Raw genomic sequence first — 288,358 nt, 5'->3', positions numbered from 1 at the left:
CTCACTGCCTTTATTCCTGATGAAGGGCTTTTGCCCGAAACGTCGATTTCGAAGCTCCTTGGATGCTGCCTGAACTGCTGTGCTCTTCCAGCACCATTAATCCAGAATCTGGTTTCCAGCATCTGCAGTCATTGTTTTTACCTCATTGATTTTTACCTTAGAGGGCTGATGGTTTTTGGCAATGTCCCGAAACTTCTCAAGACACTGCTACATGTAGACAGTGTCCCATGAGGGATCCCTGTGCCCCCCTGTAATGGCTGTAGTCCAGTGATCAATTTTATCAATTTTGAAGGATTCCCCCCCCCCCCCCCCCCCCCCCCCCGACAGGTGAAGCAAGTGTCATCAAGTGTGTAATCGTTGACCATAAAGTAAACAAACACTTAAGCGTTGAACAAATACAACCAGGTGGGACACCTGAAATTGACAAGACAAGCACTCAGTAACTGCAGAACAAACAGACACACCCAAAACAAACACTTAGAAACCACCAGACAGAACAACACAAATGGGTCAGTTTCCTTCGCGCTGAGGATCTATCAATGTTAAAGCGAAAAATTGATCAGCGGTCTCACCTTCTATCTTGCCATTCTTTCTCTGCCCATCCATCTTTCCCCTGGCTGAATTAGGATCGTGACACAAGTCCTGGCTCAATTTGGATCACACGTGTGGCGATTGTTTTAAAATTTACTTAATCAGTTTAGGTGCTAACCCGACTACCACCTCAGGCCAAGTCTGTGGTTGCTCAACTCCCGAATTGCCACAGTATCTGGCTGCCAAATTAGTTAAAATTTTGTTGATTAATTTAGGAACTTACCAGACTACTTCCCCAGGCCAAGTCTGTGGTAGCTGAAGCAATTCGCCATCGTTGCTAGATCAGAATTATGGCCACCCTCTGCAGTCGTCCAGCCATTCTCTAGTCTGACCCGCTGGGGCAGGACTGGCCACCAGGTCTGAATTGGGCTAAATTTAAAATATCAGGTTCGCTTACCCTATTGAGAGAAAAAGGGGCTGTCGACTAATGTTGGAGAAATTAGCCCAATAAATTAAAGATCACAAAGCACAGTTCGAAGTGAAATTAACAAACGGTTTATTAGTACAGCGATATCACAGAAGAGAAATTGACTAAGCTGAAACAGAACAGACAGTCTATCCAGGTCGTTGAGAATTCTCTTCCTCGTGTTGCGGGTGGAGCCAGATTTTATAGGAATCTTGTACAATAAGGTTAATTTAAATGGGGAAAGATACAAAGTATTTGGAAATTAAGTAATCCAGTTACAATGATGATAATTAAAAAACAGTTATTGGAAGAATGTCCTGATTGTCAGTACAGTGTAACATCCTGACAGTATCGATGAGTTCTTGATGCAATCAGGAGATTCCAATTCTCTTTGCAGGTAGGTGAGAATGTCTCTTTTGAAACAGTAAGGTGCTTCCATTGTTCCCGTCCTGGGAGCGAGATCCTTGGTGGTGCCTCTCCGTCTGACCTGTTCTTTGTCTGGCTTTGGTATTGCTGTGTTATGAGACTGCCTCGGGGCTTTGGGACATCTGTGTGACTGGGTATTGTTAATGTGTTTTGGGAAGTGTATTCCCTTGTCAGCAAGTGCTGTCTCGTTTCACTTGTCAGCCTGTTTGGTCACTGCTGAGGCATTCTGGGTGTTTCTGGTATAGTTTGGTGAAGTTTGTATTCCTGTGTTCTGTGTAGCCCACTATGCGTAGGCGGGGTGGCAGATCTTTCCCCACATTAAGTGATATTGAATAGAGGTGTTGAAATTTATTAATGATTTTGATCGACAAAGTAAGGGCAACTTGCATTGACAGAAGGTTACTAACCAGAGGAGATGGGTCCACGATATCTGACCAACAAAAGTGAGATGAATTTTTTTATGCAGCAAATTGACTGTCTGAATGATTAGTTTTTGCATATTGTGTGTAGTTGCTAACTGCAGGCAATTTATTCTGCTGCAATTGACAAAAGACTAGATAACTTGTAGATAGTTGGGATTTGTTCCGAGATGTTGACACAGATAACTGTCAAGCAAGTGGAAGTTGCTAGTGTGATTATTAAGGAGTAAAAAATATCCTTTGTCAATAAAGCTAAATGCAATCTGGAATGTTTTCAGTTTAACCAGTCTTGTGAAAGCCCATTTTCTTTAAATCATTTTTACTCACCTGATATCCAGAAATCAGAAATAAGCACATGAAAAAATAAAAGAAATATGATTTTGATAACCAATATTTGGTGTGTCTTAGCTTCATAGTTCTTTTAACCTCATTAGTTTCTCGTGTGCTCCTAAGTGTTTGTGCAAATTTTAAAGGGATTTTCAATTTAATCTGAACAAAATAAATTTCTCAACTTTTCCTCTATTTCTACTTTTCCTTCATAATGCAGGGCAGTTAATAGCGTACAGTAAGCCTGTTTCTCGGGCATGTCAATTGATGTCATCAAAAAGGATCAAAAATTGCAGATGCTGGAAATTTGAAGCATATTCCAAGTTCTGGAGAAACTCAACAGGTCTGACGTCTGTAGAGAGTCGTACAACAAGGAAACTGACTCTTTAATCCAATTTGTCCATACTGACCAGACATCCCAATGTGACCTAGTCTCACTTGCCAGCATGTCCCTCTAAACCAGTTAATACTTCAAATCTGACAAAAAGTCACTGAACTCAAAGCATTAACTCTTTTTATTTCTCTCTATGGATGCTGCCAGACCAGAGTTTCTTGAGGAATTTCTGTATTTAAAACAAAATCCTGCCTGGGAATTTGTTTGAACCAGTTATAAAGTTCTATAATAAACATCCCTGATCCATTGGGCATTCAGCACTGAGCAGAAGGAGCTGCCTAATTGCAGCCAAGCAGTGGGGGGGGGGGTTGTAGATTTTAAGAAATTGATGTATGTTAAATAATTTAAGCATTATTTCTACAATGATTTAGACCTAACTGGTGCTCAAGATGGTAGTGTTCGAATGTTTGAGTGGGGTCACTCTCATCAACTAGCATGCTTTCGACCTTCTGGCAACTCCAGGATAACCAGAATACGATTTAATCATCAGGGTAATAAGGTATGATATCTGAGAAAGACAGTATAAACATAGTGGAAGAGTTGAACAATTTGTACTTTGTATGTAGCAATGTCATGCACTCCTTGTATACACGTAATGCCCTGGAGAATGTTGAGCCTCTATTGTGCTGTTGCAAATGATGTACTAGTTCCCTGAATAACACAATGAATGTTGAAGTGTAATTTTTGTACTTGTCAAATGAAGCATCATGAATTGCAAATTAATCAAAATTTTGAAGTGCAGAGAGAAGTAACCATGAAAGCCATTGGATTGTTGCAAACTCCACTAGTTTGCAATGCATTATATCTCTGTTACTTTCCCCATAAATCTCACATGCTCATACTTTTTTTTTCCATTGTCCCCTTGAACTTGTCACCAAACCAAACGTTAAGTTCAATCCCCTCCTTTTGCCTATTTTGTCAAAGCTAGAACATCCCAAACAAGGACCTTTCTAATTGCTCTGCTGTAAAGAATCTCAAGGATTTATCCTTAAACTCTTCCTCATTTGCATGTTGCCTTTGGCAGCATTGTCCACTACTGTGGGAACAAGTTCTGCTTGGGATGGTGGCTTCTTCCATCTCCAAATAATCAACCACCACTGACTTCATTATGTCCCATCTTCAAATGAAATCCTGTTTTATGCAGTTGTCGTTTAACTGGACCACATTATTCCACTACTCTTGTGCCCATTTCCCCATCCTCGGCCGTTGTAAATGTCAGCTGACCTAATACAGCTGCTCTTAACTATCTTGTGTTTATTCTCATTATTTCCCACTCCTGTTTTTGGTGATCTGTGCAGACTCCTGATTTTCCAATGCAATAAATTTTTAGCCTTATGTTTAAATCCACTCTTCTGTAACCTTCTCTGATCTTACAATTCACTCTCTTGACACTTATCATCTCTTTCCTGTTGTAGATCATGCCCCTCTTTTGAAAGTCATGTTTTCAGCAGCATTGGTCTTAACCTCAAGATACTCTCCCTGATCTTGCACCTTCTCCCATCTTGTTAAAAACTCAAATTTGCAGCCAAGTTTTAATCATCCTTCCTAAATGTTCCTCCTCTATTTGGATTTCGGGCTTTCCCTTTTGCTGCAATGTCTTTGTATGTTAACTTGCTTTAACGTAGTGGTTTTATAACCTGACACATATTCACCTGAGTAGCATGTGAATCCAGTCTCTCACTTTGTAGTTGATTTTTCAAGTCTTCTCAAGTAGTGTAGCAAGCAAGATATTTGACCTGCTTGATGTTTCAGTATACTATTTTCAAAAATCTTAAATGTTCATGCCAAAAACTAGCATTAATGGCCTGCATAAAAATGCAAACAAATGTAGTCCTTTTAGACTAATACAATATGTAATCATGTCTTTTTATCAGTTTGGAATTGTTGATGGTGATGGATTCTTGAGCTTCTGGCAAACAAGCCCAGTTGCTTTAGGAGCTACACCCAAACCTTATCTGGTGAGCTGATAATTAACTTCATTTTTCTGTTTAAATTCAATATGTTAATAGCATGATGGAACTTATTAACATACTGTATATTTATAGGTTCTTACAATTTTATCTTTCAGACCTGGCAGTGCCATAACAAGACTGCAAATGATTTTGTTTTTGTTAGTTCGTCTACTTTAATAGCAACAGCTGGACAATCTAGTGACAACAGGTAAGATTAACTAAAGCATATTTCTTGGTACGACTCAGAGATATTTTAGCCTTTGCTTTTACTTTCACTTTCTAATGTCACACTGCACTCGTTGTGGTAATGTCCATCCCTGCACATCCTTACTGACTTCGTCATTCCAGTAACTTTCATGAGAAACTTGTCAGATCTTGAGAACACTTATTTTACATCAGAACACACATTCTGTTAATGATCGTTCGGATCAATTGTCGTCTTAATAAGTAGTGTCATCTCCTAAGTATTTTTTTAGCTTTGCACTAAACTTTGTAAGCAAATTTCTCCTCGCTGTCTGGCTTCTTTTCTAAACCATTTACCTTTTTTAATTGTATTTCTTTTCTGTTCCATTGGTGATCTCCAGTATTTACTCAGAATGATCTGATTGTTCATCAAGTGCTATGGAACCAGAAAGATAAAAGTGTGTTAATTCGATCTAATCTACATTTGGTTGGCCATTTATGGTCTGACTGAGATAGGGGGAAATTATTACCAACAGTGATTCCTGCTCCTCGTCAATATTAACTGACAGTGCATATGAAGGATCGTTGGTTTTGAATAGAATTAGTTGTCTTATGGTGGTCTTAATAAACAACTTACCAACATTAAGTATCCCAGCAGGAGCTGAATAGGCACCAAAGTGATTGAGATACTGTGATGGAGAGTATATAGATTTGAAAATTAAACTTGGTCTGTTGGGTCACAGATTTTGTGATGATTCTCGATCATCCCCAGTTAGAGAGAGTCTGTGGAATTGCAGGTGAGGGTGCAGAGTTTGAGGCAGAGGCCCAAGTCCTTGAGTTCAGTATTACCAGTGTGGAATGAAAGCAGTGCTATATAGAAAGCCATGGCTGCTGCCAGATACAAAGCCCAAGAGACCAAGAATCCAGGCCTAAAGTAGGTGATTTATTTGGTGGAGGGATGAGGTCCCCAAGAGAATGAGCAAGGCAGTTTTTAGCGCCACTCCTTTGTCCTACATCGATGCCCTTGATCAGGCTCTAAGTATGTTGGATCAAGTCCTCTACGCAGTCTATAATGTTTCCTTGCTGGGAAGGCAACCTATTGGCAGACTCCCTCACTGTTGGGTTACTCCCAGCAGTGGTGGGCTCAGATGCTTAGGTGATCATTCTTTGGTCACGTAAAGGCCTCGGTTAGTGGTCAAGTAAGAAGGTCAGCCCAGAACTTAACTCTGTTGGAGGTAGGAAAACATGTGAAAGCAGTACACCACTTCCTTGTCTCAATAAATCTCATCCTGCCTCCCGTTTACTTTCTGAGACAAGAAGATCCTGTCCAAAACCTTGACTACACATTGAGGATTGTGTTGTATGTCTTTTCCACCATGGTATTTAAGATGGATTGAAAACCAGGCATTCACAAGGCACTGTGTGCCATCAAAAGTAGCAGAACTTTATTTCACTGCTATTAGAAATCTAGTAGCCTGGCATTTCTCTGCTTCTACAGGTACCTTCAACTCAAGAGACTAGCTGGGTTCAAAAACAAGTGTATAAGAACATGCTAAGAGCTCCAATGGACATTCTTGAAAAAGAAATGCAACTTGATGAAGCAATCAGACAGCGTATACTCTGAAATGGAAGCAGCATACAGGGAAGATGGTGGATTAGTGTCCATAACTCTGGATTAGTTAATCCAGGGGTCCAGGTTAATGCTCTGGGGGTATGGGTTTGAATTGCATCATGACAGCTAGTTTAAAAATTAATTTTAAAAATATCAAATTAAAAGTTAGAATATGTCACCATCAAACTATTCTTGACTGTCATCCAGTCCATTCACCCATGTCACCTGAGTTGACCTGTGTACAATTCCCGGTCTACCGCTAGAATAATTGTAGTTCATAAGATCGTGATTTCACCTCTGAAATATCCTAGCCACTCAAATTAATGGCAGTTGGGGGTGGGCAACACCTTGCCAATGCTGTACACGTTGTCTTCAGAGTTTTTTTTTATAAAAGACAAAATGAAAGCAATTTCACCTCAGCCATATCCTGAGGTCCCATTACCTCACATCCATTTTCAGCCAACTCAGTTCATTCCATGAAACAATTGAAGGCTATGTCCCTGACAACATCCTGGATGTAGTGCTGCAGACCTTTATGCCAAACAAGCCAATTTATTCAGTATAGCTACAGCACCAGTATCAACTGACAATATGGAAAAGTGTACAGGGATGTCCTATCTATATAAAAAAAAGAGAAATCTGCTCAATACCAGAATATCAAACTAAAATAGTGTAGTTGCTGGCAATCAGAAATAAAAGCAGCAAGTGTTGGAAATGATGAAGGTTTCAGGTCAATGACTCTTCAATAGTGAAGAAAGTGAGGAAGGTTTTGAGCAGGAGGTACAAACTATGATAGGATCGAATACAGAAAAAGAGTGACATTTTAAAGAAGGGGGGTTATGGTATACATGTGCAAAGGAACTTTTAATGGTTGAAATATGGACACAAAGCATTTGTCTGGATGAGGTGTGAATGGCTTCCTAGCAATCAATCAAATGCAAAATCGGGGAAAAAGAAAAACATGGAAAAAGGCAGAAACAAAATGCAAAGTAAGCATTTTTATTTTTGACCTTTGGTTAGATGAGTCATTGAAGCAGCTGAACATGGTTGGATTGAGATATTGCAGTGAACTCCTGCAGCCATGGCTCAAGGCTATGTTGATTGGTTTCCAACAGCCAAAACTGTATCTTTATTTGAGCTCGGGATAACTTCAGCAAGTGGAATGCTATCATCTAGCTTCCTATTGATTCCAAAGTTGCAAAGGCTCCTTTGATGCAACACTCAAATGCTGCCCTGATATTAAGGACCATCACATTTCCTTATCATTGGAATTAAAATATTTTCAGAATACTTATATAATGATGGAGGTGGGATGAGCTGAAAAATGTGTTGCTGGAAAAGCGCAGCAGGTCAGGCAGCATCCAAGGAGCAGGAGAATCGACGTTTCGGGCATAAGCCCTTCTTCAGGAATGAGGACAGTGTGCCAAGCAGGCTAAGATGGAGGTGGGATAAGTCATTTGGAGTCGAACAGAATAGTGCAGAGCTTTAACAAGTGAGTTATTGCAAAGTGAATGTTGTTTGAAAGTGCTATCAGTGATGCCTTATTATTTTGCTGAAGTGGTGATAATTAATCAATGTAAGCTTTGGAAACAGCACTTCGTCTTTCATCTAGATTCTCTTCAGGCCTCATGACTTAACAAGAGTTCAGAAATGTGGATGTCTGGAATTCCAAATTTAGAGAAGTATTACTGATGCCACAAATAAGTTGGATTTAGCATGTGGTAGTAGAATGTGTTTCATTAATACTTGCCACTTAAACAAACTCGTGAAGAAGTGTCACCAAGTGCACAAGCATGAGTTTCTGGTTTTGGAATCCACATAGCAGCCATAATTGCTGAGGTGCATGCTTGAGGGAGAGAATTGCATGGATAATATGTCCAAGGAAAGAGACAATGGCCACTGAGACTGGCGCTATGGAGTGATGGTACCAGTACAAGCCAAACAAGTTTGAATCTGAAAGTTTAAACTAACTCAGCAAGGTGCGGCAAGTGGGAGAGCTTATTAGAAAGTAATACAGGGTACAAGGCTGGGAAATGCAGACAGCATTAAAATAGAGAATAGCAAATGAAAAAAGTGGATTCCGTGTAAAAATAAAAAAGAAAGTCATGAAGTCTAAATCAAGTTTACATTGCTTGTCCAGTAAATATAGCTTATAAGATTAGAGATTTACAGACCTATTGCTGTATGAGATAATAAATTAATAACAAAGACCTTTATGAAAGGGCAGAACTGGTGATTCTTTTTATACTTAGTGTTCAGAAAAGATAGGGAAGGGCGGAGGCAGGAAAGGAGGCAATGGCATTTTTGGTTAAGGAGAGCATTGCAGTCCTGGAAAAAGGGGATGTTTCTGCAGTTTCAGGCACAGATTGATTTGGCTAGAGCTGAAGAATAAGTTCTATTCTCATCAGCTGAGCAGGAAAGATGGAAGAAGGAATTTCAAGGAAATTATTAGAGAGGTGTAAACATCATTTATAAAGTGCCTTTTAACTGCCCATACATGACTAGGATAATGGTACTATAGGGAACAGCGAGGGAAGTATTTCTTGATTGTGATCATGAGAATTTCCCCCCTCTGACCTATCACCTTCTCCCTCGCATTAATCCACCTATATCTTTCCCAGCTGCCTTCTCCCCAACCCCACCTCCCCTCCCATTTATCTCTCCGCCCCAACCCTCAAGTCTCATGAAGGGCTTATGCCCAAAACGTCAATTCTCCTGCACATCCACAGTCTCCAACCTCCCTGTCCGTGAACCCCACACTACCTGATTCTACCTCCTTCAGAATATTCAAAACCTGACTGCCCCAGTCACCCATTGTCTCAGCCTGCACCTGTCCCACTGAACTCCTCTCTTCCTGCCTCGACACTGTCCTGTCCCCCTTAGCTCAGGAACTCCCCACCTACATTTGTGACAGCACACATGCCCTTCACCTCCTCCAAGATTTTCGTTTCCCCGTCTTCACATGGGCATCCAGTCCCTGTACACATCAATCTCCAAGCCCTCCATTTCTTCCACTCATGCTGTCCCAACTAGTACCCTCCCACCGATGCCCTCATCCACCTGGCTGAACTGGTCCTCACCTTCAACAACTTCTCCTTCCAATCCTCCCACTTCCTCCAAATGAAAGAGGTAGCCATGGGCTCCCGCAGAGGACCCAGCTATGTCTGCCTGTTTGTTGGATATGTGGAACAGTCCAGTTACACTGGCACCACCCCCACCTGTTCCTCTGCTACACTAACTGTATCAGTGCCGCCTCGTATTCCCACAAGGAGGTTGAACTGTACATCAACTTTACCAACACCTTCCGCCCAGACCTCAAGTTCACCTGGACCATCTTGGAAACCTCCCTCCCCTTCCTGGTCCTCTCCATCACTGTCTCTGGTGACCGACTAACCACAGATGTATCCTACAAGACCACTGACTCCCACAGCTACCTCGCGTGAAAACGCCATCCCTTATTCCCAAGTCCTCCAACTTCGCCGAATCTGTTCCCAGATGACCAATTCCACCTCAAAGTCCCAGATGGCCGCCTCCCTCCACGATCGCGGAGGGCTGAACATTTCAACTCCCCCGCCTACTCCATCAAGGACATGCAGGTCCTGGGCCGCCTCCAAGGCCAAACCATTACCACCTAACGCCTGGAGGAAGAACACCACCTCATATTCTGCCTTGGAACCCTGCAACCCCATGGGATAAATGTGGGTTTCAACAGCTTCCCCATTTTCCCTTCCCCCACATTATCCCAGTCTCGAGCCTCCAGCTCCGCACCGCCCTCCAGACCAGTCCCTCCTCTGACTTATCACCTTCTCCCCCCTCTTTCATACACCTATCAATTTCCCAGCTACCTTTCCCCTCCAAACCCAGCCTCAACCCACAAGCTTCATCCTGATGAAGGACCTGTGCCTGAAATGTCGATTCTCCTGCTGCTCGGATGCTGCCTGACCTGCCGTGCTTGTCCAACACTACACTCTTGACTTTGAGCTCCATCTGCACTCCTCACTTTCTCCTAATTTCTTACAGCTGTGTTACAACAAGAGCCGCAGGTAGATCCAGTTATGGGAATGAAGTCAGCCACTTGGATCAAGTGAGTGATCAGGTTTAGGAAGATGGTAGAAAATGACAATGATCAATCCAGAATGAGAATGAACAACTGGTAGAGAACAGACTTCAGTGGGGCAAGAGTTGGGTCAGATCAACTGGAACCCAAGGCGGGCAGGAGGAACAATGGCTGAACAACCGGTTACCCTCAAAGAGGAGTTGCTTTGGATACAGTCAAGGTGTATTCCCTCAAAGAAAATGTAGGACAAGCAAATCCTGAACTCCCTAGAAAATAACAAAAGAAATACAAATTGAATTGTTGCATGGTAAATACATTTGCAAACCAAACTGAATTCACATGGTTCGGAAGGAAGTTGGAAAAACAAACATAAGCCAAGGAGGCACAATAAATAAAGGCTGGCAACTAACATTTTTTAAAAATCCCAGAATCGTCTTAAAGTATATCAGTAAGAAAAGGATTGTACAAGTAGGAATAGAGTCAGGAAAGGGATTGACACCTTGAGGGAAGAGAAATTCTGAGGTAGTAAATAAACACTTTGCATCTGTCTTTACCTAAATGGCAAATAGTGCCCAGGTGACAATGACTGAGGAGGAATAACTAAAGTGTTTAAAATTGATGAGAAGAATTTGTTACAAAAGTTATCAAAACCAAAACCAATGAGATGCATTAAAGGATATTGAAGGAAGCAAGAATGGAAATTGAAGAGGCAGTGACCGTTATCTTTGGAATCTGTCTGGATTCTGGCGGTTGTGCATGAGGAATAAGGAGAATTGAAAACATTGACACAACATTTATGACCAGTCAATTTAACTTTCGAAGTGGGAGAACCTCTAGCAACCATTACTTGGGATCAAGTTAGTAGTCCCATGAAAAAAACTTGGATTCGTTTGGAATCTCTGTTGCCGCTGCCACTGCTACCTTGCAGATGACCAGGAGTCTCTGCTCTGGGCCTACCATGACTGCATTCAGATTTCCCTGGCTCCGCAGCTGCCTTGATGACACCAGGAATCCCCACTCCCAGCCTTCCATGCGGCAGCCACTACCTGGCCAACACCAGGAGTCCTTGCTCTGGGCCTTCTGAAACCAGAAATCACTGGCTCTGCTGCCAAGTCAGGCTGCCATCCTACCAAGCGTCTGCTACCTCTGCCATCTCCGATTGTCGAGAAGCTGCCACCACTCAATGCATGGCACACTAACTGCCATACTGATACTGCCAACTAACCCACCAAAGAAAATTAAAATTTTTAAAAAAAGAAAAACAAAAGAAAAAGAGCAGAATTAAAAGAAAAAAATAAGAAAGAAAGCAGATGGAAGCAGATGAGCCCTGGGCAAGAGCCTGCAAGCAGCCCTGCTACTTCACTGCCATCCTGGAAAGGGTAACTTTCTAAAAAGTGTGCACAAAAAGTGTGCAACCTCTGTGTATAAGTACAGAAGACCTTGAAAGTAAGAAGCACATGTCGAGAGAAAATTGTTCATAAAGCATTGAACATTCTCGGCTTCATAAATAGGGACACCGTTTCAGAGCAGGGTGTTTATGTTGAAATTTGGTGAATCGCTGGTTAGATGTCAGCTGTAATATTGTGTAGTGTTCTGGGTACCATACTACAGGAAGGATGTGAATACATTGGTGAAGTGCAGAAGAGGTTTATGAGAATGATTCCAAGGATGAAACATTTCAGTTCTATGGAATGATTGAAGAAGTTGGTACTGTTTTTACCTTGGAGAGACAGCTAAGAGGGGTTTGCAAAATCATGAAGAATCTGGACAGAATGAATAGGCTTAAACCACTCCCCCTCCTAAATGGATCAAGAGCCAGAGGGCACATTTTAAAAGTGTTTTTCAAAACAAGTAAATGCAAGGTGAGAAAACATTTTCACAGTAGTTAAGGTGTGGAATACGGTGGTTGAAAGTATGATGGAGGTGGGTTCTATAGAACCATCGAATAGAATATTGGACAATTGTTTCTGATTAAATAATGTGCCTGGCTATGGGGAAAAGCACTTAGTTAAAATGCACACATAACTGATGCAGGCATGATGGGCTGAATGTCCACCTGCACTGTGACAACTCTATGAATCTCTGTATATTTTTGATTTTTGTATCTACACATTTCAGTTGGTTATTCTCCAATCTATCTGTGCATTTCTTTCTCGACACTAATTTGTTTTCTCTACACTAATTTTCTTTCACATCTTGTCTGGATTTTTTTTCCCCCTTTTATTGGTCAAATCTGTTCAGAAACTAATGAAACACTGACAATTATCTTTTAATTAAAAGAAACATTGAGTTCACAGCACAGGATTTGGCTACAAATGATAGCCACACAAGTTTGATTGACCTTTTTGCAAAACAGAAAGATGAGCTTATGAAAGTTGATGATACAAAGTATTTTTATCACAATTACTTTTTCTTCCCATCTAGGAATATCTGCCTTTGGGATACACTTGTGCCACAAACCAATAGTCTAGTTCATGGTGAGTTTAGTAGAAAATGCATGGTGTCAAGTTCCCAATACTATTTACGATGAAACTGTATAGGCTATTGTTGAAAAAGTAATTCAGAGCAATTGAAAAAGTGAGTTGAGTGTAATATTTTGTGATCTTCAGCAAATGATGCATGTTACTACTTGCACAGTTTATTTAAAAGATCAAGTTACACTACTTGGTTCATCTGCTGACACCCAGACTCTGGAACTCTGTACACCTCTCGTGTATTCACCTTTTGCTTTCTCCTTGAAAACACCATAAACTTTTACCTATGGCCAAACTTTTTATCTCTAGTCTAATATTCCTTTGTGGCTCAGGATTAAACTGCCTGATAATATCCTTTTAGTCACCTTGCAATGTTTTGCTACTTTAAATGGACTTTATCAATGCAAATTTTTAAAAAAGACAGTGTCAGATATATTCTGTGGTATATTTTAAGTCATTTTAGACTCTAGAGTGTAATTGTCTTGTAGAATTTTAGTTTTGGGTAATTGTAAATAGTTTAATGTTTTATAGTGTAAGGTACACACTCCAATATAATTTAAATATCTACTTAATGCAGGATACTACTGAATACAGTATTGTTATGACACGGGTGGTGAACCCTTCTGTTAATTAAATCAAGCACCCAGAAAAGCTCACCTTGCCTCGTAATCTGTAAAAACGAGTGACGGAGAACTCCCAAATTGCACTATTTAAAGAAAATAAAATCAATTTATTCTTTAACTCTGAAAGTGAACATTAAACAACAACTCTTCACAACTCTAAGCCCCCACTTTCTTTTAACTGGTTATTATCTCCCTTCAACTAAATAACAATATATAGTTCCAATAAAACACTTATTAAAATTATGTCAACCTAATTTCAAAACTGCATAACCGCTGTCATCTTCGATGTCTGTGTTTGGGCTGAAGATCTCCCTGGGTAGTCATCTTTCTTTTTACTGTATGTTTCATATGAAAAGGTACCTTTGATAGAGAGTGGTTCCTAATTTCTTGGATCAGTGTTGATGGCATTTGCTCTATCTGATTTTCAAGTGCCTGCCTTTTTTATATCCCCAACGTCGGATTGTCTAGATTCGTTTGATGTTGGCAAAACAATAAATTCAAACTTGACTTACAGCATACAAGCTTAATGCAGAATTCATGAAATCCAGCAGCCAGAATCCTTTTTTTTTTTTGCTTTTAAATTAGGTCTCCCTGACATAGACTTTAATGAGTAGAGTGCATATTAGATTAGATTACTTAGATTAGATTACTTTCAGTGTGGACACAGGCCCTTCGGCCCAACAAGTCCACACCGCCCCGCCGAAGCGCAACCCACCCATATCCCTACATCTACCCCTTACCTAACACTACGGGCAATTTAGCATGGCCAATTCACCTGACCTGCACATCTTTGGACTGTGGGAGGAAACCGGAGCACCCGGAGGAAACCCACGTAGACACGGGGAGAACGTGCAAACTCCACACAGTCAGTCGCCTGAGGCGGGAATTGAACCCGGGTCTCTGGCGCTGTGAGGCAGCAGTGCTAACCACTGTGCCACCGTGCCGCCCAAAGTATATTTTGGGCTGGGCCTCAGCAATGTGAGACTTGTTCATCAGATACCTGTGACACTGACATGGGTTTTGCATAGCATTAAAGCAGTTTTAAGAAAATGTTATCAACCTGATAAGATCCATCTTCCTGTTGCCTTCAGGCTGAGCTAAAGAACTCTCCCTTCAGTCCATTACCATAACGCCATGTTTAAATGCACAACTATCAGCGTTATGAGTACAGTTTAACAGTTTTATAGTTGCTAATAGTTCTTGTCAAACTATATATTAAATTGAGTTATATTACAAAACATGTACAATTCTGAGACTATGCAGTGCTCTGACTATGTATAAGCATGAGCTCTGCTCAGTGTCATTCAGAAGTGTGTTCTTCTATTCACTGGCTCATTCGATGTTGCACAGAGCACAGTCTTTTAAATTGCCAAAATGATTTATCTTTTGTTATCTAGTGTATCAATTGATCTGTAAAGTAAAATATAAAATTCAACAAGTTCAAAAGTTTTGATCCAATTTGTTTTGAGGAGTTTTTATTACAGGTTCCAAACCAATGTGAATTGTCATTTAATTAGTTTGTATTCTCAGGAGGGTTTGTAGCAACGTGTATAGGTCTGCCAGTCAATCCATAAAACAAGGCACCTGATTCACTGTAGTTTTTGTATTCCAGCTTTCACCTGTCATGACAGTGGAGCCACCGTTTTGGCATATGTATCAAAGCAGCAACTTTTGATATCTGGTGGAAGAAAGGGTTACGTTTGTATATTTGATCTACGTCAGCGACTGCTGCGTCAAACCTTTCAGGCACACGATTCACCTATAAAAGCGATTGCTGTAGATACAGCAGAGGACTACTTCATTACTGGGTCTGCTGAGGGTAATATGAAGGTAAAAATATCATTTGTGTATTTAAAATAATACTGACACACATTATAATCCTAAAAATACCTTAAGTATATTGATCCTGTATTGAACATAAGTGGCTAAAAATACTTTTTCTCAGCACAAACTAGGAATCTTGAAGTATCACAAATATTTTCTGGAGAGAATAACTAAAAATATGTTAGCACCTGTATCTCTGTTTGAAGCAGGAGCAAACAAAATGTTGTATTTTATAGAGGATTGGTTAGTGCATGAAGTACATGAACTCATTAAGCTCGCTCCATGTTGTGAATCAGTATCTGTTCATAAAATTAATATTCACAATTTCAAAGATTGCAGGCTATTTCTTGTTGTCCTCCTGTGGATTTCAATTTTTTTTCAGTCTCCAGCAAAGTTCTACTTCTCGCCTGTTAATGCCCTATTGCTCCTGCATTCACTTTAACATATTAACTTATCCCATTGACTTAATTCATGTGGTACCTTTTGCCTTCTCATATAGTCATTTTGGTAAATTATTATTTATACTGAAATATGTAATTGCAGTAAGTGTGATTTTATTGGGTAAGATATGTACTTTTCATGGAGCTTAAACAAATAGAATGGGCTATGGTTGACATCTCCATCCCCATGATCTTACATTTTGATTTGGGTGGGAGTTTTTCTTTCCCTGGAGCCTAGGAGGTTAAGGGGTGACCTTGTAGAAGTTTATAAAGTCATGCGGGGTATAAATAAGGTGAATGGTAAGTGTCTTTTGCCTAAGGTAAGGAATTTCAAGAAAAGGGGGCATATTTTTAAGGTGAGAGGAGAAAGATTTTTAAAAAGAAATGGGGCAATTTTTTTTTACACAATGTAGTTAAACTTCTTTCTGGCAATGTTCACGTGTGGAATGAACTTCCAGAGAAAGTGGTGGATATGGGTACAATTACAATGCTCAAGAGACATTGGGATAAATACTTGGAGGGATATGGGCCAAATGTGGGTAAGTGGGACTAGTTTAGTTTGGGATGATGGTCAGCATAGATTATGGTTGGACCAAAGGGTCTGTTTCCATGTTGCATGGCTCTGACTGGGAGGATTAGAAAAGTTTGTAAACTTGCTTGCAATAAACTTTTTAAATTTTGTTTATTCAAAATACTCACAAGATTGCTGTCATTTGTAGGTTTGGAGTTTGTCTACTTACAACCTGATTCACACATTCTCAAATGAACATGCTCGACAGTCACTCTTCAGAAACATTGGAACGGGAGTCATGCAGATAGAGACTGGTCCAGCAAATCACATGTTCTCGTGTGGAGCTGACGGTACAATGAAGATGCGTGTCCTGCCAGATCGTTTTAGCACAGGAAGTGGCAAGTTAGATATCTGGCAAGATGATGTTAGATTTATATTATGATGATAGTCTTGTCACAAAGCCCTTTGACTCAGTACACTGAGATCTATTTTTGTAGGTCTGATTTTGTGTTAAGAGAACACTGGTGTCATATGGAGATGTATGTTGAGCTGAAGTAGTTTCTTCATTCTTAATGCACTGATGCCTTAAGAAGATTGTAAGCTTAAGATTTTGTGAATTAAAACTAGGAATTATTGAATCTAAATGTGTCAAAATGGATGAATAAAGTAATTCTATTGTACAATAAGATAAATATGTTGCTGCTAAAAAAAAAGCTTTTCTCTATTGATACAGGTGCCGTTTTTTTTTTTGAAGTGTCAAAATGTACAGCGCTTTCAAGAGAATAAAATAGAAGGTACAATAATTATCTTTTTTATGCTTGTATTAAGAGTTTTGTACACAATGAAGTTATCATTTGAACTGTGAGCATTCCTTGTTTTTTTGCCTTAGCCTCTGAAATACAAGCAATTAATACTTAGTTTTGCTTAAACTCTTCAAGCAAGAGAAAGTAGCTAGTGTTCCAGGAGTTTGTGGCAAGGGAGAATTAAAACCAACCTTGCACAGCATTTTACAACAAAATGGAAAATAACATTTTTTTTACAAAGCTTCGTCTTGAACTAGATCTGTAAATATAACCCACTAAAGCTTAAATGGTTCTTCCACTAAGACAATAATATCAAAATTAATTATCTTTTTTTGTGTGCAAGTGTACACAGCCATGGGGAACAACAAATAGTCCTTACTGCCAGTCCCACTTTGTGTCAGTCTAATAATAGATGTATTGCAGTCGAGTCAAGATTACTCCGTATTCAAATTTAATAATCAATAACCCATCATGGTCACAAAGATCTATCCTATATCGTGCTGATGTAACAGTAAATGGTTTTAAAACATTATTTGACCTAAACAATGTAGTTAAAACTTCATTCTGGCAATGTTAGAAAATATTTGAATGCTGCAGTGAGGCAGTAAGTTCAACGTTGAACAATTACCTTAAACATTCTCAGATGAAAAAATTAATGATATGCAGAGTTTTTTTTTTAAAAGATATGTTTTGTATGGTTATATGTTTAAATGCAATATTTGTTGGAAAAAATCCAAAATCAGACTAATGACTTTTCTTTCTGTCACCAAGACATGTCAAAGTAAAAGTTGCATTTATATGCATTAGAATTGGTTATCCATTGATAGGATGACTAAATGCGGAATGTGTTTAAGGAGTAATCATTTAAGATAACTTTTGAGCCCACGTCAGCATTTAATATTTATCTGAACATATGTTCTGAATAATTATGATTGGCATTCCTGTTTAGAAACACACAATATTTCCACATTTCTGATTTTTAAAATTAAATCTTATTTTTGGATGTTTCCCACCAATTAGCAATGAGAGTAGCATAACAGTTTTCTTGTAGACTGACTTCATCATCCTTGTGTCAGCTAAAGAGATATACAGAAATGAACACAGGGTTACTTGGCCATCTTATTGTTTTCATTCCTTTTCCACACAAGAAATTCTTGCCCACTTTCACTGGTCAAAACTGATTGAAGACAGGTTGAAAAACATAAAGCTACACCTTTAGCTTACTGATATATTTATCAAAGTCAAATGTCATTTTAACATGTGTTTCATCTAGCTCTTTTTGTGCAAATCAATTCACTTATATTAAAAAGGTAAATACCTTTCATTCAGACAAGCTAAAGGTTCAGTTAAGATTAGGGAATAGCAATGATAGTTTAGTCATAAAGCAACTACTTCATTACAAGATCCAGATATCAAATATACTACAAAACAAATCAAACCTTGTACAGTTCGAAAACTTTCTCTCATTGCATCAAATACTAGAATAATTATCACTGCTTTGTGGGGGAAAAAAAATATTTGCTATTATTACATGCACACTCAATATTGGGAATAGCCATTTTATGTTTAAAGATTGTAATAGTTCACTTATTGTGAATGGCTTTTCTATGGGTATTATAACCTGGGTGTAAAACAAATAAAATATTTTATGGATTGCTTAGAGGAGAATAAAATCATTAGATTTTGCAATGGGTTCACTTTTTAATACTTAGCATATTCTACAGTGTATGGAATATTAGACTAAGTGCTGTCAAATGCACATTCATTTTAACTGATCACAGTTTAATGTACCTGTTAATTTCATCAATTATATGAATTCTTGCTTTGCAAATATCTTAGTAAATAGACACTGCATGTAAGCATTTCTATTAATCCTGATATGTATAAAGAGCTTATTTAGTAGGTATTTTTGTTTGTTATATACTCAGGATATTTTGTCTTTCCTTTAAAACATTTATTTGTACAACTAGTTTTAATAGGTTTGTTTATTTAAAAGGTAAGAGTACAACAATAGAAAGGAAAATATGGAAGGAAAACATTTTCATTTTCATTGTGCAATAAATGTACTAATTTTATTAAAGTTATTTATGAAATACTATTAGTAAATCTGAGAATTTTCCTCTTTACAATTTATATGGAATATTCTGTAATTAATTTCAAAGAAAACTGCACTTGGTAATCATCATCAATGACTTTACATTGTCCAAAGTTTTTAGATTCAGCACCTTCTACATGTAAAAATTAGCCTTTTGCTTTGAATCATAATGGAAGGAATATGTAATCCCACCTTTGAAATCACTGGTGCTCAGCTTCTGTTAGATGCTGACTGTACTGACAAAATTGTCAAACGTGTTGTACGTAACATAAATAATTGTTTCAATAAAACAACTACAGAAACAAGGAAAACATATTTTGATGTAGTTCTTTATTGAATGTGTAATATGGACCATTTAATTGTTTACCTTGTAATGTATGGTTGTTTCTTTAAACAAAGCTTAGTCAACCCATGTAATATTTCTAAATAAATAAAGCTGGTGCTGCTGCATGTATCAGTAGTAACCCTTCCTAAATTCTGGATTAGTGGTGCTGGAAGAGCACAGCAGTTCAGGCAGCATCCAAGGAGCTTTGAAATCGACGTTTCGGGCAAAAGCCCTTCATCAGGAATAAAGGCAGTGAGCCTGGAGCATGGAGAGATAAGCTAGAGGAGGGTGGGGGTGGGGAGAAAGTAGCATAGAGTAAGCAAATATGGCTGTGGTAGCGAGTTTGTTTCACGACATGGTTGAAGAGGTTCAGGGCAGAGGAAATGACCTGGGAGTTGAAGCTCTTCAACCATGTCATGAAACAAACTCGCTCAGGTTTAAACCAACCTGCTCAGAAATTTTGGTATGCTCCTCAGGAATGTTTGGAACTTGAACCCAGGTCTCTTCTGTTAGAGACATTACCACTGTACCATAGGATGTGATGACTCAATCTGTTCAAATGTGTTATGACACACCTCTCGAGCAAGTCGGACTTGAAGCTAGGCTGCCTGGCTCAAAGGCAAGGACACTACTGTTATGTTGCAGCTTCATTTGGAATGATATACAAGGTAAATCTGAACAGAAACATTTTATTGATGCTCACACTTCCACAGCCAGTTTTATACTGGACCCAAAATCTGCTGCCTCCAGCTCACCTGTCCAGCTCTTAAAGGGGCAGCACCCACAATTACATATGTAACACCCCACTTCTTAGGGATTGTAGCGAATATGTACATAGTCCTGAATATTTACAAAAGCATCATGACCGTGGAAGAACAACCATTCCTCCTTACACAAGACTTTCTATCCATAGACTACGTTAACATGATTAGTCTCAGTGAGCTGCAGCGACCAGCAGGTTCTTGAATGAGTACTTTTCTTCAGTATTTACGAATGAGAGGAATCGTATTGTTGAAGAGGAGAGTGTGAAACGGACTGGTAAGTTAGAGGAGATACATGTTAGGAAGGAAGATGTGTTGGACATTTTGAACAACTTGAGGATAGACAAGTCCCCTGGGCCTGATGGGATATATCCTAGGATTATGTGGGAAGCAAGAGAGGAAATTGCAGTACCGTTGGCAATGATCTTTTCATCTTCACTGTCAACGGGGGTGGTACCAGGGGACTGGAGAGTGGCGAATGTTGTGCCCCTGTTCAAAAAAGGGAATAGGGATAACCCCGGGAATTACAGGCCAGTAAGTCTTACTTCGGTGGTAGGTAAAGTAATGGAAAGGGTACTGAGGGATAGGATTTGAGTATCTGGAAAGGCACTGCTTGATTAGGGACAGCCAGCACGGATTTGTGAAGGGTAGGTCTTGCCTTACAAATCTGATTGAATTCTTTGAGGAGGTGACCAAGCATGTGGATGAGGGTAGAGCAGTGGATGTAGTATACATGGATTTTAGTAAGGCATTTGATAAGGTTCCCCATGGTAGGCTTATGCGGAAAGTCAGGAGGCATGGGATAGAGGGAAATTTGGCCAATTGGATAGAAAACTGGCTAACCGGTCGAAGTCAGAGAGTGGTGGTAGATGGTAAATATTCAGCCTGGAGCCCAGTTACAAGTGTAGTTCCGCAGGGATCAGTTCTGGGTCCTCTGCTGTTCGTAATTTTTCTTAATGACTTGGATGAGGGAGTCGAAGGGTGGGTCAGTAAATTTGCAGATGATACAAAGATTGGTGGAGTTGTGGATAGTGAGGAGGGCTCTTGTCGGCTGCAAAGGGACTTTGATATGATGCAGAGCTGGGCTGAGGAGTGGCAGATGGAGTTCAACCCTGCCAAGTGTGAGGTTGTCCATTTTGGAAAGACAAATAAGAATGCGGAATACAGGGTTAACGGTAGGGTTCTTAGTAAGGTGGAGGAACAGAGGGATCTTGGGGTCTATGTTCATAGGTCTTTGAAAGTTGCCACTCAGGTGGATAGAGCTTGTAAGAAGGCCTACGGTGTATTAGCGTTCATTAGCAGAGGGATTGAATTCAAGAGTCATGAAGTGATGTTGCAACTGTACAGGACTTTGGTTAGGTCACATTTGGAGTACTGTGTGCAGTTCTGGTCGCCTCACTTTAGCAAAGATGTGGAAGCTTTGGAGAGGGTGCAGAGAAGATTTACCAGGATGTTGCCTGGAATGGAGAATAGGTCGTACGAGGATAGGTTGAGAGTGCTAGGCCTTTTCTCATTGGAACGGCGAAGGATGAGGGGTGACTTGATAGAGGTTTATAAGATGATCAGAGGAATAGAGAGAGTAGACAGTCAGAAACTTTTTCCCCGGGTACAACAGAGTGTTACAAGGGGACATAAATTTAAGGTAAAGGGTGGAAGGTATAGGGGAGATGTCAGGGGTGGGTTCTTTACCCAGAGAGTGGTGGGGGCATGGAATGTGCTGCCTGTGGGAGTGGTAGAGTCAGAATCTTTGGTGACCTTTAAGCGGCAATTGGATAGGTACATGGATGGGTGCTTAAGCTGGGACAAATGTTCGGCACAACATCGTGGGCCGAAGGGCCTGTTCTGTGCTGTATTGTTCTATGTTCTATGTCCAGACCAGCTCATCCCTAGTCTGTGCTGTATGTGACAATGGTCCTGTTTAAGTCGCCATTACTGTATTTTCTCTCTTCCCTCCCACCCCCCATCATGTATAATTCTGGCTATCATAGTCCCTCCAGTCTGGAATACCCTTGACCTTGAGGTTCCTGCCCTTCTGTCCTCTGATTTTGCTCTACTTTCTCTGGCCAAAGTCAGTCAAACATGATTCTCAGCTGGCGGTTGAACATTAACAACACTGGGTTGTTGCATGTGCTGTGTTCTTGCATATGTTAAGTTATTGTCCTCATGACCCCTCCCCTTGTGGGGCCTTAAGGCTTGTTCCAAGGTTTGAACAAACCTTTTCAGCCGGCTGGTTGTTACAGGGTGATACAAAGCAAATTTCACATGTCTAGTCCTGTGGTATCCCAAGTACTCCCCGGACACTGAATCACAGCTTGTGGCGCTCGTCACTCAACTTGTTTTGGGTTCTCGAAACTGGAAAATATTTCTTCCTGTCTTGTTGTTTCCACCAATACCAACATGACTGCCACCTCAGGCCACTTGGAGTGGGCAGCCATGACCACTAGTAACATCTGTCCCTCTACTGGTCCCATGAAATTGATATGAATATGCAAGTGTGATTGAAGCCATTTCCTTGGTGATGGGACAACAGTGGCAACGCCTTCCTCACTAATGCACAGGATTCATGCGATCCTTCCTCCATCTTGGAGTCTGCATTTGGCCACCAAAAACAGTTCCTGGTTATTCCTTTTATTTGCACCACATGGGGTGCACTATTTCCAGGACCTATCCTCTTAATGGGGGAGGGGTAACAATTCTCATTTCCTATGTTAAACACCCGTCCAATATAGACTACTCTCGCCTGGACAGATAAGGGTGTAATTCTGGGCAGTTTCCATGAGTCATCCTCCCTCTTAGGACTATGTTCACCACTAGGCTCAAGACAGAGTTGATCTGAGTAGTGTTCTGCCCATGACTTGCTGACACCGGTATTTTGTCTTCCTGGGAAGTGTACATAATTTTCAGGTTCCAGTCAGGAGAATAATTACCGGGGGCTAGTGGCAGTCTTGATAAGGCGCTTGCATTGTCGTGATATCATGAGTTGGCTGACAGACCCAGTACTCATCTCTGCTGCCACGCTACTGTCATTGATGGTATTGGTTGGGATATGTGGTCAGCATGGACAAGGTGGACCGAAGGGTCTGTTTCCATGCTGTACATCTCTATGACTATGACTATTCCCTGTATACAGGCCAAAATAGAGGTTAGAGGGTCAGTGGTCGGTCAGTAGTATGAAGTGGTTGCCGTAAAGGAAATGGATGAACTTCTCAGTGCCAAACATGATGCTCAATCCTTTTTCAACTTGAGCATAATTCTCCATCTTTATAACCTCAACGATGGGTCTTTCCCCTCTGTTTTGAGAAGTTGTACAACAGTACAGTGCCAACCTCATAAGGCAAGGTGCCACAATGCTAACTGCTGTAGTAACTTTACGTCAAAATACGTTAATGCTTTCAACTTTAATGTTTACTTCACCTTAGTAAGCCGCTTCATATTCCCTTTTTCTAGCAACCAATGCAGGGGTTTAGTGCAGTTGGCAGATCAGACACAAACTTGAAATCGTGATTTACAAGTCCCAAGAACGATCTCAGTTGGAACACGCTCTCTGGTCTATGGGTCTTCATGATAGCCACTATCTTGGGTGGCTTGGGTAGTCCCTTGCCATTGATTACATAGCCCAGATATTCTCTAGAATCTTTACAAAACTCATGTTTCTCACTTTTTACTTGTAGGTCATGCTCCTTCAATGTTTTTAGAGTTCCATCTAAATCTTTCAAATGCTCCTCTTTGAAGGATCCAATAATCAAAATATCAACCAGACAACACTAGAATCCCAGGAACTCGCTGAATATTTGGTCCATGGTTATCTGGAACAGAGTTGGTGCTGATGAGATGCAAAAAGGTAGTCACGTGTAGTGAAAAATTCCCCTGTCAGCGACAGCTGAAACCCCTTCACCACCCCCATCTGTAAGTAGGCCTGCGACAGATCCAGTTTTGAACATTTCTTTCCCTGCCAGTCCCCTGACTAGGTCTTCTGAGTGGAAGAGGGTATTAATCCACACTCAAGGCTGGGTTAACTGTGACCTTAAAGTCCCCACAAATCAGTACCATGCCATTTGTTTTTAAGACTGGAACGATGGGAGTGGCCCACTCACTGGTGATTACTGGTTCCAATCCTTCCAAATTCACCAGCTATTCCAGTTCTACCTCTACTGTAGGCCGGATGGCATGCGGAACCAGACCTGCCTTCACACTCATAGGACAAGACTGTGGCCTGAGCTGTAATTTAATTCCAACTCCTTTCAATTCCCCCAGAGATCATTTGAAGACATATTTGTACTTGTCTCGAATCTCTCGCAAACCCGTGATTGAGTCCGCTGTCCTATTAAACACACAGAGTTTGATCTTAATTTCTGTAACCAGGAGCACCTGAGTAATGCAGGCTATTTGCCTTTTACAACAAAGTGACAATTATGCGCACTAGTCCCTTAACGATACTTTCACCAATGCATAGCCCTTCAGTGGCACCACTTGTTTCATGTATGTCCGTAGTGTAATCTTAGGAAGGCTTCAATAGTAGTGCCCTCAACATTTTCTTTGAGTGATTCAGGAATCAGGGACACCACTGTGCCCGTATCCACTTACACATTTACTATCTTCCCCTTGACTTTGAGAAGAACCCAGAAATGATCAGTTTCACAGCCTCCCCCCCCCCCCCCCCCCCCCCCCTCACCCCCCAAAAAAAAGACCAACAGCTGACTCTGGGCCTTTGCGTTGGTTTGCAGATGCGGCTGATGCCCTGTCGAGACCCTGGCTGGCAGCATGAACCTTATGCCTCGTCCTCAGGGTTGTTCCTTGCTGACTCTCGTTCTCTTGTTTAGGTTGTACCTGGCAATTTCAGGCAATATGACCTACTCTCTTACACCTGCAGCACTGGGCTTCTAGACCCTAGTGAATGCAGTCCTAACTCATTCAAATTTCTCCTCATACGTCAGTCCTACCATTCAAGGCATTAATTCGGTAAACCTTCACTGCACTCCCCCGAAATCAAAAACATTCTTTCCTCGGGTAAGGAGACCAAAACTGCGCACACTATTCTCGGTGTGAACTGACCAGTGCCCTGCATAACTGCAGCAAGACCTCCTTGTTCCTGTACTCAATCCTCTCACAATGAAGTTTGCCTTCATTATTGTCTGATGCACTTGCATGTTTGCTTTCACTGCGTGATAAACGAGAGCACGCAGGTCTCATTGAACATTCCTCTTTGAATTTACAGCCATTCAAATAATGATATGCCTTCTTTTTTGTTACCAAATTGAATAACCTCACATTAATCCACATTATACTGCATCTGCCATGCATTTGGCCACTCACTCCGCCTGTCCAAATCACGCTGCAATATCACTGCAACCTCCTCACACCTCACCCACTCAATTTTGTGTCATCTGTAAGTTTTGAGATATGACATTTAGTTCTCTCATTGAAATCATTAACATTTATTGTGAATACGACCTAGTACTGATCCCTGTGATATCTCTCTAGTCATTGCCTGTCATTCAAATAAAAAAATTATTTCTACTGCTTCCTTGTCTGCCAACCAAATTCCTATTCATCTCAATACACTACCCCAAATCATATGCACTTTAATTTTCCACAATAATCTTTTATGTGGGACTTTGTCAAAAACCCTCTCAAAGTCCAAACAAACCATGTCCACTAGCTCCCACAATCTATTCTTCTGGTTACATCTTCAAAGAGTTCCAGTAGATTTGTCAATCATGATTTCCTTTCTGTACATTCATGTTGACTGTGTTTGATTTTACCATTGTTTTCTAAGAGTTCAGCTATAACATCTTTAATAATGGATGCTAGTATCTGCCCCACTGCTGACGTCAGACTCACTAATCTATTATCCCCTATATTCTCTTTACCTCCCTATAGGGACTGTTCCAGAGTCTAAAGGATCTTGGAAGATGCCCACAAATGCATCAGTTATTTCTAGAGCCACTTCCTGAATTACTCTGCAATTTAGATTACCATGTCCTGGGGATTTATGAGCCTTCAATCGTATCAATTTTCACTGTTCCACTGTTCTGTTTGCACTCTTGTTCCAGACAGGAATAAACAATTTTTGTTGTTCATCCATTAGCTCTTTGAATGTTTACCATTGCTTATCCACTCATTCCTTTCAGTGACATTTCCTATCCATCATAGCCAACTTACTCCTCATACCATTGTTGTTTCCCTTATTAAGAATCAGGGCCATGAATTTTTCAGAATCAATTCATCCACTCTCCATTCTTAATGAAAAATTCTCTCATATCATGGTTGCTCATCCCCAAGGCTCTGACAATTACATTACAAATCTTTTATTTCTCATCGCAGAATAATGATCTAAGATGGCAAGTTCTCTAGTTGGTTCCTCAACATGTTGGTCCAGAAAACCATCTTATATACACTCAGGAATTCCTCCTCTCGGGTCTTGTAACTAATTGGATTTTTCCATTCTGAATGCACATCAATGTCTCCCATATTTACAACGCTATCTTTACCACATGCATCTCTGATTTCCTGTTTAATGCTATTTCCAGGATAACCACTATAATTTGGTAGTCCATATTATCACCCCCATTGGTACTTCTCAATTCTACCCACACAGATTCTACATCGTCTGATCTAATATCTTTCCTCAAAATAATGTTTATACCCTCTTTATCCAGTAATACAACTTCATTGCCTTTTCTGGTTTAGCTTCCTAAATACTGAATGCCCATGAGTGTCCAGTACCTATCCCTCTTGACCCTGCAGCCATGCCTACAAATTCCAACTATGTAATACCCTTTGACATCTATGGGCATGATTAATTCATCCACTTTATTTCAATTGGTCCATGTGTTCAGGCTTGCCCTTTTAGTACTCCTTGTTCTATTCCCACAATTTGTTTACTGAGGCCTTGTTTGATTCTAGCCTTTGATGTCTCTGCCTAGTACTTTTATTCCCCTTTGTTTTTTGTTCTTGTCTTTGATTCCTCTTACTCTGACTCCTTACAGGCGTTCCCATGTACCTACCAATTTCTATATCCAAGCATTGATCTCATTTATATACCAAACTGGCACCTGTGATTTACACATGCTTTGCTCTTCTTACTGTTTGTTTTGTCATTCGGGAAGATTTGGCTATGTTTGGTCTACTTTTGCCCTTCAAAAGAATGTACCTTGACCATAAATGCAATATTTTCTCTTTAAAGACAGCTCATGATACAAATTTGCTTGCTAATCTTTGATTTCAGTTTATGTTGGCCAGATCCAATCTTTTTCCATTGAAATTGACACTTCTCCAAATAGTTATTTTTGCACTGGATTACTGTATATTATTTTCCATAGCTAATCTAACTCAAATAATAGTATGAATACTGTTCCCCTATTGACACTTGATCTACTTGTCTCTCACCTCTCATCAAACAGGGAGGTTTTATGTTTCATTCCTTGTGTGATTGGAAACATACTGATCTAGAAAATTCTTCTTATCACCATAAACCATTCCACCTTTTGACCCTTTGCATGATAAGTGAAGGTAAAGTCACCATAGTCTTACCACACAGTAGGGCTATTTTCATTAAAGAGAGAGAAACACACACAATTAGTGGAGGTTTATCCTGAGGATCGCCACCCTTCAAGCAACGGTAGGAGATTAAGTAGAAGAGTCCTTCAAAATTATCCTCAGCTGGTACAGGCATTAAACTCGCACTATTGTTGTTTCCCAATGTAAAGGGATAAAAACATTTACCTTGTCTGAGAGGAGAATACTGATTGGTTAGCTCTTTGATGGCAGAATTGCTATGGAGAATGCATCACGTAATGATGACTGACAGTTAAATGATGATTTTAAATTGTTTAAATTTTAAGCCAGATAACATAACTCTGGTCAAGGTATTGCCCTGAAATGGACCAGAAAATGAATGTCACTTATTTGTTCAGTTGAAACAGGTGTAATTTGTGCACATGTTTTATTTTTTACTGTGTACAAAACAGCGGGGGGTCTATGTGTTAATGTAGGTTCCAATATCCCAGGAATCTAAAGCCCTCCTCCTGCATCATTTCTCCAGCCATATTTTCATCTACTCTATCCTCCCACTTCTGTACTCTAATACAGAACTATTAGATTACTACTTTTGGAGTCCTGTTTGCTCCTTTTGTTCAAGGTTCTCTAACTTCTGCCTTCAGGACCTCATTCCTCTTTCTACTGATGTCAATGGTACTGATGTGGACCACATCCTTGTGCTGTATATCTTTCTCAGAATGCTCCACAGCAATTCAGTCATATCCTTGTTCCTGGAACCATGGAGACAACATGAAGTTCTGGATTCACTTTTGCTGCTGCATAAATGCTTGTCTAGTTCCTGAACCATCAAAACCCCTACCCCATTTGCTTTTCCAATCCTTTTCCTGACCCTAATTCAGCAGAGTCAGCTATAATGCCATAGACTTTGCTCTGTCTGCATTCCTCAGAAAAGCAAATGATGCAACTCCCTGCACAGAATCATCATAATTGACAATAGAAAGGGGGTTATGTAGAAAGATTGGATAGGGTTACTTGCATGGAATAGAAGAAGCCTAGGGGATAACTAAGTGATATGCAATAAATTGGGAAGGATTGATACAGAGTAAGTATCTAGTCATTTTGATTGTGGAATACATAAACAGGGGTTTTGATTTAGGGTAAGAGTAAGGAGTGGATTTAAGGGATATTTTTGGAACTGTAGGCCTAAAAGTGTGGCTGAGAGAGAAATTGTCATAGTATTGGAAAAGCATTTGGATATGTACTTGAATGTGCTGTAACCTATAAAGCTAAGGACCAAGATCCAATCGCTCTTTGTCTGCTGGCCGTTGTCTTCCTTCTACGCTGCCAGAGGATTGGAGGGCAGCTAATACTGTGCCTTTGTTTCAAAAGGGAGAGGAAATGAATCAAATAATTCCAAGTTAGTCAGCCTAATAATGGTGGGAAAATTGCTTTCCAATTCTTTTTCATGCCCTCTCCATGGTTTCCTAATTTCCTTATTAATTTTGTTATTGCTCTTTTTCTCGCCTTCTAGATTTGCTGCACATGGTATCAGTCATAAAGTTTCCTTATTCTCTTTATCCTCTCCTTTAAGATCTTGCATATTCAAGAAGCTCTGAATTTATCAGTCCTATCCTTTTCTGTAAAGGAACACTCTTGTTCTGAACTCTCATGACATCTTGCTTGAATGCATATCACTAATCTGGCTCTCGTCTACTTTCAAGCTACTGTTTCCAATCCATTGCAGCTAATTCACATCTCAGTGCATTAAAATGGGCTATTCCCCAGAACACCTTTAGCCATGTGGTCCTTATCTCAAGGCTCTCCAGCCAATCCATCCCTACTGTCCCTGTAATGTCTGTTCCTTCTTTTTCTGTTGATACGTTCTCAGAGTTCTTGCTCTCCCCGTCTGACTCCCTGTCACCACATCTACCTCTTAGTCATTGGCACCGTTAACCCGCTCGCTTTCTGACCCCTGCTGTCTTCCCACAGCAGCTTTCCTCTGTTCTCTGGCACTGCTTTCACCAGGCTGTCTCCTTTTGGAGCAACAGAAAATTTAGAAGCAAGCATCAACGAGAACCTTTTCATAAGGAATAACTTTGATTCTTTACATATGGAGGGAAAATGTATCCATAAGCAAATAATAAATTTTGGGGGAAACATTGTCCATCATTACAACCAAGCAGATTTTAAAAATATATTCATTTATGGGATGTAGGTGGCACTGAGATTAGTTCCTTACTTAATGCCCTTTTAACTGAATGATTTGACAGACTTTCAAAGAGCAGTTAAGAGTCAACCATATTGCTATGGTTCTGGAGTTACATGTCGGCCAGATTATGTAAAGGTATTAGATTTGTTTCCCTATAAAGGATGTTAATGAAGCAGATGGCTGTACTTACAGAGGATATTCCTGGGAATATGTCCAGGGAAGTTATTTGGGTGGGACTGAGAAATAGGGCAGGGATGATAACTTTATTGGGATTGTACAGTAGGCCCCCCAGTAGTCAGCAGTAAATTGAGAAACAAATTTGTAAGGAGATCTGAGTTATCTCTGAGAATAATAGGGTGGTTATGGTAGGGGGGTTTTAATTTTCCAGATGTAGACTTGGACTGCCATAGTGTTAAGGGCTTCGATGAAGAAGAACTTGTTAAATGTGCACAAGAAAATTTTGGGGTTCAGTGCAGTCAGTCCTTCTATAACGTGATTGGTGTATTCTTGTGTAACCCTGCGTATTGGAAAAATGATGCTTTAGAAACAGCACTTGAAGAGTTGACGATGTAATCGTGTTACAGCTAACACATGTTTAAAAAGGCCGTGCTTTATAAACAGTGTTGCCAATTTTTCAATGGTGAATTCACATTGAGGAAACGCGCATTAAAGCAAAACGACCTTTATATGGACGTATCTACTAGAGAAGCAAAACTTGACCTACTCTTGGGAAATAAGGCAGGGGAGGAGACTGAGGTGTCAGTGGGGGAGCACTTTAGAACCAGCAACCATAGTTTTAAAATAGTGATGGAAAAAGAATAGACTATATCTAAAAGTTAAGGTTCTAAATTGGAGGAAGGCCAATTTTCATGGTACTAGGCAAGAATTTTCAAAAGTTGATTGGGGGCAGATGTTCGCAGGTAAAGGGATGGCTGGAAAATGGGAGGCCTTCAAAGATGAGATAACGAGAGTCCAGAAACAGTATGTTCCTGTTAGGGTGAAAGGCAAGGCTGGTAGATGTAGGGAATGCTAGATGATTAGAGAAATTGAGGTTTTGGTCAAGGAAAAGGAGGCAGCATATGTCAGGTATAGACAGCAAAGATCGAGTGAATCCCTAGAAGAGTATAAAGGCAAGAGGGAAATCAGGAGGATAGAAAGGGGACATGAGAAGTTTTGGCAAATAGGGTTAAGAAATATCCAAATGGATCCTATAAATACATTTAGGACAAAAGGATAACTAGGGAGAGAATAGGACCCCTCAAAGATCAGCAAGGCTGCAGTAGATGACTGAGATACTAAATGAGTGTTTTCCATTCGTGTTAACTGTGGAGAAGGATACAGAAGATATAAAACATGGGGAAATAAATAGCAATATCTTGGAAAATGTCCATATTACAGAGGAGGAGGTGCTGGACGTCTTAAAACACATGAATGTGGATAATTCCCCAGGACCGGATCAGGTGTATACTAGAACTCTGTGGAAAGCTAGGGAAGTGAGGAAGTTGCTGGGCCCCTTGCTAAGCTATCCGTATCATTGATAGCCATGAGTGAGGTGCCAAAGACTGGAGGCTGGCTAATGTGGTATCACTATTTAAGAAAGGTGATTAGGAAAAGCCAGGAAACTGTAGACCAGTGAGCCTGACATTGCTGTTGGGCAAGTTGTTGAAGAGAATCTTGAGAGACAGGATTTGCATGTATTTGGAAAGGCAAGAACTGATAAGGGATAGTCAGCATGGTTTTGTGCATGGAAAATCTTGTGTCACTAATTTGATTGAGTTCTTTGAAGATGTAACAAGAGGACTGATGAGGGCAGAGTGATGGATGTGATCTATGTGGACTGCAGTAAGATGTTCAACAAGGTTCCCCATGGGAGATTGGTTAGTAAGGTTAGATCACACAGATTACAGGGAGAACTAGCTATTTGGATATAGAACTAGTGTGAAGGTAGAAGACAGCGGGGGGTGGTGGAGGGTTGTTTTTCAGACTGGAGGCCTGTGACCAGTGGAGTGCCACAAGGATCAGTGCTGGGTCCACTGCTTTTAGTCATTTATGCAAATAGTTTGGATATAAACATAGGAGTTAGTTTGCAGATGATACTCCAAGGTGGTATTTCTTCTACCAAGACAAACCAAAGACAAAAGAGGATTAGTGGCAGTGAACTGCCTGGAATGACCCTTACCCAGTATTGGAGGATGTCCATGGTCTCCCTCAATACTTGAAGTAACTCTTTAGAACTCCAAATAGTCCTATCACCTACCTATTTGAATAATGTAGCTGATTGAACCTGGCCTATGCCTTTATCTGATGTTTGAAAAAGGCATTATGAGGCATAGCAGCCTTAGTCATTTTATATTCAGCCACTGACTAAGCATCAATCCTAGTATAGGTGGTTCTCCTATAACACGGTAGATGCGTTCCTGTGCAATATCGTGTTTTAGAAATTCATGTAATATAAATAATGGGGCCTATTGGAAAAACAGAGGTGGGGGAAACCACCAAAATTACCAGTAAAAATCAAAACAAAAGTAGTAGTTAGCCTAACACAGATGATAGCACTGTCCAAGTAAATCTTTAAATCACATACTTTAATAAAATAATACAGTAAATTTAACATTTTAATACTAAAATCACTGAAGACAGCACTGTACTTTTCACAAAGCTCTACACCGGAAAGCACGTGGGCCAACTGACCACGTGATGCTGACGCGCGGAAGTCCAGTCCTGAAGATTCTCCCTCCTGTTTGAAATAAAATTCCTTCTAAACGTGGACTACAATTCCCAATTTCAAGGTTTGCAGAGCTGATTGCATTCCTGTTTTAGTTGAACACACTGACTTTGCATTTTGTAGACAGAAGATCCTGAGGTCGAGGTTTGCTGTTCAGTTCGGGATGGAATTGTGCTTTAGAAAAGAAAAGGTCCACAATTCACAAATTGCATTGCAACCAAATTGTGTTTAATAAATGCACTTCATAGGAGAGCTACCTGTACATGTCAAATTATTGACAATAAAAAAAATTTGCAGCATTATGATAGGCATCCTACATGTTGTATGCTGACTTTTTAAAAATTCATTCATAGGATGTGTGTGTCACTGGTGAGACCAGCATTTACTGCCTCTCTCAAATTTCTTGAATAATTGAAATCCTTAAGGGTTTAGACACCCACGGTGTTATTATGAAAAGAGTTTCAGGAATTTGACCCAGTTACAGTAAAAGAAAGCAATATAGTTTCATGTCAGGATGGTATGTAACTTGTTGGTTATGTGCTCATGTATCTGCTGCCCTTATCCTTCGAGGTGCTAGAGGATACAGGTTTGGAAAGTGCTGACAGATAAAACTTAGTGTTACTGTAATGCATCATTTCATAAAAATCTCAGGGAGGGTTAACTCTCCACTAGTTGGAATGATGCTGCTGAAAATGTGTTGCTGGAAAAGCGCAGCAGGTCAGGCTGCATCCAGGGAACAGGAGAATCGACGTTTTGGGCATAAGCCCTTCTTCAGGAATTCCAACTCACTAGTTGGGATGATGTCTAACATAATGGAAGATGGCTATGGTTTTTCGAGGTCAAACATTTTAGTGCCTGGATATTTCAGCAGAAACTTCCGAGAGGATATTTTCTAATCAAAAACAGAAATCAGAGTCAAAGTCAAAGAGTTATACAGCATAGAAACAGGCATTTCAGCCCACCATGTCAATGTTTGACCAACAAACCCCAAACTAGGCAAAAGTGAGGACTGCAGATGCTGGAAACCAGAGTTTAGATTAGAATGGTGCTGGAAAAGCACAGCAGGTCAGGCAGCATCCAGGGAGCAGAAAAATCAACATTTCGGGCAAAAGCCCTTTATCAGGAATGGAGGCAGGGAGCCTCCAGGCTGGAGAGATAAGTGGATGGGGAGTGGGGCTGGGGAGAAGGTAGCAAAGAGTACAAAAGGTGAATGGGGGTAGGGATGGAGGTCATAGGTCAGAGAGAAGGGTGGGGGAAGGTAGCAAAGAGTACAGTGGGTGAATTGGGGTGAGATGGAAGTGTAGGTCAGAGAGGAGGGTGGAGTGGATAGGTGAAAAGGAAGAGAGGCAGGTAGGACAGGTCATGAGGACAGTGCTGAGCTGGAAGGTTGGAACTGGGATAAGGTGGGGAAGGGGAAATGAGGAAACTGGTGAAGTCCACATTGATGCCCTGGGGTTGAAGTATTCCAAGGGGGAAGATGAGGCGTTCTTCCTCCAGGCGTCGGGTGGTGAGGGAGCGGAGGCGGAGGACTAGGCTAATCCCATTTTCCTGTACTTAGTCTATACACTGCTATGCCCTGGCATTTTAAGTGCTCATGCAGATGCTTCTGAAATGTTACATGAGCATCTGCCTCCACGCCCGCTCAAGCAGCATGCTCCATATTTCTACCGCACTGTGTGGCTTTTCTTTCTCAGATCTTCTCTAAAGCATTTATTCCTCACGTTAAACCATTTGCACTGTCCATGGACTTGCCATCCTATTACCAAACAGTCCACAGATGCTTGTGGCCTCCAATGGGTTCCTGTATCCCTATTTTTCAGTGTAGTAACTTCAAATACAGAAACAGAAACTGCTGACAAAACTCAGCAGGTCTGGCAACATCTGTGGAAGAAATCAGATTAACAGTTTGAGTGCAGAGCAGAACAGAGCAATTTCTGTTTTTGTCTCAGGTCTTCAGCATTGGCTGTGCTTTGTCTTATTTTAGTAGTGACTTCAATTGACTGCCTCCCCGATGCTTCCCTCCGTTTTTTAAAAAATCCATTACCAGCAATGAAGTCTGTTCTGATGATTCTTCTTACCTCTAGCACCTCCAGATTATATCTCCTGGAATCTGTAGTAGACTGCAGCTCTGACTAGGGATTAAAAGCCAGAAGAACCACGGATGCTATAAATCAAAAACAAAAACAGAAGTTGTTGGAAAGGTCTGGCAATACACTGTGAAGAGAAATCAGACTTAACGATTCGGGTCCAGTTATCCTTCTACAGAACACAGTATGCTGCCGAACCTGCTGAGCTTTTCCAGCAATATCTGTTTTTGTTTCTAACTAGGCATTGTCTCCTTCCCACATGCTACTGTTCTAGGTCAACAAGTCAAGCAAACATTTCTCTCTGTTGAACAGCAGGAGGTGCTGCTGAACCAGTCTGTAATATTCATTGATCTGGAAGGAAACCTACAACCTGATTTGAAAGATGGCTTACCCTGCCTCTTCCCCATGATAGATAAGAGGGAGGCTGGAAGAACGTAGCAAACCAGGCAGCATCCTGAGGTGGAGAAGTCAATGTTTCAGGAGTAACCCTTCTTCAGAACTGGAGCTGGGTGTAAGGGGAGCTGCAGATAAAAGTGGGGGAAGGGGTTTGCGGAGTGGTGAGGTAGGGATAGGTGAACACAGTCAGAGGGTACGACCTCTGGGAGGATTGAATCCGGTTGGTAACTGGAAGGAAGGAAGAGTTGATGCGAGAAACGAAAGGGAGGTTTAGGGGCTGGGAAGGAAGACAGGGGATGGGAAGGGAGGTTATTTGAAATTGGAGAACTCGATGTTGAGTCCTCCTGGTGTAGGCTGCCCAGGTAGGAGATGAAGTGTTGTTCCTCCAATTTGTGGTCTGATTCAATGTGGCAATGGAGGAGGCCAACGTTGGTCATGTCGAAAAGGGAATGGGAAGGGGAATTAAAATGGACGATGACTGGGAGGCCTGGCTGAGATGCTCAACGAAACATGCCGAGTTTACATTTGATCTTCCCGATGTAGAGAAGACCACACTGGGAGCGCCTGTTGCAGTAAACTAGGTTGGATCAGAGGCAGGTGAACCTCTGTCTCACCTGGAAGGACTGTTTGGGGCCCTGGGTAAGAACAATGACTGCAGATGCTGGAAACCAGAGTCTAGGTTAGAGTGGTGCTGGAGAAGTACAGCAGGTCATGCAGCATCCGAGGAGCAGGAAAATTGACGTTTCCACAAAGGTCCTTCATCAGGAATAGAGGCAGGGTGCTTGCAGAGTGGAGAGATAAGTGAGAGGGGGTGGGAGTGGGGAGAAAGTAGCATAGAGTACAATAGGTGAGTGGGGGAGAGGATGGAGGCGATAGGTCAGAGAGGAGGGTGGGGTAAGGTAGCAAAGAGTACAATGGGTGAATTGGGGTGGGAATGAAGGTGATAGGTCAGAGAGGAGGATGGAGTGGATAAGTGGAAAGGAAGATAGGCAGGTTGGACAGGTCATGAGGGCAGTGCTGAGTTGGAAGGTTGGAGCTGGGGTGAGGTGGGGGGAGGGGAAATGAGGAAACTGATGAAGACCATATTGATGCCCTGGGGTTGAAGTGTTCCGAGGCGGAAGATGAGGCGTTCTTCCTCCAGACGTTGGGTGGTGAGGAAGCGGCGGTGGAGGAGGCCCAGGACCTCCATGTCCTCGGCAGAGTGAGATGGGGAGTTGAAATGTTGGGCCACAGGGCGGTGGGGTTGATTGGTGCGGGTGTCCCAGCGATGTTACATAAAGTGCTCTGCTTGGAGGCGTCCAGTCTCCCCAATGTAGAGGAGACCGCATCGGGAGCAACGGATACAATAAATAATATTGGTGGATGTGCAGGTAAATCTTTGATGGATGTGGAAGGCTCCTTTGGGGTCTTGGATGGAGGTGAGGGAGGACGTGTGGGCGCAGGTTTTGCAATTCCTACGGTGGCAGGGGAGGGTACCAGGGAGGGTGGGTTGTTGGGGGGCGTGGAACTGACCAGGTAGTCACGGAGGGAACAGTCTTTGTGGAAGGCAGAAATGGGTGGGGAGGCAAATATATCCCTGGTGGTAGGGTCTGTTTGGAGCTGTCAGAAATGTCTTTGGATGATTTGGTTTATGCGAAGGTTGGTAGGGTGGAAGGAGAGCACCAAGGGGGTTCTGTCCTTGTTACGGTTAGAGGGGTGGGGTCTGAGGGCAGAGGGGCGGGATATGGACGAAATGCGTTGGAGGGCATCTTTAACCATGTTGGAAGGGAAATTGTTGGAAGGGTCTGTAAAGAAGGAGGCCATCTGGTGTGCTCTATTCCTGATGAAGGGCTTTTGCCCGAAACGCCGATTTTCCTGCTCCTCGGATGCTGCCTGACCTGCTGTGCTTTTCCTGCACCACTCTAGTCTAGACTCTGTTTGGGGCACTGGTTGGGGGTAAGGGAGGTGGTGTACTGGCAGGTTTAGCGTCATTTCTGGTTGCAGGGGAAGGTGCCTGGTGGTTCGGGGGTGTTGGTGAATAGAGTGGCGAATACTAAGGACTGTTGAAGGGAATGGTCCTTGCTGAGAGGGGTGGGGAGGGGAAGATGTTCTTGATAGTGGGGTCTATATTGGGGTTGGTGGAAGTGTTTAAGGATAATACTTTGGATGCGCAGACTGGTGGGATGGTAGGTGAGGACAAGGAGGACTCTGTCTTTATTGCATTTGGGGGGTCGTTAGACCAGTGGAGTGGGGAATGGAGGTGATGCAGTGGAGGGCTGTCTGGATGATGGGGTGGGGAGGAGGGGGGGCAGAGATGAAAAGCATGTTTTCAAAATATGTGGACATCTGGGGTGCTTGGGAGCGGAATGTCTCCTCGTCTGAGCAGATGCGGCAGAGGCAGAGGAATTGGGAGAATGGGATGGAGTTCTTATAGGGCCTCAAACAGTCCTTTCAGGTGAATTAGAGGTTCACCTGCTCTCCTTCAACCTAGTTTACTGCATCAGGTGCTCCCGATGTGGTCTTCTCTACATCAGGAAGACTAAATGTAAACTCAGGGCTCATTTGGCTGAGCATCTCAGCCAGGCCTGCAGGGTCAACCTGGCCTCCCAGTCACAGCTCATTTTAATTCCTCTTCCCACTCCCTTTCCAATATGACCATCCTTGGCCACAGCGAATCAGACCGTAAATTGAAGGAACAACACCTCATCTTCCACCTGGGCAGCCTACTCCCTGGAGGATTCAATACTGAGTTCTCCAATTTCAAATAGCCTCCCTTCCCATCCCCTGATGCCCTTTCTAGCCCCTCCCCTTATGGAAGTTATTATGGCAGTAATGTAGTCAACTTAGTGTTGCAATGTATGCCCGGGATCATGTTACAGGGCTCCAGTAACAGATAATGGCAGTGCATTGTGATAGGTTAGTTAAATCACTGGGAGATGAGATAATGCTGAAGCTGACGGTGTTGTAACGTGATAGGTTCAGTGTGATGGAGGGAACCAGTATGGTAGACGATGATTAGTTTAGAAAGACAAAGCAAGCCAGCATGATTGGCTATGGTAATGTTATCCAATAAGCGTGGGACCAATAAATTGTATAAGTTGCAGAAGAACAAAGAGTTTTGTGGGGAGCCAGGGAAAATATTTTGCTGACTTCAACAGCTTTGATTTTGCAAGATTAAAGTTTAATTTTGTGAGGAATTTTTTGTGTCTCCTGGTAATTTTTCCTCTGATTGACCCTTCCTTCCAATTACCAACTGGATTCATTCCTCCCATAGACCAACCAGGTCATACCCTCTACCTATCTTCACCTATCCCCACCTCACTACCCCGCAAACTCCAACCACCCCTTTCTCACTTGACACCCAGCCCCCGGTCCTGAAGAAGGATTACACCCAAAACATTGACTTCTCCACCTCTGACGCTGCCTTGCTTGCTGTGTTCCTCCAACCTCCCACTTGTCTACCTTGGATTCCAACATCTGGAGGTTTTCTTATGTCCTACCCCTTCCGCATGGCAATGCCAAACATATTAACTTGTTAATTACAGGAAGTCACCCTTGAAGATTGATTTATTTAACATTTTGCTTTAATTTTATTAATTAGTACATCTAATTAATTTACTAATTAGTTTGCCAGTTTTACTTTAATGTTGTTTGCCACAGACTCCCCTTTGTGTGGCCCACATGAATATTTCACTAGGGCTTCTACTCTCACCCTCAGTCTCACTTTCTCCTGGTGCCACTCTAGTCTCCCAGTACTGCTCCCTGCTGCTTCCCTCAAACTTTATCTCTCTTACCCCTCCACCCCCATTCATTGTCTCCTGTCCATTCTCCCTGGCCTTTCCTCTTCTCCTATTCTTCAACCTCCAGCCTTGACTCTTTCCAGCGATGATCCCTACTCTTGTTCTCATTTTGCCATCTAGGTCTCGCCTCTCACTCTTTGTTCTTACTCTAAACGACCCACATCCCCTCAAAGTTAAAAATCACACAACACCAGATTGTAGTCCAACAGGTTTAATTGGAAGCACACTAGCTTTCGGAGCTACGCTCCTTCATCAGGTGATTGTGGAGGGCTCGATCGTAACGCAGAATTTATAGCAAAAATTTGCAGTGTGATGTAACTGAAATTATACATTGAAAAATTGATTGTCTTTAAAAGTTGCATTCTCAGGTTAGCTGTTAACAATGGTGATAGCTAGACAATATGTTGAAGGTGTTAGCCCCCTGTGTTCTCTGTCTATGACCTGTTGCTTAGATTGATTCTAATCTAAAAAGTGAGGTAACAGAGTTTTACATAAATTCATGCAGTTTTTGAGCTCAGAGTTCTACATGAATGTATGCAGTTTTTGAGCAACGTGCAATGTAACTCTGCAAGTACAAATTCACCACACAAAATATATGTGTGCATGTGGGTCTTTGTCTGTCTGTCTGTGTGTGTCTGTCTGGGGTGGGGGTTGTGAGTGTGAGAAAGTGGTGTGTGTAGTGAGTGCAGAGTGTCTTAAGTCTGTGAGGGAGTGCATGTGTGGGAGTGTGTGTGTCTATAAGGGTGTGTGTGGGTGTCTGTGTGCGCATCTGTGTGTACCTGTGTCCGTGTGTATGTGAGAGTGTGTGTGTGTGTGTAGGAATATCCGTGTGTGTGTGCGTAGTGCAATGGTGATCACCTGTAATGTGACATGAACCCAAGGTCCCGGTTGAGGCCCTCCCTATGGGTACCGAACTTAGCTATCAGTCTCTGCTCGGCCACTTTCCTCTGCTGCCTGTCCCGAAGTCCACCTTGGAGGATGGTCACCCGAAGGTCCGAGGCTGAATGTCCCGGACCACTGAAGTGTTCCCCAACTGGGAGGGAACCCTCCTGTCTGTTGATTGTTGTGCGGTGCCCATTCATCCATTGTCGTAGCCTTTGTTCGGTTTCCCCAATGTACCATGCCTCCGGGCATCCTTGCCTGCAACGTATAAGATAGACAATGTTGGCTGAGTCACATGAGTACCTGCCATGTACAAGGTGGGAGGTGTTCCCACGCGTAATAGTGGTATCTATGTCCACAATCTGACACGTCTTGCAGCATCCACCATGACAGGGTTGTATGGAGTTGTCCTGAGAGCCGGGCAGTTTGCTACAAACAATAATCTGTTTGAGGTTTGGCGGTTGTTTAAAGGCAAGTAGTGGAGGTGTGGGGAAGGTCTTGGTGAGGTGCTCATCCTCATTGATAATGTGTTGCAGGTCACGAAGAACATGGCGTAATTTTTCAGCCCCTGGGAAGTACATGTCTGTCTCCTGAGGAGGTCATTACAGTTCCTTGCTGTGGCATGTCGGAACTGGCGGTCGATGAGTTGAGCATCGTACCCCGTTCTTGTGAGGGCTTCCTTGAGTACTTCCAGGTGTCCGTCACGTTCCTCCTCATCTGCTCAGATCTTCCAATCAAACCTGTTGGACTATAACCTGGTGTTGTGTGATTTTTAACTTTGTACACCTCAGTCCATCACCGGCATCTCCAAATCACTTCCCCTCAGGCACTTTCTCCCAACTTTTGATCTGAACTTGACGGATGGTCTGGGATCCATCTAGTGGCAGACGTTGGTCAGTGCAAGTAGTCATGAGACTGCAGTTGATACCCGCACTGACCGACATCTGCCATTAGATGGAGCCTGATCATTCGAAAAATATGTATGGTGAGTGCTGTATTATTTATTTCAGATTGGACGTATTTTACATTTAGCGATGCATTTAGTCCAAAATAACTTAACCATGTCCTGAATATTGGTTCCTATGGGAATCTATGATTCAGTTCTAGTCATGATTTTCAGGACACACAAGTTTATGTAAGAACATACTTGAGATCCTAGATCCTAACTCCTTTGAATATTACCAGTAGATCGACCATTTACAGCAGAGCTGCCGACGGCCCTTTAATACCTTTCTGGAATGTTTGGAAACTCAGACTCTGCTTATTACAAAGGCAGAGACTGCAGTCATTGATTCCAAACAATCTTACATCTCCTTCAAAGTAAAATAATCAAAAATATAAATATCATAATTCTAAGAATGTCCCTGAAGAGGATTGATGAGGACAGAGTGATGGAAGTGATCTATATGGACTTCAGTAAGGCATTCAATAAGGTAGACTGGTTAGCAAGGTCACATCACATGGAATACGGGGAGAACGAGCTATTTAGACACAGAACTAGCTTGAAGTTAGGAGACAGAGAGTGGTGGTGGAGGCTTGTTTTTCAGACTGGAGGACTGTGACCAGTGAGCTGCCACAAAGATCAGTGCTGGGTCCACTACTTTTATATAAATGATTTGGATGTGAACATAGGAGGTATGGTTAGTACGTTCGCAGATGACACTAAAATTGGGGGTGTAGTGGACAGTGAAGGAGGTTACTTCAGAGTACAATGAGATCTTGATCAAATGAGCCAATGGGCCGAGAGGTGGCAGATGGAGTTTAATTTAGATAAATGTGAGGTGCTGCACTCTGGAAATGCAAATCAGGGCAGGACTTAAACAGTTTATGATAAGGTATTGGGCAATGTTGCTGAACAAAGAGACTTTAGAGTACAGCTTCATAGTTCCTTGAAAGTGGAGTCACAGGTAGATAGGATAGTGAAGAAAGTATTTGGTATGCCTGCTTTTATTGGTCAGTGGATTGTGTATAGAAGCTGAGAGGTCAAGTTGTGGCTGTACAGGACCATTGCTAAGGCCACTTTTGGAATATTGCATGCAATTCTAGAGGAAGGATGTTGTGTAACTTGAAAGGGTTCAGAAAAGATATATGAAGATGCTACCAGGATTGGACGGTTTCAGCTCCAGGGAGAGGCTGAATAGGCTGGGGCTGTTTTCCCTGGAACATCAGAGGCTGAGGGGTAAATTTATAGAGATTTATATAATCATGGGGGGCGTGAATAGTATAAATAGACAAGGTCTTTTCCCTGGGGTGGGGGAGTCCAGAACTAGAGGGCCTAGGTTTAAGGTGAGAGGGGAAAGCTCTGGAAGGGACAGTTGGCAGGCATGACACTTTGTCGTTAATGACTAGCCACTATTCCATAGTTCAGTCTCTTCCTTGTTGCCAGCCAAATCTCCACTTGTAAACAACCCCAAGCTCCTACTCGTCTGTAACTTGGCTTCCCCCACTGTTTGAACCAACAGTTGTGTAAACAGCACTTACACTGAGTGTCAGGTAACTGATTCTTTAAAGGTGTAGCAATCCTTCAAAACTCATTGGCTTTTAAACAATTCTTTTGCCATTTCAGTCCATAATCAACAATGTAGAAAACTCAAAAGATAATGTCTTCACATGCCTTCACCCTTAACAATAACAAAATGCCGTTTCAAAAATGCATTTCCTTACAAAAAATGTGATATACAAACAACAAAGCTTAAGATTTATGTCCATGTTTCCTTCCATCACCCTTATACAACTTTATACGATCTTAGTACCGGTTTTCTCCCACAGTGCAAAGATGTGCAGTTTAGGTGAATTAGCCATGGAAAATGCTGGGTTATAGGAATAGAGTAGAGGGGTGGGTCTGGTTGGTATGGGCTTTGGAGGGTTTGTTTGGACTTGATGAGTCAAATGGCTTGCTTCCACACTGTAGGGATTCTATAGTATTTTTTAACCAATTTCAACATTTACACTCAGGACAATATATCTGCAATTGCATTGCCTTGTCCAGCAATATGCATTGTTGCAATGTTTTCACGCAGAGGATGGTGTTTGTATGGAATGACCTGCCAGAGAAAGTAGTGGAGGCTTGGACCACTACAATGTGATGGCTCAGTGGTTACCATTGCTGCCTCACAGTGCTAGGGACTTGGCTTCAACTCATTTGCTGTAAGCTGTGACTTAATGAATATATTAGTGTGAAACAGTCACCCTGTGCCGCCTGCAAACAGGTTAAAGTATCTAAAGAAGGAAGATCAAGAAACAACATTTGATCAGCTAAAGGATCATCTCAGCAAACCCTGTGGACAGGCATCACTGAACTACCTTCCTCCTCTTTCTCTTCATCCATAACACCCTTTTTTTTCTTTGAGTCTGTTTGTAGAGGAGGAATTGCAGAAGTGTATTAGAGATTGGATTAGAAAATATATATGCTCCAATTTATAATTATTTATGCATAGTTAGACAATTTATTTGTAATAAATAGAAACCCTAATTGAGTACAGAAACCTTGTCAAATTTGTCAAATTCTATGTATGTTAAAAATGATCTTTCACTTTGTAACAACTCCTGGAGATCTTCTGGAATAGCAGGGCCTGATTTTCACTATCCCATTGAAGGGCAGATATAGGGTTATACAGCACGAATACAGACCCTTTGCTCAAACTAGTCTATGCCGACTAAATTTCCCAAATTAAACTATTTCCATTTGCCTGCATTTGGCCCATATCCTTCTCAACCTGCCATATTGATGTACTTATCTAAATGTCTTTTTAAATGTTGTAACTGAACCTTCATCTACTACTTCCTCTGGCAGTTCATTCTATAAGACCATAAGACATAGGAGCAGAAATTAGGCCATTCAGCCCATCAAGTCTACTCCGCCATTCAATCATGGCTGGTACATTTCTCAATGCCATCTCCTGCATTCTCCCCTTAACCCTTCATGCCCTGAACAATCAAGAACCTATCTATTTCAGTCTTAAATATATTCAATGAGATGTATTTATTCTGTGGCAGTGAATTCTGTAGATTCACCACTCTCTGGCTGAAGACGTTTCTCCCTATCACCATTCTAAAAAATCTTCCCATTACTCTAAGGCTGTGCCCTCGGTCCTAGTCTCTCTGACCAATGGAAACATCTTTCCAACATCCACTCTGTCCAGACCATTCAGTATTTTTGCATGTTTTAACTAAGTGCCCCATCCTCCCGTCCTTGTAAACTCCATCACGTATAGATCCAGAGTCCTCAAATGTTCCTCATATGTTCAGCTGTTTATTCCTGGTACCATTGTCATGAACCTCCTCTGAAAGTGTTCCAGGACCAGTACATCGTTCCTGAGATATGGGCACAATACTCTAAATGTGACCTGACCAGAGCCTTATAGAGCCTCGGAAATACATCCCTGCTTTGAGTCCTCTCAAAATAAATGCCATCATTGCATTTGCCTTCCTAACCACTGACTCAACCTGCAAATTTTCCTTGAAAGAATCCTGGATGAGAACTCCCAAGTCTCTTTGCACTTAACATTTCTGAATTTTCTCCCCATTTAGAGAAAAAAGTCCATGCCTCTTCTTTCTGTGCATGACCTCACACTTGCCCCATTGTACTCAATCTGCCACTTTTTTGCCCACTCTCCTAACCTGTCCAAATCCTGACTAAAACAATTTGATTTCAGACAGTAAACAGGGCAGGTCGTGTCTCACAAACCTCATTGAGTTCTTTGAGAAGGTGACCAAGCATGTAGATGAGGGTAGGGCAGTTGACGTTGTAAACATGGACATCAGTAAAGCCTTTGATAAGGTTCCTCATGATAGGCTGTTGGAGAAAATGCAGAGGCCTGGAATTGAGGGTGATTTAGCAGTTTGGATTAGAAACTGGTTTTCTGAAAGGAGGCAGCGAGTGGTGGTTGTTGGAAAATATTCAGCCTGGAGTCTGGTTACTAGTGGTGTGCCACAAGGATCTGTTTTGGGACCATTGCTATTTGTCATTTTTATAAATTACTTAGACACAGGCATAGGTGGATGGGTTAGTAAGTTTGCAGATGACACTGAAGTCGTTGGAATAGTGGAAGAATGTTACAGCTTGCAGTAACTTGGGTAAACTGCAGAACTGGGCTGATAGGTGGCAAATGGAGATCAATGCAGCTAAATGTGAGGTGATGCACTTTGGGAAGAATAACAGGAAGGCAGAGTACTGGGTCAATGGATAGATTCTTGGTAGTGTGGATGTACAGAGGGATCTTGGAATCCACGTACATAGATCCCTGAAAGTTGCCACCCAGGTGATAGTGCTGTTAAGAAGGCATACGGTGTGTTAGGTTTCTTTGGAGAGGGATTGAGTTCCGGAGCTGCAATATCATGCTGCAACTATATAAAACGCTAGTGTGGCCACACTTGGAATATTGTGTACAGTTCTGGTCGCCATATTTTGGGAAGGATGTTGAAGGTGCAGAGATTTATCAGGATGTTGCCTGGTCTGGAGGGAAGGTCTTATGAGGAAAGGCTGAGAGACTTGGGTCTGTTCTCATTGGAAAGACGAAGGCTAAGAGGGGATTTGACAAAGACATACTAGATGATCAGAGGATTAGAAAAGGTAGACAGTGAAAGTCTTTTTCCTAGGATGATGATGTCGGCTTGTACGAGGGGGTATAACTACAAATTGAGAATTTAAGACAGATGTCAGAGGTAGGTTCTTTACTTAGAGAATGGTAAGGGCGTGGAATGCCCTACCTGCCAATGTAGCTAACTCAGCCACATTAAGGAGATTTAAACAATCCTTAGATAAGCACATGGATGATGATGGGATAGTGTAGGGGGACGAGCTGAGAATAGTTAACAGGTTAGCACAACATTGAGGGCCGGAGGGCCTCTTCTGCGCTGTATCGTTCTATGTTCTGCAGCCTCCTGTCTGCTCGATGCTACCTGTCCCTCTACACATAAAGACCATCCTCTGTGTGAAAACGTTGCCCTTCAGGTTCCTTTTAAATCTTTCCCTCTTTACTTAAAAAATATGCATTCTAGTTTTGAACTCCCCCATCCCTAAGGAAAACTCTCACCTTATCTATGCCCCTCATAATTTTAGAAACTTCTTTAAGGTTCTTTAATCTCCTACCTTCCACTGAAAAATATCTCAGCCTCTCCTTATAACTGAAACCCTCCAATCCAGTTAATATCCTGGTAAATCTATTGAAAATAGTCTCAGCTTCTCAAGCGGCTTCGCCCTTGATAGTATCTTAGCGGTAGGTATAGACTTTTTCACTAACGGGAAAAAGGCGGGCAGCTCCTGAAATGTTCACTTCGGTTATCAATTTTGTCCCAAAACGTTTCTTTCTATCGATGTGAATGACCCTGTACATACTACTATTTGTTTTCTCTCATCTTCAACCTGATGCTGTCTATTCAGGTGCCATTACTTTTCCAAATAATTCCTTGTATTAAGTCAAAGAAAAAAATGCCCAGACGTTCAGACACAGTTTAAACCATTTCATTCGGAACCAGTCCTATCTAACGTCTTCTTCTGATTGGCTGGTGGAGGCCCCGGCTCTTTCATATCATTGGTTCATCGTTAATTTATTTCCAATGTTCCACGCTGATTGGTTGTTTCCTTTGTCACTCACCGCCCGCTGTTGAATTTCCGCTGTCAAAACTTATCGAGATTCGTGGAGTTTGTTGTGTGTTTGTATAGGGGCTTGCAGTTTGTCGTGGGTTTACTGAGTGTCTGTAGTCTGTCTGTGCAGTGGGGTTTACTCTGTGAGTGTGTATATAGTGGGTTCATTGTGGGTCTGTAGTCTGTCTGGGTCGGGGGGGTTTGGCAGTGTGTGTGTGTGTCTAGCGGGGGTTTGCTGACTGTGTGTGTGTCTGTGTAGTGGGACGTGCGGTGTGTGTGTGCCAGTGTCGTGGGGTTTGCAGTTTTTATACTGGGGTTTGCTGTCAATGGATATTCACGACAAGAAGCTTACTGAGCATTGAAGAGACGCCTGGTACCTGAGCGGGGCGCGAGGTAAGTTCACTTTTTAGTTGACTCTGACACTTGTGGGAGTCCATGCAAGTTTGTCAATTCCCTGATCCCAAATAGAGCAATGAGCGCCTGGACACAAGGATTTTCCACAGTGTACCATTCGTTAGTGTGTGCTCTTCCCCCCTTGCTGTCTGTAGTAGAACAGGAACTCTGAGCTCGGACACTGAGCCACTTGGAGGGGTTTTCCGTGGGGCCTCGGCGAGTGAGCAGCGAGTGCTCCATCTCTAACAGCAGATACTGGCGACCATAAACCTTTCCTGCTTTCACATTCTGGATGTACAACAATCTGCAATTTAAAGATTTCACAACGCCCCCAACCCACGCGTCGTGTTATTGACAACTTTGCAATGCTGCCAAGTGATACCTTTTATTAATTTAAAATGGTTCGTTTTCGCTCCAGATATCAAACTGTCCTCCTCGATTATAGTTAATTATGAGTGACAGTTAACTCGATTCGAACACCATTCACGAATTTCTGATCAGAAAATAATTTGAAAGTTGATCTAATTCTGATCTTTAGTAGGGAACACTGCTCAATGCGCATGGAAACCCCCCAAAGTAAATATTTTGGCCCGTGCGACAATACTTACTTGCATGCAGAATACAACCAACTAATAAAATCATGTTTCTGCACAGTTAGACTCTACAGCTAACCAGCATGACTCGTTGGGCCAAATGATCTGCTTTCACACTGTAGAGATTCGATGAACACCATTACAGAATAATGGAATGTTTACAGCACAGAAAACCATTCAGCCCATTGTGCCTATGCCAGCTCTCTATAATACTCAGCTATACCTCCTTGCTCTCCTTTTTCTGTAGACCTCTCTCTTCAGAAAATGATCTCACGTGACAGCCACAACGCATCATAACTCTTACACTGTCGGTGGTACATTCCAGCTCCTAACCACTCTATATAAAATGCTCACGTCAACGTTGATGCTTTTGGCAATTTCTGTAGATCCGTGCCTTTTGCCATGATGAGCTTCTCTCTATCTACAATGTTCAGCCCTTTAATGATTTTTGAAAAATGCAATTAAATCTCCTTTCAGCCTTGACTTCTCAAAAGGGAACAGCCTCAGTTTTGCCAATCTATCGCAACTGAACTTCCTAATTTCTGAGACCATTTGTTTCTATCATGTGTGCCATATTAACCACCTTCTCATCCTGCGTTGCTACCTTCAGTGATATGTGCACATACACCCCAAGGTTCCTTTACGCCTGCAGCTCCTTTGTAAGTCCATCCATCGCTGTATGAATTCTCCCCTTCCTCATTTCCACCTAAAGTCTACCGGGAGTATACTCATTCTACTAGCTTCCTGAAGCTTATCATTAACTTTCTCACAAGTCACAAGCTATTCAAATTTGGTGTTGTCTGCAAGTTATTAAATTGTGCCCAGTACATCCAAGTCTACATTGAGAAAGCCAACACTAAAATGCACTTAGAAAATTACATTACATAATAAAATGCATCCTGACAGTTAAGTTACATTAATATAGTGCCTTTGTATAAACATTCCAAATCATCTCTCAGCAATGCTATGAAACTAATATTTTTATAAGGCATTAGAATAGATGCCTCGATAATTTGAGGAGCACCTTAAAGCAAGGAAAGAAAGAGGTAGCTGAAGACAAGACCACCAACAGTGGAGTGGTAAAACTAGGAATGATCAAGAGGTCAGTGTAGAAATTACTTACAGCTCATTGAGGTTCCAAGATAAGGAGCCAGTTTCGGAGTGTTCAGAAAGCTGGACCAGGAATCAATATAGTTCACAAAGCCCAGGAGTGAAAGAGACTTTGTACATTAGCAGTTTTGGATGAGTTTCAGTTTACCGAGGATTGAAAATTGGAGGCTGGCCAGCTGAATGTTGGAATAGTCAAGTCTAGAGATGGCAAAGGGATAAATTAGAGTTTTGGCAGGCAATGCTGTATCAGCACAGTTATGGAATTGGACGTAATCTTGGTGATGTTGCAAATATGTGATCCAAAGCTCATCACAGGATCATGGAGGACACTGAGGTTGTGAATAGTCTGCTTTTGTAAGCTGTCAGGTTTGATTACAAACAGTGATCACAGAGAAGGATGGAGTCAGTGGCCAGAGAACAGAATTTGCAGTGGGGACCAAAGACAGTGGCTTCAGTCACCAAAACCTTTAGTTGGAGAACATTCCTGCTCATTTGGAAGTGGGATGCTTTGTAGGCAGTTTGACGAATCAGCTGGTAAGGGTATTGAGAGAAATAATGGGAAGGTACAGGTAGGTTCTGTCATTATGCTTGAGAAGTCTTACATTTTGTTTCTGCATTATTTTCCTGACTATACGTAAGAAATGGTGATACTCAAGGATAGATCTTTGGAGGACTCCAGCAGTAACTGCAGGACTAGGATGAGAGCCAATCGCAGATACCATATTATCCATGCCTATAGAAATAAGAATGGAAACAGGAAAAATCAATCAGTTAGGATAATAGCAAGTTTTAAAAATTTTTTTATTGTAGAATGAACTTTGACAGCAGTGTTCCATATTTCTTTCAATCTATCCATGACATGATTATGTTTTGTGGAAACATTACTGGTAGGAGAAAAAAAACTGTTTAATATAAGGTTTTTCTGAATGTTCAAGAATGAATGTGACTGCATGTATCTTTCTAATGGGTTTTAATGCTGATGGGTCCATTTTGGCATCAATAAAATAAATAATTCTGAATGATAAAATGGAGGAATGGCACCAATCTAAGGGTGAATATAGCTGGAGTGTTAATCTGTGGATGCTAGCTGTAATTTGGTCACTTTTACTGTTAATATTGTGTGAGTGGTTAACTATCATATATTTTGGGACATTCATATACCAAGCAGTGATTGTGTTTGAGGTTGTTTGATTTTAACTGACTAGAATTTAATGATTCTCTAATTCTATGAAGAAAAAATGTTTGTTCTTATCTATTAAGAGTAATCTTTGTGTTCAGTTTCTGTTTGTGATTCTCTTCTTCCATATTGTAAAGGAGTTACTTACATTTTGTTATTTCTATTAAGCTTACTCGATTCAAACCAAATGTGTGCATGTAAATGCATGAATTTGAAGAATAAGCTAATTAGAAGAACATATCTCTCACCACCAGACTTTGTCTCTACCACTGTTTATAAATATAATGAGCTAAATCCGTGGCCAGACTGTCTAATTTTTGCATTCAAACAATGTAACTTACATAACCTAGCTATGTCACATGATGGTGGAATGCTTTGATGATCCTGTCAATTTTTATAGATACACAATAGAAAGCATTCTATGTGGATGATCATAGCTTAGTAAGACAACTGGTCTGCTCAGGACTGTAAGAAACTAATGATAGTTGAGAACCCAGCCCAGTCCATCACGCAAACCGACCTTCCACCATTGACTCCATCTATATTGCTCGCTGCCTCGGGAAGGCAGTTAACATCATCAAAGACCCCTCTCACCCCGGTTATTATCTCTTCCAACCTCTTCCGTCAGGCAGTAGACACTAAACACTTGTACATATACAGTACTAACAGACTCAAGAACAGCTTCTTCCCTGCTGTTATTAGGCTTCTGAATAGATCTCTCAAATTTTACATTTAATGTTGATCTCATGCTTTGTACATCTTCTCTGCAACTGTAACATTGTATTCTTTGTTGTATTATCCAAATGCACTTTATATGATAAGATCTGCCTGCACTGCATGGAAAACAAGACTTTTCACTGTACCTAAGTGTGGGATGTTAATCAATCAAATCATTTTACTGTTCCGTCTTGAATTAAAAGCAAAGTTTAACTATTGACTAAAATAAAGCAAAGAACTGCAGATGCTGGAAACCTGAAACAGAACGTGCTGGAGAAACTCAGCAGGTCTGGCAGCTGTAGAAAGGAGAATCAGAGTTAATGTTTTGAGTCTAGTGACCCTTCATCAGAAGTGGAAGCAGATGAGAAAGGGTAGAACTTATACTGATGATAAGGAGTGGGGTTGGACAAGGAGTGGAGATGATGCTGAGAGAGAAAAGAGAGGCAAACAAAGGGATTGCTGATAATAAGCCAAGAAGGAAATAGTGAGTGGAGAGTTAATGAGAAGTGTTAGTTGGTTGACAATAATTTGGGAGCAACCCAAAACAAGAGCTTTGCATGCGGGGTAACAAAAAGGAGGAGGATATTCATGTTCTGAAATTGTTAAACTCAAGTGTTAAATTCTGAGGGCCATAATACATGTCAGTGCAAGATGAGATGCTGTTCCTCCAGCTTTCATTGATCTTTGCTGGAACACTGTCGCAGGCCTGAGACAGAAATGTTGGCCAGGGAACATGGTCGTGTGTTGAAATGGCGGACTACTGGAAACTCATGGTCATTTTTACGGTTGGAACATTGGTCTTTGGCAAAGCAGTCACCCATTCTGAGTTTCATTTCTTTAGCATAGGGGAAACAACATTGTCAGCTGCAAATACAGTAGACTGGATTGAATGAAATATAGGTACATTCACTTGGAAGATGTTTCAAGCTTTGGATGGTGAGGAGGGAGCAGGTAAATGGGCAAGAGTTGCACATTTCTCATTGCATGAGAAGGTGCCGCAGAGGTGTGCGAACGTGTTGATAGTGAAGGAGAAGTGCACCAGTATATTCTCTCTTTGTTTAAGTTAAACAAGAAAATGATTGTGATTATTATTGTGATTGTTTGATGATTAGAAGTGAAAACAAGTATATTTAGAGAGAATAGATTACTGCCTGTCATTGTTGAAAATTCAATTTATAACTATTTCCCTTCATAAATAGTTTTGAGATTTCGGCAATGTTTTAGAATTTAGAAATTGTAGAAGTAAAATTTTGAGTATTAAAAATGACACTTTTGTTTACAGAAATGTATTTTTAGAGACTGCTGCCATTGAAATGTTCACATCTACCTGCATGTGAGACAAATCACATACTTGTAAATAATACTTTAGAATACATAACATTTCTTTTAAAACAAAACTGAAATTTTAAACTTGAATGCCTTTCCATAAGATTAAGCTGCTGAAGGGAATGGGCCGGCTATCTGCATCATGTTGCTTTGTCTATTGAAACATTGCATTGATCAGTCTAACCAGCAATCCTTAAGGCAAAAGACGTACAAAATTAATGTTGTGAAGTCAGGAAGTTCATAATGTTGCTTCTAACCACACACAAGTTCATCCTTCTTGCCAAGCCCACTTTGGTGATCACTTTGAGATCCACCAATCCACCCCTACCCAAAATATACTTGGATTCTCTATTGATGAACTTTAAATAGGGCCTGACCATAGGGACAGGAATAGGCCATTTATTCCCTCAAATATGTTTTAAGTTTTAGTTGAGACCGGGCCGATCTGTATCTGAACTCTATTTGCCTTCTTTATGATTTTTAAAAATTCTCCTGTGGGTCACGGGTGTTATTGCCAGTCCCTAGTTGCCCTTGAGAAAGTTGTGGTGAGCTGCCTTCTTGAACTGCTGCAGTGGGTTGATCTACGTTGCCCAGAAGGGATGGAATTCCAGGATTTTGACCCAGGGACAGTGAAGGAATGGCAATATATTTCCAAGTTGTGATGGTGAGTCACTTGGAGGGGAATTTGGTGGTGTTCCCATATATCTGCTGCCCTTCGCCTTCTAGATGGAACTAATCATAGGTTAGTTAGTGGCTGTCTACAGATCTTTGAGCTTCTGCAGTGTGTTCTGCAGATAGTATACACTGCTGCTACTGAGCATCAGTGGTGTAGGGAGTGAATGTGGTACCAGTCAAGTGCCCTGCTTTATCCTGGATGGTGTCAAGGTTTGTGAGTGTTGTTGGAGCTGCACTCATCCAGTCAAGTGAGGAGTATTCCACCACACACCTGACTTGTGCTTTGTAGAAGATGGACAAGCTTTAGGGAGTCAGGATGTGAGTTACTGTCTGTAGTATTCCCAGCCTTTGACCTGCTGTTGTATTTGTATGACTAGTCCAGTTGATTTTCTGCTCAATGTTAATCCCCAGGATGTTAATAGTGGAGGATTTAGTGATTGAAACAGCATTGAATGTCAAGGGGTGGTGGTTAGATTGTCTGCTGTTGGTGATGATCATTGTTTGGCATTTTTGTGGCATGATTATTACTGCCACTTGTCAGTCCAAGCCTGGATATTGTCAGATCATGATGCATTTGAACATGAACTGTTTCAGTATTGGAGGAGTTGTGAATGGTGCTGAACACCCTGCAATTATCAACAAACATCCCCACTTTTGACCTTATGATGGAGAGAAGGTCATTAATGAAGTAGCTGAAGATGGTTGAGCCTAGTATGCAGTGTCTCCAACTGTTCCTTGATGTCATGTGGAGTGAATCAAATTGGGTGAGGACTAGCATCTGTTTTTCTGGGGAGCACCGGAGGAGACCGGGATGGTTCATCCACTCAGCACTGCTGGCTGAAGGTTGCTGTGAATGCTCCAGCTTTATCTTTTGCACTGATGTGGTTGGAGATGGGGATATTTGTGAAGTCTTTTCCACCAGTGAGTTGCTTAATTGTCCACCGTTCACAAATGGATGTGGTAGGACTGCAGAGCTTAGATCTGATCTGGTTGTACGATTGTTCAGCTTTGTCTATCACTTGCTGCTTGTGTTGTTTGGTATGCAAGTAGTCCTGTTTGGTGGCTTCACTAGGTTGACACATTTTCAGGTATGTCTCCTGGCATGCCCTCCTGCACTCTGAATTGAACCAGCTTTGGCCCCTTGGCTTGTTATAAAATAAATCCCATCTGGAATACCATCTGGGTGGCTCTCTGTGATGTTTCATTAGCGAGTCCTTATCTTGGGGAGAAAGAAGGGCAATACTGCTGAGCTCAAATAGGCCAGGTGTTGGGAAGGGGTTATGCTGAGCTCTATTGTGGTTGTGTCCCCGTATTCAGTTTTGACCATGGCACCACACAAGAAATATGATGTCTTTGGAGAGAATGCAGTAGAGATGCACCAGAATAATATCAGAAATAAGAGTTAAATTCTGAAGACAGACTAATTGGTCTAAATTTTTATCCTCTTTAGTACTGATATTGGATTTGAAAAATTTTAAGATAATTGTAGTATTTGATAGTCTTGTCTGGTCTGATTTATCCTATTTACTCTGATCAAAGAGCCCAGAGCTAAGAAGCTGTACATTACAATTAGGGCTAGGCAGCTCAAAACTATTAGGAAACATTTCACACATAGAGTAGGGCAAATTGGGAACTGTCCTCCCAAGATACTGCTGAGGCTGTGTCAGTTTAAAATTTCTAAACCAAAGTTGATAGATTTCTGCATAACCCAAGCATGACAAGCTATTGAACTAGATGACCTAGTGGTATTACTGCTTGACTATTAATTTAGAGACCCAGAGAATGTTATGGGGATCTTGGTTTGAATTCAGCCATGAAAATGGCTGATTTGAATTCAACAAAATGCATCTGGAAAGAAAAATCTGCTGATGACCATGAAACCATTGTCAATTGATGGAAAATCCCATCTCTTGCCTTTTAGGGAAGGAAATCTGCCATCGATACCTGGTCTGGCCTACATGCTGCCAGGGGGCTTTGCTGATTGGGTTCTGAGCTGATTGTTGAGGCTGTTGCTTGTTTCTGGCTGCATTGTGGCTGCTACCTGATAGTGTCTCTTCAGGAGTGTGTAGTGCCCCTTTTTGTGATGGCCACTACTCTCTGTGTCTGTCAGGTCATTGTTCAATGGGGTTGCTCTGCTAGTTTACTCCCTCACCCCAGCTGATGGGATGTCAGTTGTGGCTGGAGTCACTGCTGGAGGGTGGGAGGAGGAGAGGTAGGTGGAAGGTGATAGCCTCTGCTGCAAATGAAGTTGGGCGGCTCTCTGTGATGTTTCATTAGCGAGTCCTTATCTTAGGGAGAAAGAAGGGCAATACTGCTGAGCTCAAATAAGCCAGGTGTTGGGAAGGGGTTCTGCTGAGCTTTATTGTGGCTGTATCCCCGTAGTCAGGGAAGGTGGGTGACTATCAAAGTCAGGGGTGACTGCTCCTTCATCTAAGGAAGGGCAAGTCTTGGAGGTAGTGACAGAGAGGCAAATCACAGCTCTCATCTGCTGCCTTCCTGGTGAAGACCTTGAGGAGCAGTGAAACAGGGGAAGACAGAGCAAGTTGTAAAACTGAGAACTGCCACAATTAGAGATAGGAGGAGGTCACGGCAAAATTGTGTCAATAGGGTGAGGCAAGGTACTGGAGTAAGTAAACAATGTTAAAATGAATCTCAATAGTGTCAGCAAGATTGCTGGTCCTAACAACTTGTATCAATAATGTAAACAATGCAAAAAGAGGCAACATTTTACGTGGATTCGTTGACTTTCTTCCAAATAAGACAAGAAAAGCAGTCAAACTTTATAGTTTGTAGACTATCTAAACAACCAGTCATTTTCAATAATAAATGCCAATGTAGTCTCTGAGGAATTATTTAGTTGATATTTTTATTTATAATGTCAAAATCAAAATATATAACTATTAAAGTCCCTTGTGGCGATTTTGTCATAAAAATGTGAACAGCATGTGATGCACTACAGCAGCAAAGCATGCAAATGTGAAGTAAGATTGCAAATTGCATGTGTCTATGAATGAGGCTTTTATAGTATGTGTTTGGATGATCTTTTCTGTAATGATTCATCTTGGACTCCCTTTGATTATAGAGCCTCTGTGTTAGTATAAATGAGATGGATACACAGTAAGAGTTGAAATGTGAATTATGTTTCTTTCAACCACTTAAATTATTTGTCATAGTGTGGCCATGTGCCACCATTTCAACCCTTGTACAAACTTTGAAATTAATGTTTCTATTCACTGTGATAGAAAATGTATGCTGATTATCATTGAATTGCACTTTACTACTTGCTTCGAGGTATTGAAATTTAGATCGCACAATTTGATGTGAAAGCAAATTTGTACGAGAAAATCCAAATCTATAGCCTAGAGGTGGAACTCTGTGATTTCATCATTTGTAGTTCTTAAAATATATTTGTAGCTTTCCACAATGTAGTCTGTTGTCATTTTGGATAAAATGGCACACAGAGCTTTTGTGAAGATTGATAGGAAATTATATTAATATGTAATTGATGCCTAATTTTTCAGGAGCATTAATTATTTATTTTGCTACAAATAACATTGGTATTTTGTGAGTGAATGTTTTGATGCTGATTATCCATATGTAAAATTGTGCAAATCTGTCGTGATCAAGGACAGCTATCTTTTTTTTTCCTTATTAATTTACAGGATGAGGGTGTCGCTGGCTAGGCCAGCATTTATTGCCCATCCCTAATTACCCAGAAGGCAGGTAACAGTGAACTAATTTGCTGTGGGTCTGGTGTTGCTTGCAGGCCAGACCAGATGAAGATGGCAGTTTCCTACCCGAAGGGACATAGAGTCAGAGAGATGTATAGCACGGAAACAGACCCTTCAGTCTAACCCGTCCATGCCGAACAGATATCCCAACCCAATCTAGTCCCACCTGCCAGCACCCGGCCCATATCCCTCCAAACCCTTCCTATTCATACACCCATCCAAATGCCTCTCAAATGTTGCAATTGTACCAGCCTCCACCACTTCCTCTGGCAGCTCATTCCATACATGTACCACCCTCTGTGTGAAAAAGTTGCCCTGTATATCTTTCCCCTCTCAACTTAAACCTATGCCCTCTAGTTCTGGACTCCCCGACCACAGGGAAAATACTTTGCCTATTTACCCTATCCATGCCCTTCATAATTTTGTAAACCTCTACAGGGTCTCCACTCAACCTCTGACGCTCCAGGGAAAACAGCCCCAGCCTGTTCAGCCTCTCCTTATAGCTCAAATCCTCCAACCCTGGCAGCATCCTTGTAAATCTTTTCTGAACCCTTTCAAGTTTCACAACATCTTTCCGATAGGAAGGAGACCAGAATTGCACACAATATTCCAACAGTGGCCTAACCAATGTCCTGTACAGCCGCAACATGACTCCCAGCTCCTGTATTCAATACTTTGACCAATAAAGGAAAGCATACCAAATGCCTTCTTCACTATACTATTTACCTGCGACTCCACTTTCAAGGAGGTATGAACCTGCACTCTGTCTCTTTGTTCAGTAATACTCCCTAGGACCTTACCATTAAGTGTATAAGTCCTGCTAAGGTTTGCTTTCCCAAAATGCAGCACTTCGCATTTATCTGAACTAAACTCCATCTACCACTTCTCAGCCCATTGGCTCATCTGGTGAAGATCCTGTTGTAATCTGAGGTAACCCTCTTCACTGTCCGCTACACCTCCCAATTTTGGTGTCATCTGCAAACTTACTAACTGTACCTCTTACGCTCGCATCCAAATCATCAGTGAACCAGATGGGTTTTTCCCAACAATGAATTCTTGGTCATCATTAGACAATTAATTCCAGATTTTTAATGAATTCAAATTCCACCATCTGCATTGGCAGGATTTGAACCTGTGTTCCTGAGACATTACCTGGGATGCTGGATTAACAGTCCAGCGATAATACAACTAGGCCGTCACCTCCTCTTGTTCAAAATATTAAATTTATATTCTGTGAATGTTAAGAATATAACTCCCTTTGATGTAATGGCTGTTTCATTACCAAAACGGGCTTATACCATTGAAACATACTTTTGTGCTGGATGCTGTTTTGGATAAGTTAGCAGAATGGGCACTGGGTGTGTGTGGCTAAATATGCTGGTTAGGTAAATAGTGATGTCAGTCAGCATTTCACAGTGATTTGACACAAGGGAAGCCATTTGTGACCTGGATGTAGTGGCCAGCATCTTCTATTAACCTCACACAGCGCTATTATCAACTACTTTCAGGTTAGTTGTTGAAAGACATTATTACCTGCTTCTGCTGGACTAGTAAGTGTTTGGTGTTCTGTTTTGTAAAGTTGGATAGTAACATGTGATATTGGCATTGATGCTGATTTCAAGGTCTCTTGCTTCTGGTCCTGGGTGTGATAGTTTTTATTTCCCTTGATCTGCAGCATAGCAATGAGAGCGAGGAGGATAAACTGCTGGAAGACAGATGAGAAGACAGAGAGAATGGCTCTCTGTAGGAGACAATCCACTCAGTCTTCAGGGGTCATTTCCCTGACCTCAGTCTAAGCAACAGTATGCACTCAATCAAGTAAACTGCCTATTGTAGGTAGACTTACAGCCTTGGACCATGAAAGTGGAGCATTATCAGTGACTGCAACGATGACATGGCCTTAATTTTGTTTGTATTGAGCACCTGCAAGTCTTACTTCCAACTTTGTGCAGTATTTCATCATTGTTTCATGAGGGAAATCATTGAAGCTCTGCAGGAAGAGAGAGTTGAATACATATCATACTCAGTTACAAAAGAGAGGTAGCAGAATGAACACCACAGCTTGTCCTGAATTGCAGGTTTCCCCAGATAGTGCAAGATGCATTGCCTGTACACATATCTCTGTAGGTGCTGTGTATAACTTTAAAGATGAACCACAACAGAAAGGGGATCCACCTTCTCACCATTTCACTGCTGTGCACATTCAGTCCATCAAGTAAGTGAGAACCCAGTGTCCTGGCAGCAACCGATGTACCATCAGTATTTGAGCACCAGAGAAAGCACCATGATGGTTATTGAGTAGTGAGTATTATTTGCTGACCACAAGTAATCATCACTCTGCTGTGTAATGCATTAATATGTGAGCAGCATGTACATTTGATACATAATATAAATATATATATGTGTACCTCCAAGATCCATGAAGCCACACTAACTATCCTGGAATTGAACAATGAGCAATGTTTCCATTGCCTGGACTGTTCTCTGGAAACACATGCAATTTCCATAGCTAACATGCAACTGTGACCATTCCCTTTCTTGTTAGTTGCAGTCATGCAGCACATTATCCTGCAAGCGAGAGAGAAGTGTGCCACTTGAGTGTGATGCATTGTGATTTGGCAATATCTTTGTCATGGTTGAATAGCTGGTAACATGGGTATACTGAGAGATGTGGGTGTGAGACTTGCTGCACTGTGAGGATGAGGTGAAACTGTGTCGCAAGGAATGGACCAGGATTGCTAGAAGTTGTTAGTTAATAGGTGAAGGGATGGTGTTGCATTGAACAGTGTGTGAGACTAGTGGTTCATTTGTGGGGATATGACCTACAACATTCAACACCATCCTTGCAGTGTCTCTAGAAAGTTCACTAACGCTCTGTGGATAGAGGATCCTTCTACCCCTGTGTCAATACCTCTAATGCTCTGTCAAAAAATCTTGCTGCATGCTCTGCACCATATTCATTGTTCTTATTTCTCAGGCACTCTTCCATAATGACTTCCAGTATTTGCTGCAGCCAGAATATGCTATCTGAGTGAGAGAGTTGGGCTGGCTTTAAGTAGAGCAGATTGGCTTCAATTCCTGTGGTCTTGTTTGACAATGGCCATACTGTTTAACAGTGCAGCTACTCAGCAGCATGTTTGATACACTGTAGTTACATGTTATCATCATGCAAATGAGTAGGCATCATGAAGATTGGATACTGTGCGCATCAAAAGGAGATAAAGTAGGTTAATTGTGTATCATGAGCCCTGTGCCTGTTTCTGGGAACTTTCCAATTTTACACCCTTGTCATATGAACCAATTTTTCACAGGACCCAAATTGTCATGACAAAGTAGAACTTTTTTTTTCGAAGAAGTTAGCCAAGAGCATGGTCAAGATGGAAAAGGACAAGAGGAGAAGTTTGGAGAAAAGGGAAACCAGCAATGGAGGAGAAAAGGAGATGGGAGTGGGGAAAGAAGGATAAGAATCCTGCATATGGACCGCTATTCCAGTAACATTCTGTCTGAATTCCAATTATTCTAAGACAAAATGAATCTTTGTTTTATAGACCAAAAAAGAGACAGGCTTTTGAGAAAGAAAGATTGAGAATAATAAAATAATAATATCACAGTATTGTTAAAGTACAGAAGGAGGTCAATTATCATTATAATTTAGTGTCATTTGACTATCTTTTTCCCATACCTTTGCATATTATTTCTATTCAAGTAAACATTTAATGTTTCCTTAGGGTGGTTATGGCACCATGGTGTTGCCCATACCTTAAGGTCAGAAGGTCCAAGTTCAAGCCCCACTTGCTGCAGACATGTTTCATTTCATGTCTGAACACGTTGGTTTAAAATATCTACAATGCCCTCTTGAATGTCTTGGTTGACTGAGCTTTGACCACACTTCCACCAGTACACTCAGAACACCCATGTGAAATTTTTTTTTTTTCACATCAGATTTGCTACGTTTGCAAATAACATGACAATGTTGGATGATGACCACAAAGCCCCAGACCTAGAGACCAATGTAAGGTCAGGGTTGACTTCAGGATTCATCGGCTCGACTTCATGTCATACTGACATAGCCAGGGGAAATTATCTAGATTCATAACTAGAGAGTGACACACCAAGTATGGGATATGATTTCACCAAACCAAAGTAAGACTAATGAAACTGGTCATTGCCTCCATACCTATCAAAAGTTTCCAAGACACAGTTCTGGACAAACTACACTGCCAAAAGAGAGATGCATTTTTCCAGGTAACAAATTGTACATGAACTAGTGTGCATTATACAATATGATATGGATATAGAAATTAGGAGCAGCACTTGTCCATTTGGCCCTTTGAATCCGCTCCGCCATTCAAAACGTTCATGGCTAATTTTGTTTTTGTTTCGAATTGTATTCCCTTGTACTCCTTTTTGATTCTGACAAAGGGTCACTGGACTCAAAACATTCAACTGTGACTCTCTTTCTGTGTCTACAGACACTGCCCGAAGTGCTAAGTTTCTTCAGCATTTCTGTTTTTGTTTATGAATCCATCTATCTGTAGCTTAGAAATATCCATTGACTCCATCTCCATCCCCTTCTGAGATAGATTTCCAAAGTTACACATCTCTCCAGGTGAAAAAAAATTTCCTCATCCCGATCCTTAATGGATGACCATAACTTTAATTTAGTGCCTCCTTGCTCAGAACTCATCAACAAGAGGATACATCATTTCCACACCCACCTCATCAAGACTGTTCAGGACTTCATACACTTCAAACAAATCACACTCCCTTTTCTAAACTCCAGTGAAAGCATGCCCAGTATTTTAACCTTTCCTCATAAGAATATGCATGTGTACGCACACACACACACCCTTAGAACTCACCTAAATTGGTTAAGCAAGATTTGCCTTTCACAATATCATGCTGACTCTTCCGAACTACTTTGAATTTTATAAGTGCCCAGCTATAACATTTTTGTAATAATTGAATATAGCACCTTTCCCATGTCCAACATCAAGCTAACCAGTCTTAGTTTCTACTTTCCCATATCCATCATCAAGCTAACCAGTCTGTAGTTCCCTTTTTCCTGATTTGCTCCCTTCTTACGTTTGCTACCTTTGAGGCTAATGGAACCTAATGAATTTTGGAGCATTAACACCAAGCCATCTACAACCTCATGAGCCACCTCTTTCAAACCTGAGGATGAAGTCCATCAGGAACAACGACCATCCGTTTGCTGAGTACTGTTCCCTTGGTGATAGTAATTTCACCAAATTGCTCTCCTCTTTCTACCTTCTAATTTACACCTATTACTGGGCTGTTGGTTACATCCTGTATATTGAAGACAGAACCAAATATTTGTTCATTTCATTCATTAGTTCCTTACTAACTACGATTAACTCCCCATTCTCCCTCCCCAGAACACCAACATTTGCTTTACTTACTCTTTTCCTTATCAAATACCTGTATCAACTCTTGCTATCCATTTTTACATTCCGAGCTAGCTTCTGTCATACTCAGTTTTTTCCTACTGATAATTATTGTAGTCATTCTCTCCAATCAATTTATTTGCCGCTTATCTGTACAATTATATCTTTATTCCTCAAGTTTTGCCTTCCTTAATTTATTGAATTAACCACAGCTGATGAGTGCTGATAAAATTATGTTGAGTTTTATGAAATATCCCCTCAAATGTGTGCTATTGCCTCTTTATTGACTTATCTCTCAGACTAATCTCCAAATTCATTTTAGCTAGTTCAGTTTCTATGCCACATAGTGGGTCTTATTTAAGTTTAAAATACTTGTCTTAGACCCACTCTTCTCCCTTTCAAATGGCATGTGACTCAATAGTGCTTCAAATGAAGGAGATATAAATTCTAGAATAAATTGCAATTTGGCTTGGTCTCTAATTTTGTCTGATTTAGGTGTCTGATAAGTGTTTGGAGATGTTTATCAATAATGATGATACTGTATAAATACAAGTGAAAACCAGAGCAGAGAGACAGAAAAGTTTGAGGTAAGAATTCCAGAACGTTGTCCCTTAGTAGCTAAGTGATGGCCTTCCTTGCTGGAGCAGTTAAAATCGAATACGTTCAAATTGCACATATTTGGTAAATGATATTTTGGTAAACTTAGTTCAGTCTTAAATAGCCTCAAATTGGTGCCAGTGTAAATTGGCAATTTAAAAAGCTACATTAATTGAATATACAAAAAGGCAGAGATATTACAATCAACTGAGATTGAAGGTACCACTATTAACACAAGCAGTGAGAAAAGGGGAGCGTCTTATCTATACATTAACATGCATTGAAAACAACTTTGAATAATCTTTCAGGTGTTACAGGAGCCAAGTCCGGTACAGATTGAACACTATAAGTGATCCAAGAGCTGGCACAATATTTACAAATTGGTTTTGGCATTAGAGTTTGATCCACATGTTTACAAGCAGAGTCACTGTGGATCCTACTATTAATGTCATCACAATATTTTAGCTTAAATAATATTTAGTCTACTGTTAATTTGTAGACATGCTTCTACAGAAAGTTATAAGAATCAGCATTATTTAACTTTGACTTTCTTTGTTTAAGTTGCACTTTTAGTTTTAAGATTTAAGAATTTAAAACAGCTACCCAATGAATCAAAAATTTAGCTTTTATCCATTTGTCTTCTTTTACCCACAGATTTTTTTCACTTGTGACAAACTTTCATTTATTGCATTAACAATGGTGTATGAACAAATTTTAATCATATGGTTGTACCATGGTAAAGAATGATCCTTGATTGACATGCACACATGTATACAGACTCGGTAAATGATAGTAAAGAACAAAAGGATTCTGGCTGACTTTTTTTTCTCACACTTTCCCATTCCTAATTTGAAGCATTAAGAAATCATTAGTTAGTTCTGGGCCGCAATTAATTAACTCATCTGACATGGGAATTGGCTCCTGGCACCTATGTAGGATCAGCAATAGACCATTCAACTTCTTGTGTCTTTTCCACCATTTAATTAAATCATGCCTGATCTATACTGCAACTTTATTTATACACTTCAGAACCACTCCCCTCAATACCTCAGGGTACTAAATTTTTAAAAAGTCAATTTTCAGTCTTGACGATTTTAACTAATCCAACATTTTGGGGAAACACGTTCCAGTTATTGAAGTTTTTGTGTAAAACTAACTCTTAATTTTATTCTGAAATGGCCTAGCTGGAATTGTAAGATTTTGGTCCACTAGTTTAGATTTCCCTACCAGAAGAAATCATTCATCTGGACTATAAGGCAATGCCCCTCAGTTGGCTATTGCGATATAGTAACAGTTTTGTTATGACAAATTGAAGAGGACATAACATTAAAACCAAAATGGTTTATAAAATAAACTATTACAAAATAAACCCCTCAACATTCACGTTGAGATTTTGCCCTGTTGATCTTACAGTAAATTAGTTTCTTTTCATTAATATTTTATTTCTAAATTTCAAAAGGAACATTGTGCATGGGTATGATGACTGAAGTAACCGTTTTTGAAATGTGGTCTGGTTTCTCAGTAAGAATGCAGTTGTTGTGGAGGTTTTTTTTTACATTTCCTGTACTCCTACTTCCTTTTTTTTATGAGTTGGTGTCTTAACACAACTTTGAAAAGATGGTTTAACAGAACTTGATTTTCCCTCCGACTATGGTGTGTTTCCTCAGTAGTCTAGCTTATGATGAACTATTTTAAGGATGAAATGGAATTGTTTTTTATGTTGAACTGCCTCATATTGAAAACTGAATCAGTAGCTTTGGATCAGACTAGTAAATACAGCAATGTTTTGGTTTATTTCAAGCAGCTAATATTTGTCCATTCAGCTCGTTTTTAACTTTTATTAACTAATACCTATTTTGGGCACGCTACAGAAAGGTGCTGTTTATGGCCTCTTATTTTGGAGCTGGCATGAATATGTGGCAAAGCTGCTACAGCAGCTGCAAGTGTGAAACCAACAGGGACTGATACCGATACACATGATTATAAGTGCAACGTACACTCATAAAGGAAGTGGGTTACTGAGAAAAGTTTTCTAAAACTTATAGTTCAAATTTACCACATCAGAATAGTTTTGTGAATATTTTTCAGCAGTCTAAATATAATCTCTATCTAACTTTTCACCCCTTTCTCTCCCTTTTTCATTCTCCTGGTACATTACATAAACATTTTCTTTCACTGATTTTTAATACTGATTAATCGTCTACCCTCAACCTTGAAGTTGTAAACAGGCTTCAGTTTTTAATGTTAATACTCACTTTGTGGCCAGTGCTGCTAATAGCAGAATATCTTGAAGGAAACAGAAAATGAAGTTCTGTAGCTTTATGTAATGCAATTTGTTTTACAGTATATGGATTAGTTATATACTGAATGAAAAATAATGGCAGGTTTTTAAAGGCTGTTTTTATATTACATACATATGCATTTTTGGAAGATAATGTCTGTCTTGCAACTTTGAGTTTTTCTGCCATTTGTACCTTGAATTATGCCGTTAGAAGCTATTTGCAAATTGCTCACAAGCAAAGTAACACTTGCTCATTTTTCAATTTAAGCTAAAGCAGACTCTCTTATGGTTGTAAAAGAGCTTAAAATGAGCATTTATAAAATGCTAAGGTTACTCTATGCCTGATGTGAACCCAAATTAAAGATGGTCTTGCAATTCTTGTTCTAGTGCAGCTGGAATTCAGACCAGGCAGACTTTTGCATTATATTACTATTTTGGCAAAATCCACGCACATTTCAAAGCATCTCCAAACTGGTAGTACACTTCATCACTGTTACACTTGATATAGTGAAATGAAGATACCCAGCTCCAATCCTGTTACAATCCAAGTGTTGATGTGACACTTCGAAACATTTAAATTCCACAAATTAATTGCTATTGAATGACTAGGTTTTACAAGAATCTTTTAAATTGAGTTGACTGAATCACAGACATACTAAAAGAGAGAACTTGTATTTCAATTCTAGCCAGCAAAATGTGGTAAGTATAGTAGTGCAAGCTTATTAACAGTTATGTGCTTATTACACACCCCAAGGAGGCATTGAGAAACTTAACCTTTGGTAGGAAAAGGAAGACGTTGTCGAAACAAGAGTGTTGCACAATTTAGGAGAAATTTCACAAACACCTTGGACAGGATTTTCCTCAAGGGCTTCAAGACCTGATGATGGGGTCATATGTGGCTTGGAAGGTTGTGCCCCAAAGTAGACCAATTACTAGCATGACTAGCTAGATGACTGTCCAGTTAAACACAGCAGGCCAGCTATTGGTGCTCTCCAATATGAAAGCAGCAGTAAGATGCCCTTACTGGCAAGTGTGGGACAGGGTGCTGTAAGGTGAAGCTTTTCTGCCTCCAGGTTTTTGAAGTCAGTAATTAAAAAATGGCTTTTGCAACTGGGCCACCATAATGGTGTACTGGTAGTGGGAGAGTTTTGGAGGGAGGAGATCATCACCGAGTGGCTATGCAGTTACATCCTAATCCAAGCTGGGAGGGCACTTCTCCCTGGACCTGGAAATAACTATGGCACTCTGCAAATTGAAGGGGGTAGGGGAATGCGCAGAATGCAAAAAAGGAATGTGTATTAATGGATAGTGTAGTGAAGAGAATTGGCACTGCTCTCAGTTGTATTATGTCAGTACACCTTTAAGAAACACAGTCTTAATATTATCACTGCCCCATAGGATACGATTTGCGTTATAAAGACCTCATGCTCCACCTTACCTCTGATCACTTGGACACGCCCTGGTATAACATTATGCTTAATGCTAGTTCAGCCACAGTTGTGCATGGGGAATGTCAAGTTTAATGTAACAATTTGTTGTAATAATAAACATGGTTTGGATTCTTCAATACCATAGTGTTCAGCATCAATAGTATGGTGACAGAGGGACCGTGCTGTAAGCCTAGGTGCTCCTTTCCCACAAGGAGACAGGGTGCTGCCAGTAGGTACCCAGAAGGAGAAGGAACCGCAGACAGACTCCCAGAAGTCTCTTCTGAGGACACTCCCACGGTGCCTGGTGCCACTACCTTAATCCTGTTTGCAATCCCAGCCCTGTGAGTGTTCACGCAAGGAGAGTTCACTTTCATCTGGGCAATACACAGTCAGTGTCGTCTGGGCCCTCTAGCTACAAATGCTCCCAATATCTCTTGCTCAAAACTCCAAGGCCCACCGAGTTCACTACAGGACACGGTCCCTCCACCCCAACTGCTCTCCTCGGGACTGCACCTGGATGTAGTGGCAAGAAAAACACAAAAGAAAATCTTCTGAGGCATAAAAGTGATGTTTAATTGTGAATAATTTGTCATTTTTTAAATATATGTACACTTTTCACCATCAATTGTGTGAGTGAATATCATTTTAGCTACTACTATGATAATGAAGGTGTGGAGATGAACCATCCATAGTGCTATGCAATGTTATAATCCTGTCTGAGCAATAGCTAGCCTTTCCATAGTGCCCAAGCTGGCATGAAACTTTATCACGATTGAATGGTGGAGAATTAGCTGTTTTGACAGCTTCCATCAAGATTTAACCTTAACTTTTGTTAAACAACAAGAAAACTGTTTAGAGAAATCAGTTGGTAAATTGTGTTTGCCATTGGGATTATACAGGACAGCTATCTTCAGCAGTATCAAAGCACTTAGTGAAAGATGAATTCACACAAGTCCATTGCATTGACTGAGCTTCACAAAGCTATCCTGTCTGGGTTCATTTGGCTGCTGTTGCAGTGGTATAAGATGAGGAGGGTTTTGTGCCTTTTTGATGAATATCCTCATTGTCCAGCTCAGTACGATGCTGTGGTTCTCACAGATGTTCATTGACCATCACATGGTGTTGGCGAGTCCTGCAGTTGTGTGGAGCATTGAATCCAAATGGCATCCTCAGTCTGAAGGAACAGCAGTGAAAGCCCAGGCATGGAAACGTGCATGAGAACCTGATGTGCAGGAGACATCTTATTGTTTGCTTGCCCAAATGAAGGAAGGTGTTGTATTGCAGATATATAGCACATCATTATCTGGTGTTCTGGCTGCTAACCTTTAACAGTGTATAACTCCACTGGCCCTCTTTCCTCTGAATAGTATTCCATGGAGAGAAAGTGAGGTCTGCAGATGCTGGAGATCAGAGATGGAAATGTGTTGCTGGAAAAGCGCAGCAGGTCAGGCAGCATCTAGGGAACAGGAGAATCGACGTTTTGGGCATTAGCCCTTCTTCAGGAATCTCTGCCTTACCTCACTGCGATGCGCCTTGCTGCCTCATTCTGAACTTACAGGCTCCCATTGTACATGTGACAGCAATAATCTCCTATCATATGTATGTCATAAGACTCGATCAGCAGACATTAAATTCAGGTCAACAATGTGCATGGTTCATTTGGAGGCATTCCATTGATCATCTTGTTGTGGTTCTGTTCACCGAGCTGGAGAGAGAATGACTGACACACTCCTGTATCTTTGCTGCATCATGAGGGCACCTATGGCTGCAGGTTTCACAGTAGGAGGCACTCCCCATCCACTGCAGGTTGGTTCATGTCCTGGGCTTCCAAACGCAGATGTTTCTTATCCATTCATGTACCGGCCTTTGTGTAGAAAGCACAGGATGACCAAAGTTTCTGTATTTGGATCAATTGAGAGCTGTTCCTTTGAGCCGCTGTGAGCGATATCAGAAACACAGCAGCTCGTCAGTGCAAACATTGAGGCCTTCGATAAGAAGATCAATTCAAAGTTTGTGCGAAGATTTGTAGCTCGGGTGCTCGTTGTTGTGGTTCTGTTCGCCGAGCTGGAAGTTTTTGTTGCAAACGTTTCGTCCCCTGGCTAGGCGACATCATCAGTGCTTGGGAGCCTCCTGCAAAGCGCTTCTTTGATGTTTCCTCCGGTGTTTATAGTGGTCCGTCCCTGCCACTTCCGGTTGTCAGTTTCAGCTGTCTGCTGTAGTGGTTGGTATATTGGGTCCAGGTCGATGGACCCAATATACCAACCACTACAGCGGACAGCTGAAACTGACAACTGGAAGCAGCAGGGACAGACCACTATAAACACCGGAGGAAACATCAAAGAAGCGCTTCGCAGGAGGCTCCCAAGCACTGATGATGTCGCCAAGCCAGGGGACGAAACGTTTGCAACAAAAACTTCCAGCTCGGTGAACAGAACCACAACAAGAAGATCAATGGAATGCCTCCAAATGAACCATGCACATTGTTGACCTGAATTTAATGTCTGCTGATCGAGTCTTATGACATACATATGATAGGAGATTATTGCTGTCACATGTACAATGGGAGCCTGTAAGTTCAGAATGAGGCAGCAAGGCGCATCGCAGTGAGGTAAGGCAGAGATGCTGTAAGCATTCAAGTTGTCACAAATCACTCATTAATCCTCCATTCACAGTAAATAATAAAGTGAGGTGGTATTTGGTGATACAGAACATTTTTGATAAGGTTCCATAAAAAAGGGTAGTGGGGCAGAGAATGAGAATAAGAAAGCAAGCAAAGAGCCTGAGGTGTATCTGGCTTGAATCCATGAGATGGGAGCCTTTCCCTGTAGGCAAAGTGAACTAGTAGCAGCATTACAGTGTGAGGTGTTGGTGCACTCCAAAATACACTTCAATGTGCACTCCAAACTGCGCTTAAATGAGCCTTGGTGATGTGGTGAGGCTAGAGAATGTCTGCTGCCAGTCTCTGTGGATGGGCTATGTGGAAGATCTCTACGAGTGAAGCAAATCCTGAGATGCTGGACACTGCAGCCAGGACTGAGTGAGCGAATGAGCAAGTGGTGAGCTGGAGCTACAAGGTATACACCCTGACTTGCATGATGGCAATTATTGTTGCCTAGTTTCTCTCTGCCATGTGAGGGAATATTAAGCTGCATGTAAATGTGGCGAGATTAAGTACTAATGATATATATAAATGTGCACCATTTGGCCTCTTGCCTGTTGCTAGTGAGATTGTCTCGGTGTTCAAACCTTTTATGGAAAATCAAACCAATTTTTCTCAATGCTGAAAAACGCATTTTTTCAGATCTCACAATGTATTCCCAATGGACCTATCATTGCCCATATTGTTCAAAAACTCGAAAAACTCTGCTCTTAATCTCTTTCTAAAAATCTAAATTTGTTTGTATTTAATATTTAACAATTAAGATTTAATTGAAAAATCGTGACCTGAGGGCTAAGCAAGGCTATGCAATATATCCATAACGGAAGATCCACAATTAGTTGACTAAGGAAGCTAGTTTGAAAATGTTTTCTGCAACTGGGGGGGGTGGGGGGGCAGGTAACTCTATCAGAACATGCAAGTGTAGCCTCTCAGTGAAACTTTGCACTGAGTTGGATGAGAACAGTGTGCTGGGAGTTTATTTAATTGTGCGAGTTGTGGAAGGAGGTATTTCTTTTGTTGTTTTTCACCCTGAGTGAATTGGCTCTTACTCTTACCCTTAAGTATAGCACAGGAGAAATAAATAATGGTTGAGTAAGGATAAGGAATTTTCTTGCCACTCACTAATGCTCCATTTGCAGTAAATAATAAAGTGTGGCATATTTGGTGTTACAGAGAAGGCTTTTGATAAGGTTCCATATAAAAGGGTAGTGGGGCAAAGTTAAAACAAATGGAGTAGGGTAATATATTGGCATAGATCAAGAAGTGATGACAGACACAAAATAGAGTGAGAATAAATGGGTGTTTTTCCAAGTAGCAGGCAGTGACTAGTGGGGTTCAAGAGGATCAGTGCTCGGACCCCAGCGCTTGGACCCCAGCTTTTAATATATAAATAAATATCTTGGATGAGGAAACTGAAACCGATATTTCCACATTTGTTGATGACACAACATTGAACAGGATTGTGAGTTGTGAGGAGAATACAAGGATACGTCAAAGTGATTTAGACAAGTTGAGTGAATGGGCAAACACATGACAGAGTTCATGACTTGAGATCGATATGACTGTTCAGAGAGTTGGGGCTGAATTCTTTGTGAGATGTTTTGTTAGTGCTGTTGGGGAGGTTTTGAATAAAATTTGCAATGGTGTGGGAACCAGGAGGTAATATGACGGCATGAACCACAGGGAATTGAAGATCTAGAATAGAGAATAGCAAGTTAATGGGTGGAATTGGAATAAGGGAGAGATAAAAACGTTCTGAAACGGGGGGATCTAAGATGGCGGCGATCTGAGAAGATCACACTGCAGAGCTCTGCATCGCAGCAGGAGCAGGAGGGTCCTTTAACCCACCCAACCCAGGTCATCAGGATTTCTTGGAGCATTGGAAAGATTTGTGGAGCCCCAAGAAACATTTAAAAATTGACTTACCTGTATTTTCAGCTGTCCAGAAATGCCTAAAAAGGGAGGAGGAGCATCTGAGGCCGGGTCTGCAGCTCAGCCTGCAGCAGCCTCGGAGCCGATTACTCTCCAGGAGCTGGTGAACCAGCTCTCAAAATCTCGCGAGATGTTGGGGAAACAGATTTAAGAGAAGCTCGCTCCAGTCTCTCTTATGCTGCAGAAGCATGAGCAGCAGCTAGGAGACCTGGATGAGAGGACGGATGAGGTGGAGCACAGGGTCACAGTGGTGGAAGCTGATGCCAGTTCATTCAAGGAAGAGATCCAAGCACTGAAGATGCAGGTTTGTAATTTGCGTGACCAAGTGGATGATCTTGAAAACAGGGGCAGGAGAAAAAACATTCGGATCATCGGTCTGCCTGAGGGTAAGGAAGGTGAGCGGCCTGCGGAATTTGTTGAAGATTGGCTTCCGAAATTCCTTGACTTGGAGACTGGCGTGAGAAGATTGAAGATAGAGTGGGTTCACCGGGTCACAGCACGGAGGTCGGGTCTAGGTCAACGCCCTCGTCCTTTCCTGGTGCGGTTCCATCATTACCAGGATAAGGAGAGAGCCATGGAGGCTTCCAGACTCCAGGGGAAGGATCCAAAGGCCCTAATTTACAAGGGCTCTAAGATCATGTTTTTTCAGGACTTTTCAGCAGCAGTGATCCAGAAACGAAAATTGTATGATGGTGTCAAGAGAAGATTGAAGGAGCTTGGGGTTCAGTACTCCCTGAGATATCCGGCGGTGCTTTGGATCACCTTAGATGGATCCATGCATCTCTTTGACACATCGGAGAAGGCAAGAGACTTTGTGGACAAACTAACCTAATTTAAACAATTGTAGTATGTATAAATATTGTTGCTTGGGTATGCGTTTATCATTCTGTAAAAGAAATGGAGGAAATCTGGTTGCAGCTTTGTTTTTCCCCTTTTTTTTCCTCTATTGATAATAATTTGGTTCAAATTATGTCTGGCGGTGGTTAAGATGTACATTATAAATTTCTAAGTTAGGACATACCAAAGAATGGGTGGGTATTTATTCCCCTTTTTTTATATAAAATAATTTTTTTTATTCATATTGATATTCTATGGGGTGTTTATTCTTTTTAGCTTGTGCTTGTGATGCGGCTGTAGCTGGGAGAAGTGAAGGTGGTTGAGATAGTTAGATGCCTATTTATGGGCAGTTCGGGACGGGTAGTTGCCCCCTCCGGGCAGGGGGTGAGCTTCCCTACTCAGCACTATTGGCACTTTATATGTTGGTTTGTTTTCTGGTTTTTGTTGTTTTTTATTTTTAATAATTTTGTATGTTTGTTAAATGTAGTAGTTTTAGTTTATGTAGTTTTTATATTTGGTGGACCATGTGACACTAAGGCTCAGCAATTTGTGGTTCAGGTTCCTCCTTTCTGGAATTTAAATGTAATTGCAGAAGATTATGTCTAATGATTGGATTAAACGGTGTACCTGGAATATCAAGGGAAATCACTCACCAATTAAGAGGAAGAAGATACTCTTAAGTCTTAGAAAGGAGAAGGTGGATATTGCTTTGTTTCAGGAGACACATTTGGATGACAAGAAGCATCTGAAATTACAGCAGAATGGCTTTGACCGAGTTTATTTTTCATCATTTAATACCAGAAGTAGGGGAGTGGCTATATTGGTAAGGAAAAGTCTCTCATTTAAATTGTTGGAATGTGTTAAAGACACATACGGGAGGTTTGTAATTGTTAAAGCCTTGATAAATGGGAAAGAATATGGCATTTTAAATGTTTATTGTCCCCTAGCTCATCCTCTTAAATTCTTGGGTAGATGCTTTTTCTAAACTGATAAGTCTCGGCACATCATTATAGGGGGAGATTTTAACTGCCTCATGGACCCCACAGTAGACGGGTTGCCTAAAGGTCCCTCGATACCCTCTACACAAACTAAACAGTTATTGGGTTTGTGTGGGGAATTAGGATTCTGGAGGTGGACGTCTGGAGGTGTCTCCACCCTACAGGTAGGGATTTCACATTTTTCTCCAATCTGCACAGATGTCACACGAGGATTGATTTTTTTTCTGACCCCTGCGGTAACCCTGGATCTGGTGGCATCCTATACGATTGGTAATATTGCCATCTCTGATTATGCTCCAGTGTACCTCATGGTTAAAATTAGAACATAGGACAGTACAGCACAGAACACGCCCTTAAGCCCACGATGTTGTGCCGACCACTGATCCTCATGTATGCACTCTCTAATTTCTGTGACCATATGTATGTCCAGTAGTCTCTTAAATGTCCCCAATGACCTTGCTTCCACAACTGCTGCTGGCAACGCATTCCATGCTCTCTCAACTCTCTGTGTAAAGAACCCGCCTCTGACATCCCCTCTATACTTTCTTCCAACCAGTTTAAAACTATGATGCCTCGTGTTAGTCATTTTTGCCCTGGGAAATAGTCTCTGGCTATCGACTCTATCTATGCCTCTCATTTTCTTGTATACCTCAATTAGGTCCCCTCTCCTCCTCCTTTTCTCCAATGAAAAAAATCCGAGCTCAGTCAACCTCTCTTCATAAGATAAGCCCTCCAGTCCAGGCAGCATCCTGGTAAACCTCCTCTGAACCCTCACGAAAGCATCCACATCTTTCCTATACTAGGGCGACCAGAACTGGACGCAGTATTCCAAGTGCAGTCTAACCAAAGTTTTATAGAGCTGCAACAAGATCACACTACTCTTAATCTCAATCCCCTTGTTAATGAAAGCCAAAACACCATATGCTTTCTTAACAACCCTGTCCACATGGGTGGCCATTTTAAGGGATCTGTGTACCTGCACACCAAGATCCCTCTGTCCCTCCACACTGCCAAAAATCCTACCCTTAATCCTGTACTCAGCTTTCAAATTCGACCTTCCAAAATGCACCACTTCGCATTTATCCAGATTGAACTCCATCTGCCACCTCTCAGCCCATCTCTGCATCCTGTCAATGTCCCTCTGCAGCCTACAACAGCCCTCTATACTGTCAATGACACCGCCAACCTTTGTGTCGTCTGCAAACTTGCTGACCCATCCTTCAATCCCCGCATCCAAGTCATTAATAAAAATTACAAACAGTGGAGGCCCAAGGACAGAGCCCTGTGGAACACCACTCACCACAGACTTCCAGGCAGAATATTTTCCTTGTAAGGATGTTAATTAAGGATGTACAGTGGATTCAAAGTACTGGCGAATGGACCCCTTTATTCTCATGGACAGCACGTTTGTGGAGTATTTCTCTAGGGAATTTCGGGCATTCCTAGACATCAACATAGGCTCGGTTGATAGCTCATCTGTTCTCTGGGAAACTGCCAAAGCTTATGCCAGAGGGTTAGTTATTTCATATTCCACAAGCAGGAAGCGGCAGAAGGGTGAGCAGCAAGGTCTCCTTGAAGCACGGTTGAAGGCAGCTAAGAAGGCCTATTTTGACAGACCCTCGGTCAAACTACAGAGGATTATGGCACTGCGGTCTACACTAAATTCCGTGCTCATGCAGACTGCAAAGAAGGAGCTGGCTTTTGCAAAGCAAAAGTTATACGAGCATGGTGACAAGCCAGGCAAATACTTAGCACACCTTACCAGAAAGAGAAGTGCCCCACAAACCATTACAGCGATTAGGGAAGGGTCTGGGAACCTAAACATGTGATTCTAAAAAGATTAATGTGGCGTTCCAGAGATTCTACTCTAAGTTATATCAGTCTGAGAATTATGAGGAGGGGCAGGCCAAAATGGAATCCTTTTTTAGAGATCTGAAGCTCCCGGGTGTGACTCGCGAACAACAGTCCCTTCTCAATGCCCCATTATCAGAGCAAGAAGTGCAGGAAGCTGTGAGGCAGCTTCAGAGTGGAAAGGCACCCAGTCCTGATGGACTTCCCAGGGAATTCTATAAGGAATTTCTAAGTATACTGTCAGGCCCAATGCTGAGTATGTTTAATGATTCATACAGTCATCTTTGTCTCCCACCATCTCTGAGAGAGGCCAATATTTCACTTATCCTTAAAATAGGGAAGGATCCGGAAGACTGTGCTTCATTCAGGCCCATCTCGGTCTTAAATGTGGGCTTTAAGATCCTCTCTAAGGCTCTTGCGTTAAGGCTGGAGACTGTGTTACCCTCTATTATTAAAGAGGATCAGACAGGCTTCATAAAGGGTCGCAGATCCTCCAATAACGTTAGGAGGCTGCTTAACATAATTCAAGCATGCCAACAGCAGTCAATACAGGGATTGGTGATTTCTTTAGACGCAGAGAAGGCATTTGACCGAATTGAGTGGCTGTACCTTTTCTATATTCTAGACCGGTTTGGTCTGGGCAAAGTTTTCATAAGATGGGTAAAGGTTCTCTACAGTGTACCTCTCACTGTGGTCATTACCAACAAGTACGATCAAGCAATTTTAATATTTCTAGGGGCAGCCGGCAGGGCTGTCCCCTTTCACCATTACTTTTTATGTTGGTGATTGAACCGTTGGCAGAGGCCATTCGTGGGGATCTCAATATATCAGCTCCAGAAGTGGGGTCAAAATTACATAAGATCTCGCTGTATGCAGATGATGTTCTAATTTTCTTGACAAATCCAGCAGTCTCAGTGCCTTGCCTAATACAATGCATTCACGCATTTGGTGCTTTTTCAGGGCATAAGATTAATTTTGCTAAATCAGAGACTTTGCCTATGGGTGGTCTGACGAAAGAGTTGGCTCTTGAGAATGACTGTAGATTCCCATTTAAGTGGTCACAGGGGGGGTTTTGTGTATTTGGGCATATTCATTACTCCAGTTCTGGATTGGCTGTTCAAAGCCAATTTTACTCAATTATTTGAAAAAATTAAACAAGATCTCCAAAGATAGGAGGCACTTCCAGTCTCATGGTTGGGTCGGATAGCGCTTATTAAGATGAATATTCTCCCTCGTTTGCTATACCCTATACGGATGCTCCCCTTGATTTTCAATAAACAAACACTCAGGAGACTGAACAGTTGGTTCAGCTCCTTTATCTGGCACCGTAAATGACCCCTCATTAAATTAGCCAAACTGCAGTTGCCTCACAGATTGGGGGGAGTAGACCTTACGAACATTAAAAATGACCAATTAAGCTCGCCCTACGTAAGTGATTGGGTTTGTGGGGACCCTCTTTCAATATGGCTAGATGTCAAAGTCTCCCAGGCAAGGTGCCCCCTTACCAGTTTGCTGTAGTTGGACAAGGTGAGGACAGTTCGGGAATATTGCCATAACCCAATAGTCATCAATACTGTTAAAGCATGGAGGGCAATTCAGCAGGGGGAAGGTAATATTGGCAAAACATCTTTGTTTACACCTTTAATGGGTATGCCAGGTTTTCAACCAGGTATGATAGATTCAGGATTTAAACGTTGGGCAGCTAGGGGTATATCTTGCATGGGTGATTTATTTGAGGGAGATGTAATGATGTCCTTCAATCAGTTAGTATGGAAGTACGAGTTACCTAATAGAGACCTCTTTCGGTTTTTTTTCAAGTTAGGGATTTTATTCAAAAAAAGACCACACTTTTGACTGATCCCTACAAATCTGACATAGAGGGGTACTAAGGGCTAAGAGTACACTCTCTGTCAGTACTCTATATCACCAATTGGGGGATGCCACCTCAGATGAGTCTGATCGACTCTGCAAGATGTGGGAAAGAGAGCTGGGTGTTGAAATTTCTTCAGAGGCATGGGAGGATATTTGGGAGAATGCAAGGAAGATATCAATTTGCAATAGGACCCATGCTTGACAGTTGAAGATTCTCCACAGGGTCCACTTATGCCCAGACCTTTTGTCAAAATTTAAACCAGAAGTATCTTCAGCATGTCCCAAGTGCAAGGTCTGCACGGGCACTCTTACCCATTGTCTTGTGACAGGCTTCAAACATATTGGAGCGCTGTCGTGGGTGCAATGGAGAGGATTTTAGGTGTAAGGGTGGAGAAGGACCCTATTTCGCTCCTTTTGGGCCTACCCATTGTAGTCCTGCAGACTCGCATAAGGAAAAACTTTTCAATATTCTTACTTTCTGTGCAAGGAAGAATATCTTGCTAGGTTGGATATCAGAAAACACCCCAGGCCTGTCAGGTTGGCGGAAGATTGTTATGGAGCATATTCCCCTGGATTTTCTCACAAATATGGTACACCACAAAACTGAGAATTTTTACAAGACATGGCAGCCCTTTTTGAAATACTTGGACACAGATTTATCTGTCACATTAACAAGGGCTTTTATATAGCCGTAACGATTGTGTTTCATGAGTCCAATATCCAGGGAGGAGGAACTGTGAATGTATAAGTGTTTTGTTTGGCTGGACTGAGTTATTACTATTTACTTGTTTGTTGTTAGATTTTTTAAAAATTTTATACTTCTCTATATATGTTTATACATTCATATAGGAGGGTGGGTTGGGGAATTTTTATTATTATTTGAGTTTAGTTTTGTACTATTTTTGTACTGTTGTACTGTTTTGAATTGCATTGTTTTGTATTTGTTGTAATATTTAAAAATCTATTTTTTCTTAATAAAACTATATTATAAACAAAAACTTTCTGAACCAGTGTGTGACAGTGTGACAGAAAATTCTCAGGAAGATTTGCTGCTTCAAGTAGACATCCAATTCAAGTAGACATAGCATGCATGCATGTGTGGATGGTGGTTATTATGTAGCCTGCTTACACATCTGTAGGCCAAAGCATTCAGTCTGCGTTTACATATTAATCCAAGATTGTACATCTGGGATGAGAAGATACAGTAAAGAGGCGTGGATTTGTTGAATGACTGTTGGAAAAGCCAGCCTGGACACATTGCCTCATTAACATGCATTGTGAATATTTTTGAAATTTTGTTTTAGTTAAGTCACTGATCAAAGTCTGAGAACAGATTCTTAGATGTGGATAAGTTGCTGTATGCACTTTATTGTGAACCTCTGTAGTAAGGCCATAACCATAGTCCATCCAAGTACATGGGACATTTATGAGCATAAATTCAAGGGCCCTCTTGTGGTGCAGTGGTAGTGTCCCTACCCTTGAACTGGGAGGCCTTGGTTCAAGGCCCACCTATTTTCAGAGATGTGTAATAACATCTCTGAACAGATTGGTTAGAAAAGTAGGTTTTTAAAAAAAGTGATTGTGCAATGGAATAGTTTATGTCCTTGAAATGTCCCACGATACTGACAAGATTGGGAGTCATTGGTGTATGTGATTGCAAAAGTGTACTAATTAAGATTAGTGAGTTACAGATGCAAACTACCACATAGAATGATATTATTGGAGCTAAACTAGAGACCTGGTTCAAGGAAGGCAAAGACTAGGCGGTGAATATCTACTAACCCCTTGCGTTCCTCATGTCGCCTCCCTGAGTGCAGACCTGTATTGCAGGGCATACTGGCAACTGCCATTGAAAGGCTTCTGCAAGGACACTTTGAATGCAGGGACCGAACTCATGGATGAAACCAAGCAGCATCTGTTTGCTTGCTTTTTTCGTACTCACTTATCTAGTGTCCACCAGCCTGCACCCAGCATCCATGCCTGTTCGCAAGTTGGTGCTAAGGGCTCTCAGTACTGCCAAAAACTTTCCTCATTCCTGAAGAAGGGCTTATGCCCGAAACGTCGATTCTCCTGTTCCTTGGATGCTGCTTGACCTGCTGCGCTTTTCCAGCAACACATTTTCAGCTCTGATCTCCAGCATCTGCAGTCCTCACTTTCTCCTGCCAAAAACATTGTAAGGTTCAGATGAATGTCTGTGCTAGCTTTGTATAAGAGTGAAATATCTCATCCCACTCCCTCACATTTTCCCTGTAATCCTGCAATTTTTTTGTTTTGTTCTCTTACTTGAACACTTTTCTTTAGAAAATCCCGATTAACTCTGCTTCCATCACACTCTTAAGAACATTTGAAAGTATAAACACTTGCTTTGGCTCTGCTGGCTCTTTTGCTTATCACCTTAACTCTGTATCCTTTAATTCTCCATCCTTCTGGTAGGACCAGTTTCTCCTGATCTTACTGTTTGGTTTCCCTCGTGGTTTTGAACTCCCAAACCTTCTCGCAAGCCTCTCTAAAGAGAACAGCTGCAGCTTCACCAAACTCTGTCAACCTGAAGTCTCTGATCCTTGGGACTATTCTTGTAAATCTTCTCTGAACCTTATCAATACTTCCACATTCTTCCTAAAATATGCTGAATTAATCAAAATGCTCCAGGTATTGTGGTCGTATTTGTGGTCAAACTTGTGTTTTATGGAGGTTCAGGTTATTTGTTTTTGTGCTCTATGCCTGTAGTTTCTGAAGCCCAGGGTCCTGTATGCCTTATTAATCACTCGCTCAACATGCCCTTCCACCTTCAATGATTGGTGCATATATAACTGCAGGGTCCCCTGCTCCTGCACCTACTTTATCCTTTTACTTTATATTGCCTTTCCCTGTACTTCCAACTTGAATGGATCATTTCATACTTCATTGCATTAAATTTCATATGTTACACATTGGTCTGTTCCATGAGCCTGTGTCCTGTTGACGGCCACCACTGACCTCTTTGCTTTTTGCAATGCTTTCAAACTCCTGTCATCTGCAAAAATTGAAATTACTTAGAGGTCATTAAAACAGTTCAAGAGCAGTATTTGTCATTATACCAATCTCTGAGGAATCCCACTACATAAGTTCCTCCAGTGTGAAAAGTCAATCATTCGCCACCAGAGTCTCTTCTACCTATGTACTGAGCTGCTGCCATCCATTTTATTTTTGGATTTCAATTTGTCGGCAAAATTGTGGCATTTTGAGGAATGTGGATATATTGATGCTCTCCTCGGTGCCTCAAAAAGGATCATTTAGAAACTTTCATCTCTGGGCAATATGCTAATAGCTTTTCTGTAAAATGTATTTTTTCATGCATTTAAATATTCTTGATGTCTAAACTTAATTACATAATATTTAATAACTGGATCCTCCTGCACCCACTGTTGGATGTAAAAAGCGCCAACAACTCTTATTTTGATGGTGTTTTCTTTCACACCATTTTGGATGGGAAAATATTGAAGTGCCCTAGATATCAGTTAAAATGAGCACGAAGAAGGCTCTTGTGGTGCAGTGATAGTGCCTTTATCTTGGCCAGATGGTTCAAGTTCCACTTGCACCAGAGGTGTGTCACAAAATGGCTGAAGAGATTGCTTTGGATATTTTCTAATCAATCATTAAGTTTCCTGAATATGTTAACGAGGAGATTAACCCCTATTTCAGCATTCAGCCTGGGACAATTGGTCAGCTCCGAACAGACAACCTGCTGCGCTAGTTTAGTTAGTGCATTCTTACTTCAATTTTTTAAAAAAGAGTTTATTTGTAAATCACCTACATATGGGGTGAGCCTGAATGAAGAGGTATGTACCTGCCTGCTCCACAGCACTACAAAGCACAGTTGTCAGACAACCTTTAGATTCTTGTATTTGGGTTTTAAGTTCTGTGTGCTCTAGTGTACATGGTTCTCTCAGCTAATTTGTTGCTTTTGTAATAAGGTGAAGTCTGTGCTCCAGTGAGTGAATATTAACATGCTTTATTCAATCTAACTATTTCCAAGACATGATGAGAAAGGATTTCCTGCTGGAACCTTATAGATTCAGGAACCTAGACTGTGTGGTTGGCTGTAAATGTGATTTAGCTCCATTTGCACATGCTCCGTAGTTATTTCTAGAGTAAAGATGCAATTAATTTTTTACTTTATAGTATTATCTTGTCCCACTTATCACATGACTCAGATTGTTGGGGTCAATTATTTGAAGTTGCAGAAATTGATAAAATGAAGTCTTTCAAAACCCATCAAAGTAATTTGTGATTTAAGTGGAAATAAATCCTCACATTGATTCAATGTGAGGAATCTTGGGGTTATAAGATAGAATAGAATGTTAAAATGCTTGAAAGAAACAGTTGATTAATTGCACCATATTTCCAGAAAATAGTAGAAGTGGCTCAATAAATGATCCCTAATGAATAACAGTTCTGGATTAAAGGAATACTGCAGCTAGGAACGGGGAGCCTTGTTTTTGCCTGTTGAACCTTTCATACCTGCATTACAAAATCTCAGGCTCTAGCTACCACTAGGTGGGGACAAAAATATTTGTTGTTTCTAGTTAGGGCATCTAAAGCAACTTTTCAAAATTAATTGTGCATTAACTACATTCCAGTTTTAAAATGTTACAGCCATTCAATTCCATGAAAGTCTGATTGCAATCACGGTATGTTTGTTGCAAGAACCATATTTTCCAGTTTTATTTCACTTTGACTCTTCTTGGGTTTGCTCTCTTTGGACATTAAGTGTCAGCGGTTTATTCAGCCATAATGGCATCACAACTGCGATTGATTTTTATTTAAGTAGTGTGCAATATGTTTGGATAAAAATCCTGAATGGGAATCAAGGCTCTTTTTGTAAAATTCCTTTGTGTCCTGGCTTAGGTCTGTTATAGTTCTCCACATGTTTTTCTCGTTGAGGTCAGTTAGCTCAGAGCAGGGATTAAGGCTGGGAAATCGGAATATGCATTTTCGTCATGGGCTTCAGAAGCGCGCACTGTGAGAGAAACAGTCACACGTTGTAATTTCCCCTCACATGATGATTTAATGGCCAGAAGTCAGGCATCTGAGTGAATTAAGGATGTCATGAAAGACCCTGTAGCTGGGGGTACAGTCAGAGGTCTGTCACATTGGAAGATATTGAAGGCTGCAGTGGAAGGTAAATAAGACTGATGGTGTGTCAAAGTGAAGGTGTCTGCTCAACAATGTGTAAACTGTCAGCTGCTGAGTGGCTGTCTAGACCCTCTTTAAGGAGAATAAGTAGCTCTGCCTGGTGTGCTGGCCACCCATTCTGCTGTTGGGATATCAAGTTCATTCAAGCAGTTAAGCTGGTCTGCAATGCCAGTGGAGATTTGGAGTTTCCTGTTAACCTCCCTTAAGTGGACATTAATGTGGATAAATGCTGGAAAAGCACAGCTGGTCAGGCAGCATCCGAGGAGCAGGAGGGTTGATGTTTCAAACATAAGCTCTTCATCAGGAATGTCCGATGAAAGCTTATGCTCGAAACATCGATTCTCCTGCTCCTCAGATGCTGCCTGAACGCCTGTGCTTTTCCAGCACCAAACTTTTTGACTCTGATCTCCAGCATCTGCAGTCCTCATTTTCTCCCACATGTGGATAGATAGCTGTGCTACCAACCTATCCTGCCACTGCAAAATGATTTGACGTGGAGTTGAAGCTATTTCAACACTTGCCTACTTTCACTGCTGGCCCTGCAGCAACCTATAACTTATTGTGGTTCTGTTCGCCGAGCTGGGAATTTGTGTTGCAGACGTTCCGTCCCCTGTCTAGGTGACATCCTCAGTGCTTGGGAGCCTCCTGTGAAGCGCTTCTGTGATCTTTCCTCCGGCATTTGTAGTGGTTTGAATCTGCCATTTCTGGTTGTCAGTTCCAGCTGTCCGCTGCAGTGGTCGGTATATAAGGTCCAGGTCAATGTGCTTATTGATTGAATCTGTCGATGAGTGCCAAGCGTCTAGGAATTCCATGGCTGTTCTCTGTTTGGCTTGGCCTATAATACTAGTGTTGTCCCAGTCGAACTCCTGTTGCTTGTCCTCTGCGTGTGTGGATACTAAAGATAGCTGGTCGTGTCGTTTCATGGCTAGTTGGTGTTCATGGATGAGGATCGTTAGCTGTCTTCCTGTTTGTCCTATGTAGTGTTTTGTGCAGTCCTTGCATGGGATTTTGTACACTACATTGGTTTTGCTCATGCTGGGTATCGGGTCCTTTGTCCTGGTGAGTTGTTGTCTGAGTGTGGCTGTTGGTTTGTGTGCTGTTATGAGTCCTAGTGGTCACAGTAGTCTGGCTGTCAGTTCGGAAATGCTCTTGATGTATGGTAGTGTGGCTAGTCCTTTGGGTTGTGGCATGTCCTTGTTGCGTTGTCTTTCCCTTAGGCATCTGTTGATGAAATTGCGGGCTATCCATTTTTGACGAATACATTGTATAGGTGTCCTTCTCCCTCTTTTTGCAGTTCTGGTGTACTGCAGTATGTTGTGGCCCTTTTGAACAGTGTCTTGATGCAACTTCTTTTGTGTGTGTTGGGGCGGTTGCTTTCGTAGTTCAGGACTTGGTCTGTGTGTGTAGCTTTCCTGTATACCTTTATGGTGAATTCTCCATTAGGTGTTCTCATTACCATCACATCTAGGAATGGGAGTTGGTTGTCCTTTTCTTCCTCTCTAGTCAATCGGATTCCTGTGAGTGTAGCGTTGATGATCCGGTGTGTGTTCTCTATTTCTGTGTTCTTAATGATTACAAAGGTGTCATCCACATATCTGACCCAGAGTTTGGGTTGAATTTGCACCTTTGAACTCACAAACTTTGAAAACCTACGAGTGAGAGACCCTAAGACAAGCCAGTAAATGGGAATCCTGTGCCAACCGTCTAAGCGTCACATATGAACAACACCTAGACAGGGGACGAAATGTCTGCAACACAAGCTCGCCGAACAGAACCACAACAACGAGCACCCGAGCTACAAATCTTCTCACAAACTTTGAAAACCTATAACTTGAATACTGAAGGACCATATTTTCCTGTTCTGATGCAGGTCTGATCATGTTAGACAGGATTTAACCATGAGGTGGGGGAAAAGGCAACCCTTAATCCCGGCACAGATGGTTTTGATGGTAGTAGGATATGGGGACAAGTTGCAAGTCTGCACCTAGCTGACGCAACATTGCTAGCTCCATTGCTGAAGTGGGCATTTCAGACCCTAGCCAGTTGCACGCAGAGACTGGCCTTGAAAGGTAACATGATTCACACAAACTCTGAGAGGTTGTGAAGCTTAGGCAACCGTGCTTTAGCGTCAAACCTCATCTACTAGGATGAAGTTGCTGCTAACTTCACGTGTCATAATGAAATGTTGCTTGACAAATTACAGATGTTTTTAATTCAGGAAGTGATGGGGCTGTTGGTTTTGGAAAAGGTATGTCTATTAAGTTAAACAGCATTGCGAAATTGAAACAAATATTTATATGCAGTCAAATTCATTATCTACAAGATAAAGTGTTATCCTGCTTACACAAAAGTGAACTTCAGATTTGACGGTATCAGTTAGACTCCATACGTTCATATTTTCAAATCGCAGAATTCAGCCATTGTCGAGAGTGTGGTGCTGGAAAAGCACAGCCGGTCAGGCAGCATCCAAGGAGCAGGAGAATTGATGTTTCGGGCAAAAGCCCTTCATCAAGAATGAGGCTGGGACCCTTGGGGTTGGAGAGATAAATGGGAGGGGGTGGGGCTGGGGTAAGGTAGCTGAGAGTGCAATAGATGGATGGAGGTGGGGGTAAAGGTGATAGGTCAGAGAGGAGTGTGGAGCAGATAGTTGGGAAGGAAGATGGACAGGGGGTGCCAAGGTGGAAGGTTGGATCTGGGATAAAGTGGGGGGCGGGGAGAGAAATGAGGAAACTGGTGAAATCCACACTGATGCCATGGAGTTGGAGGGTCCCAAGGCAGAAGATGTGGCATTCTTTCTCCAGGCGTTATGTGGTTAAGGTGTGGTGATGGAGGAGGCCCAGGACCTGCATGTCCTCGGCAGAGTGGGAGGGAGAGTTGAAGTGTTCAGCCAGGGGGCGGTGGGGTTGGTTGGTGCAGGTGTTCCAGAGATGTTCTCTGAAGTGCTCTGCAAGGAGGCGTCCAGTCTCCCCAATGTAGAGGAGACCACATTGGGAGCAACAGATTTGGTAAATGACGTGTGGAAGTGGAGGTGAAACTTAAATGGATGAGGAACACTCCTTTGGGGTCTTGGACGGAGGTGAGGGGGGGAGATGTGGGCGCAGGTTTTGCAATTCCTGCAATGGCAGAGGAAGGTGCCAGGAGGGGATGGTGGGTTGGTGGAGGTAACGGTCTTTACGGAAAGCAGATGGGGTGGGGAGGGAAATATATCTCTGGTGGTGGGGTCCACTTGTAGCTGACAGAAATGGCGGAGGATAATACATTGTATAAGGTGATTGGTGGGGTGGAAGGTGAGGACCGGGGGTTTTTGTCCTTGGTGCGGTTGGAGGGGTGGAGTTCAAGGGCAAAGGTGCGGGAAGTGGAAGAGATGCGCTGGAGGGCATCATCAACCATGTGGGAGGGAAAATTGTGGTCTTTAAAGAAGGAGGTCATCTGGTGTGTTCTGTGGTGGAATTGATCCTCCTGGAAGCAGATGCGGTGGAGGCAGAGGAATTGGGAATAAGGGATAGCATTTTTACAGGAGGTGGGGTGGGAGGAGATGTAGTCTAGGTAGCTGTGGGAGTTGGTGAGTTTGTAGAAGATGTCAGTGTTGAGTTGGTCACCATTGATGGAGATGGAGAGGTCCAGGAAGAGGAGAGAGGTGTCAGAGATAGTCCAGGTGAATCTAAGTTTGGGGTGGAATGTGTTGGTAAAGTTGATGAACTGTTCAACTTCCTTGGGGGAGCACGAGGTGGCACCAATGCAGTCATCAATGTAGTGGAGTAAAAGGTGGGGAATGGTGCCAGTTTACGATGGACAGTACCACATAGCCGACAAAAAGACAGACAAGTGCCCATTGCTATCCCTTTCATCTGGAGGGAGTAGGAGGATTCAAAGGAGAAATTTATTGATGGTGAGGACCACTTCAGCCAAATAAATGAGAGTGTCAGTGGAAGGGTACTGGTAGGGATGTCATGGCAAATGAAGGTGTATAGGGACTGGATGTCCATGGTGAAGAAAGTCATTGGGGGCAAGGGAAACAAAAGTCTTGGAGGAGGTGGAGTATGTGTGGAGGTGGGATGGTGTCCCAAACGTATGTTCCTGGACCTGGGGGAATAGGATAGTATCAAGGTATGTGGAGATGAGTTCGGTGGGGCAGGAGCAGGCCGAGATGATGGGGTGGTATGGGGTTCCCGAACTGTGACGTTGGAAGCTGTGAGAGGAAATCCCCTGAGGTGATGAGGTTGCGTACGGTCTGGGAGATGATCAGTCTGCTTCAGTTTTATGTCATATTGTCAATCTCCTGTCTTTTTCTTCTTGTATCGCTGCACACATTCTGTCAAAATAATAATCCAGTGCCCTCTTGAATTATTCAATTTAACTTGCTACAGGATTCATTCTGCCTACTGACCAACTATGCTGTATCCTCTACCTGTCTTCATCTATCCCCACCTCTCCACCCTGCCCCTGCCACCCACTTTATCTGCAGCTCCCCTTACAATCCTGAAGAAGAGTTATACCCGAACCGTCAACTTCTCCACCTCCTGATGCTGCCTGGCTTGCTGCGTTTTTCCAGCCCTCCTGCTTGTCCATCGCTTTTCCAGGCAATCCATTCCACGCTCTAAATACTTGTCATGTGAAAAAGTTTCTTCTCCCACCATCCTTCCTTTGCAGATCACTTTAAATCTATATCCTCCCATTCTTTATCTTTTACGAGCAGAACAACTTCACCCAATCAACTTTATCCAACCGACTCATGGTTTTGAAAACCTCTATCAAATGCTGCCTCAGCTACCTCTCTCGGGAGAACAGTCCCAACTTTGTTCACTCTGTCATCATCATTGAAGTTTCTTATCCTTGGAACCATTCTTGTAAATCATTTATGCGCTCCTATAATGTGCCACCCAATACACAGTGCTCCACATAATACACCAGAAACAGTCATCTGACTAATTAATCTGTAAGTGCTTTATATTTGACATAAGTTAATGAAGTATTTATGATGGAAAAATAATTGCAATCTTACTGGGTATAAGAAAAAATGCCACTTGTTGGTTTGTCACACTTGAACTTGGTGTGTAGGTTTCAGGTTCAGTTCAAATATCAATTTGCCTTGTAACACAAAATGTTTTAAATAATATAACTGTAAAGTGCCAGATTTGCTCTGTTCTTTCTTACAAGATCGTACATCCCTCCAGAAAATGTCTAGTATCGTATCAAATATACTGAAATACTGGCTTAACTGATTTGGCTGCGAATATCGTACTCTGTGGGCACTTTCTGAGATGTTATGCTGAGTAAGATGAGGTAACTCCACAAGGCTGGCTGGATGGCTGGTCATGGATTCAATTCCCACACAGGCTGAGGTGACTATGAAGGATTTCCCCCTTCTCACCCTCTTCCCTCAACTGGTGACCCTCGGGTTAAACCAGCACTGGTTCTCTCACCCTCCCCGCCCCTCGTTTTGCCTGCCTCTCACTCTCCCGAATGAAAGAGCAGCCGTATGACCCTATAGGACAATGGTGACTTGACCTTTTTTGTCCTAATTGTAAAAACAATCTGCTTTATGAAAGCTCTGTATATTGTAGCAGGAGCTGTTCACTTAAAGATGTATTATTCTGCACTGATGGAATAATCCATATATTTTGAAAAGGAGCAGTTGTTTTTCAGGATAAGTCAAAAACCCACGGTTCAGGAATCCTGGTAGGATCATTTTCATTTTTGCTCATGGACAATGTTGAGTTGACAACCTATTTTATGCATTCCCTGCGTATTTTCTTTGTCAGTTAAAGTTGTGGCTGCACAAAATAGAGTCATAGAGTCACAGAGATTACAGCATGGAAATAGACCCTTGAGTCAAACTTGTCCATGTTGACCAGATATCCTAACCCAATCTAGTCCCATTTGCCAGCACCCAGCACATATCCATCCAAACCCTTATGATTCATCTACTCATCCAGAAGCCTTTTAAATGTTATAATTCTACTAGCCTTCACCACTTCCTCTGGCAGCTGATTCCATACACGCACTACTCTCTAAATGAAAAAGTTGCCCCATAGGTCTCTTGTATCTTTTCCCTCTCGCCCTAAACATGTGCCCTCTAGTTCTGGACTCCCCCATCCCAGGGAAACGACTTTGTCTATTTACCCTATCCATATATCTCATGATTTTATAAATCTCTATAAGGTCACCCCTCAGCCTCTGACACTCCAGGGAAAACAGCCCCAGCTTGTTCAACCTCTCCCTATAGCTCAAATCCACCAACCCTGGCAACATCCTTTTATATCTTTTCTGGACCCTTTCAATTTTCACAACATCCTCCCGATAAGGAGTCCAGAATTGCAAGCAATATTCCAGAAGTGGCCTAGCCAATGTCCTGTACAGACACAACATCACCTCCGAATTCCTGCACCCAGTACTCTTGACCAATAAAGGAAAACATACCAAACACCTTCACTATCCTATCTACCTGTGACTCTATTTTAAAGGAGCTATGAACCTACACTCTAAGGTCTCTTTGATCATCAACACTCCCTAGGACCTTATGTGTATAAGTCCTGTTAAGATTTGCTTTCCCAAAGTGCAGTACCTCGCATTTAACTAAATTAAACTCTGTCTGCCACTTCTCAGCCCATTGGCCCATCTGATCAAAATCCCGTTGTAACCTGAGGTAACCTTCTTCACTGTCCACCAACCTCCCATTTTAGTGTCATCTGCAAACTTACTAACTATACCTCTTACCCTCCCCTTTCGATGGGAGGCATAGTGGCCCAATGGATGGAAATGCAGCCTCACAGAGCAAGGGACCCAGGTTTGATTCCAGCCTCTCACAACTGTCTGTGTGGAGTTTGCACATTCTCCCTGTGTGTGCGTGGGTTTCCTCTGGGTACTCCGGTTTCCTCCCACAATCCAAAGATGTGCTGGTCAGGTGAATTGGCCATGTTAAATTTCTCATATTGTTCGGTATATTAGTCAGAGGGAAATGGGTCTGGATGGGTTACTATTCGGAGGTTTGATGTGGATTTGTTGGGCCAAGTGGCCTGTTTCCATGCTGTAGGGAATCTGATCTAATCAAATCATTTATGTAAATAATGGAACATTGAAAGGGTTCCTCTGGTCAGAAGGGGTTATGCCCAAAATGTCAGCTCTCCTGCTCCTCAGATGCTGCCTGGCCTGCTGTGCTTTTCCAGCAGCACACTCTTGACTCTGATCTCGAGCATCTGCAGTCCTCCCTTTCTCCTAGTTATTTATAACCTTACTGTGAAGCTTCTTCCAAGGATGCCTACCTTGAAGAAGTTCTCCTCCTCTCTCTACAAGTGTCTCAGTGAGTCTCTCTCTCTCTCACTGCAACCCCCAGGTCATCTTCACTGCCCTGAAGCTCTTCAGCCATGTCCTGAAACAGACTTGCTATCAACCGGCCACATCTCCTTCCTCAGTGCCAAAATTCCTGATGAAGGGCTTATGCCCGAAACATCGATTCTCCTGCTCCTCAAATGCTGCCTGACCTGCTGTGCTTTTCTAGCACCATACTCTCGCCTCTTATCTCTCCAATGCCATCGATCAAGTGGTGTGGTAAATCACATTCAATGGAAAAAAATGAGCCAGATTTCCGGTTGCATCCTCAGGTCTACCTTTTGTTTTGGTTTAGATTTTGCCTAATGTGGCAATCCCAGCTGAGATGTGAAAAAACACTGCAGAGTTTTAATATTCGCTTGGTTTAAAAGGATTCATTTATGGAAACAAAATATGGCAAGTTAGAGGAAAATGGAATAAAAGGAAACTGAAAAGAGAGAGTGAGAAGAATCTGACAGTTAATATAAAAGGCAATCAACAAGTCTTCTACAGTCATATAAGTAGTAAAAGTGATGAAAGGAGGAATGGGCTGATTGGATATTCCAGGGGTCTGGCTGAGATACTAAATAAATACTTCCTATTTGACTTTATCAGGGAAGAAGATACTGACAAAGACATTGTGGAAAAAACAGATCGTTGAGGCTTTAACTTGATGAAAAATTGATGAAAAGGTAAGGCTGAAAATTGCTGGAGAAGCTCAGCAGATCTGACTGCATCTGTGGAGAGAAAGCAGAATTGATGTTCCATGTCCAGCGAGTCTTCTTCAGAACAGAAGAAGGCTGGCGTAGTGTTGTTAAGATACTGGGGACGAGACCAATTGTAATTGAGGGAAGTACAAATGGGAATCTATGGAAACTGGCTATAATCATGGAATCCTCCTTAGATATGAGAGTGATGTCAATTGCTTGGAGAATTTCAGATGTTTCAATTTTCTAGGAGAAAATGTCGTTAAAGGTTAGATTAGTCCTTTTGACTTTGGTGGCGGGAAATCGTTAATAAACAATAACTGGGGTCGCAATATACACAGAAAATGTGGATTACTTAAAGAAAGCCAGGTTAGTTTTTTTTTAAAATGCCTAATTGTGTTCAAACTAACTTAACTGTATTTTGTAATGAGGCAATAAGAACAATTGATGAGAGAAATACAGAGTTTACATGGATTTCCAAAAGGCATTTGTCATAGTGATACATAACCCACAAGTCTGTTAAGTTAGCCTGTAGATTAAGAGGGATACTGGTATAACGGATGCAAAATGGGCAGAATGACAGGAAACAATGCATGAATTAATGGTTACTTTATGGAGTGAGATATATGGTTGGATTCTCCACAAGTCAATATTAAGGCTGCTGCATTTCCAGACCTGTTTAATGACCTAGATTGGGGGTAGTTTGAAGGGGAAAACAATGGAGGAGTGGGACCAGCTAAATGCAGAGAGGTAGTGTATGTGCAGTTGGCTGATTGCTTCCGTCCTGAGTTCATGCAATGATTCCATGATGTAATTTCTTTGTTCAGGTGGAAGTACCTTTTGGATTAGAGTGATGTTATGTTTTGTATTGTCATGTATTGTCAATTCGGACATTTTTATCGCCAGGTAGAGTTCAGATGCATCCCTCCAGGGATTCAAGCTATAAAAAATGAAGGTAAAGGGAATTATGTTTTTCATTCATAGGATAAGACCGTTGCTGGTTGAGCCAGCATTTATTGTCCAACCCTATTTGATCTTCAGAAAGTGGCAGTAAATTGCCATTTTAAACTATTGCAGACCATTTGCTGTAGTTAGACCAACAATGCCATTTGGAAGTGAACAGTTTTGAGCCCTGTATCTAAAGAAAGATGTACTGGCCTTGGAGGAGGTTGACAAGAATTGATCCGGAGATGAAGGGTGGTTAAGAATCTAGGTTGTAATAGATGGAGTTTAGAAAGATGAGGGGGGAGTCTGATTGAATCTTACAGAATACTACGAGGCCTGGAGAGAGTAATCATAGAGAAGATGTTTCCATAGTTGGAAAGACATAACCTCAGGGCAAAAGGATGACCCTTTAGAACTTTAGATGAGGAGAAATTTCTTCACACAGAGGGTGGTTAATCTGTGGACCTCACTACTACAGAGGGCTGTGGAGGCCAAGTCATTGAGTGTATTTAAGACAGAGTTACATGGATTCTTGATTGGTAAGGGGATCAAGGGCTGTGAGGGGTGGGGGGAGGGCAGGAGAATGGGGCTGAGAAACAATCTCAGGCACGGTCAAATGGTGAAGCTGACTTGATGGACCACCAACATCACTCAGCGGAACACCAGCGACAAACACGCAGTCATTGCTGAAGACATCGCAAACGTCACACGGAATGTCGCTTCAGCCCCCATGGATGCCACCAAATGCATCGCCTGCCCCGCCTGGCCCCCATGGTGTGTATTATTTCATTTTGGTAACGTCACCCATGCTGCCATAACCACACCCACTCCAGCGACTGTCTCCAGCCCTACACCAGGACCTCGGCCCCAACCCTGCCATGCCTTTACCATCCCCACAGACATCCCCCGCACTGAGGATGAACGATCAGTCCTCCTTAAAGGCGTCCTCTTCATCCCCCTATGCTCCCAGATCAACGAATTCAACACGCATTGCAACATTGAATTATTCTTCCACTACATTTGCCCTCCGGGCTTACTTTTTCCATCAGGATTCCCACCAGCCCTCCGAGAACCCTTTCTCCCATGTCCAGCGTACTCCATCCACTTGGACACCTGGTACTGGTCACCGACCCTCGATCTCTTCATCTCCAACTGCCACTGCAACATTGACTGCTTCAACCTGTCCATCTCTTCACCCATTCCAACCTCTCATCCTTGCAACGTGCAGTCCTCCAATCCCGCTGCTCCAACCCCAACCTCGCCATCAAGCTAGCAGACAAGAGGGGAGTGCACCAATCTCTACACCGCTGAAGCCAGGTGCCAACTCAAAGACATCTCCTCCTACTGCCCCCTTTATCACGACTTCACCTCCCATCACCAAACTATCATCTCCCAGACCATCCACAACCTCAGGTGATCTCCTATCCACAGCCTCCAACCTCATAGTCCGGGGAATCTGCACCGCCCGGTTCAAACTCCACAAACCTGACTGCCCCAGTTGACCCATCATCTCCGCCTGCTCCTGCCCCACCGAACTTATCTCCGCATAGCTTGACACCATCCTGTCCCCCTTGGAGCAACATCTCTCCATATACATTCGGGACACCACGCACACCCTCCACCTTCTCCATGACTTTCTGATCCCGGTCCCCAATGTCTCATCTTCACCATGGACATCCAGTTCCTGTACCCGTCCATCTGCCATGATGAAGGTCTCCAAGCTTTGTTTCTTCCTTTTCTATCGAACCAATCAACGCACTCGTTCGATTGGTCCTCACCCTTAACAATTTCTCCTTCAAATCCTCCCACTTCCTTCAGACCAAGGGGTAGCCCATGGGCACCCGCATGGCCTCTGCTATGCATGCATCTTTGTTAGGTGCGTGGAATAGTCCATCTTCCACAGTTACACCGCACCATTCTCAATCTTTTCCTCCACTACATTGATGGCTCTATCGACACCACATTGTGCTCCTACGAGGTGGTTGAACAGTTCATCAACTTAATGAACATCTTTCACCCTGATCTCAAGTTCACTTGGACCATCTCAGACCCCTCCCTTCCCTTCCTGGACCTCTCCATCTCCATTTCTGATGACCGACTCAACACAGATATCTACTTCAAACCCACCTACTCCTACCTAGACTACACCTCCTCCCATTGCCCCCCTGTAAAAATGTTATCTCTTATTTCCAATATCTCTGCCTCTACCCCATCTGCTCTCAGGAGGATTAATTCCACGCCAAAACATTCCAGATGGCCTCCTACGTCAAGGACTGCAATTTCCCATCTCACATGGTCAACAATGCCCTCCAGCATATCTCCCCCACTTCCTGCACCTCTCCCCTTGAACCCCACCCCTCCAATCGCAACAAGGACAGAACCCCCCTCCGGTCCTCACCTTCCACCCCACTAATCTCCGGATACAGTGCATCACCCTCCACCATTTCCACCACCTACAGTTAGACCCCTGCACCAGAGATATATTTCCCTCCCTACTCCTTTCGGCGTTCCACAGAGACTCTTCCCTCTGCGACTCCTCGTTAGGTCCATGCCTCCCACCAACCCACCCTCCACTCCAGGCACCTTCCCTTGCCACCACAAGAGGTGTAAAGCCTGTGCCCACACCTCCGCCCTCACCTCCATCCAAGGCCTCTAAGAATCCTTCCAGATCCAGCAGAGATTTTCGTCCACATACACGCACCTCATCTACTGTGTCTGCTGCTCTGAATGTGGTCTCCTCCAAATTGGGGAGTCAGGATGCCAACTTGCAGAATGTTTCAGGAACCATCTCTGGGGCACATATACGCAACAATTCCACCGTCCTGTGGCTGACCACTTCAACTCCCCCTCCCACTCTGCCAAGGGCATGCAATTCTTGGGCCGCCTCCACTGCCAAATCCTAGCCACCCGACGACTGGAGGAAGAACGCCTCATCTTCTGCCTTGAGGCCCTCCAACCACACAGTCTCAATGTTGATTTCACCAGTTTCTTCATCTTCCCCCCCCCCCCCCCCCCTCCCCCATCTACCTTATCCCAAATCGAACCCTTCAATTTGGCACCACCCTCCTGAACTGTCCTACCTGTCCATCTTCCTTTCCATCTATCCACTCCAGCCTCCAATCTGACCTATCAACCTCCACCTTCATCTACCTATTGTATTCCTAGCTACCTCCACCCCCCTCCAGCCCCAGCTTATCACATTTATCTCTCAGCCCCCTTGCTCCCTCCCTCACCACATTCCTGCTGAAGAACTTATACTCAAAACATTGATTCTCCCGCTCCTCAGGTGCTGCTTGACCTGCTGTGCTTTTCCAGGGTCATACTTTTGACTCTGATCTCCAGCATCTGCTGTCCTCACTTTCTCCTTGATGGGGCAAATAGCCTAATTCTGCTCCTATATCGTGGTCTTGTGGAAATACAGGACTTGATCCATTGACTCTGAAGAAACAGCAATATATTTCAAAGTCCGAATGGTGATTGGCCTGGAGGGAATCTTGCAAGTGACAGTTTCCATGTATCTGCTGCCCTTGGTCTTCTCTGCAGTGGTCAAGGTTTTGGAAGGTGCAGTGCAAAGAGCCTCAGTGAATTTCTGCAGTGCATCTTGTAGACAGTATACATTGCTGATGGACGAACGGATGTGGTGTCAACCCAATGGGCAGCATTGTCCTGGATGGTGTTAAGCTTCTTGAGTATTATGCAATCCATAAAAAGTAGAACTCAAAATGCAATCATTAATTTTAAAGAACCTGTATAGCTTCTGCATGTTCATTTTCGGAGAAAGGCAAGACTAGATTACTATCTAGCTACATTCATCCAGGTAAGTGTGAAGTATTCTATTACATCCCCAACTTGGGTGAGGTCACTGGTCAATGATGGACAGGCTTTGGGGAATCAGAAGGTTAGTTACTTGCTGCTGTATTCCTAGTCTCTGACCTATTCTTGTAGCCACTGTAATTGTATAGTTAGTCCTGTTGACTTTCTGGTCAATGGTAACTTCCAGGATGTTGATAGTGGTGAATGTCAAAGAATAATTTCTATATTATCCCTTGTCGGAGATGGTCATTATCTGGCACATTTGTGGTACAAATGTTACTTGCCACTTGTCATTCAACGTATATATTGTCCAGGTATTGCTGCATTTGGACATGGACTGCTTCAGTATCTGAGGGGATATGTGCATCACTGAATATGCCCAATTCTGACCTTTGATGGAGAGAAGGTCATTGATGAAGCAGCTGAAGATGGTTGGGCTGACGACACCATACTTCTGTGTTTTAAGATTTTTGAAGATATGTTAGCATGTCCAACATTAACACTTTACAGAAATCCAGTTACTGAGGGCTTTTGAGAAAAGTTCGACTTGCTCATTGTACACCCATTCATTTAATCAATTAACTGTTCAGTTTAAGATGTGATAATGATGTAAAATGTCTCATTAATTGATAAGCCTATTTGAACTGTATTTTGTACATTACTGTGATTTTCATTTGAACTTTCCCAGGTGATTGTTATAAGCCTGACAGAACTCCCATCATAGAATCAAACAAAGAAACATAGTAATCTAGCGTTGTCTTTGTCTGAAAATGAACAAGCAAAAGCCAAACTGGTTCTTTAAAATGAATGATTGATTGATTGTATTTTGAGTTCTACTTTTTATGTACTGCATGTATAATTATGTTGCAATTTCAAAAACTTAGCAGTTCAAAAAATAACTGGATCAACAAAGGGCATGCATTCATTATAATGCTTTGTCATTTGATAAATGTTTGGAAGTTACAGAGATTAAAATAGAAACAGTCATAACTGAGTATAACTCACCTCAAGCATTTGATGGAGATCCGGAAAATCAAATCCAGAAAATTATCATGGAATAGCTCAATAAAAATGTTTAGAGGGCACAAATGCAATTTGTTTAATCAATCTTCACAAATATCCCTCTAAAGCTCCATAATTGCAATTTGAATAAATCTTTTTTGATGTCTCTTATTTTGGTAAATTCTAATTTTAAACATTTTAGCACTTCCTGTAATAAATGAGTGAGATTGTCATATTCATGCAAGCAAACATGTCAGACATAATTTACTGTTACTTGTAACTTCAAATTAATAATTACAAGTAGTACATAAATCATAGCTGTACAGTAATAGATAAAAATGTTATCAACAATGCTGAACTTCCTTTCAGCTGACTGGTGTGAATGTCTTGTCTTGGTAGGAAGAGAGAAGCAAGCTTGGGCTGATAAGTGGCAAGTAACATACATGTCACACAAATGCCAAGTAACAACCAACTTCAATATAGTGCATGTTGCCCTTTTGTGTTTAAGGCTAAGTATAGACCCTGGTAATAGATGAAATTAAAAATCCAGTAAAATTATTTATGCTTGCAAAATTCATGAATACTTAAATTGTGATATGATTTATCATGAAGCATAATAATAATGATTCCATTATTATTCATACTTCCATTATTTCAGCCATCAGTGGATTCATTGCTGTTTCTAGGTACATCATAAAGTTTTTAACACAACCTGCTGACATGTTTGATGTAAGTCCTTTTTATTGGCAAATTTATAACTTTTTCTTGAGGTATTTATGTGCAATAATAAAAGAATTGTTGCCTCTAATCACTTACCAAGGAATTTAGCGTGCAACCTATGTGAGAGAAACTCATTTTTGAATGTAATCTGAATCCTGACATGAGATTATAACGTCAAAGTTGCTTCCATCTGTACATTTGCAACAATTGTTCATTCAAATTCAGCTGCTGAACAGATATTTCAGTGACTTTGCCTTAGTTAAGTGGTAAACATTTTATTTGTGGGAAATATTGTAATTAGCTTTGAGTTACATGGAAATGACTCTCTTTGTTCATATGCACATTTTATTTGATACTTTTTGACCTTGTAGAATACAAATCTGGAAATTACTGATTGTGCAAGCACTTAACATGTGAAAGATTAAATTCTTTCTTTTCCAGTATTTTTAAAGGGGTCACACTCATAAAAGTTTGGAATGATGAGTTTTATTTTAATTACATCCTGCATTCGTATAATAAATCAAAGAATATCAGTAATTATTAGGTGCTATTACAAATTATTTGATTTCATAGAAAAATTAATTGCTATGTTGCTAGTGGATCATTGATTCAGTTGGTTTCAATTTGAAGCATGCAAATTTAAAATAGGTTAAACAAACTACATTTTAAACAGAGCAAAATATTATGATCTGCCTCTAGTGGTGTTGGAAATAGGTTCAATAATAACTTTCAAAAGGCGATTGGATAAATAATAAAAGAGGAAACATTTGCAGGGTATAGCAAGGAAATTAAACTGATTGGATAGCTATTTTTATGAGTTGACAGGCATCATATGACAAATGGTGTCCTCCTGTGCTGTATCATTCAATGATTATCTTCTGTGAATGCTGTAAGGTAGTTTTCTTTATGTGCTCGCAAATAGTCACTGCTGAAAATTTGAAGTGTTTAGACTCTGTTTTCACTTAGCACATTGTAGACTGTTCCCTTCTAGATAATTACTTTGTTTATTTTTGTGACTGCAGCTAAAGGCACCTGCCACTCGCCATAATAAGAGAGAGAATTTTAAAAGGTTTTCATGGAATGTAGGTATTGTGGATTAGCATTTATTGCCATCTACAACTGCCTTTGAGAAGATGGTGGTGAGCCACCTCCTTGAACTGTCCAGTCCTTAGAGTGAAGGGACACCTACATTGTTTTTCGGGAGTGAGTACCAGGATTTTGGTTGCACTTCAGTCCCACGCTCCTGACCTTTGGGCACCCAGAATGGAGGAGGGAGGGCAGGTCTGAAGCTCTCCTCGTGTGTCTGCTCCTGGGCCTGGCCAAACTGGCCATAAAAAGGTCCAGGCAGCGGGCCATGGAAGGGGTCGTTGCAGCCAATTGCCTGTCCCTCTTCCGCGGTTATGTCAGAGCCCAGGTGTCTGTGGAGAAGGAGCACGCGGTGTCCACCAACACCGTTGAGCTGTTCAGGGAGAGGTGGGCACCGGAGGGAGTGGAGTGTATTATTTCCCCGTCCAACTCTATTTTGATTTAATCCCTGCCCTCCCCTTCACTGTTTGATCACACAGCATTGCCCTTTGACGTGAAGGGTACTGCTTGTCACTGGCCACTCGGGTGTTTCCGTTCTTCCTGGTGGTGGAAGTTGAATAAAGATTTGTGCACCTTGTGTCTTTCACTGTGTCTCACGCCTGCACACACACAACATGGGTGCTAGGGAAAAATAAGCACTACCGCAGTTGGGCAGTTGTGTGAGGGTTTTAAAAGGTAAAAAGAGAAAAGGGGAAAAAAAGAACCGCGTGTCAGGGGTTTGTTCACTCTGAGAGCTGGCTCTGAGGGAGCTAGATCAGTGTCAAGAACTCTCCATGTGTAAATAAAGGGTGAATTGGTGATGGGATACTGGCCTCTGTGGAGTTATTTCATGTGTGTTTGAGAGTGTGTGTGTGTGTTCGTGTATGAGAAAATCAAAGCATTTGGACTTGGATTGGGCTAAGAAAGGTAAATCTATTCTTAAAAAAAAGTATAAAGTAAACTGGAGACTCAGATCTCCTGTTCACTCTGAGAGCTGCCTCTGAGGGAGCTTTATCAGTGAGAGTGAAAGACTCCCCATTTTTCTTAGAGAAAAAAGGGAGGTGTAGGAGACTGTAAGGCCAACAACCATTTCGTAAGAAAGCGGCCCAGGGTAATCCGGTCAGTACTCGGGGTGACTGGGAGCTGGGTGGTGGACAACCAGCCTGGAGGAAAGCGGGCCTGGGGAGGGTCGGTCAGTACACAGGGCGGCCGGAGACCAGAAGGCCGATGACTGTCCCGCAGGAAGGATAACCAAGGACTGTCTGATCAGTACATGGTAGGGACTGATGTCAGGTGTCTTTTAGCTATATTGGGTCTGTGCTCTATGCATTGTTTCTAATTTGATTGCACTGTCTTGTCTGTGTTTATTACTGTTGTCTTTGTGATGAATGAACGTGGGATTTGAGGTTTGTCCTCATCTCCCTGAAAACTGGTTGAATGGTGGGGTTTGGGGTTTGGCTTTGCTGCTCTTTCCCATCTATGTAGTGTTTTTTTTTGTGAACTGCTGCTTTCTGTTTATTGTCAACTCTATTTTGTACTGTTTAATAAAATAAAAAAAGGGAGGTGTAGCTTTCCTTTTTGTCTCTGCCCCTTGGTTCCGGTAGACTTTGTTTTGATTTTTTGATTTACTTTATTGTTTGTTGTGATTGTTGTTTTTCTGGGTTTTCTTTCTGTTTATTTCCTTTAATAAAGGAGAAAAAAAAGAAAAAAAAGGAGGTGTCTTTACTGCCCCTACCCCAATATCTACTGTTTTTTTGTGAACTGCCGCTTTCTGTTTATTGTTAACTATGTTTTGTACTGTTTAATAAAATAATGAAAAATAAAAAGAGAGATTAGATTACTTACAACGTGGAAACAGGCCCTTTGGACCAACAAGTGCACACTGACCCTCCGAAGAGCAACCCATCCAGACCCATTCCACCCTTCACATAGCATGACGGGCAATTTATCATGGCCAATTCACCTGACCTGCACATCTTTGGACTATGGGAGGAAACCAGAGCACCCGGAGGAAACCCACGCAGACACTGGGAGAATGTGCAAACTCCACACAGGCAGTTGCCAGAGCCGGGAATTGAACCCGGGTCTCTGGCACTGTGAGGCAGCAGTGCTAACCACTGTGCCACTGTGCCACCCATCTGTGTTAGAGATAGTGATGCTCTGAAGAAACAGTACTAAAGTCAAGGACTGTTCATGTGTACACAAGGACATGGTGATGGGATACTGGCTTCTGTGGAGTTTCTTTTGACCATGTTTACCTATGACACTGCCCTCAGGGCAATTAGGGATGGGCAGTAAATGCTGGCCTGATCAGTGACACCCTCTTCCTGTGAATAGATTAAAGAAAGAATTTTCAGTCTTTGTACTACTCTTATAGCCATAGTATATGATTGGTCCAGTTTAGTTTCTGGTTAATGGTAACCTCCTAAGATTGGAGAGTGTAAGATTCAGTGATGTTAATATCAAGGGTGATAATTGGACTCTTGTCCTGACATTACCTGACATCTGTATGACATAAATGTGACTTGCCACTGATTAGTTAGTCACAAAGTTGTTATCCAGAGTTTGTTGGGTGAAAACATGGACTGCTTCAGTATCTGAGGAATCGTGAATGGTGCTGAACATTGTGCAATCATCAGTGAACATCTCCACTTCTGATCTTATGATGGAGGGAAGTGATGGAGATGAAGCAACCGAAGATGGTTGGGCCTTGGACAGTACCCTATAGAATGCCTGAATTGGTGCCCCTGGGGTAACATGATTAACTTCCAAAAGCCACAACCAGTGGAGAGCTTTTCCAATTTTTTTGGCCCATAATTTGCAACATTTATTATTACTATTACTTCACTGTAACTGTGTCAAAATCCGGGAACCTGCTTCCTACCAGCACAATGGACACCCAAAAGACTACAGCAATTGCGAGCTGACCATGAACTCCTCCAGGGCCATTAGGGATGGACAATACATGCTGGCCTAGCCAGCCATATCCACATCCGATGAATAATTCAAAACCATCACATCAGCTAATCAGAAGCTTAGTTGGTTATTGGAGTGTCTGATAGAAAAAGATGGAGAGATTAGGAGGAGTGTATTTTGGATTTAGGTGCATAGATGTGTGAAAGTGTAACCACTAACAGTGGAACGATTAAATCATGGATGCACAGAAGGCCAGAATCAGACGATAGATATCTCGAAAGGCTGTGGGACTGGAGGAGATTTCGGAGATAGAGCTGGCAGAGGGCTTGAAAAGATTTGAAACAAATTAGAATTTTAAAATCAGAACATTGCTTGATTGGGAGAAAATGTAGATTACCAAACATAGGATTGTTGTGGAACTGGAAATTATTGTAAGTTAGGACATAGGTAACAGAGCTTGTGAAATGGGCATAGTGCAATACAAGGGTAAGATCTCATCCCTTCAGAATTGTTGAAGAAAATTCCACCTCATTCAGCAATCGGTCCAAGAACCTCCAAATTAAATTATGCTACTAGGAGTTTGTCATGTTTGCAAATTTCAGTGAGAACTATCCCTTTCTAAAGCCAAAGATATCACTAAATTGATTTGTTTGTATATTGCACTCGTCTTTGTGTTGATATAGTCTGCAGAGAGATTTAGATATATAACAAAGCATCAAAGAGGAGGAGTGAAAGATTATTTGGGATCAAGCGCATAAAAAAGTAAATATAGGGATCAAGTCAATATGCATATGAAATGTACCCCATTACTTCATACATTATGGTCTCTATGCCATGGGTATATGGGAAGGTGTTTGGAATGGAGGAGGAGCATTTTTCATTCATGGAATTTAGTCATTGGCCAATAACCCTAGGCCAATAACCCTAACCCTAACCCATGCCTAATTGCCTAGAGTGCAGTTAAGAGTCAACCACATTGCTGTGGGTCTGGAGACACACGTAGGCTGGTAAGAATGGCAGATTTCCTTCTCTTAAGGGCATTAATGAACCAGGTGGGTTGTTCCTAAAAATTGGCAACAATTTTATGGTCATCATTAGACTTAATATAAGATTTTTATTGATTTAATATTCCATCATCTGCCATGACAGGATTTTAATCTGCATCCCCAGCTGAGACTGTAGATTAATAATGGTATTAAATTGTGTTCATACCACTAGGCAATCACGTTTCCCAATGAATATCTCAGTTAAATAAGTTGAATAGCATGTTGTCACATCACACACTTTTATATATCTCTGAGTTCTTTTCAAATCTAAACATTTTGAAAAACCATCTGGGATGTCCCAAAAGCCAGCACAAACATTTATGATTTATTCCCTTGTATATTAGACCTGTTCCAAGGTTTGCAAAAGCCTTCAGGGATGCACACTGTAGTGCAAAAATTTAAAATTCTATTTAATAAGAAATGGAAAGAAAATTTTAAGCAATTGTGAACGAAATTTAGAAGGCCACAATCCTCTCTATCATTAGAGGGAAATGAGTGATGGTGATTTTAACTTGAGGATCACCACACTTCAGCGAAATGGTGAAGTTGAGAAGGTTAGACTTTCATAGCAATGTCAACCAAAGTAGGGATTAAACCCATGTTTTTGGTGTCACTCTTCATCATAAGTCAGTTCACAGAATCATGGGATCCCTACAGTAGATGCAGACCATTTGGCCCAGGGAGTTCTCACTGAATCTCTGAAGGGCATCCCACCCAGACCCCTTTCTCCCCAACCTTATTCCCTCTAATCTTGCATTTCTCCATGAATAGGAGAAAGTGAGGGCTGCAGATGCTGGAGATCAGAGCTGAAAATGTGTTGCTGGAAAAGCGCAGCAAGTCAGGCAGCATCCAAGGAACAGGAGAATCGACGTTTCGGGCATAATTCCTGAAGAAGGGCTTATGCCCGAAACGTCGATTCTCCTGTTCCTTGGATGCTGCCTGACCTGCTGCGCTTTTCCAGCAACACATTTTCTCCATGAATAAGCTACTTAAACTACACATCCCTGAACACAATGGGCAATTTAGCTTGGCCCATCCACCAAACTGCACATCTTTGGACTGTGAGAGGAAACCCACACAGAGAGTGGGAGAGCATGCAAGATCTATGCAGATAGTTGCCCAAGGAATCGAACCCGGATTTCTGGTCTGTAAGGTAGCTGTGCTTAACTACTGAGCCACTGTGCCACCAGTTGTCCAGTCATGTGAGCTAACTGGGCTGAAGGATATTGTATGGTAGGCATTGAATACCTGCAAATAATAAATGAATTATTTGGGCATGTTGTAATTGTTAGCACATGATGATATATGGACATTTGGCTGTTTGTTTATTTCTTTGTTTCAGATGTGTCCTTTTTGAAATTTCACAGTTCATTGTATGCCTTTGTAACCTCTGATAATCACCTGAAATATTAGGGACAAAAAGGCACTGCTGGCTCAGATTTCATACTAATCAGCTTGGAACATTAAGCATTCACTTTATTATAAATTAAACAACAGATTATTATGCAGCTCAGCTTGTTTGAGCTCTTTCGGATTTCTGTACAAATTTGACTGAAATTTAGATGTGTCAAGAGGCATATTTAATATGAACAATAATTTGTTTGAACCTTCAGACGGAGAATCTGTATTTTGTCTATATAAAAGAAAGTCTTGGGGCCAGTTCAATATTTTGCCAACAATTGTGTTTTACAATTCTTGGAAATAATCCATTCTGAGTTTTATCGTGATCTACTTTATGGTTAAACTATTTCTCCACAAAAGGCTAGCTTAGTTGAATATAAGTAATCCTAGACGACGTAGAATCTGACCTTCAGATTGGCAGGCACCATGTTTCTATACACCTCCTGGCTTTTCCACATGGCACCTCATGCTGGTAAAGGTGGTAGTGTAGGTCTTCTAGGGTAGAAGCATTCCCAATGGTTTCGGAAACCTTTGAATGAATGTCCCCAGGGCTCTGTATTAGAACCACAACAAATACAGCTTTACCAAAGTGTAGCTGGTACATGACTATGCCTGAATGATCATGGCATTAAATGCCCCCTGAATTCTAGCCCCTTGATAGCGACTAGAGTTTATCTGGCAGGCCTGCAAATAAACCAAAAAGCTTTATGTGCATGATGATCTGTGTAGGCTAGCCTGTCAAAATCCTCATTGGGGCCCTAATAGCTGAATTCTTCTGCAAACTCACTATTCTTAACAGCTGGCAAGTGAACTGTCCTCTCCATTTTCCTGGCTATGGCTGTGCTTAGTGACTCCACTCTGTGTAGATTCTGACTCTATACTACTCACTAAGGTATGCGCTGTGCCAGATTATAAGCATGTGGCTGTGTTTGGATCAGATGATTGTGCTTCTGTATCAATGTTACAGTATTGTTCTTGCCCTTTCCTCTGAGGCTCTTGCAGCTGGTCAGTATGATGTTGAGGTGGACTTGGATGGACAAGATCAGAAGTCACATGACACCAGTTTAGACTCCAACAGGTTTATTTGAAATCACAAGTTTTCAGAGCACTGCACCCTCGTCAGGTCACATGTCACCTGAGGAAGGAGCAACACTCTGAACGCTTATGATTTCAAATGAATCTATTAGAGTCTAAACTGATGTCATGTGACTTCTGAGGTGGTTAGTAGGCAGTGCTGGGGTATCTGAAAGCAGAAATGCAGAGGAGGAAGGTCTGGTGAGGGATGGCAAAAGAGATGAAAAGCAAGGAGCACATGTTCACATTACAGAAGCTTGTACTTCCTGTTAGGGAGAAGTATAACACTGAGGGTTTTCATGGGCAAAAACCTGAAACTTGTGGTAACCCTCCATCTTCTTGGCAATGCCGGATGTAAATGTCCCTTGCACTGCCAGTCCCAAGATGCTGAGCATGCCTCTGGTTTAACTCTGCATCCTGTGATCATTTGTTTTTGTTTTGGCATGTGAACATCCCTCGCAAAATGGTGAGCTGCCTTGTCCTGTGCGTGTGTGTATGTGTTTGTGTGTGAGAGAGAGAGAAGTCAGTGAGTGATTTGTAAGGTATTTGGGTGATGTGCCGAATAAACAAGAGTTATCTGAGGCAGCCTTCATTTGTGTGAGAATTATGCTGAGCAACTGAATGTTAGGCTTAAGTCCTGATTGTAATAAATTGGAGGTGAATAAGTAATGGGGATGCAGTGCAGTGAGTTTTGAAGAGGGTAGGTGTGTGGTAGGTGCGAGATGTTAATGGCAAACACATTCATGAACTTTGGCTACTTGTGTGAGGTAATTGAAATTATTATAGTACTGTTGCTGGATTCTTTGGATCAGACTCCTGGAATTGACCTGTTTACTTGCTCCCTCATCTCCTCTTCTGAGGGTTTTCCTCAAAGGGGATCAAGCCCTCTCTCCCTGCCACCAAGTGAAACCTGGTCTATCTTGTCTTGTCTTGTCAATCTCCTCGACTAAGGTTTCCAGCATTGTAGCTGAGAAACCCAGACCCCTTTCTTTGGAGAAATTTAAATCATTCCTCATGTGGAAATACTGGAATTATCATTGGAGCAAGAGTCTCTGTTGGATTTAAACAGACTGAGATAAACAGTGGCTGTAGAGATGTGCACAACCAGAAGAGAAGAAAATGTGAAAAGGTTTAAAAAGATAAACAACAAGTAATTAAAAGACAAATGCCAAAAATTGTCCAAAACATTTCTGAAATAAGTTGAAGAATATAGGCATTTTCACTTTAGATTTGTAAACTGAGAATTTACTGAAAAACTTATAAATTTTAAAAGTTTTCAATATGTGCAACATATATGCATCATCTGTTTAAACAGTGAAGACCAGCATTTCAATGACATTTTTGATTATCTTCTGGATCTGCTCATGATATTTTAACGGTCTATGTACCTGGGCGTCCGAGGGTCCTTGACCCTCCAATTCTAGCTATTTGGAGAATGCCCAGTTTTACCCCTCTTTTTAGGTTCAAACTAGATGACTTCATTTACATCCATTTCCCACAGTTTTACCTCATTCACCGAATCTTCCAATATCACTTTTGTAACATCCCACTTCTGTTTCCACACATTATACTAATGCCTGTGCTTGTGTCAAAGGCAAATTTGAATATGCAGCTTTCTATCCCCTCACCTTTGTTATTAAAAAAATACGGTGAGTTGTTGAGCCACCAACACTGACACCTGCAGGACATTCTGTCAATTAGATACGAGTTGGGGCATCTGCAATGTCTTCTCTTCCACAGAATGCAGTTGCGGCTGGATCAGTGAATATTTTCAAGCCTGAGTTCAACTTTTAATTTACAAAGGAGTCAAAAATTTCATATTGGCAACAGGGTTCTCACCTATTGGCTGGGGAACTGGTGTGAGACTCACATCACCTCATTTAGGGAAGATCCACTGAAATTAAGTCGCCATTAGATAGATATCCAATTGGTTCTCTGATTTTCCGTGATTTAGAATTGCATTCAATGAGAGTTGACATTCAGTCAGAAGCCAGAAGCACTCCTTTCCTTGTCAGCACTCCTGGAAGTAATGGCTGCTGCTGGTCATTCATTTGCCAAAGGCCTAGGAAGAAGAGGGACCCAGGCAATGAGTGAGGGCAGGATGTGGGTGGTGGGAAAGTGGGTCAGCAGAAATGGCAAGCGTGGTTCACAGTGGACAGGTATCTTCCTTTCTGATGCTGGATCACTTAATTGAAGAGAACAAGGAACCCTGTCCCTGTCCATTCCCAATTTCAGGTCTCTCCTCTAAGCCTATTTTATTACAATTTCCTTTCCAACCCATGCTATCTCTCAGATGTATTCCCTGGAATTTCTTTCCACCTTGCTATCTCCCACAAGATTGAATGTTTTGTAATTTCCTCCTTAACACATTCTGCTCCTATACCTTCTTTGCTCCTTCTGGAATTCATGGTCTAGAATTCCTCTTGACCCCTCTCCACTTCCTTCTCTTCTTTCAGACCCTTTTGCAGACCCTTTGGCAATCTTTTGTCACGTCCTCTATTATCTGCTTCGATTATTGTGAGATTGTACTTCTGCAAACCACTTTCTATGTTAGCACATTTTAGGAAAGTAATGTAGGTTTATTAAAAACTTTTAAAAATTATAAGTGGGATGTTTTCCAGTAAATTCTCAGTTTACAGATCTAAAGTGAAAATGCCTGTATTCTTAAACTTATTTCAGGAATGTCTTGGACAATTTTTGGCATTTGTTGTTTAATTACTTGTTGCTTATCTTTTTAAACCTTTTCACATTTTCTTCTCTTCTGGTTGTGCACTTCTCTGCAGCCACTGTTTATCTCAGTCTGTTTAAATCCAACAGAGACTCTTGCTCCAATGATAATTCCAGTATTTCCACATGAGGAATGATTTAAATTTCTCCAACTATGGCAAGAGACTTGAAGGGCAAGTCACTTGGGAATTCTTGTTTCAAATTGGGAGTTCAGCAATTAGTTGCTTATATTATCTTTGGACCATATATTATCCATTGACGTTTAGTCAAAATTCTGTAGCTTTTAGTTAGGGAAATCTGTTAAAAGATACTTGAGAGTGGCATTAAGACAGTAAAGTGATAATGCATGTGCTTTTGTTCAGGAAGAAGTTGCATTCCAATTCCAGTTATTAAATTTCTATTCTTGTTGCTATTTATTTTTCTGGCATTTTGTGCTGGCAACTAAGAATTGTATGTATTATTACCACCTTAATTATCCTTTTCTTAAAAAAAATGCAAGTGAGCCAGAAATGCTTTTGTTTTAAAAGATTTTGGAACTGAATAAGCTTAGCCATTGATTGGACTTGTTTATGAATTTGAGCCAAGTTTTCTCAGGGGAGTAGCCCTGAGTTTAACCAAACACAATTAAAACTTTTGACTTTCTGTTCGAAAATGTAATTGCTACTCAAGGTGTATTGTAAATCTTGAATGTAATGTCCCTACTGATCATGTTACTGTAAAAGAAAATTATGTTAACAATGCTGGGATGTCTATCGACCCATATGGTACTCAATTTTTGCTACTTGCATTGTGAATCTAGATAATGTTATGAACCTGGATGTTTCCAAGACTTACACTAAAGTTTTATTGGCAGCAGTAACGCTTTCTTTTTTTCTCGGATAATTGTCAAAAAACAGACTAATTCAACTAACAGGAAAATACTATGAAGGTTGGAAATTTGAAATAAAAGCAGAAATTGCTGGCAGCATCTGTGGAGAGAAATAGAGTTAGCATTTTGAGTCCAATATGACACTTCTCTCTCCACAGATACAGCCAGACCTGCTTAGTTTCTCCAACATTTTCTGTTTTTAATCCATACTTTTTTTCACATTTCAGAGCATGTAAGTTTATAATCATCAATTTTTTAATAATTATTTGCACTTGTTTGTGTAACTGACCTACAGATTCCGTGCACTTGATTGTTGGTACCAGGATACAGCATTTGAGTTACAAAGTTCATCTTGTTTATTGGGAAGGTAATTGACAGTCTGATGATCATGAAACCAGTGTTGATTGTTGTAAACACCGATCTGGTTCACTCATGTCCTTTAGGAAGAAGGCAAACTGTGGTCATTACCTGGTCTTGCTGACCTGTTACTCCAGGCCCACAGTTGACTTTGAACTGCCTTCTGAGATTACTAGAATGACATTCAGATGCAAATTGTCATTAAATTGTCAAAAAAATATCAAAAGAGGAATGAAACCATTCAGAGCCCTTGAAATAGATTAAGGCACTGGAAATGATAACAGAAAACACAGCCCTTTTGATCCTCAAAATCCTCCTTAGCAACATCTGAGCGTTGCTGCCAAAATTAATAGAGCCGTCTCACGGATTAGTCAAGCTGCAGCATGAGATATTCATGCTCATGGGATCATACTTTACACACAACATCCCAGACAACGACATCACCATTCCTGGACAGGTCCTGTTCCAAAGGCAGGACAGGCGTAACAGAGGTGGCGGCACAGTGGTGGAACCTGTTACAACATTGGACTCTAGGAAGTCCAATGGTATTAGGTCAAATCACCTGCTGATTACCATGGATCTCCCCATGTCAACTGATGAATTGGGACGCCTCCAAGTTGAACAAAACTTGGAGGAAGCAATGAGGATGGAAAAGACATAGAATATACCGTGGGTCAGGATCCTCAATGTCCATCACCAAAGGTAGCTTAGCAGCACCACCACTGCTTAGTCTGGTCATGACCTAAAGGGCATGGCTGCTGGACTAAGTCTGTAGTAGATGATGAGGGAAAAACATACTTGATCTTATCCTCAGCAATCTGCCTGCTGCAGATAGATCCATCCGTGACATTATTGGTAGGAATGACTACTGCTACTAGTCCATCCTCACATTAAAGACATTATCTGATGTATTGTTGGCTATTTATCACCATGCTAAAAGCAATAGACTTCAAACAGATCTAGACTCTCAAGACAGGGCATCTGTGAGACACTGTGGGCCACCAGCAGCAGCTAAATTGTACTCCAACACAATCTGCAACTTAATGGCCGGACACATCCCTCATTCTACTGTTACTATCAAACAAAAGGATTGACTCTTGTTCAGTGCAAGATCAAATGCCAAGAATAGAACCAGGCATTACTAAGATTCGGAGATGCCGGTGTTGGACTGGGGTGTACAAAGTTAAAAATCACACAACACCAGGTATAGTCCAACAGGTTTAATTGGAAGCACACTAGCTTTCGGAGCGATGCTCCTTCATCAGGTGATTGTGGAGGGCTCGATCGTAACACAGAATTTATAGCAAAAATTTGCAGTGTGATGTAACTGAAATTATACATTGAAAAATTGATTGTCTGTTAAGCCTTTCATTTGTTAGAATACAGTGATAGGCATAACTAAAAGTGAGACACCAATCTGATAAAGCTACAAGCAAAACTGCTTGCATGCCCAAAAACAAAAGAAGCAATTGATAGAAAAGGCAAAGTGATTCTCCAACCAACAGATCAGAACTAAGCTGTGCAGTCCTACCACCTCCAGTCATAAATGATGGTGGAAAATTAAGCAATTCACTCAAGGAAACTCCATATATAATCCCATCCTCAGTGAAGGGGGAGCCCAGTTCATCAATGCAGATCAATCACAGATACCAGTTTTCAGCCAATTCAGTTCCTTCCATGTGATATCCAGAACTGGTTGGAGGTATTAAATGTTGCAAAGGCTTTGGGCTATGACAACATTCTGGCAACCAAAGCATGAACTGCAGAACTTTTGCATCCCTCGCCAAACTGTTCCAGTATAACGAGAACACTGGCATCTGTCTGATAATGTAGAAAATTATCTACGAATGCCCTGTACACAAAAAGCACAGCAAGTCCAATCTGGGGAATTACCAACTCATCAGTCTACTCTATCATCAGTAAAGTGATGGAAGGTGTCATCACCAGTGCAATCAAGCAGCACTGCTCAACAATAACCTGCTCGCTGATTCTCGATTTGTGTTCTGCCAGTGTCTCTGAGCTCCTGAAAGCATTTAGAGCCTTGGTTCAAACATGGAAGAACGAACTGAGATCCAGAGGTGAGGTGGGAGTGCCAGCTCTTGACATAAGGCCACGTTTGACTGTGTGGCACCAAGGAGCCCGAGCAAAGGTGAATTCAGTGGGAATTGGGGGAAACTCATCCGGGTACTGAAGCTGTCCATGTCTAAGGTCAGCAAGACTGAGACAATATTCAAGTTTAGACTGACGAGTGGCAAGTACATTTGCACCACACAGGGGTCATACATTGACCATCTCCCCCTGAAATTCAATGACATCACCTTCACTGAATCCCTCACTATCAACATACTGGACGTTAGTATTTATCAGAAACTGAACTGGACGAGCCATATAAATACTAGGGCTACAAGGGCAGGTCAGACGTTAGGAACTTGCAATGAATGACTCACCTCCTTCTCCCCAAAGCATCTCTAACATCTACAAGGCATAAGTCAGGAGTATATTGAAATATTCCCCACTTGTCTGGATGGGTGCAGTTACAACAGCATTCAAGAAGTGTGACACCATCCAAGACAAAGCAGCCCACTTGATTTGCCACAACATCCACAAACATTCATTCCCTCCACCCTCCAGTCTCAGTAGCAATGGTGTAGCTTTCATAAGATGCTGTGCAGAAATTCACTGTGGCTCTTTAGACAGCACCTTCCAAACCCAATATCAATACTATTTCGAAGGACAAGCTGACATTTGGGGACTGCACCACTTGCAAACTCCCTTCCAAGCCACTTATCATCCTGACTTGGAACTGTGTCACTGTTGATTCAGTGTCACTAGGTCAAAATCCTGAAACTCTCTTCCTAATAGCTTTGTGGGTGCAATTACACCAAATAGAATGCTGTAGTTCAAGCAGGTACAAGCTGAAAATGTGTTGCTGGAAAAGCGCAGCAGGTCAGGCAGCATCCAAGGAGCAAGAGAATCGACGTTTCGGGCATGAGCCCTTCTTCGGGAATGAGGAGGGTGTGCCGAGCAGGCTAAGATAAAAGGTAGGGAGGAGGGACTTGGGGGAGGGGCGTTGGAAATGCAATAGGTGGAAGGAAGTTAAGGTGAGGGTGATAGGTCAGAGTGGGGGTGGGGGAGGAGAGGTCAGGAAGAAGATTGCAGGTGCAGAAGGCGGTGCTGAGTTCGAGGGTTAGGACTGAGATAAGGTGGGGCGAGGGGAAATAAGGAAACTGGAGAAATCTGAGTTCATCCCTTGTGGTTGGAGGGTTCCTAGGCGGAAGATAAGGCGCTCTTCCTCCAGCCGTCGTGTTGCTATGGTCTGGCGATGGAGGAGTCCAAGGACCTGTATGTCCGTGGTGGAGTGGGAGGGGGAGTTGAAGTGTTGAGCCACGGGGTGGTTGGATTGGTTGGTCCGGATGTCCCAGAGGTGTTCTCTGAAACGTTCTGCAAGTAGGCGGCTTGTCTCCCCAATATAGAGGAGGCCATATCAGGTGCAGCAGATGCAGTAAATGATGTGTGTGGAGGTGCAGGTGAATTTGTGGTGGATATGGAAAGATCCCTTTGGGCCTTGGAGGGAAGTAAGGGGGGAGGTGTGGGCGCAAGTTTTGCATTTCTTGCGGTTGCAGGGGAAGGTGCCGGGAGTGGAGGTTAGGTCGGTGGGGGCGTGTGGACCTGACAAGGGAGTCACGGAGGGAGTGGTCTTTTCGAAACGCTGATAGGGGAGGGGAGGGAAATATATCCCTGGTGGTGGGGTCCGTTTGGAGGTGGCGGAAATGACGATGGATGATATGATGTATATGGAGGTTGGTGGGGTGGTAGGTGAGGACCAGTGGGGTTCTGTCCTGGTGGTGATTTGGAGGGGCGGGGTTAAGGGCGGAGGAGTGGGAAGTGGAGGAGATGCGGTGGAGAGCATCGTAGATCACGGCTGGGGGGAAATTGCGGTCTTTGAAGAAGGAGCCCATCTGGGTTGTTCGGTATTGGAACTGGTCCTCCTGGGAGCAGATGCGGCGGAGACGAAGGAATTGGGAATATGGGATGGCATTTTTACAGGAGGCAGGGTGGGAGGAGGTGTAGTCTAGGTAGCTGTGGGAGTCGGTCGGTTTATAGTTAATGTCCGTGTTGATTCGGTTGTCTGAGATAGAAATGGAGAGGTCTAAGAAGGGGATGGAGGAGTCTGAGACGGTCCAGGTAAATTTAGGTCGGGGTGGAAGGTGTTGGTAAAGTGGATGAACTGTTCAACCTCCTCGTGGGAGCACGAGGCAGCGCCGATACAGTCATCGATGTAGCGGAGGAAAAGGTGGGGGGTGGTGCCAGTGTAGCTGCGGAAGATGGACTGTTCCACATATCCTATGAAGAGGCAGGCATAGCTGGGGCCCATGTGGGTGCCCATGGCTACTCCTTTGGTTTGGAGGAAGTGGGAGGATTGGAAAGAGAAGTTGTTCAGAGTGAGGACCAGTTCAGTCAGTCGAAGGAGGGTGTCAGTGGAAGGGTACTGGTTGGTACGGCGGGAAAGGAAGAAGCGGAGGGCATTGAGTCCTTCGTGATGGGGGATGGAGGTGTACAGGGACTGGATGTCCATGGTGAAGATAAGGCGTTGGGGACCGGGGAAGCGAAAATCATGGAAGAGGTGGAGCGCGTGGGTGGTGTCCCAAACGTAGGTGGGGAGTTCTTGGACTAAGGGGGACAGGACCGTGTCGAGGTATGCAGAGATGAGTTCGGTGGGGCAGGAGCAGGCTGAGATAATGGGTCGGCCGGGGCAGTCAGGTTTGTGAATTTTGGGCAGGAGGTAGAAACGGGAGGTGCGGGGTTTGGGACTATGAGGTTGGAGGCGGTGGATGGGAGATCCCCTGAGGTGATGAGGTTATGGATGGTCTGGGAGATGGTAGTTTGGTGGTGGGAGGTGGGGTCATGGTCAAGGGCCAGTAGGAGGAGGTGTCCGCGAGCTGACGTTTAGCCTCAGCGGTGTAAAGGTCGGTGCGCCAAACTACTACCGCGCCTCCCTTGTCTGCTGGTTTGATAGTGAGATTGGGGTTGGCCTGCTTGGCACACTCTCCTCATTCCGGAAGAAGAGCTCATGCCCGAAACGTCGATTCTCCTGTTCCTTGGATGCTGCCTGACCTGCTGCGCTTTTCCAGCAACACATTTTCAGCTCTGATCTCCAGCATCTGCAGTCCTCACTTTCTCCTAGAAGAGTTCAAGCAGGTAACCTAGCATAATCTTGCCAAGGGCAATTGTGAGTGAGTAATTTAGTCCTTTTCAAACAAAAAATCATATAGTTAACGTTGGCTTATCATAAAGCTGAAGTGCTTCATTCAAAAATTAATATTATCCATTTCAGCCTATTCAATAATTCATAAAAGTTAATGATTAAACTATTCTGAGACACCCACTTTTATTTAAAAACATTACAAAAACATAGGTGACCTGTTAACCCATATGGTACTGAGGGTTTGCTAATTGGTTAGTGGATCTTGAGAATATTCTGTACTTCAAAGTGTCCAAGGCTCATAACTAAGCTTTTAGTAGCAAGAGTGATAATTTTTTTAACAGGAAATGTTTAAAACAGGACAGTCCCACTTTTTAAAAATAATGGAGAAAGTGATCAGGACAGGATTTAATCACATTTGGAGAAATATAGACTTATTAGTGATAGGCAACGTGGCTTTGTGCAGAGAAGTTCATGTCTCACAAACTTGATTGAGATTTTAGAAGAAGTAACAATGATTGAGGGCAGGGCAGTAGATACCATCCATATGGACTTTAGCAAGCCCTTTGACAAGGTCCCTCATGATACAACAGGTCAAGTCACATAGGATCCATGGTGAGCTGATAAGATGGATATAGAACTGGTTTAGCTATGGAAGAGAGAGAGTAGCAGTGGAAGGGTGTTTTCTGGACTGTAGACCTGTGACCAGTGGTGTAGTTTGTTATATATATATATATATATATATAACTGATTTGGAGGAGCATGTAGGTGGTCTGATTTAATTTTACAGACTGTACGAAAATTGGGGAAGCTTCAGATAGTGAGGAGAATTGTCAAAGGATAAAGCAGGATATAGATAGGCTGGAGACTTGGGTGGAGAAATGACAAATGGAGTTTAATCTGGAGAAATGCAGGGTGATGCATTTTGGAAGATTAAATGCAGGAGGGAAGTAAAAATTGAATGCCAGAACCTTTAATAGCATCAAAATACAGAAGGATCAAGCTATGTTTGTTCTCACCTGAACATCAAAGGATGACGGGTGAACTGATAGAAGTTTACAAAATGATGAGAGGCATGGAAATAATGGATAGTCAGAGTCTTTTTCCCAGGTAGAAATGTCAATTACTGTGGGAGTTAGGCTTAAGGTAAAAGGAGGTAGATTTAAAGGAGATGTGAGAGGAAAAGTGTTTATATAAGTGCTTGGAATGTGCTGCCAGAGGAGGTGATGGAGGTGGATACAAGAGCAACAATTAAGAGGCAACTTGACAGGTATATGAATAGATTGGGAATAGAGGGATGTGGACCCATTGAGGCAAAAGGTTTTTAGTTTAGAAAGGCACCATGTGTCTGCATATTCTTAGTAGGCTGAAACACCTGTTCATGCGCTGTACTGTTTTTTGTTCTTTGTAATAGTAAATTTTTGAATAATTATTTGAATTGTTTGTGCACTATGCTTTATAGAATCTGTGCAAATGATTGCTGCGACCAGAATGCAGTGTACCAGATACAAAGTTTATCCTCTTCATTGGGATGGTAAACTCTGTTACAATAAGATCAGTAAAATCAGAAGACGTAGGAATAGAATTAGGCCATTTGGCCCATTTTCCTGCGTTCTCCCTGTAACCTTCGATCCCCTTATCAATCAAGAACCTATCTCCTATCTTAAATGCGCTCAATGACATGGCCACCACAACCCTCTACAATGAGTTCCATGGATTAACCACTTTTGGCTGAAGAAAGTCCTCCTTATTTCAGTTCTAAAGAATTGGGCCTTCACTTTGAGGCTATGCCTTCGGATCCTAGTCTTTCCTATTAGTGAAAACATCTTCACTATGACCACTCTATCCAGGCCTTTTAGTCTTTTGTACGTTTTAATTAGATCATCCCCCACTCCCCCATCTTTCTAAACTCCAACTAAAAGCCCACAGTCCTCAAATAAATGCATTTATTACACTGCGCATCATTCAATAATTATACATTTTTATTTTTTGGTGTGAACAGAAAACTCAAACCATGAGTGACCATTGATCTGAAAATTTAAATGATAAAAATAGATTATTTTTGGAAATATAAATAGAGATTTGTGTGTCTTTTACAAAAAAACTGACATTGATAGTTGCTGAAAATGTTTAATGAGTTCATGTCTTCTCATTGATTAAATTTCAAATGTCTACTTACTAAGCTGATCATTTTGGAGTTAAGGTTCACGTAAGTATTAGAATACAATTACAGTGCAATTTTCTGATAAACAGAGATTTCCAGGTAAAATTCAGAGTGTGGTTTTACTGTTTGAATTATTAGGAAAAAGTGAGGACTGCAGATGATGGAGACCAGAGTTGAAAAATGTGGTACTGGATAAACACAGCAGGCCAGGCAGCATCCGAGGAGCAGGAGAATCGACGTTTCGGGCATAAGCCCTTCTTCGTCCTGTCACCCTTAGTCCAAGAAATCCCCACCTACGTTCGGGACACCACCCATGCCCTCCACCTCTTCCATGATTTTCGCTTCCCCGGCCCACAACGCCTTATCTTCACGATGGACATCCAGTCCCTATACACTTTCATCCCCCATCACGAAGGCCTCCAAGCCCTCTGCTTCTTCCTCTCCCGCCGACCCAACCAGTACCCTTCCACTGACACCCTCCTTCGACTGACTGAACTGGTCCTCACTCTTAACAACTTCTCCTACCAATCCTCCCACTTCCTCCAAACCAAAGGAGTAGCCATGGGCACCCACATGGGCCCCAGCTATGCCTGCCTGTTTGTCGGATATGTGGAACAGTCCATCTTCCGCAGCTACACTGGCACCACCCCCCACCTTTTCCTCCTGTTTGAATTATTGACTATATAAAAGATTTAGTTGACCAATGATGTTTTGTATAGAATGAATTTTTGCATCAGCAATAACAATTGGACTCGCTATTCCTGTGGAGTAAATCAGATTGAAACTTTCACAGAATACACAGCTAAACTTGCAAAACTTGAATATACTATCCATGTTACCCTGCCTTTCCAGACTGTGCTGTTGTAGAATCTCTTTAATAGACTTGGTATTGAAATTGATATGCCAGTGTGAAGCTGTGGTTCTTGCTCATAAGTTACTTTTTCTACCCAATTTATTGAGTAAGGGCTGGTGCATTCAGGCCTAAGTGAATTCATCAAGGTGTATGAAGTTCTTTCTTTTTTTTAGAAAAGAACAAGCCTCTCCACCCATTAAAAACATATTTTTTTCAAGGATGGATGTTTCATTTTTTCAAAATGTAATTGATGATATATTTAAAGTAAAAGTAATATTTTCTGTCCGTTTTTTTTCTTTTTCTCTTAATCTCAAATTCCGTTCCAAATATTTTAGCTAGTTTTTATGTAAAATTTCAATTCAATGTATCATTCCTAGTTTATACATCTTTGCTCCAGCTCTGCAGTCTGTAGTTTAATCTGAACATCGTGTACGTTTGGGTATGAGTTGGGGGAGAAGACTGGCAGAATTGACAGCGTAATAACAGTATGGTTGAAACTTGTTTGCTTTACATTTCATTTGACTATATTAGGCTGAGAGCACGCGTCCCCTTCAGAAGCAGCAGGTTACAAATTTTCAGAAGTTAATCACTCAATTGCAATGCTATTTCAGCATCCTTTTTTTAGCTGAATGTTGGGGCAAAAGGTTTTCTAGGAGTCCTGAGGCTTGCCAGTGAAAGCAAGGCAAGTACATAGCAACAAGTGAGCACCTGAGGAAATTTCCAATGTAGATGCCAATGAAATAATCCAGTACTCTCACCTATTCAAATACTGATGAAAAAGTGTTTCTTTTGAATATTTTTGCTGAGATGTTACACCCCCCTCTACATTTTGAATGTTTATCATGAGCACCACGATGACCAGCAAAACCATCTGCAGCTTGCTGCCTACAGACCCTGCAGCTGCACCTCCAGGACAGGGAGCAATAGAAAGAGGTTTGGCATGTGGGAGACAGGAGATTGGGTCTACTATAAATGCTTCAGGGTGTCCTGTTAGTTGGTGGAATGTATCGGCTTTGTTAACAGTGTCTGGCACGTTTCACCACAAACTTCAACATAACAGAATCTTCCCAGGTTTGCTGCCCAAAAACGCATAAAAGAGTTGATCAAAAGCCTGTTTGCTTCACTAGTGATGATTATGCCAACTTTGTCAGCAATGCCACTATTTGTGGAGCGGTAACAGGGTTAATGGGTAGAACCCTACTGGGGTTTCGATGATGTGTGCCATGGTGAATTGTGGGGCACAATTGGGTGAGACATCTGGTGAGACCAGGCTTGATGTTGGGAGAATCTCTTTCCTGCTTTTCACAAGCAGCATGATGAGATTCTTTCTATCAGCGGCGAGTGGCACAGTGGTTATTAAACACCTTGTTAACAGCCCACACCATTTTGTTAACATTCAGTCCCGACAAACTCAACATCAGGAAAACTTGACGAGTTGACTGCTTGTTCCAAACAATCTTCATTTTGCGCAGTGGGCACTGACCTCTCCGATCATGCTACAGTTCCATGGGCACATTTGAAACCCATGCTACAGACCTTGATATCAACATATGCCAGCACCTAAGAGCCCTGATGTCCACTCCATTTACAGGACTGCACTTTAATGCTAGACCTCAGGCTGCACCAGCAACTATCATTGTAAACTGCAGCATGGACACTGTGTACTTGGGGACACGCACCCAGCTCATGGATGGGACCAGGCTGTATTTCCAGGCTCTTTGCTTGCTCTGATAGTGCTCACTCAGACTGAACCTACTTGGATGTTCACCACGTCCCTGCCTTGCAATGCCTTGCTTTGCCGCCTTGTATCTGCCCCTCAACCTGAGATACCAAGCACACATTAGTGCGTTTTTGAAGTGCCATTTAGCGCAGGCAAAAAGGCAGGTAGCTTCTCTGTTATCAATATTCTCCAGTCAAGGGGGTTAGCCTTTGCTTAGGGGACCTTAGCACAGTAAATTGAGGACAGGCTCTGATACCAGTTCAAACCCTGCATGGTACAGTCAGAGGCAAGATCCTATCCTCACAGCGGGTGAGGAGTATAATGATGGCATTCCTGAAGAAGGGCCTGTGCCCGAAACGTCGAATCTCCTGTTCCCTGGATGCTGCCTGACCTGCTGTGCTGTTCCAGCAATAAAGTTTCAACTTTGATCTCCAGCATCTGCAGACCTCACTTTCTCCTCCGAGGAGTATAATGATGGCAAGCATTAGGTAGGTACTACACAAAATGAAAATAGATGGCCCAGCCATTACTGTTGGTGTAAAAGATAAAGTTGCCATAGTTTTACTAGACTATAGGACTGCTCAGTCATTCGAGAGAGAGAGAGAGAGAGAAACGATTAGTGGTAGTTTAACCTGAGGGTCATCGCATCTTGGGTAAGAAGAGAGTTTGAGAAGGCGAGTTCTTTATGGTAACCTCAGCTGGTGCAGGAATTGAGCCCACATTGTTGACATCACTCTGCATAAACTGTTAGTGTAGGTGGGGAGATTTACTAAACAACTCTTTTCTTTTTATTTCTTCTGTGTAATCTCCAGAGATGTATGTGTACTCCACAATTTGGAAAACATTGGTGGTGAAGATGATAAATCCATGTATTCATCACATTTGAAGCCTTATCAAAAGTTAAGTGCAGCAGGGGAGATGGAATTAAAGTATCAGTTGTTCATAGGAGGAGTTTAGGGCCATCATGTTTGACTGTGAACTGAACTTCAGACCCCTTTTCATCTCAAACAAAAAAGTACCTACATCTGCTTCTTCAACAACCTCAGTCTCTAAGACACTTCCCCTAGTTTAGTGCTTCAAATTCTTTTATATGCATTTGCTTTCTTTTATAATCCAATGCTTGCCTGATTGTCCTCTATACTCCTTCAACATCAACACATCCAAAACCCTCCTCTCCGTATTGCAACCTTCAAATCTGCACTACCGTCCTATTTGTCCATGACTCCCCTTTTCATTACCAACACTGTCACCCAATTGGTGTGGTAACACCACTGTAACCCAAACAGACAATGATGTGAAAGATTGGATAATGTCACACGAATGAAAAAAATTAGAATCTCGATGTTGAGAATTTGTTTTCCGATTTTTCCCTTAATTGTTAAATGTTCACTTCAGAACCTTGCTCGGATAAAGTGAGTATTGCAGATGCTGAAGATTAGAGTTGAGAATGTGGTGCTGGAAAAGCACAGCAGGACAGGCAGCAAATGTAAATGCCCGAAATGTAAATTCTCCTGCTCCTCAGACGCTGCCTGACCCACTGTGCTTTTCCAGCACCACACTCTTGATTCAGCCTGACCCGCTGTGCTTTTCAAGCACTACACACTTGATTCACTCTTGACTCTGATCTCCAGCATCTGCAGTCCTCACTTCCTACTAGTTGATTTTAACCCAACTGTGAGGCCTCTTCTACCTTGAAGAAATTTGTCTCCTCTCTCTACAAGGAACTTAGCGAGTCTCTATCTCACTGCACCCCGCAGGTCATCTTTGCCCTGAAGCTTTTCAGCCATTCCTGATGAAGGGCCTTTGCGCGAAACGTCGATTCTCGGCTGCTGCCTGACCTGCTATGCTTTTCCAGCACCACACTCTCAATTGGGAACCTTGCTTTTGCATTCGCGTTTCATTCTTAGCTCAACTCACTTTAATGATATGTCACATGCAGTTCTGTTTCTTTCTTGAGAAATGGATGGCATAAATTCCTGACATATTTCTGGCAGCTGCAGCTCCCCGATTGCTCTTCCTGGCTGTCATCCGTCACTTTAACTCAGAATGGGAAAATTCCATCCATTAGTTTAAAATTCCTGTCTATATTTTTCATTCTATCAAAAGAGAGTCCTGGCTTTTCATCGCCTCTTCTAATTTCTCCTTTCAGGTTTAGCATCTGTTTTCCATCCACCTTCTGTGAAGGACCTTGAGATGTATTTTATACTGCATAGGTCAATGTCCTGCCCTCACCTATTATCTTTTTATCATCTAGCTTTTACTTTAATATTCATTTACAGAATATGCGCATCACGGATGACTGGCAAAGCCACCATTTATTGGCCTTTCCTTTGTGCCCTGGTAAAATCTTAAACATTTGTTGTACAATTCTAAATCAGATTGTCAATCCACTTTTAATATTTGAAGTATATTTGACAAGTGCTGGGATTTACTGCACCCTGTTCTTGGTAGAAGATGTCTGAATTAATAATTTCCATTGACTAAACTCTGCTGGATCTTGGCCAATTACAGTGGACTGTTTTTGTAGTTTTAGTCAAACCAATGTTTTAAGAATTTGTGTTAAGAATTTTTTTTATTGTCTGCTTTCTTTGGTGCGTGTACTAACTTGCTTGTATGTTTTGAAAATATGAGTTACAGCTGGGACTCTTGTCTGTACGAACCCTTAGAGACTCTTACATCTGTGTATGCAGCACTCGTCTCATTAAAATACAATACAATTATGCTTACTTTGTAATTTGATGTAGCACGATTTAAGCTGGTCTTATGTTTCCCCTGTCCTCAATATATTTTCTGTTATAATTCCAAGATGATCACAATAGAGCAGTGATTGCTGTTTCAGAATCTGCTGTGGTTTGGTAAGAAAGTGTGCTGGGTTATATTTAAAATGTAAAATCAGTGAGCTGTTGTTAGTATTACACCTGATTATTCCATGTTAGAGGAACGTGTGACCATGTTACAGTACTTCCAACTCCTTTTGACTTTGGTAGTGGAGTAGGGTAAGTATTTCAGTTTGTATTGCTGGCAGGAATACTGACTTTATCAGTGCACACTTTGGAAAGTTACAGATGTGTGTCCACAGTTACCTGATAGTGACCGCTGACCTGAGTCAACTATTACAGTGTTTTGAATCTTTCACTTGAACTCAGGTCAGAATTTTGGAGTAAATGTAATGGTGAAGCTATCAGTGCTCATCAGTATTACAGCATAAATCAAACAGCAATGTGCAACTGCAAATGTCCAGATAAATATGAATTTATGTGCTCATTGGTTATGAAGCTGTGTTGAAAGGACAAGAATTTGTTGTAATATATCAGAACTAAGCACTGAACATACCAGAAGTTAGGTCTTGACCATTTCAGTGTAAGCTAATTTTAGATGGTGTTTAGCAGAATTTATTACTCTCAATCCATTCCTCTGGCACTGAAAGTTAAATTTGAAAGTATGGAATCTCATTTCTTTAGCTTTCAATTATTGTTAGAAGTTTGAGATAATAAAAAAAAGTAAAATTTTTTTAGCCTTTTATTAATCTCCTCTTCCTTTCCTTTTGTTTCAACTTCAGTGTTTTGATTTGGTGCAACTTGTACTTCATGATGTACTTCATGATTCATAATAATGATTCTTTCAGACTGTTTGGTTGGAGAGATATAGAATTGCTTGGCTTGTCTATACAGGTTGAAGGTACTTTGCAGAATGCACTGTACTAAAACTGTTTCCAAAGACAGCAACTTTTTGTGTTTTAATGGCGGTATAAAGAGCAGATCGTGTTGCTGGTTCATTGCTGACCACATAAACTCAATTTGCTATCTACAATTGCTGAGATTTTCATGAGCATTTTGAAAATATATCAATAGTATCACACAATTAGTGTGGGCAGATCATCTGTGATAAAATCATTGGCTTTTGAATTTTTCTTCTTGTGTTATTCAGAAATAACACAATGCTTAATTGGATCTTTGTGAAGTTTCTTTTTAGAAAGTGTTATCCTTTTTAATATCTGTATTTCTTATAATCCATCAGAATATCACAGTGAAGAAGGTATGAAATGATGTTTTAAAATGCACAAAATTCTGCTGGTGGCCCTTCAGTGGTGTGTTAATTGGATGCACGTGGCAAAACAGCACTGAACCACATCACATCTTAGAAGAGTGATGCAGACTGTAAGGCTTTTGCTTATATCTCAATCATACCCACTACTATGGGCTAAGCCCCCCCCCCCCGGCAACGTATGTTATGGAAATGGCTTAGACCCTAATATTCGTACATTTTTTAAAAGGCAAGTTCAAGGCACTGTGTTCCACATATGATTTGATTGATCCACTGCTAAGCTTTAAACAAAACTTTATTCTTGCAACACAGTTAAAGTACAACAAAAAGAAGAATTGGCATAACTTTATTCTATTGAAATACTTAACAAAATAATGCATTATTTAACTACGAACCATCAATTATTCCAATGTAGGCAGCATCCCCTAAAAACCCACCCCTTTAGCAAAAATGCAATTCAGCAAAATAGTTTCACAGTTATTACTATCATGTGTGGCCTCTCTCCAGTCCAGAAAAAAAGAATCAATCTGACCCTTTTGATTTTTAAGAGGAAGCCTAGTTGTTGGTGAAGACTTGCCTCTAGCAGCAGAGAACTCAATCTTTCAGCATCAGCAGCCAGCAAAGAAGAAGGGCCTGTGCCCGAAACGTCGAATCTCCTGTTCCCTGGATGCTGCCTGACCTGCTGTGCTGTTCCAGCAATAAAGTTTCAACTTTGATCTCCAGCATCTGCAGACCTCACTTTCTCCTAGCCAGCAAATGCCTACTCAGCTAAGTGAAGACAAAAACTAAAGCCATTCCTGGGTCTGTGAGAGCTCTGACCCTGAATGCTCATGATTCTTTTATCTTAATAAAAAAACATGTCCAGGGAGAACTCAAAGCTGTTTACCACTACCTGTCTGAAGGCGATGTTTTGGTACCACTGTGACAACACCCCCTCTGCAAGAGAACCAGGACAGTACACATCTCTTAAATGCACAGTATTGTTATACCACCACTTAGAAATTTTTTTAAAGTATTTATATGTGAATCATATAGTTGATCCTGCATTGACACTGCTCATGTTCATTTACGGCTGAATCCACACAGACATAAGATATTTTCAAATGAATAAACTTGACAATATTTGATTTTTGGATTCCTTCCAAGATATTGAGGGATTGATGTCACCCATTAATACAAATCACATCTCTAGCAAAGATTTACATACTTCCTTTTGTCATCTTTCACAGAAACCAAAATGACAACGAAATAACTGTTTAACTAGTTCATAAACACTGTTGTAGGCATTTTCTGAAATGCACAGTTGCGCATTTTTAGAACATTCTGATACATAATTTTCACTCACGGAATTGTTACACACGCATTTATTTCACCTTTGTCTATCTAGTCGATGATGTGGGAGAAACATTAACAAAATTATTGTTGAAGCATGATTGATTTTATAAGAAACATTTTATAAGATTGTGTTACAGAAAGGCTCATTGAATATTCCTGAAACTTTGTGTGATCTGCTAAACAATCTGAATGCAGACTGTGCAGCGGCCTTTAATGTGAACTGATAATCGTTACAAGTAACTAGGAGAATGTTACAGTTGAACAAGTTGAAACCTTACCAAGGATTATGAGTAGCTTCTTGAATGAAGTGTTTATTCTGTTTTAAATACATAGACTTACAACTTTTGACTGTTTGCTCGTGCATGACCTTAATGAAAAATGTCTTGATCACAATATACGCAGTAATTGTTTTTGACTGTAATGGAGAGGGAGTGATGACAGGATTCCTGCTAACTAGGTAACTTCTGTCACATGTTTTATTAAAGAGATTTGCAAAAATAGTACAACATGTGGCATGTTCTAGGATCTTAGAGTTATGCAGCCTCGAAACAGAACCTTTGGTCCAACTCGTCCATGCCGATCAGACATCCTAAACTTGATCTAGTCCCATTTACCATATCCCTCTAAACCCTTCCTATTCACGTACCCATCCAGATGTCTTTTAAGTATTGTAATTGTACCCACCTCCACCACTTCCTGTGGCAGTACATGCCATGCATGCAACACTGTCTGTGGAAAACGTTACCCCTCGGGTTCCTCTTAGATCTTTCCCCTCTCACCTATGCCCTCTATGTATTAGATTCTCCTACACGATGATAAAGATGTTGGCTATTCATCCTATCTATGCCACAGTATTTTGCTTTCCTTAATACCGCATCATTTGTGGTATATTCAAGGCTATGATAGACTGCTGATCCCTCAAGGAATTAAGGGATAATGCAAAGATGGTGGTAAAATGAAGTCTAGACAGAAGACTACTCATGCCTCCACTTGTATTTACGGGACTGATTCCTGGGATGGCAGGAGTGACATATGAAGAGAGACTGGATCGGTTAGGACTGTATTCACTGGAATTTAGAAGAATGAAGTAGGATCTTGTAGAAACCTATAAAATTCTAATAGGACTAGACAGGACAAACACAGGAAGAATGCACTGTTTTTAAGTAATGTGCACAGTTTCTTCAGATTGAAGCCTAAATTTCCACAATGACAGGGAGCCTCTTTATTGCTGTGAAAAACTTGCCAGAGGCTGCTGTAGGCATGGCTGCGTGTGGCCAGTATCCATGGAGATGCCCTGAAATGTTGGTAACCCATGCCCAACACTGAGGGCCTTTGAAGCATGAGATGAGATGAAATCACCAGGCACCTGCACAAACTTTCTTGTCAAGAAATTTCCATATCTAGCTTCTTTGGTGTGCTTGGCAAGATAGAAGGTTGAATATTAATTTGACAAGTTGTGCCATTAATAAGGTATTTAATGAGCTATAATCCCTTGTGATTGTCAATATTATCACGATGTAAGGAGAAATTCACTTTGCTACTCGACAAATTTATAATAGATGCAGCAAGTTGCTCCGATGTTGGGATTGGCCTCACCAGTCATCTTGTATGATTTTGAGACAAATTTTACCAAAGCCCATGCCATTCTGCTCAAGGTCTCCTAATGACTGATGTTAAGCTAACTGGCCGATAGTTGCCAGTTTGTTGTTGTCTTCCATTTTTGAATAAGGGTGTTATGTTAGCAGTTTTCTAATCTTTTAGGTCTTTTCCAGAAGTTAAGGATTCTCAGAAGATTACTATCAGTGCATCAACCATCTCTGAGGCTATTTCCTTTAATATCTGAGGATGCAACTCTCAGCTGTACAGGAAATATCAGCCTTTACCCCATTAGTTTCCCAAGAACTTTTTCTCTAGAAACAGTTTTCTATTTATTTCCTCCCACCTTTTTAAGAACATAAACACATAAGAACGAGAAGCAGGAGAAGGCAATTCAGCCCCTCATTCCTGTTCTGCCATTCAATACATTCATGGCTGATCTCATGTCGATCTCATCTTCACTTTCCTGCCAGCTCCCCATAACCCTTCTACCTGTTAATAATTTAAAAATAAATCTGTCTACCTTCACCTTTCTTAATGTCCCAGCATCTACTGCACTTTGGGGTAATGATTTCCAAAGATTTGTGACTGTTTGAATGGTGTAATTTCACCTCATCTCTGTTCTACATCTGCTAAAGCTATGACATTTTATCACCTGATGTAGCATTTTTGGAATGCTATTAAAACCCCTTCCTGTGTAGACTAATGCAAAGTACTTAGTTAACTCCCAAGGGTGTTAAGAATGGACAATAATTGCTGGCCTAGCTAGCGACATCCTCATCCATGAATGAATAATTGAAAAAAATCATTAATGTAAAATGTGAACAGTTCTGGTACCAACACTGACCCCTGCGGAACTCCCCTAGTCACTAACTACCATCCTGGAAAAGACGCCTTTATCCCCACTCTCTGCCTTCTGTCAGTCAGCCAATCCCTATCCAAGCCAGTTCCTTACCCCGAACACCATGGGTTCTTGTCTTATTTTGCAATCTCCCGTGCAGCACCTTGTCAAAGACTTTCTGGAAATCCAAATAGATCACGTCCACTGCTTTCCTTTGTCTAACTTTCTTGTTACATCCTCAAAGAATTCGAACAGATTTGTCAGGCATGATCTCCCCTTGAAAAACCTATTTTGCCATGTACCTCTAAGTACCCCAAAATTTTATTCTTAATAATATGTTCCAAAATCTTTATGATGACTGAGGTGAGGCTAACAGTCCTATAATTTCTGCCTCCCTCCTTCATTAAACAGGGCCAATACATTAGCCATTATCCAGTCTTCTGGGATCCTCCCTGACTCCAGTGATTCCTGAAAGATCACCACCATAGCCTCCACTGCAGAAAGCCACAGCGCAGAGGGATTTGGGAATCCTTGTACATAAGTCATCTAAATGTCCAAGTTCAATGGCAATAGGGAATGGAAAAACAATGTTAATGTTTATTTTAAAGGGAATGGTAGATATAAATAAGCAAATAAGGTAAATTGCTAAAACTATACAGGATACTAATACTGCAGATGGAATACTCTAAGCAGTTTTACTCCACTTTTCTAAGGATATCTATACTGGCATTGAGGCAGTCCAGAGAAGGTTCATTGAGTTGATCCAGTTTTTTGAGACATTTTCTTATAAGGATGGGTTGAGCAATTTGAGCCTTTACTGATTTGAGTCTATAATTATAAGAGGAGACCAACCAAAACATAGAAGATTCTTCAGAGGTTTGACAGGGTAGATGTGGAAGGGTTGTTTCCCTTTTATGTGAGAGTCGAGGACAAGGGGACGTAGTCTCTGAGTAAGGAGCTACCCATTTAAGAAGGAATTTCTTTTCTCTGCTGGTTAATCTGTGGAACTCTTTATCTCAGAGGGCTGTTGAGGTTGGGTCATTAAGTATAGTCAAGGCTCAGACAAACCGATCTCTAGGGTAAGGGAATCAAGGGTTATGGGGAAAGGGCAAGAAAGTGAAATTGAGGATTATAGGATTGATCTTATTGGATGGTGGAGCAGACTTGATTGATTGAATGGTTTATTTCTGCCCGTATGTCTTATGTGGGCTTGTGGTCTTCAGTATAGAATTAAGTAAGTGCTGCACTGTTGGAGGTGCTGTCATACTGATGAAGCATTAAACCACTGAGTCATTGCCTTTTCTAATAGTATTGCATTGAAGATGAGTGAGGGAGATCCTGAATGAACAGGATTGTGGAGTTGAGAGTGCCTTTCAGGTTCTTTCAAGGATTCTAAACCTGCCTTCAATATTTGGAGAGCAGAAATGGCTCTTTGTAAAATCTGCCAGATGGGGAGTGATACCTGCCTGAAAAAAAAGACCTTCTACAAAGACTTTGCAAAACCAGTAAACTAAGAGATCCACTTAAACAAAGGATTCCCATCTTTATTTTACTACTTAGAGCTAAAGTCTGTCCAAGCGAGTGGGTTTTGAAAATGGACCATACTTTTCATTTATAAATGGTTTCCGACTGGGTGTCCTCATTCATTAAACACAAATAATTGACAATGCAGATACAGCAATTAATTAAGAGGGTGAATAGAATGTTGACCTTTATTTCGGGATGAGATGGGGCATACAAGTAGGAAAGTCTTGCTGCAACAGTAGGGTATCGGTGAGACTTTACTGAGATCATTGTGTAGAGATTTGGTCTCTTTGTTTAAGAAGGGTTTTACTTGCATTGGAAACAATTCAGAGGAACTTAACTAGATTGATTTGTTGGATGAAGGATTTCTTTTATAAGGAAAAGTTGAGCTCATGCACTAATACTCAGTGAAGTTTAGGAAAATGAGAGGCAATCTTATCGAAACATCTGTGATTCTGATGAAAGTGATTGACTTGGATCATTGGCTCCTTTTCACTTTCTGGGTGCTGCTGAACGGCTGAATCTTTCCAGTTTTTGTTTTGTTCTTGTTTCAGGTTTCCAGCATCTGCAGTATTTTGCTTTTGTATAATTCTGAGTGCTGCTGATAGGATAGATGCTGAGGGGTACCCATAGCCAAGGACATAATTTATGAAAAAAAATGGGTCTTCCAACTGGATTGAGAGGAGAAATGCTTTTCTTCAGGAGGTCATTAATCTTTGGAATTCTTTTCCACAGAGTGTAATCTGGGTCATTGAATATATTAAAGACCAATTAGACTGATTTTCCATCAACAAGGGAGTCCAGGGTTATGGATAAAAGGCAGGAAAGTGAAGTTGAGGCTACAGCCAGCTCAGCATGATTTCAGTAAATGGTGGAACAGGCTCAAGGGGTCAACACCTGTTCCTGTTTCTTGGTCCTTACTTCCTGAAGAAACAATTGCTCAGAGTAATTATTTGTAGCTATTAATTTTGTTCTTTGCTTGGTTACAATAATATTTGTGCAGATGTGGTCAACTATTTAATTTTATATATCAGTCTGTATATTTGGAAATGTTTCCATTGTGTGACAGTTATCCATACTGGCAGCAGCATTCTTAGAAAACCTTTTGCCGGGTCTTCAATTTGCTAAGCTTTATGAAAAACAGATGGCAGAACTTCCCTGGAGGATTATAAGAAGTGAAACACAATATCTAGCAATTGCCGTTTGCGGATAGAGACCCAGTACGCAGTGTAATATGAATAGTTTATTCGGGTTCAGTGTTCTCAGCCAATCAAAACAGTTGTAAACCTTGATACAAACATGATAGGTAGTTTCTACTGGAATCAATTTGAAATGTTAACTCCAAGTACTTGCTTCAAGATCTTGGTTTGAGGAATTTCCATGGTTACCTTTTGAAGATATGAGACTTTTTTTTAGTTGTTAAGTGTAATTAAATTGAATAGGGTTCATCATGAGGTAAGTAATATAGTGGACAAAAGGAACAGTTTGATGAGCTTATCCTTTTCTTGCTCTCTTCTTTGGATAAAATTTGTGCATGTTGAAACTCTCTGCCTGAATAGCAAGGCCAAGATAACCAGAGATTTAATTTAGGTCTTATTTCCATCAAGTTGACAAGCAGTTGCCAGCTAAATACCATTGAAGATTGGACTGTTGCATATCAGTAGCTTTGTGAGGAGAAGTGACGCAGTCACCAGAAAATGATCCGACGGGTTGGGGGGAGAAAAAGGAAGCAGTGTCCAGTTTGAAATTATCAGTAGTCAATGAGAGGGCATGGGTGGTAGTGGTGATTGGGGACATAATACAAAAACCAGTCTTGCGGTGGCCATCTCACACTGATATTGGCCCTTTGTTCACATGTGCATTTTGGCTTTTACAATTGGACACTTTCAAATGCAAAATTAAGACCACTGCTGTTGATGCAAGGTGCCCATTGTTTTTGCCAACATCAAATTCACCAGACGAAAAGATTTTGTGAGGTATCTCAGATTCTGCACACATTCAATACTTATTTGTTTCTTTTGATTTCACTCTCCCATTTTGACTTGTTTCAAAGAGCTTTAAACAGGTAGAACATAGAACATTACAGCACTGTACAAGCCCTTCAGCCCTTGATGTTGTGCTGACCTTTTATCCAACTCTAAGATCAAACTAATTGACATACCCTTCAATTTACTATCATCCATATGCCTAACCAAGAGTCGCTTAAATGTCTAATGTATCTGACCCTACTATCATTACTGGCATTGCATTCCACGCACCACCATTCTGTGTAAAGAACCTCCCTCTGACCTCTCCCATAAACCTTCCTCAAATTACTTTTAAAATTATGCCCCCTTGTGATAGCTATTTCTGTCCTGGGAAAAGGTCTCTGACTATTCGCTCTATCTATGCCTCTCATCATCTTGTACACCTCTATCAAGTCGCATTCTCACCCTTCTTCACTTCAATGACAAAAGTCCTAGCTCCCTCAATCTTTCTTTCTTCATAAGACATGCCCTCCAGTCCAGGCAGCATCCTGGTAAATTTCTTCTGCACCCTCTCTAAAGCTTTCACATTCCTCTTATAATGAGACGACCAGAACTGAACACAATATCCCAAGTGTGGTATAACCAGGGCTCTATAGAGCTGCAGCATAACCTCACGGCTCTTAAACTCAATCCCCCAGCTAATGATAGCCAACACACCATATGCTTTCTTAACAACCCTATCAACTTGGGTGGCAACCTTGAATGATCTATGGACATGGACCCTAAGATCCCTCTGTACATTCACACTGCCAAGAATCCTGCCTTTAAACCTGTAATCTGCATTCAAATTGACCTTCCAAAATGAACCAGTTCACACTTTTCCAGATTGAATTCTATCTGCCACTTACCAGCCCAGTTCTGCATCCTGTCCGTGTCCCATTGCAACCTACAACAGCCCTCTACACTATCCACCACTCCATCAACCTTTGCGTAATCAGCAAACTTGCTAACCCACCCTTCCACTTCTTCATTCAAGTCATTTATAAAAATCACAAAGAGCAGAAGTCCTAGAACCGATCCCTGGCGCACCGTTGTCACCAGGCTGAATACTATCCATCTACCACCACCCTCTGTCTTCTATGGGCCAGCCAATTCCGTTTCTAGACAGCCAGATTTCTCTGTATCCCATGCCTCCTTACTTTCTGAATGAGCCTACTTTGGGGAACCTTAACAAACCTTTGCTAAAATCCACGTACGCAACATCCATTGCTCTACCTTCAGCAATGTGTTTTGTCACATCCTCAAATAATTCAATAAGGCTTGTGAGGCATGACTTGCCCCTCACAAAGCCATGCTGACTATCTCTAATCAAACTATGGTTTTCCAAGTAATCATAACCTGTCTCTCAGAATCCTCTCCAATAATTTGCCCACTATAGATGTAAGACTGACTGACTGTCTGGTCTATAATTCCCAGGATTCAAGGGAATAACATTTGCCACTCTCCAATTATCTGGCACTACTCCAGTGGATAGTGAGGGATGGAAAGATCATTACCAAAGATGCAGCAGTCTCTTCCCTCATTTCATAGAACCCCTACAGTGTATAAACAGGCCATGTGGCCCAACCAGTCACACCGACCCTCTGAAGAGTATCTCACCCAGACTCATTCCCCTGCCCCTCTTACTCTACATTTACCCCAATTCACCTAACCTGCACACTTTGGACTGAGGACCAAGAGGAAACCTATGCAGACACAGGGAGAATGAGCAAACTCCACAGAGACAGTTGCCCGAGGCTAGAATCAAACCCGGGATCCTGGTGCTGTGAGGCAGCAGTGCTAACCACTGAGCCAGTGTATAAGCTTGGGTATATTCCTTCTGGCCCAGAGGACGTATCTATCCTCATGTTTTTTTCAAATTTTTCAGCACACTTTCCTTCTTAACATCAACCTATTCGAGTGTATCAACCTGTTTCACGCTGTCCTCACAAACGACAAGGTCCCTCTCAATAGTGAATACTAAAGCAAATTATTCATTAAGGACATTCTCTGTTTCCTCCGACTCCAGGCACGGGCTCCCTGCACTATCCCTGATTGGCCCTACCCATCCTTTTGTTCCTCATATAAGTGTACAATGCCGTTGGCACAAAGTTTTATTTATTTGTGCCAAGCAGCCTCAGCAAGTTGTTCAGTTCAATAGTAGAATTTTTTCAGAGATCCAGACCTGAAACTGGCATGGAACTCCAAGTGGAACCCACTTGCTCCCTGGACAAGGTGAATATGTTTCCCTTCTCTCTGCTTATTAGCCACTGGGCAGTCACAACCTGGGGCCAAGAACATTCCAGTGTGAGAGTATTCTACCTGGCACAGTTTGATAAGGAATGAAAAGCAGGAGGAACAAGCTGACATCTGGTCTACAATCCCTATTATTAACTATTTAACTACACCTCTAGTCCTTTTGATAGGGTTCTTGCAGAATTTGTAAGCTAGAGTGTGCATATATGTGCGAGAATATTTATGCTTTTGCTCAACATGCAAATCTTTAGTTGCATGCCACAAGTGACCTTAAAAGCCCCATAAGCCATTTGCTGTGCACATGTGATTACTTGCTCGAAGTTGTTCCTAATACCATATTAATGTCAAGAATAATGCATGCAGGTTACACAAACTAGGTGAGCCTTAAATTGAAGTGCCAACCTGATGCAGCTCAGACAAAACATAAAATGAATGTTCGACAGCAAAGGCAGCATGACAAAGACAGAGCTACGTATTCCCACCACAATGGACAAAATCATTGTTCTACTGCCCTCCCACATCCACCTGAGAATGGTAATGAACATTAAACAACTAATGGAAGAATATTGCATGAAAGTTCACAATCTTCAATATAGCAGAACCTAGCCCAGTGAACACCATATAGTATCAAGAAATGACTGAAGGCACTGGATACATCAAAAGCTGTGGATGCAGACTCCAACTCAGGTATAATGCTGAAGACTTGTGCTCTAAGATTAACCATACCTTCAGTCAAGTTTCTCCAAATAGCTGCAATTCTGGCATGTACGTCCTTATGACCTGTCCCACCTGTCAATCTTGCTTCCCACCTATCCACTCCACGCTCCTCTCTGACCTATCACTATTACACTCACTTCCATCTATTGCACTCTCATCTCCCTTCTCCCCAGCTCCAACCCCCTCCCATTTGTCTCTCCACCCCCGAGGCTCCTAGCCTCATTCCTAATGAAGGGCTCCAGCCTGAAATGTCGATTCTCCTGCTCCTCGGATGCTGCCTGACCTGCTGTGCTTTTTCAGCACCACATTCTATAAGCTGCTTTCAGCACAACCAACTCATTTTCAGTTACTTATAGCCCCCATTTAACAGCTTCTCTTCCTCCTTGGTTTACTACTTTCTACCATCTTGCCAAACTGTCTTTCTCTGTCTTTCTCTCTGAATTCCGCCTCCACCCATCCATATACTAGTCTGAAAACACCTCATCTCATCTGATTTCAGTAACTGAGCAGACTCAGGCCCAGTTAGTACTTAGATGGGAGACTGCCTGGGAATACCAGGTGCAATACACTTTATAATAGACCCTCTTGTGGTGCAGTGGTAGTGTCCCTACCCTGGACCAAGAGGCCCAGGTTCAAATCCCACCTGCTCCAGATGTATATAATAACTTCTCTGAACAAGTTGATTGGAAAACTAGGTTAATTTTTTTCCAACCCCACTCTTTGATACCTGTGTATGCACTATCTTTTCTTAGCTACTATAAGTTCTGAAGAAGGATCATCAGATCTTAGACACTAACTTTGCTTTCTTTGCACAGATCATGCTAGGCTCTTTGAGTTTCTCCAGCAATTTCTGATTTTTGTTTCTGGTCTGACTAGTTTAGTAAGACGTCCTTATTTTTATTCTCCATATCCTGACTTGCCATTTTTTCTCTGTTGCTGAATCAAAATTCTGGAACTGCCAAGCTTCAGATCATAGACAGTCATGTTTGAAAACAGTAGCCAACTGCCACTTTATACTAGAGATGGCATTATTTTCCTTTCATAATTATTGTAGAAGATGCTGTTAGACCTCTCCTGGAGTATTGCATACAGTTTGGGCCCTACGTTATAACAAAGGTGTGAATGCACGCACTGGAGAGAGTGCAGAAGTGATTTAAAAGCATGGTTCTAGGAATGAGAAATTTGTTATGAGGACAGATTAAAGCAATTGTTTACCAGGGAGAAGTATAAAAGTACACCATCTACTTTGTAGGATTCAAATACTGAATATGGAGTGAATTCATTGTGCAGTATTCCCTTAAAGTAATTTTACAATGTTGTCTTGCATAGAACATAGAACGTTACAGTGCAGTACAGGCCCTTCGGCACTTGATGTTGCTCCAACCTGTGAAATTAATCTGATGCCCATCTAACCTACACTGTTCCAGTATTATCCATCTGTATGTCCAATGCCCATTTAAATGCCCTTAACATTGGCGAGTTTATTTCTGTTGCAGGCAGGCTGTTTCATGCCCCAACTACTTTGAGTAAAGAATTTCCCCGAGTATCTGTCCTAAATCTATCACCCCTCAATTTAAAGCTATGTCCCCTCATGCTAACCATCACCATCTGAGGAAAAAGGCTCTCGCTGTCCATCCTATCTAACCTCTGACTATCTTATACGTCTCGATTAAGTCACCTCTCAACTTTCTTCTCTCCAATGAAAACAGCCTCAGTTCCCTCAGCCTTTCCGAATAAGACCTTCCTTCCATACCAGGCAACATCCTAGTGAATATGCTCTGAACCCTTTCCAAAGCTTCCACATCCTTCCTATAATGCGGTGACCAGAACTGCACACAATACTCCAGGTGCAGCCGCACCAGTGTCTTGTACAGCTGAAGCATGAACTCGTGGCTCCGAAACTCAACCCCCTACCAATAAATGTCAACACACCATATGCCTTCTTAACAACCCAATCAACCTGGGTGGCAACTTTCAGGGATTTATGCACCTGGACACAGAGATCTCTCTGTTCATCTATACTGCCAAGAATTTTACCGAGTACTCTCATTCCTGTTACTTCTTCCAAAGTGAACTACCTCACACTTTTCCGCATTAAACTCCATCTGCCACTTCTGCCCAGCTCTGCATCTTATCTATGTCCTTCTGTAACCCCTAACATCCTTCAGCACTATCCACAACTCTGCCTACCTTAGTGTCATCTGCAAATTTACTAACCCATCCTTCTATGCCCACCTCCAGACCATTTATAAAAGTGACAAACAGCAGTGGCCCCAAAACAGACCTTTGTGACACACCACTGGTAACTGAGCTCCAGGATAAACAATTCCCATCAACCATAACCCTCTGTGTCTTCTTTCAGCTAGCCAATTTCTGATCCAAACTGCTAAATCATCTTCAATCCCGAAACTCCGTATTTTGTGCAATAGCCTACTGTGTGGAACCTTATCAAACGCCTTACTGAAGTCCATACACACCACATCAATCTGTTTTGTCACCTTCTCAAAGAAAACTGTGTTGACACAATTCACAAAACCGTGTTGACTATCCCTAATCAAATTATTCCTTTCCAGATGATTATAAATCCTATCTCTTATAAACTTTTCCAATATCTTACCCACAACCAAAGTAAGGCTCACTGGCCTATAATTACCAGGGTTGTCCCGACTCCCGTTCTTAAATAAGAGAACAGCACTTGCAATCCTTTAGTCTTCTTCTGGCACTACTCCTGTTGACAGTGATGACATAAAGATCGAAGTCGAAGACTCTGCAATCTCCTCCCTGGCTTCCCAGAGAATTCGAGGTAAATCCCATCCTGCCCAGGGGTCTTATCTATTTTCAGATCTTTAAAAATTCCTAAAACCTCCTCTTTGTCAACCTCAATCCCATGTAATCCAGTGGCCTATATCTCCGTGTTCTCACTAACATTGCCCTTTTCCAATATGAATACTGACAAAAAGTATTCGTTAAGTGCTAACCGTTTGTCATCAGATTCCACATAAAACTTCCCACTACTATCTTTGATTGGCCCTAATCTTACTGTAGTCATTTTTTTATTCTTGATGTATCTCTAGAAGGCCTTGGGGTTTTTCTTGATCCTATACTCCAACAACTCATGTCCCCTCCTGGCTCTTCTTAGCCCTCTCTTTAGATCTTTTCTGGCTAATTTATATAACTCTCAAGCCCCCTAACTGCGCCTTCGCGCCTCATCCTGACATAAGTTGCCTTCTTCCTCTTGACAAGATCTTCAACTGCTTTACTAAATCATGGCTCCCTCTCTCGACAACTACCTCCCTGCCTGATAGGTATATATTTATCAAGGACCCGCTGTAGCTGTTCCTTGAATAAGCTCCACATTTCAAGTGTGCCCATCCCCTGCAGTTTCCTTCCCCATCCTATGCATCTTAAATCTTGCTTAATCGCATTATAATTGCTAGAACTTACAAGTTATGCTACACTGCTATGTCAACTTCGAGAAACACATGTATGATTTAACTTAATTAGTTCTTGTCCTTTCATCATAACTAACTAACCATAAATTTCAGTAATTTCTTTGAACTTGATGAGGGTTGCTGAGACTGGCTTGAACAAAACCAACTCTGTTGAGTCTAGGAGAACAAACATTGTATTCTTAGAATTGGACAGATTGGCCTTTTCGATCATACTATTGCTATGATACAAGCAAGTATTCATCACTCAATGGTTTTATCTAATGCCATTAAAGAACTAGTTCTCAAGAGTTTAAGTTAAAAAAACTGTTATTGTTTTGGCACAAAAAAACTAATGAGATTTATGTATGCCAGGGGAATGTAGGGCAACAAAAATTGTATTTGTGAGAATTTCACTTTTTGTCTTTTCTTATTACTGAATCTTCAAATAATGCCACATGCATCACAATGGGTGAGACCTTCAAAGTCTGGATGGTTGCTGCTGATGCTGTTAGTTCAAATGCAAGAGCACCATGGTGATAAGTTTTCATTCTGCTCCTGCAGCCTCAACCATTCAGTACGCGGCTACAGTTAGTAATACGTGTAACTCCACAGCTGAGATCTCCAGCTAAAACTCTTAATTGAATTCCCTTGGTACTTGATATAATGAATAATGTTCTGTAACATCAGACACCTTCAGCTCCATTACTGTGTTTGTTCAGCCCTTTAGTTTCAAATGCAGACAGAAAATTTCTTAGAAGTGTATGTGGTTACATCAAAATTATAAAATGTACTGCTTGGCACGATTATCAGTGCTTGTACTTATAAAAAAATCATCATTACTGGTTTCCTGTAGTAATGAGAATATTTTATATTCAGTATCTTTCCTTCAGAAGAAAACAAACTTTGCCTATATTTTGTGTGCCATGATAAGGGGTACTTCATAATTTGTAGATAAATTCACATCTGTTTGGTTCATATTACTTCATATTCTGATACATTGCAAGCAGAAGCTTTTCATCCAAGATGAAGTAACTTTACAAGTTCTTCAGTCCTTTACAAGAGACAGTGTGTAAATTATCAAAGGAAAAACCAAGGATTTCTGTCTTTTATTATTTTCAAGAAATGTTAAGTAATTCTTGCAATACAGCAGGCCCTGATGAGGGTGTGTTTGAAATGGGGGAGGGGCAGGAATGTGACAGAAGGACCATATGCATAAAGACATAATGATACAACTGAGTAATCCTCTCTAATATTCATATGTGACACCCTCATTATCGTTTTTCTTACTGTGACTCCATCTTCGCATAGGTATTAATTTGTCACTGAAAACCTTAGCTTGGGCTTTACAGGTGAGTAAAATTTTCCCTTATGTATGCAAGCAATATCTATTTACCAATGTCTTAATGGAAAATAACTGAGCTTCTCCAGCTTTTGGTAGTTTCCTACACTGTTTGGACTTCTACCAACATTCAACTGTTAAAGAATTCTAGTTGACTTATTATCTCTGTATAACTAGGAAAGAATTCTGAAATTCAGTGTTATTAAATTGCATTGATTTGTAGTTTTCAGAATTACATGTCTGTTGTCTGTCTACACTATTTATATAGAAGTGCAATCAAATAATGTTGTTTTTAAGTGAAAGACAGTGATGTGGCCAGTGGTTTTTGCTCCAATTAACAAAAAACTGTAAGTGTTTCAATTAAACTGACGAGTTCCACCGGTTTCATGAAGAGTTTTTTTTTGTCTTCGCTTTAATCTGTTTATCGCAGCACAATAAAAAAAACTCCATATTATTTGCATTCTACTTTGAATTTGAGTGCAATAAGATCTTTTTCCACTAATTCCACTTATTAGCATAAATACTGCCTGTGTAATGTTTCTGCAACACACTCTGTCTGTAATTTATAGCCACTGAAATGTACTTTTATTTCTAGCCAGTATTTTATATTGAAAATGTGTTATTGCCATCTGGTGGCAAAACATAAAAGATTTTATGAGCTGTTTGCAGGTTTTGATCTTATTAAAGATGTAATGGAATATATCTATTTTGATGTGTAATTTTAAGGTTTTTGTTCAGTTTTGTCTTTCAGTTTTGATCTGCCAAACAATCGCAAACAGATCGACATTTATATGCGAACTTCATTCACCCTGCAGCATTGTCGTCAACACATCTATACACTCCTGACAGTAAGATATTTTTCATTTACTGTGTATGTGTGACCAGAACTAGTGCAAAAGTCATTTTTTTCCACAATTGTGCTTTTTAAGGTGTGGACTAGGTTATGGGAATGCTGAACTTTGTGCGCTGAAACAATTGCTAGAATGTCTGTGCTCTCAAAAATCACCATATCGAATTAATTTGAGAGCTCTACCCTTGTAGCAAATAACTTTGCTGGTACTTTTCAATATTTCTAGTGTGGGGTCAGTATGGATTAGTTAAACCAAAGGACCTGTTTCCATGCTGCATGCTATGACATGAAAATCACCTTTGAATCTTTTTTTTTTAATCACCTCCTTATTCAATTCTTTCCTGATGGAGTCACTTGTGTTGGGGTATGATTCCATTGATGCTAGTGACTCACTAATATTTGGGATAGGGAGTCTGGGCACTGACTGTCAGCTGGGTACTTAATCATGTGGAAGGGATCATAGGTGAGTCTGATCCTATGCTGACCATGTGCATTTCCAATAGGTATTGTTGGATACAAAGCTTGAATCATCGATTATTTTCCTCTCTTTAAACCGGGCTAATTTAACATTATCACCATTTGGTTGACCATCGATCAAATGTAGGACTTTCCTACTCTATAGCACTTGATTAACTTTTTTTTTATAGATATTTTTATTAGAGATTTAACATTTTTACAAGTTTACAAAAATAAACAAAATTCTCAAATACAAACATTGATATACAATTAAATCAAATATACAATAGCCAAAATTTAACAAAAGAAAAAATACCGAAAAAGGAAAAAAAAACAAAACTCAACTATCTACGAATCTAACCTACAACTAACCAGAGTGTATATTTAAGTCTCTTACATGCTCGGAATATGTTAACATCAAATGTAATAAAACCCGTATTCGTGCGGGATTCCTCTCCTAAGGGGCCCCAGACCAGCCAGGTTTGTAATCTCAATTAAATAAAAGCCCTGGTTAGGATAGCCGAAATATCTGTATTTATGTAATTCAAAAAGGGCTGCCATACTTTATAAAATAATTCGGTCTTTCGGTGCACCATGTTTGTAAGGAAGTCAAGGGGAATACATTCCATAATTAATCTGTGCCAATTTGAAAGTCCAGGGGGGCCCTCAGCCACCCAGTTCACCAAAATATTTTTCCTTGCACAGAAAGAGAGAATAGAAAATAGTCTCTTCCCATACATGTCCAGGGAGGGAAAGTTCGAAAAGCCCAAAAGGAGAGATACAGGGTCCACTTTAATTTCCGTTCCTAAAATTTCTGTCAGGGTACTTGCTACTTTAATCCAATATCTACGGATCTTATGAAAGGTCCATAGGCAATGTACAAGAGTGCCCACTTCTATTTTACATTTGGGACACGTTGGAGATGCTCCTGCCTTAAATTTTGCCAATCGAACTGGTGCTATATGGGCCCTATGAAGTATCTTCAGCTGGATAGCCTGGGTTCTGTTACAGATAGTAATTCTTCTAGCATTTTCCCAAATATCATTCCACGTTTCTATAGAGATTTCTAGTCCCAAATCCTGATCCCATGTTTTAAGCAGATTATCCATATCTCCCGATACTTCATCATGTAGTAAATGATGAATAGTACTGACGGAAGATACCCCCACTGGTCGTAGGACACTACATTCTCTATCTGATTTATAAAGACTATCTAATAACGTAGTCTTCTTCTGTATATAGTCTCGAATTTGGAAGTATCGAAAGAGGTCTCCATTAGGTAATCCGAATTTCTGATGCAGCTGTTCAAAAGACATCAGGACCCCATCTTTAAATAGGTCCCCTAGACATGAGATACCCCTGGATCTCCAGAGTTTAAAATTGGCATCTGTAAACCCCGGTTGGAATCCCCATGCTCCCACTATCGGCGCATAGGGGGATGTTTTATGTGAATTACCCTCATTTTGCCGCATTATATTCCAAGCCTTAATTGTATTTAGTATTATAGGGTTTTTGCAGTGATCTGTAATGATTTTCCTCTTGTCTGAAAATAAAAGGTTAATAAGTGGGTATTTTACTTGAGAGGCCTTGATGTCCAACCAGATTGATTGTGGATCAGACAAGACCCAATCAGCTATGTAACTTAATAGGGAACTTAACTGATATTTCCTAAAGTCTGGGAAGTCCAATCCTCCCCTTGTCTGTGGAAGCTGTAGCTTCTTCAGCTTAATGAGGGGCCGCCTATGATTCCAGATAAAGGAACCCAGCCAGCCAAATAATTTACGTAGAGCCAGCCTCGGCAGCATCACCGGAAGCATTCTCATAGGATATAGGAGACGGGGCAGGACATTCATTTTAATTAGTGCTATTCTACCCAACCAGGAAATTGGAAGGTCTCCCCATCGCTGGAGGTCCTGCCTTATCCTTTTCAGTAAATGCACAAAATTAGCCTTATACAACTGACCAAATACTGGGGTAATAAAAATGCCTAAATATAAGATGCCCTCCAGGGACCAACGAAAGGGAAAAAGGGATCCATTCACTAAGTGGGATATCATAGCAAGGCCACCCATTGGCATAGCCTCTGATTTTGAAAAATTAATTTTATAGCCTGAGAATGTGCTAAATGTATTAATAACTTGGATTAGGCGAGGTACGGACATCAGAGGATTACTGAGGAATAGAAGAACATCATCTGCATAAAGGGTAATTTTATGTTTACCTGTACCAATCCTCGGGGCCATCATATTAGGATCAGCTCGTATAGCTTCTGCTAGTGGTTCAATTATTAGCGTAAATAACAATGGTGAGAGAGGACATCCCTGACGGCAGCCCCTACCCACATTGAAGCTATCCGAACCTAATCCATTGGTAACCACAACTGCTTTGGGATCACTACACAATGTTGAGACCCATTTGGTAAACACCTGTCCAACGCCCAACCTTTCCAATGTGTAAAACAAATATGACCATTCAGCCCTATCAAATGCCTTTTCCGTGTCTAATGAAACTACTACTCCTGGTATCTTTCCCTGATGACAGGCTTGAATCATATTCAAAACCCTTCTAATATTATTGGATGATCTACAGCCCTTAATAAACCCCGTCTGATCCTCCTTTATAATATGTGGCAGTACCCTTTCTAGTCTCAATGCTAAAGGATTTTAAAATCTACATTTAGTAAGGATATTGGTCTGTATGATGTACAATCTTCTGGATCCTTTCCTTTTTTAAGGATAAGAGAGATATTAGTCTCTTTCAGCGAAGGCGGGAGACAGCCCTGACTATATGCATAGTTATACATATCCATGAGTGGACCAGCCAATATTTCTGTGAATTCTTTATAGAATTCAGCTTGAAAACCATCTGGGCCCGGTGCCTTACCGCTCTGAAGTTGCCTAATTGCATCAAGTATTTCTTGGACTGTTAGAGGAGCATTTAGGACCAATACCTGTTCCGGAGTTAGGCCGGGAAAGGTCAAATTTTTTAAAAATGACTGCATCCTCCTAGTCCTGTCTTCACAATCCTGCGATTTATATAACTCAGAATAAAATTCTCTAAAGATCGCATTAATCTTTTTATGATCATGAGTCAAAATACCCGTACTTTCCTTGATAGACGTAATAGTCTGAGGGGCCTTTTTATCCTTTGCAAGAAATGCTAAGTATCTACCCGGTTTGTCGCCATATTCATATAACCTTTGTTTTGCAAATAATATTTCCCTCTTAGCCGTTTGGGTAAGCGTAGTGTTTAGAGCTGTCCTAAGAGCCGTAATCCTTTGCAATTTAATAATGGAAGGTCTATCAGTGTATGCTGTTTCAGCTGCTTTTAAGCGAGCTTCAAGCAGACGCTGTTGTTCTCCCTCCAATTTTTTCTGGGTCGCTGAGTAGGAGATGATCAAACCTCGCGTGTAAGCTTTGATGGTCTCCCACATCATTGATGGGTTGCTAGCCGTACCTGAATTAATTTCTAAAAAAGTTTTAAATTCTTGAGAAAAGTACTTTACAAATTTACTATCTTTCATTAGGAAGGGGTCCATACGCCAATGCCGAGGGGATGTCCCATTGTTCCTCGCCTTAGTTTCCATATATACAGCAGCGTGGTCAGAAATTGCTATACTACCTATTTTACAGGATGATACGGAATTTTTAAAAATCGAGGGGGCAAAAAACATATCAATTCTGGTATGACATTTATGTGGATTGGAGTAGAAAGAAAAATCTTTGCCCTGTGGATGAAGACATCTCCATACATCTACTAATCCTAATTCTTTGTTCAGATCCACCAATTGTCTAGATCTGGGAGATAATCCTGCAGTACTCTTGGGAATCCTATCTATTTCCGGATCCATAATACAATTAATGTCTCCCTCTATAATTGTATGACGGGCACCAAAAGCCATCAATTTTGAAAAGGCTTCCGTTATAAATTTAAAGGGGTGTGACGGGGGGCAGTACAAATTTAAAATCCCATATTCCCCTCCATTTATAAGGGCTTTAATCAAAATATATCGTACAGATCCATCTTTTATCTGATTTAGGATTTTGAAAGGGAAATTCTTCCGATCAAGAATAACAACTCCCCTGCTTTTTGAGCTAAAAGAAGAAAAAAAGGTCTGATCAAATCCACCCTGTCGTAATTTCAAGTGTTCTTTATCTGACAGGTGTGTCTCCTGTAGGAGAGCTATATCAACTCTTTCCTTCTTAAGATTTGATAATATTTTCTTCCTTTTGATTGGCGAATTACTCCCCTTGACATTCCAAGTGCACCACTTAACCGACTGATCAGCCATAATCATCTGGGCCAATCCGAGACCCCTCGGGAGGGGAACCCTATCCAGAACATCCCAAGCGTAGAGCATATAAAATTTACAAAAATAAAGCCTCTCTAATACACTCACAACAGTATAATAAAAAACTATTCCTAAATAATAAAAAACATATAAAACATATTTAAGTGGAGATTTTCCCCCTTGTTCCCAGGGGGTGTCACTTCCTCTCCAAAAGTCCCTCATATCCTCTCCCAACCAATGCCCCACCCTTGACCCAGGCGCTCCTCAATAAAATGAGGAGAATTAAAATATAATGCAAAGCTAGAGTTAACAGTGAGCACCCTACCCCCATCCATACCAACACCTGGATATATTTGGTAATATTAATACCATATATAAACATATAACTACAAAATTGCCACCTCAGCAAATAATAATTAAATATAATAATACAAAATAACAAGGGAAAAACAACCCCGCTCCTAAAGACAGAGGTAAAATAGAATAAGGTAACCACCTCCCCCCACCAATACTAACCAAACCCCCCCCCGGCTTATTTTTTATATATATATATATATATATATATATACATACACACACACATACATATATATACATACATACATACATATGCACACACATATATATATATATATATATATATACACACCTATACATACATACTCACATATATACATAAAATAATAAAAAAAAACCAACCCCAGGGGGGGGGGGAGAAAATCAAATCCCTCTCCCCACCCCTCATGACAGTATTAAACAGTAAGGTAAGAAAAAAGAAAAAAAAGGGGATATAAACCAAAGCGGGGGGAAAGGCAAACCAACATCCATTATCTAAAAGAGTCCAAGAATTCCTTAGCCTTTTCTGGCGATCTGAAGTTATGCACGGATCCTTCATGGTTAAAGCGTAGCGTCACTGGGTAGCGTAAGGAGTATTGAATATTTAAGTCCCTTAAACGCTTCTTCGCCTCGTCGAATGCCTTCCTCTTTCGGACCAGAGCTGGGGAAAAGTCCTGAAATAACATGATCTTGGATCCTTTATAGGTCATAGCTTGGGGGTCTTTTCCAAGATTTCTAGAAGCTTCTAGGAGTATCTGCCTCTCCCTATAGCTCTGCAGCCGGAACAGGACCGGGCGTGGGCGCTGGTTCGAGCCGGGCCCGCGTATTGCGACCCAGCAGGCCCATTCCACCCTTACCTGGCCTGATCCAGCTTCCAGATTTAAAAGCTGTGGCAGCCACTGTTCAAGGAATGCTGTAAGCTAGCCTTCCTCTTCCTGTTCGGGAAGGCCCAGCAAATGAATATTTTTTCAACGACCTCGATTATCGAGGTCGTCAATATGATTCTCTAAGGTCCGGACTCGCTGTTCGAGAGTCCGGACCTGATCCACGGCCGATTGTGCTGTAGTTTCGGAGGTTGCGGCCTTTAGCTCCGCCCCTCTAACTCGGCGCTCGATCTCCTTAATGTCTCGGTCGTGCTTCTGCAGCGCGGCCGAGAGTGAGTCCCATCGACTTCGGGACTCCTCGAGAAAAGCATCGATCTTCGCGTCCAGCTTGGAGATCATCTCCACAAGGCTTGTCACTGTAGGTAAGTCCTCCGGGGCAGCTGTGGACGCCTCTGCTGCAGCTGGAGAGGGTGGGGGAGGGGTTCCTGCTTGCTGAGAGCTGCGGGGTCCCTCCCCTTTGGTCATTTTTACTAAATATTAGACTGTTTAAATGTAATACTAAGCAACTAATTAAATTAAACAGCTATTATGAATGTTTAGGTGAGTGTGATGGGGGTGGGTGACCCACTTTACCCAAGTCCTGGGAAGAGCACTATAGACTCAGACTTGCTGGGTTGCCGCCATCTTGGATCCCCTGATTAACTTTTTTGATGTACCAATGTACTGAACCAATGGTAGAGTATGTGCATTCTGAGTAAATTCTGAGTAATGACAAGTATGTGCATTAATCTATTTAATCCTAAGGAATTCCCTAAGAAGGGGCTAGCATATAACAATGGTAATGCACCTAGGCAAAGTGAGGACAATATCAGTGAAAACATAATTGTCTTTTATTTCTGTCAATTAAAACCCAGAGTTTGATACTTCATATAGTTACTGTGCCATGTATTCCCCCCATAGTGGAGCCACTAAATCAGAATTTTACATGTTTTTATGGTGGAGGAAACTAATGCTATCCCAATAATAACAGGGAATGCAGAGGTTATAAAAAGGGAGGAACTCAGAACAATCATCATCACTAGGAAAAAGTACTCCGATTGAAGGCAAAGTCCCTAGGGTCTGATGATGTATATACTAGGGTCCTGAAGAAAATGACAGTAGAGACAGTGGATCCACTGGCTATAACATTCCAAAATTCCCTGGATGTGTGAAAAGTTCCAGTGGATTGGAAAAATGCAAATATAACAACCTAATTCAAAAATGGAGACAGGCAAAACTAGTAAACTATAAACTAGTTAGTTTAACATCTGTTGTTGGGAAATTGTTAGAATCCATTCCTAAGCAAGTAATAACAGGACATTTGGAAAATCAAAATGAGGTTCATCAGCATCATTGTATGAAGGGTAAATCACGTTTGACTAATTCACTGGAGTCCTTCAAACATGAAACACACAAAATTGATATTGGGGCTCTTGTAACTGTAGTTTATCTGGACTTCCAGAAGGGATTTGACAAAGTGCTGCACCAAAGGTTAATATACAAGATAAGATCATATGGGGTTATGGCTAATATATTCGCTTGGATAGAGTATTGGCTAACCAGTAGAAAACAGAGTCCTTTTCTGGTTGGCACGATGGACCTAGTGGGCTGCCACAAGAGTTTAGCACTCAGACCCCAACTACTTATCTATATTAATGGTGTGGTTATAGTGATAGAAGGTACTATAGCCAAATTTGCAGGTGACACTATAATAGATAGAAAAGTAAGCAATAAAGAATAAGAAATTTGTCATAGTTGTGGGTATGTTTGCCAAGCTGCAAAGTTGATTTGCAGATATTTTGTCTCCTGTCGAGTATCTTCAGTGCTTATCAGGCAAGCCCTTCATCAGGAATGAGGCTGGGAGCCTCAGGGTGGAGAGATGATTGGGGCGGGGGGGGGGGGGGGGGGGGGGGGGGGTTGGAGCTGGGGGAAGGATACCCCAAATAGAGTCTCATATATAGATTCAAACCCTTATGGATATTAATTGCAGCATATTTTTGGGAATCCTCAATTAACCACAATTGCAAGTATGCATGGCTCATGTCCAGCTTTATGAATAACAGCCCACCTGCCAGTTTTGTGTATAAATCCTTTCTGCGAGAGATTAGATATTTATTCAGCTTCGATAAATGGTTTACTGTTTGTTTAAAACCCCCACACAGGTGAATCGACCTGTCAGGCTTCATATTCGGTATGACCAATGCTGGCTGTTCCACATACATGACAATCCTTCACTTTCCAGCCTTCTGATTTCTGCCTCTGCATTTGCTGTAAGGCAAATGGCATTAGGCAAGTTTTGCAGAATCGTGGAAGTGCTTCCTGGTCAACATGCAAGGAAGCCTTGGCTCCTTTGATAGTCCCTCGACCATCCTGAAAAACTTTAAGGTATTTAATTAGGACTTCACTCAGCCAGCCATTTTCTAACTGAAAAATATTGAGCCAATCAAGGTGAATCTTTCTCAACCAGTTTCGCCCCATCAAGCTTAGGCCTGAGCATTTTACTATAATCAGTGGTAATCGAACCATCTGCTTTTCATACGGGACCCGAATCAAAGTTGTACCCTTAGTGTGCAAAAGGTTCCTCAGTATAGGTTCTCAGTCTTACCAAGTTCTTGCACAAATGTAAGGGTTGGAGTCCAGAGCAAAGTTTCTTAAAGACTGCTTTTGCAATCACTGAAACGGCTGCATATAGGTTTTGACTTCCATTAGAACCGAGTGACCATTTAACCAGATGTTTATTTTGATTGGTTCTGATTTGGATGTTGCTAAGCAATTTAACTGATGTTGATGGGCTTTCCAGGGTGTGCACTCTCTTGGATCTCAGTCTATCAGTTCTCTTACTCAATCTAGTAGGGCACATAAGCCCTGATGAAGGGCTTATGCCCAAAACGTCGATTTTCCTGCTCCTCGGATGCTGCCTGACTGGCTGTGCTTTTCCAGCATCACACTTTCAACTTTTGCTGTCTTGAGTCTGCATACCAGCAGCAATTATAATGGCTTGCCGGCCTGAATCCTGAAGAAAATGTTAACCATTTAGCCAAGGCTTCGCTTTGTTTTGGTGTTTTGCTGTGGTCTGACCTAGCGTCCCTCTGTCCAAGAAATGTCCTGACTGAGGCTACGCAATTGCCTTCAGTCAAATGGTCATAGAGTCATGCAGCACAGAAACAGACCCTTCAGTTCAATCAGTCCACGCTGAACATAATCCCAAAATAAACTAATCCCACCTGCCTGCCCTGGCCCATATCTCTCCAAACCTTTTCTATTTGTGTACTTATTCAGATATCTTTTAAACATTGTAACTGTGCCCACATCCTCCACTTCCTTAGGAAGTTCATTGCACATGCAAACCATTCTCTGTAACTAATGTGCCCCCATGGTCTTTTTTTACATCATTCTCTTCTCACCTTAAAAATGTGCTCCCTAATCTTGAAATCCCCCATCCTGGGGAAATGACAGTTACCACTAACCCTATCTATGCCCCTCATGATTTTATAAAATTCTATACCATCAGCTCTCAACCTCCTAAGCTCCAGTGAAAAACGTCCCAGCCTGTCTTCATAAATCAAACCTTCCATATTCAACAACATTCTGGTAAATCTCTTCTGAACCCTCTCCAGCGTAATGATCTCCTTCCTATAACTGGTGTTCTGCAAGCTCAGTCCAGCTGGCGAGGGTGTCCACATATCGAAATCCCCTGCAACTCATATGCTCCACTTGCCACACCTTCCAATGACAAAGCTAGTTGTAGTGCCTTCAGCTGGGAGGCGCTTTTGCATGGTTATGTCATTAATCCCACATATCAAACGGCCTCATGAGGCTAAAGTAAAGTCACATGTCCCTGCCAGTCACCTTTAATCTAGTCAAAAATCCCAATAAGGATTCCCCTAGTTCTCAAATTGTCAAATAAAACTGAGAGTATCTCAAAAGTAGATGGGTCTTGGAGTCATAATATTCCTTAATTTAGGGGCGGCACGGTGGCACAGTGGTTAGCACTGCTGCCTCACAGCGCCAGAGACCCGGGTTCAGTTCCCGCCTCAGGCGATTCTCTGTGTGGAGTTTGCACATTCTCCCCGTGTCTGTGTGGGTTTCCTTCGGGTGCTTCAGTTTCCTCCCACAGTCCAAAAATGTGCAGGTCAGGTGAATTGGCCATGCTAAATTGCCCATAGTGTTAGGTGAAGGGGTAAATGTAGGGACATGGGTCTGGGTGGGTTGCACTTCGGTGGGTCGGTGTGGACTTGTTGGGCCGAAGGGCCTGTTTCCACACTAAGTAATCTAATCTAATCTAATCTAATCTAATCTAATTAAATCCATCAATTCTTGAAAGGTTTTAGTATCTGCTGCCTCAGGAAAGTTAGGCTCATAGTAACTGAAAAACTTGCAAGCCCACATACTGTCAGAAGAATTACTCATTGCTTTTTATCTGCTCTAATGTCATTTGCTTGGAAAAAATAATGTATTCTTTTCACATACTGGGCCCAGTCTTCGATGGCAAGATTGAACAAGTCAAGCTTCCCAAATAACGGTAGGATGCCAGAAATGCTTACCCCCACTCAAAAATGACTATTGAAAGTGAATTTCTTCAGGAGCGTGCTTTTCTCTCGTCGCCAAGTCACCCTTTATTTACATGAGGCGAGTCCTTAAAACTGATTTAGCTCCCTCAGAGTTAGCTGTCAGAGTGAACAGGATGTCTGCTGCTCCTGTTTACATCCATCAGCCGGGCCTCCCTGACTGGGCAGATTAAAAGCCCTAATCAGGGAACTCCTATTCTGTGGCCCACCTGCTGACCCCATTATAATTAATATGGTGGCTGCTCTCCATGTTAGAATCTGTGGGAGATACAGGAAAATATCATGAGAACCAAACTTAGACTGCAGAAGTGTCTGTGGTGCTGAAGCTTCATTATGCACTTGAGTCTTTTGGTGTCAGAAGGGAAGGAATGCATGATATTCTTTTCCTCAACAGATCGCAAAAACTTTTTGCCCTCTTTTGGAATGTTAATCTCTCCTTTTCTGACTAGCACTTCCATGCCATCCTTGTGATATCGAAATCTCACCTTCATGGCAGTCATAATCTGGAGATTGAGCTTTCCTCCTGTTGTCAGGTCTCTTCTCTCACATTGTTAGCCCTTTTCTCCAGCAAAGACAAAGAACAGAGAGATATGTTGAATAGTTGTCAATATAACTAGGGCAGGGGCTATTCTGACAGGTCAGTAAGTGCCCTGGGCATGCATTCCTGATAAGGTCAGGAGCAGTGGGCACCATCTGTTTCCTCAGCTGGAGACTCTGCTGGAGGTTGAATACTCAGAGGCCTGTCGCGAAGGCCTGCCATTGTACTAACCTTCCCAGAGTGAAGACAATCAGTGAACCCTTTCTCGCACTGGACTCCGTTTCTATGGAGCTCAGTTTTGCTGTGGATGGTCTCAGCCAGTGCAGCCGTAGCAGCTTAGAAACATAAAGCACAGAACAATACAGAACAGGAACAGGCCCTTCGGCCCATATGTCTGCACAATCTAAACAATTGCATCTGTCTGCACATGGTCCATATTCCTCTATTCCCTGCTTATTCATGTGTTTATCTAAATGCCTGTTAAACATTGCTATTGTATCTGCTTGTACAATCTCCCCGGCAATGTGTTTCACCATCATAGTCATAGTCACAGTTCTATAGCACTGAAAAAGGCCCATTGAGTCTGTGCTGGTCAGAAAAAAAAAACCACCTAACTATTTGAATCCTATTTTCCAGCACTTGCCCCGTAACCGTAAATGTTTTGGCAATGCAAGTGCACATCAAAGTACTTCCTAAATGTTCTGAAGATTTCTGTCTCCATCACACTTACAGGCAGTGAGTTCCAGATTCCCACAACTTTCCATCCCTCCTCTCCAACAGGAGTCATGGAAAGATCTCAATATTGGCTTCAGATAACTTGGGAGTTGGGCCTCTGCCTATCTTCCTCAATTCCTGGTTCTTGCATGTCCTCCTGCAAATAGCACTCACAGTAGCATTGCTGTAATGTATTTAGAAAGGGCCCTACTACTTCAATTCTGCTTCTATTACCATACAAGCAGCCTCTGATTGGCTGGAGGGCTAGATGGCCAATTTTCAGCCCTCCTTTGGAAAACAGTAAGCTGCAATTGTCCACCACCTCCTCTCCGCACTCCCCAAAATGATGCTGTTGTCTGTTTCCTGACCCCAGCAGACAAGTGCTTCCCAGAGGATGGTGAACCCTTGGAGTTGGAATTTTTTGTTGACCTCAGAGAGCTGTGGAGTTTGAGTTTATTGCCTGCATTCAAAACTAGTCACAATCTTAACTTACAAGGATATTCAAGATTAGAAAGTCCTGACATGATATCCTGAATGTAATCAAGCTTTGCTCCTGTTTCTTGAATGTTAGGTTTGAAATTCACGAAAGCAATATAATTTCATTAGTTACTTACATGTTGAATTAATTGGTGAGAGGAAAGGTTAAGAACAAAAACAGCTCCAGGAATAACTACATGCTTCCCTTTTAATAGCACACCAGCTGGATGCAAACACTTTCCAGGATTCATCAAACTTTCCATTCTGTAGTTGCTTTAATTCCAAAGGTTCTTTTCAGATTTTATTTTAATCACCATCCTCTTGCAGAAATCTAAACTTCATTTGCTTACAAAGAAGGTACAACTTTATCATATCCATGACATCTTTCTGTTGGTATAGATGTTATTACCATTAGTTTTTACCTCACAAATCAGGAAAGATGGAAAATTACTGTGGCATTGGTGATATCATTGGAATACAAGTGTGAAATATTAATCCTGAAGCAGTGAGAGATTAGGAATTAAGAAGGAATTGATAGGTAGATAGAGAAAACATTTTTCCACTGATTCAGAATTGCAGGAAAAGGGATTGTAAACTTGAAAAGTAAACACTGATTTGAAGACAGGAAATAATAAACACTTCTCCATGAAAAATGTGGAAGATATGTGGAACTCTTACCCTTAAACAAAAGAACAGATTTGTGTTCAATAAGTAATTATAAATCTCGATTGTTATGAGATTGGTGTTAGCATAAGTATTAGGAGATGTGAAGCCATGGCAGGCAGTGAGAACTATGATCGAAATCATCTATGATCTCCAGAAATTTACAAGTTACTTTCAGACAGGGTAACAGCTGATGGACCTGTAACTCAGAGAATATCATGCAGTTAATGGTGTGCATGTACGCTGGTCTGTCAGTCTGCCTACACTGTAGTTTTATAGGTGGCACAGGAGGTATTGCTGATCTACCAGCCCATGGTCCAATTGATGCCTTTAAGTCGGCAATAAATGCCCAATGAAGAGCCAAATCCCACCTTTGCTTACAAATCAAAGGATGACAAGAGAGATCTCTGCACAACATGTGATTTTAGATTGATAAATTCTTGGTGTCACAAGGAATTAAGGGCTACGGGGAGAATGCGGGTAAGTGGAGTTAAAATGCCCATCAGCCATGATTGAATGGCGGAGTGGACTCGATGGGCCGAATGGCCTTACTTCCACTCCTGTGTCTTATGGTCTTAGGGTCTTATGTAGTCAAACAGATTTATCTTGTCGGTTGCCAGACAGTGAAAAAGGTATTGCACATGTTGGGAGTGGTTGGGAGGTGAGGCTAGTCTCTCTCCTGTGCCAACTGGACCAACCTCCCACAGTAACTCCTCCACTGCCTCATGTCCTTTCTGGTCTGTGCCCCATCCATATAGCTGGTCTTGCTAACATGGTTGTAATCACCTTCCTGATTGACCTTGGTTTGGGATTGTTGATAATTCCTCAACCTGTCTGGCCTCCTGCAATACCAGCAATAGCCACCAAACAAACATGGTGCAGAACTCAGGGGCTGATTGGCCTATTGCTGTTTTTGTGTCACTGTGTTCAAATCCTACTATGCCATTTCGAGAGTTCAAATTAAAGACTTTGGAAATCTAATCTGGGAAATATAAAATCAGTACCAATAAGAGTGACCATAAAGCTATCAGGTTGTTCTAAAAACTGACTGGTTCATTAGTGGACTTTCGAGAAAGAAACATGTTGTCCTTAGTCTGACTGCTTTGTATAGAACTCCATATACCAAAATTACTCTTTGAGTGGATCTTCCAACTGCCCTCTAGCAAATTATCTAGCAAGAAGCTTAGTTGTTTCACGCCATTACTGGTGGTTTAAGTAGGGCAATAAACACTTTGTAGAATATAATACAATTATACAATGCAATTCAATACACCACAGGAACAGGCCCTTTGGCCCATTAAGCCTGCACTGATTCTATTCCTCATTTAGACCCCCTACTTATTGCCCATGTGCTATTTCTGTTTCTCTGCCTTCCATTCATGTGATTATCAAGATACACCTTAAACATCAGCAACGTTTTGGCTACCACTACCACCACTGGCAGTGCATTCCAGGCACCCACCACCCTTTGTGTAAAAACAATTTCCCCACACTTCTTCTCCAAACTTTCCCCTTCTGACCTTGAACTTGTGCCCTCTTATAGTTGAACTTTCCACCCTGGGAAAAAGCTTCTGACTATGCCTCATCATTTTGTAAACTTTCAACTGGCACTCCTCAGCCTCCACCTTTCCAGGGAAAAGAATCCAAGTTTGCCCAACCTCTCCTCATAATAAAACCCTCCAGACCAGGAAACATCCTGGTGAACCATCTTTGCACCTTCTCCAAAGCATTCTCGATTCCTGATGAAGGGCTTATGCCTGAAACATTGATTCTTCTGCTCCTCGGATGCTGCCTGACCTGCTGTGCTTTTCCAGCACCATACTCTCAATCACCTTCCCCAAAGCATCCACATTCTTTTCGGTCAGGTTGCAACCAGAACTGCATGCAATATTCTAAATGTGACCTAACTAAAGTTTTATAGAGTTGTAACATAACTTGTTGACTTTTATATTTGGTGCCTTGGCCAATGAAGGCAAGGGTGCTGTATGCCTTCTTGACCACCTCATCCAGCAATGTTGCTGCTTTCACGGTCAGGATTTTCTGTACGCCCAGATCCCTCTGTATGTCAATGCCTCTCAGGCATAATTTGCACCTGTATTTAATCTTCCAAAGTGCATCACCTCACATTTATCCGCATTAAAATCCATCTGCCATTTCTCTGCCCAAATCTGCAATCTACCTGTATCTCACTGTATTTTTTGACAATCCTTCTCACTAACTGCAACTCTGCTAATTTTGGTGTTGTTGGCAAACTTACTAATCAGACTACCAACATTTTCTTCCAGATCATTTATGTTATAAAGATCAAAGGCCTCAGCTCTGATTCTTGCGAAACACCATCAGTTAATGATTTCCATTCCGAAAAGCACCCTTCCATTGCTATTCTCTGTCTTCTATGACCAAGCCATTTTGTATCCATCTAGCCAGCTCACCCTGGATCTTATGAGACTGTACTATCTGTACCAGCATGTGATGAGGTACCTTATCAACTGTCTAACTTAAGTCCATGTAGAAAACATCACTGCCCTTTCCTCATCAATCATTCTCATCACTTTCTCAAAAACTCAATCAAGTTGTGAAAAATAAAATTTCACTCACAAACCCATGCTGCCTATTGATAACCAGTCCATTCACTTCCAAATGTGAATAAATCCTGTGTCTCATTAGCTTCTCCAACAGCTTGCCCACCAAGTCAGGGTCACTGGCAAGTAATTACCTGGATTATCTCTGTTTCCCTTCTTAAACATAGGAACAACACTGGCAATGCTGCAGTCCTCTGGAAACTTGCCTGAGGCTAAAGAGGATGCAAAGATATCTGTTAACTCCCCAGCTATTTCTTCCCTTGCCCTCCATAGTATCTTTGGATAGATCCTATCAAGTTTGAGAACTTGTCTCACTTAATGTAGTTCAAGACACCCAACACTTCCTCCTTTCTGGGCAAAAAGATAAGGTACTGTTTTGATAGTGTGTGCTAGTGTGTAGTAATTTGGAGGCAGTCTATACTTTTAGCAGTATATTCTACCATAGCTTTAATAGATGTAAATGGAAGAACCACTGGGTCGTCTAGCAGATAATCTGAATCCAATTTCTTATTCAGAGAATTATATTATTTTAAAGAAGTCATAACATTTACAGTATTAGAAGGCCTGTCAAATTAGAAAATATGTATCAGTGAGCTGTCATAGTGTTTTTTCAGGTTACCAAAATGAATACTGAATCCAAAAACCAGACAATTGAAATAAATGCTTGAAGTTATGTTTTTGTATCACAGTTTTTAATAGGTCTTGATAATTTGTAATATTTAACTTTGAATTGCTCCCACGCTGTAAAGCATTGTTGAAATTGTAGACTGGCAAAATCCAACTGGTGTTCAGTTTGTGTCTTACAAAATATTTTAGAAAATATTAAACAAAACCCCTCCCAGATCACATTTCTGTGTGGCATTTTAGATTTACTGCTCCACCAGGAAAAAGGTTTTACAGATATTCATTGGGAAGGATGTTGACTCTTTTAATCAATAAATAAAATTCATTCTGGTTTTTCATGACACTTTTGACTTAGCACTTGACAGGTTAACTAGTCAGGTTCAGGTGTGTAGAAAACATCACTGAGAGCAAATATATTGGTAGCTGCAAACTGCGGTTGTATGCCAAAATACCAACTTAGCTAGAGATTTATGATATTAATGAACATGTAGTCAATTAAATCAGAGAAGACTAATCATTTGCCAAATAACTTTTAAACAGCAGTTTATCTTTCATAACCTGCCATATAGAAATGCTTTGTCAAAATTGATTTTTTTTAAAATTTAAAATAATTAATTTGCCTGTTTTAAAAAAAAGTTTTTCTGTCAGTATTTATCTTCTATTTAATAACTGACAAATAGGTAGTCTGGAGGAAGTATTCTCAAAGTAAAGTTCCCCAAAATCGAATAATTGAGACAACTTTCCTGCTAACATCTGTTTAACTGAAAATGAAATAATTGAGTCAATAATTTAACAATGTCAACAATGAAATACACATCAGATGATTTTCAGTTGTAAAATGATATTTCTTAAGCAATTTTCTAACACATTGAATTAATATGACATCTGTCAGGTTCATTATTAATTTTGCTCATTCTGTTTGGCAACATTCCTAAAGGTAGTTTTACATTTTTGAAATGTTTAAAATAACAAGATTGTGTAATATAGTTGTTTCTCCTGTTGTGCAAGGAGATCAGATTGCCATCCTACATGGCAGCCTGAAAGTAGGTCATAGCAACAAAAATGTCATATATAATTCCCTTTTGATAAGGATGTCATTTTCCAGCCATGATAATTATCTAAGCAAAGCATACATTCAAATTCTGCACTGCCTGAGAGTACAATAAAGGTTCTTTCTCCTTGCCTGAGGCATGGTGACCCAATGGTTAAACCACCACCAGTCATCTCTCTCTCTAATGAGAAGGTAACCTTACAGTACTATAAGGGACAATGGTTACTTTTAAAACCTGGCTTTTGTGACATAATGGTAGTGTCCCTACTTCTGGGGTCAAGAAGGTCCGGGTTCAAGTTTTTACTTTCCCCAGGCATTTGTCACAATTTATCTGTACAGGTTGATTAAAGATATCTACTTTTAGACAAAATCATATGTATTTAGTTTTGCGTATGTGCAGCTTCCTGTTTCAAAACGGAAGCTAAGACGTCAGACCTAAAGAAATTAATACATTACTGGTGCTTTCCTGCTTTAAGCTGGACATAAAACATCCCATGATACCATTGAAGAAGTGAATGAGAGTTTTATCACTATCCAAGCCAATATTTATTCCTCAACATACATCACTAAGGCAGGTTATTTCTTAATTTGCCTCATTGCCACTTTTGGGAATTACAATGTTCAATTTGGGATCTTTCTCTATGTTCTAACAAGTACTACACTTCAATGTTTATATAAAGTACATTAGAACATCCAAGATTGTGAAAAACCTCCGAAAAATGAATGTGACTCATGTTGAAAATAGTGTTTAATGAAGATAGGCATGCGAGCATGATCAGGAGCTACACAACCTGGTTGGCCGTGGCTGATAAAAAGCCATAACCATACAGTTACACATTGTCACTGTTACCCAACAATGATTGTAGGAACTTGTTTCACAAGTTCTGAGTCTTCAGGAGATCAAATGCATGTCAATGTCACCTGTGGAAAATTCTTGCATCTATTTTGCCAATATAAGGCTGAATAAATAGATAGACAGGTTTTGATTAGGTGCAATTTTAGCTCATTCTCCACTTGCATCCAGGCAAGCTGTTGTGTTGACTGAAGGAAATAGTGGGCTGGCAGACAGGGTCACTTTCTTCACAGGACCAGCTCCAGTTCAGCAACTAGACTATAGCAGCAATCCTAACCCCACAATTACCCTTATCTGAGGACCTTTTAGAGGGGAAGGCAAATGAAATGCTTAAAAATTTGAAACCCACTTGCTGATAAAATGCCTCCTAAGATACCATTTTCGGAGGTTTGCAGGGCCAGCAAGTCACCTACTCGAATTTAAATATGTGAATAAGACTGCATACCTCCAATCCATGATTTTCATAGTCTTATAGACCTTGACAATGACAGATTTGGTTTCTGAGGGCTTGGGAAAGCTGTCAGCTGAAGGGAGCTAAGTGCCACCAAACTTATTATTCATTATCATTCATGGGACGTGGCTGTGCTAGCATTTCTAGTTTCCCTTGAGAAGGTGATGGTCATCTGGTGTCTTGACCGCTGCAGTCCATTTGCTATAGATAGACCTAGTATGCTGTTAGATAGGAAATTGCAAGACTTTGATCTAGAAACATTAAAGGAATAGTAATATATTTCCAAGTCAGGATGATGAGTGGTTGGAGTAGAATTTGCAAGCTTCATGAATATATGCTTATGTTTTTTTTTCACAGCCCCATGGTTCACCAGGGATGTGTGGCTCCTGGTCATTTTGCATGCCTATATTCATAAAACATTAGCAACATGAGTCACGTTCATTTTTAGGAGATGTTCCTAAAATGGTTGTGGTTTTGGAAGTTGCTTTCTAAGGACCTTTGGTGAATTTCTACAGTGCATCTTGTAGATAATACACACTCCTGGGACATGCCAAACAGTGACACGCATGAGAATTCCTGGAAGCATGGCATTCCAACCGAACTCTATCACCAAAGACATTGACTTGGATCCCATTTACCGCCCCTGAGAAAAAGAACAGGAAATGACATCACCGCAGGAAATGACATCACGGCCCAAGGAAACCTAAGCACGTAAATAAAAAGCAGGCCATATGACCAGTGCTTCATCCGGAAGCTCACTGATAATGTTACTTAGTATGGTGACGAAATGTCTGAAAATGTATCTTCCAGCTCAGCGAGCAAACCTACATCCAGTACACACTGCTGTTATTGAGCATCAGTGGTGGAGAGAGTGGATGTTTGTGAATGTTGTGCCAATCAACAGGCTGCTTTGTCCTGGATGATGTCAAGCTTCTTGTGTGTTGTTGAAGCTTCAGTCTTCAGGAGGGTATTCCATCACACTCCTGACTTATGCCTTGTTGATGGTTTTGGGGAGTCAGGAAGTGAGTTACTGTCCTCTCCTCTGACCTGCTCTTGCAACCACAATCTTTATTTAGTGAGTCCAGTTCAGTTTCTAGTCAGTGTTAACTCCCAGGATGTTGATAGGGGCAGATTCATTGGTAGTAACACCATTGAATGTCAAGGGGAGGTGGTTAGATTATTTCTTATTGAATATGATTATTATTGGCACAAATGTTGTAGGCACCTATAAGAGGACATCAAGGTATTTCACAAGGGTGAATAGGTCTGGTTTTTTTGTCTTCTTGATGTATTCTTGATAATCATAGGGATTTAGAGATTGGGAGTCTGAAATGGAAGTACTGTTAAGGAATTGGGGAATCCATTTTGGGTTAGGGAAGTCCATTTCACTTCAAGCAAAGTCTTGCTCCTTCTTGTTGTACGAAATAGACCTAGTCTCTGAGGAAGGGTCACTATACCCAAAATGTTAATTCTAATTTCTCATCACCAATGCTGCCAGACCTGCTGAGATTTTCCAGCAATTTTTGTTTTAGTTAGATCTAGCCTCCTTCCCTTCCTCCTCATCTGGATCCCAGTAAGTACTGGCTGGGCTATTGGAACTACAAGGTTGTGGACAACATAATGTACACCATCACAAACATGAACACCCTCCCTGAGTTATTTAATTAACAATAACTTTGCTTAAAGAGATTGATGGCTTGCTCCATGTTGTGGTTGGCCCCATGGTTTTCCTTGAAGGCCCTCCAACAGTGCATTATGGATTGATAGCAGGGGTTCATGATCCATTGTTAGTGAGGTGGCCATTAATTCTGAGCAGCCATTATGCAACATGTCTCGCAAACCCAAAGATATAGAGGACTGTTACAAAATAAAAACTTCACGGTTGCTACAAGGATAGCAATGTTTTATGAGATGAACTTCTTAGTCTTATCTCACACTAACTGTACTTTGGGAGAGTGGTAGCCCTTGTGGTTGTGGTAATGCACCCTGTTGATATGGAACTACAGAATCACATGCATGAGGTTGATGGCATCCTACCCACTGGGAGGTTCACTTTCCTTATGAAGCTAACGGCCTTTCATTATGTTAACATAAGAGAGGGGAATAAATGCCCTCTCCTCTTTATACATTGCCTTTGTCATCTGCATAATGCTTGTTTACACAGAGATCTGAGACACACTGATGCAGCCTACTATTGCCTGGAAGAAGCCCACAGTATTGAAGTTACGATTAGATTAGATTAGCTACAGTATGGAAACAGGCCCTTCAGCCCAACAAGTCCACACTGAACCTCCGAAGAGTAACCCACTCAGACCCATTCCCTGACCTTACATTTATCCCTGACTAATGCACCTAACACGATGGGCAATTTAGCATCGCCAATTCACCTAACCTGCACATCTTGGATTGTGGGAGGAAACCGGAGCACCCAGAAGAAACCCACGCAGATACTGGGAGAATGTGCAAACTCCACATTGACAGTCACCCGAGGCCGGAATGGAACCCGGGTCCCTGGCGCCGTGAGGCAGCAGTGATAACCACGGAGCCACCATGCCATTATGTGATGGCTTTTATGGCCAATAGGAAGGCACTCCTCATCCTGGTTTGAGATTCCAGATTATCATGGAGCATATCTGCATTATTAACTCCTGAATCCAGCATTTAAGTGTTTTTTTCTTTTTTTATAAAGTCAAAGCTGTTTGTCTTCCATTCTTCAGGACTAACATGCATGACCAAACTTAAAAACAGAGCATTAATTTATACAGCATGATGACTTTTTTTTGGACTATAGTCAGTCTTGAGATATTACAAGTATTGTTGAAAGTCAATCCCCACGAGGAGACCAGGCAGCTATACTCTGATTATTCAAGGCATTTTCTTGGGGAAATGGTAGTCTCCATTCTTCTTTTGCCTAAAAGAGCAGTGTTCTGTGTGAATATTGTAGTTTCCAGCTTGCACTCTGCAAACCTGACTGATAATCGTATCTAGTGTAATTCTTAGCTCCATCAGGAATATTTGGTAATAGCAAATAGCAAAATCACATTAATTTTGGATCGTGTATTTTGAGATTTGCAAGTTGAAGTTTGTTGAGCACTGTCGACATACTGCCTGCTGTCGATTTTCAAAGAGACGAGTCTTTTCAATCCGACTGCAGGTCAGGAAACTAAAAAAAAATTCAAATGTTAATTTTGGCAGGCCATGTGCTGCTGATCTTGCAAGGCTGATCCTCCTCCTGACTGTCAATATTAAAGGCAATGCCCGCTGCCGTGTCACTTGTCAGCTGCAGTTTCTATTTCCTTCAATGTGTTTGGCACTTTGTAGTTAGATCTTCCCTCTCTGCAGTTCCAGTTGTTGTGTTGTTGGTTAAAAATGTATGGAAATACTCATGTTGATGACTTTTGCTAGAAGATGAATAAGAAAGCATTAGAGGGATATGAGCCAAAATCAAGCAAAAGGGATTAGTTTAGTTTGGAAAACCTGATCAGTTTAGATGGGTTGGACAGCAGTAAGACTCTATCATAGGTAAAAGAATATAGTGATGAATTGTTCAGATGTAAAATAAGGTGGGGAGTAGTGGAGCCATGCTGATGGGGAGATGATTCTCTGAGGAGAAGTGGAGTCAGATTAAGTGCTTTTAGCACTATGTCTTTTATCCCTGTCTCCTCCTCTTCCTCCTGCTGAATCCAGTGCATTTTGTTCTCTGAATAAACTAGCCTCATCAAATAAAAATGATGCACACATGAATAAAGTGAAACAAATGTAATATGAAATATTTACAGTTGAAAATTAATGTTAAAAATTATTCTCACCACCTTTGTCATCTCCAGTTTGATGTTAATGACAATGGAGCTGGGCAGAAAAGTTGTGGCCGTAATGAAAGCTTCTCAGTTTATTAAATAGGCTCTTTTATAATTTGCCCAAAGCTGCTGCATTATCGGCCGATATCAGGTTTCACTACTTTAAAGCTTCTCCAGCATATATGTCCCACGTTTGGCACCAGTACTTCAAGTTTAAGTTGTAATTGTGTGGGAAATGGGGTAAAGTAAAAGTGTGGAAGTGGTGCATACATCCTGTTAAGTCATTGAAAACAACATATTGTTCACAAAATCCTCCCCTAATCTCCAGCCAAGATTTACAGAACTTGTCCAAAATGAGCCTGAATATGTGATTGACTAACATCATAATGCAGCACTTCCTGAAACCTCCTATCATGCCTGCTGTGATCATACAGGTGCCCTTCCTAGCATGGGACCTCATGGCCCATGCCAGAAAGAACAAGAAGCTTTCTGCAGACTATTTTCTATTTCACACTTACCATAGTGCTGACAATAATAACATCATGGGTCTCAATTTGCAACCAGAGCTCTGTGGCACGTAGTGAAATCCTATTTAGATTCAATCTTGTTATTCCTAAATTTATACTCAATAGCTTTCAAGAGTTTCCCACTTCCCTTTATGATTCACCTTTTCCAATGCCTTCTAAATTGTACTTCATCAAAGGGATTTTGGAAATCTAGATCTGTAACTTTGAAAAGACAATCAGCATCTGAATTCCTCAAATAATTCATAATTAACTGAGCAGGATCTCCATTTCCTGCAGTTAGATTGGCGATCTCAAATTACCACTAAATAAATATAAGTTATGTACCATATCATGCAAATGTCCAACTGTTGCGTAACAAGGATGTCATATTCATGGGCCTGTAACCCTTATTGTTACCCTTATTAAACAGCAGGCTGATATGAGCAATGTTTCAAACACTGGAGCCAATCCTGATATTAATTACTTTTTTCAAATGTGTCAGTGACTTCCTTATGACCTTCTATAATCCTAAAGAGAAGATGCAACAGTGTTGTGAATTTTAGGTAGCAGCTTGTGAAGACAATTTCTTTACTTAATTTGATTGAAATAATCCGAACTGCACATCCATCCAGAACAACCTAGCACAGCTTCAATTTGAAAATATTTCAGAATACATATTCAGATCAGCTTTCATGTCTATAGCACATATCTAACATACCTCAACCAGTCAATTCGATTCGGCCAAATATAATCTTCTAAATTGTTTTCTGACTCCTAAAACAATGGGGAGGAAACTTTCCCATCGCTTTAATTGACTATTTGTATACTTTTCCAATACCTTAACTGTTTTCCCAATGCTTACTTAAGTAATTCTTAACAGTTCTTCATAATTGTCCTACTCTCTTGACTGCCAATTCCTTTTTCTCATGTTTAGGCGAGAAGGTGGGGTGGTGCTCTGAAGTAATTTATCAACATGTTTCTTAAATAATTATTAGGTTTCATTTTACTATAAATTCTCATTTTAAGCCATATTTTCCAGTTCAGCAGCACAGATTTAAATGTCCTACATTTTTACTTTTTAAACAAACTGTCAGCTTGTAACGGATGCCAAAGACTAATTTTGGGCCAATAATCCTACTAAATTCAGCCCTTTGACTCTGCTAACTAATATATGTCAATATTGAGCATAAAACAAGGTACATCTGTAAGGTTTTATCCTTTGCTACCAAATTCAGATTGATCAAGACAAGATCTCACCAGGTATCATCTATTCTTGTGTCTAATTCCTATACTGAAGCATTTACTTCTGCAATACAGCATTTTATTTTCAATACTTTTCACATTAGGTATAGCAATAATTCAGGAGATTCATATCTCATCTGGTCTTCCTCAATGTAACTTATCAAGTTCCCCCTTACCAGATAAAGTTTCATTAGCAGCAGTTATGTTGTCAGCACAAGCCTAAAAGAAACTACATGTAGCATTAACCTTGATACCAAGTATTGTAAATATCTCCCAAAAATCTTTCTAGCATTCTGTCCATCCTATCCTCTCTCAACCAGTTTAAATACATTTTGAAACTTAACTTCCCGTGCAAAAGATACCCATCTGCACTTAAATAACATGGGACCAATGCTGATTCACAAGTAGCTCTTCGAAAGTCTATCTGATGTTGTCTTTCAAAGCAATGTTGACCCCTTCCCATGCAGTTTAACTGAGTAGAGTAGTACACGAAGGTACATGCCAAGTGTGCCTCAAACTGTTGAAAGAGTATAATCATAATATCAAAGACTGTGGATTTAAAATCCGCTCAACAAAAGTTTGATGCTGTATTGTAGAAAGTTGCTGGACGTTTTTGCTGTCCACAGGCAGGCAGAAAGTAACATCTTACACAGATATATTGTAGTAGTTGCTGTGACACTTGTGCTGTCATCTGGGCAAGACTGACCAAAATGCAGGCAGCAGGCATGTCCTCTGCTTGGACGAAGTGGAAAGCGAGCTCTCCTTAAAAGGCTTCACCAACAAAGGATCTTCTGGGACTGGAATATGCTGCAATGAGCCTAAAGCAGGAGTTGAGAAGATAGGAATGTAGGAACATGATAGGCAATTCAGTCCCTCAGGCCTGTTCCACCATTTAATGAAATCAAGGCTGATATGTGGCGTAACTCCGTATACTTGCCATATCCCTCAATACCTTTGTTTAATGAAATGTATCTCTCTCAGAGTTAAAATTAACAACTGATCCAGCATCCATAGCCATTTGTTGAAGAGAGTTCCAAACATCTACCACCATAAGTGTATATAAATGCTTCTTCACATTTATCTCCTGAATGGGCTGGCCCTAATTATCAGACTATGCCCCCTATTTTGAAAATCCCCAACCAGTGCAAAGAGTTTGTCTTTATCAGCCTGTGTTTTCCTGTTAATATCTCTCACACTTCTATTGTATCACCCCTTAATCTTCAAAATTCTAGAGAAAACAGGCCTAAAGTATATAATTGCTCTTCGAAACCTAACCTTGGAAGTCCAGGTATTGTTTTTATAAACATTCTTTGTTCTCCCCCACAAGACCAATATATTCTTCATTCTTCATTTACAAAGCAGTTAATGATGGAGATATTCTCCCTCTTTCATGATAACCTTGAACCAGGGTGAGGAACACCTTCCTATTACCTGTGAAAGTCATCCCAATACGTAATTTCAGTACAACAGGCCTCTTCCAGGCAGTAGCAGGCTGCATCAGTGTGACTCAGATCACTGTGCATCAAGCAGATGACAATCCACTTTGTAATGTTGTAGATGACAAACGCTTCATGCAAGATGTTCTGAACATACAGTCTGACCATTAGGAACGTTTGTCTTATTGATACCTGGAATTCATGACAGAAAGCATTTTAGTAAACATAGCACCCAGTGTTTTGTCCTAACAAGACCCCTTTGTGTGTGAATGTTCTGTGCACATCCACAATGTACTGAGCTGAACTTTGTGTTACTTTCTGAGTTTGTGTCCCTGTCTGCTAGGAGTCAATGAAGAAGTTGCTGGAAAACTGCCATCCTAATGGCACATCCAGAGCACTAGACATACATACAAGTCATTCCTCCATATCTGTGAGGGTTCTGTTCCTGACAATGCCTCTGAATGATGAACTCCACAAATGGGGAGCTTGTTTAAAAATAGGTTAATTATCATTGATACATGATTTTTGCCCCAGATGTTGGCATAGATAGACAAATTTACAATTTGTGGTTTTGATCTTATAGAGGATTTACTATACTGTATTTAATTTCAGGAAATTATGCATGTGTGCTTCAGAGTGGAAACTTCTGGGTACCTATTCTCAGAGCCTTACAGAAACAGCGAGAAGCCACTTTTTCTTAATTCTGTTCTCCTTTATAAAATCCATCAAAATGGGCAGTTTGCTGCTCATCATTACTTTGTTTACTGCAGCTAGTTGGGCTCACATAGAATGGCGATGGTGAGCTGGAGAGAGTTATTGCACCAGAATAAGTTTCTCTTCAGCAGACGTGTGTTTTGATTTTCAGTATCTGTCTAGAATGGGTCCTGCTGAATGGAATTTAATGGTTGTACTGATTTACGTAACCATTTCGATCACTACTTTTAATGTGAATTTCTCATTCAAATAGATGTTTCTTTCAGAATTTGTATTCAAAAATTTCTCTTCCATGTGCTACTGCATCATAAGTTGTTTTGTTGTGGTAAAAAATCTAAAATTGCTTTGTTTGAAGAGTTAGACAGCTTTTAAAGACACAAATGGATTTGCTTTGAAAATAAATGTGGGCATACCCTCAGATGAAAAATGTAGTTACACTGCTTCTTACAGATCAAACATTGAATATTTGACATTATTTTCCCTACAATATCTGGTATATACCTTAAAATGAATCAACAAGTGAAAACATTTACAATTTAGATGCCTTCAATTATCTCAGCTGCATTCAGCCATGCTTTCTGCTTATATTACACCCAGGAATAGCATCAGAAAACAAAACAAATAGCCTGATTAATCAATTTGTGGTCCATTCTCAAAACAGAATTCCTCGGCCAAATAAGCATTTTACAAACCAAAATAAAAATGGAAGACTAATGTGACAATGGTCAAATTGGAATTGACAGCTTCTAAATCCCCAAAATCTTGCTCTTGTATATTGTAATGATCCTGCCAAGAAACTTTGGTTTAAATTTGTCATTAGAGGATTGAGGTATGAAATGGTCTAACTTAAGAGAGTTTGAAGCTCAATGCACCATTCTAACAAATTCCAGACCAGACTATAAGACTGGTGTATGAGTAAATGTACAATGTTAAACCTTTATCTGTTTTTCACAATGCAAAGAAATAAATGTGCAGGTCAGGTGAATTGGCCATTCTAAGTTGCCCATAGTATTAGGTGCATCAGTCAGAGGAAAATGGGTCTGGGTGAGTTCCTCTTCGGAGGGTCGGTGTGGACTTGTTGAGCTGAAGGGCCTGTTTCCACACTAAGGAATCTAATCTTAAAAACTGCCAGGCAATGTGGTTCCACCAGCGATTTCCTCAGAGAGGATGGGGCCAGATTTAAAATGGGCGGCATGGTAGCTCAGTGGTTAGCACTGCTGCCTCACAGCGCCAGGGACCCGAGTTCAATTCCCGCCTCAGGCAGTCTGTGTGGAGTTTGCACATTCTCCCCATGTCTGCGTGGGTTTCCTCTGGGTGCTCCAGTTTCCTTCCATATCCAAAGATGTGCAGGTTAGGTGAATTGGCCATGCTAAATTGCCCATAGTGTTAGGTGCATTAGTCAGGGGTAAATGTAGGGGAATGGGTCTGGATGGGTTGCTCTTCTGAGGGTCGGTGTGAACTTGTTGGGCCGAAGGACCTGTTTCCACACTGTAGGGAATCTAATCTAATAGGTCGGTATGTGCTTTGAATAATGAATGAACTGGGATAATACCTTTGTTAATAAACTGAATATTCTAACATGTTCACTACTATTAATATACAGCACATTTTCAATCAAAATATGTTATTGCACACCAGCATTATAATGCTTGTTTAATTTGGTGTGAGCTCTTGAATCATGTGGCATAATTTTAACAGAACCTGCTTGGCAGGAAATTGAACAGACCACTCTCAACAGTAAGTAAAACCAGACCGTGTACAACAAGGGTATCAAATCCAATCATGCTGCTTGGTAGATTAAAATCACTGCATAGTTAGAAAATGGGAAGAAATAAACCTTTTTCAGTGATTGACAGAATGGCTATCATTAGTGAACAAAATTGATTGGAATTTAGTATTTGAGTTCCTACAGACTGTGGGGAGGAATGCTGTTGTGTTTCCAAGTGGTTTTGGCTGGGTGATATTAGGTGTGGTGTAAGTTAGCTATAAAAGAATGTGATCTATTTCCTTGCAAATTGTTAAGTGCCTTTTCTGCAGTAATGAAACTACTAAAGTAAGACACAACTTGCTGTGTTCTCTGGCTGGCCTCTCACATGTTTGAAGAGATGAGTGCAAACACGTTGATTTGACTCCACCCTAGTGAGTTAGAGAGGGAGGATCATTTAAGAATTATGAAGTAAAAGTTGGCATAACTAACTGAGAAATCATTGTTTTTTGAACACTTCCTTGAAGAAGGCGGTCAAAAAGGGGCAGGAAGTTCCTGATTTTAGTTTTCATGTGCTTTTCTGGCTGTTTTGAGTGCGCACAACTTAGGAAGATCTAGCGTTTCCAGCCTGAAATTGTGTGTGACTACTCTTCATTTAATTTCATTTTTACAATGGAGTCAACAACTGATGAGTTGAATGAAGGTATGCTGTCTCTTTTAGCTGGAGTTTGCAGATGATGCAAATATATAAATATAAAAAATGTGAAATATTTCTGAGTCTGAATTTCTGCAGTTGGGGTACTTAAACCTTTAATTTTAGAAAGATCTCTGAGAAAGTGTATTGTGGATGAAGTTATTTCATGATTTTTAATATATTTTGCTGCTGGTAAATTTTTTCTTTGCTCAGTGGCAGGGGAAAGATGCATTGAACTTTGGCAGCATTTCAATGTGATGGCATTGTTTCAAACAAAGGTTCATTCCTTCAGTGAATTTCTGTAATATCAGTAATGTTGTGTGGAACTAGTGCTTAAAAATTATAATAGAATAAAAGACTTGAAACATGATGTTTCTTAGAATCTAACTATTTATTTAATAGAAGTGTTTTACTTAGAGAAATGTGTACTGCAGCAAGACAATCCTCTTGTATGGCGACATTAACATTTTGTTAATACCCAGTGATAAATCACAATTTTCCAGGCTTTTAGATATTCTTGTTTCTTTTAAATTAAATAGCAGGATGCACAGTATTGCTACAGCTTCACAGGGCCCTTTACTTTTGGGTTGGAAAATGGCAAATGGTGGTGCTGTGCTTCAATAATGTACATTGAATATTAATACTAAAGGTCAGATGGAAAGATACCAGTCTGGCAGTTCAATTAATCAGCTTTCAAATTCCAAATGCTATAAAGAACTGATTGTCCTGTCAGCCTTTTTAAACGAAATAAGTAAAACAAGAATTGAAGGCTGTGTAAGTGTGGAGCTCATTTTACTCTCCAGCTCCCTGCTGTCACTGCTGAGGAACATTGTTAAGAGCAGTCTAGGTTACACAAGGCAACTGTGTAAAGATAAACTTTGGAATTTGTGCTGCACTTGACCATTAAAAGTTCGACTGTTATTTGAAAGTTGTTTTCTGTATGTGCTGTGATTTCTTTGGCTAATGTTTTACAAGTTCAAGTTCTACAGTTTTAAACGTTTAGCAAAAACACTAACTTCTTCATGTGCAAGGCTGAAATATATTACTTGAGAAGTAACACCATTTGTGAAGGGGTTACTGGATGGCTGGCTTTCTCCATCAATACCAACTGCTTTGCAGTCAATTGGCTCGAGGCATGATGTCCACCCTCACTTTCGTCTATACCCAGAACCCACAGAGCAGGGTCTAACAGCAGAGACGAGAGTGGAAGTAGTGTGGATGTGTGTGAAAGATAGGGTGGATGTGCCTTGTGATGAAAAAGCCAATTGGGCATGTGTCACTGGGGAGGGAGTGGAAGCATCTGATCTGTAAAGGGTGACAGTTATACAGGCGACCCTATTTTCCATCCTGGGCAATATAATCAGCCAGACATCCCTCTTCACTATCCCTGCAACCCACTCTCCTTGAACTCCCTCTGCTGCCAGAGAATTGTAGCCAGGCAAGAAATGGTCATTAAGTGAACAATAATTGCCCCCCCGGGGTATCGCTGAAAAAGGTGACATTTTGTTGAAGCTTTAATCTTGCACTCATCAAGGCAATTTGCAAGAATACCAGTTGAAGGGGAAAACCATCCTTTTATCTTGCATGTTTTGCTTTCCAGCAATAGTGTCAATATCTGCACGATCAAACAACTACTTACATCCTGCATGGGTCTCACTTATTTTCCATAAAATCGTGGACAGGTGGAGGTGGGGGAGGGGTGGATGGGAGGCTGGTAACGTTGTGAGAAAGTCAACTGGCGAATTATATCAGATTCTAGCTGCAAACATGCTGACAGGGAAGCATAAAATGTCTCCAGTATCTGGTCAGCATGGATGAGTTAGACCAAAGAGTCTGTTTCTATGCTGTATATCTCTGAATCTCTGACCTACTGTGACATTGTTAATGCCAAATGTCTTCATTAACCTTCAACCAATTGTAAATGACAAAGCTGCTTTGTCAATGCATATTTTTAGTGCTGTTAAAGTTACTTGAATTTCATTATTTACACATCTACTGCACTCTAATTACAGATTTTGGTACCTTGTTCCCCATGGCTCTGTTCCTCTTTTAGAAGTTGTATGTATCTAATAATCCCTGATCCTAATGAAAGAGCAACAACTTGAAATGTTAATTTTAGATCTTTTTGTTCTGATGCCGTCTAAGCTAAATGTTTATATTATTCTCCATTTTTAATTTAGCAGCTTCAGTGTCACCTTTCTCTCCAGGTGCATATTGGTATACTGACCACTGTTTACCTTTCACGTTTTTATATAAAGCTGATAATGGGTCAGAATGATGTGAATTTTGAATTAGTGTAGTGGATGTAAGTTTGCTTCAGATGTTTTGTCACCATACTAGGTAATATCATCTGTGAGCCTCCGATGAAGCATTGTTGTTAGTGACTCGCTTTCTATTTATGTGTTTAGGTTTCCTTGGGTTGATGATGTCATTTCCTGTGGTGATGTCATATCCTGTTCTTTTTCTCAGAGCGTGAGAAATGGCATCCAAGTTGATGTGTTTGTTGATAGAGTTCCAGTTGCAATGCTATGCTTCTAGGAATTCACGTACATGTGGTCGAAGTGTTGCCCTTCCTCGTCTGTGTGTGAAGATACTAGTGAGAATGGATCATGACTTTTTGTGGCTAGTTGATGATGATGTTTCCTGGTGGCTCGTTTTCTGCCTGTTTGTCCAATGTAGTGTTTGTTATAGTTTTTGCAAGGTATTTTGTAAATGACATTAGTTTTGTTTATTGTCTGTATAGGGTCTTTCAAATTCATTACCTGCTGTTTTAGGTGTGTTAGTAGGGTTGTGGGCTACCATGATGCCAAAAGGATTGAGTAGTCTGGCAGTCATTTCAGAGATGTCTTTGTAGGGGAGAGTGGCTAGGATTTCTGGATGAGTTTTGTCTGCTTGTTTAGGTTTGTTGCTGAGAAATCGGCAGACTGTGTTCATTGGGTACCTGTTCTTTTTGAATTTACTATATAGTTGATTTTCTTCTGCTCTTCGTGGTTCCTCTGTGCTGCAGTGTGTGGTGGCTCACTGAAATAATGTTCTATTGCAGCTTTGTTTAGTGTCTGTCAATGGCAGTGAGTCACTTGAGGGAGGAACATCCTTTTAATCAGTAACGTCTAACTTGTAGTCCAGTAGAGGGATCAAGGCATGCACATTTGCAGAATCATGACTGTTTAACAGCCCTGTAAAAATGGTGAGAAGATATAATTCTGGTATTTCCACCCTGAATAATGTTTCTGACATTTTTTGAGGGGAGAAGGGAATAAGCATGTGGAAGATCTTCCCATTCACTAAATTTCTGCCCTAGTTGTCTCCGTTGTTGGCCTGAGCAATTTAGCTCCTACTGCATCACACTGTTTTATTGAAGTCAAGCTCCTCCTGTTTCATGAACTTGTTTTGAAAAAAAATAAACATTTATTCTTTCAGTTTCAGTAGATAGAGGCTATGTTGTAATTTAGATGTGTTTTAACTGCACTGATTGGGATCTCTAGTGTAATAATTTAAAGTTAGCTAAGTACCTAGAGCCCTTTTAAAAAATAATTAAAGACTCCATCCATCATTTGGAGGAAAACAATGCTGCTCCTTAACAGCTTTGATTGACTGAGGATCTGATGTAACATAGGAAAAAATGGCTACCTGACTTTTAAAATTTGAATGAACTTCATTGTTCATTATTATTATTATTATTTTAGATGAGCTTGAAGGCCTTCAGAACTTCATACTAATTGACAGTTTTAAGAGGTTATTAAAGCATCAGCTGTCTTTGTGACTAGTAATATAGATTCTGGTTTGTTTTACAATAAGTTGTTCTCTTGAGAAAATTTACAAGTTTTGAATGTATTTCATGAATGACAGACTTTTTCAGTATTATGTGTGGCAGAGTGTTCTTTGGTTTCTAAAATATTTTCATTCTCAAGTGGTTCCTGAGTTCTGCCCATTGTGGGTAGGGGAGTGCATTTCAAGAATATATTATGCAATGGGCATCATGCAGATGGCATGAAGAATGAGTGTGGGATCATGGAGTTGTCATGGGAAATATGGTGGAAGCAGAAGAGGGCATAGAGATTATGAGGGTGGTGGTGGCACAGGAATGGGGAATATGAGAAGGCATTGAGGGGCAATGATGGTTGGTGAGAGTTTGAATTCTGACATGCATTATTAAAATGTGGAGAATGTCTAATAAAAGGGTATTTTAGTCTTGCGTCCTTGTCATCCAGCCACCTCCATTTCCAATTTGACCTTCCTGTTGAGGTAGCAAGCTGCACTCCATTCCACCTCTTGCTTGGAATAAATTATGACAGGGTGAGCTTTTTAAAGATCTGCTGGGTCATGAGGCTTCTTAACTCAATCTGGCATCAACAGTTGTACTGGCAGCATTAATTTCTCATTTCCTTATTTCCTTCCTTCTGGTCTTCCTTTTGTCCCTTAAAATAAATACATTAGCCTTTGTGTTAAAACGTAAAGCTCTGAGATTCTTTACAGCGCCATCCATTGTTTATGTGGAATTGTATTTACCTATGCACTTGTGGAATAATAGGAAGGTCTTGGATGCGCTATGGTTGCAAATGCCATCATAACTCAAACATAGGATGCATACTGCCCATAGGGTGAGGTTATCTAGGCTCTATTGTACCAATGATTTTAATAAAACTATATTGTTGGCAGTCAAGGCACGTTCTTTCACTACAGCATAAAATAACAATTCATAGACTCCTTCTTACTCTAAACTCTCTCTGTTGAGACTTCCAGAATAATTTCTTCCTATCAGTTAGTGGGAGAAAGAACACTTAAACCCAATATACTGCTCCGTAGTTAGACTTGGTACTCTAAAGAATGAGCTCAAATCCTTGTAAGGCCTGGTTCATCAGATGCTTGATAAATTCCTGGTTGAAGCCATGAAAGTATCTGTAACCCATTCTGTTAAAAACAATACAGAATGTCTGCAATCACGTGAAGCTAAATTAGCATTAAATTGGCCAGAAGAACATGTACTTTTGTACACAAAACACAAAAGCAATGTTAATAATGAGCTTCAGAAATGAAATGATAACACAATGCTCCTAATTTTAACCAACAGTGAAAAACTGAGTGTGATTATACATATATAGAGCCAAGGAATATAGTAAAGACAGATTTTGGGGATAGGAATTTTACTTGATACCAACCCTCAGACTTGTCCTTAAGCTAGTAAATGTGTTTCTGTCGATATTTTTAATGGACCCACAAAGCAACAAGTCATAAGATTTATGGCAAATCACATTTCTGCTTTCAGTGAAACTGGAAGGAAAAAGCTTTTGTGACAAATAACATCTGTTGCCTGGGCATGGATGCTTCATGATAATTTCCTTTACTGCATAGGTTTTTTTTAAAAAAAAATGTCAGTCGTAACAAAACAGAACTATGAAACAAGTGTTCTTTTTTGCCAGTAGTTATAATAGTCATTTGGTAGAACAGAACTTGAGTATTGTAGAAAAAGGACACATTTTGTTGAAGCTTTTCATCTTGTATGTCAATGTAAAAGGAAAATAATATCTCAAGTAAATGAAGGAGAGTACCAAGTGAACTTTAATTAGATTCTGGATGACTGTAAGACAAAAAAGCTTTGACAAAATGTACCTATTTTCTCAAATACTCAAATACTATCAATTTTGCACCATATTTTTAATTGCTTTGGAAAACTACGATTTATTGGGATCATTTATAAAAGATTAACTTTGGTATAGTTAAACATTATTTTTGAAAGACTTTTAAATAATTTCAGTTGACTCGTTCACCTCTCATAAAATCCTTGATTGATATTCCTCTGCCAAAGAAAGATTGATACACTAGTCAGTGTGGACTGGGTCCATACAAATGATATTATGGCTGGTCCTAACATGTTATTTAGTGGGTTTTTTTTTAAAGAATGCATTTATCTGAAAGTTTTTGTTTTAAGTGTGTTGTAAAAGCTGTGATTCAGGAATCAGGATATTTTTTTAAATCCTGCTTACTAGTTGTAAATTTGTACCTAAAATAAATACATTTTGTTTGTATGGTCTGAAGATGGTAGCTAGATGAACTAGTTTGCACAGAATGGACAGTTATGGAGAACTTAATTGCACTTCATTTTAAAATGTTTGAGATTCAACAATAGTTCACAAATGACTAGACTGCATCTCACTTCTGCATTTGCTGGTAATTTGATGCTACCTAATTTTCTCATTTGGCTGTAAGTTGAAGTGGGAAATGTTAATCATGCAATGATGATTATTTGTAAGGAAATCTAAATTCTTGACCTTGGATCATCAAGCTCATTAGGGCTTAAGTTTGACCATGTGGCACATTATTTTTGTAAGGCTCCCAAATGGCAGGCAAGAATAGCAACGGATCAGGACAAATAAGACCGATCCTAAATGTCTGCTTGAAGCAAGCTTTAGACTATTACACATGAAAGTAGGGAAATTAACACCTAGATAGCTGGGCTCAGGTTTCCCTTCCTCAGAATAGTGTTCAATACTGACCAATTGGTTACAATGTGCACCACAACATCCTGTGAGTTGAATTATCCTGAAATTTAGAACTTGAGGTGCCCCTGAATGGGCTCCAGAGGAATCTACAGTAGCAATCCCACCATTCCTATACTTAGTTTGAAAACTTTCATTGCTTACCCTCAGCATGCTCAAATTTTAATTTGAGGATCATAATTACAAACTTAAGTCAAGATGTTAAGTTTGCAAATGCTATTATATTCTCAGATGTTTCCTAATTGTGAATATAAATAAGTCAGCTGTTCCCCAAAATATACCACTCACCCCTGCATTCCTTCACTCCTCTGTCTTTTCCTATCTATCAAGTGCTGTGTGCAGCATGACAGGGGAAATGGAGGGAAAGGGAAGGGATGGGGTAGATAAGCTTGATGCAGCAGGGACAAAAACATGGGATAGTGAGGGATAAAAATGAGTCAAGAAGCATTAACATTCCTAGGACAAGAAAATTTGCAACCCCCGGGTGACAAAAGAAATAAAGATTAATGTAAAGAAGAAGAAATGTGCTATGAAAACTGTCATGTCACGAGTATAATGGAGAACCAGGCTGCATATAGAAGGTTCAGAGGACAATTGGAAAACAAGAAAAGAGAAGCAAAGAAAGAAACTGACAAGAGACTGGCAGCTTACATAAAAAGGAAATCTGAAAATCTTCAGTCACTATATAATAAAAAAAAGTAAATAAGGAATGAAGCTGACTTGGGGATTTGTGAATGAGCAGGATGTATGGCTGAGGCGTTGTATGTTTACTTTCTATTGGTCTTTATTGGGAAAGAATATGCCGTACAGGTTGAGATAATAGAGGAGATTGCTCAGACATATGGAGGGTTTAAAACTGATGAGGAGCTGGTATAGAATACCTGTATTAAAGTTGATTAGACATGATTACCAGATGAGATGCATCCAAGGATAATGAAGAAATGAGGGTAAGAATTGTGGCAGCACACTATGCCAAATTTTCCTTAGTTTCAGAGGTAATGCCAGAGGACTGAAGTGTTGTGATATTACACCTTTATTCAACAAAACGGTGCAAAGATAAGCCCAGTAACTACATGCAAGTGAGTTTAACAGAATTGTGGAAAAGCTTCTAGAACCAATAACTCGCGACAATATTAATAGTCACATGGTAAGTATGAGTTAATATTCCATGCGTTTTCTGTGCAAGTTCTTCAAATTTTAGAGACTGAGCGTTTGGAAGGCATTATTGAATGGCATGTTGCAATAGTGTATCTTGTAGATGCTACACATAGTTGCCTCAGTGGTTTGATTAAAGAGGTTTGAAAGTTGGATGTAATGATTGGCTTGCTTGTCAGTGGGCTGCTTTGTCCTGGAGGATGTCAAGCTTCTTGTTGGAGCTACATTCTGCCAGGAAGGAGGTGAGTATTTCATCATATTCCTGAATCAAACCAGGTAGATAATGATCAGAGTTTGGGAGACAAGAGATGAGTTATTCAATACCCTTCCTGAAGAAGGGCTTATGCCCGAAATGTCGATTCTCCTGCTCCTCGGATGCTGCCTGGCCTGCTATGTTTTTCTAGCATCACATTTTTCAACCCCAATCCATAGCCTCTGGCTTGCTCTTGCAGCCTGTATATCTATATGTCAAGTTTGGATCCTGCACAATGGTAACTCACAGCATGTTGACAATTTTGGGGTAGGGTTGGGTTGATGGTGGTAGTCATGATTCTGGCATGGTAATTCAATTGTATATCATAGTGTAAGAATTAGATTCTCTCATGCTGGAGATGGCCATTACCAGACTTTTGCCTATAGTAGTACTTGCCAACCTAGCCTAGATGTTGTCCAGATGCTTTTGTGAACACAGACTGTTTCAGTATCTGACGACTGGTGAATGATCCTGAACATTGTACAGTTACCAGCAAACATTCCCCACTTTGACCTTATAATGGAGAGAAGGTTGTTGATAAGGCAGCTGAAGATGGTCAGACTGAAAGCACTGCTCTGAAGAACTAGGGCTCCTGTGGTGCAGTGGTAATGTCCTCATATATCTGGACTAGGAGGCCTGGGTTCAAGTCCCACTTGCTCTAGTGACATGTCAGTACAACCCTGGACAGTTTGATTAAAAGTATTTACCCCGAGAATCTCCTGTAGTGATGTCTTGTGACTCTGACTGTCCAATAACTACAACCATCTTCCTTAGTTCTATAACATGCAGATTTGAAGTTTGAACTTTCCAAAATGCAAAACCTCACACTTATCTATACTAAACTCCATTACCATTTCTCAGCCTACTTCCCCAACTGATCAAGGTCTTGCTGCAATTTCTGATAACCTTCCTCACTGTCCATGATACCTCATCTGCAAGCTGACTAACCATGTTTTGGACATTCTCATTCCAAATTATTCATATAGATAACAAACACCAGTGGGGCCACACCAACCCCTGAGGTACTCCATTAGTCACAGGCCTCTAATCCAATAAGCATCCTTCCATTGTTACCCTTTGCTTCCTACTATCAAGCTAATTGTGTATCCAATTTGCCAATGCCCCCTGGATTCCATGCGAACTAACCTTCAGAGCATCCTACCACGTGGAACCTTCTCAAAGGCCTTACTGAAATCCATACAGACTACATCTTCTGCCCTGCCTTCATCAACCTTCCTGGTCACGTCATCAAAGACCTCTAACAAATTTGTGAGGCATGATCTACCAAGCACAGAGGCATACTGACTATTCCTAATCAAACCCTGTCTTTCAAAATGCATGTATATCTTATCTCTCAGAATATTCTCAAATAACGCACCGACTACAGATGTTCAGCTTACTGATCTACAGTTCCCAGGATTTTCTTTGCAGTCCTTCTGGAATAAGGGCACACATCCGTCACTGTATATTTTTAAGTCAGAGGTGAATAAATTCTTCTTAGTCAATGGAACCAAGAGTTACTGGCGATAGGTGAAATGTGGAATTCAAAATACAAACAGATTAGCCATGATCTTATCGAAAGGTGGAGCAGTCCTGAGGAGCCAAATGGTCACCTTGTCCTATTTGCAATAGCGATATCTATGGGTGGTATATGATTAGCAGCAGCAGGTTTCTCTGCCCATGTTTGATTTGAGGCGAAGAAAGTTCATGGCAGATTTTTAAATGGTGCATCAGAGTTGAGTTCATAGATGGGAGGGTGGGAAAATTGATCTTGTGAACACCAGGTATCCAGTTATGTGTCTGTTGAGGACATTGGGGAAACGCTGACTGAAATTCTTTGTCAGGCAGTTTGTATCTTCTATCAGAGGAATCCAGTCAATGCCTGTTGGCAGCTTTCCAATGGCAGACTGGGGACCAGAGGTTCAAACAACTTGTTTATCCACCTCATCATTCCCTGGTCACAAATGTTAGTTGACTATATCTGCAGCCAAAGGCCATCCATTGGCAGTTATGGACAGTAGAAACTTGAACTGCAATAATGAAGTCTCCAGAGGCATATCCATCTCAAGGTGAGCTCTCTCTTACTATATCCTTGCTCAAGGCATGAGGAACCCTGTTTGCCCGCCAATCTTGAGATACCACTCACTTTCCTCAATTGCTAGGCTAATATACATCTGCCCAGTGATTGACTGGTTACTTAAAAATCACATCTGGCCTTGGGAGATACATGATATGGAATCAGGATCTGAAAATGAAACTTATCCTAAATCGAAACTACAACTTCATGAATTCATGAGTCCTTGTTAATAGTATCAACCTACTCTATATACTAACATCCAGTTTGATGAGTCTGGGGAAGATTTGAGATTTGTTTGATGGATATGATTCTATTATTATGACCATAGCAAGTTCTCTCATCTCTAATATCACTTCCTGATGTTAGTGAGATTTGCTTTACAAGGTGTAACTTTATCACTTGCGATTGTAGCTCAATTCCTAGATTGTAGCTCAGTGCTTCCTTTGCTTTGTTCTTGTTCTTCGATATAGATATTAACACCACTGCTTGTCCTGTTGGAGCATTTCCGATTACAATTAAAAGTCAATCTTATTGGTGGGAGATGAGAGTCACATATTGAGCAGACTGAAGTATCATTCTGAGAATGAATAGGGTTTTTAAAACAATCCAGTACATTCATGTCCACTTTTGTTTTACTGACACCAGTTTGATATTTACATATTTGTTTTGACTGAAATTAAATTCTCAAACTGCACTGTGATTTGACATTCAAACAATCACCTCATTACCGCAACCACTGTGCGCAGAGGTGTGTTAAAGAGTAGCTAATGCTGACAAGATGCATATTCCTTTTTTTAAAATTAAGTAATCATGCAGAGCGTGCTAAAATGAGACAGTTCTCTGCAATGAGATATAATTTTAAAATAACTTCAATTTATAATTGAGAAATTTCAGTGAAGACCTGGGATCCTTTTGGAGGATACCACAGGGGTTGTGCACAAAATGCAATTATAGTTTGGTCTGTGATTCCATTACAGAATTTAACATAGACAAAGAAAAATATAATTACAGCTCAAGGAATAAACATAATGCATTTTCAGTTAAAATGGCTGAGTGGTTACCCTTTGTTCATGAAAGTGTGTAACATATTTCTGACACTATAAACTATTTTTATAAGTTTGATTTAAAACAGCAGATAAACACAATTAGACTTAGCTTTGAGTTGAAATATAAATCAAGTTGAAAACTGAAGTTTAAAAAAAAACAGAAATGGGGAAACAAACACTTCACTATGAGGGTTTCACTGAGACTTTAGCTTCCGTTTTGCAAAGTTGGAGGTACAGACAAATTAATTAGATTAATCTGGCAGTGAAAGGTGGCAGGAATTTGGAGTCTAGATTAACTTTATACAAGCAAGTAAGTAGGTGCCACGGTGGTTTTATTGAACTTTTGCACCATTCACTCGTCTGCAGTGCTGTTTACTTTTGTAACAAACAGCAGTAGGCTTCCCACAGGTACTTATTGAGAACCTCAACATTCGTATGTTGATGATTTACATGGTTTCCCAATTTCTTTTTCCATTTCTTCATTAATCCTGCGGCCATCCAGGTCTTTCACATTCTGAGCACCCTTCCGTTCTGGATTTTCAGTCCATTTACTGTTTGACACAATGATTGCAGTTTTCTTGGCTTATGTCTCAAATTTATTGAGTGCCTGGTAGCCTGTTACTCTGCTCATTTGTGGCCATAATACCCCTCCCCAATCATGGTGTTGGACTGTATGCGCTTATCCAGCTGCTCTCACTATCTGTCAAGTTCCCCAGGATGTTTACCAAATGAAGACAGGTTGTGTTCGGAGGCAAAAGGCTGGAGTTTCTCGACTGAGGCAGGTAACCTGCATCATAATCTTGAAGATTGGTCTCACTTTAAAGCACCCCTGTATGCAAACTGTTGGGGAGGCATTGTAAAGCTGATTCAGGTTCATAGACCACAGAGCAGATCCTTGACCATCACGGATGTAGACAAATGCTGAGACAGAATGGTTAGGTTTGGTTCTCTCGTTAGCACTTTTCCTGAGGCTAGTATATTTTTACGCAAACAAGCTTCTTATATCCTCCAGGCCAATTTAATGCCAACTCTCTTTGGCATATGGGCAGATCTCAAAAACCATGTAGAGATTGAAATTAAATAAACTTCTAAAAATTTAAAGCCACCATTACTCTGCACACTAGTGAAAAAACTCCCATTCATGAAACCCATTCAAATCTTTTAAAAAAATCAAGTGTTTAATCTGTTATTAAAACAAACGAACATCTGTACTTATTCCAGATCAGCAATAGCAAATCTTTTATTACCCTTCAAGCAGTCATAGAGTCATAGACATGTACAGAAGGAAACAGACCCTTCAGTCCAATCCGTCCATGCCAACCAGATATCCCAACCCAATCCAGTCCCACCTGCCCATATCCCTCCAAACCTGTCCTATTCATATACCCATCCAAATGCCTTTTAAATGTTGCAATTGTACCAGCCTCCACCACTTCCTCTGGCAGCTCATTCCATACACATACCACTCTCTGCATGAAAAAGTTGCCCCGTTAAGCAAGACAATGAGAGGCATAGATAGAGTCGATAGCCAGAGACTATTTCCCAGGGCAGAAATGGCTAACACGAGGGGTCATAGTTTTAAGCTGGTTGGAGGAAATTATAGAGGGGATGTCAGAGGCGGGTTCTTTACACAGAGAGTTGTGAGAACATGGAATGCGTTGCCAGCAGCAGTTGTGGAAGCAAGGTCATTGGGGACATTTAATAGACTGCTGGACATGCATATGGTCACAGAAATTTTAGGGTGCATACATGAGGATGAATGGTCGGCACAACATCATGGGCTGAAGGGCCTGTTCTGTGCTGTACTGTTCTATGTTCTATGTTAATCTGCAAACTAAGTTCTCCCTCACTGATATAACTGTAGCTTTTTAAAAGTCAATCAAGCTCCTGTAATGATATAATTGTCTTTTGAGAAATGTCAACAAGTACTGATTTGGAGATGCCGGTGTTGGACTGGGGTGTACGAAGTTAAAAATCACACAACACCAGATTATAGTCCAACAGGTTTAATTGGAAGCTCTAGCTGTTGGAGCACTGCTCCTTCATCAGGTGGTTGTGGAGGGCTCAATTGTAAAACACAGAATTTATAGCAAAAGTTTACAGTGTGATGTAACTGAAATTATACATTGAAAACTACCTTGATTGTTTGTTAAGTCTCTCATCTGTTAGAGTGACCATGTTAGTTTCACTTCTTTCATATGTAAATCACAAAACGTTTTTTTAAAAAGTTACATTCGCAGGTGAACTTTAACAATTGGTGTCAGCCCAGATAATGTGTTGAAGGTGTTACCCCCCTGTGTGCTGCTGAGAATGTAACTTTTTTTAAAAATATTTTGTGATTTACATATGAAAGAAGTGAAACTAACATGGTCACTCTAACCGATGAGAGAATTAACAGACAATCAAGGTATTTTTCAATGTATAATTTCAGTTACATCACACTGTAAACTTTTGCTATAAATTCTGTGCCTTACAATTGTATCCTCCACAACCACCTGATGAAGGAGCGTCGCTCCGAAAGCTAGTGCTTCCAATTAAACCTGTTGGACTATAACCTGGTGTTGTGATTTTCAACAAATACTGCACCAACTGCCTTAACTGACCCATCAAGCAAAGAAATAAAAGTTTTTTTTAAACATTCTCCAACAGCTGCAGCTACTTTTTTCCAACAGTTTAAAGAGGGGATAGTTAATAAAAGAAATAAAGTGCAGCTTTTTTTAAAAAAAAAGCTGTGGGTCATGACAGACAAACTCGTTGAGTGCACATACATTTACCCCATGATTTTGTGGCTGTTACACTTGGTTATACTCTTAGAGTGGAAATGGAGTCTGTTTGAACTCAGCAGTGAGTTCAAATGGCTCTGTTGAATTTGGTTTCTGTCTTAAGTATGAATCTTGCACTACTCTTTTCTGCCTACTGGTTTATTCAAAAAATGAGGACAGGACTTCTGGATCAAAGTTCTGCACATCTTTCTTAAGATTTATAGGTGTTGCTATTTTATTTTGCACAAATTCTTTCCAACTCCACGAAAATCTGACCCTGAGACTCAAAGGTCCAGTTACCCATCGAGTTCCTCTCTTCGCATGACTTCAGTTTTTTTCTCTCTCTCTGTCTTTCATTGGCCCACACTAACCTCGTGACCTCTGATAAGTCAGCAAAATCACTCCAGGAAGAGGAGAAAGATGAAAGAAAATTATTAATAGACACTTGAAGAAAAGCAAGGAGAAAAATGAAAAAGGTAAAGAAAATGAATTATAGTGTGAGGGGAGAAAGATGAGGCAAATAGATAATTGGATAAACTTGTTTTTGGAAATGGCCAATCATTGCAGCAAAAGAAAGACAAAATTTGTATCAGAAAGGGACAGCAGAGGGAAAAAAGAGGAAGGAAGGGAGATAATAAAGAACCAAGGAGAGAAAACCAGAAAAGTGGAACTGAAAGAACCAAGGAGTTGAGAAACCGGCTGTGGTTGACACATGCTCTGGTTTGCAAATGATGCCTGGACTGTCAGAACCCAGTGTCATTTTCCACTAGACCACTCCCCCATACAACTTGACACCAACAAGAAACCAAGCTAGTGCAGATTTCTGTGAAAGGTATCAGAAGCAATCACAAAGAAATTGCCCGGTCTCTCTCAGAAGTAAATGTTGTGGCTCAAAAGTGACTATTTCCTGATCCCACTGCATCCCTAACCTTGATTCAGAGAAAGTGAGCAGGCCAGCTGGGAAGTTTAAGTTCTGCCCAAATTCTGACCACCTTTCGAACAGTTTCATTAACCCAGAGAGTGTTAAACTTTTACATGAGCACTTCACTCGCACTCTCTACCTCACCTTCAGCAAAATAAGCAATAAAGTCTCCATTCTCAAAATTGACTAATCCCAGTTCATTGACACCATACCTGACCAAACAGAGATGTGGGAATATTAGAAAGGATATTTGGTACAGTGTAGGAAAAGGTGTTCCCATTTTTGCTGTGAAAACAGAGGTAGATGAGTGTTGAAGAATCCAACCTACTCCAGAGAATGCATTCTATTGTTCCACTCTACAGGGACCATGGTGGAGTTATTGACCCAATCCATCTATTCACTGTCTGAGTGTTAAACCAGCTCAGTCTATAATTTAAATTATGCACTTTCCATTCTACAGTGAAAACTTTGCATTTTCCAATCCCATCCTCGGTTTGAATCAGTGGTGACAAGGTTCATGCCTTCCCTCATCCCAAATATTGTACTGCCCCTCCTTCACCTTTAATCCTTCATTGTCTGTCATGGCTCATCCTTCATCTTTGATATCATGCACCCACCCTTTCATTCCTTGACATTGTTCTCTCCCCCAACAGTGCTTACTCCCCTTATAGCTCACCCTTTCCCCACCCTAACCTCGAAGCATACTCATTTCACATTCCCCAAAACATCAAACCCTGCTTCCCATCTCCAACAATGTTGACTCTTCTGGGACTGGCTAAATAAGAGCCAGGGATTCTGGCAGTTGGGAGTGGCTGGATGAATGGAGTGAGGAAGGAGTTGAGCATTGCAGAGACTAGTGTGAATACTGTCTGACTGGGGTAAACGTCAGTAGGAGAGATGTTAAGGGTTCCCGGAGGGAAGGAGATGATCGTTGCTGGTGAGCACTGTTGGGTAGGAGGTGAGAATTAAGATGAAAGCTGATTTACTTTTAGTTATGTGCCTGGGCAGGTTTTAGACTTTCTACGAAAATCTCTGTAAATCTGAGAAGCACCTAGATAAGTATAAATCAAAGAACCCACGTCTCAATGGATCTGGATCATTTCATTGTTGTCGGAATTGGGCAACAAATCTGGGTAGGATAAAACCATCAGTCGGAAGTTGTAACATCCTCCATAAGTACATGCATGGCACTTCCTCAAAGACCTGATTTGCATCAGCAGGTTAAGTTGAGTCTGCTTCCCATTATGGAAGATTGTGTTCCTTGCCTGCTACTCCCAATGACTGAAATCCTGACAAGGTGGAACACCAGCCGATAACTGGGGAGAACTGAATTGAACTTCCAATCAACACCAGAAGTCCCAGAAGAAACTGGTTTTCATAAAAATGTGAATATTCTCAAAGATGAACCAGATATTCCTCATAGTTCTCAGAGTCTGAAGCAACACCTACAAACTCTTGCTGTTTGAATTCCCTCCTACACAGTAACTGTAAACAGCGCAAGGCCTGCTGTTATGCACTGACCAAGACTGATGACTTTCCAGATCCAGAGAACTGTTTGGATCACACCTGACTACTTAACATTAAAGATGAGTGTTGAAGAATCCAACCTACTCCAGAGAATGCATTCTATTGAATCATCTAGAACAGTAACGCAAATTCAGAAACAGTTCATTGGCAGCAGGAAAATGTGACACAGCCCTCAAGACGGCCCACAGTTCCTGACAAGCAGGCAAGATCCTCAGCCTATTGCATGCCACAAGTGAAATAAGTTCCATTGAGTTTAGAGGAAAGCTGTTGAGCAGTATTACGCAAACATGTGGTCTAACCATAGACCAATTGGAGACATTGAAACAAATTAAGATTTTCATCCAAATGAAAGCTTCATTTAAAAGTAAAGAAATGTAATCCAATCAAATTGGAAATGGTGAGACAATGGCATATTTTAGTGAAAAGTTTGTTAAGTTTTTAAACAAGTGTCAAGGACTGATTCAGGATAGTCAGCATGGCTTTGTGCATGGGAAATCATGTCTCACAAACTTGATGGAGTTTTTTGAAGAAGTAACAAAGAGGATTGATGATGGCAGAGCAGTAGATGTGATCTATATGGACTTCAGTAAGGCGTTCGACAAGGTTCCCCGTGGGAGACTGATTAGCAAGGTTAGAACTCTTGGAATACAGAGAGAACCAGCCATTTGGATGCAGAACTGGCTCAAAGGTAGAAGACAGAGGATGGTGGTGGAGGATTGTTTTTCAGACTGGAGTCCTGTGACCAGTGGAGTGCCACAAGGGTTGGTGTTTGGTCCTCTACTTTTTGTCATTTACATAAATGATTTGGACGACGTGAGCATAAGAGGTACATTTAGTAAGTTTGCAGATGATACCAAAATTGGAGGTGTAGTGGACAGTGAAGAAGGTTACCTCAGATTACAACAGGATCTTGACCAGATGGGCCAATGGGCTGAGAAGTGGCAGATGGAGTTTAATTCCAATAAATGCGAGGTGCGCATTTTGGGAAAGCAAATCTTAGCAGGACTTATACACTTAATGGTAAGGTCCTAGGGAGTGTTGCTGAACAAAGAGACCTTGGAGTGCAGGTTCATGGCTCCTTGAAAGTGGAGTTGCAGGTAGATAGGATAGTGAAGAAGGTGCTTTCTTTTATTGGTCAGAGTACTGAGTACAGGAGTTGGGAGGTCATGTTGCAGCTGTACAGGACATTGGTTAGGCTAGTGTTGAAATATTGATTGCAATTCTGGTCTCCTTCTTATCGGAAAGATGTTGTGAAACTTGAAAGGGTGCGAAAAGATTTACAAGGATGTTGCCAGGGTTGGAGGATTTGAGCTACAGGGAGAGGCTGAGCAGGCTGGGGCTGTTTTTCTCTGGAGCATCAGAGGCTGAGGGGTGACCTTATAGAGGTTTACAAAATTATGAGGGGCATGGATAGGGTAAATAGACAAAGTCTTTTCCCTGGAGTTGGGGAGTCCAGAACTAGAGGGCATAGGTTTAGGATGAGGGGGGAAAGATATAGAAGAGACCTAAGGGGCAACTTTTTCACGCAGAGGGTGGTACGGGTATGGAATGAGCTGCCAGAGGAAGTGGTGGAGGCTGGTACAATTGCAACATTTAAGAGGCATTTGGATGGGTATATGAATAGGAAGGGTTTGGAGGGATATGGACAGGTTGCTGGCAGGTGGGACTAGATTGGGTTGGGATATCTAGTCAGCACAGACGTGTTGGACCGAAGGGTGTGTTTCCGTGCTATACATCTCTGTGACTCTATGACATTGTTGATTTCTCTTGTTGTCTTTCTGTTTTCCCTTGATCTTCAGGCCCTCATCACCTCATCCTCAGATTTTTAAATTAGAACAACAAAATGCGAGAAAGACAATTCCAAAATCAAATGTATTGTGTGATGAACTTCATTCAATTTAATTATTCTGTTTTACAGCCTTGCCTTCTATGCTTCTTGGAGAATTTTAATTTCCTGATGATTCAGTTTTCACAGAAGCTTAGTAAATCCTGTTAAATGGTGAAGTCATGTCTTTCCTTAAATTTGTAGATTTCACACACATTTTAAAGCCAGAAGGAAAGTCCTGTCTGCTTATCATATGTATCTGGTGATCTTTAGAAGTAGAAAAATTAATGATGATATGTGTTGATGATGTCCACACCATGGGTGTAAATTTTGTTGCTGACAGATGCCCTAAAGCATATTTTAGGCAGAGGAAATGCCAAGTGTTTGTGAAGGAACTTGATAACTTGCTACGTTTGCATGGCCGTAAGAAGGAAAATGTGTCTAACATTCCCTGAAGAACAGCATTAACAATTTTTGTTATGAGAATAAGATGTTCCAAGACACTGAACAGGAGTGTAATACAACAGTATATGATACCAAGCCACCTAAGGAGACTTTAGGTCAAATGATCAAAAGCTCAGTCAGACAGTACACTGTTAAGTACAACAACAAGTATACCATCTTGGATCCTGTTGGGGCATCGATCTACCAGGGCCAGGTTTCTAGCACTGAGCCTGGCTCTATGGCTCACAAGGGAAGGGGGGGAATAATGATAGGAGATTCAATAGTCAGAGGAACAGACAGGAGATTCTGTGGTCGTGAACGAGACTCCCTCCCAGGTGCCAAGGTCAGGGATGTCTCGAATTGAGTCTGCAGGATTTTTTAGGGGGAGGGAGAGCAGCCAGAAGTCGTGGGACACATTAGTACCAGTGACATAGTGAATAAAATGGATGAGAACCTCGAATGCAGAATACAGGTTTAACGGAGATGTCAGGCCCTTGGTGGGATGTGAAAACAAACATTAGAGTCTTGAAATCAAAACGGTAAGCTTGCAAGCATGGGTAATAGGGAAATAAGACGTGCTGTGAATTAAGATATGGTCAACAGAGATTTGTGTGAGCTCAGGTTTAGTTGGAGTGCAATATCAGAAGCCAGCCAAGAGTGCACCAGAATGATCAAATCTATATGTAACAAAGATATGAGGCTTTCAACAACAGATGCGCTGAGACTTGGACAAGGTCAGGGTACATCAAAATTAAGGAGGTGAAAGCAGCTTGTCTCAGCGATGGCAGGAATATGAGCATGAAGGCTCATTTGGTTGAAAGGTGATAGTAAGGCGGTGAACAGACTGGTTTATTCTCAGACAATTCCAATGAAAGCAATGGAGTGAGTTAGTCAGGGAATGAAATTTGGATCACTTTTGAAATAACTGCATGGCTGGGGTGGATTCCCATCCTGGCTGGAGTAGATTTGGGATCTACCTTCTTGCCTTAGTGGTGACAGAGACCAGGGTGCTGCGAGTTGGACTTTCCTTCAAGCAGAGAACTCCAGAAGAAGTAACTTTAAATGTTTTTTTATAGTGGTCTCAGCATGCAAAATCCTTCCTCAATTGGTTGGATGAACTTTATATGACCTGGGTTGAAGGCCCTTTCCTGAGGTTTGGATGTTTACTGAAACATGCTTTTTAAATAAAAATTTTGGATGAGTGACTGGATTACAGTTTTCCCATAGTGAACACCATAAAACCCGAGACCAAATTGAATTGTTTTCTTCCTGTGTTCTGTACCAGTACATTTTTTTTGCCCATTGAGTCCAATTTATTTAAAATGGTTTTCGCATTTCTACATAATAACAACCTTTAATTTAGAAAAATAATTCTGTTTTAAAAAAAGTACAATTAGACAAAAGTAGACAGATCTTCATGAAGTTGGAAAGGCTCCTTGGATCTTTGAAAATGACAGCTGGCACCATGATGTGAAAATCCTGCCCCCAATTCTGAAAGACTGTATTATCAGCAACAGTGAGCAATGTTTAATGCACACCTTAAAGAAATCTGAATGCAACAGGTCATGGATTCTATTCTGACTGCTGCAATGGATTTAACGCAGTTTAGGTGTTGTGAACTTATGGACTATATTGTCAAAGACTCTTGAAGAGGGTAAGGTCTGTTTAATCATGGGTTGAAGATTTTTTAAAATACCCCCCATCCCAGACTTTGCAGCAATCAATGAGACACGTAACAAAGAATAATTCAGCTGGGAAGTTGTCTGTCCTAGTAGTTTAAATAATTGTTGACTTTTCCCCCAAAATGTTAATTATGAATGTTTGGCTGACTTTCAAAATTTATCATCTTATCAGGGATTCTGAATTCATAATTTGATTAGCGTCTTAGACAGTCTATTAAGACTTCAGTTCCCCTTGAAGTATCACGGGCAGACGTATGTTTGTTTTTGTAAGTCAGTACCCACTTGAAATTTAAAAGGTTTTAATGGACTTCCAAGAATGCTTGTTTACTTTTCATGATCAGATTGTATTAGATTGTAAGAATTTTATTTTGTTTCACAACAATGTTGCTCCTGAGGTTTGCCCATGGTGCATACTGAATGAATTTACATGAAATTTATAAGGCAACATGAGGGACCATCTTTGTATTCAGCATTTTAAATAAATTCCTACACCCTTTAGTTTGAAATTCCAGTAAATTAAACTTTTTAAATTGTTTGGTTGGTTTCTTTAATTAGACAGAAGACATACACTAACATTGTTTGGAGTGAATCTGAAATCAGCTGTTCTCTGTGCAAATTGTAAACTCTTTGTTGCTAATCTGTTGCTTCAGGGAGGAATTTGAAGGATTTTGGGTTTTTGATTGAAGCTGCATTTTGATCCTACATTGTGCTAGTTCGGTTGTAGCACTGTTTCTATGCTCTGTTTCTAGCAATGAACCCGACTTCATTCCACACTCAGTCACCAAGCAAACATTCCACCATTTGGTGCCCTTTGTCGCAAGGCATCTTTGGTAATTTAGGAATCTAAGGGAAGCAATTTCAAGTGTGTAGCAGCTCTAATGTGATAATATAACACAGATATTGGTCAGTGTCTAGATTTTAAAAAGAATTATTTAATATTCTCACTTGCACTTCGGTACGTTCTGGCACCATCTTGGATTACAAAACAAATTACTGAATAAATTGTATGTATGGTAAAATGCTGAATAAATTCATATTACTAAAACTGAAACAGCTTCAAAAATTCATCTTTCTCTCTCCATAGACATCTCCCTCTCTGCTCCTTCTAGTGTAACTCACAAGAGTAGATTTTCACAGAAATGCAGAGATAGGCTTGTGCACACATTGTCACAACTTCTCATCATTTCTGGTCTGCTGGGATGATCTTAGGTATATTTCAAGGCTATTGCTTTGTGGGGAAAGGTTGTAGAGGTACTCTGTATCCAATAAGAATAATTGCAGGGTGTATTGATGGAACTCAACACCCATTGTAGACTGAATGATGGCTGTTGAGGGCTAAGAAGCCCTTAATCTTGTACAAATCTAATTTTGATTGTGGTTCATATTCAATTGAATTCTATAGTTTAAATTCTAAAAATTTCAGCTTAACAGTGGTAGAAAAAGCTCTCCAATGAAAGAGCAGTTGGTTTAAGAAGCAGATTAAGCCATTTCTCTATAATTAGGCCAGCTCAACTCTTTTGTGTTAGGATCATATAAATATAGTTAATGTACTGTGACTTATCACTTGACTGCCACTTATAACAGAGTGGTGTGAGTTGGGTAATTGAAGAAGTCAGGCAAAGAGGTGCTTCTTTGGTTTTGCTTGTACTCCCATATTCAGGAATTGGTTGTTACTCAGCTACAGACAAGGAAGCTAGTTATTTGGTGAGTATCTGATAAGTGATTAAAACTCATTCTATCCCTAAAGTTCAAAATAGTATAGTGACTGGTAGTGTGGTTAAGAAAATATATAAAAGCATAAGTACAACATGTTAAATAATTAATTAGAACACATTAGTGGTGCTACAAAGGGTGATGTATCACAGCTGCAGCATGTGGGAGGTACTGGATGCCAGTTTGTTTAGGGCAAACATATCTGAAGTAAGTATGTCACCTTTGAGCAGCTTCAGCGCAGAGTTTGAGTTGGCTGAATTACCAACAGACATCAGGGACAGGCTAAGATACTTTCTACCAGGGATTTGGCATACCTCTTGGGATAATATCTTCAAAGACAGAAGAGCATGATTGTGAATAGCAGGTAAGGGTCAGCACTCTGACAATGACCTTCAGCCAGGCTGGCAGGGCCCAGTGACATGGCCTCCAGTATCAGCCTTCTGGGAAGAGGGCTTCTCTCCTTTGCACCATCCTGTCCACAAAGTCCGTGTTGGAGAATCTTCCCCTTTTCCAACATCTTGTGACGCAATTCTTGATGGAGCAGGGCAATTACAGAATGCCAGTGCTCTTCTGAGTGCACAGTGGCCTTTCAAAGATGGCATGGATGCAAGGAATTCGCTGTGTGATAAGTTGTTCAAGGAATGGTATATGGTAAGATGGGGCAGAATTGGATGTGCCATGGGGCGTGATATGTAATTAACACAGCCGGTTTGGCAGGTTACGACAAGGAAACCAGATCAGTCTTGCAGTGAATCACCCTGCACTTAACCAAAAAAATCATAAGATTCAGCCCACATTTGCGAACATTTAAGGATATATTTCAGTGTACACAGAAAGGATACATTCTGACGAGACAGAAAAATTCCAAGCAACAGACGTAGCATCTGTGGTTAAGACCATAAGACATAGGAGCAGAAATTAGGCCATTCAGCCCATCAAGTCTGCTCTGCCATGGCTAATAAGTTTCTCAATCCCATTCTTCCACTTTTTCCCTTTAACCATTGATCCCCTTGTTAATCAAGAACCTATCTATTTCCATCTTTAATATACACAATGTCTGATCTCCACACACTTCTGTGGCAAAGAATTCCATTGATTCACCACTCTTTGGCTGAAGATGTTTCTCCTTCTCTGTTCTAAAAGGTCTTCCCTTTACTCTAAGGCTGTGCCCTCGCATCCTAGTCTCTCCTCCCAATGGAAACATCTTCCCAACTTCCACTCTGTCCAGGCCATTGTATTAGATTCCCACCCCCCCATCCTTCTAAACTCCATCGAGTATAGACCCACAGTCCTCAAACATTCCTCATGTCTTAAGCTTTTCATTCCTCGCACTGTTCTCGTGAACCTCCTCTGAACACACACGAGGGCCAATACTTCCTTCTTGAGATATGGGGCCTAAAACTGTACATAATACTCAAAAATGTAGTCTGATCAGAGTCTTATAGAGCCTCAGAAGTAGCCCTCTGCTTTTATATTCAAGTCCCCTTAAAATTGTGTTTGCCTTCCTAACTACTGACTCAACCTGCAAGCTTACCTTCAGGGAATCCTGGACTAGAACTCCCAAATCTCTTTGCACTTCAGAATTAATGAGAAATGTTAAAAGATAATATCAAACTTAACAAAAAAGCATGCACACACAGACACACACATGTGCACATGCAGACAATCGCAAAGACACAGATACATATATACACAGACCCAAAGACACCAGCTGTGCCCACTTCTTTTTAATATTGAGGAGTCTTCAGAGAGTGCCTCCATCTTGAGGCATCTTCTCATTCCCCTACTTTTAATGGCAATGCCTCTCTCTAATGAAGGAGCTATTGATTTTCTCATGCTGAACAATCTGCATTTGGCTGATTCCCCATATTCTACCCCTCCATAAGCTCCATACTCTGCATAAGTCATCAAAAGGTCTGCTGTCTCTGTTGTAACTCTTATCAAGTCTGACCACGCATTGTTAGCTGACTTATGTTGACTCCTGGACAAGCAACATCCTGATTTTAAAATTACATAGAATCTCAGACAGTGATTCAGAAAGTGAACATTTTGCACAATGATCCGGCATGGTGTTTATGCTGCACTTAGATTTCCTGCTATCTTTCCTCATCTAAATTGACCATTATAACTACCTATTTCCTTCTCCCTCAAATGACTTGTCATGGCTCCCTTTATCCTTATTGTGGAGGTGCTGGTGTTGGACTGGGGTGGGCAAAGTTAAAAATCTCACAACACCAGGTTGTAGTCCAACAGCACTAGCTTTCAGAGCACCGCTTCTTCATCAGGTAGCTACCTAATGAAGGAGCAGTGCTGCGAAAGCTAATGCTTCCAAATAAACCTGTTGGACTATAACCTGGTGTTGTGTGATTTTTAACTTTATCCTTATTGATAGGAGTCTTTTCAATCAACCTTTTCACCTTTGGATAAAAAAGATTTTTTTTACTTTTGCATTGGACTTCTTGGTCACTATCTTAAACTGATAGTCTATAATTGTACACTTCTTCACAAGAAAAACACTCTTTCTGCCTGCATACTTTCAGGACCTTTTGTAACTTTTAAACATCTCTCAGGTCATTGCTCATTTTTATGAGAAAACAGAACTGGCCTGTCAATCCTTTTCAGATGTGTACTCTTTCACGTGTCTGGTAACATCCTTGTAAATCTTTTCTCCAGTATCCCTGTATTTTTTTGACTATGTGTCAGTAGATTTCCATTCAGTGCACAGTGTGATCCAAACAAGAACTTACCTACTTTTCAATTCTATGCTGTGAGAAATGAAGCCAAGTGCTTAGTTTGCTTTTTTCTACAATCTTGCCTACCTTTAGTGCAACTCTTAGAGATATTTTTACTTGTGCTTCAAGATCCCGTTGTTTCTCTACCGAGACTCTGACCTTCCGAGTAACAAATGACATTCCTATCAAAATGTACTACCTCACATTTATATTGAACTTATTTTGCCTATTAATGCCTGCACTATCAAAATTGACTATCCCCAAGTCTGATGTCATCCACAATTGTAGAAACTTAAACTTCTCTGTATTAAATGCCAAATATCACGTGTCTGCCAAATATGCAAGCCTAGTTGATTTAGATCCTGTTGCAGTTTACTGATATCGTCCTTATGCTCCTTAGAAGTTTGGTATCACTTGGAAATCCCAAGAGTAGTAAACCAAATATCATAGCCTTATATCAAAAGACATTCATATTGATTGCCACATCTTCGAGCTTATACCAAGCTATTGCTTAAAAATTTATTAGATACTCTGGTAAATTGATAGATTAATTTTGACTCCATATCAATTAAAAATAATTAATTGATTGCATAGTGTCTTCTGATGTGTTTGAGGCCTTATGTGGGAATTTGTCAATGTAAGTTACTTCTTTCTTACATTTTAATGCCACGAGAGAAGTGATACTTCAAGTGCTTTCTCTGAATATTAAAAAAAAAATGATCAGATGGGTATCCAAGCATTTTGCCTTCCGTCACTGAAGGTTAAGTGCACATTAACCTTTAGGAGTACAAATCCTTCTTTAAAACTCATATATTTGTTAATTGCTAATAATGATTTTTATTAATTGCACAATTTTGTTTTATTACTAAACGCAATTCAACCTTTAATAAAACTGATCTTTGCTGACTGTGCATTATACATACACATTTACAAAATTTGAGTGATACTGAAATTAAAATGTAAAGATGATTTTAGCTTCCAATGCACTTTTTTCTGTTAAATTGAGTCAGCTTCAGATTTTCCTTTTCGTTATATACAAATTGCGATGTAAATCAGAATTTATTGCCTATTCCTTGCATCTTCTGCTGATACCACTGTAGGGACTATGATGACAGTGCTACCATAGTTGGATTAAGTAGAAAATTCCTGGATTTTGACCAAGAGAATGTGAAGAATTCTCAGAGGACCTCAACCCAATGCAGTTTTCTGAAAAAAAAAATTCAGCAGTTGTGGCCCTTGTTGGCTGGGCCAGCATTTAATACCCACCTCTAGTTTCCCTTGAGAAGGTGGTGGTGAGTTGCCTTTTTGAACTTCTGAAAATGTTTGGTGTAGATATACCCAAGATAATGTAAGGGAAGAGGTTCCAGGATTTTAACCCAGTGACATAGAATAAACTGTGCTATATTTCCAAGTCAGGATGGTGAAAATGGGGCAAGCTCCTTTATTCGATGTAGGACACTAGGCACTGACACTGCTTCCCTGCGCCCCCACCCCTCCTATACCATGCCTTCAGTAATTTGCTATTCAAGGGTCTCGCTGAGCGGGCCACTCAATACTCCTTTCTCCCCACCACTGATAGAATTTGTGAAGTGGTTGATCAGTAAGGGACAATGCTGCAGGCACAGTGTCCACTTTTACATTGAGTCGAACATTTGTTAACGCTTGCAGTTTTTAAAATGTATATTTTTACCTTCTCTACATTTTTCATCATCTGATAATATGGCATTTTGAATGCATTATTTGACGTCTCAAAAATATTAAGGATGTAACTATTTACATAAAAGTGCCTGCTAGATATACAAACAATGAATTTTTAAATTTGATCTTGAAAATTATTTTGCAAGCTTTAAAGACACAAAGAAATAATGTTGAACTACATGCAGATATTCACTTTCAGGTTTGGAGCAAATAATGTACCAGAATTCACTTGATACAACCAGAAATATTGTGTAGTGCTGCATTTGATGAAAGTGTGTCCTTAAGAAAAAGAGTCACATTACAAGGAAGTAGTGCATTCAACAAAACAAAAACATTTGAACCAGTTCTGCTATTTGCACAATCTTGGATCATTTGCTTAAACTATCTTTTTATATTTTCAGTGGCCACTGAAGTCTTCAATTCCAAAAGCCTGGCTGTTCAGGCCCAAAAGAAAATACTTGGCAAGATGGCATCAAAGTCAATAGCAACTGCATTGATAGATGATACAAGCAGTGATGTTTTGGATGAGCTATTCAAAGCAACCAAGGAATACACGCAGAACAAAAAAGAAGCAGAAAAGATTGTCAAAAATCTTATCAAGGTAGTCATAAAACTAGGAGTCTTGTACAGGAATAATCAATTCAATCAAGATGAGATAATGCTTGTGGAGAAATTCAAGAAGAAAGTTCATCAGTTAGCAATGACCGTTGTGAGTTTTCATCAGGTTGACTTTACTTTTGATCGGCATGTTCTGTCCAAACTTTTGAATGAATGCAGAGACATGCTTCACCAAATCATTGACCGGCATCTGACTGCCAAGTCACATGGACGCATCAACCATGTTTTTAATCACTTTTCGGATTGTGAGTTCTTGGCTGTGCTTTACAATCCATTTGGATCTTACAAAGGTTCTCTGCAGAAAATATGTGATGGTGTGAACAAAATGTTAGATGATAAAATTATATAACCAGCAATTTGTAACATTTTCTGTAAAACATGTTAAAAGTCCTGCTAAAATATGAAGAAATAATGTCTTGTAAAATGCATTTTTGTTAAAATTGTATATTTTGACAAGTTTCTTTTAAAGATTTGTTTTCTATTTCTATAACTATGCATAAAATAGAATAAGTACTCTGATCTATTATTTGTCCATTGAGTGAAATTACTTGAACCCCCCCCCCACCTTGTTCAATTCCTAGCAGATGATTGTTCTTAGCCTGTGGAATAAATCTGATGAGTTCAGATAAATGAGCAAAATCCAATGCAACTTTAGCTTTTAGACTATTACACAAAACAATATGCATTGTTTCCTTTTTGTAAGTTTATAACTTAAAAACACACACACACCAGCTTGCAAATAAACTGAAATAATTATGTTCCGAAATGAAGATTACAGAATGTAAATGAAATAGTACATACGCATTGCCAGTGTTATGTCAAAGTACAACAAGTAGCATTTTAATACTTTTCATCCCTTTCCATCTGTATTATACAGTTTACATCAACTCACTTGAATTACTTGGACATATAAAACAACGGACTTTGATCTAGTGTGTTGAGATGTAATATATTAAACTAAGTCTCAGATGCTTATTTTATTCTAAAATACTCAAATGGGCAAGTAACTTTCATAAATCAATTGTACTTTATGATCAGCATAGTTATTATGACTGTCACTGTGACTGGAGCAACTTTTATTCTTGTGCGAATTATTTGTTTGTAGTAAGCCAAAGAATAAATTTCCATTGAACCTGGAGTAATATAGTCATAAGTCGTCATTCAGTCATTTTATTCTCTAATGAAATCAACATTTACAGCAAGATTGAACTCAATCTTCATGCATTAAATGATCTACTCTGTCCAACTCATCACAAGCTCATCATATGATAAGTTATTAGTTCTGAAAATACAGCAAAAACAGTTTCCAGTAAAAGGATAATAAGTGGCTTGTTTTTAAAGTTAAATCTTGAAGTTTGAAAGATTATATGAAATGTATAATAGATTAAATATTTTGAACAGATGTTTGGCTTAATTACCTTTTAAATATTATAATTGGGGAGAACTTATATAATAGATTAAAAGAGTCATTTGGTCATGGAAGGAGCCATTTAGCTGATTGTATAAACGGCAATCTCTCAAGTGAAGTAGTCTTCCCATCTGTCATGATAACTCTGCAAATCTATGTCTCTCATGTGCCTATACTATGGTGTTTTGAAATCATTGTTTGCTTCCACTTTAATTACTTTACAAGTAGTTTTTCTCCTGCCTTTTGACACCAAACATCATGCAGAAATCTTTGTCCAGATGGTCAAAAGATTGAGCAAAGAGATGGGTTTTAAGAAAATTCTAAAGGATGACAGTAGAGCATGGGAGAAATGAATAGGCAGAGGAAGGATTGGCTATTAGTGTGGCACAACTGAAACTAGAATAGGCGAAAGTGAGTACTGCAGATGCTGGAGATTAGAGTCAAGAGTGTGGTGTTGGAAAAGCACAGCAGGTCAGGCAGCATCCGAGGAGCAGGAAAATTGACGTTTCAGGCAAAAGCCCTTCCTGATGACATTCTTCAAATATGCATAATATCACGGAGGGCTGAGTGAATTTTTGTAACCATGAGCTTGGGCTGTTAGAGCAGAAGGCATGAAGCCTGAAATAGACTAGGTGACTTTATCAAAGTCATACCTGAAAGACTGGAAATTAGAATTAGAGCTCCAAGAACAAAAAAGAAAACCGGCAGGAGAGAAATGAATAAGAGGAAGGAGAAAGATATTATAGAATCCTTACAGTGTGGAAGCGGGCCATTCAGTCCATCAAGGCCTCAGCGACTCTCCGAAGCACATCCCACCCAGATCCACCAACTTACCTTAGCCGAGTAATCCTTCATTTCTGTGACTAATCCACCTAACCTGCAAGAGGAAACTAGAATATCTGGAGGGAACCCACGCAGACACAGCTAGAATATGCAAAGTCCACACAGTCACCCGAGGATGGAATCAAACCCAGGTCCCCGTGCTGAGTCACACTGCTGCCCTACACATAAGAAAGGAGGAGAGAGAATTCTAGCAAAAAGGAAAGAAAATGCCTTCCAGAGGGGAAAGATTGAGAAAGAACAAAAAGCTCAAAAAGGACAATAAAATGACAGTTTGAGCTGAATAGAGAGAACTTGTTAGTAATACAGTGATCCCAGTTCAAAGCCAAGCTTTGATTTTTTTTTCAAAGTATCCCTGGATGGTGGCTGAAAATGTGTTGCTGGAAAAGCGCAGCAGGTCAGGCAGCATCCAAGGAACAGGAGAATCGACGTTTCGGGCATAAGCCCTTCTTCAGGAATTCCCTGGATGGTATCAAAATTTGATGAAATTAACATTCATAGCCTTTGACAATGTTGCAAATAAGTTAGACTGGCCTGAGGAAGTTTTGACTCACTTATGGCAAAGCCAATTCACTTGAGAGCTCCACAAGGTTTATTCTATGTTGCCTCCTACTTCCTACACATTCAACAGATTTAGCAGCACCTGTGGAAAGAGAAGTAGAGTTAATGTTTCAAAATCAATATCTGATGATCTCTCTTCAAGTCAATGAGAAATGATAAATTGCATCTTGAGAGTGCTTGCCAAGGCACCTTCTGAGAATTTGGAAGCTGCAAAATACCTACTCAAACTCTTATTGAACTTGAAAGAATTGAACAACTCACTTGCAGTCATTGGATGCAAACACTCAAAACACTTACAAAAAATTGTGCGATTAAAAAATTGCTTTTTGGTGATAAACTCACGCAGAGCAACATACCATTTAATTGCCGGAGAGGTAGCATGGTGTATTAAAATGGTAAGGAACTGCAAAATCTGGTTGTGAACTGAATTGGGAGATCAAGTGCAGGCTCATTTCACAAGCATAATTCTTATCCTCCAGCTGTTTGCCATTTTAATATATTATTCTGCTCTCATTCTCATATTTCTGTCTTAGGCCTACTGCAGTATTCCAGTGAAGCCCAGTGCCAACTGGTGCAATAGCACCTTCTCTTCTGTTTAGGCATTTAGAGCCTTTAGTACTGAACTTTGGGTTCAACAACTTCAGAACATGAACTCTGCTCTCCATTTTGATATCTCCCTCTTCCCACCCTCAACCCCTGTAACTATATTTTGTTTTTTCAGAACTCATCTGAATTCTGTCATTAGCATCTACTTTGGATCTTCTCTATAATTACAGTAGACTTTCTATTATCTGGCACTTATGGTACTGGGAGTGTGCCAATTAATCAAATATTCCAGATTGTCAATAGATCCACATAATCAATGGAAAAATAAAACACACTAACTAATTGAAACATAATGCAGGGGGTTATATACCTCACTGTTATACTTTATTTATAGGATAAATCACTTAAACAATAATGCAACTTTGCCATAAATAAACCTCACTAGCAGACAGCCTTCTCAACTTGCATCCTAAACTGATTACTAGGATATTGTGGTACATCATGTTATTTGAGGAGAAATTGACACAAAAATGAATCAGCTGCTGATATTTTATGTGACCATTTGATTGAGCAACAAGTATATTTACATTGAGGTAAATAAATTTTTTAAAAACTATAATAATTGGACAGAATAATACAGTCACCTCAGTCACCTGAGGTATATAAGTTTTGTCGGTTTATGGAGAGTGCAGGTAAATAAGGTGCCAGTTAAAGCAAAGTTTGCTGTATCAACATTCCCTTTGCCTCTTGTTCTATTACGCACTATATCTCCAAACTCCCTCAACCTTTTTCTGATCTACCTTTCTGTTCCATCTGTCCTTCCTTTCTTCTCAACAGCCATAAAACCCATAACTTTTCCACTTCTCTATTCAACTTGAAGAAGAGCCATTGGTCTTGGAACATTAACTCTGCTTCTCTCTGCACATATGCTTCTAGACCTCCTGAGGTTAATTGAAAGCATGTAAGCAGAAGGACAAAATTGTTCTTGTCATTGCTTCTTGGATTAAGACATACTGATGTTAAGGAAAAATATTTTGTATACTGTGGAAATATTTTTTTTTGGTTGTGATTAAAGTAACCATTTCTTTTCAATCTAATCTGATAAATTTCAGAGATTGTTCATGTTGATTTAGTCAAATTGTATTCTGGGAAATTATGTGCAAATGCAGTTTTATATTTCTACATACATGTTTTTAAGTGAGAAGAGGATGTAATATATTCTGATGGCTGTCCATTTTGTTCTTTTGCCCTCTCTGCAAACCTCTCTTTTGGGGAGGTATAAACAAAGTTTACAATGTCTATCTACAGTTGTGATGTGGAGATGACGGTTTCGGACTGGGGCGGACAAAGTTAAAAAATTGCATGACATGAGGTTAGAGTCCAACAGATTTATTTGAAACTGCAAGCTTTTGGAACGCTGCTTCTTTGTCGGGTAACTAGTAGGGCAAGATACATAGGTTACAGAATTCACAGTAAAAGATCAAAGTGTCATACAACTAATGCTATGTATTAGACAAACCCAGATGGTTCTTAAGTCTTTCATCACTACAGGTGACACCCCCCCCCGACACGATAAACTCTCTCTCACATACACACACACCCTCTCACAGGCATATACTCCATCACACACACGCACACAGTCTCTCAAGCATGCACACACTCTCCCACTCTCTCTCCTTCACACACTTTCTTTCACACATTCCATCTCCCTTTCATACACACACATCTAAGTCCAGAAGGTCAATTTGTATTTGCAGATTTGTACTTGCAGATTCATTCTACGGTATTTTGTTCAAAAAACACACAATCATTAGGCAGACATAGAGTCATATAGATGTATAGCATAGAAACAGACCCTTCGATCCAACTTTTCCCTGTCGACCAGATATCCCAACCCAATCTAGTCCCACCTGCCAGCACCCGACCCATATCCCTTCAAACCCTTCCTATTCATATACCCATCCAAATTCTTTTTAAATGTTGCAATTGTACCAGCCTCCATCACTTCCTCTGGCAGCTCATTCCATATACGTACCACCCTCTGTGTGAAAATGTTGCCCCTTAAGTCTGTTTTATAACTTTCCCCTCTCACCCTAAACTTATGCCCTCTAATTCTTGACTCCCCCACCCAAGGGAAAAGACATTTTATATTTATCCTATCCATTCCCCTCCTGATTTTATAAACCTCTATAAGGTCACCCTTCAGCCTCCAACGCTCCAGGGAAAACAGCCCCAGCCTATTCAACTCCCCCTATAGCTCAAATCCTCCAACCCTGGCAATGTCCTTGTAAATCTTTTCTGAACCCTTTCAAGTTTCACAACAGCTTTCTTGATAGGAAGGAGACCAGAATTGCACGCAGTATTCCAAAAGTGGCCTAACCTGTACAGCTGCAACATGACCTCCCAACTCCTGTACTCAATACTCTGACCAATAAAGGAAAGCATATCAAATGCCTTCTTCACTATCCTATTTACTTGTGACTCCACTTTCAAGGAGCTCTGAACCTGTACTCCAAGGTCTTTTTGTTCAGCAAAACTCCCAAGGACCTTACCATTAAGTGTATAAGTCCTGCCAAGATTTGCTTTCCCAAAATGCAGCACCTCACATTTATCTAAAGTAAACTCCATCTGCCACTTCTCAGCCCATTAGCCCATCTGATCAAGATCCCATTGTAATCTGAGGTGATCTTCTTCACTGTCCACTACACCTCCAATTTTGGTGTCATCTGCAAACTTACTAACTGTACCTCTTAGGCTCACATCCACATCATTTATATAAATAACAAAAAGTAGTGGACCCAACATTGATCCTTGTGGCACTTCACTGGTCACAGGCCTCCAGTCTGAAAAGCAAACCTCCACCACCACCCTCTGTCTTCTACCTTTGAGCCAGTACTGTATCCAAATGGCTAGTTCTCCCTGTATTCCATGAGATCTAACCTTGCTCACCAGACTCCCATGGGAACCTTGTCAAACACCTTACTGAAGTTCATATAGATCACATCTACTGCTCTGCCCTCATCAATCCTCTTTGTTACTTCTTCAAAAAACTCAATCAAGTTTGTGAGACATGATTTCCCATGCATGAAGCCATGTTGATTATCTCTAATCAGTCCTTGCCTTTCCAAATACATGTACATCCTATCTCTCAGGATTCCCTCCAACAACTTGCCCACCACCAACATCAGGCTCACTGGCTTGTCCTTGCCTCCTTTCTTAAACAGTGGCACCACGTTAGCCTACCTCCAGTCTTCTAGCACCTCACCTGTGACTATCGATGATACAAATACCTCAATAAGAGGCCCAGCAATCACTTCCCAACCTTCCCACAGAGTTCTCGGGTACACCTGATCAGGTCCTGGGGATTTATCCACTTTTATGCATTTCAACACCCAGGACATCCTCCTCTGTAACATTGACATTTTGCAAGATGTCACCATCCATTTCCCTACATTCTATATCTTCCATATCCTTTTCCACAGTAAATACTGATGCAAAATACTCATTTAGTATCTCCCTCATCTCCTGCAGCTCTAAACAAAGGCTGCCTTGCTGATCTTTGAGGGGTCCTATTCTCTCCCTAGTTACCCTTTTGTCCTTAATGTATTTGTAAAAACCCTTTGGATTCTCCTTAACTCTATTTGCCAAAGCTATCTCATATCCCGTTTTTGCCCTCCTGATTTCCCTCTTATGTATACTCCTACTTCTTTTATACTCTAAGGATTCACTCGATCTATCCTGTCTATACCTGACATATGCTTCCTTCTTTCTCTTAACCAAACCCTCAATTTCTTTAGTCATTCAGCATTCCCTATACCTACCAGCCTTCCCTTTCACCCTAACCAAAATATACTTCTCTGGACTTTCGTTATCTCATTTGTGAAGGCTTCCCATTTTCCAGCTGTCCCCTTGCCTGCGAATATCTGCCCTCAATCAGCTTTTGAAAGTTCTTGCCTAATATGGTCATTATTCGCCTTTCTCCAATTCAGAACTTCAACTTTTAGATCTGCTCTAACCTTTTCCATCATTATTTTAAAACAAATGGAATTATGGTCACTGGCCCCAAAGTGCTCTTCCACTGACACCCCAGTGCCTTATTTCCCAATAGTAGGTCAAGTTTTGCATCTTCTCTAGTAGGTCCATCCACATACTGAATCAGAAAATTTTCTTGTACACACTTAACAAATTCCTCTCCATCTAAACCCTTAACTTTATGGCAGTCCCAGTTTATGTTTGGAAAATTAAAATCCCCTACCATAGACATTCTATTAATCTTCCAGATAACTGAGATCGCCTTACAAATTTGTTTCTCAATTTCCTGCTGACTATTAGGGGGTCCATAATACAATCCCAAAAAGGTGACCATCCCTTTCTTAGTTCTACCCAAATAACCTCCCTGGATGTATTTTCAGGAATATCCTCCCTCAGTATAGCTGTTATGCTGTCCCTTATCAGAAACACCACTCCCCCTCCTCGCTTGCCTCCCTTTCTGTCATTGCTGCAGCATTTATATCTTGGAACATTAAGCTGTCAGTCCTGTGCATCCCTGAGCGACATTTCTGTAATTGCTATAATATCCCAGTTCGGTGTTCCTAACCGTGCCCTGAGTTCATCTACCTTCCCTGTTAGGCCTCTTACATTGAAATTAATGCCGCTTAATTTATCATTCCTACCCCTGCCTGCCCTGACTGTTTGACGGGTTTCTGTTCTCAACTGTACCAGTCTCAGATTGATCTCTTTCCTCACTAACCCCCTGGGTCCCACCCCCATCCACCTTCTAGTTAAATCCTTCTGAGCAGCTCTAGCAAATGTCCCTGCCAGTGTATTAGTGCCCTTCCAACTCAGGTGAAATCTGTCCTCCTTGTACAGGTCACTTCTACCCCAAAAAAGATTCCAATGATCCCAAAATGTGAATCCTTCTCCCATACACCAGCTCCTCAGCCATGCATTCATCTGCTCTATCCTCCTATTCCCACCCTCACTAGCTCACAGCACTGGGAGTTATCCAGATATTACTACTTTCGAGGATTTCCTTTTTAAATTCCTGCCTAACTCTCTATATTCTCCCTTCAGAGCCTAATCCTTTTCCCTTCTTACGTCGTTGTCTCCAATGTGTACAATGACCCCCTTGAGAACATTCTGCACCCTCTCTGAGACATCCTTGATCCTGGCACCAGGGAGGCAACACACCATTCTGATTTCTCCCTGCTGGCCACAGAAACATCTGTCTGTGCCTCTGACTAGAGAGTCCCCTAACACATTAGATCTCTTGGACGTACCCCTCATTACATTAGAGCCGGTCTGGACACCAGAACCTTGGCTGTTCATGCTACATTCACCTGAGAGTCCATCACCCCTACATTTTCCAAAACAACATACTTGTTTGAAATGGAGATAGCCACAGAAGACTCCTGCAATATCTGCCTATCTCTCTTACCTTTCCTGGTGTTATATGACTGTATCTGTGACTTTTTTCCCTTCCTATAATTGCCATCCATCACACCCTTTGCTCTTGTAAATCCTCATTGCCTCTAACGGCCTCTCCAACCAATCCATTCGATCTGATCGAATTCGCAACCAACGGCATTTACTGCAGATATAATCCTCAGTAACTCCTAAACTCCCACATCCAACAAGAAGAGCATATCACTCTACTAAAGGCCATTTTTGCTTCTTTCAATCTATAGACCCAGAAAATAGTATTGTCTTATTCTTTTACAAAACACTGCTCCAGGTTAAATTAATACTTATAGCTTATATTTTAAGTTTAATCAAGAGACATAGCTCAATAAAACAATAAAAAACCCACTTTACTCACTACTGCTGGCTTACAGCAAGATAACACTTAAAATTATTCACTTCTCTGTTTCTGTGCTGTGACTTCTCCCAAACAGGTTCCTCCAAGATTAGTGGTGAATTTCACTGTTTGTTAATTTTCCCAGCTGTACTCTGATGTCCAGCGATACATGAATTCAACGGCAAAGGCAGTAACTGCTAACTCTGTCAGTTAGCAATGTGGGTTACTCTCTCTTTCTCTCTCTCTCTCTCTCTCCCTCCTGCACTGACCTCACCATGTGCTTCCTTCGTTCTTCTCCTTTTTAAAAGCGCTGTTGTTTTGAGTATTTTTTTCTCCAAAGTTCCAAAACAATGCAATAGCATATAAAACAGTAGTTGCTGCTCCTGGAATTTGAGGAAATCACTTCCAACACATAAAATAACTCAAAAAAGGAGCAGCTGTTACAGCCAGAAATTCTTCCCATCCTCCATCTTGTATGACCCAGAATCCTAGTCAATGTGACATTTTATGAACTTCTACTTTGGAAATAAAACCAGTCTGACTCCAGATTGGAATATAGACAGACTCTAACCTCACACCTTTAATGCATTGTCTGAGCTGAGATGTCACCTTTTTTTATACACTGATAAAACTTTCTGTTATCTCAGGGCTGTGACTTGAAAGAAATTCTGGGATTTATGTATTAATCAATCAAAATCTGCATCCCCATTCTCAGTGATTAAAGATTTAACAGCCATGTAGGTTTATCTAATACATTGTGTCAAATGAATGACATTTTGATCTTTTACTTATAAATTCTATGTCCTATAGATTCTGCCCCACTAGCTACCTGATGAAGAAGCAGCGGTCTGAAAGCTTGTACTTTCACCTAAATCTGTTGGAGCATAACTTGGTGTTGTGCGATTTTTAACTTTGTCTACAATGAACGTGTGTTATTCTCATGCAATGCAATTCACGAGTGCCCCATGAATCAAAATCTGTTTCCCTCACATAAATCTTATAAAGGTTTATAAAATCATGACGACATCGATAGGGTGAATAGCCAAGATCATTTTCCCAGAGTAGTGAGGCTTAAACTAGCAGGCATAGATTTAATTTGAGAGGTGAAAGATTTAAAAGGGACCTAAGAGGTAACCTTTTTTCACAGAGGGTGGTGCATGTATGGAATGAGCTGCCAGAGGAATTGGTGGAGGCTGGTACAATAACATTTAAAAGACATCTGGATAGGTACACCAATAGGAAAGGTTTAGAAGGATATGGGCCAAATGCTGGCAAATGGGACTAGGTTAATTTAGGATATCTGGTCAAGTTGGACCAAAGGGTCTGTTTCCGTGCTGTATAATTCTATGACTAAATCCTTCAGCCATACATTTAACTCTCTGATCTAATTTACACCTAATGCTATATTTAATTAGTTTTCAAGTAGTAATTCACATATTACTACATTTAGAGGTTTTTCTTTCTAATTTAGGCCACACCTATTCATACTCCTCAACAGAAATTCTTAGCTCTATCTATGTTACCGATATCCAAATGGATGACATCAATTGGATCTTTCCTCATCACACGTTCCTCTCCAGTTCCAAAGAGATTTTTACGAATCTTTTCGACTCCATGGTTCAGATAGAGAGAAAAGTATCTATCCCTTGATGTACATTGTGGCGAATGACAATTACATGCCTTTTTACTCCATCCATTTGAAGCCCCTCCTGTACCATGGTGCTGCAATGAATTTGCTCAGTCCCCTATGGTCCCATCCACACAAGCTCTAAGAACCTCAAACCTCTTGGAGAAGTGGCTCCTCCAGTGTGACCTTATTGTTCCCGTTGCCCGATTCACCCTGTCCTTTGGACCAAATCTAAAGTGCCTAACTTAAAGAGTGTAAATACCTTCTGGAACAATGTATCCAGGCAACTTTCCCCATCCCTGATGCATCAGTGTCAGAAACTTGGGCTCTAGCTCAAAGGTTTCATGAGTTGCAGATGTGGTTGCTATGGGTCACGCTGTTGTCCACCAGTTCACACATACTACAACTGGAGCACACACCTGTCCTGTCAACTTTATTGCATTTTCACAAATTCGGCCTTCAAATTTAGGAATATCACCATGATTATGTATAGTTGTATCTTAATAAAATCCTGATCCACATTTAAATTATTTCCCTCGTGTAGAGGGAATAAAATGAAACCTTAAAACTAATGAACAAATCACATAGCTGCTTGCCTCATTGACGTCTCTGGACTTTCAAGCTCTCAGATCTCTGTGTGTCCTCAACTCCTCACTTTATAAAACAACCTTTCTCCTTTCCAAATTCCTAAGTACACTGTTGAGCCTGCACTCAGTTGAACAGGCAAGTAGTAAGAGAGTACGTACTTTGGATATCAAATTAGCATTGATACATATAGGCTGTGACTTCAGGCATGACTGGTTTTCAACCAGGGCAAAAGCAAAGATGATGTAGGTGCCAGCTCACTAAACGGAGTTGTGAAGGACTCCAATAAGCATTTAAACGAGGCCAGCCAAAGAAGAAGGTTTCATCTCAATTCACAATGACTATTTTTCTGATTTCACAGCCCTCCTATCTTTCCTTAAACTTACTGTTCATCTAACACCCTAACCCATCTTCATGATTCTCCAATTGACCTTCTTGTTTCACGTGGCATCACTATGCTCCATAGTTGTAATGTCTTAATTGTGATTGATATTATTATTCTGTCTCCCTGGCAGTTTCACTGATATGACCTTCATCTGTGATCCAAGGTCCAAAGATGATAGACATGAATGTGTATGGTGGATGACTAATTTAGCCATTAATCTCCAGATCAGAAAGTACCACATAAAGAACTATTAAGTTCTGTTCTTACCTTTAAAATCTGCTGGCTATTCTTGAATCAATTTGAACTGCACAAAAAAAAAATCAGCTTCTTTTTCCACTTCAGACTGTTTTCTAAAGTTTTTGTTCTGTCTCCTCCACCCTCATCTTCCAAGGATAAGTGTAACAAGCTCAAGGATATCTTTCTTCACTAAGACTCACCATCCAACCAGCAGCCTCTGTCATCTCTTTCCATTACCTAAGCTGATACGACCAAAATTTTCTGTGCCTACCCCACCCTGAATTTGTTTTTTTTCTCTCTCTAGCTCCACTCCTACCTTATCTCATGCCATCTCTATCTTGCCTACAAAACCTATTTTCCCAAACTTATTCTAACTAAATTACTTACTTAGAAAGGCAAGGACTGATTAGGGATACTCAGCATGGTTTTAAGCATGGGAAATCGTGTCTCACAAACTTGATTGAGTATTTTGAAGTAGTAACAAAGGGGATTGATGAAGGTAGAGCAGTAGACATGATCTATATGGACTTCTGTAAGGCGTTTGACAAAGTTCCCCATGGGAGACTGGTTAGCAAGATTAGATCTCATTGAAAACAAGGAGAACAAGCCACTTGGATACAGAACTGGCTCAAAGATAAAAGACAGAGGGAGGTGGTGGAGGGTTGCTTTTCAGGCTGGAAGCCTGTGACCAGTGATGTGCCATGATGAGTGGTGTTGGGTCCATTAGTTTTCATCATTTATATAAATGATTTGGATGTGAACGTAGGAAGTATAGTTCGTATGTTTGCAGGTGACACCAAAATTGGAGGTGTAGTAGACAGTGAAGAAGGTTACCCGAGAGTACAATGGGATCTTGATCAGATGGGCCAATGGGCGGAGGAGTTTAATTTAGATAAATGTGAGGTGCTGCATTTTGGAAAAGCAAATCAGACCAGGATTTATACACTTAATGGTAAGGTCAGAGAGAATGTTGCTGAACAAAGAGACCTTGGAGTGCGGGTTAAGAGTTTCTTGAGAGTAGAGTCGCAGGAAGATAGGATAGTGAAGAAGTTGTTTGGTATGCTTTCCTTTATTGGTCAGAGCATTGAGTATTTGAGTTGGGAGGTCATGTTGCATCCTATCAGAAGGATGTTGTGAAATTTGAAATAATTCAGAAAAGATTTACAAGGAGGTTGCCAGGGTTGGACGATTTGAGCTATGGGGAGAGGCTGAATAGGCTGGGGCTGTTTTCCCTGGAGCATCGGAGGCTGAGGGGGTGACCTTATAGAGGTTTGCAAAATTATGAAGGGCATGCACAAGATAAATAGACAAAGTCTTATCCCTGGGGTCCCTAGAGGGCATAGGTTTAGGGTGCAAGGGGAAAGATATAAAAGAGACTGAAGGAGCAATTTTTTCACAGAGAGGGTGGTGCGTGTATGGAATGAGCTGCCAGAGGAAGTGATGGAGGCTGGTACAATTGCAGCATTTAAAAGGTATCTGGATCGGTATATGATTAAGAAGGGTTTAGAGGGACATGGGCCAAGTGCTGGCAAATGGGACTAGATTAGGTTAGGATATCTGGTCAGCATGGACAAGTTGGACCGAAGGGTCTGTTTCTATGCTGTACATCTCTATGACACTTTGGTTCTATACACCTTCCTTTTCTGTCTCTCATGTTAGCTTGTATTGTTAACAGTTCTCTCTCTAGGTTCTCTTCCTTTCCAAATCTGCCATCAGCTAAACACCTCTGTCCTTCCAATTTTGCTTTCCTCCCCAAAGTCCTTGAAGGTCTCACATATCAAATGTTTGAATCCCTCAAATTAAGTTTCGATTCTGCAACAGTTCAAAACTATTTTTCTAAAAGTCTCTCTAATTGCAACAAAGGCAACTGATCCCTCCTACTTTTTGACCTATCTGCATGCTTTAGCATGTTTGATCACGTCAGGCCTCTCCAGCACCTCCTCATTTATCCAGTTGGATAATATTGAAATACTTAGCTTTCATTCTTTGCAGTCATCACACAGAATTGCTACCATTTGTTTTCCTTCTCAGTCCAGCAATTATGTTTAATGTATCCTAAGAGTTTATCCTTAAACTTCAAATCTGCATGCTGTGCCTTCACACTTGGAAATACAACTCCAGTATGCACATTTATATTGATGGTACACAGGTCTACCTCACCATTCTAATCTCCTCATTATTTCTGCCCCTCTAACATTTTCCATCTGCATCTTGCCTCAGTTTTTCTGCTATCTATGCCTTTGTTACTTTCAGACTTGATGATTCCAACATATTCCTCGCCAAATTCCACCCTCCATAAACTTGAATACATCCAAAGTTTTGCTGCCCAGACACTAATCTGTAGTTAATGACATTGTCAATTGCTCCTCTGCTCCCTCCAAGCCATCTCTCCTTTCTCTGCAATTTCCTCCATCCTCACAGTGCTCCAAGATAGCTGAATGTCCTGTCTCTTGAGTACTCACCATTGAAAACCTTGCCTTCAGCTGCCTAGGCCCTAAGTTCTAAAGTAAGAGCAAAGTACAGTGGATGCTAGAAAACAGAAAGTGCTAGAGAAACTCAACAAGTCTGGCAGCATCTGTGAAGAAAGGAAACAGAGTCAATCCTTTGCGTGCAATATGACTTCTTCAGAGGGACTGAATGTATTTTAATGCTATTAGAAAGAGGGAAGAGGAGCAGGGGCTTCAGATGGGACAGATGCCGAGAAAAAAAAGGTAAAGGGAGTGCTAGTGGTAAGGAGAAGCATTATAGACATTGTTAAAAGCACTAACTGGTCACCTTTGCTACGAACAGACTTTAATGTGGTGGGCAGCGGGGGTTTGGTGAGGTGGGGTGTGTGAGGGTTGGGGCCACGGTAGAGGTTTGCGGTGTGGCAGAGAGATGTAATCAGAATGGAGACAGAATTCATGGTCTGAAATTGTTCAACTTCATGATCAGTTGTGAAGATTGTAAGTACACATTGAAATGCTGTTTGTCCAGCTTGAATTGGGCTTTCACTCTAAGTTCCAAAATTAACTCTTTTCTTTCCTCCTTTAAAACATTCCTTTAAATCAGCCTCTTTGATCTAACTATTGGTGATCTGTATAATGTTTGTTTATGTGGCATGGCATCATATTCTGTTTTGTTAAATGGTTTGTGACATTTTATTACGATAAAGATGACACATAAACTCAAATTATGATAAAGATGAAACAAAACACAAATTGTTATCCTTGGCTGTAGACAATGTAATTTGTGCACTATCTAAAAGTCTGCGTAAAATGTCAAGGAGCCAGGAGGATTTGGCAACAATTGGACAGAGTATGAAGACCATCAGGCCATAAGATATCGGAGCAGAATTAGGCCATTCAGCCCATTGAGTCTGTTCTGCCATTCAGTCATGGCTTGTATGTTTCTCAACCCCATTCTCCTGCCTTTTCGCTTTAACCTTTTATCCCCTTAATAATCAAGAGCCTATCTATCTCAGTCTTACTACACACAATGACTTGACTTCTACAGTCTTCTGTGGAAATGAGTTTCACAGATATACTACCCTCTGGCTGAAGAAATTTTTCTTTTCCTAGTACTAAAGGGCTGTCCCTTCACTCTGAGACTGTGCTCATGGGTCCTAGTCTCTCCTGCTATTGGAAACATCACTGCTCCTGTATCCTAACCCTCGCACAATGAAGGCTAACATTGCATTTGCCTTCCGAACTTCCAACTGAGCCTAAGAGAATTCTGAAATGAGACTCCTAAGTCCTTTCATGATTCAGATTTCTGAAGCCTTTCCCCATTTAGAAAACAATCTATGCCCCTAAAAAGTGCATAACTTTACACTTGCCCACATTGTCTTCCATCTGCCACCTCTTTGTCCACTATCTCAGCCTATCCAAGTCCTTTTCCTAACAACTTCCTCAACTCTACCAGTCCCTCCACCTATCTTTGTATGACCTGCAAACCTGGCAACAAAGCCCTCAGTTTCTTCACCCAGACTGTTAATGTATGACATGAATAGTTGTGGTTCCAATGCTGACCCCTATGGAACTACATTTTTCACAGGCTGCCATCCAGAAGGAGACCGCTTTATCTCCACTGTCTACATTTGCCAGTCAGACAACCCTCAATCCATGCTGATACCTTGCCCCGAACACATTGGCTCTTACTCAGTAACCTGTTGTGTGACACCTTGTTAAAGGCCTTCTGGAAATCCGAATAGATCACATACACTGGCTCTCCTTTATCTAAGTTGCTCATTATGTCCTTAAAAAAATTCTAACAGATTTTTCAGGCATGATATCCCATTGACAAAGCTGTGCTGACTCAGCCCTATTTTACCATGTAGTTTCAAGTGCTCCACAATCTGTTTTTTGATAGTGGACTCTAAAATCTTATCAATATCTGAGGTCAGGCTGACCGGCCTATAATTTAGTGTCTTCTGTCTCCCCTCTCCTTGAACAGAAGTTTCACATTCACCATTTTCCACTCCTCTGCATCTCACTCACTCCCCTTCTCAACCCCCGACAGCTCCAATGATTTATGAATGATCACCATCAATTCCTCTACAATTTCTTAAATTATTTCCTTCAGAACTGCATGAATCCCAGAACAGACCTTCCAGCATGGAAGTGACAGTCAACTTATTAGTATACTTGTGGACTCAGCTTCCTTTACTACACAAGCAACAGTGGTGAAATATCTCGGCAATGCAGTGAATGTTCAGTCTACGGTCATGAAAAGCCAGCTTTTAGTCCTGCAAGCTTAGACACTCTCATGCAGGCTCAGCTTGGTCCAGTCACGGGCTATAAATGCCAATATTGTTTCAGTTTTGTTGCACTAATGTGAACAACAACTACTGGATCCCTTCTCACCCATTTCATATTCCTCTCCAGCTTTAAGGAGATGCCCTCAACACTGGCACGGGCAGACAATACAGCCTTTGGGATTCCTGCTCATGGCAGCAGCAACCAGTAAATATCCCCCTAATTTCCCTGTTACCTACCACTATTATGTGCCTATACCCAGGTTCGATTCCAGCCTTGGGTGACTGCCTGTGTGGAGGTTGCACATTCTCCCTGTGTCTGCGTGGATTTCCTCCGGGTGCTCCGGTTTCCTCCCACAGTCCAAAGATGTGCAGGTCAGGTGAATTGGCCATGCTAAATTGCATTGTGTTAGGTGCATTAGTCAGAGGGAAATGGGTCTGGGTGAGTTAATCTTCGGAGGGTCGGTGTGGACTTGTTGGTCCCAAGGGCCTGTTTCCACACTGTAGGGAATCTAATCTAATCATATCCTGCCCCTACTTGAACGGTACCATACCGCAGTGCTTGCTCTTCCTACCTGCAGTCCATGCTCTCAACCATACAACCTGCAAGAATGTCATAACTGTTGGACAATTGCAGGGCTTGCCCTCCTCATTAGCTACCCCTTGGCTCCACATAACTGCCTCACGTGCAGTTGCATTCTTCTGTCCCTGATCACAGACCAAATTTAAATTACATAATTAGATGAGTGTGACAACATCCTGGAGCCAAGTGTCCAGGTATCTTTTCCCCTCCTTTACATGATACAATATCTTCAGCATGGACTCCAACTCTTAAAATTGACCCAAAGTTGCTCAAGCTGTAAGCACTTGCCAGATGCATTCACTCTGGTTTATCTTGGTGTCCAGATGCAGTCAGCTGCAGCAGCAATACATCACCTGTCATTCTGCCATCTCTATCATATTTTATCTGATGTATTAGTGAATCATGAAACTGTCATTGCTCTTTATAATCGCAGAATCCCCTGTTCTTTGCACATTATTATAATAAAGTTTTCTGATATCGTTCTTACACTTTCCAGGCTATTTTTCAGAGGGAGAAAGAGAGAAAAAAGAAACTAAAGATCTAACACAGATTGAAGAGCTTACTTTAAGTTCTAAGATTAGAAATACCCCCAATCTTACTCACCAATCGGATGCTTTGTTTCGGCAAAAGCAAGGAGAAGTGAGGACTGCAGATGCTGGAGATCAGAGCTGAAAAATGTGTTGCTGGAAAAGGCATCATCCAAGGAGCAGGAGAATCGACATTTCGGGCATAAGCCCTTCTTCAGGAATCAAACAACGCTTTCCTTCCTTCACTTAACTCCTTAACATGCTGGCTTGGCATTAAAAGTTGCACTGTGTTAGCTATTTATTTATACACCCAACACAAAGGGCCTTTCTTATACCTTTGGTAAGAATCCAGTTTCAGCTCATTCTTAATAAAACTACTCTTTTAGGGCAAACTTCAACAAAATCCAATTTAAATTTAATAACTCTGGAATTTAAACTCTAGGTTTTAATGTAATATCAAGTACAAAATAATTTAGGCTTGTACACAATGAAAAAGAATTGTCTTTCCTAACCAATAAATGTGGACACTCAATTAACTTAACTGTATGCTATGTTACCCCTGTAGTTGGAGCACCGGGATTTCAGCCAAGGTTGACAGATGCTACATTTAAAACTTGGAAGTCCAGAGGTATCTCCTGCTTGGGACATCTGTTCAATGGAAAGGTTATGATGTCCTTTGAGCAGCTGCACCATAAGTTTGGACTGCCTAACAAGGATCTCTTTCAGTATTTTCAAATACGAGACTTTATACAAAAGAAGACCACACTGATAGTCAATCATTACAAATCGGATAGGGAAAGGAGAGTGCTATGGCTGATGGGGCTGCCCTCGGTCAGTATTCTTCATCATTCACTTTCCAATAAGGTCTCGAAGGAACGATTATATAAAACCTGGAATCAATAATTAGGGTTGGAAATCTCTTTAGAAATGTGGGAGGACGTCTGGGAAATTGCCAGAAAAATCTCTATTTGTTATAGAACTCAGGCTACTCAATTAAAGATACTTCACAGGGCTCACATGGCACCTGAAAGACTCACAAACTTCAAGGCAGGAGCGTCCCCCATGTGTCTTACATGTAAAATAGAAGTTGGCACTCTCACGCATTGTCTATGGACATACCATAAGATCCGAAGGTATTGGGATAGAGTAGTGATTGCCATGACAGAGATTTTGAGTACGGAGATTTGATCGGATCCAATGTCCCTACTTTTGGGCTCTCCAATTTTTCCCTCCCTGGATGTATACGGGAGGAAATTATTTTCCATCCTCTCCTTTTGTGCGAGGAAAAATATTTTAGTGAATTGGATATCCGAAGGCCCCCCAGGACTTTCAAACTGGCACAGGATAATCATCAAATATATCCCCCTTGACTTCCTCACGAATATGGAGAACCAAAAAACGGAATTATTTTATAAAACATGGCAGCTCGTTTTGAACTATATCGACACAGATACTTCAGCCATATTGTCCAGGGCTTTTGTTTAGCTGTGGTAATGGTTCTGGCTGGTTTGGGGGCCCCTGAGAGGAGGAATCCCGTATATAAATACGGATTCTATTATGACTTGATGTAAATCTATTTTGAGCATGTATCTAGTTATTTAATAACTTTGTTGTTTATTGTTAGTAGTGTCTGATATCCTATTTTATATTTTGGTTGTTTGTAGAATAGATTAGTAGTTAGTTGTTTTTTTTCCCATTTTTTAATTTAATTTGATATTGTTATCATATTGTAAAGTGGAATACTCTAGTTTGTATTATTTTTGTAATTTTGTTAAAAAGTCTTAAAAATTTTATTTTTCCAATAAAAATATCTATAAAAAAAACTATATGCTATGTTTACATCATATGTGTAAGAGTGGTTCTGCCACTACCTTACTGTAGTTTCAGTAAAGAACCAAACAAACTTTGGGAAAATGATATGGTGAGTGCTCACACTTTTGTTTTGATGTTTCTAATGCTGTTCATCCAAAACTATAACAGCCAGATAGGAGAAATGTTAGAGAAATGTACTCTTCTTTTTCATGGAGTAGTGTGGATGTGTGTGTCACTCCGCAGTGTCCGTCGTAGCTGGTGATCTCAACCAGGCCAACCTCAAGAACAACAGCACATTCTCTTGTTCTATCAAAGATCTGAACATCCTTGACCATTGCTATACAATCATCAGAGGTGCATACTGCTCCATCGTCCATCCACATTTTGGGAAATCAGATCAAAATACTGTGCTCCTCCTCCCAGCTTACAAGGAGAAATTGAAACAGGAGGGCCCAGTACAGAAAGTGTTGGTCTGAAGCAATGGAAAGGCTTCTACGGGATTGCTTAAGGTTGGTGGACTGGTCTATATTCAAGAACTAAGGGCCAACCTAAATGAATGTGCCACTACAGTCACAGACTTTACTAAGTGTATGGAAGACTGCGCACCAAAGAAGTTAATCTGAATGTTCCTCAATCAGAAACTACAGATGAAATAGGAGATTCACTCCCTACTGAAGTCCATCAGGATGAAGGGCTTATGCCCAAAACGTCGACTCTCCTGTTCCTCGGATGCTGCCTGACCGGCTATGCTTTTCCAGCACCACAGTCTTGACTCTGATCTCCAGCATCTGCAGTCCTAGCTTTCTCCTAGATACATCACAGTGTGGTATAACAGCTGCTCTTCGCAAGACCACAAGAAATTAGACAGAGTTGTGAACACAGCCCAGTCCATCACAGAAACCAGCCTTCTATCCATTGAGTAAATCTATACATGCTGCTGTCTTGGGAAACAACCAATATAGTCAAAAACCTACCTCAGTTATTCTCTCTTCCACCCTCTTCCATTGGACAGAAGATGTAAAAGTTTGAATACTCCGAACAAATTGAAGAACAGCTTCTTCCCCATTGTTATCAGACTTTTGAATGGACCTCTCAAAAATTAATTCAGAGATATCAAAAATCTCTGTCTGTGTGCACCTTCTCTGTGGCCGTAACACTATATTCTGCACTTTGTATGGAACCATCCACCTGTTTGCAGCCAAAACAATATTTTTCCCTGTATCTCGGTCCATATGACAACAATCAATCAATCACACATTGCTGGTAGGGGAAGGGGTGTAGAAGGTGCAGGATGGTGCTGTTGTGGGAAACTCTTCCTGTTTGTGCAACAGTGGATAGAATACTGTCCCTGGGCAAAAGAAAGCTATTAGATTTTTGCCTTTTCTTTTAACAGCAAATCTTTATTTAAAAAATAATAAATTATTTGCTACATTTAATAATAATAATATTTAATAAGTTCCAATTGGACAGTAATAGTTTGCAGTGAACTTTAAATAAAGAAATCCTTTCCTCATTCCATTAGAAGGGAATAGAAAGCGAAGGGGAGGGGATGGGGGAAACTCTAATACAGATGTTTGATTTCTTTTTGTTGCACCTCCAAAAATAAATGAGAAAAGTTAATTTTAAAATAAATATTTATTGCAGTAATAAACTTGAATCAATAATGCTAACATTGTACAAGAAGAAATGTTTCTTCAAGTAAATAATTCTGTGAGCCAATTGCATTACATTTTTTTTCACTTGTATGAATTTTAATTTCAAAGATCCATCACATACCTCTAATGAGCAAGAAGCTCATGCATTTCCTTGCTGCAATGAACAAGACTATTCGTTCACCTACCTCTGCCTCAGAACTCACTTCCTCTTTCTCTAAAGATTCCACCCATCATGGCTTTGAACTCACATTTTTTACAATTTTTAATTCCCCTCATACACACTCCAATCTCATTTTGTCAATTAGACTCTACTCCCATGGCCCTATTCCTACTAAGCTGCTTCTAATTCAGGTTCCCATCTTAGCTGGTATTATTAGTCATTCTCCCTCCACAAGTACTGTCCTGTTTTCTTTTGAATCTGCTATATTGCCCCATCCTAAAAGAAACCCTCCATCCATGCAACTTGCACACACTTCCATTCTCAAGTTCCTCTCCAAAGTTTCTGAACATGTCTAACCTCCCAAATCCATAAGACCACATTTGATCCTCTCTACCAGGTTTCTGCCACACTAAATATTGAAACAGCTCTTATTGCGGTCACAAATGACTCTCTCTCTGTGACTTTTGTCATGTCAAACTAATTCTTCTCATTCTTCATGACCTGTTTACAGCCTTTGACATGGTTGACCACACCAACCTTCTCCAGTTATCCAGCTAGTTGTAAGCGTACTCTCTTGGCTCTATTCTTATTATTTATTAGAATCCCTACAGTGTGGAAACAGGCCCAACTAGTCCATACTGACACTCCGAAGAGCAGCCTACCGAGAGCCATCCCCCTATCCTATCCCTGTTACCCTGCATTTCCCATGGTTAATGCACCAGACCAACACATCCCTGAACACTTAACATGGCCAATTCACTTAACTTGCATACCTTTGGACTGTGGGAGGAAACCAGAGCACCTGATGGAAACGCACGCAGACACATGGATAGTATGCAAATTCCACACAGACAGTCACCTGAGAGTGGAATTGAACCTGGGTACCTGGTGCTGTAAGGCAGCAGTGCTAACCACTGAGCCACCATGCTGCCTGTGAGCCAACGTGCCACCCGTAACTTTCTATGTTTCAAGTTGCAACCAGGGCACTCTCTGTAATAGATCCTTTGTCTGTTCCAACACTGTTACTTCTGGTGTCCTCAAGGATCTATTCTTGGCTTCTGTTATTTTTCACCTATGTGCTTTTCCTTGGCAATATCATGTGAAAGTAATGTGAAGTTCCACATTTTGCAGATCTAATTTGCCATTACCTGTCTCGACCCCTTCATCTGTAAATTGACAGACTGCTTTCTGATATCCATAACTGGATGAGCAAAGAATTTCCTCTGACTAAATCATGGGAAGACTGAAGCCATTGTCTTGGATTTCTGACACATATTCCATTCTTAGTGAAGTATTTGACCTTGAGGCAAGCTCCCAACAATACATCCAGAGCTTTATAAGGCCTGTCTATATCACCATGTCACATCACCCTACTCTGCATTTTCTGAGCTCATCCAAAACTCCGTTACCCTTAAATTTGACCATGGAGTGCACTTGTTACTGACGACCCACATTATGCCCCACTTTGTAAACTTGAGGTCACTCAAAGCCTCTGTGTATTCCCTAACTTGTATCAAGACTGTTCAATCATTACCTCTCTGCTTACTGAGCTACAATGACTTCCAGTTAAGCAGGTCCTCAATTTTATCTTTGTTTTCTAATCCACCCATAGCCTCAGTCTTCCTGTTACCTCTACCAGCTCCATATCCTGAGATATATGCTCTTCCATAATATTATTATATCTCATCAATGTTAATCACGTTATCCATGGCAGCTTTCTATGTTCAATGCTTTGAAACTTCCTCCCTATATCATATATATACATGGTTCAATTGAGTTTATCAAAATGTCAGTAGACCCTGCTGGTACACAGGCCGTACTAAAAAATAGTTAGCGCACATATGAATGGTTTCCTGTTTTTTAAAACAAACTTTATATCAGTGGAAAGAGAGGGAAATACTGTCTTTAGGGGATGCCTTCACACATTGAAGACATCCCACATTTCTTCAGTGAAGAAAATTCACTTCCCTGTCCACCCACAGCATGGCCACAATGAATATAAGGAACCATGTCTGCATAAGTCACAACAGAACCTACCCAGATTGCCTCAGCCTTGACCAAACAGGCTAAGACACTAGGCAGCAAACAGGAGATGGCACAAGCCCATTCCAGACTGGGGAACACGCTTCCCCAGACAACCTGACAATAGACTTCCTAGTACTCAGTAAGTACAACTGCTCCCGAAGCCCTAAAGGCAGTCTCACTCCTCACACAGACTGGAACTCCACAAAGGATGCCCAGACTGAAAGGCACCCAGGTACCTTACTTGCAGACTAACCACAATGGAAACCCATTGGCACCAGGATGAGAAACATTAGCACCTACTCTCACAAAGGATCAGAATCTCCTGACTCAATCACGGACAGATTGCTGCTACCCAGACGGCTGATTGTCCTCCCATTGATTGTGTTTTACTCTTGATTGTACTGTAATTCACACCACATTATGTACCCCTATAAAACTGCCTGTGCCCACTGCTCAAGGAAGAGAACCCTTGATCTACCTGGACAGACTGTCAGTTCTGTGTCAGCCTAGTCAATTTCTCTTCCACTGATATCGCGTGTAATAAACAGCTTGTCAATTTCACCTGTTCCGGGTTGTGTGGTCTCTGTTCAATTGGGTAATTTCTCCAACACCTTCCCATCCAGCTGCTTTGCAAAATCCAACTGCCTAGCCACTCGCCAACTCCCTCCCTAAGCTTTCTAAAATTTATCATGATCCAATCCCAGGCCTTCCATGATCCAATCTTCATGCGCCTGCTTGTAGTACCAATAGCAGCCACTAGCCGGTTTGCGGCACTACAAGGAGTTTGATACTGCTGGAGCTATCAGCCAATCAACAATGGGTAACTTGGCCTCCTGAAAGTGTTTGATGACTGTATGACAGACCTTCAATGGATAAGTTGACGGACAACTGACTTTCATAAGTACAAACATGCAAACTAATCAGAGGAATAGGTCATTCAATCTCTTGAGCTTGCTCCATCACTCAAGAAGGTCATAGTTGATCTGATTGTAACCTCAAACCTACATTCCTACCTCCATGTTTGGAAAGAGAGTGGGTATGGGTTTTCCCATGCAAGTAAAGCCCACTCAGCTCATTAAATATGCAAGAGCATGTAAAATGTACATTTTATCAGCAGCAGATGCTGAAGTCCAACAAGGTATTCTGGGCTTTAATGTTCAGGTGCCATACATAAAAGCCACCTGAACAGCATTTGCTTGACTGTCTGTAACCCAGAAGCATCACTTAATCTCTGTGGTCGATCCTACCTGCTGACTCCTGGAAATGTCTGACATCAAACAGAATGTGGTTGCAAGTTTCAGGTTCTCCTCCCGGTCTTCAGGAAATTTGCAGAAGGATGGCAACAGGAGGCCATCCAGGTAGACAAGGCCAGATGTGAGTATGGAAGTCAGTGCCCAGGTGGCCCCAGTGCTGATAAAGAATGAATTATCTGTTGTATTCTGCATACCACTGTCGAGAGTGTGGTGCTAGAAAAGCATAGCCAGTCAGGCAGCATCCGAGGAGCAGGAGAATCAATGTTCAGGCATAAGCCCTTCATCAGGCATTCCTGATGAAGGGCTTATGCTTGAAACATCGTTTCTCCTGTTCCTCAGATACTGCCTGACCGGCTGTGCTTTTCCAGCACCACACTCTTGACTCTGAGCTCCAGCATTTGCAGTCCTCATTTTTTCCTCTGTCTACTCAATGCTTCATACTCTGATGAGTTAGCATTGTAATGTTGTCACTGAAGAGAATCATGATATCACAGCAAATTAATGGAAATGCTGGAATCTGTATTGAAAACAAAAAATGCTGGTGATCACAGTGAGTCAGGCAGCATCCATGGAGAGACAGCAAGCTAACGTTTTAGATTAGATTAGAATCCCTACTGCGTGGAAACAGGCCCTTAGGCCCAGCCAGACCACACTGACCCTCCGAAGAGTAACCCACCAAGACCCATTTCATTCTGACTAATGCACCTAACACTGTGGGCAATTTAGCATGGCCAATTCACCTAACCTGCACATCCTTGGACTGTGGGAGGAAACCAGAGCAAACCCACGCAGACACGGAGAATGTGCAAACTCCACGCAGTCACCTGAGGCTGGAATTGAACCTGGGACCCTACTGCTGTGAGGCAGCAGTGCTAACCACTGATTCACTGTACCTTTTAAGTATAGATGACTCTTCATCAGAGCTGATGTGAAATGTGGAGGGGACACCTTTTGTGCTAGGGTAGGGCTGGAGTGCTGAGGAAGAAAGGGTGTTGATACTGCAGTGGGGAGGAAAGGGGGGAGGGGGTACCAGAGGCTGAGCGCCAGGCACCACTGTCAAAGACCTCCTCTGCAATCAATGTAGATCCTTTCTTTGCAGCTACCAATGTAGCACTACTGACATCATAGTGATCCTGCCTCTCACACATTGGCCAGGAGCACATCTCATCACTTCTGATCGAAAGGTTTGCTTTTGGGTTCAACCACAAAATGCCTTTTGATTTTAGTCTCTTTTTGAGTTGACCTCAGCATGCCTAGTCTGGCCATGTTTGTTGGTGTTTGTCAGGCGACACCTGTATCCAAAGGAGTTTGTATTTAGGGGAATTTGGAGAAAGAGATCGACCAGTCTTGTTACTTCTTGCTGTTTGGGTTTTTGCTTCCTGTTTTTGTCAAACACAAATGTGCCTGAGACTGTAATTCCAGTAGGTCTGAGTGTTCATGGGTATTCAATGACATGCTAATGAATGTAAAACAAGTTTCCAAATATGAAGTCTGGGAAAATAACCTGAAAGATTCTGAGAATTTGAAAGCCAAACTTTAACCTGCCATTGGGAATCTGAAATTTGCCTCCTGCTCAATTAAGTTCCCTGCCCTCCCTTCTTAAAGTTCCGGATAGGTAAAAAAAATTCTGCTCGTAACATTCTTTTGAGTTTATTATTGTAACTGTTAGCCAAAACAAAATACATTTAATCTGATTTGTCAACTACTGTCCTGATCACATGATTCAAGGTTAACTGCTGCATATTTGAGACGCTTGTTTTAGTAATTGCCATTTTCCACCATTTGATGTACCATTCATTTGTGTCTTGCTTACTTTGCACTTAGTACAAGGACCAGTTCTCTCCTCTTCACACCTTACTTTCCAACATTTTGTATTTCGTTCTCCAATATTAACAACCTCTTGGATTTGTAACGTTTGAATTACCCTACAACACTATGGTGTAGTTTACAACAGTTTTTGATGCTGCAAAGACTTTGCTAATTCTGACTATTATGTGATTTATTTCAGGTAGCAACTGCCCCTACAGTGTTCTATTAACAGAGACCAATGCTATGTTGTGTGATGTGTCAATTTGATAAACTCCAAATTAGTGAACAATTGGAAATTTCAGTCACATTCACTTTACAATTACTGGTGATTCAAAAATATAGTTTTGATACATAATTATTCAAGAACAACACTGTAGTTTTAGTTATCTAACAGTTGCAATTATTTTCAATCTAGTGAGTTTGCACCCAGTTTTCATTTACTGATGAGATCCAAATTTTGAATAAATAACTTGTTTGCCAATGCTACCCTCTAGTGGTAAAAGGTGGTAGAAATTAAAACGTGACACATTAATATGGGTTGGAATCCCTACAGTATGGAAGCAGACCAGTTAGCCCAACAAATCCACACCAACCTTCTGAAGACCATCTCACCTAGATCCAAGCCCCTACCCTATCGCTGTAACACTGCATTTCCCATGACTAATCCACCTAGCCTGCACTTCCCTGGACACTTTAGCATGGCCAATTGACATAACCTGCACATCTTTGGAACATGAGAGGAAACCTGAGCACCCATAGGAAACAAAAACAGACACAGGGAGAATATACAAACTCTGCACAGTGACCCAAGGGTGGAATTGAACCTGGGTCCCTGGCTCTGTGAGGCAGCAGTGCTGACCACTGAGCCAGTGTGCTACCCATTAATATTGTGACCACTGTAAAGCTCTCTCCAACAAAAAAAAACAGAACATACTGGAAGCTAATCTGGCAACATCAGTAGAAGAATTGATGTTTCAGGTCTGTGACCAGTCATACTTTGATGTGAATGTGCTATTGTTGCAAAACAGAGAAATGAATTGTGTACACCAGCATGGTGGTTCATTGGTTAGCACTGCTACCTCACAGTGCCAGGGATCCTGGTTTAATTCCAGACTTAGGCAACAGTCTCCCTTGTATATTCTCCCTGTGTATGTGCGGGCTTCCTCTCACAGTCCAAAGATGTGCAGGTTAGGTGAATTGGCCTTGCTAAATTGCCCATTGAGTTTGTGGATGTGTAGGTTAGGTGCATTAGTCAGTGGAAACGTAGAGTAGTGGGGTAGAAATAGGTCTAGGTGAGATATACTTCAGAGGGCTTCAATGTAAACTTGTTGGGCCAAATGGCCTGTTTCTGTGCTATAGGGATTCTATTCTATGAATTTAATTGTTGCAATACCAGAACAGTATTTTCAGAATCTCCAAAACAAATTCCAAACCATCAGCTTCCATATTCAAGAAATAATCCAATTTTAATGTCCTTTAAATTCAAATACATGCTCTCCTTCTGAAGAAATGGCACCTAATCCTACTCCAGATAAATCTCCTATTTTTGCCTTTAGGTACCTGTCATGTCCAGCTGTCTTTTGTACGAAGTGGTAAACCAAGTCAACTTCTGTTTTATGCAAAAGGTTTCACGTGAGTTAAAAAAGAGCAACAGAGTCTTCCTGTTATATTCTAGCTAGTCTTTATGCATCCATCACTATAGGTTAATGAAACTGATTGTTTGAACATGTAACAAACTCAGAAAATGCTGGAGAAACTCAGCAGGTTTGGCAGTATCTGTGCAGAGACAAACAGAGTTAATGTTTCAAATCCGGTATGAGTCTTCTTCAGAAATAAGAGGTGTTAGAAAATAAAAAATATGAAAGAACTGGAGGTGCAGGAAATCTGAAATAAAAGCAGAAATTGCTGGAAAATCTCAGCAGGTCTGGCAGCATTTGTGGAGAGAAAGCAGAGTTAATGTTTCAGGTCAAGCGACCCAAAAAGAAAGGTCACTGGACCTGAAACGTTAACTCTGATTTCTCTCCATAAATGCTGCCAGACCTGCTGAGTTGTTTGGTTCTTTATTTTATATTTTGACAGAGGCAGAGGAGAACAAGACGGAGATGGTGTAGAGATCCAGTGCAAAAGAGAAAGGAGTTGTGAATAATAAAAGAAAAGATACAAATGAGAGTAGATTAAGGTGTGAAAAGATGGGAATTAGTTCTCTGTACTAAGTGCAAAGTGAACAAGTCACAAACACGTCACAACCATGGGGGAGGGAGGAGAAAAGTATAACAGAAATGGAGAAAAGACAGGAAGTAACCATTTTCTGAAGGTACTGAATTCAATATTGAGACCTTGGGGTAAAGTATCTAGGCAGAAAATGAGGTATTGATCCCCAAGCGTGTGTTGTGCTTCATTGGAACATTACAGGAATGCCAGAAATGTTAGTGTGAGAGGAACATGGTTTGTTGAAATGGCAAGGACCTGGGAGGTCAAGGTAATTACTGCAGACAGAATGGAGATGTTCTGCAAAGCAGTCACCCAGTTTATTTGATCATATTTTTTGTTTGATCGTACATATCATTTCTGTTTGTGTTCTGGTTGTGGAAATTACCTTTGCTTATTTACAGTACAAATAAAAGTCATTAATCAACCATGAAGTGTTTTCAAATATCCTGAAGTCATGAAAAGTATTATAAAAATGAAAATAATTCCTTTCCAATGAAATTATGGAAATAATTGTTGATAGAAAGAGGTGCATACCACCGCTTTTCCATTTTCTTACACTGAGACAGGGTCAGTCTTGATTTGAAGGCTCTATCAATTGCTTTTTGACTATCAGTTATTGCTAGTTATTGAGCCACTTAAATGTGAAACAAAAACAGATGTCAGAGAAAATGTTTAACCCATAGCATGATAATGCATTCTCTCCACAAATGCTGCCAAGTCCAAATGTTTCCATCAGCTGATGCTAGAGTTTCTTTATTCATACTTGGGAAGTGGGTGTTGCAGGCTCGGCCAACAAATGTTGCTCATCCCTGATTGTCCTCCAGAACACGGTGCTGAGTTTGCCTCCTTGAATCTCTGCAGGCTCGGGGGCTGTGAAATATCTGCGGTGCTGTGAGGAAAGGACTTCCAAGTGAGAATGGTACATCGCTTGGAGTGGAACTCACAGTTGGTTGTGTTCCCAAGCATCTGTTGCCCTTGTACATCTAAGTGGTAAAGATCCCAAGTTTGAAAAGGAGCCTTAGTGAGTTGTTGTGGTGCCTCATATAGATGGTGTACACTGCTAGTGAAGGGACTGCATACTAGTGGAAGAAGTGCAATGCAAGTGGCTACTTTGTCCTGGATGGTGTCAAGCTTTCTGAGTACTGTTAGAGCTACACTAGTCCAGACAAGTATTAGGGAGTATTCCAAAACAATCCTGAATTGTACCTTGAAGATGGTAGGCAGACAATGGTTGAGACAGGAAGTGAGTTACTCACTGCAGAATTCCAAACTTGTGTTCATTAGGTCACAATTCTTGTCAATCCTTTCCTAACGTTTCCTGTTAGAGAAACCTTTAGTCTTGGCACAAGTGCAGTTTATGATGGAATTAAGAGTAGACTGGATGCTGTGGAAATTCTGAGGTTTCTATTCATTGAGCATTGCAGGTTGACTGTGAGGCATTGAATGAGTAGGCCATTGCTTGCAGGGTCCTTGATCCATTGGCATTGAATTTCCTGTAGCTTCTGCTGTCCCTTTTGGGTCAGTCTGATGGAGTTTGTTGGTGACTAGATTAGACAATGATCAGTCCAGCAGCTGTCAGCTCCTGTCATGACATGGGTGATGAGAACATCCTTGTGATCTTTTACTTGAAACATTGACGTGGTCAAGCAAGTGCCAATGTCTGAAATAAGAGTGTGACCACATAGTCTTGTCATTCTTTCCCTGGTGAAGTAAGGTGTTTAATATGACCAGGCCACATGCTTGGCATTTCATGAGGAGGAGGGCTCTGTTGCTGCTAACGTTTACTTCTTCTTCCTCACCAATCATGCCTATCCAGGAGTTTATTTCTTTCTGAACTCTAGCAATGACATCACCAAAGAGAATCGGCTTGTCTTGCTTTGGGTCATGGGACAATGATTGATCATTGCTGCAGAGGATTGCCTCTTGGCCTCATCAATTCAGGTTGGAGTGTGTGCACTGAGACTGTGGTGTACTACTTCTGGGTTAGGGGTAAATGAAGGGGCATGTACATTTTGTTAATCCCACTGGGGGCTCACTGAGATGGTCAATTAGTCTGATTTTTATCGTAAAATCATTACTGTGGAGTTGATGCTTTTTCTCGTTCAAGATGAAGGTGTATTCACCACTTTGTTCTTTCAGCTGACCTTCATTTGTTTAGTGTGTGAAACTCAGGACAGCAGTGTCAATGTAATAGCACCAGTTTCCAGACCATGATAGTAGTGTAGGGAAATTAATGATTTATGATTAACTTAGCTAAGTTCAGAGTATATTGAATCAAGAAACTATTATTGTGCTATTCTGTTTAAATTATAACCATAGAAGGACTTCAGTAATGTGACTGCTAGTGTCATACAATAAAGGAATGTACCACAGGACTTTAAATAGAAGAAAAGTGACAAATTATATGTGGTTGGGTGAGGAATCGGTTATGAAGGAACTATTTGGTTCAGGTCGAAAAACAAGTTTATGGGTTTATTGTTCTATGGCTCAGGCTTTTTGAGGTGAAAATCTGTGTTGTATCTTTTTAATTTATGCTGTTTTATTCAGAAAAACAATCTCAATTTTGTTAAATGTATTTAATTGACCCCTGCAACCATGTGTATATAGTTTTGTGAAGAGTATAATTCTCTTATATGTAGTTAGTACTTCCAGTGATAAATGATAAATACCTTTTATGTATTGCTTATTGTGAATTCAAAATGTGCACACACCATATGGCATCTTGTTACCTAATTTCTGATTTTATGTATTCACACTTAATAATCTATTTTGGGGAGAGTCAGCAGCACTGGGAAGGGTAGTAGAGGTGCTTTTAGAATGCTGGGAGGGTCATGACTGATAGAGTGATGGAGTTGGGCAACCAAAGGAAGATCTGCACAGTCCAAGCTGAAGTGAGGAGATGTCAAGAGTAATAGAGGGTAAATTAAGACTGACTGAGATAAAATCTGAAGTCATCGAGGGTAGGTCAAAAAAGATGGAGGAAGGAATGGCTGATGAAACAGCAGGCAGGATGGCAGATGAAAGTTGGAGGGTAATGACTGCCAGATCCAAAGTGATTGTGGGAGAGTGACTATCAAAAATTATTGCAACAACAAACATCCTAAGATGGCAGGGTCAAGGAAAGCCCAAAGCTTCTCATTGGTGTGCATGTACAACTTTAGGAACAAGGGCCATGTACACAGTGATGCACATATCTATGCAAGCTTTCTGCCTACAGCTCATTTTCAGAAGCTGCATGAGTTTATTTGATTTAGAGAGATAGTAGTGGGGAATAAAAAATGGCTGATAAACTGAACAATTATTTTGTGTCAGTCTTCACGGTGGAAGAATGAGCAGTATCCCAAATATTCAAGACAGTGAGGGGATAGGACTGAGTATGGTGGCCATCACCAAGGTGCTAGAAAAACTGAATGATCTGATGATGGATTAACAATCTGGACCAGATGAACTACACCCCAGAGTTCTAAGGGAGATAGCTGAAGAGATAACGGAAGTTAGTGGTGATCTTTCAGGAATCACTAGAAACAGGGATGGTCCCGGAGGACTGGAAAATCACTAAAGTGAAACTCCTGTTTAAAAAGGGAGTAAGGCAAAAAATATATAATTACAGACTAATTAGCCTAACCTCAGTCGTGGGTAAAATCCTGGAATCCATAGTGAAGGATGAGATTTCTGAATACTTGGAAGTGTATGGTAAATAAGGCAAAGTCAGCATGGTTTCATCATGGGGAGGTCACGCCTGACATATCCGCTAGAATTTATTGAGGAAATAATGAGCAGGTTAGACCAAGGACAGCCAATGGATGTTATCTACCTGGACTTAAAGAAGAGCCTGACGTCGGTGGTGGGCAAGTTGTTGGAGGGAATCCTGAGGGACAGGATGTACATGTATTTGAAAAGGCAAGGACTAATTAGGGATAGTCTACATGGCCACATGCATGAGAAATAATATCTCACAAACTTGATTGAGTTTTTTGAAGAACTAACAAAGAGGATTGATGAGGGCAGAGCAGTGGACGTGATCTATACGGACTTCAGTAAGGCGTTTGACAAGGTTCCTCATGTGACTGGATCGCAAAGTTGGATCTCATGGAATACAGGGAGAACTAGCCATTTGGATACAGAACTGGCTCAAAGTTAGAAGACAAAGGTAGAAGGTGGGGGTGGAGGGTTTCTTTTTCAGACTGGAGGCCTGTGACCAGTGGAGTGCCACAAGGATCGGTTCTGGGTCCACTACTTTTCATCATTGATATAAATGATTTGGATGAGAGCATAAGAGATGTAGTTAGTAAGTTTGCAGTTGGTTAGAAGGTTACATCAGATTACAATGGGATCTTGACCAGATGGGCCAATGGGCTGAGAAGTAGCAGATGGAGTTTGATTTAGATAAATGTGAGGGGCTGCATTTTGGGAAAGCAAATCTTAGCAGGATTTATACACTTAATGGTAAGTTCCCAGTGAGTGTTGCTGAGCAAAGAGACCTTGGAGTGCAGGTTCATAGCTCCTTGAAAGTGGAGTTGCAGTTAGATAGGATAGTGAAGAAGGCATTTGGTATGCTTTTTTTTATTGGTCAGAGTATTGAGTACAGGAGTTGGGAGGTCATGTTGCGGCTGTACAGGACATTAGTTAGGCTACTGGTGGACTATTGCGTGTGATTTAGATCTCCTTCCTAATGGAAACTTGAAAGGGTTCAGAAAAGATTTAAAAGGATGTTGCCAGGGTTGGAGGATTTGAGCTGTAGGGAGAGGCTTAACAGGCTGGGGCTGTTTTCCCTGGAGAATCGGAAGCTGAGGGGTGACCTTATAGAGGTTTATAAAATCATGAGGGGTATGGATAGGATAAATAGACAAAGTCTCTTCCTTGGAGTGGGGGAGTCCAGAACTAAAGGGCATAGATTTAGGGTGGGAGGGGAAAGATATAAAAGAGACCGAAGGAGCAACTTTTTCACGCAGAGGGTGGTAGGTGTGGAATGAGCTGCCAGAGGAAGTGGTGGAGGCTGGTACAATTACAGCATTTAAAAGGCATCGGGATGGGGACATGAATTTAAAGGTTTGGAGGGATATGGGCCGAGTGCTGGCAGGTCGGACTTGGTTGTGTTGAGATATCTGGTCAGCATGGACGAGTTGGACCGAAGGGTCTGTTTCCGTGCTGTACATCTCTATGACTCTAAGACCTTTGACAAGGTACTGCACGGGTGGGTATTGAGTAAGATAAAGGCCCATGGTGTCAGAGGCAAGGTGCTAGCTTAGGTAGAAGGTTGGCAGTCTGGCAGAAAGCAGAGAGTGGGGATAAAAGGGTCCTTATCAGCATGGCAGTCAGTGACAAGTTGTATTCCGCAAGGCTCAGTGTTGGGACCATAGCTTCTCACTTCATACACTAATGATCTAGATGAAGGAACTGAGGGCATGCTGGCTAATTGCACACAATATAAAGATAGGTAGAGGGACAAGTAGCATTAAGGAGGCAGGGAGGCTGCTGAAGGGTTTGGACAGGTTAGGAGAGTGGGCAAAGAAGTAGCAAATGGAGTACAATGAGGGAGAGTGTGAGGTCATGCACTTTGATAGGAAGAATAGAGGAGTGGACTATTTTCTAAACGGGGAGAAAATCCAAAGTCTTAAGTACAAACAGATTTGCGAGTTCTCATTCAAGATTCTCTCAAGATAAACTTGCAGGTTGAGTCAATAGTTAGGAAGGCAAATGCAACTATGGCATTTATTTTGAGAGAACTTGAATATAAAAGCAGGGATACATTTCTGAGACTCGATAAAGCTCTGGTCAGATCACATTTGGAGTATTGTGAGTAGGTTTGGGTCCCATATCTCAGGAAGGGTGTACTGGCCCTGGAGTGTGTTCAGAGGAGGTTCACGAGAATGGTCCCAGGAATGAAAAACTTAACATATGAGGAACGTTTGAGGACTCTGGGTTCATGTCGAATGAGTTTAGAAGTATGAGAGGGGATCTAATTGAAACATACAGAATACTGAATAGCCTGGATAGAGTAAGCAAAGTTAAAAATCACACAACACCAGGTTATGGTCCAACAGGTTTATTTGGAAGTATTAACTTTCAGAGGACTGCTTCTTCATCAGGTACCTGAGAAGGACCCAGGTACCTGATGTAGGAGCAGCACTCTGATAGCTATTACTTCTAAATAAACCTGTTAGACTATAACCTGGTGTTGTGTGACTTTTAACTTTGTCCACCCCAGTCCAATACCAGCACCTCCACATCATGGACAAGGGTAGATGTTGGGAAGATATTTCTACTAGTAGGAGAGACTAGGACCTGAGGGCAGAGCCTTAGAATAAAGGAAAAAACCTTTTAGAACAGAGATAAGGAGAAACATCTTCAGCCAGACAGTAGTGAATTCATTACCACAGAAGACTCTGGAAGCCAGATCATTGAGTATAATTAAGATTGAGATGGGTTCTTGAGCATCAAGGGGATCAAGGGTTATGGGGAGAAAGTGCAAGAATGGGTTTGAGAAACTTATCAACCATGATTGAATTGCGGAGCAGATTTGATGGACTGAATGGCCTAATTTCTATTCCTATGTCCTATAGTCTTATGTTATTACACACTTCTGCAACAAGTGGAACTTGAACCCAGGTATTCTGATCCAGAGACACAGGACACTAGCATTGCACAACAAGAACATGCATCACTATTTTATGAAACAAAAACAGAAATTTCTGGAGAAACTCAGCAGGTATGGCAGCATCTGTGGAGTGAAAGCAGATCCAGTAACCTTCACCAGAAGTAATAGTAAATAGGAAAAAGTAGTGCATGTACTGAGAGAATAGTAGCGACGAAGCCCATGCATCATTCCTTGCTAAGACACTGATATCAGTAATTGAGTTGGGGGTGGGCTGGGGAGGTGGGGTATGACATGGATACTGGGGAATTACTCATTTCCATGAGTAAATAAATCCTAGTAACAACTGTCAGGCCATCAGAAAACTCTGTTGCAGTTAAAACCAAAATACTGCAGATGCTGAAAATGTGAAAGCAAGGTCACAATGTCCAGGAGAGAGCTTGGCACCACCTAATTTGGTCAGCACAGTTTAAAAAAAATCACACAACACCAGGTTATTGTCCAACAGGTTTATTTGGAGGCATTAGCTTTCAGTGCACTGCTCCTTCATCAGGTGGTTGTGGAGAATAAGATTGTAAATGATCTTATGATGGTCTTAAACTCCATAACTACTTCATGAAAGAGCAGTGTTCCTAAAGCTAGTGCTTCCAATTAAACCTGTTGGACTATAACCTGGTGTTGTGTGATTTTTAACTTGGTACACCCCAGTCTAATACCGGCATCTCCAAATCATGATCAACACATGGTCTTATCAGGACTTGGATGGCATCTAGTCTGGCGCAGCACCTGATCTGGCGCAGCACCTGATCTGGGCAGCACCTGGTGCAGATCCTGGTCTGGGCGGCACCTGGTTTGGACAGCATCTGGCACAGATCCGGTCTGGGCAGCACCTGGCCTGCACGGCACCCGGTCTGGGCAGCACCTGGTCTGGACAGCACCTGACACAGATCCTGGTCTGGGCGGCACCTGGTTTGGGCAGCATCTGGCACAGATCCTGGTCTGGGCAGCACCTGGCCTGCATGGCACCCGCTCTAGGCAGCACCTGGTCTGGACAGCATCTGGCACAGATCCTGGTCTGGGCAGCACCTGGCGCAGATCCTGGTCTGGGCAGCACCTGGTCTGGACAGCACCTGGCACAGATCCTGGTCTGGGCAGCACCTGGTCTGGGCAGCTCCTGATCTGGACAGCACCTGGCACAGATCCTGGTCTGGGCAGCACCCGGTCTGGGCAGCACCTGATCTGGACAGCACCTGGCGCAGATCCTGGTCTGGGCAGCACCTGGTCTGGGCAGCTCCTGATCTGGACAGCACCTGGCGCAGATCCTGGTCTGGGCAGCACCCGGTCTGGGCAGCACCTGATCTGGACAGCACCTGGCGCAGATCCTGGTCTGGGAGCAGCTGTCGGGACTACATCTCCCAGGTTGCAGTGCGACCTGCGCCTGCGCACCCGTCTCCCTGTGACGGCGTAGACATGGCGGCTGTGGGAGCTGGTCTTCCTCTTCGCTTTGACGGGAAGGTGGCCTTGGTGACAGGAGCTGGAGGAGGTCGGTTCCTGGCGCGGTGTTTTAACCCCTGCACCTCACCCCATCTCTTTTTGCTATCCTTCATTGATGGGTACAGCCTGTTGCTTGTGTCCCCCTGCCCGGGTTGAGCGATCAGGTTAATGCTGCGAGCTCGGGCTTTACCAAAACTTATTCCACTCGAGGCTTTCCTTGTTTTTCTGTTTGTACCTTTCAGAGGACAACGTCCAGAAACATATCTTAATATTCGGGGCTGGTTTACACCTGCCACATTTATTTTAAAATTAAACTCCCAAACAGTGTCGACGGCCCACTAAGAGTCAGAAATGAAATTTGTACCTTTAAATATTGACTTAGAGTACACCCACAATGTGAATTGCTCAATTCATCAGAAGGTCTGTCCAGATTTCACTCTACATTTACAAATACTATAGTCATGTGAGATTCAGTGAGAACAGCGAAGGAGATGTCGATACTGCAACTTTGTAACAGTTTATCAGTTCCAGTACATAGTCTGCTGAATCTTGTGTTAAAGTATCTTTGTGTGAATGTTTTTTTTCCCTTTATTTGTGTGCTGTCCAACTTTGATACACAGCAGGAAAATTAGAACTCTCTCACTAGAGAGAACACTTTCTGTTTATTCTTTTGAAATAAAAAATCAACCTGTCCAGACATGTTATGACACACCTCTGGAGCATGTGGGACTTGAACCTGAGCCTCTTAGTCCAGTGGTAGGGACATTACCAATGTACCACAAGTACCTTTCAATTTACTGTATTGCATTTTTTAATAATCTAAAATACCTTAGATTGAATTAATTTTTTTTAAATGGTCAAGCAAATATCTATCTAAACTATTCAGTTATCATGTAATTTAACCCCCTTAGCCAATGTTATTCTAGTGAAATTAAGATTCACCCTCTTCAGTGCCAAACCAAATCCTTTCCAGGCCTTGGTGATTTCAGTGGTATACGAACCAAAAAAAAGTATTTCCATTGTAGTATAACTGTCAACTTTTATGTATTTCTGCTGCTAGAACTGAAGACTTGCTGTCCAGTAGTCCTTTTAATTAGTTTTTTGTATCTGTTCTCTAGATTTTGATGTGGAGGTGCCAGTATTGGATTGGGGTGGACAAAATTAAAAAGCACATGACACCGGGTTATAGTCCAGCCTGTTTAACTATTACCTGGAGTTGAATGATTTTTAACCCTAGATTTTGGTAATTGCTGTTCGTGGACAGAAATCCTCAATTTTTCATTATCTGATCTGCTTATTCAAAATGGGTGATTAGAACTTTACCCATCCTGCCCCCTCCCTCTAGAACGTGGATATGGGTGTAAGGTTGGGTGGCATGGGCAGATTGCACATGGCATGTTCTGATGAAAGGTTCTCACCTGAAATGTTGACTCCCCTGCTCCTCTGATGCTGTTTGAGCTGTTGTACTTTTTCCAGCTCCACACTGTATCGACTCTGACTTTCCAGCATGTGCAGTCCTCACTATTTCCAAGGCGCATGGAATGTTTCCTTCCCATGTCTGTCATGTTATACCAGTAACAGGAGCTATCAGGTAGCTTGCCCTTGGGCCACTTGATGCCCACTTAAAGGGTACCTCCTATTTCTGGTGCTGGTAGTTTACTTAGATGTGTCCATGCCACGTGGTGAGTTTACAGTGATCCTGAGTAATAGACTGAGTTTCTTCCTGCTTGGACAGCATCTTACAGAAGATTCACATGGTACTCTGCACTCCTAGTTGTTTCTCTCCCAGTGTGCCCTTTACAAGGTAGCCCTTAACCACTCCCCTCATGCAAGCTTGCTCGCCTGGACTGGCATAAAGCCTCTGTTCATCTTTTTGTTATCCAAGTCCTGCAATGTTCTTTGTTAATGACTAGTAACTTTGTTAGTTGGTCCTAGCAGTGGTTACCACTCTTACTGGTGCTGCTGGACTGGAGAAAGAGACAGCAGTTCTAACAAATAGGCTGCCTTTCCAGAGGGGAGTAGAAATCTCGTCCTAGGCCAGTTAATGTCTGTAGAATCAGCTCAGGTTGTTTTGGCCTTGCAGCAGTGAACATGTCCTTAACTTTTCAGCCAGGAGCTGAACTTCATGTGCAGTTACAGGTTATGATCCTATGTTGAATTCTATCTGCCCAGTTTGCTCACTCATGTACATCTGTTGTTTCTTCGTGGTCTCATCTGCACTTTTTGCTGAGCCACTAACAAAACTAGATATGTGACTCTTAAACTGAGGTGGTCTTTCAGGGAAGTGGCAGTCTTATGCAGCTTGCCTGTCTGACCTTTTCTTTTTAGGAAAGAGGAGAGCTCCATGTTTCTGAGAGAAGATTTTGCTCAGGGCTCCCTTAAAAATCTGGAACTGCACTTCAATTTTGAAAGTTCTGTTGTAACATAGAGGGAGGCAAATCATGCTTGCTTTGCTAACAGAGTCAGCCTCTATATTCTGAAAGTTAGAGTTTTGGACAGTAAGTATGTAAGGTAAGTGTAATGTTAGGGTGCCAACTAGTGACGCTATTCTAGTACAGCCATAGAGTCCATTGTATCATTTGTATAGTTCTACTGTTGCTTGAGCTGAAATCAACACAGTCAGCATTGACTCTGGGTCCATTTGGTTTTATGGATCAGTTGATAAAATGTTGTTGCCTCCTTTTAATACATTTCCCGCTAACCTGTTCATGAGAACTTTTGAAATGTAAGATTGCTCATCAGACTTGTGCACAGATTTTTTTCCCCTAAATAATTAATTTAAACTGCACGATGGTTATATTTTACGTGCAAAACACAAACTCTTAGCTGATATTAGTGAATCATACAAACACCTGGATTGTATAATAATAGAGGTAAATGACAAGTTATTGTGCTTTGATAATTTTAGTCTGAGACCACATCGGGAGCAATGGACACAGTAGATGACATGTGGAAGTACAGGTAAATCTCTCAGGTGTGCAAGGATCCTTTTGGGGCTTTGGATGGAGTTAAACGGGGATAGGGGTGTGGGCGCAGGTTTTTATCTTCTTGTGGTGGCAGGGGAACATGCCGGAAGTAAAGTCTGGGTTGGTGGAGTGTGTGGACCTAATAAAGGAGTCGTAGAGGGTCTGGTCTCTCTGGAACACAGGGATGGGGAGGGAAATATATCCCTGGTTGTAGGTGGTGAAATGGCAGAATCCAGATGTTGGTGGGATGGAATGTGAGGATCGGGGGAGTTCTGTCCTTGTTGCGATGTCTGAATCTTCACCTCCTCCCACCCTGCCTCCTGTAAAAATCCTATCCCTTATTCCCAATTCCTCCACCTCTGCTGCACCTGCTCTCAGGAGGACCAATTTCACCATAGAACATTCCAGATGGCCTCCTCCTTCAAAGACTGCAATTCCCCCCCCCCATGATACCCTCCAGTCCAACTCCTCCATTTGGTGCACCTCCACCCTTGAACCCCTGATCTTCACTTCCACTCCACCAACTTCTGGATACATTGCATCATCCTCTGCCATTTCCGCCACCTACAAACGGACCCTACCACCAGGGATATATTTCCAATCCCACCTCTATCTGTATTCTGGAGAGACCATTCCCTCCGCAACTCCCTTGTCAGGTCCACGTCCCCCACAACCCACCCTCCAGACCCAGCACCTTCCCCTGCCACCACAAGAAGTGTAAAACCTGCTCCCACACCTTACATCTGTGCAAGGTCCCAAAGTATCCTTCCACATCCAACAGAGATTTACCTATACTTCCACACATGTCATCTATTGTGTTTGTTGTATCAATGTGATCTCCCCTACATTGGGGAGACAGGAAGCAAACTTGTGGAACATTTCAGAGAACGTCCCTGGGACACATGCACTAAACAATCCCACCACCCCGTGGCTGAACACTTTAACGCCCCCTCCCACTCCGCCAAGGATGTGCAAGTCCTGGGCCGCCTTCATCGCCAACCCTAACCACCTGACATCTGGAGGAAGAACGCCTCAATTTACGCCTTGGGGCCCTCCAGCCACACAGGATCAATGTGCATTTCACCAGTTTCCTCATTCCCCCTCCCCCCACCTTATCCCAGATCCAACCTTCCAACTTGGCACTGCCCTTTTGAACTGTCCCACCTGTCCATCTTCCTTCCCTTCTGTCTGCTCACCCTCCCCTCCGACCTATCACCTTCACTCCCACCTTCATCTACCTATCACCTTCCCAGCTACCTTTCCCCAGCCCCACCCCCTTCCATTTATCTCTCAGCCACCTTGGGCCACAAGCCTCATACTTGATGAAGGGCTTAGGCTTGAAACATCGATTCCCCTGCTCCTTGGATGCTGCCTGACTGGCTGTGCTTTTTCAGCACCACACCCTTCAACCTTACATATTATCAACATGCGACAATTTAGCCAAAATTTAGAAAAATAAAATTGGCCTGATACGTTGCTGTTTACATTGCATTATACTTATGTACTTTTTGATACATCTGTGTAAAAGTTTAATATTTAAACTGTAAACTTATGCACTTTGCATCTAGATTTACCAAAGTCTTTTTTACAGGTTTGGGAAGAACATATGCACTGTTATTTGCAGAAAGAGGAGCTTCTGTGGTTGGTAAGTGTTGTTTGAATTTAAACCTCTATTAAATCACCATGCATATTTTCTTAAAGCGTCATTTTCATAGTTTTCCTCTAATATTCATCCCCCGTCTGTTGAAACTATGACATGTTATACGGGCTCTCTTGAACTGTTATTTTACCCAAGCGATCACCTTTATGTGTAAACCTTGACAGTGAGTGACAGTTAACTAGGGAAAGAGGCTCTATAAGTACTCCTGTCTTCAATAATGGGAGAGTTCAGTACATCAGAGAGGATGATCCATCTTGAGCCTCTTCTGGAGGACCCAGCATCATAGATATCTATCTGTGGTCAATTTGGTTCACTCGATGTCAGAGTGAACTCAATCAAGAAACAGTTGGAGGCGTTGTATACTACAGAGGCCATGGTCTTTGACAACATTCCAGTGTTGGTGCTGAAGACGTGTCCTCGAGAACTTGGTGCATCCTTACCTAAGCTGTTCCAGCACATCTACAACACTGGAATCAATCCAAACATGTGAAAAGATGCCTAGTACGTCCTGTACCCAAAATGCAGGATAAATCTAACTCCCGCCAATTACTGTGTTAGATTCTTTTACCCTTGAGGTTCTTACACACTTGACGCAACTGCAACACACCAACTTCTGTGAACAAGCAACCAAATTTATTAAACACAGTACAGTATAGGCGTTCTGGAGGAACCTTTAACACACACCTCGCAGGGCTTACGGGATCATGGCAATAAGCTCTCTCTGAACAAAGGAAACAGTTAAAGTTTAATAAAGCTTGTACAAGCTAGGTGACCCCCCCTTCACAGATATGCAAAGTCGGGTCAAAGTGAGGCTCCGAACAAAAAAAGCACATTCCCTTAACACAGGACAGTTGCAATGCTTACAGATACTCTGGCCACTGCCCCACACTCATATGCCACGCAAGACAACTCCCTTTCACTCACAGTCACGTTACCCCAGGTACAATGGCAGGATGGGATCATCATCGGAGATAAAGCAAATGCTAATGTCCTAATCCTGAGGAACTGTTGTACAGAACATTTCCTGCCTCAGTGCTTTCCAAAACTAAAACAAGTGCGACATATCTCTGGCCAGAAAGCTTTTCTGAATGGATGAGATTGAATTGATAGTTTAACTTGACAATAGCAGGGGAGTGATGTCTAAATGAAGTGTAAGTTACAATGGATAGTCATTCACATTCTTTCATGGCTTTTGTCCCCACCCAAAGACAGTGCAGTTTAACCCTTCAATATTTCATTAATGTCCAGAGAGAGAGAGAGAGAGTCCCATTTGAACTTTTAACGTTACAACTGCCCCATCAGTCATCATGATTGCTAAATTGGTGGAAGTGACCATCAACAACATTGTCAGCAACATTTGCACAGCAATAATCTGCTCACTGACACCCTGTTTCTTAGATTAGATTAGATTAGATTACTTACAGTGTGAAAACAGGCCCTTCAGCCCAACAAGTCCACACCGACCCGCCGAAGCGTATACCACCCAGACCCAAAATCCTACGTTTACCCCGTCACCTAACACTACGGGCAATTTAGCATGGCCAATTCACCTAACCTGCACATTTTTGGATTGTGGGAGGAAACCGGAGCACCCGGAGGAAACCCACGCAGACACGGGGAGAATGTGCAAACTCCACACAGAGAGTCGCCTGAGGCGGGAGGTGAACCCAGGTCTCTAGCGCTGTGAGGCAGCAGTGCTAACCACTGTGCCACCGTGCTGCCCACAAAACTAAAACACCAAGATAACTCACCATGTGACCTCATTACACTCTTGGTTCAGACATGGACAAGAGAGCTGAATTTCAGAGGGGACCGTGATGTGGAGGAGCTGATGTTGGACTGGGGTGGACAAAGTTAAAATCACACAACACCAAGTTATAGTCCAACAAGTTTATTTAGAAGCACTAGCTTTGGAGCGCCGCTCCTCCTTCTGGTGGTGCTGCTGGAAAAGCACAGCAGCTCAGGCAGCATCTGAGGAGCAGGAGAATTGACGTTTTGGGCATAGGTCCTTCATCAGAAACATTCCTGATGAGGGACTTATGCCCGAAATGTCGGTTCTCCTGCGTTTTGTATGCTGCCTGACCTGTGCTTTTCCAGCACCCCACTTTTCAACTCTGATCTCCAGCATCTGCAATCCTTGCTTTCTCCATGGCGCAGAGAATATCCTGCTTTGACTAACAAGTGGCAAGTAACATTCATGGCGTACAATAGACAATCACCATTGTTGCGAAGTTGGGTAGAGTAATTGTAGATTGGGAGGCAGGAAGTTAGAATTTGGTGTTTGTAAAATTGGGAAAGCATTGTGGAGTCCCTTTAAAAGATCATGTGCTTTTTCTGTGCTTAGAGGTTTAAAATGGATATCTGTGAGCAGCAGCTTGAAAGTTTGCATATGCACAGACTACACCTAAATTGCAATGTTTGTATTGAAATGCTGTACAGTTAGCAGGTCAAGCAGCAGTTTTTACCAAGACAGTAGTTGTTTGAATTTCGCTGATCCATTTGAACCAGATACTTAGTTACCAAAAACCTGTTAAATTTACATCTGATGGTTTTGGCAACATAGGGCCAATGCTATTGTAAGAAATATTGATGTGTCATCTTGGGTATAAAAGAAGGGGACAGTTGGACAAAGACCCTAGAGCATGCTGCCATCCCCCAGAGCTAATGGCCCTCCGCTCTTTAGAGAGAATTGCTGGCTCTCACAGCTTCATCTGTGTTTTGGAGAAAGCACCATCTAAAATACCAATGACAGATAGTAGTCCAACAGGTTTATTTGGAAGCACTAGATTTCGAAACGCTGCTTCTTCATCAGGTGGTTGTGGAGCAGAATCATACTACACGGAATTTATAACAACAGGATTGCAGTGTCATGGAATGTAATATTAAACAAATTTAGCTTGAGTCAGTCATCTTTTTGAACGATCATGTTAGTTCCTTCATATGTAAATCCCAGAGTTTTTTAAAAGTTTTATTCTCAAGATAGCTTTTAACAATAAGTGCCATCTCAGCTCAGATAATGCATTGAAGATTGTAGTTAGGAGTGTTTTATTCAGTTTGTTAATAGTTTAGATAATTTGTTCACTGTTAGGATTAGATAAGTAAATTATTATTTGTTGATTTTTTTTAAAGTGAGTATCAGGGATTTATTTTATTTAACCACTGGAAATAGCTGAAAAGCAGGTTACACCACTTCTCACATTCCTTTTACAGATTATACAGGTGAGGTGCTCCTCTTTGGGTGTTTTAATTTTAGTTCTCAGAGGGAGACAACCTCCGCTTCATCACACCATCTCCAGCAAAAAAAAAAGTCTAGCCATCACCCCTTGACCTTTAATCGTATTACCATTGCTCAAGTCCCCACTATCAACACCCATGGGGTTAACATTATCCAGCGGAACTGGACTCGCCATAGCAGTACACCTGCTGCTGAGGTGTATCAAAACATATCTGAACAGATTGATTAATGATATCTGCAAATACTGTGTCTATAAGAACAGGTCAAAGGCTACCAATCTTGCAGAACATATCTCACCTCTAGACTCCCAAAATCATAGAGATCTACAGTACAGCAAAAGATCCTTTGGCTCATGACATCCGTACCAGTCAAAAACAACTACTTAACTATTCTAATGCCATTTTCCAACTCAGTGCCTTGTATGCTTGGCATTGCAAGTGCACATTTAAGTTATGAAGGTTTCTGCCTCTACCATCCTTAAAAGTGGTGAGTTCTAGATTCTCACCCCCCCTCTGGGTGAAAACAATTTTCCTCTCAATAGACAGTCTGCCCTGATCTTAAATCTATGTTTCTTCCTGTCAACCCTATCTATGCCCCTCATAACTTTTTACTTGTTATTCATGTCCCCTCTCAATCTGCTGTAAGAAAAGCAATCCATTTTGTCCAATATTTCTTTGCAACTTGAAACTTCCCAGTCCAAGCAGCATCCTTGTCAACATCCTCTTCACCCTCTCCACTTCTGTCACCTCCCTTTTATAATTTTGATTCCAGAACTGCACTTCTCTATGACTCTAGCTATAGCCTCACCAAACTTTTATACAGTTTCAGCGTCACGTCCCTGCTCTTAAATTCTATACCTCGACCAATAAATACGAGTATACCATATGATGCCTTAATCACTTTATCCACTTGACCTGATACATTAAGAGACCAGTTGCATGCACAGCAAGGTCCTTCTGATCCTCGGTGTTTCCCAGGGTTATATCACTCATCATGTATTCCTTTGCCTTGTTTGTTCTGCCCAAGTGCATCAGCTTGCTTTTATCCAGATTGAATTCAATTTTGCTACTGAGCAGCCCGTCTAATTAATCCATCCAAATCCTCTTATAGTCTAAGGCTGACCTCTTCATTGTTTACCTCCTCACCAATTTTTGTATAATCTGCGAACGTACTGATCAACCCTTCGACATTCCACTATCTGGAAGGCACAAGTCAATAGGGTGACGGAATACTCCCTGGTGACATTCAAGAGGCTTAACGCCATCCAGGATAAAGCGGTCCACTTGCTTGGCGCCACATCTGCAAACATTTACTGCCTCCACCTTTGTCACTCAGTAGCAGCAACGTGTACTACCAACAAGATGCTTTGCATAAGTTTATGAAGGTTCCTTAGATAGTAACTTCCAAAGTTGCTGCTTATGTTGTTTGGAATGCAAGTAGTCCACTGTTGTAGCTGCCTGTGGTCGTCACTCCTACAGATACTAACATAGGCAGATGGATCTTCAGCAGGCAAGTTGGTGAGGATAAGAGCAAGTAGGAGTTTCCCTCTAATTGGTTCCTTCACCTGTTAACAGACTCAGTCTAGCAGCTATGACCTTTAGGACTCCACCAGCACTGGTGCTGCTAAGCCATTTTTACCGATGGACTATGAAGTCCCCTTCCTCTACAGTATAGTCCTTGCCATGCACAATCTTTCCTCTGAGTCGTGTTCAACATGGAGGCTAACTGATTCATCAGCAAGCATGAAATTTCCTTTCCCTTGTTCAATCTGATGTCATGAGGTCTCATGGGGTTATTGGTCAGTTTTGCAAACTTGAGTGCAACTCCCTCCTGACTGTGCTAACCCCTCTGAATGGTCTGTAATGTCAGTGGAACAGGGCATTACAATACGGATTTAATGGTGCTGACTAGGATATTTTCTGCAAGAGCATGTTCAGAGGAGGTTCATAAGAATGGTCCTAGGAATGAAAAGCTTAACATATGGGGAACATTTGAGGACTCTGGGTTTATACTTGAAAGATGAGGGGAAATCTAATTGAAACATAGAGAATGCTGAATGGCCTGGACAGAACAGATGTTGGGAAGATGTTTCCATTGGGAGGAGAGACGAGGACCCAAGGGTATAGCTTTGGAGTAAAGGGAAGACCTTTTAGAACAGAGATCAGGAGAAACTTCTTCATCCAGAGAGTGGTGAATCTGTGGAACTCATTGCTACAGAAAGCTGTGGAGGTGAGGTTATTGAGTATATTTAAAACCGAGATAGATTCTTAAGTATCAAAGGGATAAAGGGTTACTGGGAGAAAGTAGAAGAATGGGGATGAGAAACTTATCAACCATGATTGAATGGTGGAGCAGACTCGATGGGCTGAATGACCTAATTTCTGCTCCTATGTCTTATAGTCTAAGATATGACTCTGAGTATGATAATGTCAGGCTGTTGCTTGATTTGTGTATGGAATAGCTCTCCCAATTTTAGCGCTAGCCCCCATATGGTAAGGAGGACTTTGCTGCTTGATATAGCATGTGTTTCTCTTTATTGTTTACAATGCCTAGATTAGTAAGAGGTGGTCCATCTGGTCTCCTTTCATTTTGAGACTTTTTAACAATTTTAGTAAAGGTCACTTTAGTGGACAGTTGAGAGTCAATCACATTGTTGTGGCTGTGATGTTATATGTAAGCCTGACAAGGTAAGGATTGCAGTTTTCTTCCCTGCAGGACATTACAAAACCGGGTGGTAATTTTTCATGACAATTAATGATGGTTTCATAGTCATCATGAGACTCTTAATTCCAATTGTATTGAATTCAAATTCCACTATTTTGTGGGGTAGGATTTGAACCCAGGTCCCCAGAGTATTACCTGACCTTCTGGATTGCTAGTCCAATAACAAATGCATAACGCCATCACCTGCCTATTATTTGGTTAGGCTATTTGTTTGGTTGAGGGTATCATGGGATAGGGAGAAAAGGTGGGTAAATGGCATTGAACTGGATATCAGCCAAGACCACATTGAACTGTGGAGTAGGGTAAAAATGTTGTATTCGTTACTTCTGTTTCTTAGCACGATGCCAGAATTTCATGTGTTCCAGAAATAAAATATTGTGTGCCTATAACATCCGATTTATTTTCTTTTCACAGTAAATGACCTTGGAGGTAACATCAAAGGAGAAGGCAAAAGCTCCTCTGCTGCTGACAGAGTGGTGGAAGAGATAAGGGCAAAAGGCGGCAAAGCTGTGTCTAACTATGGTACTTTTTGTTCAATTTAATTTCCCCTCCTTTCAGTTTATAAATGCATCATACAGGTCATTCTGAGATAACACTTGCTTAGGCAGCACAACTTGGCTATAACGTCGCTGAAGAATTAGGGAACAGTATTTTGGAGAGCACCTACCTGTGTTGGCAATAGCAGATTCCAGCGGAGATCGGTTAGTGTGCTTTGCATGACATCAGTGCCAGTCTTCGTGCCATTATGAACATGTTCTGAAGTTTATATGCCATTCTGCGCATGTGCAATTTCAGCGCTGAAGTCTCTGTGCCGTTCTGCGCATGCATGATGTGAGCTCCATGCCATTCTGTGCAGCTTTCTGTGAGAGGTAGTGTACAGTGAGCAGCTTTTTTACATGTACAGTGTTAAATTTACTTTTTGCATTGTTAATAAATATGATTTCAGCCTTCATTTAGGCTGCGCTATACTTTGTGTTAGACTTTTAGCTAATTTTTGAGCGATTACGAGTGATTTTGTTTGCTAGTTTGCCCCTAACCCCATTTTTCTCTCAGACCCCATTATTTCTATTAAGCAATTTTCTATTAAGCGAGGTTTTTCTGGAACGCAACTGTAGCATTATAGGAGAACTGCCTGTATTACTGTTGTGTTCCCAGGCTTGGCTCTTTCCCTTTTTGATCATATTTTTAAACCCTCATGACTTCCTAGTTTAAAAGTCAAATGTTGCTTTCAGTTTAATTGCGCATTTTTCCCCTCAAAGAAGTGTTTTATCATCAACAATAAATTAAAAATTTTGTAAATATTCTGCAGTAATCACAGCATTTGTGAAACTAGACTTGAAGCCGCAACAGGAGATAATTTGTTTTTGCAACAATAGATTCGAGCCTGCAATATTGCAGCTGTGATTTTATTGTCATTGAGTTCTATATCTTTGGTACTTTAAAAAAAATTATTTTCTTTTGTTTGTAGCTTGTGAAAGGGAAAGCATGTTTATTCATTTTATTGGAATTTTTTAAGAAAGGTATTGCATCATCAAAACTTTCCAGCCAACCCTTAATGACACACAAATCAAAATAAACTAAAAGTATACCATTCTTTTTTAACGAGCACAATATTGAAATCCAATTCAAACCTAAAGATACACATTGGCTACCCCATTTTAGAACACAAAGTTTCCAAATACAGATAATTCTTCTATAATATAATAGTTGTGTTCTTGTGCAACCCTGCACAGTAGAAAAATCGTATTTTAGAAACCGTGCTTAAAGTGTTAGTGGTGTAATCATGTTATAGTCAACACACATTTTAAAGGTTTGCACTTTAGAAACAGCATTCCAAGTTTGTCACTCACGTTACAGCGAATTCATGTTAACAAAATGCAAGTTATAGCAGAATGGCCTGGAGTAATAATATCATCATGAATCTTCACCACAGTATGAGGGACTGTATTATAGGATTAGAAACAAAGGGGTGAAGCATACATTTAATGGAGGGATATTGAAGAGTAGTGAATCTAGAAATTCAAAAACCATTTCCAAATCTTGAGAGTTGAGGCAAATAAAATCAGTAACATTTTCAGCTTTTGAATAGTGGCACAAAATGTAAGAGCAAGCAAATATTGATTAATTCTTGCAAAGCATTGAGGATACTAATTTCCGCATTGTTTATAGCATTGGATAGCCTGTTATAGCAAGGGAATGAAAGACACAGACGATGCACAACATAATTGATGCCATTTTAAAAATTACTTTAAGGAATGTGGTGATTACTAGCAAGGCCAGCATTGTTTCCCATCTCCACTTGCCCCGAACTGATTTCTGGCTGTTTCAGAGGGTTGTTAAGAGTCAGCTGTGTTACCATGGATCTGAAGTCACATGTAGGCCAGATCAGGTAAGCATGGCAGGTTTGCTTCTCTAAAGGAGATTAGTGGATCGGATGGACTTTTAAAAACAATCACTGATAATTTAATGGTCACCATTACTGAGATTCACTTTTAGTTCTAGGTTCTTTACTTACTGAATTTAAATTTCATAAGCTGCAGTGGTGAGATTTGAACTCCGTGCCCACAACAATAGTCTGGTTTTCTGGATTACTAGTCCATTGATATGACTAACATGCCACCATCTCTCTTTCCTTCCCTCCTCTCCTTCTGTCCAACCCAACCCTCCCCTCAAGACCTTTGTGATTCTGGCACTATCTCCATTGGAGCAGAGAAAACTGATTCAAGAGGTTTTAGAAAATTATGAATCTTGTTAGAAACAAAAGTGGTTTCCTTTGATAGGGCTATAAGTAAAACACTTGACTCAATTTCCCCCTTTTGTTAAGAATGAGAGATGTTTGAAAACATTTCTTGAGTCCATAATTTGGAATGTTGGATACTCTGTCTAACTCCTCTGTTAAAAATTCCACAACACCAGATTATAGTCCAAATAAACCTGTTGGACTATAACCTGATGTTATGTGATTTTAGCTTTGTCCACCCCAGTCCATCACCGGCACCTGCACATCATAACTCCTTTGTGCCAGCGAAAGTTGCATCTTCTAAGAAAAAGTGAATAAATATTTGAAGCAGTGACTGGAGCACTAATATTGATCAGAAGTGGATTGAAATATTTTTGAGTTGCTTTACCAAAGAACTGGTACAACCAGATGTGCTAATTGGTCAAGGCTCTAATGTCGTAAATTACTGTGGTAATGGCTAAACCTTCCCTGTAACTTACATTGAGCCTCATTCACCACTAGATGCCGGTATAAGACTATAGCACTTCAGTTCCTTTTTCGGTGACTGAAAGTGCACCAAATGAAACCTACAAAAAGTCTTTGGAATTGATTTTTTAAAAATTATTTTTTGCTCATTGAATTTATTTCTACTAGCTTGATCAAATGTTTCAGTTTTCATTTAAAATTTATGAACCATGATAAACTATCCAAATAAGGATTTGGAAACAAGAATTCATTTAATTTGTTAGGCAGCTGACATATTGGCTGAAGACGATACTCTATATAAATTGGCATGTATTCAATGTTGCTTTAGCAGAACTTTGATAGCATTTTTAATCAATGATTGATCAGTTGGGGTTATTTGAATATTTGCATAATTTCAAAGCACTAGTAAGAACTCTCAAAGAATTCCTAATGAATCTTGAAGTTTGTATGTCTCACATTGAGTTGTTTTTCATACTAAAGATTGTGATTTTGCCATGCTTTGCAGATTCTGTGGAAGAAGGTGAAAAGATTGTTCAGACTGCTTTGGATACATACGGAAGAATAGGTAAGTGGTTTGACAAATTCATAATAAACAACCTGATAAGGTGAATGAACTTTGTGTCAAGTTTGACATCAGCCTCTTTGAAGGGAGGTTAACTAGTGCTGTAGGAGATTATTTAAACTGATGATTTGGTAGGAAAATGTATGCTAGAGTGAAGCATTGCAGAGAAATAAAAGGTTCGTGGGTATGGGAAAATTAAATACAGTAGTTCACAGTTGGGAAAAATCAAATGGGAGAAAGATGAAGCAGGACATTTGAGTGCAAGTGCATAAATGTCAGAGCTTGATAAATAAAGTTATTGAGGAACTGGTAGCTGCTTGGGTTTATGATATAGTGCCAATAATTGAGACTTACTGGAATAAGAGGAGGAATAAGCATTTAATGTGCATTAATATAATGCTTATATAAAACGGAAGAAATATGAGACATATTAAACGTGTTCTGCCATTCAGAGCAATTGTGACTGATCTTCTGCTTTAACTTCGTTCATTACTGTCTCTGCCCCCTTCAATATCTTTTGATTCCCGCAGTATCTAAAAATCTATGAATCATTTATGAAGTGAATAAGTTGCTCTTCATCCCAGTCCTAAATGGCCAACTCTTTTAGTCTGAAGCATCGACCACTAGCTCTAGATTCCTCAGCCAGAGGAAATGTTCTTGATATCCACCTTGTCCATTCTATTAAATAATTCTTTTATTTCAATGAGATCATCTTTCACTCTTCAAACAGTGGGAAATACAGACCTAGAGCAGAATCTTCCCAGACCCTGAAAGATGTGGCTATAACAAAAACTTTCAGCAGATGGAATGAGATATTAAGCAAGGCCTTTCTCAATATTGAGACCAAAATGTTGCATTTTCGAACCAAGTCCTGGAGGTTGAGATGAGATCCTTGCTGTATAGTGGCATGAGGCCTATTAATGCAGATTATTGCTTTTTGTCACCATCATTATGACTTAGTTTTACCTTGTAAATGTGCATTCTCCTACTTAACAGATTTTAAAAAAAGATGCTGAGAATTCCCAAAATAAAAGCTAGATTGCTTGCCTGGCGATTTCAGCTTGATGCTTTTTCTTCAGGATCTTTATTTTGGACATCAATTTTCAACATCTGGAGGCATGCTCAATGGTCAGTGACCACATACACGCTTTGTCCACAAACGTTGGCATTTGACAACAGCCTTACTGCATCATTAACATCTCTGAACCACTTACAGTATGCTTCTGTACTTTAATGGTGCACTTTGGTCCACACTGGCACTAAGGATGACACCCAGCTCATGGACTAAACAAAGCTATATATCAGTGCCCCTAACTTGATCTGTTAAACCTCATTCGCTTTGTTTACCTAGATGCTTATAACATTCCTGCCTTGCCTTTTTGTGCTTTGGCTCCTTAGCCTGACCTTGAAGGCTCTCACTATTTATGCCTCGCCATGCTGTTAAGCACATACCCAAAACCAAGCAGCTTGCCATGGTTGTTAGCAGTCATCAGTCAAGGGCATGATCATATTTCTGTACAATACGTTGCTATGAAACTGTTATACCTGCATCATGTGCCAGCATGATACTTGCTAAAGACACTGGACATACTTCAAGCAAATGGCCATATTTCAAAGTCGAGCCTAAGCCTCAAGGGTTACTCTCTTCAGGGTCCTGACACAGGAGGTCAAGGAGAATAATCCACAGCTCTGCAGTGGGGAATGGGCTGTGATCAGCCCTGTGGTTCTAATGAAATCAGTATAGGCAACTGAAGGAACACAATGGAAGAGCTGCACAGATATATCTGGGATCTGGTCACTCATCGTTTGGCGTTGTCTGGCTAAGTCACTCAAGGGGATGAGTCCTGGTTAATCCTGGGGGGTTCACTAAAAGTCAAAAAATGTTATCAGGATTCATTTTTGCAGGAGAGAAGGTGGAGAACTCAAATGTAGGGCTTAGAACTAGAATGCTGGGATGTAGAGTGACTGAAAATCGTGAAGGAAGGGCAAAACTAATCAATTTGGAGGTGAATTTGGATGAGAAAACACTCCATGGGCCTCATGGAGAAAAGCCCTCCATGAAACTTGATGGAACTAATTCTTGGCTGATCCCTGGTGAGATTCAGTTCTGAATACCTATACAAGGTATTCGCCAAAAACGGATACCCGCGCAACTTCATCAGCAGATGCCTAAGAGAAAGACCACGGAACGAGGACATACCACAACCAAAAGGACTAGCCACACTACTATACATCAGGAGCATCTCGGAACTGACTGCCAGACTACTGCGACCCCTAGGACTCATAACGGTACACAAACCAACAGCCACGCTCAGACAACAACTCACCAGAACGAAGGACCCGATACCCAACATGAGCAAGACAAATGTAGTGTACAAAATACCATGCAAGGACTGCACTAAACACTATATAGGACAAACAGGAAGACAGCTAACAATCCGCATACATGAACATCAACTAGCCACGAAACGACACGACCAGCTATCCTTAGTAGCCACACACGCAGACAACAAGCAACATGAATTCGATTGGGACAACACTACTATCATAGGGCAAGCCAAACAGAGAACAGCCAGGGAATTCCTAGAGGCATGGCATTCATCCACAAACTCCATCAACAAACACATCGACCTGGACCCAATATACCAACCACTACAGCAGACAGCTGAAACTGACAACCGGAAGCGGCAGGGACAGACCACTATAAACACCGGAGGAAACATCAAAGAAGCGCTTCGCAGGAGGCTCCCAAGCACTGATGATGTCGCCTAGCCAGGGGATGAAACGTTTGCAACAAAAACTTCCAGCTCGGCAAACAGAACCACAACAACGAGCACCCGAGCTACAAATCTTCGCACAAACTTTGAATTCAGTTCTGAGTCTAATCCATTTTCCCTCAAAGGTCAATCTGTTAATGCCATGCAGCAGTCTAGTGTATTTTTGTTGCACTCTTAAAACTTGGGCAAGGAAGTCAAACTGTATGCAGTACTTGAAGAGTGATTTTACAAAGATCTTGAATTTTGCAGTAACACTTCTTACTATCATACTTCAACTGTTTGCAGTAAAGGCTAGAATGCAATTTATTTTCCTAAATGTTAGGAACAGTGAATCTCGAAACCTGTGAATTTTGAGATTTCTGTACAGGGATGTACAGATAAACATTAAAAATAGCATTTCCCAGTCTTTCTCTTTTTAGAAGAGATGGATCTAAAGCTGAGTGCTTATTTTAAAAGCTAGTATTTGATTATAAAAATTCAAAAATATTAATATAAAATTCAGTTATTGATAAGTGACTTTTCACAAATAGGTTGCTACACTATTACAGTCTACTGTTTTAAACCGGACTCTGATTTTATTTCTTTCAGATATTGTTGTTAACAATGCTGGGTGAGTATAATATTTATTCAATTTCTTTTAAAATATATTCAACATACTGTAATCCTTCAATAGGCCACAGGTTAACTGGATGAAAAAATGAAAAGAAATGTTAGAACAATAAGACATGATTGTTTGAAAACCAGATTTTAGCACAGACTGAAACAAATGAATGTATTTTGAATAAGACTGGAGATGCCTAAGCAGACATTTACATGTCTGCACTTTCAGTGTTTGTTGGATTCAATTTTTGTGGAGTAGCGCATGAAACTCCACACATCGACTTCCGCTGAAGATATGGAGTGCACTGCTAGGTGCACAATGGCTCATTACAAGATCTTGAATGTCCCATTGATGGATTTCGTGGAAAAGCAATATCCTGTATGTGCTGCTTCTCTCCTTCCATTTTGAAGTCGATGCTGTCTCCTGAATGACCTTATGTCCTCCTCCCATTCATACTGCAGAGCAAGGAATATTCCCAGCAAAATATTGAAGGCTTTTGTCCTGGTGTCTCCTATAGAGTAGCACAGCACTTGCTCTTTTTAGATGAAGTCTCAGAACTTTGTAGAATGAATGTTCTTGCCGTTCTTCCAAGACTTCGAGCAGTGTATCAATATGTTTTGAAATTCCCCTTTGAATTTCCCAACAGTAAGTGAACATTAGAAGATCAGATACCTTTAAGTGTTACCTGAAATTTTCTGCAAATGAAGGCTCGATAGGACAAGAATGAATCACCCAAAATGCTGTGCAGCCTGCTTTGTGAGCACTGGCAGGCATTTTACATAGGAACTTTATTACCTGATTATCTTCTGTGTGGCTGTTCCAAATGCAAGCTTCAACACTTTTACCAAGATTACCTCTTAGGATTCTTAAGGGACTTGACTGGGTAAATGCTGAGAGGGCATTTCCTCTCATGGGAGTGTCTAGGACCAGAGGACATAGTCTCAGAATAAGGAATCACCAATTTAAGACTGAGATGAGGAGGAATTTCTTCTGAGTGAGTCTTTAACATTTCTCGCCTCAGAGCTGTGAAGGCAGAGTCTTTGTGTATATTGAACACTGAAATAGATAGATTCTTGATTTAGGGGAATTGATGAAAGTGGGCGTGAGGAATATTGGATCAGCCAGGAACCTTTCGAATGGCAGAATTGACTTGAGGCCCTGAGCAGCCACTCATATTCCTGATTCTTATGTTCTTAGGCTAAATGTAGGTTGTTCTTAGTCATCTTGGAGACTCTTTGATTCCCAAACTATCAGAGGGGTGGGGCCAGGCTGTGTACTGATACCTCCAAGTTTGGTTTTCTTTATCTACAGTATTTTAGGAAATGTTATAAACGTCATTATTTCTGTAAGTAGTTGCTGACCACTTCTTAGAAATAGATTAAAACAAAGAACTGCAGATGCTGTAAACCTAAAACAGTAAGTGTAGGGGACATTCAGCCGGTCTAACAGCATCTGTAGAAAGAAAAGCAGGGTTAATGTTTCAAGTCCAGAATGGTGTCACAGGACTGTAAAGTCTTTATTGCCATATTGATGCATATCGCTGTTTTAAGTGCAATTTTCTTCATCTTTTCAGGATTTTAAGAGATCGTTCCTTTGCAAGAACAAGTGACTTGGATTGGGGTAAGCTGAGAGCTGCATTTTGAGTTAAATGTGTGCAATGTATCAGCATAATGACTTCAGTTAATCAAATGGAATTTGTTACATAGCTGTGCATGACTGTGTAGATCATTTGGTGTTATTGTGGGATCTTCATATTAATCATATACTTATTAGTAGACATTAATGTAGTTCCTACTTTATGAAATATTTGTGAGAGCAAAATTATAATTGTAATTCGTTGGATATATGTGACAAATGTATTATCATACTAATGGAAGACTGGTTGGCTGTGTAGAATTCATAGAATCACTGAGACCCTACAGTGCAGAAAGAGACCATTTGGCCCATCGAGCTCTGTGACCCTCCAAAGAGCATCCAGCCCAGATCGAGACCCCTACCTTCTCCCCATAGTGCTAACCACTGAGCTACTGTGCTGCCCCTATTTAAAGTTAAAATTAATTTATTTAGTGGTAAGCACTATTATGTATTGGATCAAAACGTTTGAGTTTAATTTTTAATCTTATTTGAGGTAAACTCTTAAAAAGGTGCAAATAAACATCACCCACATAGGAAGGTCTTACAGCCCTTCCCAGGCACCTCTTCGTGGCTTCACCTTATCTCATGCATAGATTGAATGCTCACATCTAGTACTCTATTTTAAAGTTAATTCCAGAGCTAATCACTGTCTGCAAGAAGAACTTCATGTTATTAATCATTAAAGCCATTTTTAATGCAGTAAAAGCAATTTGAATCAATGTTCCCTTGACCGTTGTCCACTATTCAATACAAAGTAATATTCTGCTTTTGCCTTTGCTATTACTTTAATTATATTATACACCATTGTACTTTAATAATTAGGCTGCCTTCTTTTAGGCTGAAAAGACCTAAAATTTTAGTCTTCACACTTGATGTGGGGACATCAAACTTGTAATTCTCCTCTGATCAGAGCCTTCTATAAATTGATTATTACCTTCTTTGATTTCAGCTCTTTTGCCTATGTATGTTATTTATTGCATGTTTGTTATTGGGCTAGTAATTTTTAAAAAAGTTTTCTTTTTTAAAGATTTAATTCATAGAGTTCATTTGAGGGGCTCATTCAAGGTCACAAGAGCTGCATGGAATCACATGAAGAATCAAAAGTATGGCAGGTAAAAAGATCAAAGCTTGCTCTTTCATAGACATTTAGGCACTCGTATATTGAGCCACACAAGAGAAAATGCTGGAAAATCTCAGCAGGTGTGGCAGCATCTGTAAGGAGAGAAAAGAGCTGATGTTTCGAGTCTAACTGACCCTTTGTCAAAGCTCTGGTTAGACTCGAAATGCCAGCTCTTTTCTCTCCTTACAGAGGCTGCCAGACCTGCTGAGATTTTCCAGTATTTTCTCTTTTGGTTTCAGATTCCAGCATCCGCAGTAATTTGCTTTTATTTATTGAGCTACACACTTCATTTTCCACTAAACTTCACAGTTGAAATAGGAAAATTAATTTGTAACTTTTTTTCAGAATTATTATGACTGCATCATCTTCTGGAATATATGGCAATTTTGGACAAGCAAATTACAGTGCTGCAAAACTTGGATTGTTGGGTCTATCAAATACTCTCGCGATTGAGGGTCAAAAATATAATATCCAGTGTAATACTATTGCGCCAACAGCTGGTTCCAGATTGACTCAGACTGTTCTGCCTCAAGGTAGGTGTCATGAGAATACTTAGTCTATGGATAACAAACATAAATGTAATAATCAATTAATGGTTTCAGTTTCACCATTAGGAATGCCATTTCTAAGAAAATAAACACGTTTTTCATCCTTGTGCATTTACATGGCTATCATGTATTCCTACATCTGCACAGCGCAGGTTCAATACAGTGAAATTCCCTACTCTTGTGTCCTTCAATCCAAATGACAGAACAGCAAACACAACTGTTGTTTTCATCTTGCGTATCAGCCGGTATTACATTATTCCCCAGTGAAATTAAGTTCCACAACCTTTGCAGTATGCCTACTGAAGACTTAGTTGAGAATGTAAAAACTCAGTTCCTTATATCTTGTGATGAGAGAGCAGAAATGAAAGAACAGTTACCCAATTAGGTTTTTAACTTAATTTTATTGTCAGTATTAAAGGAAAAGCATATTCTAATTGTAAAGAACTAGAAAAGAAGAAAATCCTTGAGTTGACCTTGTATTTTAATCTAATTGCCTTTATAAAATGATTACAGCACAGAAGGACATTCAGTCTGTTGTATTTGTGCTTTCTTTATGATAGAATAAATCACATCTTACAATTGTCTGCCTTATCTCCATAACTCTGTACATTATTCCTTTTTGGAGAAAAATCCAATTTCCACTTAGATGCTTCTATTTAACCTGCTTCTATGAAACTGTTGGATCTTGTATTCCAGACACTAACCACATGCTATGTAAATTTTTTTTAACTTATCACCATTGCTTTTTTGCCCATTATTTATACCTGTTCCCCTGGTTCTCTGTCACTCCACCAATGGGAGTAGTATTTCCCTGAGCACTGTGTCGAGACACTTCCCCCTCTTACCTCATCAAAAAACTCAAGTGGGTTAGTTGAACACTTTTTCCTCATGAAATTCATGCTTTCATTTTACAACACAACAGAATAATTCATTGTGATTGTTCATATTCGGTTTTTGTGGCTGCAAATGAGCTTCCAGGATAGTATTTTGCCTCCAATCTGGTAGAGAATGCTGCTGTCTGGTGCTGGTTCGAGATTAGGGTCCTGAATCTTGATAAGGGAAACTGTGATAGTATAAAGTGCGAGTTGGCTATAATGCATTGAGAAATGCTACTGAGAGGAATGAAAGTAGATAGGCATACAATCGTACGTACAAAGAGTGTATGGGTGAACTACAAAAAATATTTATTCCTGTCTGATGGAAGAGTGCAAAGAAAACAATGGTCAAGCTATTGTTTTTGAAGGAAATTATATTAAATGCAAAAAAGGGGTGTGCAATTTGACAAGAAAAATCAATGGACCTGGAGATTGGGAACAATTTAGAAGTCAGCAAAGGAGGACCAGTGGATTGATTAAGAAGGAAAAATAAGACTATGACAATAAGTTTGTGGTGAACATAAGAACTGACTGTAAAGATTTTTAAAAAGTATAAAAGCAGAAAAAAAATGATGAAAACTAATATAGGTCACTTACAGTCAGAAATTAGGGAATTTATACTGGTAAACAAAGAAGGGCTGACTAGCTGAACTTTGCATCTGTTTTCACAAAGACGATACAAATAACAAAGCAGAAATGGTAAGGTACACCGGGCTTAGTGAGATGGAGAAACTAAAGTAATCTGTATTAGTAGTAAAATAATGTTGGAGAAATTGGTGGGATTGAAGGCTACTTAATCCCCAAGACTGGCAATCTACATCCCAGAGTACTTAAAAAAGTGGCCCGAGAAATAGTGGATACATTTGCAGTCATCTTCCAAGATTCTTTAGACTTTAGATTCTTTAAAACAGTTCTTACAGATTGGAGGGTTGCTAATGTAAGCAGTATTTAAAAAGAGAGGTAGAAAGAACACAAGGAATTTATAGACCAGTAGTGAATGTGACGTCAGTACTGGGGAAGATGCTGGAGTCCATGAACAAGGATTGTATAGAAAAACACAGATGCTAGAATCAGACTGAGTCAGTATTGACTTACAAAAGGACAATCATGCTTGCCAAATGTATTGGAATTATTCAAGGATGTAACGAGTAGATCGGGAGAGTCAGTGCATATGGTTTATTTGCAGTTTAAGAAGACTTTGTGTAAAATTAAAGTACCTGAAAATTAAGTGGGTTTGTGAGTAGCGTATTCAGGTGGATAGGAAATTGGTTAGCAGACAGGAAGCAGTAACAATAAATGGATCTTTTTCTGAATAACAGGTAGAGACTAATGGGGCATGGCAGAGATCAGTATTAAGACCACAGCTATTTACAATATGTGCTAATGATTTGGATGAGGGAACTAAATATAATAACTCAAATTTGCAGATGATACAAAGCTGGGTGGAAGGGTGAGGTGGGTGCAGAGATATTGCAGTGTGATTTGGATAGGTTGAATGAGTGGCCATAAAAGTGTGAGGTTATTCAATATCATAACAAAAATAAGATGACAGGCTGTAAATTGAGAGAGGGAATTTTCAATTAAACCTGGGTATTGTCATGCTGAAAGTAAGCGTGCAGGCTCACCGAGTAGTAAAGAAACCAAAACCTGTGTGTTTGCCTTCATAGCGAATTTGAGTGCAGGAGCAAGGATGTCTGCTGCAGTTATGTAGTCCATTTGTGAGGCCATAGCTGGAGTATCATATGCAGTTTTGGTCTCCTTATCTGAGGAAGGATATTTGTTATCAAAAGAGTGCCGTGAAGATTTACCACATTGATTCCTGGGATGGTAGGACTGACCTATAAGGAGAGATTGAGTCACTTAGGATTTTGTTCACTGGAATTTAGAAGAATTCAGGAGAATCTCATTGAAACATATAAAACTGTAATAGGACTACACAGGTTAGATGGAGGAAGATGTTCCCAATTGTGGGGGAGTCCAGGGCCAGGGGTCATTGTTTAAGGGTAAGGGGTAAACTTTTTAGGATAGAGAGTAGAAATTTCTTCACCCATGGGGTGGTGAGCCTGTGGAATTTACTGCCAAAGAAAATGGTTGAAGCCAAACATTGTTTTCAAGAAGGAGGTAGATAGAGTTCTGTGGCTAAAGAGTTGGAGCCATATGGGAGAAGGGTGGGATTAGGGGATTGAGCTCAGTAGTCACCTATGCTCATATTGAAAGGTGGAGCAGGCTTGAGAGGTTGGTTGATTGGCCAGTTCCTGCTCCAATCTTTTGTTCTATGCAAGTTCACATAGCAATCAAAGGAATCTGATCCAGTTATCTTCAGATGATAGTCCCCATAGTGTCAGTTTTATTTCAATGGTAACATTCACTTCTGAGTCAGAAAGTTTGGGTTTGACCACATTGCAGAATCTTAGTTTGAAATGCAAGTTCATTCTTCAATGCAGTACAGCATTTGCAGTCGGGGCAGTTATATTGAGGAGTGTAGTCACATGGAGTATAAATTCAATCATTTGATTACCTTTCAAATTGGTGTGGTGAAGCATATAATTACAAATTTAATTAATATTACCATTGGAGCATGAATTGCAGGACTGAATTGATTGGACAAAGATACTAGCCATAGTTGTCTTAAAGACCCTTTAGAAATGTGACACAGAGTCATAAAGATGTGCAGCATGGAAACAGACCCTTCGGTCCAACTCATCCATGCTGACCAGATATCCTAAATTGATTTACTCCCATTTGCCATGATGTGGCCCATATTCCTCTTAAACCCTTCCTATTAATTTACCCATCTGAATATCTTTGAAATGGTGCAATTGTACCAGCCTCCTCCAGTTCCTATGGCAGCTCATTCCATTCATGTATTACCCTTTGCATGAAAAGGTTGCTTGTAAAGTCCCTTCTAAATCTTTCCCCTCGCACCCTAAACCAATGTCCTCTCGTTCTGGACTCCCCCACCCTAGAGAAAATACCTTGTCTATTTATCCTATCCATGCCCTTTTAATTTATAAACCACTATAAGCTCACCCCTCAGCCTTCAATGCTCCAAAGAAAAAAGCCCCAGCTTATTCAGCCACTCCCTGTAGCTCAAACCTCCAACACTGGCAAAATCCTTGTAAATCTTTTCTGAGCTCTTTCAAGTTTCACACCATCCTTCCTACAGCAAGGAGACCAGAATTTCATGTAGTATCCCAAAAGTGATCTAACCAATGTCCTGTACAGCTGCAACATAGCCTCCCAACTCCTATACTCAATGCTCTGACCAATAAAGGAAAACATACCAAACACTTTCTTCACTATCCTATGTACCTGTGTCTCCACTTTGAAGAAACTATGAAGCTGCACTCTAAAGTCTCTTTGTTCAGAAACACTCTCCAGGACCTTACCATTAAGCTCATAAGTCCTTAATACCATATGTACATTTGTAGCTTAATTAAAATGCTTGATTTACCATAACAAAATGTTTAAATAAATATAGTACATACAGGCAGCTCTGCTGTAAAGAGGTAGTTATAAGAAAATTGCATAATAGCAGCACCATTTAAACTAATGGGGCCGGAATCCTGTTATAACCAATATATGCTTTAAAAGTTTGTGCTTTAGAAACAGTGTCTCTAATTTGTCAATTGTGTTATAGTGAATTCGCATTAATGAAATGCACATTAAAGCAGAATGACCTGTACAATAATTAGCCATTTAGCCTTTTGATCCATTCAGTGCAATTGTGTCTGATCTTCCTGAACTGTACATTCACCACTTAATTCTCTTAGTATGAAAAAAAATCAATATTTAAAGATATTGTACAACTAATCATCTGTAGATTCCTTGGCTTCTGCATTCCAAAGATTCTCAAATTTCGGATGAAAAATAATGTCTTCTCATCTCAGCCTGAAATACCCACTCTTTATTCTGAGACAATAACTGCTAATTCTAGCTTAGGTTAAAGACAGATATTGATGGTTTTTCTGTGATTAAAGGAGAAATCACAGGAACATGGTATCGAGATAGATGTTCAGCCTTGATCAAGAATGGCAGAGCAGGCTTAGATGATGAGGGAACTCTCCATGCTCCAATGTTCCTGGTGACAGGAATCATTGTCTAAGCATCCAGTCTTTCAAGCCCTTTAGGAATTTTCTGTTTTAATTCTTCTTCATTCTTCTTCATTCAAAGAAATGCAAATTGAGTCTATCAATCCCAGGAATCAGGCTATTCAAACAGTGCTACTCAGGTATAAAAGGTAACTTTATCACTTCCTAGGTAACAAGTCCAAGACCGTACACAGAAGGAGTGAAGGATTATGGATCTCTAAGTCCACATTTCTTCACTATTTTTGGATTACTTTATATCCAGACATTCTAATAATTGAGAGATTGGTTTGACAGTTTGTGGGATGCAAGCAGGACAATTCCATTGTGCTGAACATAGATTGACTGGATTTTGGTCCCTGTGACATGCAGTGTTGCTAAAGTTCTGGTACAAGCTGGGAATTCTGCTCAATGCTGCATTTAATAGCTTACACATAGTTACTACTGAGCCTGAGTGGTACCTGTTCTACAGATGTCAATTCTACACTGGACTGTAGCAAGACTACATAATGTTTCTTTTAAATAGTCAGGGTTGATTACCTTTCAAATGTAGTCCCATTTCTAATAAGATGTTTGCCTTTCTAATTTGTACCTCATTAGTGCAGATGCTTCAGGTGTAGGCCTGTACCCTAAAATTTCAGTGGTAAGCTTCCTTTCATTTAGATTTCATCAACTGCAGGGAAATTTGTGATCAAAAATCATATCTCCTTGCTGGTGGAATAGGATTCTGGAAGCCTTTGGACCATTTAATAAAGATATTCTTTATATTGGAGACACTTCAAATGATTGCCATTAATTTGTATTTTCTGGTTTAACAAAATAGTCGTATGTCTCGGTTGATTTGATATGTAATATTTTTAAATCTAGAATTAGTGGATGCTTTGAAACCTGAGTTTGTGGCTCCCTTGGTGATTTGGTTATGTCATGAAAAATGTGAAGAAAATGGCAGTTTATTTGAGGTAGGATATTTATCTCATTTTACATAATTTGATTTATCATTGATCACCTTTCTTTATATTGAAATGTACAAGGGAATTTCTGAGTTTTGTATTTCTGTTCTATCCTTTCTTTCAGGTGGGCGCTGGCTGGATTGGCAAACGTAAGTGATGCTTTGCAAATTGTGATATTCTTCCTGTGCTAACTTGGTTAATTAGAGTTATGCAAACTCCAAAACTACATTCAAAAATGCATTAGAATGAAAGAGGATTTTCAGTCTAATGACCAAAGAGCAACAAAGGATTGAGACATTGCTCTTCAAGTTAACTTTTCAGTTGTCAATTTTTTTAATAGCTGTGGCAACAGAACTTTTTAAAAAAAAATTGATTTCCTACTTAGTGTGTTTAATTTAGATTGATGGCTTTTGTTATGTTGCACAATTCTCTCTTTAGGCTACTTATCCACATATTTAAAAATCACACAACACCAGGTTATAGTCCAACAGGTTTAATTGGAAGCACACTAGCTTTCGGAGCGACGCTCCTTCATCAGGTGATTGTGGAGGGCTCGATCGTAACACAGAATCCACAATCACCTGATGAAAGAGCGTCGCTCCGAAAGCTAGTGTGCTTCCAATTAAACCTGTTGGACTATAACCTGGTGTTGTGTGATTTTTAACTTTGTACACCCCAGTCCAACACCGGCATCTCCAAATCATATCCACATTTTAGATTTTATCAACACCATGAATACTAATGAATAAATAATAATTTGACTGGGTGACAAGAAATTTATTGCATGTTGAATGGAATGGTACTATATTGAATCTAAGTTCTTTGTATAAATATTTTATGTGAAAGTAGCCTCCACCACTACCTTTGGCAGCTCATTCTATACATGTACCACCCTCTGCATGAAAAAGTTGCCCCTTAGGTCTCTTTTATATCTTTCCCCCCTCACCCTAAAACTATGCCCTCTAGTTCTGAACTTCTCCACCCCACCGAAAAGGCATTGTCTATTTATCCTATCCATACCCCTCATAATTTTGTAAACCTTTCTAATGTCACCCCTCAGCCTCCAATGCTCCAGGGAAAACAGCCCCAGCCTGTTCAGCCTCTCCCTATAGTTCAAATCCTCCAACCCTGGCAACATTCTTGTAAATCTTTTCTGAACCCCTTCAACTTTCACAATATCTTTACCATAGGAAGGAGACCAGAATTGCATGCAATATTCCAACAGTGGCCTAAGCAACGTCCTGTACAGCTGCAATATGACCTCCCAACTCCTGTACTCAATACTCTGACCAATAAAGGAAAGCATACCAAACAGCGCCTTCACTATCCTATCTACTTGCGACTCCACTTTCAGGGAGCTCTGAACCTGCACTCCAAGGTCTCTTTGTTCAGCAACCCTCCCTTGTATAAGTTCTGTTAAGATTTGCTTTCCCAAAATGCAGCACCTCGCATTTATCTGAATTAAATTCCATCTGTCACTTCTCAGCCCAGGCAACCTTCTTCGCTGTCCACTACACGTCCAATTTTGGTGTCATCTGCAAACTTATTAACTATGCCTCTTATGCTCACATCCAAATCATTTATATAAACGACGAAAAGTAGTGGACCCAGCACTGATCCTTGTGGCACTCCACTGGTCACAGGCCTACAGTCTGAAAAATAACCCTCCACCACCACCCTTTATCTTCTATCTTTGAGCCAGTTCTGTAACCAAATGGCAAGTTCTCCATGTATCCCAAGGGATCCTTGCTAACCAGTCTCCCATGGGGAACCTTGCTGAACACCTTACTGAAGTCCATATAGATTACACCTACTTCTCTGCCCTCATCAATCCTCTTTGTTACTTCTTCAAAAAACTCAATCCGGTTTGTGAGACATGATTTCCCATGCAGAAAGCCGTGTTGACTATCCCTAACCAGTCCTTGCCTTTCCAAATACATGTACATCCTGTTCCTCAGGATTCCCTCCAACAACTTGCCCACCACTGGGGTCAGGCTCACTGGTCTATAGTTCCCTGGCTTGCCCTTACCACCTTTCATAAACCGTGGTACCACGTTAGCCAACCTCCAGTCTTCCGGCACCTCACCTGTGACTATCGATGAAAAAAAAATCTCAGCAAGAGGCCCAGAAATCACTTCTCTCACTTCCACAGAGTTCTGGGGTACACCCGATCAGGTCCTGGGGATTTATCCAGTTTTATGCATTTCAAGACATCTAGCACTGCCTAGTTTGTAAACTGGACATTTTTTACGATGTCACCATCTATTTCCCTACATTCTATATCTTCCATGTCCTTTTCCACAGAAAATAATGATACAAAATACTTGTTTAGAATCACCCCCATTTTCTGTGGCTCCACATGAAGGCTGCCTTGCTGATCTTTTGAGGGCCCTATTCTCTCTCTAGTTACCGTTTCGTCCTTAATGTATTTGTAAAAACGCTTTGGATTCTCCTTAATTCTATTTGCTAAAGCTATCTCATGTCCCCTTTTTGCCCTCCTCATTTCCCTCTTAAGTATACTCCTATTGCCTTTATACTGTTCTAGGGATTCACTCGATCTATCCTGTCTATACCTGACATATGCTTCCTTCTTTTTCTTAACCAAACCCTTGTATCCCAGAAGACCAGACAAAATGCTCCAGGAACATGAGTTTAAATTCTATTAAGGTAGCCATGGAATTTAAGTTAAATTAACTTTACTACAACTGATACTTGTTTCTTATGATGTGAACTGATTTTTTTCTATCATTTACTGTGAGTTTGGGTTTTTGGATTCTGGATTAGTACAAGACATAGGTTTTTTTAGTATGTCAAAAGTTAATAATTATCTTGTGTTTCTGTAGCCATCGTGATTTCTATTGAAGCAATTTTGAGCCCTAGCTTTAGAATTAATAGGTTTTTGTGTACATTGCTAAGGTTTTGAAAATTAATGGCTTTTAGTTTACATTGCTAAGGGTTTAGGATTGACGAAGATGAACAAGCTCCAGTTTGGAAAATCACTTTTATTTTAAGCTGAAGCAAAACACCCAAAGCTTTGGGAGATACTTATTTTTCAGTTATACTTTGAGCAGTGGTATAACATTCTTGGATGAAGGTGGGTGTATTGACAAGTGCTCTTGAAAAGGGAAAGATCTAGTGAACTAAATTATCTTAGGGTAAGGAGTTTGTATTAATCCTGGACCAGAAGTTTTGGGATAAAATGTTGAAGAGTTTAGTTAAAGCTGAGTACATTTAAGCTTAATGTCTAACAATTCCAAAAATAAGGCACTTGCAGTTCCAGTCTGAGTTGAAGTCACAAGTAACTTCAAGGGGCGGCACAGTGGCTCAGTGGTTAGCACTGCTGTCTCACAGCACCAGGATCCCAGGTTCGATTCCAGCCTCGGGCAACTGTCTGTTTTGAGTTTGCACGTTCTCCCTGTGTCTGCGTGGGTTCCCTCCCACAGTCCAAAGATGTGCAGGCCAGGTGAATTGGCTAAACTAGATTTCCCATAGTGTTAGGTGCATTCGTCAGAGGGAAATGGTTCTGGGTGGGTTACTCTTCGGAGTGGACTGATTGGGCTGAAGGGCCTGTTTCCACACTGTAGGGAATCTAATCTAAACCTACAAAGTCTGAATAGTGAATGGGTTTGATACTATACAAACAGTTTTTTATTTTCAATTTATAAAGGAGTGTTTTGGGATTAATGGGATTATACTTTTACTGTGTATTTAGAAGTCTTTGAATTTGACTTATAAGTAGTTATTTTTGTTTATTCTACTTGATCTTCATTTATTTTGTTAACACACATTTGTTTTATTGTTCAAGCAAAATCTGCAGTGTTGTGTGCTTATATTTCAATGAAAGGCCACTTCTGATTTACCTCGAAATAACATGAGCTGGGATCATAACAGTGACTAAAACTACAGGATTGTTGTAAATATCCATCTGGTTCCCAAGTGTCCTTTAGGAAATTTGCTGTCCTTAGACAGTCTGTACTACATGTGACTCCATACCCACAGCAATACTAGCTCCTGAAATGCTGCAATGGCTAATTATTTATGTCAAAATTATGATACACAATTCTAATCAACACCGTGGTTGTATCTGTAAATTTTTGAGATTAATGGTTCAAATCATTTTTATGGAACATTTTATAGCTTTTTATGGAACTTTAATTATCTAGATATGGATTAGAATAGTAGTAGTGTAAAGAGTAGAGAAGGGTAAGAATTCCTAGCATTAGTTCAGAATAAATTTCTTCAGTATGGCAGCACGGTGGCACAGTGGTTAGCACTGCTGCCTCACAGCGCCAGAGACCCGGGGTCAATTCCCGCCTCAGGCGACTGACTGTGTGGAGTTTGCACGTTCTCCCTGTGTCTGCGTGGGTTTCCTCTGGGTGCTCCGGTTTCCTCCCACAGTCCAAAGATGTGCAGGTAAGGTGAATTGGCCATGCTAAATTGCCCGTAGTGTTAGGTAAGGGGTAAATGTAGGGGTATGGGTGGGTTGCGCTTCGGCGAGTCGGTGTGGACTTGTTGGGCCGAAGGGCCTGTTTCCACACTAATGTAATAACAATAAAATAAAAATTTCCCGATCAATGAAAAAAGAAGCGGAGCTAGATTTCTTGGGAAGAGTTTGGGCCAAGTGGATCAAATGTGTATTAAGTCCCTTTTTTCTTGTATCCATTTTGTACTGTGTAAGTCAACAAACTATATATTATTCAGAAAACTTAGTATTCAATGTCAGTAATATTTAATTCACATTGAGTTGCATTCCAGTGGTTGCTGCATTTGGTTCTGCTTGGCAATAGGGAAGAATTGAAAAATGTGGTGCAGGAAAAACACAGGCCAGGCAGCATCCGAGGAGCAGGAGAATCGAAATTTCAGGCAAAAGCCCTTCTTCAGGAGTCAAGTAGTGAAGTTTTCAACAAATCCACCAGAAAGAACATAGAACAACACAGCACAGTGCAGGCTCTTCGGCCCTCAATGTTGTGCTGACTTTTTATCCTACTCTGAGATCAAACTAACCTAGATACCCTTCATTTTACTATCATCCATGTGCCTATCCAACAGTTATTTAAATGTCCCTAATGTATCGGACTCTACTACCACTGCTGGTAGGTGAAGGGCTTTTGCCCGAAACATCGATTTTCCTGCTCCTCGGATGCTGCCTGACTGGCTGTGCTTTTTCAGCACCAATCTAATGTACCACTGCTGGTAGTGCATTCCACGTACCCACCACACCCTATGTATAGAATGTACCACTGACATCTCCCTTAAACCTAGCTTAAAATTATGTCCCCTCATGACAGCCCTGGGAAAAAGTCTCTGGCTATCCACTCTCTCTATGCTCTAACCCCACCGACCCAACCTCCACTCCCGGCACCTTCCCGTGCAACCGCAGGAGGTGCAACACTTGCGCCCACACCTCCCCCCTCACTTCTCTCCAAGGCCCCAAAGGAAACTTCCATATCCGCCACAGATTCACCTGCACCTCCACCCACATCATCTACTGCATCCGCTGCAGCCGGTGTGGCCTCCTCTATATTGGGGAGACAGGCCGCCTACTTGCGGAGCGATTCAGAGAGCACCTCTGGGCCACCCGGACGAACCAACCCAACCACCCTGTAGCACAGCATTTCAACTCCCCCTCCCACTCCACCGAGGATATGCAGGTCATTGGACTCATCCACCGCCAAACCACAACAACGTGACGGTCGGAGGAGGAGCGTCTTATCTTCCGACTGGGAACCCTCCAACCACAGGGGATGAACTTGGACTTCACCAGTTTCTTCATCCCCCCTCCCCCCACCTTGTCTCAGCCGAATCCCTCCAGCCCGGCACCGCCTTCCTGACCTGCAGTCTTCTTCTTGACCTCTCCGCCTCCATCCTACTCCGACCTATCACCCTCACCTTGACCTCTTTCCACCTATCACATTTCCAACGCCCCTCCTCCAAGTCCCTCCTCCCTACCTTTTATCTTCTCCTGCTGAACACTCTCTGCTCATTCCTGAAGAAGGGCCTGTGCCCGAAACGTCGAATCTCCTGTTCCCTGGATGCTGCCTGACCTGCTGTGCTGTTCCAGCAATAAAGTTTCAACTTTGATCTCCAGCATCTGCAGACCTCACTTTCTCCATCTCTGTCAAGCCAGCTCTCATCCTTCTTTGCTCCAATGAGAAAACCCTAGCTGCCTCAACCTTTCTGCATAAGACATGCCCTCCAGTTCAGGCAGCATCCGGGTAAATCTCCTCTGCACCCTCCCTAAAGCTTCCACATCCTTTCTATAATGAGGTGACCAGACCTGAACACAATTTTCCAAGTGGGATCTAACTAGGACTTTATAGAGCTGCAGCATAACCTGATGACTCTTAAACTCAATCCCTCTGTTAGTGAAAGCCAATACACCATATGCCTTCTTAACTACCCTATCAACTTGGGTAGCAACTTTGAGGGATTTATGGGCATTGTGGGATTGTGTTCAAATAATGACCAGAATCGGTGAGTGGCAAAAGTAGCCTCTTTTATTCAGCAATCACAGCACACATTCGAGGTGGCAATAGAATTCTGAAATACAGTTCTTCCAAGAGCCCCTTTAAAAACTGATCTTACGTATATCAAAATTCCATTCTATAATACACAAAGAATTGAAGAGCTTCTGTCCTGGGAGACAGGAGATGGGTTAAAACATGTGCTAAGTGCTGGCTGTTACTTCTGATGGGATTAAGGGTGTCTGTCCAGTTTGCTGCATAATCAAGAGATGTCAATCCTTTTATCTTTTAAGTTAGTAAATGTTTATAAAAATACGAGGCCTATACACTCTAAGTTAGAAATAGTCATAAACAAATTAAGGATATTGAACTGATTACTGCAGTTGTATGGTGAGATTTATTTATTTGCCAGTATGAGTTTCATTCATTCATGCAAGCGCTGTTTTGTCAGTTAGTTTCTTAAAAGGGAAATGGCCCAGTTAAAAGATATTTAATGGGTACTTAATAGACTTGACGGGGATGGTATTATTCTGTATGTTGATAAGGTGTGGAAATGCAGTCATGGGTTTGAAAAGATTGTTTTTAAATTTGGAGATTACAGAATTGCGATTTTATGAATGAATGGGTGAAACAACTGGTTAGTAAAGGATTATGAATGAATAAACAAGAACCCAGTATTAATGAATGTAGCAAGCTGGTGAGTGAATTAATAAAGCGAGCCTATAATACAAAATTTCATAACACAGTATCTCACAATGTGGACCCCAAGATCTCTCTGTTCCTCCACACTGCCTTTAACCCTGCCTTCTGCATTCAAATTCGACCTTCCAAAATGAATCACCTCACATTTTTCCAGGTTGAATTCCATCTGCCACTTCTCATCCCAGCTCTGCATCCTGTCAATGTCCTGGTGCAACCTACAACAGTCTTCCATGCCATCCACAATTTCACTAACCTTCGTGTCATCGGCAACTTTACTAACCAACCCTTCCACTTTCTCATCCAAGTCAATTATAAAAATCACAAGGAGCAGAGGTCCCAGAACCGATCCCTGCAAAACACTACTGGTCACTGAGCATCAAGCTGAATATTTTCCATCTTCTACCACCCTTTATCCTCTATAGGCCAGCTAATTCTGTATCCAGACAGTCAAATTCCCCTGTATCCCATGCCTCCTTACCTTCTGAATGAGCCTATGATGGGGAACCTTATCAAACACCTTACTAAAATCCATGAACACCACATCCACTGCTCTAACTTCATCAATGTGTTTTGTCACATCCTCAAAGAATTCAATATGGCTTGTAAGGCATGACCTGCCCCTCTCAAAGTCATGCTGACTATCTCTAATCAAAATATGCTTTCCCAAATAATCATAAATCCTGTTTCTCAGAATCCTCTCCAATGGTTCAAGCATTCCTTGTCAGTTGGTCAGACACAATAAGACTGTGTAAGAATTAGAAAGAGAGAAACAGACTCCATGCAAAGCAATGGTACTGATGAAGTGGACTGCTGAGAAGGCAACTGAACAATTCTGGTACAGGGTTGTTGGGCTCAGAGAAGAATCCCATGAGTAACGGATAGTTCTATGAAGCTGGCACTTGGAAGCTGCAGCATTGTTGCTAGTTTGGAGCTAGTTGGTGCAGGTGAGCAAGCCGAAAGCTCGGGGAAGAATGTCCCCTGTCAGTACTGGCTTAATGAAGAATGCTGTTTGTGAAAAGTTGGAGCTGTGCTGGAGTGCGATTTTCAGGATCCAGGGGTGCATAGACCTTTGTTATTTGCTATGAAATGTTCAACCGTAATCTTTCTGTGACTTGTATTTGCCTTAGGTTAATTTTGAATGTGAGAATATATGTTGTATGTATATTACAAATTTTGCTGTTCCAACTTTGTAGAATAAAGTTTAATTTTGTTTGTTCAAAACCATTGAATGTTGTGGCTTTATTCTACTAGTAAGTATCTGGAATCTCATATTTTGTCTATTTTTGGTCTCGAGACAGATTGCGACATAAATTTGGCAGTCTTGTCTGAGATCATAACAAGTGTCAGGAGGGAAATAATTTAGGTGATAATGATTATTGTATTATAAAGTTTAAATGGACTATGATGATAGGAAAAGGAACACTTCAGAGTAAGAATAATTAACAGAGGAAAACAAATTGCAGGGGCGTTAGAATGCATCTGACCTGGGAAAGAATGGATCTCACCCAGGTAAGGATTGACAGGCAAAACAGTAGATTGCTGTTAAAAACGAGATATTTTGGGTACAGTTAAAATAAATGTCTTTGAATAGAAATTTCCTTGATGTCAGGTGGCTAATATATTCATGAATTTAGAAGGTTCGGAAGGGGATTGAAAAACTGCAAGAAGTGAAAGGGTATGTGTGAGAAGGGACTAGCAGCTAATATAAAGGGAATTCCAATATATCCACATAGTAAAAGGGTGATTTTGAAGGAGGATTGATACTAGTTAACGATGAAAAATGGGGTTTATGCATGTAGGCAGATGGATATGGCTGAGCAACTTAATGAATACTTTATCTGTTAACACTAAGGAAGTAGTTCCAGTCCAGATCAGATGCTTAAATTTGAAAGAAGGAAGAATTGGATAGGCTATTTATACTGAAGGGCACCAGGACTGGATGAGGTGCACTCAATCGAACTAAGGAAAGTGAGTGGAAACTTTGGAGAGAGTGACTATTATTCATTTGCTTTCTCAGATTTGGGTTGATGCCAGTGGGCTGGAGAATTTCAGTTATTTAAATAAGGTTCAAAAGGAGCGCAGTTTGGTTTATTCTATTTTATCCTAATTTATTTTGTGTGATAAACTTTTGTTTTGTCGTTAAACCTGAATCTGCAGCATTGCATGTTTCTGTTTCAGTGAAAAAAAATAAACAAAACATGGTCTATCAGGCCAGGTTTCAGTCTGAAATCTGACTTGCCCAGTGCTCACATCAGCTGGGATCATATTATAGTTTGTTGAAATGTTGCATGGCAGATTTTGAGCTAATGGAATAAAAGGGAAACAAAATTGGCTGGGTGACAGCAAAAGAAAGTAGTGGTGAATGATTGCTTTTTAACTGAAGGAATGTTTATAGTGGAGTAACCTGGGGATTGTTGCTTTGACATTTCCTCATCCTGATATATAGTAATTGCCTAGACCTTGTTGTACAGAGGACAATTTGAAAATGCAGACAATACAAAACTTGGGAGTATTGTGAACCATGAGGTGGTAATGTAGAATTTTAAAAGGACTTAAGTAAGATGCCAGAATTTGAAAACTATTGTTGATGAAATATAATGCAGAGAAGTGTGAAGTGATTCATTTTGGTATGAAGAAAGTAGAAACGCAAAATAAAATAGTGGGCACAGTTCTAAAGCATGTGCAGGAACAGACGGACCTGAGTGTACATAAGCATAAGTATTTTAAGGCAGTAGGGTAGGTTTAAAGAATTTTTTCTGAAGCGTACAGTTCTAGGTTTTATTGAAAAGAGTGCAGAGCACAAAAACAAGGATAGTACACTAAGCCTGCACAAAATGTTTGTTCAGCCTCATTACAGTATTGTGTTCAGTACTGGGCACCACACTTTAAATATAGTATGGACACATAGACAATAGGAGCTCAGCATAATCATGCTTGGTCATTCAACTCAGTTGTTCTCAAGACACAATATAGCTGTTGCCAGAGTAAAATATTACAAAGAAAATAAAGATTCAAGATACAACTTTTTAATCACAGTGGAAAATCTGGCTCCTTCCTTTCAGCATAGAAGTAACCTTCCATATATAAGGCTTTATTGTGTACTTTATCTTTAACTGCAAAACTTCTCTTTTATTTCTCCATTGATTGCATCCATAATATAATGTAATCCTTTTCCTCCAACTTTTCAAAAAGACTTTGCCATTTTTTCCAAATGTTTACTACTAAGATTGACAACCCTGCCAAGGTGGGATTGACTTCCCATGGGACTTCTCTTAGTTTAAATTCATTATAGTTACCATCTGTTCATCAGTTTTTATTTGTTTGCAGATCTAAGCTGCCACAGCTCTGAGTACTGTCACTGAGAAATTAGAATGCATAAAAGTGAAGCCTTGAGTATGTCGCTCTCAGCGCTGATCTCTGAATGATTGCAACCTTTTAATGTTTCCTAACGCAATTAAGCATTAAGACATCAGCATCCATGTTCAAGTTCTGCAACTGTTCATATTCTTTGAGGGTGCTAACGTAAATCTAATGAGGGCATGCTACATTTTAATGAAGGGTAAATCATCTTTATTCTGTTTTTTTTAAACTGGTAAGTTTTCCACTAGTTATGTACATCTGCTAAGGCACATGGACATCTGGGTATTAAAATACTTCATTGGCCTTGAGAAACTGTGTGGCATCTGCCCAGTGAAACAATATAATTATATGGATGTTATGCGTATAATCAACAAAAAAGTATGTTTGTATGCATATATATGTGCTTTTTAATATCATAATGTATATGCTGTTTAAAGTTAGAATCACTATAGTCCCAGAATAACATAGGGCTGCTCTCTCATTAGAGGGAGACAACTGGTGGTGGTTTAGCCGAAGTGTCACCACACTCTCGGGCAAGGGGAGAGTTTGGGAAAGCGGGGAAGAGTCCTTCACAATAACCTCAACCAATGTGGTAACTGACCATATACTTTTGGCGTTACACTGCACTGCAAATCAGCTGTCCAGCTAACTGAGCTAACCAACCCCACATATAATATCCTTACAGCAGGCTTGTCTGACAGATGGCCTGCAGGCCAAACTGTGGCCCATTGAGTGGTCTGATCCAGTCTGTGATCACAGTTCCAAATACAGTTAAGAACATGTCGAAAATACTGCAAAAAAATGTGCCTGGGGCTGTTTCACACCTCGATTTACTGCTTGTAGACTTGTCAGTAGTGAATGTGAAAGTGGAGTGACTTAAGAGGGACACTGAGCTGTGCGAAGGTCCCTAATTTCATTCTGCCTGTTATCTTGGCAAAGAGAGTGGTGGCATTGAGGCGTTCGGGGTATTCGCACAGCAAGAGTTGGGATGCCTGCCTCTGCTAGATGTGTGAGAAACACTGACTGGAAGTTAATGGTTAGGTTGGGGGATGAATTGCATGGTGGATAGCGGGAAGTTGAGACAAGTCACGACAACCTAACAACCAGATAGATGAGCAGACTTTCCGAGCCTGCTAAGTGTGTGTGACGGTGTGAAAAAGTGTGGGAGCTGGTGAATGTTAGGAAGATTGAGGCAACGTCTGTGAGAGGAAGAAAGGAAGAGGCATTTGTCTGTACATGCAAAAGAGGGACAGAGAAAGTTTGTGTGAATCTTGAGACTAATTGATCCAATACACATGCACTCTTTCCTTCCTCCTCATTCCCCCAAATCCTATCCAGAAAGCAGAGAATTTAAAATCAACCTGCTTTCCAGCCTTTTTTCACATATGTTTGGCCAAGGCCTGCTTAGAAGTGTTTTTCATCAAAGACAAAAGCAAAGGAACTGTTTCTTAAACCCAGCTTAATATTGCCCAGCACCATCCATGCTGATCAGGATTTGGGAACCTGGTCTATCTCTGCTCTTTGCCTGAACTGGCAAAAAAAAAGTTACCTCTGCTGTTTTATTTGAGTTGTCAGTCCATTGCTGTGTGGTTGTTCAAAATTCCTGTTTACTGTTGTGCTAAAACAGCATGAGCTGAAGAAACACAGGTCTGGCAGTATCTGTAGAGATAAAAACCAAATTAACATTTTGAGTCCAGTGACCAGACCTACTGAGTTTCTCCAGCACTTTGTTTTGTTTCAGACTTTGAGCATCAGTAGTTCTGTTTTGTTTTATTTTTCTAAAATATGCTCACCCCTGAATGAGAAAGAAATTGAATTATGAGTCCTCATGCAAACAATCAACAACTTTGACATGTAGTTCCATGCGTATGTACAGAAGGCGTTTGTGTATGTGTGTCTGTGCGCATGCAGTGTATAGGTGTAAAATTTGCATTTGACTAGAATCTACTACTTGGTGGTACCATATACCAAGCATTTTACAATATTAGGTAGATGGCATTCATAATTTGCTTTAACTAGAATAGTAGGTCAGGCATGAGAATAAATGCAACTATATTTTCAGACTCTTGTCAAATCAGCATTAAAGGCAGGTTTTTTTTATTAAGTAATTTATTTTCTCATGAAGTGCTTTGGCAGGTAAATATTTTAAAAAGATGGAACAAGAGAGGTACCTTGTTCTTGATGATAAATTACTATTCTCTTAATATTTGGCATGTTATTAATCACATACTCATAAGTGTGAATTCTAAACAGTGATTTACAGAGGCCAGAATAGCATCTGCTTTACATAGAGTTTTAGTTGGTGAGTATATTTTAAAAATATGTATATGCAAATTAAAATACTTTTCATATTTGAAGCTAACATTTTTTTTATTAGAAACAGCAGAATCTAACATTAGCCTGTTATTTTGATGAACCCATATCTATTTGTAGGACAGACACTAATATGTTGATATTGATATTTGACACGTTAGCTTTCTCTCTTCCCCCAACTCCCTTCACCCTCTGTCACGTAATAAGTTTTTAGTATATACAAACTTTTCATTAAGTATTCAGGCAATTCAAATATGCAAGAAGACATTTAAAAAAAAAAATTACATGTTAACATACCTACAGCCAATCCATTAATGTATCTTGCTAACCACAAATACTATGATGACTGTGATGGGAGAAATGTGCCCATAATCAAGCCTACACTATCAGTCTTACCATTACTATAAATTTGATGATTCAATAACTCAAATGATCAATTCCACTCTTTTCTACTACTATCCAGAACAAAACAAATACACACCAAGCTTCCTTAATGAATTCAAAATAATGACTAAAAAAACACATTCTTAAAACAAGCAGAAACAACTGGTTAAAAGCTACACTGTGAACTGGAATTCAAAATTTTATGCCAGATTTTCCAAGCAGCTACAATTACAAGAGAGTTGCCTTTCTGGCTCATCTGTCGAGGAAAGACAAACCATGCCTCCATTTCACAGCCTCCAGCTACCGTATTCTGAAACTTAAAGATTAAGACAGTCATTTTGACAACTATCATCAAACAGTGAATACATAAGGGGTGTGTGTGTGTACGCACGCCTCTGAGGGTTGGGAGGGGGGGAGGTGGAGAAGCAAGCTAGGGTGATAACACTGTGGAATTCTTGGCTACAGGAAACAGTTGAGAACAAAACATTGAATGTTTTGAAGACAGAATTAGATATAGTTCTTAGGGCACAAGAATCAAAAGGTTTGTGGAGAAAATGGGAACTGGTCCTGAATAAGATGATCAGTGATGACCATTCTGAATAGCAGAGTAGACACAAAAGGTCTAATGGCTTTCTCAAGTTCTTGTTTTTTGTGTTTGTGTTTTCTGTGCTGTTCGAGGAGAAAGTGAGGACTGCAGATGCTGGAGATCAGAGCTGAAAATGTGTTGCTGGAAAAGCGCAGCAGGTCAGGCAGCATCCAAGGAGCAGGAGAATCGACTATTCGGGCATAAGCCCTTCTTCTGTGCTGTTGTCAATTGCCATGTTTTATTTTCTTCTGGACTATAAAAGCTGAATGGCCTTATCCCATCTTAGTTCCTGTGGTAATCTTGGACATTTGAGGTTTCATTTGATTCTAGATTTTATTGTTCGAAGTTTTGTCCTCATTCTTAATGAAAGGGAGTTATAGACTTAAAAGCCATTATTCAGTCACTGGGAAAATTCTGGAATCCACATAATGAATATGTTAACAGGGACACTTGGATGTTAATAGTGGGATTGAGCAGAATATGTGTAAATCTATGAAAGCGAAATCGTGCTTGATATACCTTTTGCAGATTGGAGCTGTAACTATCAGAATAAAGAAGGTGCAATGAATGAATGTGGTATATTTAAATTTTTATAACGTCCCACATTAGATGTCGGTAAACTAAAATAAAGCACGTGGGATTAGGAAGAATATTGGCATAGACTGAAAATTGTTAATGAATGAAAGATGGTCAAAATAAATAGGCCATTTTCAGGTTAGTAGATTGTGATTAGGATCAGTATTTGAGTCCCAACTATTCCCAATACATATGATTGATTAACTACAATATTTCCAAGTTGGCAGATATGACAAAACCATTGGGAGTGTAAGATGTGAGGAAGATGCAAAGGCGCTTCGAGGAGATTGAGAGAGATAAAGCATGGACAAAAATGTGGGAGATGGAATGCATTGCGGAAAACTATGATGTTATCAATCTTGGTAGGAGGAAACAGAAATGTATTCCTTAAATGGCGAGAGGCTGGGAATGTTGAACTTCAAAGGACTTTGGTATCCTTGCTCATGAGTTACTGAAAGTTAATAGACAGGTAGAGCAAGCAAATAAGTCTAATAATCTTTATTATAAAAGGATTTTAGCATCAGTATAATGATGTATTGGTGAAATTATATAGCACTTTGGTAAAGACCATGCTTAATGTATTGTGTATAGTTTAGTCTCTTTAACCCAAGGGAAGTTAACTTGCTGGAGAAAGAGTTCCACAGAGATTCATCAAACTAATTCTTGAGATGTAGGAATTGCCTTATGAGGAAAGATTAAATGTATGATGATAATTTTCTCTGATGTTTAGGAAAATGAGAGGCGATCTTATTCAAACATAAAATTTTTGCAAGCATTAACAGGTGAGTTGTTTGAAGAGTGTTTCTTCTGGCTTGTGTGGTGGGTGGGGGCGGGGAATGATTCTAGAACCAGAGGACACAATCTCAGCATAAAAGGGCAGGCCATTTAGGACTGGGATGAGGAAGAATATCTTCACTTGGAAATTCTCTGCCCTGGGGGCTGCAGAGGTTCTTTTGCCAGCAGGTGCAAGACTGAGATCAATAGTTTGCAACATAATAGCTCAAGGAATTGTGGGATCCTGCAGGACAATTGAGTTGAAGTACATCAGCTATGAGTGAGATTGAAAGGCTGAATGATCTGCTTCTGTTTGTCTTTCTTGTGTTCTTGTAGAAAAATCTAAATATATTTCTGGTTATTAGTCCTAAGAGGAATGAAATTTCATTCATGTTTTTTGATCTATGATATTTAAGATTTAATATTTATCTTAATCTAGCTCCTGGATCATTAAATATGTTTTTTAGGCAATAGTTTCCATTTAGTTTACCATGTTACAAGAAAAGGAAATCAGTCATAGTTGGCTTTCTCTGTCAGTTCACAAAGTTTATCTTAAATAGTGCAAGGTTCTCCACTGCTCATAGCAAACAGTTGGAAGAGAGGATATGAAAGATCAGCTTTTGATGTGCAATTTCCATATTCCAGTTTCTTCGATAGGGACTTCTAGCTATGATGAGCTTTGAGAGAAATGTAATTTTTAAAAATGTTGATAAGGAAAGTAATCATTTGCATAACTTCATGTTTCATTGCAAAGCATTTTGACTCCTGTGAAATCTCAAGTTTATTCACTGTTTTGTAAGAAAATGTGATTTCCAATACTTGTTTAGCATGAACACTCGAACAATCAATGCGGTGCTGCTCAGTAAAACGTTGGCAAGGATGCAGGCATCTTGCTACTTTTAGAAGTTATCAGGAGTTCCTTTGTGTCCATTGTAACAGACAGTTGGCATCTTGGTTTGACATCAACTCCACAAGCAACATTGCTTCAGTAGTAAATTGAAATGTTGGGTTAGATGAAGTGCTGTAGTCTGAGCGAAGTTTGATGCAAAAGTCTCTTGCTTCTGAGGCAAGAATGCTTTAGACTGAGACAAATTTATAGGATAATTAAGAAGTTTATAAATGGAGATTCTTTTGTAAGAATTTTTTTTCTATTACTTAATGGGACATGAACTGGTCAGCATTTATTGCCAGTCCCTAGTTGCCTTTGAGAATGGTGGTGAGCTACATCTTGAACTGCTGCAGTCTACGTGCTGTAGATAGATCTACAATACCATTAGGGAGGGAATTCCAGGATTGGCTTGTAGGGTAACTTGCAGGTAGTGGTGTTGCTATGTATCTGCTGCACTTGTCCTTCTAAATGGAAGGTGTTGTAAGTTTAGAAGGTGCTGTCTAAGGATCTCTGGTGAATTTCTGCAATTAGATTAGATTACTTACAGTATGGAAACAGGCCCTTCAGCCCAACAAGTCCACACCGCCCCGCCGAAGCGCAACCCACCCATACCCCTACATTTACCCCTTACCTAACACTACGGGCAATTTAGCATGGCCAATTCACCTGACCTGCACATCTTTTGGACTGTGGGAGGAAACCGGAGCACCCGGAGAAAATCCACGCAGACACGGGGAGAACGTGCAAACTCCACACAGTCGGTCGCCTGAGGCGGGAATTGAACCCGGGTCTCTGGCTAACCACTGTGCCACCGTGCCGCCCACAAATTCTGCTGCTACTGAGCATTGGTGGTGGAGGGAGTGAGTGCTTGTGGATGTGGTGCCAATCAAGTGGGCTGCTTTGTCTTGGATGGTCTCAAGTTTGAGTTTTGTTGGAGTTACGCCCATCCAGGCAAGTGGGGTGTATTCTGTCATACTTCTAACTTGTGCCTTACTGATGATGGACTGGCTTTGGGGTTTCAGGAGGTGAGCTACTCACAGTATTCCTATCCTCTGATCTGCTCTTGTAGCTACTGTATTTATATGGCAAGTCCAGTTGAGTTTCTGGTCAATGGTAACCCACAGGATGTTGATAGCCGGGGATTTAGTGATGGTAATACCATTGAATACCAAGATGTGGTGGTTAGATTGTCAGTTATCAGAAATGGTCGTTGCCTGGAATTATGTGGAGTGAGTGTTGCTTGCCACTGTCAGCCCAAATGCCGATATTGTCCATTTGTTGCATTTGAACATGGAATGCATCAGTACTTCAGGAGTTGAAAATGATCCTGAACATTGTGCAATTGTTGGTGAACATCCCCATTCTGAACTATGATGTAGGGAAAGTAGTTAATGAAGCAGCTAAGGATGCTTGGGATGAGGACACTACCCTGAGGAACTCCTGCAGAGATGTCTTGGAGCTGGCATGACTGACCTCCAACAATCACAACCATCTTCCTGCATGCCAGGTTTGACTGTAATCAATGAAACTTTTGCCCACTGATTCCCTTTGACTGCACTTTTGCTTGGGCTCCTTAATGGCACACTCGGCCTCGATGTCAAGGGCTGTCACATTTGCCTCACCTCTGGAGTTTATTTTTCTTTGTCCATGTTTGAACCAATACAGTCAGGAGCAATGTCCCACATTGAACCCAAACTGGGCATCAGTGAGCAGGTACTACTTAATAGCACGATTGATGATAGCTTCAATCATATTATTGATAATCAAGAATAGACTGATAAACTGGTTGGATTTGTTCTACATTTTGGATACAGGACTTACCTGGACAATTTTCTACATTGTTGGCTGAATGCTAATGTTGTAACAGTACTGGAAAAGCTTGGCTGGGGGAGCAGCAAGTTCTGGGGCACAAGTCTTCATTACTATTGCCCTGAGTGTTGTCACAGCCTATATCCTGTGCAGTATCCAGTGCCTGTGGGGTTGGGCTCTTCCATCATTGAGAAGGGGGATATTTGTAGCACCTTCAGTGAATTGTTTAATTGCCCATTACCATTCACAACTGGATGTGGCAGAACTGCAGAGCTTAGATCTGATCCATAGGTTGTGGGATTGCTAAACTCTGTCCACCACTTGCTGCTTATGCTGTTATGTACGCAAGTAGTCCTGTTTGGTAGCTTTATCAGGTTGACACTTTGCATTGAAGCAAAGTTTGTCCCCTGACTTGATGGCAACGGTTGAGTGGGGGATCTACCTGGCCATGAGGTTGCAGATTGTGCTGGAGCACAGGTCTGCTGTAATGGCCCACAACACCTCATGAATGCCCAGTCTTGTGTTGCTGGATCTATTTGAAGTCTCTTTCATTTAGCATGGTGATAGTGCCACACGACATGATGGAGGTTATTCTTAATGTGAAAGCAAGATATTGTCTCCACAAGGACTGTCTGGTGGTTAGTCGTACACATTCTGCCATGGACAGATGTATCTTGAGATTGGTAAGGATGAGGTCAAGTATGTTTTTCCCACTTGTTGGTTCCTTCACCACCTGCCGCAGACCCAGTCTAGCAGCTATGTTCTTTGTGACCTGACCAGTGCGATCAGTAGTGCTGCCGAGCCATGTTGCGGATGGACGTTGATATCTCCCACCCAGAGTATATTTTGTGAATGTTTATATAGTCTTAGTTGGCTGAATTTTCTTTTTGAGGTGATTAGCGGGAGTCATGAAAACTCTCAAGTGCCAGAAGGGATAGGAAGTGTCCACATAGATTAGATTTTCAGTGCAGTGATGTGGGCTAACCTAGGAAAAATTTCAGAAGCAGCTACAGGTTGAAGAGTGTTGAAGTGAGATGTTTATGTGAATTAACTTGATGCTGTGGGACGTTGTCTCAATTATACAGAGAAATGTAAAGTCTTGCAGCTCTCATTTCCCACATCTATGAGCTCTTGCACTCTTCCCATGCCACGTGCATCTAACCTTCCAATGACCCCGTGCATCCCATGGCAAACTGTATCCTTCACTCATCCCATCATATTCCCCCCACCCCCGCATGATAATCTCTAATCCCATTCACACTCTCTGCTCATAATATCTCCATATTTAGCTGTGTCCCCGCGCCCCCCGCCCCTGCCCTCCTGTTGCCAAGCTATGGCATTTGCTTAACCACACACCCTCCGTACATAGTGTGAAAGTTATAATGACAGCAGAATGGTTTAAAAAATGGGAGCAAAAAAGTCATTTTTACAACAGGCCAATAATACCCTCACTAGGCATTCTAGATTATGAGCCTAAACATCCATTAGTGTTGAAACTGTTACGCCCCAGGGAAGAATATGATTGATTGATAGTTCCAACTTTCGAATTTTCTTTTTTAATTGTACAATATTTATTCACCTAGGATAGAGACCTTCAAGTAGTTGTTTTTGTCATTGATATTTTGAAGTGTCTGAGTGATTGACACTTATGGCTAACAGTATAAGGCAGGTTTTTTTAAACAATGAGAAGTTCTGAATGGTTAATTAAAGCACAAACCTACATATCTATTGAGCTCTTAGGTTCATTGTTGCTGTATTGCGGATGAAAGACATGGAAGTGCTATAGCTTGACATGGGAAGTTGGCAGAAGGCTATGTCTTGACATGAAAGCTACAAGGCACATTATAGTGGGGGTCAAACTAGGCATATGACCTATTGGGAACCATGTGGGACAGGTGGCGGGGTGGCGTAACTCAGCGCAGGATGCATGTATAAAAGCATTTGAACTTGCATTTCAAAAGATTACCATATTTAGACTATTAATCTTGACACATCCTGGGTGTCCTGAGCCATGGATATTTGAAAAACAGGTTTGCATACATGAAAATTGAGAGGTACAAGGACCTGCAGATGCCTGCAAAGGAGCCAGCCAGGTTGGGGAAGTGTAAGTGCAGGCTCTTAACATGAACCAACCCGCAATCTTGAAAGCTACTGCTGAGAATCTGCAATTTGAGGTGCTTTCAATCTTCCATGCAGTCTCTCCAACTCCATGAAAATGTAGTGTGGCAAGGGCCAAATTAATTTAGTGTTGAGCAGTGATGCATTCAGTGAACTTTATTTATTTTGCAAGACTGGCTTTATAATTAATGTATTTATGTTAAGTTGTTTCAACCAAGTGATGTATTTGAATCCTAATATCAGCAACATACTTGAACGCTCGGCTTATTTAGAATTTTAATTGAATCCTTTTGCATTTTTAGGCTTTTTTTAGTTGCTTGGTCAACTATTGTTATTGAGAATTGTCTGGAAATGGATTCTGAATTTCAAACAATGCTTTTTTTAAACCTTATAATCTTAGTCTTGAAAACAATTAATATAATTTCTATTGTGACTCATTAACTCTATGACTGCATCTTATTTTTGTCAGTGCGTTGGGAGCGAACATTGGGTGCTACAGTAAGGCAGAAAGATCAACAAATGACACCTGAGGCAGTTCGTGACAGCTGGGACCAAATTTGTGACTTTGAGAATGCTACTAAACCTAAAAGCAACAAAGGTAATTTTTTTAGTGGAGATTATACCAAGTTGGTAATTTGTGAATTCTGAAAATGTTCAGAATTGTCTGAGAATAGATCTGAAATTATATGCTATTAATAATGTTGCTAAGATAAGGAATGGTATTGCTTGATGCTGTTAAAAAACTGAAAAGTGGAGCCCTTAACGTTGAAGTGTTAGAACCAATTGTGAATTTTAGAGAATATTTGACAGAGTTGCTGTAACAAAATGAGTCATGAACATTTGAATTTGATGAGTTGGAATTAAATTACAGGAGCAAAGGTGGGGTGGGGGAAGTCTGCTTTTTATTTGTTTCATTATTTGTAGCTGTTTGTGTAAGCTTAGACCATAAGGAACAGTAGCAGGCTGTATGGCCCCTTGATCTGCTCTATTATTCAATAGTATCATAGCTGATCTGACATTTCTCACATCCACTTTCCTGCCCTTTCCCCATAACCCTTATTCCCCCCACTAATTAACAATCTGTCTCTCCTATCCTTAAATATACACAAGATCTCTGACCCAAAACTTGTGTGGCAAGAGGTTCAAAAGACTCTCGGCCCTCAGAGAGAATAAATTCTCCCTGAATTCAGTCATAAATTAGCACCTCTTTATTCTGAGACCATGTCCTTTGGTCCCATAGACTCTCCCATAAGGGGAAATATCCTCTCAGCAATTATTTTGAGAATCCTGTATATTTAAATAAGATCACTTCTCATTCTTCTAAACTGCAATGAGTTGAGGCCTAACTTGTTTAGCCTTTGCTCATAAGACAACACCTCCATACCACAGATCATTCCAATTAAATAATATCATTCCTTAAATAAGGCAACATAACTGCTCTCAAAGTTCCAGATGTGGTCTTACCTTTGGCTTGTACAGTTGCAGTAAGACTTCCCTATTCTAATACTGAAACCCCCTTGAAATAAGAGCCAAGATTAGGGTGGGGCACGGAGGCTCAGTGGTTAGCACTGCTGCTTCACAGCACCAGGGACCCAGGTTCGATTCCAGCCTTGGGGAACTGTCCGTGTGGAGTTTGCACATTCTCCCCGTGTCTGCGTGGGTTTCCTCCGGGTGCTCCGGTTTCTTCCCACAATCCAGAGATGTGCAGGTCAGGTGAATTGGCCATTCTAAATTGCCCACAGTGTTAGGTGCATTAGTCAGAGGGAAATGGATCTGGCTAGGTCACTCTTCAGAGGGTTGGTGTGGACTTGTTGGGCCGAAGGACCTGTTTCCACACTGTTGGGAATCTTATCTAATTCCATTAACCCTCCTGATTACCTGCTGTACCTGGTTGCTAACTTTGTGTTTCATGCACAAGCTTGACGCAGTAATTACTTAACATTTTGTCCAGTGTTTTAGTGCTTATTGTAAATGAGTACATAAAGAAAGATAAATCACATTTGCAGTAGGTGATTCAGAGAGAGATTGGAGACATTGAGCTAGAGTACAAAATAAAGGAGGGTATGAAGCGTCTGAGCATTTTACTATAAATATCGCTCACCTCTCACAGATGTACAGGATCACAATGGGGTTGACCTGAACGAATAATGTAATCCAAGTAAGTAGGAGAATGAGGGTTCACAGGGATTTACACGTTAATTGTTCAGTCTTTCAGTCACTGGTTAGAGTTATCAGTTTACACCAAATATAGGAGAGAAAGCTGACTAGTTTCCGGTTTGAGTTACTTTGCTGCATAAGAAAGTGAGAGAGACCCAGTTTCTTCCTATCTGGAAAATCTCCGCCCTTTATCGTTCACATCCACAAATTGTTTGGCTGTTCAGGAACCAGTGGGAGTATTGTCAGGCTGATAATCCTTTGCATCCACAATTGGTTACAATTGCAGCAACCAATCAGCTACTTGTTCCTGATCAGATGTCTTTGTGTGCACACATTCTGATGCTGCACCATCTTATCTGACTTTTCTCACTGCTTGCAATTCACAGTGAGGAACTAGTTTAGAAAAACGCAGCAGTTCCTTCCACAGTCCTTGGTTTTAAAACAATCTTTTCCAGACCACAAATATGAGTAAAGAAAAATTTTAAAGGTTCAGTTTTTACACCATACAGTTTAATTATCTGCACAGGCCAAAACCAAAATGAGAATATTTTGATTGAAATCTATTATCAATCAAGCCACATCAAATTTAGCACAGTGAAACACAGAATATGGAGATGAATACGTGGCGCAAGGAAGGCGGTGGAAAAGAGGAGCCTAATTTTATTGACATTAGCACTTATACTAGAATAGGAAAGAATTTTATTTTGGAAGTGATTCCACCTGAGCCAGGTTGTAGTAAAAAGTATAAATAACTGTTGTGAGGATTTTTAACGAGAAAGTGTGGTGAGGAGAATAGAGGATGGGAAGAGAGAAGGCAAGTTTAATAATTGGAAAATAATCAAAAAGGGAACAGAGTAGCTGTCAGAAATTATTTTGTACATTACAGACAAAGAGAAAGTAAAAAGACTTTAAGTCATTAAACTAGACGCTGTTCCGAAGAAGCATGTGGCCCACATGAAAGCTACAAATTCTCAAATGGACAGAAGTAAAATATACCCGGTTCTTCTAGAAATGCTGTTAGAACCTGAGAGTTCTCTCTCCATCAAGCATTGAAGAAACCTCAGAGTCTGAGATGAACATGGTGGATGTCACAGTCTCAATACATTTATCATCTGAAGAAGAGGATGAATTTCTTTTGAGATACTCTGGGCAAGAAGTGAACTATGGTCCAGTACACACCACCTGTATCCGTGGCTAAGTTGGAGGAACCACACCCGGTGCGAAAGTGCCCCAGGAAAAGAAAAAGACCAGGCCTGTGTGCCTGGATTTAGGAAGGGGACAGGAGGGGTAGGGGAAGGGATGTGGTGATTGTGACAAAGGTCAGCAAAGTGGACCTCATAGAGTATGAGTTATCATATCAGGGCTGTTAACATGGTCCAATCAGGGAGCTTGGCTAATAGATATAAACATGAGTGTCAGAAGTTCTGTTCACTGATTGCTAGCACTGAGGAAGCCAGACCAGTGTCAAGTGCTGCGCATGTGTAAATAAAGGATGGCTTGATGACAGGAATCTGGCCTGTGGGGTTATTTCACGAGCCTTCTAAGATTACAACTTTATCCCAAGAATCAGCCAAGTGAGCCTTCTTTGAGCTGCTGTCAATGCAAGTTTATCATTCCTTAAGTAAAAAGCCTAAAATTGCGCACAGCATTCTAGGTTTTGCCAATGACCTGCCGAGCTGTAGCAAGATGTCCCTGCAATTGTACTCCATCTCTCTTACAATAAAAACTAACATTTTGTTTGCCTTCTTAATTAATTGCTATATGTTAACTTCTTGTGATTCACATACAAAGGACACCTTGATCTGCTGTTTTATTCTTTTCATTGAAGTAAGCAATATCTAATTTTCTCACATTCTACTCTGTCAATTTTTGCCCACTCACTGAACCTACCTATATTTCTTATGCCCTTTCTTATAACTTGTTTTTCTATCCATCTTCCTTTCATCAACAAATATACTCTATCCCTTCACTGACTTAATATAGATTATTCATTGCTGAGATCCCACTCTAATCCTTGCAGTTATCCAAGATTTAGTTTACGAACCTGAAAATGGCCCAGTTATACTGACCTTAGCCCAAATATTCCAATCACTAGATAATTGTTTCAGCAGCATAGACTGGGGTTGCATATCAGAACCATGCAGATTTCCCTGAATTGCAGCTGACTCCGAGGGAATTATTTGAGAAATTCAGAATTCCAGTGGGTAATTCCCCTGCATATGTAAGTGTTCAAGAAACCTCTCTAAGTATGGAGAACCTTGGTGCTACTGACTCACTTAAGCTTAATAGATGTCCAGGAAAGGTTAGAGGAATTAAAAACCAGGTCTAAATCCTGAGTAACTGTTAAACTGAACCTCTGACTCACCAGTGGCTGTGCCAACCATGTCCTGCCATTCCCCTGAAACTCCCTGACTCTCCAATGCCCTCAGTGTATTGGTGAATTCAGTGGATCAGAACCACTGTGTAAAATAATTTTTCCTCATCTTGGACCTAATGGCACCTCATTTTTATCGAATTGTTCCAGTTGATTTTAAACTCCTCAGTCAGGGGAAACATTTAACCTGCATTGATCCTGTCTCTCCCTTTAGAATTTTGTAGGTTTGTCCAATTTTGAGATGTTCATGAGATGAAAATAGAGGCCATCAGTTCAGGGCATTTTTCTGAATTAGTCCTACTGGTTTTCCTAGTTTTTTTTCCCAGTTATTGATTTAAGTTCCTGCCTCTGTTTTTCGTTTTTATTGCTTAACTGTTTCTCAAATGCTTTTTGTGCCTTCTACTGTGAAGGAATCTTGGTCTGGTCTCTCCAATGTAATGAAGGCTGCATAATCAGTTTAGAAATTGAAAGAAGTCCGCTAAAATCTTTGCTTCACCTGGGAGCAGCTTTTAGATCCTTGGACAATGAGGATGGAGGAACTGCTAACTTGTGTTCATCTGCAGCAAGACATCTGCACATTTGTATTTGAGTCCTCTCAGTATGGAGGCCAACATACCATTTTCCTTTTCTACTGCTTGCTGCACCTGCATCGAAAGAAGCTATGTGAAGGGCAGGTAATGTTGGGGGTGATTGAAGAGTCGACCAGAGTGTCACCAAGGAACAGTACTTTCAAAAGGTTAAGAGGAGAGAAGAGGAAATTTATTTAACAGTTACATCACACTCGGGTGGTAGAATGCAGGAGGGTGATCTGAATACAGAGACTAGTGGGGTGGGTAGTGCGAAGAAGAGGAAGCTTATGCTGATCATTGGTGGGAGGGATGTGGTGGGAATAGAAATATGGCTAATGCGTCAGAATCGGTTGAGAGCCCACCACCACATAGGGTGGGAGGTGGAATTTAGTGGGGGGAGAAAAAAGACAATTACTTTTGGAGAAGGGTCAAACAGAGCTGCTCAATTCAGGATAAAATCCCATTGGAAAATGGGAAAAGCTGCAGTCTCAATGTGATCCTTCAGAGGAAAGGAAGTTCTCTAGGTGTATTGAGCAGCTCACTGGCTGGATTTATACATGCTAACTCTCTTGGGAGCAAGCTGAAAGGTTTACGGGAGAGGCTATCCAAAAGTAGTGTAAAAATCATCACATTCACTGGGAGCCGGTGGATGTGGTTTATTTGGACTTTCAGAAAGCTTCCAACAAAATGCCACACAATGATGTGTAATATTAAAGCACGTAGGATTGAAAGTAGTTAGGATAGTTGATAGACCAGAAACAAATAGTAGGAATAAATAGATCTTTTTTCAGAATGTCAGATAGTTACTAGTGGGGTACCACAGAGATCAGTGCTAAGACCCCAGCTATTCGCAATATATGTTAATAATAGTTGGATGATGGAAATGTAATAACTCCAAATTTACAGATGACATAAGGCTGGGTGGAAAGGTGAACTGAGAGAACGATGCAGAGATGATGCAGTGTGATTTAAACAGGCTGAATAAATGGACAAATGCATAACTGATGCAGTATCATGTGGATAAACGTGAGGGAATCCACTTTGGTAGTAAAAACAGGAATGCAGATTGTTATCTAAATGGTTATAAATTGTGAGGGAGCAATGTGCCGTAAGATCTGCAAATCCTTCTACACCAGTCGCTGAAAGTAAGCATGCAGGTGCAACAAGCAGTAGAAAAGGCAAATGTTATGTTGGTCTTCACAGTGAGAAGGCTCAAATACAAATGTGGGGATGTCTTGCTGCAGATGTACAGGGCCTTGGTAAGGGCACATCTGGAATAGTGTAGGGTTTTTGTCACCTTATCTGAGGAAGTGTGTTCTTGCTATAACGAGAATGTCGTGAAGGTTTATCAGACTAATTACTAGGAAATTAGTTCTGATGTGTGAGGAGATGTTGAATTGATTCAAATTATATTTGCCGGCATCAAGAAGAATGAGGGGAGATCTCAGATTTTATAGGTTTCTCATGGGATTAGATAGGGTAGACACAGGAAGGATGTTCCTAATGGTGGGGTGTGCAGAACCAGGATTTACAGTGAAAGGATATGGCGTAAACCATTTAGGACAGAGATGAGAAATTTCTTCACCCAGAGAGTGGGAATTTCCCAAAGAAAGCAATTAACACTAAAACATTGTACAATTTCAAGAAGGAATTGGATATATCACTTGGGGCTCAATGAATCAAAGGATAGGGGGAAAAGCAGGAACAGGCTATTGAGATGGATGATAAGCCATGATCATAATGAATGGTGGAGTAGGCTTGAAGGGCTGAATGGCCTACTCCTGCTCCTAATTACTATGTTTCTATGGTAATCTTTGTTTTATGTTGAAATTCTATTTAATATAGAACAGTTAATATTACATGACCAAGATAGCTGTATAACATTTTCTTCAGTCGTGTCTTGACTGTTATAAAGAAATTTCAGTATGGGCTCAGTTAATATGGCGGAGCATTGATGGTAAATCAAAAAATATACAAATCAATCTGACATTAATGCTGGTCTTGTGATTGTCTCTTTGGTATCAGTGCAGCTGAACATTACTGCTTTAGGTATGCCATTCGTTCCTTCTGCTGATTGGAAGGAACTCGTGCTAGCAGTTGCTGCATTGGGGAGGTAGCTCTGAAGCAGGTAGCTCATTTGTCTAGCCAATGCATCTTATCCTAATTCAAATCTCTTCTTAACTCAATGTTTTATATGAATGCACACTATCAGATTGTAATGATCACTTTATTCATAAAACTTGCTGAATCTTTGTTTTAATTTCTTTGGGTATAAGTAACACAGGGCAGTTGAATTTATGCATATCTGTAGATAACTTTTAAACTTTGCAGATACATGGGTATCATTACATTGTGCTTTGTTTAGTTCATATTTTTAAGATGAATGAAATTGTATGTCATCTATTTTTGCCCATATAAGCATAATTGTTTTAAGGCATGATTGAATGACCTGCAGTTCTTATTTGGCTGCAGGTTTTCTCTTTGATCCCTTTTTATAAACAATCCAATGGAATTCTTATAAACAAATAAAGTACATTATAGATATTGCTTATTTGACGACTCCTTATAACGTGAAATTTCCTATCTGAGCTATTTCCAACGGTTTTCGTTTAACCCTATCATTATACTCTTTTATTACATCTTGGTCATGTCTTTGGGTTTCTATTGTATATTAATGGACCCTAGTTTTGATCTGCCCTCAAAAGGGGAGAATTTCCAAGAAATGTTGAAATTTACGTTTGATCATAGAGAATTTAAATTGGTTAGTTACAATGAGTTTAATTCTGGTTCCACTTTTGTATTTTAATTGCAGAATCAATTAGCACTCTTTATGAAGTACTGAATAAATTAAACACAGGACGAGGAGTGTCAGCAAATCCAACTAGTGGCTCAAAACAAACAAGTACTTCAGGCATCAATCCAGTAGGTCTCATACAGTTGTACAATGTGCCAATATCATTTTACCATATAGAGTAACATGTTCAGTAATCTATTTAGACATTCTAAAGAAGCTTTACATATTTAATGTGTAAATATGAGCTTATTTTGTTTGTCCATCAGACCTTTCCTGAAGATTGATAAATAACCAAGACAGTTTATTCATTTGGATCTTTTGACTATCTGCTGCATCCTGTCGTGAAAACTGATTTCAGCATTAATATCTCATTTTACTTACTGCTCATGAGTTAAGCTTCCATCTTTGTCTTCCTCCCTCAAATTTTATTTTCTGCTCAACCTCAACATCTCAATCGTTGAAATATTCTTCTTTGTATTTAAGTTCCTCCCTAGCACACAACTGTAGTAGCATTCATCTCGATAATCTTTTGCTTTCCATTGAACATTCTTTATTTTATCGCCTTGTGCATATTCTCCCCTCTAACCATCCACATCCTATGCTTTGAAATTCCTCTATCCTAAGATTAGAAATGGGATTGTATCATAATTGCACAGTGTTCAGTCAAATTTTACAATTCCTCTGAAATGGAACCATTTATTTCTGCCTCTAGCAATATCCGGATAACATCTAAGCTTGTGGGTAAGTGCAGGTAGCATTAGTGCCAGGCAATGAGCGCCTCCAATAATCAACCACCTATGTGTGAGACAATCATTGGCATTATAATTGTGGAATTCTTACCATCAATATGCAAGGGTTTCATCATTTATCAGAAATGTTACTTAGGCCAATCGCACAAATGCTACAAGAGCAAGTCAGAGTTTGGGCATTCTACAGTGTTGCGCATTCTGAATCCCCGTGGTGGCTCAGTGGTTAGCACTGTTGCCTCACAGCACAAGGGACCTGGGTTTGATTCCAGACTCTGGCAACTGTGTGGAGTTTGCACATTCTCTGTGTGTGTGTTTTTCCTCTGGCTGTTTTGGTTTCCTCCCGCAGTTCAAAGATGTGCAGGCTATGTGGATTAGCCATGGTCAATAGGGGGTTACAAGGATAGGGTATTGGGCTGGGTATGGGAGGATGCATTTTGGAGGGTCGGTGTGGACTTGATGGACTGAATGACCTGCTTCCACACGAGTGATTCTATAATTTTATGATTCTTTGTACGACAGAAAATGGAGTTTTATTGTGTTGACGAAGTGCTCTCTATGTATCTGGATAAGTTCAGTTCTGAAATCATTCAGGACAAAGTAATGTGTTTGATTTGATAGCTCGTACATCACCTGAAACATTCAATCCCTCCATCGAAAGGAAATGGGCAGCAGCTGCACTTGAACACTGCCGTCTCCAAGTTCCTGTACCAGTCATGCATTATACTGACTTGGATGTGTGTCTCTGTTCTTTCATTGCTGTTTGGCCAAAATCCTGAACCACCTCATATAAAACAAAGAACTACAGATGCTGGAAATCTGAAAAAAATCAGAAGTATACTTAAGAGGGAAATCAGGAGGGCAAAAAGGGGACATGAGATAGTGTTGGCAATAGAGTTAAGGAGAATCCAAAGGGTTTTTACAAATATATTAAGGACAAAAGGGTAACTGGGGAGAGAATAGGGCCCCTCAAAGGTCAGCAAGGCGGCCTTTGTGTGGAGCAGCAGAAAATGGGGGAGATAATAAATGAATATTTTACATTGGTACTTACTGTGGAAAAGGATATGGAAGATATAGACTGTAGGGAAATAGATGGTGACATCTTGCAAAATGCCCATATTACAGAGGAAGACGTGCTGGATGTCTTGAAACGGTTAAAGGTGGATAAATCCCCAAGACCTGATCAGGTGTACCGAGAACTCTGTGGGAAGCTAGAGAAGTGATTGCTGGGCCTCTTGCTGAGATATTTGTATCATCGATAGTCACAGGTGAGGTGCTGGAAGACTGGAGGTTGGCAAAATTGGTGCCACTGTTTAAGAAGGGCGGTAAAGACAAGCCAGGGAACTATAGACCAGTGAGCCTGACCTCAGTGATGGGCAAGTTGTTGGACGGAATCCTGAGGGACAGGATGTACATGTATTTGGAAAGGCAAGGACTGATTCGGAATAGTCAACATGGCTTTGTGCATTGAAAATCATGTCTCACAAACTTGATTGAGTTTTTTTGAAGAAGTAACAAAGAAGATTGATGAGGGCAGAGCAGTAGATGTGATCTATATGGACTTCAGTAAGGCGTTCAACAAGGTTCCCATGGGAGACTGATTAGCAAGATTAGATCTCATGGAATAAAGAACTAGCCATTTGGATACAGAACTGGCTCAAAGGTAGAAGACAGAGGGTTGTGGTGGAGGGTTGTTTTTCAGACTGGAGACTTGTGACCAGTGGAGTGCCACAAGGCTCGGTGCTGGGTCCTCTACTTTTTGTCATTTACATAAATGATTTGGATGCAAGTATAAGAGGTACAGTTAGTAAGTTTGCAGATGACACCAAAATTGGAGGTATAGTGGACAGTGAAGAGGATTACCTCAGATTACAACATGATCTTGACCAGATGGGCCAATGGGCTGAGAAGTGGCAGATGGAGTTTAATTCAGATAAATGCGAGGTGCTGCATTTTGGGAAAGCAAATCTTAGCAGGACTTATACACTTAATGGTAAGGTCCTAGGGAGTGTTGCTGAACAAAGAGACCATGGAGTGCAGGTTCATAGCTCCTTGAAAGTGGAGTCGCGGGTAGACAGCATAGTGAAGGAGGTGTTTGGTATGCTTTCCTTTCTTGGTCAGAGTATTGAGTACAGGAGTTGGGAGGTCATGTTGTGTCTGTACAGGACATTGTAACCAATGTTGGAATATTGTGTGCAGTTCTGGTCTCCTTCCTATTGGAAAGATGTTGTGAAGCTTGAAAGTGTTCAGAAAAGATTTACAAGGATGTTGCCACGGTTGGAGGATTTGAACTATTGAGAGCGGCTGAATAGGCTGGGGCTGTTTTCCCTGGAGTGTCAGAGGCTGAGGGGTGACCTTATAGAGGTTTACAAAATTATGAGGGGCATGGATTGGATAAATAGACAAAGTCTTTTCCCTGGGGTTGGGGAGTCCAGAACTAGAGGGCATAGGTTTAGGGTGAGAGGGGAAAGATATAAAAGAGACCTAAGGGGCATCTTTTTCACGCAGAGGCTGGTAAGTGTACGGAATGAGCTGCCAAAGGAAGTGGTGGAGGCTGGTACAGTTGCAACATTTAAGAGGCATTTGGATGGCTATATGAATAGGAAGTGTTTGGAGGGATATGGGCCAGGTGCTGGCAGGTGGGACTAGATTGGGTTGGGATATCTGGTCGGCATGGACAGGTTGGACCGAAGGGTCTGTTTCCATGCTGTACATCTCTATGACTCTATAAATTGCTGGAGAAACTTGGCAGGTCTGGCAACTTCTGAGGAGAGGAAGCAGAGTTGATGTTTCTGGTCCAATAGCCTTCCTTCAGAATGTTTGGACCTGCTGAATTTCTCCACCAATTTCTATCTTGTACTAGAACTCCCTACTTTGCAAAGTGGCAGCATCTGAGGTACGTAAGCTGCCGTGCTTCAAGGTATAATGGTATGAACAATGAAGACTGGCTCACAGCTTTTCGCATCCCATGAGTGAATAAATCAATAAAAAAATCCTCTCTAAAGACCCTTATCTTCTTTCAAGGGCTTGCATGAGAGCAAGCATTTGATCACCCTTGCAAATACACTTTCCTTTTGTTTGACATCTAGTTTGTTTCTTTTCATCTTGAAATGACTTACATTTTTTTCTGTGTTAGGTACACTACACAGTTGAAATAGTAAAATATCGATTCTGGCATGGTGATGCCCGTAAGATAGTGTTATTTGGCCTCGATTAAGGCCCATGCTCACGCACACCACCTTAAACTTGTCCTGTCACTGATAAAACTCCAGTGGAAGAGTGTCATGCTGGAAAAGCATAGTTGTTCAGGCAGCATCCAAGGAGCAGGAGAATGGATGTTTCGAGCATAGGCGCTTCATCAAGAATGAGGGGGTGGCCCAAGGGGGCTGAGAGATAAATAGGAGGGGGGTGGAGCTGGACGGAAGGTAGCTGAGAATGTGATGAAGTTGGGGGTGAAGGTGAT

General features: G+C 40.9%; 3 protein-coding genes across 7 annotated transcripts in view; all 3 read left to right on the top strand.

Annotated features, from left to right (window-relative positions):
• The window catches only part of dmxl1 (Dmx like 1), a 233,485-nt gene extending 214,037 nt beyond the window's left edge, over positions 1 to 19,448 (top strand). For all 3 annotated transcript variants that reach the window (XM_043711450.2, XM_043711440.2, XM_043711459.2), the window contains 6 exons: positions 2,935 to 3,062; positions 4,438 to 4,521; positions 4,632 to 4,723; positions 12,792 to 12,844; positions 15,077 to 15,294; positions 16,448 to 19,448. In XM_043711450.2, the coding sequence (XP_043567385.2) occupies positions 2,935 to 3,062; positions 4,438 to 4,521; positions 4,632 to 4,723; positions 12,792 to 12,844; positions 15,077 to 15,294; positions 16,448 to 16,681 (809 nt within the window). In that variant the 3' untranslated portion in view covers positions 16,682 to 19,448. The remainder of the gene's footprint in view (positions 1 to 2,934; positions 3,063 to 4,437; positions 4,522 to 4,631; positions 4,724 to 12,791; positions 12,845 to 15,076; positions 15,295 to 16,447) is intronic.
• A 27,022-nt stretch (positions 19,449 to 46,470) lies between these two features.
• On the top strand, positions 46,471 to 193,627 carry LOC122560635 (tumor necrosis factor alpha-induced protein 8). Of its 3 annotated transcripts, XM_087998336.1 has the most exons (4): positions 46,471 to 46,780; positions 89,073 to 89,149; positions 136,866 to 136,975; positions 192,273 to 193,627. In XM_087998336.1, coding segments are annotated over exons 3-4 (567 nt in total). In that variant the 5' UTR covers positions 46,471 to 46,780; positions 89,073 to 89,149; positions 136,866 to 136,974; the 3' UTR covers positions 192,839 to 193,627. The 3 variants fall into 3 exon arrangements, with proteins under 3 accessions (XP_087854462.1, XP_087854465.1, XP_043567424.1); XM_087998339.1 differs by lacking the exon at positions 89,073 to 89,149; XM_043711489.2 differs by lacking the exons at positions 46,471 to 46,780; positions 89,073 to 89,149; positions 136,866 to 136,975 and adding an exon at positions 165,313 to 165,547.
• Positions 193,628 to 229,295: 35,668 nt separating this feature from the next.
• Positions 229,296 to 288,358, top strand: part of hsd17b4 (hydroxysteroid (17-beta) dehydrogenase 4) — a 149,906-nt gene continuing 90,843 nt past the window's right edge. Inside the window, exons 1-12 of the mRNA XM_043711513.2 lie at positions 229,296 to 229,383; positions 233,892 to 233,945; positions 240,334 to 240,441; positions 243,630 to 243,689; positions 247,052 to 247,073; positions 248,638 to 248,684; positions 249,727 to 249,811; positions 250,165 to 250,352; positions 256,198 to 256,289; positions 256,405 to 256,429; positions 276,725 to 276,853; positions 284,168 to 284,277. Of these exons, the coding sequence (XP_043567448.2) occupies positions 229,311 to 229,383; positions 233,892 to 233,945; positions 240,334 to 240,441; positions 243,630 to 243,689; positions 247,052 to 247,073; positions 248,638 to 248,684; positions 249,727 to 249,811; positions 250,165 to 250,352; positions 256,198 to 256,289; positions 256,405 to 256,429; positions 276,725 to 276,853; positions 284,168 to 284,277 (993 nt within the window). The 5' untranslated portion in view covers positions 229,296 to 229,310. The remainder of the gene's footprint in view (positions 229,384 to 233,891; positions 233,946 to 240,333; positions 240,442 to 243,629; positions 243,690 to 247,051; positions 247,074 to 248,637; positions 248,685 to 249,726; positions 249,812 to 250,164; positions 250,353 to 256,197; positions 256,290 to 256,404; positions 256,430 to 276,724; positions 276,854 to 284,167; positions 284,278 to 288,358) is intronic.

Source organism: Chiloscyllium plagiosum, unplaced genomic scaffold (assembly GCF_037043375.1).
Source record: "Chiloscyllium plagiosum isolate Xiang-an unplaced genomic scaffold, Cpla_swu_hap1 HiC_scaffold_2, whole genome shotgun sequence".
Taxonomy (NCBI): domain Eukaryota; kingdom Metazoa; phylum Chordata; class Chondrichthyes; order Orectolobiformes; family Hemiscylliidae; genus Chiloscyllium; species Chiloscyllium plagiosum.
The sequence above is the reverse complement of the archived record's forward strand: the minus strand, read 5'-3'. Positions and strand labels throughout refer to the sequence as shown.

Coding starts and splice junctions, on each gene's coding strand:
- LOC122560635 (XM_043711489.2), top strand. CDS start 165,517: ATGGAGTCAACAACTGATGAGTTGAATGAAG. Junction 165,548..192,272: donor AACTGATGAGTTGAATGAAG/GTATGCTGTCTC, acceptor TTATATTTTCAG/TGGCCACTGAAGTCTTCAAT.